This window comes from Macrotis lagotis, chromosome 2 (assembly GCF_037893015.1).
Source record: "Macrotis lagotis isolate mMagLag1 chromosome 2, bilby.v1.9.chrom.fasta, whole genome shotgun sequence".
Classification (NCBI taxonomy): domain Eukaryota; kingdom Metazoa; phylum Chordata; class Mammalia; order Peramelemorphia; family Peramelidae; genus Macrotis; species Macrotis lagotis.
Window position 1 is genome coordinate 311,496,898 of NC_133659.1, and position 288,358 is coordinate 311,785,255.

The following is a 288,358-nucleotide window of genomic DNA, read 5'->3' on the forward strand; positions in this document are numbered from 1 at the left end:
TTGGGTGATTTCAAGTAGGTATAATTTATATATGTATTTCTCTCTCTAGATATATAACTTTGTATGTATGTTTTAAATAATCTCAAAGGGAATAGGTCTTCTCTCCATGGATGTGGTTGAGAAACCCTCTATACTTTAGTAAATGACCTGCATGAGTTGTCATGGTTGAAAATATGAATAATCAAGTGGTAAAACTTCTGGTAATGAGCCTGAAATAACTTAAACTGGTTCTCAGACAGCAGATAGTTTAATGCTAGTCTATATTAGAAACCATTGTGACTTTATTGAATTTTCCAGACCTCATTGGCAGAGTGTTCAAGAACCCAGAGTTAAAAATATTTTTAGTTAGACTTTTTGCAATGTCCGCAAACTGGAAATAAATTGGGTGCCTATCATTTGGGGAATGTCTGAACCAACTGTGGAATATTAATATTACAGAAATGATGAATAGGAGGACTTTTCAACCAACTGATGCAAAGTGAAAGAAACAGATCCTGAAGAATGAGAATGAGCTGAATTAGTGTTGGCAACAAAGTAAATGAAAAGTTTATTAAAAGAAAGTTCACAAATTGCTTATTGACAGTGACGGGGAGGGGGAGGAGAAGGAGAGGGAAAGAATTTGGAACTTAAAATAAAAAAAACAAATGTTTAAAAAATTGGATTTTATGTCATTGGAAAAAAATTTCTAAAAAAGAAAGCCAAATTCTGAGTAGTTTAAAAATGAATAATGTTCCTAAGCTTCCTTTGAGCTCCAAATCTGTGATCCTGTGATCCCATGACATCCACTTGCCAGGATCTAAGTATAAAACCACAAAAACAATACTTCATTCAGCTATTATGACCCTTTTCAAATTTTATTTCCCGATACCTAGCCTAGAATATTATATCACTCCCTGGGGACTGGGTAAGAATGGTACAGTAGAAAGAATGTTGCATTTGCAGCTAGCGGACTCAAGTTCAAATACCTCCTCTGCCACTTTCTCTATGACCTGAAGAAGGTCACATCCATTGAATGAACCTTGTGTTCAGGGTAATATTGTAGAAAGAGCATTGGATTTGGAAGCAGAGGATATGAGTTAAAATTCAAGCTCTAGGGGCGGCTAGGTGGTGCAGTCAATAGAGCACCAACCCTGGAGTCAGGAGGACCTGAGTTCAAATACGGCTTCAGACACAATTATTACCTAGCTGTGTGGTCTTGGGCAAGTCCCTTAATCCCACTGCCTTGCAAAAACATAAAAAATCCAAGTTCTTTTACTATCTGTATAGTTTTGAATTTGTCGCTGTGTTGGGGCCCCGCTGACCTGTGGCAGAGTGAGGAAAGCGTTACAGTTATGTGACTGAAGGCCGTCTAATAAGGCTGTCCATCTTCCGACAAGATGGAAATGAGAATCTAATTTATTGAGCTGTGTACAAACTTATAAATTGCAAAAATCACAAGGTCCCTTCTTTATCTAATCCCCTGAGAACATTGAGTACTTCCCCTGTTCCCAGGCCATGATGTACTGGCATATCAAGTGCATCATAACCGCATAACCGCTTATCTTCCAGGAATATTGTATGCTTAGAAAGTAACTACTTAAGCTTCCCGGGATGGAGAACCGAACCAGGCAAAAAGCAGACTCCTTCCACCGAGAAGGTTTATTCAACCATCATGATCAGAGCCCCACTCACCTGTGGTCCTCAACATTACTGTATCTTCATAGCCCTCAGTTTTCTCATCTGCAAAATGGAGGGATTGGTCTAGCATCAAGATGTTCTCTATAGTCCCTTCTAGCTCTGCAACTGAATGAGAAGGTGGAGATGACGAGAAATGCTATTTTTTATTATTAGAACCTCAAATATATATTAATATAGTAATAATTTAGAATGTCAATATAAATTATATATTCTATAAATAGAGTAGAAGATGGAAAGATATACAATTATACTGTTACACAAAAATTACATATTATTTTAAAATTCTCTTTCCTTCCCCCATTTAATTTTCTCAGTTTAATTCTAGTAAGAGTAGTAAGCAAGTGATGTGAGAGTCGTGGTTTCCAACATTTTTGTTCCTCAAACCCATTTGGACAATAACCAGGAAAAAAAAAGCATTGAGAACCTTAAGGATAATTTAATGTGTACAAAGTAACTGGGTCAAGCAGTGACTAGAGCACTGGCCTGGAGTCAGAAAGATCTGAATTCAAATGTGACCTCTGTTTACCTCAGTTTCCTCATATGTCAAATGAACTGGAGAAGGAAATGGCAAACCACTCTACTTTTCTCTGTCCAGAAAATCCCAAATGTTATCTCAGAGTCAGGCACAACTGAAACAACTGAACAACATCAATAATCCAATGGACTAGTCAATATTTTGCTTTTATTTATTACTTAAGGCATTATTTACCAATTTTTAGTGTAAACCACTTGGACCATCGATGAAGCATCTATCGCTAAAGAATTTATAAAACACTGAAAGGGAACTATTGTGCCAGAGAACGTCAAGCTAGGGCTAAGATCAGTTTGAGGAACTGAAACTAGTTCAGCCTAATACTTAGAGTAATTAAGTGGCATATTCTAAAATAGATTCACTAATCAAATAATTTTTGTGACTTCAACAAATTCTGTTAAGGCTTATTGTAACCAGAAAGTAAGCTGGGTGAGGATTCTCACTTTTTCCAGACTTTTATATGTAGTCTCATTTTTTTCCAATGATCAAGCTAGCAAAACTAACACACACCCACACACACACAAACAGTTGAATTCACACAGACACACAGACATACACACATACAGGAAAACAAAGCAAATGAATAATAAAATGCCTGAAGTGACTGATCAAAATTCTGAGACATAAATATGTATGACTGATTTCCCATAAGCACGATTTATGTTTTCTGCCCCCATGAATCATCTTCATGATGGAGACCCTGCCATGAATCTATTCCAGACACCTGGGATTCTCTGGGTTGAATCAACTATCATTAAATTGGTAACAATAGTTTGAATTAAACAACAATTCTCTGTATAGATCCATTTGTAGTAATTTTGTGTTTGTGTTATGGTTAATGAAACTGAGTTTTATTGATTTATTTATAAGCAAGCAGGTAACAAAGTAAATAGAACTTTGTATTTGGAGTCAGGAAAAAGTGTTTCAAATATTGTTGAAGCTATATACTAATTGTACAGCCCTTAGCAAGTCCCTTTAAAGCTTTTAACCTCAGTTTTCTCATCTGTAAAATGGGCTGTGAAGATCATTAAATGAGATAACTTATGTTAAGCAAACTTTAATGTGCTCAAGAAACATTAGCTATTATTACATCTGTGTCCTCCAGTAAGCTTCTTGAGGACAGGGATTGCTTTTTTTTTTAAAGGTTATTTATTTTGGGGGTTTATATCTCCAGTGACTTAACAATTCTCCACTGAGACTTTGATATCAACAATGCAAACATTCCCTCTAGTGAGAGATCACAGGGCTTAGCACATTGCCTTCGATATAATAAATAGGTGCCCAATAAATGCTTGGTGACTCAAATGGACTTTATAAATCATCCATTCCTGTTTGTGTTGAGCATGTCTTGCCTGTGTCCCTCCATAGGTTTGCTACAGAGAATCCCATTGATGTCTTGTGGTGTAAGAAATAGCTTGCACTGGCTTGAGAGAGCCTGTTGTTAAATTTTCAATGCCGCCATTTCCACCTCAGAAATCTGCAAATGCTACAAACCAGCACCTGATTTTTGTATTTTTTTTAGTCAACATAAGAAAGTGAGAGAGAAAATGTGGATAATGCAGATTAAATTCAAAAGATTGTTGTTGGTACATTCTCCTCACCCCCCCCATCCCCCCTGCCCCCAAGTCTATTGTTAATTTTTTTTTAGAATTTTTTTTTGATTTAAAGGGGAATGGGGTTAAGTGACTTGCCCAAGGTCATATAGCTAGGCAATTACTAAGTGTCTGAGGCTGGGTTTGAACTTAGGTACTCCTGATTCCAGGGCTGGTCCTCTATCCACTTCACCACCTATCTGCCCTCTGTTGTTAAATATTTACCAACACATTCCTGTCTTACTTATGCTTTCCCTATCTTTCTAGCATTCTGTAGGTAAGTATAACTAGAAAAATCCTTAGAGGCCATCTGGTTCAACTGATCATATTACAGTTGAGGAAACTGAGGTCCAAGTAGTATAAGTGACTTGTCTGAGATCACATAGAATACATAGGTCAGAGATTTAGAACTGGAAAGAACTTCACCCACCTAATCCCCTAATCCAATCCATTCATTTTACCTTACATTTTTCTTTTCTTTTTTATTTAAGGCAATGTAGTTAAGTGACTCCCCCAAGGTCACACAGCTAGGCAATCATTAAGTGCACATTTGAACTCAGGTCCTCCTGACTCTGGGGCCAGTGTTCTATCCAAGACGCCACCTACCTGCCCCCATTCATTTTACAAATAAGGAAACTGAGGCTGAGATGTATAGTGATTTGCTCAAAGTCTCATAGGTCAGAAGTCACAGAACAACGGGGCAAGGACTATTTTTGTCTTTCATGATATCCCTAGCATTTAGTAAGTTTTTAGTCACTCAATCAATCAGTGAACAAACATTCATAAAGTGCCTCTTTTGTCCCATGTTCTGGGGATAGAATGACCCAATTGCTATTTCAAAAGGGGTTATTTTCTCTTAATAAATTTTTGCTAATTGATCCATTGATTGAACCTAAATCCAAAGGCTTTTCCCTGAACCCTCCTGCCTCCTATGGAGTGCCCCTTAATTATTTCCTACTCTCACAAAGGCAACCTTTTTCTTTTTCTTTTTTTCTTTTTCATTCATACTACACAGAAACAGTTGTGTAAGGGATTTTTTTTTGATGACAACCTTTACACAACTGTGTCATTCCTAGTTTGCAATGGGTCACAGCTAGCTCTCATCTACCATGTTTCTCTCCTTTGTCCTTTGGGTGATTAACAATTTCATTTCTTTGGTGTCAGCAATGTTCTGTTCTTTGCATAGGACACCCACTTAGTAAATCTTTCCTGAACTGAACGATGAAAAATTTATGAAGTTTGCATTCCTCTAATAATCTGTGGTCAGATAAAGAGATTGGCAAGGCATTTGAGTCCCCTGAGCAATCAAAAATTGTCTTATGCTTGTCATAGCTCTGGCTAGAACTTGTAAGGAACTCAGAGACCAGAGGAAACTGAGATCCAGAGAGGCTGCTTTTTATTCCCAAGGCAAAGAAAGGTTAAATGAGTTGCCCAAGGTCACACAACTAGGTAATTATTAAGTATCTAAAGCCTGATTTGAATTCAGGTCCTCCTGACTCCAGGGCCGATGCTCTATCCACTTCATTACCCAAATGCGCCCAGAGAGGATGTGATTTGCCCAAGATCATCAGAACTGGAATCTGTGTTCAGGTTTTCCTTACCTCTGACACCACTCTATTTTCCTATTCCTCCTTCTTCTCCTCCTTAATATCATCATCAACTGCCTTCCCAAACAGGAGAAACGTCTAGCCTGAGGTAGAAGCTGCTCTTCTGATTACCTGCCTAGACCACTATTTCAGGAGAGGCTACAGGTATTACCATTTACTTCCCTCCCAACTTGACTCTTTAGTCTTCCCCTCTTTTCTGACCAGCTACTTTAAGTCCTCTTTTTTCTTTCCAACTTCCCTTGATATTTTTTTTTCCTTTATTAGAATATTTGCTTTTATTTGCATCCCCAGAGCTTAACAAAGGACGTGACCTGAAATAAGTATGACATGAATATCTTCTTTCTCTTCCTTCTTTGCTTCCTTCCTTGCTTTCTTCTTCCTTTCCCCTCCCCTTTCCCCCTTTCCCTCCTTCCTTCCTTCCCTCCTTCCTTCCTTCCTTCCTTCCTTCCTTCCTTCCTTCCTTCCTTCCTTCCTTCCTTCCTTCCTTCCTTCCTTCCTTCCTTCCTTCCTTCCTTCCTTCCTTCCCTCCTTTGTCTGTCTTTGTCTCTAGGTCTCTGTCTTTGTCTGCCTGTTTCATTTTCCATCTTTCTTATCCTCAGCCGTTCTTGTTCCATTATACCACATAACCTTGTCAATTGGAATCTTTGACCCTTCCTTCCAACATAGGCCATTTTATTTATCACAACACACATACTTGCGCACACTTGTGGATAGAATTTTCTTTCTATTTTCACTCTTCAAGAAGCCATGTTCTAGACAATGGCCAATCCTGTCTAACCCGAGTCCCAATTTTGATCAAAACTAATTATTTAAGGAAAGGATTGAATCTTGAGCCATGAGTCTTAACTCTTGGCCCTCTGTTTATGTCTCTTCAAATTTTCTCTTCCACAAAAGGCCTCCAGACTAGCTCTGAGCAATATGATCAAGTAGGTGAGTTTATCTTTCACTTCACCATTGCTTCCTTCTTCCATTCCTGTGTTATGAATAATTGGAAGGTTGAAGAACAGGATTCTTTCTTTTGTCAAATCTTTCCAGGCATCAAGTGTGATTTTGACACATGAATGAATGACACTTGATTGGAAAACCTTAAAGGTGACATGTTTTTCTCCACTGAGTCAACTTAGGTGGCTTAAAATGATGCTCTGACTCTCTTCTAAAGTATAGCTTTGGCAATATTAAAAATTATTTTGAATCAATCTACTCTATCCACCATCTAGATCAACATGGAATATTTAAAGAAGTTGCGAGTTCCCTCTTATATTCCTCACACATATGTGTTGAACTTAGATGGATTTTCTAAAGATTACTTATACTTATGCTTTCATAAAGGTCAAGACCTTCTTTTCCTTATCTCAGAAACAGGTCTTCTCCTGAAGACTCTTTTTTAGGGGGACATTAATTGCTTATTCCTTTTTTCATCATTTTTTCCTGTCCGTATTTCATTGGATACAACATGTTCTTCTTTGAGTTTTTCCTTCATTCTTCTCCCTGAAGCCACACAAGCCATAACTACAAACTTGGATTCTGTCATGTTTGAAATTAAGGTAAACTGAGGCACAAAATTCCAAGCATGTTCAATTTATGGGTAAGATCAGCAGCTACCAATAAAATGGTTCTTTCAACTCCTTTTCAAATCAAAAGACCATGAGGGAGGTTTTACTGATCTTCATATAGCTTTTGAGAAGTACAAGAAAACAAAAAGCAGGAAGCATCACCTATGGAAACCAACTTGATTGGTTACTGAGTCTGAAGTAGCACAGAGGTTGGAAAACAATATAATTGAATGGAAGTCTGGAATGCAGGACAAGTAACAACCCCTCTTTCCACCTTGTTGCTATGGAAAACTAATTGGTGGCGTCCACCTGCATGGCTAGTTAGTGTGACAATGATGATAGACCAGAGTTTCTTGAAGTGTTATAGAGATAGCAGACTTCCTGGTGCCCTCTTGCATCTGGCAAGACTTGTTAGCAAGCTAACAGATCTTCCTTAATTGTACAGGAAAGGCTCATTAATGAAAAAACAAGTCTTTTTTAATTGTGCATGGGCAGTTAAGATGTGTAGAAATAATATTTTTCATTGAATTAAGGTGATTTATGGGAGCACTTAGCTCAGAGAGGAAAATGGAACTTCTGAAATTAACTCAGAGACAAGTAAATAAGAATAGAATCAATTACAGAATGGAATCAAATATAAAATAAAACAATATTTAATTTTCTTAATTTCTAATTAGCATTTAAAAAGTTTTTCCATTTCCTCTTTCCTGTGTTCACCTAGGATTTTTTCAGTCATTTACCTTTGATAAATGTACATTTTAATGTGCAAGAAATATTAAGGTTATGAAAAATAATTATGCTTTCATTAAAAAAATAAAAGGTTTAGAGAATTCCTTCATCAAATGATTAGGCTTAAAGGAAAACCTTTTAGACCTTCATTTAATTTTTTTTTTATTTTCCTACTTTGCAAACGTTTGTTTTCTCTCCAGTAAAGCAAAAGGAAAGAAAAAGGAAAAAGAAAACCCTGATAGCAAATATGCTTAGTTCAGAAAAACAAATGTCTACGTTGGTCATATTAAAAAAATGTCAGTTTCATTCTGAATTTTGAGTTTATCTCCTCTCTGGCAGGAGATGGGCATTGTGCTTCATCTGGGCCTTTGCAAACACTGTTTGTCAGTTCATTGATTATATATCTTAAATTGTTCAGAGTTATTGCAAGTGTATTCTTGTTCTCTCCATTCTGCTTACTTCACTCTACTTTAGGTTATACGAGTCTTCTCAGGTTTTTTAAAAACCATCCATTTCATCATTTCTTATGAGGAAATAACATTCCATCAGTTTATATATAGCAATTTGTTTAGCCATTCCCCAAGAGATGATTACTCCCCTACAGGTTTTTTAAATCACTTCTATAAATATTTTTGAACTGATATGTCTTTTCCCTTTTTTCTCTGATCTCCTTAATGTCCTTGTAGTGCTAAAGCAAAGTGTAAATGAATAGTTTAGTGATTTAGGAGGCATTGTTCTATATTGTTTTCCAGAATAGTTAGTCCAATTCACAGCTCTATCAATAGTACATTAGGGGGCGGCTAGGTGGAGCAGTAGATAGAGCATCAGCCTTGGAGTCAGGAGTACCTGAGTTCAAATCTGGATTTAGACAAATAATTGCCTATCCATATGGCTTTGGGCAAGCCACTTAACCCCAATGCCTTGAAAAATGAAAAAAAATAGTACATTAGTATGTCTGTTTTCCCACAGACCTACCAACATGCTCCATTTTTCCATTTCTTTGTCAGATGCTAGAGCTAGATGGTGTAATGGCTAGGGTTTTGGCCCAGTGTCAGGAAGACATGCATATAGAACTTGAGAAACTTACTGTGTGACCCTGGCACATCACTTTACCTCAGTTTCCCTCAGTTTCCTCAAATACAAAAATGAGGATAATAATATCCCTCACCTCCCAGCGTTATTATGAGTATCAAACCAGTTAATATTTATAAAGTTCCTGGTACATGTCAGATTAATAAATGCTTATTTTCTTCCTTTTTCATCATCTTTGTCATCTTTTACTTAATGGTATTAAGTAAAAGTTCAGACTGGCTTTAATTTGTTTTAATTTGCATTTCTTTATTAGTGATTTAGAGCATTTCCCCTCCATTTTTCTGCTTTGTTTTCTTGATCTCTGAGACCAGAGTGGGTAGATAAGTAAAAATGTCTAAATTCCAGAGTTCTTTTTAGATTTCTCTTTAGTGATTAAGATGATAAAATTAGATTTTTTTGGGGGGTAGTTTTTTTGCAAGGCTTCCCCAAATGCATAGGGTTGGAAATATTGCATTGTTACATTTAAAAAATTAAAAAAGGGAAGTGAGAACTGGAGGTTCCCTCTCCAATATTTCTGTTTGTAAATCAGTTGACTAATGTTTTATATCCCTAGATTGATTATTACTTTAAAATTGATGATTTAAAAAATGGGAGAGGCAGCAGCAGCACAAATTTTGGTCCCTTTCAAGATTTGGACTAGTTGACTGAGAAGTTGCCTTCCAGCTTTCACATTTTGTGCTTCTATAAAGTTCTTTTTTTATAGTCAGCAAAGAATAAATTGTGGCATTTGGTATTTTCTGAATCTTCAGGCTATTGTATAACTGGATGCTTTGCTGTGGAATATCATTTGGAAAAGTTCGCTTATTCCCTTCTCCAGTTTTCATGAAGATGGCTTCTTATTCTCAAGATTGTATAGAGACAGAAAAATAGTCCTTACTGTTATTTTGCAGGTTGCCTTTTGGGTATGGATCATATTCAAGAAGGTTTCCAAATATGTCAAATCCTCCCTTCTTTCAAACAACTAAAGAGTCAATCCCCCAATGCCTTCAAACTTGGGTGTTCCCTAGCATGGACTTTTGTCTTGTGTTTTGGGTTAAGTTCAATTGCCTTTCATCTTTGTTTTCTTTAGTGACTTTCCTCAAGTGGCACACTGGGGACTGTTAGAGTTCCTCATGTAATGCTAACTAGTATTTGTTGTTTAGTCCTTTCAGACACGTCCCATTCTTTGTGACCCCGTTTGAGGTTTTCTTGACAAAGATGCTAGAGTGGTTTGTGAAATACAAAGTCAGTTGAAATAACCTTTAAGAAATAAAACAAAGAGGAAAAATGCAGTACCAGCTTAACTCTAACCATAGCAGAAGAAAAGGAAATGAGAATAAATGGAGAAAGAATCAATCTTAATAGAGATTTAAAGGGAGAGAATGAAAAGTCCTTTAGTTTATGTGTTGAAATTAATTTAATCATAAATTGTCAATAAACAAATTTTATTACTTATATTGATCATTAAAAAAATTAATGAAAGCATATCCCTCCAAATGGCAGGATCATCTTGATTATTTTTGGGGAGAGAGGAGGGTCAAAACACTTGTATTCAACTTCAATATGAAGCATTAAATAAATAATTTAATTAAAAAGATATTAGCCATGACTGATCATTATGCTTACTTTTTCATTTCCATAAAAATTTATTAGGATGTTCTCTCATCAAAGTTGTTTTTAATGAAGGCATATGAAATAATTGAGGTTTTTTTTTTCACTCTTTTCTCCCCAGAAGACCACATTTTCAAAATGCTTCCAGCCTCACAGATTTGATATGGGAAAAGCATTTTTGCAAACTTTCAATTGTTATACTTTATAGTGAGTTTTTTAAACATCATCATTCTTAGTCACAGAACTGAGGTGTAAAGAATGTAAAATCAATTGATAAGAATAATTTGTACTTATTAAGCAAGTACAGATCTTGTATACAATTCTATAACTGGAGTTCATTTTTTTTTTGGTCAAGGATATTTTCCCCAGTCTATTTAAATAGAGGGCCTCCTCCGAATAAGGTTTTTAAATTTTTTAAAAAATAATTTTAAAAAATGCTTTTAAATTTTATTTTTAAAATACCTAGGATTACAAAGGAAGTCAATTATATTAAAATCGATATGGAAATATATTTTTAAAAATTCATAAACCTCAGATTAATGAACATTCAATAATTTTATATTCTATTGGGGATATACAACAACACCAGGTGGGAAGTCTTATGCTAAATACGAATACAATTACTATAAGTGTTCTATTTTTATATAAATTGCTTCAGTCCACACTCATAGCAACCAGGAAGAGCGACTTACTTTTCCAGGTGTCCAGAACTGCTTAGAAATTACAATTTTCCCAAAGTCTATTTCCCTAAGGCTATCTGGGAGCTGTCCCAGCTGAAACTCATTCAGGGGAAGTTGGAAGGCATGAAAGGCTACATATACATACATACATACATACATACATACATACATATATATATGCCTTTAAGATAGCAAATGTGATAAATTATCTTGAACTCTGAAAATCGCAGATGTTCCTTATTCTCTGGGTACCAGAAATCTCTTTGAACTTGGACCACATCTCTTCCATACTCCTTAAACTTGGGTGGTCCTTTGCTACCTCTTCATGCTTCTGATTAAGACCCTGCTTCCTCTCTACCAGTCTTTTACTTTGCATTCATCCATACCCTGGGTAACTTGCCTCTGGCTCTACGTGACCTGTTCAGAGCTTTTGGCCCCTTCCCAAGACTGGGTTCTTTCCCTGCTCCCTGGCAGGGACTCTCTCCATCTCAGTGAGTAAGTGGTAAATCCCAGATCCAGATTTTCTGGCTCCAAAGATCTTTCAGATTCTATTTCTGATACCTCCTAGTTGTGTAACATGGGGTAAATCACTTCAGATTTCTCATCTGTAAAAATGGAAATAACATCTCTAATATCTACCTCCTAAGGTCTCAAAAGGTCATTATAATTCTCAAATGCCTGTAAATCATTTTGCAAACTCCAAAGAACTAAAAAATATTATAGTAACAGTAACAAATACCATTGTTAGTATAGCAGATAGTTATAGTTCATAAGAGTATGACATAATATTATTATTAATCTTATTAGAGGGGTGGCTAGGTGGTGCATTGGATAGAACACCAGCCCTGGAGTCAGGAGTACCTGAGTTCAAATCCGCTCTCAGACACTTAATAATGACCTAGCTGTGTGGCCTTGGGCAAGCCACTTAACCCCATTGCCTTGCAAAAACCTAAAAAAAAAACCTTATTAGAATGGTCTTGTGGAGTGGTAGAAAGATTCCTAGAGAGGAAGTGCTGCTTCAAATAAAGGGCTATGAGATCTTGTTATATACATTATGTGTATGTGTATGTATTTGTGTAGATATACATATATGCAAATATGTATATCTTGATATTTGTCCTTCATTCTTGAAGAAGACCATGACATCAGGGAGGTGATGTCATGACAAGCACATGAATTGGATTTGAGCCGGGGGCAGGGGGGTGCTGTGCTAGGGCACCAGCCTCATTTTCTCTTCCGGAACAATCTGGGTCCAGGGTCCAGATAGGAATCAAGACAACTGGAAAGGGCCCTGGGTGTGAGGCAATTTGGGTTAAGTGACTTGCTCAAGGACACACAGTCAGTAAATGGCAAGAGGCTGAGGCTGGATCCAAGTTCCCATCCTCCTGACTCCAAGACCAGTGCTCTACTCACCATGCCACTTAGATGCCCATAGGTATGTATAAACACACACACACACACATATATTATATATACATATATATATATATATTTATAGTAGTAGCTGCTTTAAGTTTGATCCCACTCTTCCTAGGATGAAGATAGTAGAGGTGGGGAATGTGCCTCCAGTTCAGGGAGACATGTTTGCACTTCTGTCCTTGATATATATTCTCAGGAAATATCCTGTTATAAAATTTAATTGCTGTTGATTGCCAATGAATGATTTTGAAGTGACATGGACTAATTAAACTGATATTAGAATAATAATCGCTGGTATCACTGATATCCAGGAGATAGTAACTACCTCTTTGTGAATGATTTTGTTTGTACATAGTGGAATGGGGGCTGGAGCTGATAGCATTAGAAGAAATCTAGTGTTCCTCAGTGGTACCCTAGAACCCCAAGGGGGAAAGTGTAGTCATCCATGCTCTGATGCATCTCTGGGTTGGGAGTATATGTCAAGAACATCATCACACTATTTCTCATCTTGAACCAAGGCTACTTTATGGAAGTTTCTGTAGGGAGCATAACTGGAGAAGGAATAGGAAAGAATAAATAACTATTTTTCTTTAGACTCAAATTCCACTCCTTTTTGTCTAGTACTGATCTCTTCAGCACAGTGTTCTCTACCCTCATCCTCATCCTCTCTTTTCACAAACTTGATCCTGGCCCTATCTAGCCCTTTAACTCAGAATCCCCAACTTACCCCACCTCCTCTGAAAAATGTCCAATATAGCCTAAATCTGGGTTTCTTCTTAAGATAGATGAATCTGAGGAGTGCCATGAGTTTGACCTTAAAAATAATAATAATTAGATTAACTATGTCCTAATAAGGGACAAAAGTTAATCTCCCAAGTTTGACCTCGAGGAAAAGCAGAAGAGAATTAGGTTAACATACCAGTTTATTAAAATTTCTCTAAGTTGGCTGATTTTGCAGTCTGACTAGAAAACTAGACCCCCCCCCAATACAGTTTGAAAAAAATTTTAGATACAATTTCACTAACAGAAGGCAGGATCTGAAAAGATGCATCTGGCTTGTCCATCAAGCAAAGGAAGTGACCCTCAACTTAGGATGTTCAGCAAGGGGCAGAGGAAGCAGACAGCAGACATTTCAATGAAAAGAACTGCCTTATTAGTTATAGTAACTATCAGGATTTGGTTTTATCCCTCCAGGATGTCAGTGCACTCATAGATCCTTGATACAATGGGATTTGTTATTAGAGATCAACAAATCTTACCTCTGTTTTTTTGTTTATCAAGATTTCCTACTAACACCTACTTATGAATATACAACTTTGTTGTTGCTCAGTCATGTCTGGTTCCTCATGATCCCATTTTGAATTTTCTTGGAAAAATATTGGAGTGGTTTATCATTTCCTTCTTCGACTCATTTTACAGATGAGGAAACCAAGACAAACAGGGGTAAGTGACTTGCCCAGGGTCACAAAGCTAATAAGTGGCTGAAACCAGATCTTCCAAGTTGATCTTATACAATTTCAGCTTTCTCTATAGAGTCTAGGTGAAAAAAAAAAGAAATAGTGAGAAGGAGATAGGAAGAAGTCTTTTTATCCTTCTCTCTTTCTCCATGGTTGCTCCTTTATTTCCCAGATTTCATACTATAAAAGTAGAGATAGCTGATGCCTCAGAGGTACTCTTAAATGAAGTGAATGGGCTTTTGTCTGGCATCAGATCTCATCGTATTGAGTTCAGGTGAGCTTCTGTACCAACCCTAACTCTCATTTGGGTCCTCAGTTTGTAATGATCTCAGATTGAACAAAGAGATTTGTAGCTATTCATTGAACTTGAAACAAGCATCATCAGAGACCATTCCCAGAATGTAATGGTACTTAGCTCTGGGGTAGTAAAACAATCTTAAGATGTCTGGAAAACAAAAATGTCTTCTCCCCCACCCCCCACACTTCCTGACTGTTGTTTTCAGAGGGAAGAGTGATAAGCAAAGCACAAAAACAGAGACAAAAGAAACATAGCCAATAAACCTAAGAACCACAAACATGCTGCTTAGCTATACCCAAGAGTCCTATTTGGCTCTTTCCCTCCCTTATTCCTTGCATGCAATCTTTCTACAACCACAGAATTGTGTTGACAGTCTTGTAATATACACCGACTGCTTCCTTCCATTTAATATCCTGGCAAATATAGCCCAGGGAGTCATTGAGCACCCTGCCCTGCAGATTTTTGTCTTTCCATCTGAAGAATCTTACTTTGTTATTTCTGCCGCTATGCTTAAAAAGTCCTTCCTGTTGTTGGCAGGTCTGCCCAGGCCGATGAGTTCCTTTCTAGGGGATCCTGGTTTTCCCTCAAACACACAGATGTATGACTTCCTTGACTGTTATTCAAACAAAGTCTGAAGGAGAAATGCCAGACTCACACAAGATGATGGGGAAAATAGCCCAATCCTGTGGGTGAGGAAGTTTCTGACATACGTGGTCCTTTCAGGTCTCAATTGTGGAGTCCAACAAGGCTTTTATCTTATTTTATATTAATTACCACTGCCATTGAAGTCCAAGCAAATAGATCAATCATGAGATCATGGGAAGAATCAATTTATGAAAAATCTATTTCAACTTTGTGACTATAGATGCATCCCACTTTCCAATCATGGTTGGGGGTTTTTTTTTTTTGCAAGGCAAATGGATTAAGTGACTTGTCCAAGGTAATTATTAAGTGTTTGAGGTTGGATTTGAACTCAGGTACTCCTGACTCCAGGGCTGGTGCTCTACCCACTGCACCACCTAGCCCCCTTCAATATTGTTTTGATATTTCCCTGCCCTAATTGTTCTTATATGGAGTAGAAGCATGCCCTTTATATGGAGGTAGTTGGTAATAACTCAAACTTGGACAAATCTTTATTTTTCTTTCTTTTTTTTTGTTTTTGTTTTTGAAAGGCAATAGGATTAAGTGACTTGTCCAAGGTCACACAGCTAGTATTGGATTTGAATTCAGGTCCTCCTGACTCCAGGGTTGGCGCTTTATCCATTGCGCCACCAGGCTGCTCCCTCATTGTTTAGTTTTCAATGTGAGCCTTTATATCTCACAAATCAGGAAATACTATAAACCAGGGATTGATTTATTATTTTGTCCATTGTATTTAAGAGAATAATGGCGAAAATGTTAGAAATAATCCAGATTAAATTTAAAGGGTGCCAGGGGTACATTTTTTTCTCCTGGAGAACTAGTTGTGGAACATTTCCTAGATACAGTTTGGTAAAATTATTTTTCCTTCCAGAAACAGCATTTTAAAAAAGTTAACTGACTGAAAAATTAGCAGGAATTCTGATATTCAAGGTAAAACAAGCTGCATTCATTTCAACTCAATAGAAAGACTCTAACACTATTTGTAGTTTTGAAGTCAAAAGTCTTGTAAAGACTATAAAGAAGTCAATAGTTTCTTGTAAATATGCTAGAATGTGAATTTTTCTGTAGAGTGGGTTTAGTAAGTCAGCACTTTGAAGTGAAAGATAAACTGAGACTATTAGCCTTAGCCTAAAGTCATTATTTACTGGCTGAGTAGACAAAATCTTGTTTATACTATCAGTCAAATGCAAAAGTGTGTGTATTAAGCAGAATTAATCAACTAGGTATTTAGTAAGTACCAATCATGTATCAGGAGTTTGGAATACAAAGACAAAAGCAAAACTTTGCGTTCCCTCAAGGAGCTTACATTCTATCTGGGTGGTTCCCTCAATGCACTATGATTTTTTGTATTTTATAGTTGAGAGCAATTCTGCCACTAATGTAAATCTACCACTAAAGGGAATGACTTTAAGGAAATCAAGAATAAAAAAAAAATCTCATAGGCACTAAAATGCAGTATCAGTTTTTGTAATAGCAAAGAATTGAATACTAAGAAAATGCCCAGTGAATGGGGAAAGGCCAAGTAACTTGCCATGCAATCAATGTTAAAAAAAGTTATAAATAGAGAATCATGGGAAGACGCATAAACTGACTTGAAGTGAATTTTCTATATTAGATTTTATATAGCATTGCATATAATTGAAATATATAGAATTATTCTCGATATTCTTTATAGTCTAGATATTTTATATCATCTCATATTCAGCAGGGAGGTAGTGCAATGGATGGCACTGACCTCGGAGTCAGGAGAACAGAAAACCGAATCCCGACAGTTACTATGTGACCTTGAGCAAGCCACTTAACCCTGATTGTCTCTCATCCAGGACTGTTTCTAGTCAACCTGATTCATATCTGACCACTGGACCTAGATGGCCCTGGAGGAGAAAGTGAGGTTTTACCACAGCACCCCCTCACTCAAATCCAATTCATTGCTTGTCATGGCATGACCTATATGATGGACCATAGTCTCCATGACATCTTGAATTGAAAACTTGTTTTGTTCTTTTTTTTTTGGTGGGTTCTGTAGTTGTAAGGTCTAGATAGAGGCTTCATTTAAAGTTGCTTTGGGAAAAGTTTCAGGAGCTTCTTAGTTTTGTGTTGCCATCTTGGTTCTGCCCCAGAAGCCCTTCATCCAACCATTCTAGAAAGCAATTTGGAAATAAATATTAAAACTAAATCAAAAGAAATAAAAATGTAAGACATATACTTAAAAAATTGAATTAGAAAACAGTTTAAGGAAAAAGAATTTTAGAATCATCAGACAACCTTAAAATCATGATTGAATGCAATTTGGAATGATTTTAAGAAAATGACCAAACTCTTTATGTTCTATAGTTCAGAGATTGCAGAAGCATAAATTTCAAGGAAATTAAGGATTAAAAAATCTCAGACACCATAATACAGTGTCAGTTTTACAGTAGCAAAGAACTGAATACAAAGAAAGTGCCTTGAATGGGGAAAGGCCAAGTAACTTGTCATGCAATCATATTGTAAAAAAAAAGTCATAAATAGAGAAGCATGGGTAGACACACAAACTGATTTGAAGTGAAGTAAACAGAACCTGGAAAATAATATACAATGATTTGAACTTGGACTTAATGAAACAGCATCCCCTTGAGTCTCTTGTCTCCATAGCAACACAGAGCACATATATAATGTAAACAAAAAGAACAACAACAACGAAAAACTGAATATTGTCAAATTAATGCCCATGGGGGCAGCTGGGTGGTGCAATGGATAGAACACCGGTCCTGGCATCAGGAGGACCTGAGTTCAAATCTGACCTCAGAGATTTAATAATTACCTAGCTGTGACCTTGGCCAAGTCACTTAACCCCATTGCCTTGAAACAACCCCTCCCCCCAAATTAATGCCTATACTTGAGTTTTCTTTTTGGCAAAGCAGGTAGTACCAGAGATGTGGAACAATGAATATGTTAGACTTTTTTGATGTTTTAGTTTGGCTGAACTGTAATTTTTTCCCTCTTATTCTTTGTTGTAGGACTGGTTCTTTGGGTGCGATGGGGAAGGGAAATGGGAAATGTAGGTGATTTACAGATAAAAATAAAAATATTTTAAAAATCTTAATAGAATTAGATGGGTAGTTCCCCAAACTGGTTAATAACCAAAAAACCTGTCCATATGAGTCTAGAAAGGCATTGAAGCAAAGTGAGCTAGAATGGTAGTGAATTGAAACAAATCAAGAAAACTTGAGAGTTCAATTAAAAACCAAAATGTTATTATTATTATTATTATTATTATTGCAAGGCAATGGGGTTAATGTGACCCAAGGCCACACAGCTAGATAATTATTAAGTTCTGAGGCTGGATTTGAACTTAGGTACTCCTGACTGCAGGGCTGGTGCTCTATCCATTGCACCATCTAGCTGCCCCAAAGCCATATTATAACAGCCAGTCAACAATGTGATATTTGCCAGGTGCCTTAATTTTGCTACACCTAACTTTCCTCAACTCTAAAATGAAAAGTTTGGTCTAGGTCAGGGGTATCCAACCCTTTAGCTCTTCTGGACTACACTGCTCAACAAAACCCATCAAGGGCTGCATAGGGTATTCAATAGCCATTCATGACCACAATGTAGCTCACATCACCATTGAACACAACAAGGCTTAAACCAGCCACATACATGAGCTCTGAGGTTCGCTCATAGATGTAGAATTAGAACTATAGCAAAAACTCAATTGATCATCCAGAAAACACCTGATCTAGTTAGAGTGACACGGTGGATAGAGTGCTGGAAGTGCAGGAAGACTCATTTTTCTGAGTTCAAACTAGCCTTAGACACTTACTGGCTGTATGACCCTGAGCAAGTCACTTAACCCTGTTTGCCTCAATTTCCTCATCTATAAAATGAACTAGAGAAGGAAATGAATGGCAAACTGTGCCAGTGTCTTTGCCAAGAAAATCCTAAATAGGGCCACATCTCATGTTCAGAAATATTTATATATGACTGAACAAGAACATGTTCCAACCAAAGTACTAAGTGCTTGAGATCCAAAGAAAGGCAAACAAACCAGTCACTCCCTTCAGAGAAAACACATTTTAGAGAATTCCCTTAGTGGTACGTGAAACTGGATTTGAACCAGAACCCATGATCTTTCCATTGTATTATGCTGCCTTCTATAGAAGACCGAATGAATATTTTTTGAATTGGTCAATTGAAAATATGGGCCGTGATCTCAAAGTGTAAGAAAGAGCCTCACCTCCTTTTGAACCTTTTCAAGAGATTTTCTTCATTAGATCCATACAATAGCTCAACCAAAGAGAAAGAAAATTCACTTGAAATGTTAACTTTGTGTCCATGTATTGAATTGCATAATACCTATTCCCTAAGTTCATAATAATGTCGAGAGAATTAAACAATTAGGGCCTTATTTTAAATTTCAGTTTGCCTTAGATGAAAGTCCCACTCTTATGGTTTATTGTAATACAGAGCTGACCTCGGATTTTCAAATACTGTATCAGAGGAACACAAATCTGAGAGGCATTAATAAGGTGGAAAGGTTTGGGGATGAATTGTGATTGTTATGACTGAAGACTAGCCTAGCTCGGTGTCAATAGGCTCATTACCAAGCAGTTGACCATGAGGTGATGGAGTACTTTTGACCACAGCAACTCCATCACAGTAAAGCATTGGGCAATGTATTTTATTGCTCTTATTACCTGAGAAAGACTATAGAAGATTTACTGTTAAAAGAGGTTGTCTTGACTAAAAGGAATGTAGCCTTGTAAGGTCTCGCCCCAGGTGAGAGATCTATGATTTTGGCTTGCCACTATCTGTCATTGAGTAGATAGCTAAAGAGAGTTGTTGGAATAGGTGAATGGGACTTGCTCAGACCCACACATGCAAAGAGTATGTTTGTACATGTGTATTTGTGTAAATACACACATACTTATATGAGGTATACAGTGACTATATGTCAGAAGGAGGATTTGCTTCTTGACTGTCTTATTGATCTCTCCATGTGTCTTCCTTCCACCCCATTTTGGGGGGAGTGAGGTTCAGACTTATAGTCTCATTGCTATAATAATTTCTAATACAGAAATTTCTTCTAGCAATGCCTCTCCTCAATTTATAGTCTCAGAAAGTTGCCTGAGTCACCAAGGGGTTGTTAGGCGACTTGCCCGGGGCAACACAGTCACTTTGTAGTAGGATTTGGATCCAACACTTGTGGACTTCAGATCAAGTATGCTAGTCCTACCTTTCTCCCTCTCTATATGCCTTTTTTTTTTGGAAGGGGTGAGAAGCAGATCGCCGATTTAATTGATAGAGTTTCTAGTTAGGAAAGGAAGAAAACAATCATAAAGTGCCCTAATATGTGCTAGATACTGACTGTGCTAAGTGGTTTCCAAATATCACTTCATTTGATTCTCAAAGGCAGGTGCTATTATTAATCATGTTTTACAATTGAGGAAATGGAAGCAAACACAGGTTAAATGACTTGCCCAGAATCCCCCAGATCAGATTTGAACTTAGATCTTTCTGATTCCACACCCAGCGAATTCCTCACTTTGTCTTCTAGCTGCTATCTAACTATTCCCTCCACCGATGCAGATGAGAAGTTTATAGTCTTAGAGATTTTCTTAGGGTTACTGAGGGGTTAGGTGACTGACCAGTGTCTATCAGAGGCAGGACTTGAAACCAGGTCTCCCGAACTTTGAGTCAAGTCGTCCCCATACTGAGCCATATTGCTTCTTGTATTTGTTGTTGTTGAGTCATTTCAGATCTGTCCAACTCTTTGGAAACCTTTTGGGGATTTTTTTGGCAAAGATATTGCAGCAGTTTGATATTTTCTTCTCTATCTCATTATACAGATGAAGAAATGGAGGCAAACAGGTTTAAGCGACTTGTCTAGTGACTAAGGCTGAATTTGAACTCAGGAAGATGACTCTTCCGGATCCCAAGCTCAGTGCTCTATCGACTGCTTCATCTTGTTGGACTTGTCTCTCAAATGCCCTTGAACAAAATAATATACATTTTATTCTTTGTTTTATACATCCCTTTCTTTCTAATCTTTCAGAGGAGAAGAGGGAGGTTCAACCTAAGTGAATCCATGCAAAGAAGGGCACAGAAAGGAAATTTATGATTGGGACTGAGAGCCAGGCAGCTTGTAATGTAGAAAAGAAGAAAAAGTTCAAATAGTTAATGTCTCTAGGAATGTGGATTTTTGGAGACTTTTGTAGTTTGGCATCTAATTCCTTTTCCTTTTTTTAAATGTTTTTAGAAGTACTTTTAAATCCCTTTATTTCTTGCCATGGTTTCTAATAACACCTCATTTACTGAGATTTTATTGAATATTGTTGAAACAGTGGAACTGTCAGTGTGTAGGACAAGCAGCAAGTACAAACTTTATTATAAATACATGTGTCTGTTTTAGAGACAGTCAATCAACAAGTTTATTAAGTGGCTACTTTATGCTAGCCATCGATTGAAGTAAGCATTGGAGAAAATCAAACGAAAATCAATGAATTAAATAGGACAATTACTCTGGAGTTGCTATTATATACAAGATCATTCATTCATTCATTCATCTAACAACCATTCATTAGGTTTACTATATGCAAACCACTGAGCCAGATGATTTGGAGAGAGACATGCTTCCTTATCTATTTTTTAAAAATTTTACTTAAGGCAATGGGGTTAAGTGACTTGCCCAAGGTCACACAGCTAGGCAATTATTAAGTTTCTGAGGCTGGATTTGACCTCAGGTCCTCCTGACTCCAGGGGCATTTCTCTATCTACTGCACCATCTAGTTGCCCCATGACATGCTTACTTACTTATGATGTAAGCCTGTTTAGTCTTATCATCCATTATTCCTCTTTTCATTCAGTCTTCCATCTAGTCAATCTGGACTTCTTGCTGTTGGTCATGAATGACATTCCATCTATTCCCTATATATGGAATATACTCCCTTCTTACCTCCAGCTTCTTCTAAAGCTCAGTTCAATAGCTATTCCCTAAGAATAGCTAATCTATGCTATTTGTCCTTCCTTATGAAGATTACCAATGACATCATATGATGACATTTGACTCATATAAATTGCATATAAGGGAGGCAGAGTTACATAAGTCATCAGCCTCACTCTCCCTTCCATCCACAGTCATCAAAATCCAGTGGCAAGACAAAAGCCCAAATGATTGGGGATGACCCAGGATGCAGTGGATGACCTTTATGTCTTCGGTGATTGACCATTCTCTAAGTGCTCCCTTGTCTGCTTCAGCTGCCTTCATCACCTGTGGAACAAATTATTCTCATCTTCACATGTTTGGAGTAGGCATCACCGTAACTCACTGATGGATTTGAGGTCCATTGGTTGCCCTTAACCTGATTTAGTCTGCTGAGACGGTTTTACCAAGGTATGGTTGCTGAGTATTCTATAGCTTCTTGGAACCATCCATGAGAGTTGGTGAAAGGTGGAAACCAAAGTTAGATGAGCAGCCCAGAAAAGGGTTCAGCAAGCCCCTGCACCAGAGGTACTAGTCCTCTCAGAACAGCCCATGCTGCTCCCATATAGCCCATCCCTATATTAACTAATAGTTAACATTTATATGTCACTTATTAAAAGACAGGTACTATGGTAAGTTCATCATGATTATTCTCTCATTTGATCCTCACAACCACTCTGTGAGATGGGGTTATCATTATCATTATTGTTCACATTTTGCAGTTGAGAAAACTGAACTACGCAGAAGATAAATGACTTACCCAGGACACACAAATAGTGTTTGAGGACTAGATTTGAACTCAGGTCTTCTCAGCTCCAGGATCAACACTCTCCCCTGAATCACTTAAATTAGGCCTTTCCAATTCCTCAGTTACTTGTGTTGTTCCTTCTCAATCTGTAGGGTACTGGCTTTGAAGTCAGGAAGACAGGAGTTCAAATCTAGCCTCAAACACTTGACATAACTAGCTGTGTGACCTTGGGCAGGTCATTTAACCCTGATTGTCTCACATCCAGGGCCATCTCCAGTTGTTCTGATTCATATTTGCCACTGGACTCAGATGACTCTGGACTTAGCACAACACCCCCTCATTCCAATACAATTCACGCGCTTGTCATCCTCCCTGATATCATGGTCTTTTTTGAGAATGAAGGACAAACATTATTACTATTATTACTATTATTATTATTATTATTATTATTATTATTATTATTATTATTATTATTATTTTAGATTTTCAAGGCAATGGGTTTAAGTGGCTTGCCCAAGGCCACACAACTAGGTAATTATTGTGTCTGAGGTTGGATTTGAACTCGGCTACTCCTGACTCCAATGCTGCTGCTTTATTCACTGCACCACCTAGCCGCCCCTATTATTATTTTATATATACATATACATATATATATATATATATATATATACACATACATATAGCTTCTATACAATAGGATATAAGATCTTTGAGGGCAGGGAATGTTCTGTCTTTTTTAGTCTTGGAGCCTAGTATGAACAATAAATACTTACTGAATGAATGAATACAACCTGGCCCCTTTCTATTTTTCTAGTCCTATGACATCTGACTCCCTTCACCATTCTCTTCCATTCAATCATGCTAGCATTCCTGCTCTTCCATATGGATGACATTTCGGCTCTACAGCTTTGCTTTAACTGTTGCCTATTTCTAGAATATACTTGCTTTTCTCTGGACTTTGGAAATATTAGTTTCTTTCAAGATTCATCACAAATTCCAGTTTTTACTTGAAGCTTTTCCTGATCTTGGTACCCTCCTTTCCCAAACTGCCCAGTGCTCATGTTATATACCTTTGTATATAAAATTTTGGATATGATTACATATACATATATGTGTATGTGAATGTATCTATCATCTATCTGTCTATCTATCTATCTATCTATCTATCTATCTATCTATCTATCTATCTATCTATCATCTATCCATCCACCCACCCATCCATCCATCCATCCATCCATCCATCCATCCATCCATCCATCCATCCATCCATCTATCTATCTGAAATACTATAGGCCACTAGGTGATAAAGTGGATAAAGCACTAGGTCTGGAATCAGGAAGGCCTAAATTCAAATCCAGCCTGCAGAGCTAGGCAGAAGCATACATTAAAAAAATGAATTGATCAACCAACAAGCATCTGACCCAGGACATAGTGACAGTGGATAGAATCTTGGGCTTGAAATCAGAAAGACACACTTAATGAGTTCCAATAGCCTTAGACAGTTCCTTGCTGTGTGATTCTGGGCAAGTTACTTTACCCTGTTTACCTCAGTTTCCTCATCTGTAAAATGAGCTGGAGAAGGAAACTCCAATGCCTCTGACAAGAAAACCCCAAATGGGATCATGAAGATTCTAATATGACTGAAAATGATTCCATAATAAAATGTGCTGGGTAGAGGCAGCTAGATGGCTCAGTGGAGAGGATGTTGGACCTGGAGTCAGGTAGATTCATCTTTCTGAGTTTGAATCTGGCCTCTTGCCCAGGAAGCCCCAGAGGTGGTCATGAAGAGACAAACACAACTGAACAACAACAATGGAAGACTATATAGCCTCCCTATTAGAATTTAAGCTTCCTGAGGGCAGGGATTCTTTCATTTTTGCTTTTGTATCTCCAGGGCTCAGCACCGTGTCCAGTACCAAGTAGGACTTTAATAAATGCTTGTTAATTGATTGAAAGAGTTCATCTCATCCAATCTATTTATTTTACTCCTGAAAAGATTGAGATGAAGAGAGATGAAGTTACTTGTTCAAGGTCACACAGGCAGTTAAGTAGTCAGGGAGAGATTTTAACTGAGGTCTCCAATTCCAAGACTGTGCCATATGTTTCTTCCCCATTTTTCTCTCTCCGATTTATTCCCCTCACATGCTAGCTTTTTGTCTGATAGAGAATGTTCCAGTCATTCTCTTATTCCTAGTTTTGTAGCACCCAGGATTATTATTCTGGTTGCCTAGCAAGAAGGAAAATAAAACCCTCATAGGACATTGCATAGATTAATCATTTTGCCAATCAAGTCAATGAAAGGGTTAGTATCTGTAAGGGATAGTTATTACTCCGCAACATTAATACTCAGGAATTGAGCAGGACTGTGGGCTCTTTGTGTAGTGAATCACTATAGTCTGTAGTTTGCTGCATTATAATTCCATAAAGATGATTATTTAGTACATGGATATTTTCATAATCACATGCTTTAACTACTATGAAAGTGCTCACGAGTTAAACCTTCATAAATAGGCCATTTAGCCCAGGGCTCAGCATTTCTACAAAGGCAACGTTTAGCCAAGAATGCTGCATTACAGTACTGAATGAGTTATTAGGATTCATGAGGAGAAAACATGAATTCAGCAAGACAGCAATTAATTAATACAGATAATTAGATGATGCTCTCTCCAGAGACAGTGCAGCATAATACCTTTATTAAGAATCAGAGGAGACTAAGAAACTAATTTTTCCTTTCTTCCTTCCTCCTTCCCTCTCTTTCTCTCTGTTCCTCTGTCTCTCACAGGTTTATTAACTAGACCACAAACATGATAATATATGTAAGTGGTTTGCAAATCTTAAAGTGCTCTATAAATGTTCACTCTCATCATTATCCTTCTTTATTGTGATGGCCACTCCCTTGACCCATATCTGTTTGTCCAGCCCATGCTGGCTTCACTAGCCTCCAACTTAGCCTCGATTCCTTTGTCTGACACTTTCATGTTTTTTTTGTTTTTGTTTTTTTTTTGTGTGTGTGTGTCCTGATGTTCCATTGTTCCTTGTCTGCAAATCATTAACCCTGAGTATCTGACACCTTCTACTTTCTCTGCTGATGCTCCTGGGCTGCTAATGTCACTGCAGAAAAGCCCAGGCCCTTGGATGTTGGATTCAGTGCTCTTTCCAGCCATCCATACTCCATTCGAAGACTACAGTTGATGGAGAACTTACTACCTTGAAACGCAAACCAATTCCATTAAAAAGGAAAAAACTCCCAACTCCCAATTCCATGTCTTCCCTTTGAGAATAATAACTGTAAATTGCTTAATCCAGCAGAATTGGAAGCTCCTTGTGAGAAGGAATTTCCATTTTTCTCTATATTATCTCTCCACCTACCACAATGATCCTTAATAATCCTTTTGATCATAGAATCATCCTCTTAGAGCTGGAAGGGAACTTAGTGCTTATGTAATTTTAGTAGTCTTATTTTACAAGTGAGCAAACTGAGGTCCAAAGACATTAAATGACTTACTCATGGTCACACATCCTCCATGAACAGAATCAGAACTGGAACTAGGAAGTTCTGATTCCAAAGCTAGCACACTTTCCACCTTCCAAACTGCTTCCCTTAGGTAGAACTGAATGAAGGTTATATAAAATATAACAAATACATTGAATTTTGCTTGTCTTTCCTGATTTCCTCATTACCTTTGTTCCTTTATTCAGAGGTTCTTAATCTGGGGTCTTGAACTTGTTTAATATTCACACAAATATTAACAAACATATAAATGTATAGATTGAGAAATATGCACATGTATTATAGAGATCTTGATAAAATAATATCATACATGTATGACATGTTGTAATATGAATAGATATTACATAATGGAATAATATGGAGATATATTAAATATATAACATGATACAATAATATGGATATAGCTTCATTTATTTTATAACTATGGATATAGATTCATATATATGATATAACAATTTATATAGATATGTGTAAATATATTATATAGCTCATGATAAAATAATATGGATATACATATAACATGATATAATATGAATATTTATTACATGTACATCACTATGAATAGAGATATATTAAATATATAACTTGATACAATAATAATGGATACATCTATATTTATGATACAACTATGGATATGGATCCATATTATATGATAGAAGAATATATAGAGGTATTGCACACATATATATATCATGATAAAATAGCATGGATACATATATAATATGACATAATATGGATTATATATTATACGGTACAACAATATGAACAGAGATATAGCAGTTATATAGTATGATACAATAAGATGGACACTGTTATATTTATAATATAACTATGGACTATTATTATTATATTATTATGTGATAGAAGAATATATAGAGATATTACACATATATAGATCATGATAAGATAGCATGGATACACATATAATATGGGTTATATATTATATAGTACAAGATGGACAGAGATATAGCAACTACATAATATGATACAATAATAGACACTTATATTCATGATATAACTATGGATATAGATTCATATTATATGATAGAATATCTATCTATATATAGATATTGCACATATATTGATCATGCTAAAATAGAATGGATACATATATAATATGATAAAATAGGGATTATATATTAATCAATACAACAATATGGATGGAGATATAGCAACTATATAATATGATACAATACTATGGATATAACTACATTTATGATATAATTATGGATATAGATACATATTGTATGATATAACACTATGTATATAGATATGCATATATTACATAGCTCATGATAAAATAATATGGATACATATATAACATGATATAAAATGGATACACATTACATGATACAATAGCTACATTTATGGTATAACTATAGCTATAGATACATTTTATATGCTAGATAGAAATAGAGATATTGCACATATATAGATCATGATAAAATAGCATGAATGCATATATAATATGGATTATATATTATATAGTCCAACAAGATGGACAGAGATATAGCAACTATATAATATGATACAATAATACGGACACTTATATTCATGATATAACTATGGATGTAGATCCATATTATATGATAGAAGAATATATATAGATATTGCACATATATTGCTCATGCGAAAATAGAATGGATGCATATATAATATGACAAAATAGGGATTATATATGAATTAGTAGCTACATTTATGATATAACTATAGATATAGATACATTTTATATGCTAGATAGAGATATTGCACATATATAGAGCATGCTAAAATAATATATATCTATAACATGAATATATTAGATGATGCAATAATATAAAATATATAACATGACATATTGATACAGCTATAGCTGCATTTATGATGCGTATCATAGACATGCGTGTGGTACATACGATTCTATGTTAATCTCATTGTACGACAACATAGCTATTGTAGGGTGTAATACCACGGCTGTCTGAGCATGTATGATATGACCTGATGATATGTGAAGTGATCCCGCCTGGGATGCGATAGCTATTTGGCACGGTCGGGAGAGGAGGCGGAGGACAATGTGGAGCCGGACACGCAGTAGCGTGGCACCCTCTGTCTCTACAGCACGGATTCTCTTTCAACACCACGGGTGTCTTGATCAGCCCAGGTATTTGGTGAAGCCTCTAGAAGCCTTATTCTGGAAGGGCTCCCCTCCCCCACCGCAGCCTCCCGCCCCCAGGCTTTGCCCACAGCAAAGATGGCGGCGCCGGCCTCGGTGACGTCACGCGCCCGCAGCCAAGAGGGCGCCGCCCGACTTCCTGCGCTGCCCCTCACAAAGATGGCCGCCCGCACTTCCTGTCGGGGCTCGCCCCTCACAAAGATGGCGCGCGCGTGACGGGCCCGGCGCCGGGACTCGGGGCGCGTTGGGAGGGCGTGGCGGCTGTAAGTAGCGGGAGCCCCTCGGTGCCGCCCCCGGGGCGCCTCGCCGTGCCCGTGGCCCGGCGCTGTGCCCGCAGACCTGGGGCGGGCCCCGGCCCCTCTGGCCCCCACACCACCCTCGGGCGGACCCCGGCCCCTCTGGTCCCCAGACTTACCCCGCCCCCCTTCTGTGTGACCTCAGGGGGACCCCTCTGGTCCCCACACCACACCTGCCCACCCCTTCTGTGTGACCCCAGGTGGACCTTTGACCCCTCTGGTCCCCACACCTTACATGAGCCCCCCTTCGGTGTGACCTCAGGCGGACCCTTGACCCCTCTGGTCCCCACACCTTACATGAGCCCCCCTTCGGTGTGACCTCAGGTGGACCCTTGACCCCTCTGGTCCCCACACCACACCTGCCCCCCCTTCTGTGTGACCTCAGGGGACCCTTGACCCCTCTGGTCCCCACACCACACCTGCCCACCCCTTCTGTGTGACCTCAGGTGGACCTTTGACCCCTCTGGTCCCCACACCTTACATGAGCCCCCCTTCGGTGTGACCTCAGGCGGACCCTTGACCCCTCTGGTCCCCACACCTTACATGAGCCCCCCTTCGGTGTGACCTCAGGCGGACCCTTGACCCCCTCTGGTCCCCACACCTTACATGAGCCCCCCTTCGGTGTGACCTCAGGTGGACCCTTGACCCCTCTGGTCCCCACACCACACCTGCCCCCCCTTCTGTGTGACCTCAGGTGGACCCTTGACCCCTCTGGTCCCCAGACTTACCCTGCCCCCCCTTCTGTGTGACCTCAGGGGACCCTTGACCCCTCTGGTCCCCACACCACACCTGCCCCCCCTTCGGTGTGACCTCAGGGGACCCTTGACCCCTCTGGGTTTGGGTGAGGTCCTGAGCGCGTGCGTTGTCCTTCCCCAGCCTCAGTTTCCAGCACCTGTAAAGGTGGGATTTCTGTCTTCTACGGCCCCTGACCATCTCCGTCTGTGCCGCCCAGAGGCCGCGCCCTGGCATAGTGGAAAAGTCCCTGACTCGGACTCAGGAAGACCCGAGTTCCAGTCCAGCTCAGACCCTTACCAGCTGTGTGGCCCCGCTGCCTGCCTCAGTTTCCTCATCTGTAAAATGGCAATAATGCTAATACAATACTAGTACTTGCACCTGCCCCCCCATGGTGGTCATGAGAGAATACTTGTGCAGCCCCAGCCTTAATGCCCGTTTCCTTCCTCTTGGGGTCTTTGCAGCCTTCAGCTTCCTCAACTATAAAAATGAGGTCAGATGAGGGGATCCCTTGTGGCCTTCCAGCCCCAAATCTGTCCCCCGATGTTGCTTCTGGAGGCCACATCTGTCCAATGGGTGGGTGGGAGAAAAATAGCTTTCAAAGGCTTGGGGAGGGGTATGTAACTGGGATCTCCTGCCCATCTACAGCTCCCTCCTCCCCCGCCTGGGGCTTTACCAGGAAGACCCCCAGTGGAGTCACAGAAGCTTCCTTTAGTGAGGCCTTTGGTGCAGGGATCGAGGACGTGCCCCCCATCTGTTCATTCCACAGATGAGGAAACGGGTCCCAAGTAACTGGCCTCCGACCACACAGAGAGGCGGCCAGAAGCGGGGTGGCATCTGAACCCAGGGCCCCTGATTGCAAGTCCGGGATTCACCCCACATAACATGATGGTTCCTATTGTCCACGATGGTCTCAAAAGTGGTGGAAAAAACAATAAATGAAACCGACAGTGCTCTTTCCCCAGAGCTGAACCCAGCGCTGTTAAGAACTTTGTTTCTGTGACTTAATCCCTGCAATTCTGAACAACTCACTTCCTCTGTCTACTTCTGTTTCCTCTTCTGTAAATAGAGAGTTTCACTGGGGTTTCTTCCACCCCTAAAACATCCTTGACCCGGCTGACTTCTCAAAGCAGACTGGAATGTGACCAACCTCTTGGCCTCAGTTTCCCTTCTTGCCGCATAGCTGATCTTCTCTTTTTTTGGAGTCTAATTCCTATCATTTAAATGGAAATTTTAACTTCTCTGCCAAACTCTGTCTCCTTCTCTTGACCCTGGCTACTCTTCCTCCTTAGTCTTCCTCTTGGAGTCCCTTACTTCCTTCAGAATTTAGTGGAAGCACCACTTCCATCAGAGGTTTTTACAGCTTTTTTGGTCTCAGGACCCCCTCCTTCCATTTTTATTTATTTGGATTGAATATAAATATATATATATATATAATATATTATATATATATATATGTACTATGTTAATAATGAAAATGAATAAATTTAGAAAATTATTGTCATTTAAAAGAATCCCAAATCATTATATCTTGACATAAATATTTATATTATTTTTATATATATACAGAATTTACATAACTATATATAAAACACATAACATATTAATATGTTATGATATAATGTGAAATATAATATGTTATAAAATATAATATAATATATAGTATAATATGTTTTAATATATAAAGCATATATCTAAACATAAGCAGATATTTTTTCTGAAAAAACTACATTTATAATAAATAATACTTCATGTGAAAGAAAGAAAATTTTGTATGAAGTGTAGTATTGTTTTATATATTTTGCAAACTTTCATGTCTGACTTAATAGGAAATAGATTCTTACACTGCAGATGCTATGCAATGCCATCTAATGCTTTGGTTGAAGTTTAATGGAGACAATCTATCCTCACCCTGCTATGTAGTTTAAAAATAGAATATTTTAATAAGAAAATAATGTCTTAGTATTATCATGAAAATAGTTTTGACTGCTTGGACCCCCTTAAAGGGTTTCAGGGACTCCCAAGTGTCTTCTCTGTTTTCCTTTCTTGATCCCCCCCACCTTGTTATGTCTGTGACTCCATTTGGGGTTTTCTTGGCAAAGATCCAGGAGTAGTTTGCCATTTCCTTCTCCAGCTCATTTTACAGATGAGGAAACTGAAGCAAACAGTGTGAAGTGACTTGTCCAGGGTCACACGGCTAGGAAGTGTGCAGGGCCAGATTTGAACCCAGGAAGCAGAGTCTTCCCAACTCCAGACTTGGTGCTCTGTATGCCACGGCGCCCGGTAGCAGCTGCTCAGAAACCATTGGCTGAGTCACTGGAGGGAACAATGCCATCTGCCGAGGTGGAGGGAAGGAGAATTGACATTTTGTACCAACAAAATCATAAGACTCTGAAAGCGTGGATCATGTCCTAGTCAGTTCATCAGAATCCATCAATTCGTTTAACTCCATTCATTAACTAATTCACTAATGCAGCCCACTAATTCACATTGTTAAGAGGTAATGTGGTTTAATGGGGAGTTTGTTGACGGAAAGGATAAATTGAAGTCTATTAGGGAGGAGAGGTGGATGAAATGCATCCTTTTTAATGATGACCGTGCCTACTCTTTTCTGGGGTTTGCAAATCATCTTGTACATAGACCATACCTTGCTGAATCTTCCTAAGAGTCCCATGAGGCAGGTACCACAATGGTCTTATTCCCATTTTTACAGATGAGGAAAATGAGATCAAGTGACATAGCCAGGTCTTGCAGGTAGGAAGGTGGGATTTGAATCCAGCCCTGTGTGCACTTTGCCACAATGCCTCTTCCACCCTCCTCCTTCTCTCTTCTTGGAATTCTTGACCCCCCCCTTTTTTTTAACTTACTCAGAACAACTTCTATTTTTTGTTGTTTAATTGTTTTTCAGTTGTATCTGACTCTTCATGACCCTATTTGGGGTTTTCTTGGCAGACACTGGAGTGGTTTATTTTTTCCTTCTTCAACTAATTTTTACAGATGAGGAAACTGAGGCAAATAGGGTGAAGTCATATTCCCTGAGTCCCATAGCATAGTAAGTGTCTGATTTGAACTCAGGCCTTTTAAACTCCAGGCCTGTTGCTCTATCCACTGCACTACCTAGTCACCCAAGTTCTCTCTATGCATTAATCCAAAAACTCCACGTATTCCTTGTGGGGATGCTCTGTTCACTTCCTCTGAGCCTCAGTTCACCAGTCATATTCTACAGGAAGTCCTTCTTGGTCTACATCTTCTTTTCTCTCCATACCATATCAATTTATATACAATTTGTACTTACTTGTCTGACATATGTTTTTCTCTCATATATCCTACCCCCCCCCAGTAAAATGCAAATTCCTTGAAGCTAGGGACTATTTCCTTAACTCTTACATTGTTGGTTTTTTGATTTATAGTATATCCTGACCAGTAGTTTATGTGATTTTTGAGAGCAGGTCAATTTTATTTTTTTTGTGCTATGGTAGCTAGATGACTGCTCTTAGAGCTTGGGAACATCCTACCTTGGTTACTCACTAACTGTCTGACCCTGGACAAGTCACTTTAACCTCTGTCTGCCTCAGTTTCCTTATCTGTAAAATAGGAATGATATTAGCATTGTGAGGACTGAATGAGACAATAATTATAGCTCACCTTAAATTGCAATATAAATGCTAACTGTTATTTTTATTTTATTTCCTTATATGTACTTTTACTGGACAAGGAAATAGGTTAGAATGGGTTAGAATTCTAACATGAGGGAAGTCACATCCTTCCGATTACCTCCTTCTGTGTTTGCTCTCAGGTTCTGGTGGTCCGTAGTGACCATCTTGTGAGACTTGGTCTCTCTCAGCCCTGTGGTCTCTTTCCTTCTCAGACATGATGGAGGCCAGAGATAAGCAGGTTCTCCGCTCCCTACGGCTGGAACTGGGAGCTGAAGTCCTTGTGGATGGACTTGTTCTTCAGTATCTCTACCAAGAAGGCATCTTGACTGAAAACCACGTTCAAGAGATCAGAGCCCAGCCCACAGGCCTCAGGAAGACCATGATGCTCCTGGATATCCTACCTACCCGTGGCCCCAAAGCCTTTGACACCTTCCTTGAATCCTTGCAGGAATTTCCCTGGGTGAGGGAGAAACTGGAGAAATCCCGGCAGGAGACCATCCAAGAGACGCTTCCAGGTAGGCTCAAACCCATTCCCAACAAGTGGCTGGGAATGTGCCATCTTGGCACTCAGACTTGGAAAGTGGGAGATCCTTGGTGTTGGTAAAGAAGGAATCGGGGATGAAATACCATCTGGCTTGAGAGTATTTTGAGGAGAGAAGTGGGAATTAGGGAATGCTGAGAGTCTGGCCAGCTCTGATGCTGGAGAAAATGAGAGTCTGGCTGGCTCTGATGCTGGAGAAAAGGTTTACAACTCCTTTCCTTGAGAATCTGGCAAGCCAGGGGGAAGCCACGCTTTCTTTGGGAAGGCAGGTGGTTTCTTGATGGCTGGAAGCCTTTGGAGATTGAGGCTGGAAAGTTGGGCTCTTAGGTGCCTTTACATAGGTGGTTTCAGAACTCCTGGCTGGTAAAAGCTTCTCACTGGCCACTGAAGGAGAAAGCCCCCTAGCTACCCAAGGATAACCACAGCTGCTCCTGGTCTGTGGATGCAGGTCGGACCCTCGAGCATTTTTAAGACAGGCGTCTTATGTTTGGAAAGGCTGTCAGTTTGAAACTTCTTTACTGGAGGAGACTGATTGGTTGTGGGCACCATTTGGGGTCAAATGCCCTTGTTGCTCTCAGACAAGTGGGACGGCCCAGAATGGCAAGATGTGAAATCCTGAAAGGTGTTCTCTCTTATGGTCTGCCAATGTTAGCCTTGGCTCCCAAAAGGGAAGAACAAAATCGGATCACTATATAGAGATCATTAGAAATTGTTTTGCATTATTCTTAAATTTATTTTTCATATATGTGTATGTATGCATGTGTATCTATATGACATACATACACATTTGTTTATGTTTGGTTCACTGAAGCCTTTTCCCCCAGTGCCATCATTTACAGATATCTCCTCTTCCACCTTCCCTTGCCTCTCTGGAGCTACTCCAGTGAACCTTCTCTTGTACTAAAGTATAGAGAAGCGATTAGGGAAATCTGATTGGTTTAATGTGCTCATGAGTTCACGTGATGAATTTAGGGAGCACAGATGTTGTTTCACTAGAGTTCCTTCTATAGGGACTGGGCCTTGGGTGGAGGAAGCAGCACATTCTCTGTTGTTTCTTAATGAATGGGGATTGAGACCCAGGGGAACCTCCTGGTCTCAATGAAACCTCTCTTTCTGTGGTTTAGAAGAGAACAGAGAAAAAGTGACTCCACCTGTATGTTTTGGACCCTTCTCAAGTGTTTTCTCTACCTTGTGTGTTCAGATTGGTGAGTAGCTAGGTGACGAAGTGCAGAGAGCACTGGCCTTGGAGTCAGGAGGATGAGAGTTCGAATCCAATCTCAGACAATTGATACTAACTATGTGACCTTGGACAAGTCACTTCATCCTGACTGCCTCACATCCAGGGTCATCTCCGTTTGACCAAATTCATATCTGGACCCAGATGGCTCTGGAGGAGAAAGTGAGGCTGGGGACTTAGCACAGCAACCCCCCGCCCTCCACTCAAATCCAATTCATGGACTTGTTATGGCATCACCTCCCTGATGTCATGGTATTCTTCAAGAATGAAGGACAGAAACGTCATCATCATGATGTTCAGTTTGAGTGCCACACAAGAATAATTAGTTTTGCAAAACCTGCTGAAACAGGACCCATGACTAGTAGAGTATGCAATATTCTACATCTGCAGATCCTCACCTTTCCAAAGAAAGGAAGTAGAAAGTTTCCTTAGCTCTTTGCAGATCAGATTTGGTTATTACAATTATAATGTTTAGTTTCCTTTGAGTGTTTTTATTTATACTATTGATATATTAATTTCCTGACTTCCTTTTTTTAATCAAAAAAGATGAATTTTTTTTATTATTGTCTGATAGTGATCATAGTTGTGTGATGTGGAGTCTGGAAACCATTTCTATCGCTTTACTCTGTAGATAGATAGGGCTCAAGGAATTTTAGAACTTAATGCATCTCATTATCATTGTATCCAACACCTTAATTTGAGAAATGGGGAAAATGAGGTGGAGATAAAGTTGTTCACTTCATACAAATCATATAGATAACAATAGTAGAACTCAGTCTCAAACTCAAGGCTCAAGAATCAAAGCCCAGTAATCTTCCCCTATTACAGCAGTTCTTAACTTGGAGTTCATGAACTTATTTTCCTAAAAACATTTAAAAATAATTGTATTCCCATATAACTGATCACCTTAGTAATTCTTTGTATTATATTTTATATTTTTAAAAAAAATAACTCTGAGAAGGGTACTGGTAGCTTTACCAGATTGCTCAGGGGGTCTAGTCCCTACCCCACAATGAGTTATTTTTCTGTATGCTTTATGGTTTATAATCATGCTTTCATAACAATCCCATGATGCAGGCAGGTAAAGCTTAATTTCCATTTTACAGATCAGAAACTGAATCTCAGAGAAGCAAAATAATTTGTCCAAAGTCACACAAAGTTACTCAAACTCCTCTTTCCAATATATCACATTGGACCTCTTGAACTGGCGTTAAAGAGAATTAAATACAGATACATGGAAAAATGCATAGTTTGCAACATGTCAATCAGATAGATATCAAGGGATTCAGGATGGTGTTGGCTTTTATCGACAAAAAAGTTGTAATGAGATAAAGGCAATTCAGAGAAGTCTACATCAACCAAAGGGGGTGGGTGGGCTTCTCCCCAAATCATTATCATAAGGCATGAGATTATAGCTAATGGGAATGACTAGTTGATTGTTTTTTGTACTTTGTTATTGAAGTAGACCAAAAATGACATCACTTATGTTAGAGACAAATGACAGTGTGTCCTACTGTGACTGATCAGATCAATACGATCTCGGAATGCTCTAGCACGGGTCGGGCACAAATAGTTTATGCGAACACCTGGGGTGGGTACTCTAAACTTATGCTTCTCACATTTCTTTTGAGATACTTAATTTTACCTTGCTTATAGAGCATAGTACCATCTCTGATGAGGGCACACAGTGGTGTGTGGTCCTGTGCCAGTGTCTCCCATGCTGTGCAATTAATTCCAAAGTTCTTAAGAGAGACCTTCAGGGTGGCCCTGTATCATTTCTTCTGACCCCTTTGTAAACACTTGCCCTGTGTGGGTTCTTCTGCAGACTGGGTGATGCATCCCTCAAATATTAACAAGAACTCAAAAAACAAGCCAGATTGGAGACAATGGAAGTCCCCACCTAAATTTTAATACTCTCCTGGTAGACTGCTTTGGTTGAGCAGACACACATACATGTTACAGTAAATCATAGATGGAAGCCAGGTCATGTATTAATTGAAACCCATGTCCTCTCATAATATTTAGTTTTCTGAATTGAGATTCCTTTTTGGGCAAAAAACCCCATCCATCTTAGATGCACCATGTTTGATAATATATCAGGTTTTTATTTTTAGGTTTTTTTCAAGGCAAATGGGGCTAAGGGGCTTGCCAAAGGCCACACAGCTAGGTAATTATTAAGTGTCTGAGGTTGGATTTGAGCTCAGGTACTCCTGACTCCAGGGCTGGCGCTCCATCCACTGTGCCATCTAGCCGCCCCCAGATGCACCATGTTTGAAAGCATAGATGATCCTTTCTTTGAGCTTCAGAATCAACAAAAAAAGATAATGGAGATTTTGGAAATATAGGTAGTTAGATTGTATTCACAGATAGCTTGTTTGAAAATGGGTCATATAAATGATCTTCTCATTCTGCCCAAAGCACAGAGAAAAGCCATTTTTGCCCACCAGTGAAGTCAAGCCAACTGGGTGAGAAGAGGGGAAAAAACAGCATGGAGTGAAGAGATGAGTTAGATGGTGGCATCCTCTTCTGATGTCCTCTTAGAGCTTTCACAAAGTGCTATTTTTGTCAAGTGCTATTGGTTTTTCAGGGTGAGCAGTGGAGATAGTGGGCAGCACCAAGGGGAGAATGGCTATTGATTATCCTGGTCTGGCTATATAGCCTTGCCAGTGAGGCATTCAAGAAAAGGAGCCCAGTGTGTACATATAGGTGCCTTTGATATGTTTCCACAGTGAGAAACTGGTTTTCATCCAGCTAGGTTTTGGACAATTACAGCTGCTTTTAAGTATTAGTATTTATTTATTTTAGCTATTTTTTTGAGGGGGAAAATGGAAGAAATAACTAGTTGGGAGATCACAGACTTCTTGTTGAGACCTGAAAAATGGAAGGTGATCTTTTAAAGATAAGTCATATGGTGGAAAATTGGGATCTTAGAAATGAAACCACTCTGGGCAGGCTTTTACCATTATCAGGGGCTTTTCTTTCTTTGTGATAATTGGGACTCAAATAATTTTCCCCCTTGAAATACAAATCTATCTATCTATCTATCTATTTTTATAATAAAGATATATGAATATATTTATATGATATATCCAACAGGTAAACATATACAAATTATACATATACTATAAAGAAAAGTCTATTCTTTTCTTTATATTTATCCAGTATGTACATATATTCTTGCCAATTACAAACATATTTAATCAAGCAAAACATTGTCCATATCTTTAAACTTTTGTTTTTGTTTTTGTAAGGCAATGGGGTTAAGTGGCTTGCCCAAGGTCACACAGCTAGGGAATTATTAAGTGTCTGAGATCACATTTGAACTCAGGTCCTCCTGACTCCAGGGCCGGTGCTCTATCCACCTAGCTGCCCCATTCATGTCTTTAAAACATGCTCATGCACACAGACACAGACACACACACATTCACCACCCCATCTGCACTCAGGGTCCATCACTGTTCTGTCTGAAAGTGGGCAGCATGTTTTATCATGTCACTGGCATTCAGTCATTTCAATAGTGACTGACTGTTTGGAACTCCATTTGGGGTTTTCTTGGAGGAGATACTGGAGTGGGGTTTGCCATTGCCTTCTCCAACTCATTTTGCAGATGAGGAAATGGAGGCAAAGAGTACCTTGCCCAGGGTCACATAGTAATGTGTCTGAGACTGAATTTGAACTCAGGCCTTCCTGCCTCTATCTACTGCACCACTTACATCATGAGATCATAATTAAATGGAAAGCAATAAATTATTTTTGCAAATGGAGCAAAGAGTCGGAGTGTTTAGATGCTTTCCAGCTGATGTTCTTTCAAGAAATCAGAGCCTCATTTCCTATCCCAGTTAAAAAAAAAAACCCTGCCATTTGAGATTTTAAAATAGTTTATTTGTACTTTATTTTTAAAAGAATGCTTGGGCTCAGAAGTTCCAGACAAAAGGAAGATGTGGTACTCTTTTACATGAATTTATTTATCCAGCCCTATATTTCTTCTACACAGTAGAAAGAACTTGGTATTTGGATTTAGAGAAGCCACCTTTGAAATCCAGCCCAGCTCCTTAGTAGCTGTGGGACCTCAGTCAGGCCCCTTAACTCTCTGGGTCACAGTTTCCTAAAGTGTAACATCAAAAGGTTGAACTCTTTGGTCTCCAAAGGCCCTTCTGATTCTCACTTTATGGTCCTGTGATTCTGAGCTTATTCGATTGAACAGTTTTGATGATTTCTTTTTGGAAGGACTGATAGACAGACACATGTGTTTTCTCTTTGGCCTGTAGATTCTCTGCTCTTAGAATGAAACCAGTCTATCTCATTAGGAAGAAAAAGTTTGGGATTTTTGTTTGTTATTTATCTGACACTGATACCCCCCCCCCCCCCCCACTGTAATCTCTAAACTGGTTTGGAGATCTTATTTGTCTTATTTGGTGATATTATTTATATGACTTTTTGGTTTGGGGTCTGATATTGTTTCATGTGGTATATGGGCCACATGTCTAAAAATAACCAAAGATTGTTTTTTAAATGCCCCCAGGAGATAGATAGATAGATAGATAGATAAATTGATTGATTTGTATTTCAAGGAGGAAAACTTACTTGAGTCCCAATTATCACAAATTGACTGGATCTTGTTCCTAGTGGCAAGCTCTAATATTTGCCAAACTCTTGACTTTTAATTTCTATCAGGATAGATTCAATGTGTGTGTACATTTGTATGTGCATATTTGTGTGTATATCTAAGGAGACATATACAGATCCACACATACATATGATATATATATATATATATATATATATATATATACATGAAACAGAATATAGTCTTATCTCTATAGATATGTGTTTAAACATACTATTTATTCACAATATACATCCATGTACACATATATAGTCCAAACATACCTGCTTCACCTTTAAGAGGTAAGTTGTTTACTTAGAGAACCAAGCATTCATTAATCTTAAGGGCAGTTTTTCAAAACAACTTTTTATCAACAACTTAACAAGGTTGAATCTAGAGGTTTTTGGATTCAGCACTAGAAGGACTTTGGCAGGTCATCTTGTCTAGCCCACTCCTTTTCACAAATTTCATATCACTGTTTTGTTTTTGTTTTTGCCTTCCTTTCCAAATATACCCTTTCCTTTTCTCCTAATCTTTGAATCATCATTTGTAACACATTGAAAAAATATTTCAGTAAAACCAATAAACAAGATTTATAGATCTCAAACTGGAAGGGTTACTAGAAACCATCTGGTATGATTTCCTTATTCTACAATTGAAGAAACTGAGACTTGGGGAAGGGAAGTGACTTGTCCAAGGTCACACAGATGTCAGAAGTTGGATTTGAACCCAGTTCTTCTGATTCTGGAGCCACTGCTCTTTTCCCTGCAGATCACATTCCTCATCAATCGTTACTACAGGTGCACATGATGCTCTCTAACCATAGTCCCCCACTTCTATAAAGAGGGAAAGGAGCTATATTTTCCCAGCTTTTCTCTGGGACCAAGGTTTGTCATTATAATTAGCATTCAGTTCCTTTTTTTCATATTCTCATCGTCATCATAATGACTGTGTAAATTGTTTCTCTCTGCATTTCATTCTTCATATATTCATACCAGTCTTCCCAGGCTGTTCCCCAGTCATTCACATTTACTGTCTTTGTTGGTGCGGAAATGTTCCATCACCTTCACATTCTATATAAGAAGGATTTGCTTTCTGATTCTTTTCTTCCATAGAAAGTATTGCCATGAAGATATTGATGTGTCCATGACCTTTTTCACTACTAACCCATTGCGTCATAAGCCTAATATTATAGTTTTCTGGGGCAAAACATATTTATTTAAGCATAATTCCAAATTTTGCTCCAGAACACCAAACATCTCCTTTTACAGATGAGAGTATTGAGATTCAGAAAAAAAAAACTAGAATTTAAAGTTACTTTGACTCCCCATCTCACATCCCTGTTTCTCTCCAGCCTGTTCTCCTCAGATTACTTACTTGTGCTCCTGGGCATGTCGTGATGCCACTGTCTGCCTCCGTTCCTTCATCTGTAAAATAGATAATAAAAGCACCTATCTCTCAAGGTTGTTTTGAGGAACAAATGAAAATATTTGTAAAGGGCTTTGCAAATCTCAAAATATTACATCAATTCTAGGTATTATTACCATCACCACCACTATCATCATCAAGGGATTTGCTTATGCCTCAACAGCTGCAGGTGTGTTAGCATCAGGACTTAAACTAAGGTCTGTATTCTTTACACAGGATTTGGAAAAAGAAAACGCTGATAATATTCTTTGCTTGTAAGGAAAAATGAATTGCATATTTCTTCTAGTGCTACTTTGTGAGGGTTGAAATAAGTTTTCCACTACTCTTTGATTTTTCAAAGCAAAAACAAGAGATTTTTCAGTTGACTCTGTTTGATATAATACAGTGTGCTCTTTAATCTAACTAACATTTTGTAGGCTCAGAAGATTGTCTCATTCTGAGATGGCTTCATAATTTGATCAGAAGGATTCAGAATTGGATTTCAGGTTACCAGTATACACAACAATTGAAAATCTATTTGATAAAGTCCTTGGGCTATGAACATGGATTTGGGATTTGGCAGCAGTGTCTTTAACACATTCAGCTCTGCTATGATTTGTGAATATGGTGCTTTTATATCCTTTGAACCAGTCTACAAGACTATCATGAGGTTCTGAGTGACCCTTGAGAGATATCTCATAGTCGGTCCATTAAATGTTTCCCAACAGCTGATGAAACTTGGAAGGAAAAAAATATCCCTCATTCAAGAAATACCATACTTGCCTGCTTAGGACTGTGTGCCACTTCTACTGATGATGTTTGTCCTTTGTTCTTAAAAAAGACCATGCCATCAGGGAGATGATGCCATGAAAAATAAATGATTTAGATTTGACAGGAGGAAGGGATGCTGTGCTAAGTTGCAAGGCTCATTTTCTCATCCAGAGCCATCTGAGTCCAGTGATCAGACAGGAATCAAGACAACTGGAGATGGATCTGGATGCGAGTCAATGAGGATGAAATGACTTGCCCAAGGTCACAGAACTAATAAGAGTCAAGTGTCTGAGGCCAGATTTGAACTTGGCTTCTCCTGATTCCAGGACTGGTGCTCTATCCATTACATTTCCTAGAATATTTGTGGGGTTTCCATGCTCTGAGTTTTTGATGTCAGTCCAGTCTAACAATAATCTTGGAAGAATTTGTATTTTCATTTTACTTTTAGTCTTCACATGAGTAAAATTCATATAACTCTTTAATAGAAACTATTATATTTATAATTTTAAAATAATACTTTAACCCCTTCATTTTATAGATGAGAAAGCAAAGACTAAGAGAGGCAATAAGATCTGTGCAATGTCATAGATATCAAATATCAGGAGCAGGATTTGAACTAAGATCCTCTGCCTCCAGAGACACTCCCCCCCCCCCCCCATGCTGCAATGTATTGATATACTGGATGATCTTCTGGGCCTACATTAGGGGTTTAGGAAGAAAAATAAAAAAAAAAACTCAACCATAACACTTTCTTCATTTCAGTCCTGATTTGCCTGAATTAAAAAAATTCAATTAATAAGCATTTATATTCTCTTCCACTTTTTCCTCCCTCTTCTCACTGGAAAATCAAACCCTTGCAACAAATATTCATAGTCAAGAAAAAGAAATTGCCACATTTCATCATTTATACTGGAATCATCTTTGAGCTTTCTGAATTTCAGATTTTGAAAGCTGTAAATTGTTATAGTAGACTTTGTTTCCCTGGTTCTTTACTCTGTATTAATCCACATAATCCTTCCTTAGTTTCTTTGAAATCAACTTTTTATTTAATTTTTTATGTCATAGGAGTATTTCATCACAAAGATAAACCACAACTTCTTCAGCCATTTCCAAATGGCATCCCCATAATTCCTAAATTTTTGCCATCACAGAAAAAAAGAGCTGATTTCACACACAGACACTCATAGACACACAGACACACAATACCCCCTTTTTCTTCTTTGCTCACTTTGGGTAATGACCCAGTTATAGAATCAAAGGCTAATTCCACTTTGATAACCTTCTGAGCAGAGTTCCACATTGCTTTGGAAAATGGCTAAATGTTCAGTTCCACCATCAATGTATCAGTGTGATGGTTTTTCTGCAGCCCTTCCAGAAGGTGTCATTTTCATCTTCTTGTCAACATTGCTAACTGATAGATATGAGGTGAAATCTCAGAGCTGCTTAGTTCACATTTCTTTAATTATTAATGATTTAAAGCATTTCTTTTTTTTAATGACTGTTGATAACTTGGAATTTATTCCTTTGAAAATGACTTGTTTATATCATTTGATATTAACTGGAAAATGCCTCAATCTTATACATTTTACCTCCCCCCCTAGTTTTTGTAAGGCAGTGGGCTTAAGTGACTTGCCCAAGGTCACACAGCTAGGTAATTGTTAAATGTCTGAGGTCAAATTTGAACTCAGGTCAAATGTTCTAACTCCAGGGCTAATGTTCTATCCATTGTGCCACCCAGCTACCCAGTCTTTACATTTGAACTTGATCCTTTGTCCTTGGAAATGAAATACTTTTTTTCCTTCTCAGTTTAACATTTTCCCTTTTTATTCATTTTAAACCTTATTTCCCAGGAAATCATGAAAAGCACTGACACTTTTTATTGAAGAACTTTTTAGAAAAATTGAACATTGAAATAAATGGGAAACTGACTCTGGGTTCAAATCCTACTTCTGACTTTTAATACTTCTGCCATCTTAGGCAATTCATTTAATTTCTCTGGCTTTCAGTTTCCTTATCTGTACAATGTAAAGGTTGGGCTGGGGGACCTCTACAGTGCCTTCCAGCTCTAGACCCATGATTCTTCAGTGTTTTGGTTGTGATGCTTTTATGGATCTGTGATTTTGTCAATGTGGGCATTCAACTGGGATGGGTGGGCAACCCTTCCTTTTCTTTTTCATCCTATGTGTGTCTTATTTGTGTTTCCCCATAAATCCTCTGTAAAGGACCTACTTAATGTAGTCTTATTATTTTATTTATTTATTTTCCAGTTACATGCAAACTTTCATCCTTTTGCAAGCTTTCGAATTCCACATTTTCCCACCACCTTCCCTTCCCACCCCCTCTCCACAGCGGCAAACAATCTGATATAAACTATATATGTAAAGTTGGGATTAATAAATTTCTACATTAGTTAAGCTGTGCAGGAAGAACTAGGACTAAGGGCTGAAAACCATGAGAAAGAAAGAAAAACCATGAAGGAAGTTTTAAAAAAGTGAACATAGTGGTATTCTTTGCTCTGCATCAGAATCCGTAGTTGTATTCTTATTCTTTTTCTCGGCCTGAGGTACTGCTGTACCTTTGCTGCCTCCATTCGCCTTATGTGAATGTCGCAACAACTTTTTCAGTCATATCTACAATACCATCTTTTACATCGATTGAACAATGTATTAAGCCCCTCCTAGTTGCCAGGATTGTGCTGAGAGTATCCCCTTGGGCAGGTCCTTATCCTTAACATGAGACAGTTTCCTTTTGCCTTATGGGAAAGGGATATTTATCATTTGAACTTCTGAATTTGTTTCCATGATATGTAGCTTTAGTGTTTAATGAGGGCAATGCTGGTATGCTTTTGAAGGACAAGTCATTTGGATATTCTTGAAGCCCTGAGTTGTTCCCTTGGAAGGAGGCAGTAGAACAATGAATAGAGTGCTGGTCAGCCACCTTCTAGCTCTATGATTATGAGCAAGTTACATAGCTTGTATGATGAGCTTTAGGCAAATTTATAAGGCTATCTACTGGGCTGTAAATTAGTGGCAACAAGTGTGGGAGAAGTTCCCCTGTCAATATAATTATAATTAATTGTTCTGTTAATGTGCTGACATAAAATTTCCCAAGGACAGTCTCCCCTACTCATTTCTGGGTCCAGCTCATTCTTCATATAGACCACCTGTTTTTTTCATATACTGAGATTTTTTAAATATCTATGATTTATACTGTAGATTTCTTTAAGGAGTTTAAAAATATAGTAATAATTGCTTTCTTTATTGTTTTTATTATCCTTTCTTTATTGTTTTAAGGTTTATAAAGTGCTTTCTTTATAGGACTGAGAGATAGACAGTGCAAGCATTTTTATACCCATTTTACAGATGAGGAAACTGCTAGAAATGACATAAGTGATACTTGATAATAATTGTTTCAATCAGAGCCCAGAGCTCTTGACTCTCTAGCTTTATTTTTTTAATTTTTAAAAAAAATTCAGTAGCATTTTATTTTTTCTAATTACATATAAAGATAATTTTCAACATTCATTTTTTGAAAGATTTTTGAGTTCCAAGTTTTTCTCCTTCTCTTCCTCCTCCCCAAGATGGCAAGTGGTTTGATATAGTCTTGATCCTAACTTTAACCCTATTCTAGTACTTTGCCAGTAGAATTCCAGGGATTGATTAAATAGTGGCTTATCTATGAGTGTAGAAGCATCATCCATAAAACAATTGAGATTTTTTAAGCCATGAGTAAATCAGCATTTGGGCCCATAGTTGCTGATGTCTTCTCAGTATCTTTTTGATGGTTATAAAAGAATATTATATCTCTCCAGGATATATATTATTATTATCATTATTCTATATTATACTATTATATCTCTGAGGATCTTCCTCTCTTTGAATTCCCCTATGGATTGAAGTCTTGAATGCCTTTAAAATTAAAAAAGTTAGATCAATACTTACATAGTATTTTTACTATAAGTGGCAAGTCAGATCTAGATATTTCATTTTATTTGAATCATTTCTACTTCCACCCTCATTGGCAGGAGAGATAGGAGAATTTGAGCAGGATAGTCCCATTATTGGGCTTGGCAGAACTGATCCTTATAAAAACCAAACCCAGCCAAACCCAAACTCTGCCTGATCTTTTCCATTTCATCTTTAGTGATTGCCCTTCCTTCCCTCCTGTTTTCACCTGGTGATGCCATCAGGACAACTTGCTTTGTCAAGAATTCAGGCCAGTCTCTCTGGAGACTTATTTTAACCACAATTCATTTTGATTATTGGGCAAGCGACCTTCCATTCTTTTCTGTCTTGTTTTTCAAACATACTTGTGCTCAGAACAGGTATTGCCCTTGGCTGCCCTGTCTTTCCACTTGGAAGGGAGATTGGCCCTTTCTGTACTTATTGTGATGACTGTTTTTCATCAGTTAAACCTTTCTAGGAAATTGTTAATAGAGTCCATGTTTTTGCTTTTGCTTTTGCCCATTTCCCATTTATTTTGGAGTCCACAGTTGGAATTACTCTAATGGTAAACAATTCTTTCTTCTCATCTTTATCCTTTTCTTCTAATCTGCTATGTACTTTGACCTTTGTTCTCACCACCCTATAATTTGGTTGAACAGAGAAAGCTAATTTAAAAATCAGTGTATACTCTGAGGCAAGTTACTTCCTAGTCTTTGAGATTTATTTTATTTTAGATTTGTAACATTTTTCCTGTACTTTCTAACTCTCTGACTGAGAAAACTATTGATTGCCTACAGTGGGGAGGCATCAGACTGGTCTACGAGCCTTTGGTGTCTCTCATTCTTTGTTCCCAAATCATATTTTCCAACATAGTTTTTGGTGCCCTCTGGTCCTACTTTTGGGCAGTTAGTGGATCAGTGGATGGAGCACTGGACTAATAATCAGGAAAACTCACTTTCCTGAGTTCATATCCATCCTCAAACACTATCTAGTTTTGTGACCCTGGACAAGTCACTTACCACTGTTAGTCTCAGTTTCTTCAGCTGTAAAATGAGCTGAAGAAGAAAATAATGAACCATTTTAGTATCTTTGCCAAGAAAACCCCAAATGGAGTCATGAAGAGTTGGATATGACGTAAACTACTGAAAAAAAAAACAGTAACAGGTGCTTACTTTGGCACTATTTCCCAGGCATATGTATACTTAGTTTGGAGAATTTTGTCAAGCTTTTTATCAGTTCACTCTACTTAGTCTCCCAAAATGGACGTTGTCTATTATGATGACTAGCTCCATATTTTTGTTATTATTTTTTTAGTTTTTTTTTTTACAAGGCAATGGGTTTAATTGGTTTGCCCAAGGCCACACAGCTAGATAATTAAGTGTCTGAGGCCAGATTTGAACTCAGGTACTCCTGACTCCAGGATGAGTGCTCTATCCACTGTGCCACCTAGCCGCCCTTAGTTCCATATTTTTGAAAAGGACCCCAAATTTTGAAGGGCAGTTTTATTTTCACCCACAGGTGCTATCCTCTGCCCCAAACCTGATATTTATTTTGTATATATTTTAATATATTTTATACAAACATGTTGTCTCCCCAGTAGAACGTAAGCTCTTCACAGGCAGAGCCATCTTTGTCTTTACATCTCTAGCGCCTGGCCCATAACAGCTGGGCAGTACTTGGTACTTATTGTTTGATTGATTGATCATTGGAACTTTTACTTGTCAAATAATTTTTCAGGTCTCTACCTCTTTCCCATGGATTATGTTCTATATTAGAAAACTTTTCACCATTGTGACTCAATTATTCATTGATTCTCTTACTAAACCTTTCCATCTTTCATCACTTTTTCCACAGATTTCTATAGAAAAAGATTAATGTGGTGACCCTGTGAATTCTTGTAATTCTGTATGGGTAGATGTAAATTTTTTAGTCAGTTTGGGGAGTGGGAAACTTGATCATTTTATTTGCCAAAGTCAATGTAAGGAATTTCAAATAAAGATGTTTTCAATTTACATAGCAATCATCCAATCCGGGGTATGATAATTTCTATTGGAAAGTCACTTGGTGATAACCTATAAGGCAACTTTCACCATTTTGCTTTGATTTGAAAGAGAATTCAAGACCAAATTCTTCTTGTTAACACTTACCTGCATGACCCTTGGCAAACCTTTTATGCTCTCCATCAACAAGGATAAAATTTGCACTTATCTATGGAACGGAATCAAGAGATCATAATACTACAGTCAGAAAGAAATGTTTCTTTTTATTGCATTTTACTTTTGTTTTACTGCCCATAATAGCCTCAGAAAGTACTAATGTTAACACAAGACTCATCTTTTTCAAGCAGTGGACATCGCACTCATTGGGCCAAGAGTTGGGAAGAACTGGGTTCAGTTCCAGCCTCAGATCTTTACTAGTGAACCTGAACAAGTTACTTTATCTTGACAGCCTCTGCCCCTACCCCAAAAAAAAAAAAAACCCCAACAAGAAACAAACAACTACTTGGTACAGTGGAAAAAAAGTGTTGTTAGGAAAGCTGGGGCAAGTGCTGTGATTGGGCAAATCTTTGATCTTCTTGGGTTTCACTGTAAAATGTAGGAATTCGATCAGACTGAGATCCCTCCCAGCTCCATACCCAGGATTCTCTATGCAAGGTTCCATTCCTAAGTCCTGGAGATACAAAGATGAAAAGAAAATAGTGTCTGTCCCCAGGAAACCTTCTCTCCCTGCCCCCAAGAAACTTCTCTTCTTTTTCTATTTTAACTATCCATTAGAGACTGAGAATTTGACTTGCATCCAATCTGACTTATCACAGAATAAATCCTGATGGAATATATTAGCAGGATTTTCTTTCATTAAAATCTGTGCACATAGTAAAAAGGCTTAAGTGTTCTTTGTTGTACTTGCCTCCCCCCCACCCCCATAACTTAGGGAGCTCAAGTGTGGAAAGAATCCCATTGAAGAGACTATTGACCTCAGTAATGTAGAACTTGGCTACTTAAGAAAAGATGAGTTGTGAGAAATGGCTTGTGCTGCTTCGGAGTGGATTTTTCCAGCAGCGGTAGAACAGAATTTGCTATCAAATGGATACCAGTGGCCTTCGATGGACTTGAGTTTAGGGAGCCCAAGGCCTATGGGAAAACTATTTGATCTAGAATCTGAGGACTCGCCTCTGATCCTTACTAGCTGGGTTTCTGTGGATAAGTCACTTGACTTTCATAGGCTTCAATTACCTCAAGTGTGCAATGAAGGGGTTAGATGAGTTGGCCTCTGGATGAGGTCCCTTCTAGGGAATACCATAGATACAGCACATGTCTTGGATCCAGGAACCTTGCCTCAGACATTAACTATGTGACCCTGTGCAAGTCACTTAACCTCTGCCTGCCTCAGTTTCTTCAACTGTAAAATGGGGATAATAATGACACTTCCCTTACATATTTTTGTGAAGATCAAATGAGATAATAATTGTAAAGCATTTTAGCTGAGTGCCTTGGCTTATAGCTGGTGCATAATAAAGGCTTATTTTCTTATCCCCTTTACCTCTCTGTGCCTTGATTTCTTCATGTGTAAAATGGGAATAATAAAATCGCCCTCCCCCGAAGGGTTATTGTGTGATCAGTTTGGTTAACATCTATAAAGCACTTTGAAAAACCTTAAATGCTTTCTAAATATTAGCTGCAAAGTAATTCTGAGGATCCTATGATCCCTGCTTCTCTTTGTCCAGGCCCCTGAGAGGAGCTCTCCTCAGGGAGTATGGAAGGATTGGGCAGTGGTATCAGTAACCATGGTTACAAGAGTTTGGAGAGGGAGAGTGATGGAACAAACTCAGATGATAAAATTTTACTGGAGTATTTGGCCTTGTAAGGAGATTGACTAATTTTTATCTCAAACTTTGTTTATTGAAATAAGTCTCTTTTCTCCTCTGTTTTGAAATGGAACAATACTTTGATTATATCCAGATCCTAGCAATGTGACTTTTGATGTCCTATTGCATCCCATTCCCCTCCCCACCTTTTTTCTTTTAAGTGGAAAGATCATGTCCCAGAGATCTTGGGCAGATACAAGGATGAGATTTTCATAAACATATTGGGTCCTGCAAATTTAATTGTTTAAAAGAAGCTTAGGATAGTGGTGACCTGTATTTTATAAGAACATTTCCTCCCCCTCCTTTTCTTTTCTTTTCCCTTGTTGCCTCCTGCAAAGGCACCCAAAAGGAATGGGAGAAATCTTTTATTGAATATTTATGAGACTGATGAAATACTGCATCTGTTGGCAGTTAATTCCAGCGCTTTCTAGGAACAGCGAGCCATGTGACATTCCTGCACAGTGGGAGTGCCTCCATCTCGCTTTTTGAAATAGACATTTAAAATGGTTTTCTCGCTTACTGAAGACGTGTGTGTGTCTGTGTGTGTGTGTGTGTGTGTGTGTGTGTGTGTGTGTGGTGAAGGAAAATCTGCCTTTTGAGAGGATTTCATGTTTTCTGAACATTCTCCATGTTCTCCTAGATTATTTCATGCTATGTCTGCCATATGACACATCTATCAATCAGATCACAGCCCAGGATGCTGGTGGAAGGGGGGAGCTGATCCGTTCAGCTTTGTCTGGAGAAAGCTGAGGGGCACCTCCATGTGGACGGTGATCATGGGAAGGGCCTCCTTGCTGAGGGGAGACACAGGGTCCTCCTCCCTTTGGCTACCTCCACCTGATGCAGAGGGAAGGACTCTTTTTGGAGGCACTGCCCCTCCTGGATTTTGGTCTATGTAAAGTAAACTGTCAGGACTCTCTTCAGGACTCTGTCTCTGCTCTGTCCAGAGTTCTTTGGGAGGAGAGGGGAAGGGTTTTACCTTTCTTTTATCACTTCCCCCCTCCCATTAAGAGAAGTCTGTGAATTCTTGCTCAAGGGGCCTGAGCAGAGTAATTCTTGTTCTGCTAAGTCTAGAGCTGAAAGGCACCTTGGAGGTCTTCTAATGAAACTCATTCATTTTACGGATGAGGAAGCCGAGGCCCAGAGAGTTTGCCTCTCTTGTCTAAGACCACAGAGGTAGGAAGTGTCAGAGGCAGCTCCTGAATCTTTGTCATCCAGTTCTAGAGGTAGTGCACCTCGGGCTGATAGATCTTGAGTTAGCTGGGATGTCTTCTGCCTTCTTATCTCCTTTTCAGTTCATGGACCAGAGAACTTGAGGCCCTCAGAGTGGACAACCTCTTTCCAAGATATGGCCATGGTCAAGGAATTGACATCATTCAGAATCATGTAGTAGGGGTGGACAAGTGCCTGAGAGGAGATAGCCTGAAAATGGACGTTTCCAGTCTCGGGGTTACCTGGTGGCTGCTCCCACGTAAGAGAGGCAGAGCACTGGCTTCCGAGGGGGACATTTTCTTGACAGGGTGGGTCTTGGAGGCCTTGGCAGAGGTTCACCATTGTGGCCCCTAAGGTAGGGGATTGAGCTGTACTATGAAGAGGGCACAGAGAGGTTGGGGAGGAGAGCAGGAATGAATGAACAAGACGTGAATCAAGCATTTATTAAATACCTACTAGGTTCATTGGGGAAGCAAAGGAAAGCAAAATCTAGTTCCTGTTTTCAGGGAGCTTACAGACTAATAGGAGAGACAACTTGCACACAACTTGTATGCAGACAAGCTAGAGATTTAATCAACAAAGGGGAAAGTACTACCTTAAGGGGGACTCAGGAAAGACTTCTTGCAGAAGGTCAGATTTGATCTGGGACTTGAAGCCAGGAGGTGGAGATGTAGGAGAACATTTCCTGGCATGGGAGAGAGAAAAAAATGTATGGAATCTGGAGCTAGACTGTCTTGTGGAAGGGAGCGTAAGAAGGACCGTGTCACTGGATCACGGAAGGCAGATTAAGGGATAAGAAGACTTTTTTGTTAATGTGATAAAGCGGACTTGACTTCTTGTGAGAAATGCCAAGCCGGCAATTCCTGGAAATGTTCATGTTCTATTTAAGTTTGGCACCATGGCAGAGAGGGTGGTTGTTCTGTTACCAAAATAATGTTGCTGAAATGCAGTAATTAAGGAATCAGGAGTGTGTGGTTTGACACCCAAAATAGAAGGCAATCTTTAGAGAATCCCTTTTGTCCACCATTTGTAAATTTTTCAAGTCAGCAAGTACTTATTATCTGATTAAAACATGAGTAAAGAAATAGTGGCAATGTTTTGAGAATGAATGGGCATGCAGAAGTGTGACTTTTCTATTTTCAGCTAAATCTTAGTCAAACATGCCCCACAGGATCTGAAAGGGCTAAGACTCTTGATAATCTTAATGCTGGTAAAAGAGGGAGAACCTTGGGAAAATAGGGGCAATCATTTTGATAGTAAAGTTCCCTAAACGAACTGTGATTTCATCTGAGATCTCCCTGAATGAATAAATTTCCTCCTTCCATGAAGATCATTTTTGGATTTACAGGGAGATTGCTGAGGCAATTGGCCTATCACTCAAAGCATTTATTAATCATCTATTGTTGCCTGGAACTTTGCTGATCATAGTATATAATTATAAAACATAAAATTTATATAAATATGAATATTCTGAAATATAAAAATTCAGAATTCTTACAGCTAGTAAGTATGGTTGACTAAGATTTAGCTGAAAATAGAAAAGACACTTCAGCATGCCCATTCATTCTCAAAACTACTTCACTGTCTCTATTTCTTTACTTATATATTTATATATGTATGTATATGTATACATTTGCATGTATGTGAAAATGTGTAACCTGCTCCACCATGTTTTCTACTTTCAAAAATCCTTTCCTGGTTGACCTGAATTGGGCAATTTGTTGTATCTTGTTTATTATTTAGGACTTGTTCTCCATTTTACTTTTGTTTTGCTGAAATAATTTTTTATGTTTAGAATTTATGTTAGAAAATGTTATTTCATTTTTCCATTCTCTGAAAATTTTCTTTCATTCATAATCTGCATAACACTTTAGAGTTCTTGTTAGATTCTAATCTACATTATAATTATTATCTAATATTGTGTATTTGTGAATTGAATTAAGGGAAAAGGTTACTGAGAAGAGTTTGGGTTTTGTTCTAGATTGGGGCTTTTTATGGACCTCTGAAAGATGCAATTAAAATTTAGCTCTGTATTTTTTTGTTAAACCAAATTAGCTTTCATTAGAAATCAAAACCGTTTCCTTTCCCCAAATTTAATTTAAGTCATTGCTCCCACATCTGGAAGGAGCTGTTAGTAGTCTTGCTTCAGTACAAAGGGTACAGCTTGTGGTTTTTGTTTTGTTTATTACATTCTTTGTATCTAATCTTTGTATTTCATTTACTTAATAATATTGGAGCCACATAGGTGGCTCTTTTCTATGGCAATCCTGGTTAGTGACTCCTTTAGTAATTTATTTTAGAAATGAGCTATGTCACAGGGAAGGTCAATAATACACATAAGGCCCAGGTCCAATGAATTGTTGCCACTTTTCATAAAATTTGATCTTCTGTTTTCAGTGGTTTGTTTTGCCAATCTGATTTTCAACAATCATCAAATATTCTTCTGAAATTCTATACTTAGAGTTGATCAATATCCAGCTCTCTCATTTTATGGATGGGGAAGCAGAGATCCAGGCAGGTTAAATGACTTGCTCAAAAGGATTGTTCTCTCATTATAAAATAAATATAGGTATTCCACATGAAGTGATATAAGTAATGATTTCTGAGTTAGTTAAGGCTCAATGATACTTATTGTTTAATGATTATTATTTTTTGGTATGTACTTATTTATACCTTTGAAAAGTGGTATTTATCCAAAAAATTTTAATAAACTTTTTCATACTAGTGAGTGCCCTAGCTTTGAGGAACTTTTCTTCTTCCTGTGAATTTCTCTTCTTTTTTTTTTTTTTTAATGGTGTAGTGATGGTGATTCATTTGTATGGAAGCAATCACAGCTTTGTGGAAAATTGATCCTTTCAAGCACTTGTCCATTCTCCAAGGCGTCCCTGGAGCTAATCTTTTATGTTTCAGAGGGCCAGAAATGATATCCAAAGAGGGAAAGGAAGTAGGAATGAAGCAGATGAAATGAGGAACTTGCTAACTTGCTAGGCTGGAAATAACCGAGGTTATTATTTGGAGAAGTGACCCTAGTTAATGAAGGTACTGAAAAAACCTTGCTTTGCTATCTCATAAGCCTTTGCTTTGTAATAGGACTTTTTCCAAGAAAGAGGAGGATGCTCTGAAGGAAAGGGCCATTTAAAAACTGAAGATCTTCCATGAATGTTTGGCTAACTTCAAAGGAGTGTCTATCTTCATAACTGGTCATTAGTTAATAGTGGGGGTCACTTTACTTTCTGATAGAATTGTACTTTTTATTTCTATTATGAGACACATCTACATTAAAAAAAATGATTCCTTACCAGGATGGTGATTAAGCAGCAGGAAAGTTATATAATCTTTATGGTGCTTTTGGTTCCACGCACTCTAGATTGGTGCTATAACTTTGGGACTAAGGAAATTTAAGTAGTCTTTCCTTTGTTTGCACTTTTATTAACCTGAATCCTTCAAGACACATACTGTGTTATCTTATGTCCTATGGATTAAGAGACATTCAATAATATGGGACTCAACTTTGGGCCCTTACTGATCTTCACGAATGCCTATGGGAGAAGACCACTGCAGTGAATTTTGTGTTGGAGGTGATGTGGTGAGATTTTTCTTTGAGTCATTTTATTAATGTTCTAAAGTATTCTTGGTTAGAATCCTTGGAATGTGCATGGAAATGGACCAGTGGGAAATGCAAATGGTGGTTACTGCTGCTAAGGGTCACAATTGAACAGTCCCTGTTTCAGGTGCTACAATATTCATTTAAAGAGGAGATTTAAATATTTATTTTTTAATTTTTAAAAATTTTTTTTGCAAGGCAAACGGGGTTAAGTGTCTTGCCCAAGGCCACACAGCTAGGTAATTATTAAGTGTCTGAGACTGGAATTGAACCCAGGTATTCCTGACTCCAGGGTCAGTGCTTTATCCACTGCACCACCTAGTCGCCCCTGATTTAAATACTTAAAAAATTATAGACTTGATTAGAAAGAATCTATTTCAGTATAAACTTCAATCATGGATATAAAGTTAAGTGAGCTCAGGGTTCATACAATATTTTCAAAACTATAACCCAAACTACTTTTTTCAAAATTTTCAAAATTATTTTCAAAATTATAGACTCTAATTGGTCTACTAAATTGGCATTGGACCTACTCTTCCTTCCCACCCTTTATCTAATGGAAGTTTGGAATAGGGAATAGAATGCTTGATGGAATCTAGATGACCCGGGTTTGAATACTGCTTTGGACATATCCTGACTATGTGATATTGGACAACTTACTTAACATCTCTGAACCTCAGTTTCTTCATCAGTAAAGTGAGGAAGTACAGTAGATAGCTTCTGAGCTTCCTTTCAGCTCTTATGATCCTATTATTCTCTCCCAAAATATTTTTAAATCTTTATTTGTGAGAGGTTGGAGACCTTAGGGACTCACTGCCAATATCTTCATCACTTATTGAATACCTTTGGAATGCTAGTTCCTCGGCAATCATAAGGACTAATTTTTGGTCCTTCCTCTTAGGTAGTTTCCAGTTTAGTTGAGTAGAAAGGATATCTATTTCTATCTCTATCTCTGTCTCTGTCTCTGTCTCTGTCTCTGTCTCTGTCTCTGTCTCTACCTCTGTCTCTACCTCTACCTCTATCTAGCTCTAGCTCTAGCTCTAGCTCTAGCTCTATATTTATGTGTGTGTGTATCTTTATGTATATATGGAGAGACAGAGAGAGAGACACAGAGAGACAGACAGAGACAGACAGAGAGAATGAATGTCGGAGCACCTGAAACAAGGCTCTTGGTACCAACAACTCCCAGTATATCCTGTTGGTCTATTACGAGGCTTGGTGGTATTAAAGTGGGAGACAAATTCAGAGAATTTAGTGATAATCAAGGACTGAGTATTTGGGAAAGGTTTCAGGAAGGAGATGGGATTTAAGATAGTCCTTAGGGGTATGATGACACTTGGCAATAAGCAAAGAGGATAGAGAAGGATCTTATTACAAGGATGGGAGATGATGTGAACAGTGTGGAAATGAGAAACAATCTACCAATAAGAAGTTATTAAACACTCTGTTCAGTGCTGAGGCTACAACGACATAAATGAAATAGGACTCAGACCTGAAGAGGTTTGCATTCTATGTGATGTGTTTGAGGATCAGTTGCTTTAGTTTCCTGTATTTAGGCAGGCAAATTACTTTTATTGCCATTTTCAAACTTTCATTTAAGGCCTAAAGATAATTGAACCCAAGCTAGTGTCCTCCAAGTTCCTTTCCAATTTCAGAGTTCTTTGATCAGTAATTCAAGACCATAGGAATGCAATAAGAGAAATATTTTTTTAGGACCCAGATTTGTTGTTCATTTGAGTGTGTCAGACCAACTCTAATATCAAAAAGAGAAAACAACTCACATTTATAATAACATTGTAATATTGACAAATCATTTGTGTTTTCCACCCCAAACCCCACCTTCTTCTCTCCCCCTCCCCACCCAGGTGGAGAATTGAAATATTATTTTATCCATTTTCCAGATGAGGACATTGTAGTTCAAGGGAGATTATGTGACTTGTCTCTGGCCAGGCAACAATGCTGGATCAGAACTAGGTTCTGAAACCAGGTCGCCTGACTACAAGTGGAGGGCTGTTTCCATTCTATCATACTGCCTCTAATTAGGTCTGAATTGCCATAGAGTTTTTATTAGGTGTGGAATTCCCTTTCATAGACTCCATAGTCCAACAAGTCCTATTAGATACTATTTACGCAGCTGTTACAAACCATGCTCTCCCCCTCCTTCCCCCTGTCACCCCCCCAGCCACTTTCTCCATCTTTTCTCAGGAATTTATAGTTTGACTGCACCTCATCATTCAACATTTATCTTTTTTTCTTTGTCTCTCTTTTATGTTTGATGTGTATCTGGCCACTGGGCCCAGATAGCTCTGGAGAAGAAAGTGAGGTTTGTGACTTCATGCAGTCCTCCCTTACATAAATTCAATTAACTTGCAAGTCATGGCATCACATTCCCAATATCATGGTCCATGAAGGGCAAGCAACAATAGCGACATTCATAAGAGCTCTTACATATATCTTTATTCTAGCCTAACTCCATACCTTATACCAGTACAATGAAGGATTGTTCATCCTTCAGCCCTGACTTTTGCCACATTGACTAGGAAAGTAGAGGGATAGTTTGGATCTCTTGGTTGACATCACTTCCACCACTGCTTGCTTGCATATGGTCATTGGAAATAAGCCACAGCCTGGCCCTTCCAACCATGCATTTTTCCATTGCCTTCACTTTTGCTATACTGAATGTTTATTATTTACTCTTTCTTGTTTCTAAGGCTTTCACAATATGTCCCCAAAGTTTTAGTGCAGTATTAAGCTTTAATAGCTAATAGATATGCATAAATTATGTATGTTAATATAGATGTATAGGTATTCCTTAGATGATAGAAAAAATTTTTTAGTAGGACTTTTGTGTTTGTTTGCATTTGTGTCTGTTCCTTAGATAATATGCATAGATAATATAAAGAAGAAATTTGTTAGTAGACTTTTGCATTTATGTATATCTGTATATATATGCACATATATATGTATAAAACCTATTAACCAATTATATCCCTACTAAGTAAATTCATCTGGGTGAATATTGGCTTTTTAAGACTGTAGGGCAGGGGTTTGTAATCTGTGGTCTACACAATTTTTTAAAAATCATTTTTAATTTTTGAAATTGTTTTATTTAAAACCATTTTTCCTTTTAGTTGGTTTTATTTGTCATCCTGTATGTTTTATTTAATGCATTTAAAAACATTATTCTGAGAATGAGTCCATAGGCTACCCAAGGGATCGGTGACACAAACCAGGTTAAGATCATCTCCCTGAGGTGTATCGATTTTTGGCTTGAGTTGTTCTTGCTTCTGTCACATAAGGGTAGAGAGTTGTGTGTATGTGCTTTTTCTAAACCAATAGATAACAGGAAATCAATACAGATTAGAACTGTGAGGGCAGATAAAGTAACAATCCAGGTACAGGTGAAGAGGAGATAGACTAGGCAGCAGCTGCAGGAGTAGGAATTGGTAAAGCCAGTAAACATTCAGGAATGACCCAAATGTGAGGCAGAGAGGAGATTAAAAAACTAGCAAGCATATACGGTTTGAGCTAGAAGGGACTTTAGAAGTGACTGAGTCCAACTTCCTGATTTTATTGCTGAAGAAACAAGCCCGGAGATGTTAAGGAGTTGGTGATGTCCTGGGAGACTATTTAGGGATGAAATCTCCCTCCTTTTGGGGATATTGTGTTTCAGGAGCTTAGACAATAAGGAGTAGAGCAGTAAATTGCCTTATAATAAAGAGTGGGAATAGAGCAGAGGTTCAGAGTGGAGTAATCTTTGAAGTGCATAGTTTAAGAGGTGTTTGTGATCTTGGAGGTGTCTCTCATTCCTATTAACAGAACTGCTATCATTAGCAAGTTGTAACATCTTGCAGCTGAGACCATGTTTGACACCATTTTGTTGTTATTTCACTGGAGCCATGCATTGGCAGTAATTGGGTATGAGGATGCTGGCTGACTGAATTTGAAAGTTTTCAGATGCTCAAGTTTCCAAGAGAGTGACTTCATTCTTTTGGCCAAATCCCAACTTGGACAGTTTCCTTTTTTCTTCCATAGCTCTGTCCCTGGGATACTTCACCCCAACCAGTTAGGATGTAATCTGGCAGGTACTTATTTCATAAAGATGAAGGACTATGGGGTCCATGGAGCCATTAGGTACCAAATATCATGAGACCGACATTATATGTCTTGGCATTATATTTGCCCTCTTAGAACCAAGGAAGAACCTTGAGAAGGAACAGGGAGCCAGTATGTGCTTTCAGGGATACATCCTGATTCTGGTGACTCATTTAGTATAACGGTGCTTACTGAAGCACCATTTGGAAAATGGGAACTAAGGTAACCATGACAGTAATCCATGGCCAAATTGCACCACTAAAAATGCCCCCTCTGCAGGGTTCGGGGCAGATTCAACTACATTTGAATGTATGTGACTTTACAACTTACATTTTTGATGTAAGGAGAAGGGAGAGTACATGGAACAGTCTGGGTAAATGAAAGTGAATTAAGGACTTTGATCTTGAAGGAAGACACTTTTCATTTTAAGAAAGTCTTAAATTCTCAAGACGGGAGGAAAGCCTATTCATAAGATGAGAAAGAGATGAATTTGGGCATACCTTTTTCCTTCAAGGTCAATTTTCTGTTCCCTACACCACAGCTTCCTCCCTTTGACATAAATAAGCAAATAAATACTTGACTATAATGGATCCTCTTCTCTTCTTTCCTGCTCTCTGCTTTCTTCCCTATGTTTTTTAAATGTGGGCATTCTGAGGTTTTGTTGTCATCTTCTTTTCTCCTATGGGAATTTCATTCTCCCTCCCATTCCCCTCCCCCCCATGGCTTCCACTACCATGGCCATACAGGCAATTCCCATAATTACATATCCAGCCCTAGTATTGATTCTGAACTTCAGAGGCACCTTTAAGTGCCTTCTGAACCTCTCTTCACCATTATGTGACAGAAGCAAGAACAACTCAAGCCAAAACTCGATATACCTCAGGGAGGTGATCTTAACCTGGTTTGTGTCACTGATCCCTTGGGTAGCCTATGGACTCATTCTCAGAATAATGTTTTTAAATGCTTTTAAATCCTCCCTCTATCCCACCTCTTTTCCTGTTGAATTTCTGTGGAATCTTTAAATTCCAACTTAAATGTTCACTATTCCATAACATTTTTGCTGGTCCTCCATGGGTAACCCTCCAGGTTTCATATAACATTGTATTTTACATTTATCATCTAACATTCAGGATGATAGTTATCTAAGCTTAGATCCTATTTCCCTACTGGATTGTTGGCTCCTTTAGGTCAAAAATAGGTGTCTTATCTAACCTTGGAATCTTCCACAGTGTTTGAGTCTGTGCTGTTCATGCTGTGGTTAACATACTCTGTTTGTTGACCAAATGACAATCCAAATCCAAACAAGAGGTTGCTTCCTTCAAGATTCAGCTCAAGTCCTGTTGGTACTTTCCATCTAGCCTCACTTATTTCTTCTCTATCTTCTATGTACATGTTCATGATATGTAATACAGTAGTACTTTGCATCAGAAAGTGAGCTTCTTGAGGTTAGGGACCACATCCTTGCTTTTCCTTGTATTCCCATCACTTAGTACAATGCCTAGTGATAACTCAATGTGTGTTGACTGACCTCATTCATGGACATCACTTTTGTTGTTCCTTTCAATGACAACATGTTGGAATGCCATCATTCATCATAGGGAATAGCAACGAGCAACTTTGTGAATGGAGTCCAGAATGGTAAGCAGACCATAGAGCGGTATTCAGAAGGTGATAGATGAAAGGTTGTTGCATATGACATGGACTGAGGGGCCATGAATAGGAAGATTATCTTGCTCACCTCAAAGAGTGCCCTTTAGGCATGTTACCAACTAATATGTCTTTCTTCCAATAGAGACAGAAGGAAGTGAGAATCTCAGAAGGGTTTTCTTTTGTCTGCCTGCAGTTTCAGGATGATTACCAGCTATGCCCATATTTTGAAAGATCTTTTATTTTGTGATTGCCTCTTTTTAGCAATAATGCTTATTATCCTATTATGCCATTTGTTTCACTTGGGATGCTCAGGTGGTAAAAACATACACACATACATGCAAACACAAAGCGTTTCCTATTTACAACAATGGAAAAGATCATTCTGTTTGAACTCTGGGGTCATTTCTGTGCTTCTTTTCATTTGAATTCTTTAAGGCTGGACCTGGTTCCCAAGTTCTTTACATTATGATGCTGATATCTCTTTATTTAGATTTTTAAAGATCTTTATAAGCATTCACATATGGTATCTCATTTGATCTTTGTATCAAGGTATTCTACAGCGGGTGCTTGATCTGGAGTTTTAATTCTGATTCAGATATTTATGCTCATTGCGTGACTTTGGACAGGTCAGGTTGCCTCTCTGTGCCTCAGTTTCCTTCTTTGTATAATGGAGATAATAATAGCCCCTCCCTCACAGGATTGTTGTGAGAATAAAAAGAGATAACGTGTAAAGTACTTTGTACACCATAAATGTTATATGAATGATATCTACCAACAATGAACCTTGAACTTTTTGAGGAGTTGGGGGAGGCAGATAGGAAGATCTAAAGGTGTAATTTCATTCAATCTTGGTTTTAAAGTTTCTTCACCAATGCAGGTTGGTGATTATTCTGGATTTCTTATTCCTTGAACTTTTATGTATTTTTATTTGGAGACTTAAAAAAAATCACTACTCAAGGGGGTTCAATTGGTTCTCAGAAGTCCCTTCCAGCTTTAAAATCATTTGACTGTATTCTCTAGGTCTTTTGCATTTTCATACTTGACTTCCATTTTATGATGGAGAAAAGGATGAGAGAGGGGAAGAAGTCCTGGCCTTGGAGTTATGAGGTAGCCAGTTTCTAACTATGCTTCAATCATTTGCTCATTGAATGTTTCCAGGCCAAATTCTCTCTGAACTTCAGGTTCCTCATCTGTAAAATGGAAATAAGAGTGCTTATATTACTAATCCTTTGGGGGAGATGTGAGGATCAAATGAGATGTAATACAGTAGTACTTTGCAGGCAGCAGGAGGCTTCTGATTGGTCTTTCTGCCTCCACTTTGGTTCATATCCTTCAGTGTTGTTAGATTACCTCTTAGATTATCTTCAATTTATACTGGATATCTCAGCTCTGCTCTACACTTAAGTGGATCCATCTAAGACCATCTTGTCACTGCCCTCATTCTATTCTCAGGGAGAACAGAGAGTTCTTCATTGAGCTTTTGCAGTCTGCTTCAAAGACCACCTTTAGTGAGAGTGAGAAAGGATTTAGTGAGGGCCATTGCTTCAGAATTAAAAGTTAAAGACTGATAAGGGTATACAGCTGGTGGGAGGGACTAAGGACTTTAGACAATTCTTCTAATACAGTTTAAAGTTTTAATCAAGTCAGGTAAACACCACTCTCTGGCACGGGTCTGGGATTCACTGAGACCCCAGTGGTAACAACAGTTCCTTGGCTTGAAAGACATCTTGTGGACTTTAGAGTACTACAACAAGTGTCTATAAACACACATATGCACATACACACACATACATTTTGTTGATTTTTATGGATATATGTGTGTATATTATATCTATCTCTATACCTATGTATATATATATACATATATACATATATGTATATATATATATATATATATATATACATTTATATTGTGTATATACACCAGTGGCTATGGATATGTCTATATGTACAGATATCTAGCTATACATGCCTACACATAGCCATATCCATCTATATCTATATCTATATCCAATCTATATCTGTGTAGACACTTACAGACACATATAATTTACAGCTGGAAGGAACCTTAGAAATCAAGTCTGGCCCTATTATTTCTCAGATGAGGGAGTCTAGACCTAGAGAGATTTAGTCAGTTGTTTAAATCATGTTGTCATTTAGTTATGGGTTCTAGGAACTAGTGCAACTGAGTCACCTACGACAGAATATAAATCTTTTGAGGGCTTGGATTGTGTCCAGGATAGTATAGTGCAATGAATGCTCCTTGGATTAAATTGAAGGTTATTTACTGGGATGTTGTCGAGACAATTCATTTTCAGACATAAGTTGAGCTGTCTTTTCTAATTCTGAATTCCATATTCCCCTAAATCCAAGTCTAGGTCAACTCTTAAGTCCCTAATAGTTCTTATATATCTTTATAATCTTTTGATTGTATTAGGTGACTGATTGGTAATCATTAGCTAAGACAAACTCTAAAATCCTTATATAGGCAATTGAAAAAATATGTGACTTTACTCCAAGACCTTACCCTGTGCCTGTGCATTCCCCCCTCCCCAATTTTCCCACTCCTCTTACTTAAGTCCTTTCACACTCCTTTACTGACTGCAGTCCTGGGGTGCTGGCCTCCCACAAGATACTCTCTAGAGTAGGCATTTTCTCTAGCTGTTCCCCAGGTCTAGAATGCTCTCCCTTAAGTAATTTGGAATTACACTTAAAGGGCAACAAAATCTACATACCCTTTGTTGCAGCAATACCACTACTGGGTCTATACTCTGAAGAGATGATGCAAAAGGGCAAAAACATCATTTGTAAAAAAATATTCATAGCAACCCTGTTTGTGGTGGCAAAGAATTGGAAATCAAGTAAATGTCCTTCAATTGAGGAATGGCTTAGCAAACTGTGGTATATGTATGTGATGGAACATTATTGTTTTATTAGAAATCAGGAGGGATGGGAATTCAGAGAAGCCTGGAGGGATGGATTTGCATGAACTGATGCTGAACGAGATGAGCAGAGCCAGAAGTACATCCTAACAGCAACACGGGGGTGATGATCAACCTTAATGGACTTGCTCATTTCATCAGTGCAGCAGAGACAATTTTAGGGTATCTGCGATGTAGAATACCATTTGTATCCAAAGAAAGAATTGTAGAGTTTGAACAAAGATCAAAGACAATTACCTTCATTTAAAAAAAGTTATCTTATTATGTAATTTTGCTATCTCTTATATTTTATTTTTTCCTTAAGGATGTGATTTCTCTCTCAGCACATTCAATTTTGATCAATGTATAGTAAGAAAACAATGTAAAGACTATCAGACTGCCTTCTATGGGGGGTGGGGGAGGGAAGCAAGAATAGGGGGAAAATTGTAGAATTCAAAAAAACAATTAGAAAATAAAATAGAATACCCTTCTTTCTCATTCTCTTCCTCTGGATTCCCTGGCTTCCTAGCTAAAATCCTATCTTTTTGAAGAAGCCTTTCCAGAGTTCCCTTACTTCTCATGCCTTCCTCTATTAATCATCTCTAATTTATCATGCATATCCTTAGTTTGTATGTAGTTTTTTGGCTTTTATTTTTTTTGCCTTACTTCTTCCTTATTACACTATGAACTCACTGAGAACAGGGACTTTCTTTGAATTCTCAGCACTTAGTGTAATCCTGGGACATAATAGGCACTTAATAAATGTTTAGTGATGATTCAAGGTGATACAGTGTCTCCTATATTTTAAGTGTTCTTAAAAAACTGCACGTCCTCTTATTTTCAAGGAATCCTGCTTTTGTTGAATCTGCTCTCCCTACTGGACTTACTGTAAACTCCATAGAGGCAAGACATCTTCAAGAACCTTTGCTCCTTTCCTGAAATCTGACCCAACTCATTGCACACAGTGGACACTTAATAAATATGGATTTCAAGCTAGAGAGGCTTTTTTGGGGGTGGAGGTTCCCCAAATGGGAAGAGAACTCTCTAGGGGAGAATTCTCCCATCTGCTTCAGTTCCAAGAACCCTACTGCTGACAAATTACAGCCTTGGCTGCCATAGCACAAAAGTGCATGGGGTTACAAAAATAAGGGAGTTTTGCAAATGAGCACTGTAATTTCCTTAAAATGAGGGTGAAAAAGAAATGTAGCCTAACCACCAAGAACTTGGATTTTTTCACATAGTCAAATGTTGTTTCCTTTTAAAGAGTACAAATGTACCTTTTGGGGAGTCATTATTTATTACCATTAGCAAAATAATCTATATTTGTCCCCCATACAGATAAAGTCCTATTTTTCTAAATAGTCCAACTTTTTTTCAGGTAGTGTATTTTTATAAAGAGTTTTGTAAACTCTTTGGGTTTCAAATGAAAATGAAGTTAAGGTAAACAAATGCCCCCTAGTGATGCAATTTTGTGTCCTTTGGTAACTGGGTTAAGAGTTGATATGTTGGGGCGGCTAGGTGGCGTAGTGGATAAAGTACCGGCCTTGGAGTCAGGAGTACTTGGGTTCAAATCCGGTCTCAGACACTTAATAATTACCTAGCTGTGTGGCCTTGGGTGAGCCACTTAACCCCATTATTGCCTTGCAAAAACCTAAAAAAAAAGTTGATATGTTCTAGTGAAAAGGACATAGGATTTGGAAATCAAAGACCTGGATTTGGATCATGCTTCTGTTACTGCCTGGGTGATATTGGCACACCTGGTGAGTCTCTATTTCCTCATTTGTATAATTGAGGGTGTTAGACTTCTGAAGTCCCTTCCTTCTCCACATACTGTGTTCTTATATTTAGATTACCTAAATGGTGTTTTCCTCTCTACATCAACCTTTATAATAATCCCTTTCTTTCCTTCCCTTTTTTTTGCAGAAATGAAGGTCCATGAGTGTGGATCTCTGTATTTGGGGTCAGGGTCAGGAGTGGTGTTGGTTAATTTTTCTTACTGGGCTAAGTGCCCATGTGTGTATGTGTTCTAAGTGGGGTTAGGATGAGGGAAGGAGGAAAGAGGTGTAGATAAAGAAATGAAGATGATTTAAAAACAAAGGAAATGGATAGAAAAAGGGACCAGTGAATTCAGAGGCAGTTCCTCTGTTGCTTAGTCTTGAGTTGAGAAGTTAAATGATTTGCCTATGATTGCTGAACCAGTATGTGTCAGAGGTGAAATTTAAGAAATGAAATTTCTTTTTAAAAAAAATCCAAAAGATTAATAAAAATTTAAATTTGAAAAGGAAAAATTATAAATTCCTTTATTGATAGTTTTCAAATATGTATATGGGCATATATATGGATAAAGTGATATCTATGACTTTATCTCTCTATATATGTATCTATGTATACACACACATTCTTTTTTTTTTTTTAGATTTTTGCAAGGCAAATGGGGTTAAGTGGCTCGCCCAAGGCCACACAGCTAGGTAATTATTAAGTGTGTAAGACCGGATTTGAACCCAGGTACTCCTGACTCCAAGGCCGGTGCTTTATCTACTGCACCACCTAGCCGCCCCTATACACACACATTCTTGACACATTAGCAAGGGAAAGAAATAAGCATTTATTAATTGCCAACTATGTGTCCATGTTAGATGTTTTACAACTATATCATTTGATCTTCTCAATAAAACTGTGGGGTAGGTTATTGATAATTTAAAAATGTGTATATTAACATATATATAGATATATTTATATCTATATATGTATCGATGTATACACACACACACACACACACACACACACACACACATACCCATACTATTCATTCCCATTTTATAGTTGAGAAAACTGAGGCAGACTGATGTTAAGTGACTTGCCACACAATTAGTTTCAGGGGTTAGATTTGAATTCAGATCTTCTTGTCTCCAGATCACTGCAACAATCTCATAGCCTTATTAACCCCTTGACCTAAAAACAAACCCAAAACTCAATTATTCTTGATATACCTCCCATCAGAATGGGATCATCTAATTCAGCTTTTCCGGGTATGATACTCTTTTCAATTTTATCAGTTGTATTGGTTATGGGATTGATATAAACCATGTTGACAGTATGAATTCTGTGGTTATTTAAGCATGACTAGGCAGCTGCATCCCTGGAACCTTGCTTACTAATGGCCACCAGAGATGAAATACTGGCTTACTAGGCTGCTCTTATTCTTCTGAGTATAGCTGAAAATTCTGATGCTGAAATAAATGAGCTTTTTGGTGGGAGCAGTAATGAAGTTCTAGGAGTGAGTTGTTAAAAAATGTTCACCAAATGCAAAAGGAAGACACCTTGAGGGAAATGATAATTTTAGTCCTCTTGGTAAAGTAGGATGAGCCCCTTGGGAGAAATAGACCAGGAAGAAAATGATAGGAAAGTCGTCCATAGTAGATGCTCTGGAAGTCTCCTAATGGAAGGGCTATTCAGAGTCATCACACTCCAATGGATCTTTGACCATGTTGGACATTGCCTTTCTTTCCAGAAGGGAATTTTTAACAGACTAATAATGTTTGAAATAGAGAAAATATTTGGATAGATCATTTAATCCTTTTTAGAAGATTTCTTTTATAGTGAAGTTATTCAGGAAGAACTTTCCAAGTCTTTCCCATATTATCCTATTTCCTTGTCACTGTTTCTTTCATTTTGTTATTTTATGAATGCAGCACACATATCCAGAAACTAGGAGGATAGTTTAACTTTCCAGAACACAGGGTTTTTCCTAGTGTAGCAGCACAGTAAAGAGAGTTGACTCTTGAAGTTGATATTTGTTCGAATGTCACTTCTTATACTTCATAGCTATATGACCCATATGAGCAAGATATTGAAGTTCCTTGGGCTTTCATTGCCTCATCTTTAAAAATCAAAGGGTTGGGTTTATTGACCTTTGAGCTTTAGGTTTGAATCCTGTGGTTCTCTGATCTTATACAGAAGAGCTACTATGATTACCCTAAAATAAGGGTAAAACAGTAATTCCTGGACTTTGTTGGCAGTTATGTCTAACTCTTCATGAGCACATTTGGGGTTTTCTTGGCAGAGAAGTTGCAGTGGTTTGTCATTTCCTTCTCCAGCTCCTTTTACAGATAAGGAAACTGAGGTAAATGGTGATTAAGTGACTTGCCCAGGATTACATAGCTAGTAAGTATCTGAGGCCAGATTTGAACTCATGAAGATGAGTCTTCCAGACTTCAAGCCTGGTAGTCTGCATTCTATGTACTATGTCACCTAGTTATTTCCTTCTGCTTGAAATTCCAAATGTACCTTTTTGAAAGCTTATTATTAGTTAACTGTTAGTAAAAGTGACATGTTTGCCACTTTATACCCATAGAATATTATTTCTCTGAATAGCATGACTTCTTTTTTATATACTGTTTTCTTTTTTAATTGTTATTTCTTTTTTTTACATTCTTTTCTTTTTAAATTTTGAGTTCCAGATTCTTTCCCTCCTTCCCAACCCTCCCTTACCCACTGATAAGGCAAACAATATGATGCCAATTATACATGAGAAATTATGCAAAACATATTTCCATTTTAACCATTTTGGGAAAAAAAGAGAGAGAAAATTCTATATCAATTTGCACTCAGAGCTCATCAGTTCTCTCTGGAGGTAGGTTGCATTTCTTAATCAAGAGTCCTTTGGAGTTTTAGAATGGAATGGAATAGGCACCTAACACACAGGCTAACGTTCTTATTTCCAGGTATTCCTTTAGAAAGGTTTCTGATGATCCTATTTTTATTAATTTTATTAATTATCTTTTAGGTCATGAAGAATACATGACCAGAAAATGAATATATTATATTCTGTTATATATATTATAAAGTCCAGTTAGGATCTTACATCCAAAACTTGAAGGGAACTTAGAGACTGGTTCATTCCAATACTTTCATTTTACAAATGAAGAAACAAATGACACCCAAGTCACTGAGAAGCAATTGCTCAAAATCACACAGATAGTAAGTGGTAGAAGCAGAGTTTGAACCTGGAACCTCTGACTCCAGACCCATGTGTGCTCTATTCTTTGGCCTTAGGTTTCAAAACCCTTCAACCAACCTTTGTAGATTCACCTCACAGTATTCCTTTTTTTTCTTGTCATCATTGGGTTTTTTCCCTTTTTTTCCAGATTTTATTTTTAATTCCAAATTATCTCCCTCCCTTGATCCCTCCCCTACTCATTGAGAAGGCAAGAAATATATACAATACCATTACAGAGATGAAGTTATACAAAACATATTTCCACATTAACCATATTGTTGGGGGAGGGAGGAAAGTAGAAAAATAAAGTATGAAAATCTGCTTCAGTCCATATTCAGAGTTCATCATTCTGCTCTCTGGAAGTGGATAGCATTTTTCATCATGAGTCCTTTAGAATCATGAATTTTTGTATTGATCAGAGTAGCTAAGTTTTTCATAGTTGAGCATCATTTCGTATTGCTGTTATACTGTTCTTGCTCACTTCATTTTGCATTAGTTCGTATAAGTCTTTTTAGGTTTTTCTGAAACCTTCCCCCTCATTATTTCTTATAGCATGATAGCATTCTTTCACAATCATATACCACAATTTATTCAACTATTCCCCAACTGCTGGGCATCACTTCACTTTCCACTTCTTTGACACCACAAAAAAATGTTGCTATACTTCTCACAGTAGTCCCCTTAACACACTCTGATTCCAGAAAACTGGTCTAATTGCCTTGTCTGGAATTCATCTCATACTTTTCTACTTCTGGGACTCCTTAATCATGACTCATATATATCATCTGTATCACCATCCTTTGAAATTTTATCCATCCTTAAAATCCCAGCTCACATGCCACTTCCAAGAATGCCAGATTTAGAAGCAGTGATTTGGACATTTCAGACCTTGGGTATCTCTGACTTGTGTTTTTGAAAAAGTCATTTGGGTAACATCTCAGAGATCTTCTAGGCCACCTCCCTTATTTAACAGATAAAGCAAGTGAGGTCTGGAGAGATAACATAATTTTTCCAGTCACACAAGTGGTAAGGAGCAATTCTGGGTTCTAAACTCAGATACCATGATCCCAAATTTAGAACACTTTTCCTTGTACTCCTTTATTTATTGAGCCCTCAATTTCTTCACCTATAAAATATTGGGGTATGACTGTATAGCCTCTGAGGTTCCTTCCATCTTTTATTTGATGATTCTGGGTGCTAACAACCTCTGGGCTTATGGAGTCTTCTCTGATCTGCCCACCCAAAGTGAGGCCTTCTTCCCAGGACTTCTCTCTGCCTCTCTCTCTCCCCATTGACCCCACTCTCCCACTCTTTTTTCCCTCCTTCTGCCCCTCCATTCCTCTTCTTCCTCCTTTCCCTATCTCTCTCCCTTCTCTTCATGAAGAACTTCATCAGTGCAGATCCCTACCTTCTCTGTAACTTATCCACTTAGCATCCTCAGAGAAATTATTTTCTCAGGATCCCATCTCTATACTAGGTCAGAAGTAGAAACTGACTGAACGTCCTTCTGACTCTGAAGCATGCTCTCATATACTTTGACTTCATATGATATTCACTTAAGTTAGCCCCAGTGATTTGATGGAAATACCTTACTGAGGATTACTATCTGTCATTTCTCCCCTTTCAGCACCTAACCCTGTGCTTTTCTCATAGAAGAAAAACCCATTTTATTGATTGATTGATTGATTGATTTGAATAGATGAATCCCAGATTGACAAACTGTAGGCCACGCTAATTAAAGGACTGCAGGCTGTTCTTTGATAGATTATCAGTTGTAGAAAATGACAGTATTCTTCCATTATCTGAATTTTCACTGACCCATTTCCCCTACCCCCCCTTTTATCTTCCATTAACTAATTGTCCGGTGATACAATTATTTACTTACATTGGAAACATCTGTTTTTTTCTGTGCCAATATTTTAAAATGATTGTTCTGTTCGATGTCCTTAATGGAGGAACAAAACAAACATTTCCTTTTGGCACATTGAGTTCATATAGCAAATTTTTATAGCTATTCACAGGACAGGAGGAGAGAATGAGGAAGGACAAGGAAGTTAATCACTTCCATTTATTACAGTTCTAGGAATGTGAAGGTTGGGGACAGAAAAGCAGTGAGGGAAGTCATAGTCTTCAGTGTTGATTCAGTTGTGTCTAAGTTGATTGGATCTCCATTCTATTTGATTAAAAACCATGAAAACTCATTGCAAATGAGTAGTTTAGTATTAAAATCAAGTGGATTTTATAAAAAGTACCTATTTCTAATCACTTAGGTTTAAAATATTTGGATGAATCATAGATGAAATGAATCTGGAAGAGGTCTTAGAGATCATTTAATCCAACACCCCCATTTTATAGATGAGGAAACTGAGGCCTAGAGAAATTAATTGTCTTACTCAACAGATGTCTCATATCAGTAATGTATGTGTCTGGTTGACTTTGTTCAATTAATTACCAAACATTTGCTAAATGTTTATTTATTAAATGACCTGTTTGCCATTCTTAACTTTTTTCTCTTCCTCATACCTTCCATGCAATCAGTTGTTGAGAGTCACTGAGTCTGTGGTCACATCACTTCTTACATCTCCCTTCTCTTTAATTGCAGCCACCATCTTAGTCCATAAATCCTATTTGATTTCTTTCTTCTCCAATCTATCCTTTACATTACTGCCAAATGGACATTCTACAAGCAAAGATCTGACTGTGTCATCCCCAGCTCAAAACTATCCAGTGTCTTCTTTGTATCTTTTTTTGATCTAATACCAACTCCTTTGTTTTAGTCTAGTCTGTTCCGTTCTGGAAACAGAAGTTGATTCTATACTACCAGTGCTTTAAGAAAAGGTCTACTAATTGATTGTCCCCTCCATGTTCCTTCCTATATGAAAAGATGGCATTCCCAAACCACTATTTTTATATATGAATGGGCAGGGCCTATCTCTCTTATTTATGTCTTCAGTGCTTAGCAAACCCATAGTCATCATGTACTTCTCATTAAAAGACTTTCATTATCTGGTTCTAGAACAGGTGGATATTACAGTTGATAGAGTGCCAGACCTGGAGTCAGGAAGACCTTAGTTCAAATCCAGCCTCAGAAACTTATTAGCTGTGTGACCCTAAGTCATTTTGCCCTGTTTGCCTCAGTTTCCTCATCTGTAAAATGAACTGGAGAAGGAGATGACAAATCACTACTGTATCTTTGCCAAATAGGGTCATGAAGCATTGGACATGATCAAAACAACTGAACAACAGAGTTGAGTTCTGGCTTACCTTTTGAGACTTACTATAATTTTTTCTCTTTCCCCTACCTACTCTATGATGTAATTAAGCCAGTTTTTTTGCTTTTGTTTATACATAACATTCGATATCTCTGTGGCTCTTGATAACTAGAATAACCTATATCACCATTGTCTTTTAATATCTGTACTCCTTATTAAGCTCTTTCATAAAGCCTTTCTCATTTCTTCAGCTACTGCTATCCAAAATTACTTTATATTAACTTGTGAGAATTTATATTTAATGAGGTTAGAGAATTCGTAGAGAGCTAGCCTCAAAGACAGGAAGATCTGAGCTTTTATACTTGCTGGTTTTGTAACCCTGGGCAAGTCACTAAACCCCTAAGAGACATAAGCAACTCTAAGATTAAGGTGCAGAGAAAGTGCTGATCTGAATTAGTAGAGAAAACTTTATCAAAGAAGAGTTCTTTTTGTCAAATGAATCAAAAGTCCACTTCTTTATTTTTTATTTACTTATCTGTATGCATATCATTTCCCATCAATTGAGTAGAAGTACCTTGAAGGCAGATTTCCTTCATTTTTGTTTTCCTATCTCTATTTCTTATGCTAAGAATAGCACAGTTCCTGGTGCATATTAGAGACTTAATAAATAATTATTGATTGATTGAGTGATTCAACAAGCAAATCATACACACTGCTCCACGTTATCTGAGGGGCTCTAGATGGCTGTTGAGATACTTACCCTAGGAGTCTATAAATCCTTGCTTATTTACCCCTCCTATAGAACTGTCCTTTTCACCTGAGTTGTTGTCCAAACTCCTCTGACCATAAGTTGTGATGGCTCTAATGTGATTGGTACTTGTTCCTTAAGATCTATAGCCAGAGAAAGACCATGAACATCATCACTGTACCCTGGCATTCAGAGAACAGAAAGAACAGTGTAATCATACCCCAACTAAGCCCTGGGGGACTTTCCACAACCTGGTTCCCCTTCAATTCCTTGTAGATCTTTTCTAAATATATTTCAGTCTTTATAATCCTTATGGTTTCAGAAATATGCTAGCTTCCCTATACTCATAGATCTTGCTGATAGTCACACTAGAAATGCTTTCCTGCTCTCCTTTACCAATTGCTTCTAGAATTTCCTCTTTGGTGATGGAGGGCACTCATGGGGCAAAGATTGCCAAGGTATTGTGGCCCCAAACTTCTCATTTTACAGAAGGAACCAAGACTCAGGGAGTTAATTGTCTTGCCCAAGGTCACAGAGATGATCAATAGCAGAGCCCAGATTTGTCCCCAGGGTCTTTTTTATGTTTTCCATCACTGACTGTTCCAAAGGAGAGGCCCAGTTCCCATGCTGTACCTCTAGCTTGTTCCAATATTAGAAGTAACTTTGAAAGTCTCAGAACTCTGATTAATATAAAAAATAGAGGACCAACTATCTAGAGGTGATAGATTGAATATATAGAATGAGATTAGACATTTTTGAATGTGACTAGTGTGAGAATTTGTTTTGCTTAATCCTTTCCTCTTCGTCATTTTCCTGTATTGCTTGGGCTGCATGTACAGTGGTTACCTTTAGGCCCAATCCCTATACTGATCATATTGGTGGAAGATAATGGAATGGTCACCCTGTCAGCTTTAGGTCTACTGAAGCTCAGAACCCCAGAACTCAAGGCATCCACCAGTTTCAGCTTCTTCATTTGCAGATTATAGATATATGCAACCATCTCAGTTCATTAATATTTTTTACAAAAGCTATTAAACTTAGTGATTTTATTCAATTAATCAATCAACAAGCATTTATTAATCCCCTACTTTGTGACAGGTTTTGCACTGGAATCTGGGAAGACAGATATAATAAATCAAACAATCCCTCAATATGAAGAGTAGGCAGAAAATATAAATGTGCAAACAGGGCTTAGGTAAATCAAATGGATAAGTATGTTTATCTGAGTGGGCAGTGAACAATGAATTGACTAATAGGGAGGATATAGGAAAAAATAGATCTTTAGTAGTAGAGGAAGAGCCTAGAAATCATTAAAAAATTTTATAAATTTTAAAGGAAATTTTATATTAAAATATTATTTGTGAATATCAAAAATTTTAAATCAGTCATTTAGTATGAAACAGCACTTTTTTATTAAATGAAAAATTAATGTGCATAGTAACACTTAATAAATTCTTTTCTTCCTTTTTTCACTTTTTTATTTTTTCAATTACATGTAAAGAAAGTTTTCAATATTTATTTTTATAAGATTGAATTCCAAATTTTCTCCCTTCCTCCTTTTCCTTTCCCCCTAGGACAGCATGCAGTCTATAGGTTATACATTTAACAATCTTATTAGACATATTTCAGAACAAAAGGGGAAAACCATGAGAAGGAAAAAACAAAAACAACCCCCAAAATGAAAATGTATGCTTCTATCTACATTCAGTCTCCAACAGTTCTTTCTCTGGATGTGGATGACATTTTTTATCATGAGTCTTTTGGAAATGTCTTTGGTCATTGTATTACTGAGAAGAGCTAAATCTGTTATTATAGTCTATTATTACACATTGTTGCTGTTACTGTATACATTGTTTTCCTGGTTCTGCTCACTTCACTCAGCATCAGTTCATGTAAGGTTTTTCTGAAATTTGCCTCCTCATCATTTCTCATAGTACAATATTCCATTACATTCAAATGGCCCAACTTGTTCAACCTTTACCCAACTAATGGGTAGTTACTAATGGGAAGCCCCTTATTTTCCAATTTTTTACCACCACAAAAAGAACTGCTATAAATAATTGTTTAAGTTGGGTTCTTTTTCCTTTTTTTTTTATGACCTATTTGGGTTTTAGACTTAGTGGTATTTTTGTTGGACCAAAGGGTATGCTCAGTTTTATAGTTCTTTGGGCATAGTTCCAAATCTCTTCAGAATGATACAACAGGACACTGGTGTCCCAGTTTTCCTACATTCCCTCCAACATTTATCAATTTTATTTTTCTGTCATAGTAACAAATCTGCTAAGTTAAGGTTAGAGTTGTTTTAATTTGCATTTCTCTTATCAGTAGTGATTTAGAGCATTTTTTTTTCATTGATTATAGATAGCTTTAAATTCTTCATATCCAGAGAAAGGACTGATGGAGACTGAATGTAGATAGAAGCATACATTTTCATTTTGGGGGTTGTATTTGTTTTTTCTTTCTCATGGTTTTCCTTTTTTGTTATGAAATATGTTTAACAAGATTGTATATGTATAACCTACAGATTTCAAGCTGTCTTGGGGGGGGAAGGAAAAGGAGGAAAGGAGAAAATTTAGAACTCTCATTCCTCATATGAACATGCCTGTTCATATTCTTTAACCCTATTTCAGTTGGGGAATAACTTGTAGCTTTATAATTTTGACTCAGTCTCTATATATTTGAGAAATAGGATCAATAGGACATTGGCTGTAAAAGTTTCTAATTTGGGTTGCCTTAGTTTTGTTTGTGCAAAGCTTTTAAATTTAATGTAATCAAAATTATTCATTTTACATTTTATAATGCTCTCTATTTCTTACTTGATTATAAATTATGCTCATCTTTATAGATCTTACAGGTATACTATTCTTTGCTCTCCTCATTTGCTTATGGCATCACCCTTTATTTTTAAATCAGGTGCTCCCTTTGACTTTAACTTGATATGTGGTGTAAAAGATTGGTCTATATCTCATTTGTATCATACTATTTTCAATTTTCCTAGGAGTTATTGTCAAATAGTGAATTCTTAGGGCTTATCAAATAAAAGATTACTATATTTATTTACTCCTGTATCTTGTCTAACTTTTTTCCACTGATTCACCACTCTCTTAGCCAGTACCAAATGGTTTTGATGATTGCTGCTTTATAATATACTTTTAAATCTGGTTCTACTGCTACTTTCTTTGTTTATTTTTATTAATTCCCTTGTTATTTTTGACTTTTTGTTATCTTTTTTTCTACTTCTATGATGTTATTTTTGTTAGTTTGGTAAAATTAATTTAGATAGATTATATTACCTCAGCCTACTTTGTAGCAATTGATATTTTTTTCAGTTTAGTTCTAATTTTATTTGTGTGACAAGTGTTTTGTAATTATATTCATATAGTTCCCAGGTTTGTCTTAGAAGGTAGACTTCTCAAATATTTTCTATTGTTTACAGTGATTTTAAATGGAATTTCTCTTTCTATCTCCTCTGCTGGACTTTGCTGGTAATATATGGAAATACTGATGATTTATGTGGGTTTATTTTATATCCTATGACTTTGCTAAAGTTATTTCAATTATTCATTTTTAGTTGATTCTCTAGAGTTCTCTAAAATGGCATCATACCATCTGCAAAGAGTGACAGTTTTGTTTCTTTATTGCCTATTCTAATTCCTTCAATTTCTTTTTCTTCTCTTATTACTAAAACTAAAATTTCTAGTACAGTACTGAATAATAGCAGTGATAACATGCATCCTTATTTCACCTCTTGTCCTACTGGTAAAGCTTCTAGTTTATTGCCATTGCATATAAAGTTTGCTGATGGTTTTAGATAGATACTACTTATGATTTAAAGTAAAACTATTTATTTCTATGCTCTCTAGTGTTTATAATAGGAATGGGTACTATATTTTGTCAAAAGCTTTTTCTGCATCTTATTCTATTAGTTTTGTTATTGATAAAGCTAATTATACGGATAGTTTTCTTAATATTAGAACCAGTCCTACATTCCTGATATAAATCCCATCTGGTCATAATGTATTATTCTCATGACAAATTCCTGTAATATCCATTAGGGAAATTAGCTTATAATTTTCTTTCTCTGTTTTGACTTTTCCTAGTTTAGGTATATGCACTATATTTGTGCAATAAAAGGAATTTCGTAGAACTCCTTCTTTGCCTAGTTTTCTAAAAAGTTTACATAGTATTGGAATTAATTGTTCTTCAAATGTTTGGTAGAATTCACTTGTAAATCCATCTGGCCCTGGAGATTTTTTCTTAGGGAGTTATTGATAGCTTGTTCAATTTCTTTTTCTGAAATTTAAATATTTTGTTTCCTCTTCTCAATCCAGGAAATTTATATTTTTGCAACTATTCATCCATTTCACTTAGACTGTCAGATTTATTGGCATATGGTTGGGCAAAATATCTCTGGATTATTACTGTAATTTCCTTTCTATTGGTGGTGAATTTCCTTTTTCATTTTTCAGACTGATAATTTAGTTTTCTTCCTTTTTCATTTTTAAACAAATTAACCAAGAAATTTTTTTTTGTATAAAACCAACTCTTAGTTTTGTTTTTTATTTCAATAGTTTTCTTTCAATTTTATGGTTCTCTTCTTGATTTTCCAAATTTCTAATTTGGTATTTAATTGAGAATTTTTAATTTGTTCTTTATCTAACTTTTAAAGTTGCATGCCCAATTCATTGATCTTGTCTTTTTCTGTTTTATTCATGTAAGTATTTAGAGACATAAAATTTCTACTAAGACCTGCTTTGGCTGCATCTCATAAATTTTGGTATTTTCTCTCATCATTGTCATTCTCTTTGATGAAATTATCGTTTATGTGATTTGTGTTTTTTGACCCATTCATTCTTTAAGATTAGGTTATTTAGTTTACAATTAATTATTAATCTATGTTTCCATGACCATTTATTACATGTCATTTTTATTGCATCATGATTGGAAAAGGATGCATTTAATATTTCTGCTTTTCTGCATTTGATTGTGAGGTTTTTGTGCCCTAAAAATAGTCAGGTTTTGTGTCAGTGTCATGTGCCACTGAGAATAATATATATTACTTTCTGTCTCCATTCAGTTTTATTCAGAGATCTGTCATATCTAACTTTTCTAAAATTCTATTTACCTCTTTAATTTCCTTTTTGTTTATTGTGTGGTTAGATTTATCTAATTCTGAGAGAGTGAGGTTGAGGTTCCTCTTCTAGTATAGTTTTACTCTCAGTTTCTTCCTGTAACTGACATTATTCTCCAAGAATCTGGATGTTTTACTGTTTTTGTGTATAAATGTTTAGGATTGATATACTTCATTGTCTATGATACTTTTTAACACGTTGCAGTTACTATCCTTATCTCTTTTAATTAAATCTATTCTTGTTTATGCTTTGTCCAAGATCAGGACTGCTACTTTGCTTTTTTAAATAAGCTGAAGCATAATTTATTCTACTCCAATCTTTTACCTTTATTCTTTGTGCATCTCTCTGTTTCAAATATGTTTCTTGCAAATAATATGTAGAATTCTGATTTTTAATCTGCTCTGTGTTATGTTTACATTTTATGAGACTTCATCATGTTTATATTCATAGTTATTATTACTTTGTATTTCCTTCTATCCTATTTTCCCTACCCCACATTTATACTTTTTCTCTCTCATTTTGCCCTGTCCCTGCTCACCAGTGTTTTGCTTCTGACAAGCTCCCTCAATCCATCCTACCTTCTCTCAGCCCCCTTCCATTTTCTTTTCTCCTTTCTCATCTACTTCTACTCTCCCTTCTATCAGTACCCCCCCTTTCTTTCTTTCTTCCCCTCCCACTTCCCTATATGGTGAAATAAATTTCTATAGCCAAGTGAGTGTATGTGTTATTCTCTCTTTAAATCAGCTCTAAGAAGAGGAAGTTAAAACAATGTTCACTCCCTCCCTTCTTTCCCTTTAATGAAATAGGTATTTTGAGTCTCTTCATGTGATGTAATTTACCCTATTCTGTCTCCCTCTTTCCTCTTCTCAGTGCAATTCTTTTTTTTAAACCCCTTAATTTTTTTATGTCATCACATCAAAATCAACTTATATCCATTTCCATTGTTTCTGTATACTCCAACTACCCTAATAAGAGATGCATTTCTCAAGAGTTACAAGTGTCATCTTCCCTTGTAGGGATACAAACAATTTAAACTTATTGAATGATGTTTTTTCCCGTTTGCCTTTTTTGTATTTCTCCTGAGTTTTGTATTTGTATTTGATCTTTTCATTAGGAAAGTTTGAAAGTTCTTTATTTCATTAAATTTCCATCTTTTTCCCTGAAAGATATAATTTTTCTGGGTAGTTGATTCTTGGTTGTAAAACAAATTCCTTTGCCTTCCATAATATCATATCCCATGCCCTCTGAGTCTTTAATGAAAAAGCTTCTGAGTCCTGTGTAATCCAGACTGTGCCTCCTTGATATTTGAATTGTTTTTTTTCTGGCTGCTTGCAGTATTTTCTCTTTGACTTGATAATTATAGAGTTTAGGAACTGAAGTTTTCATTATTACAAATAGCTTTAATTTCTTTTCCTAATTTTTCTTCTACCTTTTTAAATTTGATTTTTAAAGTCTTTTTAAAGTTCTTCCAAGAAAACCTTTGCGTTTGAGACCAATTCATATAACCCTTTGAGGCTTTGTATTTAAGTCTCTTGATGTTGTTCTTCCTTGAGTTTGTGCTTTGCTCTCTTCTGTCAACATAGTAATTTTCTATGGTCAGGGATCTTTCTGTTTTTTTGCTCATTTTTTAGCCTATTTTGTGACTTTTAAAGCTGAGTTCTGCTTCTGAGGCATAGGGGACATTGTCCCAGATTTCTTGTATGGGGCCAAAGGTCTGGTCACTGGCCTTCTGTACTGGACCCTCAGGTGCTGATGATTTGCCCACTTGGCCTAGTTGTGCCTATTATGCTGGGGTCCTAGGGCTGGCAGTTTGCTTTCTGCACTGGAGCTGAAGGCCTCACTGCTGACCTGCTCTGCTAGGGTAAAGGGACCTTGAATACAGACCTGTGCTTTGACTAAGAGCCTCCCACTGACTTGCTGGGACACTGTCTGCTTTGGGCTGTGCTTTCCTTTTATCCAAATGAGACAGACCTTTCTTGAAGTCTTTCTGAGTTATTGGAAATAATTGGAATTCTGGAAAATTGCTTCACAAAAATTGTTTTTTTTGTAGGTTCTGTTGCTATACAGAATCAGTTTAGAAGCTTGATTTAACATTGTTTCTGAGGGAAACTGGAGAGAGCTCAAGGCATTTCCGGATTTTTCTCTGCCTTCTTGGATCCACCACCCTCAGCCTCCTCTCTTTCCCCTTTTCTGACTTGCTGGCTATAGCTTTCTTTCCCTCCTCACTTTCCTCCCCCTCTTCTCTTCTTTATCCTTCCTTTCCTTTCCACCCTCACTTCTCTCTACATCTGAAATATTAGCAAAAAAAGATAGGGCCAGTAGATGGATGACTGATAACCTAATAGTTGGTATATTCACAATTGGTTATTAAGAGAAGTCCAGGCTGACCAGGGTAATCTTTGTGGCCAGCTTCATGAAAGGAAATTATTTTGTTCTTTTTCAACCTGTCCCTTGGTGCCAGTATAGGGACTAAATTGGTCTGACACAGTATGGTGTATCTTGAGTTCTTATATTATGTTCTTATTTCAAGTAAAAAAAAAAAGGAAAGTGAGACAGTTTATCCCCAGGCACAGATATATTCCAAGCCAATATAAAAGATGGCACTATGATCTCAGAAGAAACAGTACAGAGTCTTGCTTCAGTTCAAACAAATTTTCATTCTATAGAGCATAATACTTTTCCAAATGCTCCTTTTTTTGTTAGTGAAGAGAGCATTGTATTTGGAGTCCTAACTTCAGCTCCCAGTTTTTACACTTAAATGACCTTATGTCTCTCCAGCATAAGGGAAGAACATTAACTCAGCTGGATTTAGAAGATCCTGATTCCGACTACCTGGTAATCTTGGACAATTTATCTAAAGTCCCTTGGCCTCAGTTTCCTCATCTAAAAAATGGGGGGAGGACCATGAGATCTTTTCCAGCTCAGGATCTATGATGTTCCTTTCCTCAATTGAATTTAATTCAACAGACATTTATTAAGTATTTATTCTATGTAAGATACTCTGGTAGGTTCTGGGAATAATGAAACCCACTCTTTTCTTTAATAATATGTTCTCCTTCCTGCTATAACAGGCAACTAGGAAAGCAGGAAAGGGCTTTGTGCCATTGGGCTAGTAATGAAAAGCACACTGGATTTTTATTCAGCTGACTCAGATTAAAATCCCAGCCCATACTGCAGAGAGTTGTATAAGCCAGGTGGGGAATTTGTATTCTATCCCAGAGGCCATAGGAAGCTTGTGAAGATTTTTAGTGGGGTAGTGATATTTTCAGAATTCTCTTTAAGAATATTTCTTGGGGGCAGTTGAGTATAGAATAGATTGGAGAGGAGAGAGACTAGAAACAGGGAGACCAGTTGGGAGGCTGCTGCTATAGTGGTCATGTCAGGGGAGAGGAGGGGAAAGATGCTTAGAACAATGGATTGGATAGGGAGGACTAGAGAGAAGGAAGAGTTAAGGATGATTCTAATATCTTAAACATGGGTATACAGGAAGATGATGGTGCCCTCAACAAGAATAAAGGTTTGAAAAAACATAAACTCTGTGTGTGTGTGTGTGTGTGTGTGTGTGTGTGTGTGTGTTTAAGGGGATAATGGATTATATTTTACATATATTGAGTTTGAATAGTCTGTGTGAAATCCAGGTGGAGATGTTCAGCAAGGCAGTTGCTGATGCAGGGTTGAAATTCAGAAAAAAAAGATTAAGGTTAAATAATATATATTTGGAAGTCATGTAAGTAGATAATTCTACTTTAGGAGAGTTGATGACATCACTAAGAGAGGATATAGAGAGAAGGGACCCTGAATAGCTTTTTAGCCATAACTCATATTTAGGGGGCTGGAATGGACAGTTTATCAGAGATAAAAATGGTCAAAAAGAGAGAAAAGAGAGTGTTTTAAGTAAGAGAGGAGATGGTCATGGTATCCCAAGCTGTAAGAATGTCAAATTGGGTGAAGACTGAGAAATGATGGGCAGATTGAGCACTTAGAGATAAAACTCGTAAGAACTGTTTTACTTGGGAAGTTGGATCAGAAGCTAGATATAATGATTTGAAAAGTGAACCCCTGGTTCATCATTAACTGTCTCTTGACTCATCATCCAGGCTGCCTCTTCTCTCCCCTGAGTAAGATACTATATCAAATACTTCCCTTTAAACAATGAAATCCTATCCAAATGAAAGCCCAAGTTTCCTCATTTGTAAAATGGTGATAATAATTGTATGATGTATAAACTGTATAATAATCCTTAAAACCTTGTTGTGAGGGTCAAATAATATAATGTATGTAAAGTGATTTAACAGATCAATCAACCAGCATTTATTAACATAGTAGACACACCTACCATGTATCAGGTAATATTAGTCAAGGAGCACACAGATGCAAGGAGATGGTCCCTGTTCTTGAGGAGCTTCCATACTATAAGGAGGGTGGTGAGGAAACAGATCCATGAGTAAATATGTATAGAATATTGCAAATTGAATAAATATAAATAAAAATTCAGAGGTAATTTGGGAGGGTATTAGTAACTGAGTTGATCAGGAAAGGCTTCCTGATGCTGAAACTCAGTCTTTGATTCTTAATGCATTCTTTTTTATAAATGTTTTTATTATTATAACTTTTTTATCATATGTGAGTATATAAATTTATTGTAATACATTTTATTAATGAAAGACAATCAGTAGGAAAGGAGTCAGGTTAAATACTTAAGGATCTTGGATCCTAACTCTAGTCCTAGAAGAGATCTTCAGGACCATTGGATTCAACTCCTTCATTTTTCAGATAAGCAATTACAGTGATTGCTCAGGTCATCTAAGTAGAGAGTGTTTGAAATGGTAATCCAGTCTCCCTGACTCCAAATCCCATTCCCTATTCCATGAAACGTATAAAATTTTGTTTCATTTTACTTTCTGACTGACAAACACAAAGAAGGCAACATGATAAGGAAGAAATTGGGGCAGGGAGAAGTATACAAATTGAGAATATGGGAGATATGGGAACTATTTTGGGGGGCATGTGGCAAATGTACATAAGAAAAGAAATGAGGAATGACCAAGAATAAAGTAGAGTGTGGTCACAAAGTCAGTTAAGACATAAGTCAATGGTGTTCTCAAAGAAAATCTAATTCATAGAGAAAAGGAGAGAACCATTTGTTAAAAACTCTCCAGGATCTGACCCTTCTTTGTGAACTGTTTTCAATTCTTTTAGATTTTAAAAATCAGCTCACTATTATTCTAACTTCTCATATTCAGGTTGACTACATCTGCATTTGGAGGTATTAGCTTGCCCTCTCTTAACCTTTGTCCTCCTTCCCAAGTATTCTAGGTTGTTTACCTGAGTCAGATACACAATGTGATTCACCCACAATCCCAACCAAGAGGCAGTGCTAGGATTTGGACTTGTGCTCAAAGTTCTCTTAGGCCTAGGACCTGGTTATATGGGCCCATTTTCCCTAGATTATTATTCTGGGGTTAGCAATCAATTGTTCTCTTTCTCCACTGAAGACCCAAAAAGAGGAAATAGATGTGAACTCTATAATACAAGGGACTTAACAATCAAAAGCAGGATTTAGGATTTTTTAAAAAAAGATCAGTTGAATGCAAGAACTTTCCAACAGGGAGGTCTGTTAGCTAATTGTATATGGAGTTCAGGTGGGTTATGCAATATTTATTTGGAACTCTTGAGTATTTGGTCCAGTACTGAAATCTGGAGGCAGAGGAATGGCCTAATTGACCCATGCAATGTATCTGAAAATTTGTGTCCATGAAAAAGAAATGAATATCCATTGTTGAACTGAATTGTAGGAGACTAAAATAGTCAGCTTTATGAGTTATCGATTTATATAGTTCAAAAAGCTTTGAGCTACAATTTCCTGTACTTCCTCCTCACCCAACTGAGCCACTTAGATAAGAAGGTGTAAGGTAGAGAACTGACCTCTGCCCAGGTGAATAAAATTTCTTGCATCGATGGAAACCACTGGCATTCTGGGTCATATTTTTTTTTTTGGTAGCAAGAGGTGGAGCCTCTCAGAGGTGGTGGTAACAACTCATTTGACTAGGAAGTCCTTCAGCCCCCCCCCCCCCCCCAAATCCCAGAGTTGGACTCCCATGACCACTGTTGTATGCATTGATGTAAGACAGTGGTGGATTGAAAGAACATTGTGAAGTCAGAAGCCCTGGCTTCACATCCCATCTCTATATGATCTGGGGCAAATTACTTAACATCTCCAGATGTTCTTCTGTAAAGCAAGGCATTGTAACTAGATGGTCTGGGGTCCTTTGAACTCTCCGCCGCTGAGCTTATGATCTTTAGGAATATACCTTTAAAAGCTTCCATTTGACCTCTTTCATTTTCTTCCTAGGCCAAGGAACTTGATAGTCATTTTATAACTCCAAGACTGGGAGCCAGCAAGCTCTGCTTGTACTTGTATCCTTACTATTGTTTAGTGAATATTGTTTTGGGGAATTCAGAAGGCTGGAACCTGAAGCGTCTGAAGGGAGAAGAGGTGAGGAATTAAGCCCATTACGTAAATTCATTTAGGAAACTGGAGGGAGACAGGATGAGACAACTGTAGGGCAGGCAAGCTGGGAGAAGCTCATAAACAACTCCTTCCCTGCTCACTTTTTGCTGCGAGAGCTATGTTTAACCAGGGTGATCACATGGCCCCTTTGAATTGGACAGGCATGTTCTGCTAGATCTTCACTGTGATGTCAGCTGGAGCAAGAGCCACTGGCTTGGATGTTGTTTGTTCTTTGGTTTTGTTTTGGAAAGGGAGGAAGGCTGGTAGTGGTCTTGGAAATAGAGATGGATGTGGATGTGCTGGGAGTACTGAGAAGGCAGGGATAGGGACCAAAGAACTGGGACATGGGGTGGGGGTCCTGGTTGGTGGCTGGGACTGAAAGTGTTGCATCTTGGGAAGTAGGGCCTCCTGGCATTCTGCTTTTCGGGAATCAGACAACTACCCCATCTTAACTTTACGAATTCCTTTACGAATTCTTCAATAAGATAAATCGAATATAATCAGTTTTCTGAAGTGAAAAAGGGAAAGTAAGCTTTGTTATGAAGTATATCAGGAAAACTTTTCTAATCAGAACAGGAGATAATATCAAAATGAAGTTAAAATTTTCCTCTCTTTAAAGACCAGGTTCTGAAATATCTTTTTTCTCCTCCTCCTTATTTCTTGTTCTCTTTTTCTCCATCCTTCCTTCTCTTTTTCTTTCTCCTTTCTTTTTCATTCTTTCTCTGAATTTTCTCTTTCTCTTTTGCTATTTTTCTCCCTGTCTTCTCCCCTCCTCCCCTAGTCTTCATTCACCTCTTTCTCCCTTCTCCCTCCCTTTCCCCCTAAAGCCTCTGCACACAGATTTTTTTTTTTTAAAAACTTTTGTACCTAGGGTATTTCCAAGTTTAGGGGTACCACCCTGCTGCCACCTTATCTTTGTAAACAAGGGTGAGTCTTGCTTCTTCCTAGAAAATCACTGAGGATATAAATCAGATTCCAACTGAATAAAAATCAGTAGGTCAAAGTGGATGCTTTTAAAAAACAAATTAACCAAAAGTAGTATGCCTATCAAACTTACTGTAGAATCTCAATTCAGATTCTTTTAAAAGAAGTCAGTTAATTTTCCAGTGGATTCTTCTTTTCAGAGAGCTTTCAAATATCTAATTCTCTGGGAAATGGGATATCGATAGCTAGATATTGAGGAATTTTTCCCTGAGCAAGAAAGTCAGAAAGAATGAAATGACTCTTTTTCCCTCTCTTCTATCTTGTCTCCTCCATCACCCACATTGTCTTCTAAGAGCAAAATATATTAGTCAGTGCCCTAAGGGTAGCTCTGCCTCCCTCTGTTCAAGAGTCAGAGTGGTAAGGTGATTCTGGGGCTGGTGGAAGCAAGTAGGGTGTGACTGATTGACACCCCTCCTATCAGTTTCAAGCTCCTTTGGTTATGGAAGCTGCAGCCTCTACCTACCTGGCTGGCTTAATGAGTTCCCTTTAGAGAATTCTTTATGGGATTTTCAGATTTTTATATATATATATACATATATATATTTTAAAGGCTGATGTGTATCTGCTTTTGAGTTAACTTTGCTTCAATATAGAAATTAAGTTTCACTAACTTTTATTGGTTTATTTTGCAATTCAAAAACAGAATTTTCAAGGTAAATAATGATATTTTAGAAGCCTTTCTAAGAGGAAAACACAATTCAAAACTGTTAAAGTTATTTCCCACAATTTCTATTGTCTTATTCTTTTGATTTACTATGCTATGACTCTTTCAATAATTAAAATTAATCTACCAATTTCTAAGAGAGGGGGAAGTAGGAACTCTTTTCCTACTATTGTAATAAAATCCTTCACTTTAAAATTTTTTTTCCTCTCTTAAAAAGAAAAGACATAAAACAATCCAATATATACTACTGCATAAATACAAAAGCCAGGGTCATATAAATGAGACATTACTCTTCATTATAGATGTTACTAATTATGACACTGTTTTTGATTTATGGTTATTGTACTTTGGTTTCTCTTCTTAAAAAAAACGACTAGGCTTTTAATTATAAGAATGTTTGAAACATTTTCTTTTTGAATACTCATTCCCCTTTGGTTGGGAGGAAGTTTTTCTGTTTTTCATTACATAAAATCCAAACTTGTATGTTAAGAACTAAACCATAAATTAAAACTAAATGTTGGTGAAGGAATTAAAAAAAAGTAAAATATATTGAAGAAAAATATTCTTTATTATAATGTGTATACTTCTAATAAGTAACATTTGGAACCTAATGATTAAAATGTGTTTTCTGAGAGAAAGCATAAAAAATTTTAAAGATTAGTGATTCTGATTCACGCTGTAGTTATTGAAACTACTTTTAGATGGTCAGTATCAATTATTTTTAATGTATTCAGTTATTTTTTTCTTCATTTGATTTTCTAAACTTGACAAACAAGAAATTGGTCAAAGCAGAGAACCCTGATATTGAACATAATTTAATGGCAAATATACTAAATTGAAGCAAACCAACCAGCAATATTCTTGTCCTTCCTGCCCTTGTCTGATTTTCTATTTCCATATGTATTTTAATAAGAGGCAACAAATTCTCCAGCAATGAGAAACTTACCAAGTAAATACCGTTTAGAAGGAAATAGATAGGCTCAAGTAATCCCAATTCTTTTATGATTATCAGGCATGGTGATTTTTCTTTGCCTTTGATGAATAAAATCATCATTTGTAAAAAGTTAAAACGTTTGTTTTATAACTTCTGTGTGTGTGTGTGTGTGTGTGTGTGTGTGTGTGTGTGTGTGTGTGTGTATGTGGCCGCGCTTTGGATTACCCATGAGAATACTGGTGGAAAATGATCCAGTGGAAATTAGAAATAACTTTCAAGCCCCAACGGGTAATTCTTAACTTTCCGTGATCATATCAAAGTTGTATTCTTTTTTACAGCAGACCTTTGCAGTGCTGATATTCATTGAACAGCGCCATAATAATATCGTTGCTCTTTAGGGGATCTGATTGTTATTTTCATTTTGCTTTGAAATAACACCGGGCTGCTATTTGTACTGTCCAATTTAATTATGTACATTTGACTCTTTATCTTAAACAAACTAAATATTTGTTAAAATGTGGGGAAGTTTCAGTTTTTTAAACAGCTTTATTTATTTGGTGTCTGCTGCAGAGATGCAGGATTTTTCTGGGACTGGCCAGTTGGCTAAAAATCTTAGCCTTGGGGGAACTGACTGACCATCTCAGAAGAACAAAGAGAGGATATTCTTATGCTTTTCCTACCTTTAAAAAAAGGACACATTAGTGATCACTGTGTGTGTGTGTGTGTGTGTGTGTCACTTTGCAGAAAATGAGGAAAGCTGCATCCTTGCTTTGCCCCTCGGGGGCTGCGTGCTTGTTAGATGACCCACTGAATAGTTTGTGCAGCTGCAGCTCTCGGAATCAGCCTTGTCCTTTCCCTGCGCGGCTAAACATGTCGCCCAGGACCATCCTCAAGCGCCTTTGGATGTTTTGACAGAGCCCCGAGCCCTGCCTTAAGGCTGTGCCTTTTAGTTTCATTTACTAGAAAGCATGGACGGGCTCCTTCGCGGAGAACTGGGAATCAGCACGGCCCGGGCGGACCTGGAGCCCGAGAGAGCCTGGCCCCGGGGCCGGGCTGCAAGGGGCGCTTCCCAGGAGCCGAGACTCCCGGCCTCCCGCCGCGGGCTCCGTGCGGGGCTCCCGAGGCAGCCTGCCTGGCCCCGGCCGGCGTCCGTCCTGGCCCCGAGCCGCCTGGCTCGTCCCAGCCTGGGCCCCCCAGCAAAGAGCCGCGCAGACCCGCAGGGCGCGGGGCCCTCTCGGGCTTTAAAATGGGGGGATCGAGGAAGAAGAAGCGGAGGGGGGAGCTGACTCCTCAAAGTCTCGGATTTTTAGAAATTCAGTATTAGCTTGTTGCAGATTGCCAGAGCCTCACCTGCCCCAGTCGGTTCTCCCCCCTTCCCCTCCCCTTGCCCTTCTTCCCTCTCCCCCCCCCCCAGCTGATTTGCGAGTCAATTTTGTGGAAAGTTTTGTCCATGTAATATTATGATCTCCCCCTACCCCCCCATCCGACTCTCCACTCGCCACTGACCTCAAGAAGCCAAAGGCACCATTCAAACGAAAAGAAATTAAATCTGGAAAAAAATGAGCATTTATTGCATGTTTTGTGTGTGTGTTTGTATGAAAGAGGCACATGCACAGAGACACAGAGACAGAGAGACAGAGACAGAGACAGAGAGAGGCTCTTGAGTAGCAACTGGCCCTGTAGTGTAATCCAATCTATTTTAATGTAGAGATTTTCCAAGAAGGCAGGAAGCAGTCAAGGGAAAAGCTCTCAAACGTCTGCTGTTTCGTTTACAGATCCCTTGTGTTAATTTAATGTTTCTAGGGAAGTGGGGCTCCTTCTTTTTTCTCAGAATTCGTTCTCTAGGAAATAGTGAGTGTCGTGGCACTGTGCTGAAGCCAGACTTGACAACAGATAAGCCAGAGAGCTGGGCTCCAAGCACAAAATGTGGCCTGCCTACTCTCCTTGGGGGAGAAAGCCCAGCCCGATGCAGCGGGCCCCCACCGGGGTGGACCGGGTGGAATCTCCCCTGGAGCACTTGGCCATTGTTTCTTGCAAGTTACATAAAGTCCTCTCCCAAGATTTCTTCAGGAGGGACTGGGGTATATTTGAAAAAAGACAAAGGCGAAGCAAACTAATAAAGAATGTTTATTTGCATTTGGCCGCTCTGGCCTCAGTGATCTCATTACACGGGGTCTGAAAGGTAAATATGAAATGATTGGTTCTCTCTCCCCACCCCCACCCCCACCCAGGAAAGTGAATCAGATTTCCTGCAAAAAGAAAAGAAAACGAGAAATAATAAAAGCAAAAATCCACAGACCTGCGGGAAATGGGAATCTTTGAAGAAAGGACATTTTTATATCTTGGGTTTTTTTTTTTTTTTGACAATGGCCTGCAGCTGATCTTTGGTTAAAGGAGCCATTACAGGTTGCTGAGGAATTCCTTGCCATTCTATAATGGGCAGATTCAGTGATTGGCTCCTGTTTTAAGTACCCAATGAAATGTTCCAGCAACAGGAGGGAGTTTAGGAGATTGGGGAATATTAAAACATTTTAGACTATGTCATCTCATATTGTAGGATTCTCTGCCATTCTTACTCACAACTACTTACTCACTTTATGGCTTTAGAGACATGTTAAATTGCACGTTGAACTTTAAGATTTATATGAAAACACTTTGGAAAAGGGATAAAGAGAAAGGAGAGTAGGGAGCAAGGATTTACTAAGCACCATTTGGATCCTTAGAACAACTCTATGAAGTAGGAGCCATTATTATCCCCATTCCACAGATGAGGAAACTAAGCCAGACAGAGATGAGGTGATTTGTCCAGGGTCACACAGCTAGTGAATGTCTGAGAGTGAATCTGAACTCAGGTCTTCTTGCCTCCAGGCCCAGCGTTCATGGCCACTGCACCATCTAGCGTTCACAAAAGGAATAAAGCATTTTTTGCTGAAATCAGAATTTCAAATTATTCATTATCTCTCATTTATGCCTCTCCAACCTAATAGGGTCACAGATCTAGATTTAGAAGAGACATCAGAGAACACCTAATGCAGTTTCCTGATTTTGTGCATGTGGAAACCGAGACCCAAGAATCCTAATGTTGAAATTCCTTCCATTCACAATAGGGGTACTATAAAACTTGTTCTATACTAATCTTTTGTTCTTCATTTTTGAAGAAGACCATGACATCAGGGAGGAGATGATATCACCAACACATGAATTGGATTTGAGTGAGGGGGCACTGTGCTAAGTCACCATCCTCACTTTCTCCTCCAGAGCTGTCTGGGTTCATTGGCCAGATATGATCCTTCCTGGATGTGAGGCAATCAGGGTTAAGTGACTTGCTCAAGGTCACACAGCTAGTAAGAGTCAAGTGTCTGAGACCAGATTCAAATTCCTGTCCTCCTGACTTCAATGCCAATACTCAGCATACAGATAGTGCTAGGTTACAGTTTCCCTATAATACTCATACCCAACTAAAGAACTTTTCTAATACTAAGTTATTAATCTCATGGAATCAGAGGCTGACTCTTGGTGCTAAACAAATTAGGAGAAAGAACAGCTTAAACATTCTTTTTCTAGAGCCTCTTTTTTATATCACCTGAATTTCCCCGTATATCTCTTTCCTGCTTCCCTCTTTGAGGGCTATCTATATAAGAAGAAAACATAAAAGAGGAAGAAGATGGGAAAAGTCATCAAAAATACAGCCCCTAAAATCTGAAAGTATATATAGTGTTCCACCCCCCCCCCCCCCACCATAGACTGGTTTCGACCTCTGCAAAGGAGTGGAATAAAAAGTATCTTTTCTTATTATGTTTGTGTGTGTGTGTGTGTGTGTGTGTGTGTGTGTGTGTGTGTGTGTGTGTGTGTATACATATAGGGGCAAAGTTGTTGGATATAAATTTGCACCCTTCCTTTTCATTTGTTTTATGGTGGTTGTTGAAGTCATTGTATCTATTGGTTTTTGTTTTTATTTTAGTTCCTCTTGCTTACTTCTTATTTACTCGGTATCAGTTTATGTAATTCTTTCCATACTTGAATGTATTTATATTTGCCAATTTTATAGCTTAATTAATATTCTATTAAATTCATGGACCCCATTTATTTTACCATTCCCTAATCAATGGACATTTGCTTCTAGTTCTTTGTTAACAACAACAGCAGTAGTTTTTGCTATAAGTATTTTGGTATATATATGTGGATTTACCTTTTTTTAATCAAAGAAGTCCATGAATTATATACCATAGAATGCTCCAATCTCTGGGCCAAAATATATGGACATTTTGGTCATTTTATCTGCATAATTACCAATTCCTTTCCAAAATGATTATTCTGATTCACAGCTTTATGCCTAGGTATGCCTTTATTCTTTTGACCCTGCCAACATTGATTATTCCCATATTTTGTCATCTTTGCCAATTTGTTGGGTGTGAGGTGAAATGTTAGGTTTGTTTTGCTATGTATTTCTCTTAGTAGTCATGATTTGGAGCATTCTTTCACAAGAACATTATTTGCAGTTCTTTTGAGAACTTTTTGTTTACACCCTTTGGTCACTTATCTGTTAGGGATTGGTTTTTGTTCTTACATATTTCTTTGTTTCTTTAGTGGTATGCATATCTTGAATACCACATTATTATTTGAGAAATATGATCCAAATATTTTTCCCCATTTGACTGCTTCCTTCTTATTTTAGATGCATTTTGTTTCTGTAGAAACTCTTCAATTTCATATAATCAAAGTCATCTCTGAAATGAGTGTATATTTGTTATCTATTTGTAATTGCTTTTATCTCTAAAAGGGATAGGTTTAAAAAAATCTCTTATCCATAACTAGGTATATAAACCTCTTCTATGCTAAGATACTCAGGTTAAATATCCATTTTGAGTTTATCATTGGGATATGGCATAAAATAGTCTGAGGTCAATTTATTCTACTCTGCTTTCTAGTTTTCCAGAAGGTCTTATCAAATAAAGAATGTTTTTTCTAAGTAATTTCTGCTTTTGGGTTTTTTGAACACAGGGTATTTGATTTCCATTGTTCTTTATTCTGCCTTGTCTAGTCTGAGCCACTGATCCATTTCATTATTTTTTTTGGCCAGTACTAAGTGGTTTTGATGACTGTTGCTTTCTAATATAGTTTGACGTCTAAAGAAAATCAGTTTTGAGGGAGAAGAAGGACTTGATTTTATAGCTGTTACAACGAAAGGGTTAGTAGGACAATTTGATGATAGTGATGTCCAGGAGACAGTTGGAAAACTGGGAATGGAACTCAGGACAGTGTGCTAGGTATGTAGTTTTGGCAATAAATATATGTGAAGATAGCAACTGAAGTCATGAATCTGCTCATCATTCCCATCAACCTCATAATCACCCTGAAGAATCCTCCAGTCTGGTACCCTTAGATTCTGATTGGTGATTCTAATCCCGGGACTGCCATTTAATGATGTACTTCATCTTAGATGTACTTCATATCACTCTTCTTTGTATTTTATAGGTTCGTCATTCTTTTCCTCACCTGCCATATTGGCTAGTGCTGGTCCCCTCTCCTCCAGTCGTCTTGGCTTTCTAACACTTCTTTAAATCATCTTCCCCTTAAATGGAAATTCCTTGCTTATATTTGCATCTCCCACCCTGACATCTAGCAAGAGTTTAATAATCTCTGTCTAACTGACCATTTATCATTTATCTCATCTATCATCTTTCTGTATAATCTATCATTTATTGCATCCATCTATTTATGATCTCATCTATCATCTATATTGTCTATAACTTTTTTTTTCAAGGCAATAGTTAAGTGACTTGCCCAAGGTCACACAGCAAGGTAATTATTAAGTGTCTGCAGTTAAATTTGAACTTAGGTCCTCCTGACTCCCAGGCCAGTGCTCTATCCATTGCACCACCTCACTGCTCTGTAATTTATCTCTAATCATCCATTCATCCATCCATCATCTATCTATCTATCTGTCTATCTATCCATCTATCTATCTATCATCTATCTATATGTCTATCTATCATCTAATAATTTATCTGTCTAAAATCATATTTAAAAAGAAGAGGGTTAAGAACTATTCTCTAATATCCTCTATCATTCAATGGAATATAAATTTTTTGAGGTCAAAGCTTTCATTTTTAACTTTCACTTTAATAAGTAGGCCCTTGATAAATGCTCGTTAATGAATAGATTGGATTGAAGGGCTTTAGGGTAGGTATTGACACATTTGGGAGGAAAAAGAGGTCAGAGAGGTTGGAGAGCAAGACAAATAGAAGTTAAGAGATTCAAGGAAGGAGAAAGTATCAAGAAAGGAAGGGATGGTCTTTGATGTCAAATGCAGTGGAAAGATCATTCCAGATAAAGACATATTGTCCTTTCTCTCCTTCATCCAAGATCTCAAAGTCCTTTATACGTTTTAATTTGCATTGACTATTAGATAATGACAAACTTCCCATTTGTAGATAGCATTTGTTGGGAGGAGATTCTGCAATAAAATTTAATGCTGTCATTAAAATTTTTATATGTCCTTACTAACAAATTCAGATTTACTGTTGACTTATAGTGTACTTGTGCCTCCATTTACTACTCTTTTACTGATGATGCTATTGCAAAACATCTTTACATGTTTAGTTTTGTTAACATCCTTTGTTCTGTTTTGTATTTATTCCTCAACAACAGAAAATTACAATGGTAGTTTTATTACCTAATATGTTATTGCTTAAATATTTTAAACATCTTAGCTGTTCAGTGGTTTTTAATGTTAAAATGAACACCTCAAAATCCTCACGTAAGCAACATATCAAATATCACCAGTTGCTGCTTGCTTTGGGGGGGGAGGACAAGAAACATTAATTATTCAGATTTAAATATATGAACTCTAAATGAATCTCAATGGTTTTTCTGCTACAATTCTTCTGTGCAGAATTCTCCTCCATCTTTTCTTCTCTTACCAAGGGTAAAGAAGAGGGCAAAATGACTCGCCCAGAAATAGCTTTTTTTTTGTAAGAAATTCCCTCTTTTTGTATTACAAACTTTTAAAATAAAAATTAAATGTCCAACTACCATAATAATAATAATGTGTAGCAGAACTAGAAAAACTGGTATCTGGAACAAGTCAGTGATAGTGGTGATGATGCTGATGTTGGGGGTAGGGAAGAGACTATAAGGCAGCTCCTGGAAGAACTCTCAGAAAGTCTGGCATTCCCACCTCTGGTTCACCAGACCTTTGCCTTCATTGTGTTAAGAGTTGCTTTCATGTGAACCACTCACAGCTGGGTACAGCTGTGCCCAGAAAGAGTTGTCTTACCCCCCAACATATCTGTCCCATCTGTCAAGAGCAGAACTAATGAAGACATGAATATTGTCCCTTAAGCCCTGGGGTATGAGGAGAATGTGGCAGATGTGGTGAGTTCCCAGGTAGAACAGGAGCCTGTGACCTGGAGCTTGGGAAAGGGAACAGGGGTGGTTATCCACTGGCTATAGGAGATTGTGGTGTAAGACCGGTAGAAGAGTGAAATGAATAGGTTATGGTCGGAGGTCAGTTGAGATAAAAAGTTCCATCCTTTAAATTTTGATGACCTTGCCTTTGTTTGCCTTGCCCTAGTTATGAATCTGACTGATATTTCTATAGTTTTTTTTTAAAGATTTGTAAAGGGCTTCACTTGCTATGTTAGTGAAATAAAAGAAATGAAATGTATTAAGTAATGATAGGTATTTTTGAGTTCCAGTGTCACGGACAAATGTACCAAATGTTTTTGTAAATTGCTCATCTGCTTTCCTATTATAGGCAAACCTTTTATGAAATAGTATTTATGTTTAAGAAATTATAAGTAAATTGATTTTTTCAAAGCTAAATAATTTAATATGCATTTGAATAGATTGTTATTTAATGGAAACCTTTAGAGAACATTTTTGAAAAAAGAAATAATTAATCCTAATTCATTTGGATTCTTATTTAATTGGCTTGTTTAAAAGAAGGCACAAAATCATTAAATTGTAATTAGGATTACCAATAAAATCCTTTTCTGTAATGACTATGTGGAAAAAAGGGTTGAATAAAGAAGTCAGTTGGACAGTTAGCATAGGTCACAGTACCAGGTATCATGTTCTCAGGATACAAATATAAACAAAAAGACAGTGTATACTTGAAGGAAGCTTCCATTCTAATGGAGGAGGACATGCCCAAGAACTGGAGAGACAGAAGCAGAAAGAGGAGAGAAATGAAGGATGGCTGGCCTGTTGCCCTCATCAGAATGGAGGTGCTGGGAAGAATTCACCAATGGGAGAAGGGTAGAGCTATGTTCCAGGGTGAGAAGGTAGAGTCAAAAGGAGAATCAAGAGTATCAGGAATGGCTAATCCCCATCGCTGAAGTGGAAACTCTATGGAATGCCTACTTGGGAAGAGTGAGAATTCAGCTGAGACATGGTGGTGAAGTCCATTTTTGGCAAATAGGTCAATTGTCTGGGTTCTCTGCTAATTTCTAAAATGAGGGGGCAAAACTAAATTATTTTCTAGGTTATTTATAACCTATGATTCTGGGACTAGACATAGAAAAAGAGATAGTTTAATTTAATTGGAATTTTATTTTGAAAGTCACAAATCATTAAAGTCCCAGAGAAGCCAAAAAGCAGGAATGATGTTCAACATGAATCACAGAACCAATGAAAACTTAGTTGGTTTGATGAGTGAATACTCTTGAAATACCCTGTCAGTTGGATTGATCTGCCTTTTGTTCCTGGTAAAATTTCTAGTTCAAGATTTGCAGTTCTCTCCTTCACTTGCTCAGGTTAATGTTATAGTGGAGAGCCTGGGGGTCCCAGGCCCTCAAATAGCACACACATTGGCACAGTATAATTGGTGTTCACCCAGCCCATAGGGGACCTCAGATGAGCATACAGTGACTTGAACCAGGTCAGTCAATATGCCTTTCTCCTGGTTGCTTTATGTGAATTATACCATCTAAGATAGTTGCTTCTCTTACTAATTTATGACTATTTTCCTTATAATGGATAATAGTCATGGTCATTATGGTTTGGAAGCACTTAAGTACAGCTCAACAGTCATTCAGTTGATGAAGTGGGATGATTTTTGTGTCCTGTTATTACTTAGAGCCCCCAAAGCTAGAAATAAACGACTCTTGTCAATGCATTGTTAAAAATGGATGTGGTTATATTTTTAATCTGATCTTGGTTTCCCCTTTGATTTATCTTGAATTACAAAGGTACAGTTACTTCTCACTGTCATTCTACTAGGAAGACTAACTTCAAATTGTGGTGCTCCATCAAAGGCATATTTTTGGCAGAAATGCAAATAAAATAAAATGGACAAAATGGAAATAACTTAACAACCACTCTATATTCTCTCTCCTTTTCTCTTGTCCCATGCCCAGTGTATATTGAAGTGATCAGTGGTATGCTGGTGAACATATGAGGATTGACTCTCAGAAAGAAAAAAAATATACACAGCACACACTTTAAAAAATTTCCATATTAATCATGTTGTGAAAGAAGAAATAGAACAAAAGAGAAAAAATCATGAGAGGGGGAAACATAAAACAAATTTTAAAGAATTAAAATAGTATACTTTGATTTACATTCAGACTCATAATTCTTTCTCTGAAGGTGGATGGCAATTTCTGTCACATTTCCTTTAGAAGTGTCTTGATCACGGTACTGCTGAGAAGAGCAAGTCCTTATAGTTGATCACCATACAGTACTGATGCTACTGTATACAACGTGTACACAGTTAATGTGTGGTTAATGTGTATAATGTTCTTCTGGTTCTGCCCACTCCACTCAGCATCAATTCATGCAAGACTTTCCAGGATTTTCTGAAGTCTGGATGCTCAAGATTTCTTACAGAACAATAATGTTCCATTACAGTCATATACTACACAATTTGTTCAGCCATTCCCCAATTGATAGATATCACCTCAATTTCAATTCTTTGCCACTACAAAAAGAACTGCTATAAATATTTTGGGTTCCCCCCCCTTTTTATAATCTCTTTGGGACTCAGTCCCAAGAGGGGCATTGCTGGATCAAAGAGTATGTACAGTTTCATTGCCCTTTGGCTATAATTCCAAACTGCTCTCCAGAAAGGCTGGAGCAGTTCACAGCTCCACCAGCAATGCATTAGACATGGACACATTTTTAATTTAAACTGCATTATTAATATTGTCTCCATCACTTCCCTAAGTCTAGTTAATCAACAATGCAATATGCCAAGTCCTAATGTAGCATTTGCCTATTTTCAAGATATAAATTGGCTCCAAACTGGTGTCAGCATACACCAGAAAACATGCCAGAGAAATTGCTGTTTTTCATTTCCAGCAGTTAAGTCTATAGATGCAGTGGAAGGAAGCACAGGAACCAAAAACAAAAGAAGTATTTTTGAATAAAAAGTTTGATTTTGAGTTGTTTATTTGGAATTTGAAACATTTCCCTCCTCACCCCAAGGAAACATTGTTGTAAATAGTGATCTGGGTCCTAGATTCACTCACCCTTTAAATCTTTTTTCATTATGTGTACCTTTGTGGGTATATAGAATGTTCAGAAAAGACTATCTCTTCTAATGTGAGGGTTTGCCAAGCCCTTTTCAGGGCTTCTCATCTACCTTTGGTGTCCATCTGTCACTCAACTCACATCTGTGTCTCCAGGAAGCTGTAGCATATTTTTTTTGTTTATTTTTACATTTTTTAGTTTTTTAATTTACATATAACTAAAATATTCTTATTTAAGTGTAAACATATTACCCCCCCTCCCCTACAAAAATATAAAACCTCATGTGAAATAAAGTAAAAGAAAGAGAAAAAAATGTGTTTCAGTCTGTGTTCTGATACCATCAGCTCTGTCTTGGGTGGATCACATTCACATTCTTTATCTTAAGGCCATCAGAAAAGTTACTTCCATATTTTTTTTTAGGTTTTTTTTTAGCAAGGCAAATGGGGTTAAGTGGCTTGCCCAAGGCCACACAGCTAGGTAATTATTAAGTGTCTGAGGCTGGATTTGAACTCAGTTACTCCTGACTCCAGGGCTGGTGCTCTATCCACTGTGCCACCTAGCCACGCCTCATATTTTTCCACAGTTGTTTCTGATTGTAATTCCTTCCAGCCATTCTTCCCCACTACTATCTATTATATTTTCTCTCTCCTTTCACTCTGTCCCTCTTCTAAAACGTGCTGTAGGGTAGCTGAGTGGTGCAGCAGACAGAGCTCCGGTCTTGGGGCTAAGAGGCCCCAAGCCCACATACCACCCTAGAGATCCAGCAACAACCCAGCCCCGTGGTCCTGGACAGGACACCCAATCCCAAAACCTTGCAAAAAGTAAAAAAGAAAATGTGTTATATGTGACTATACTCTCCTATGATCTACTCTGTCCCCACCGCCTGAAGCTGTAGCATGTTAAGTGGCTTTACCATACCATGGTAAAACCATCTCGACAAATGGGTTAAACCAGGTTGAGGACAGACAATACAACTCAAACTTGTCAGTGGGTTAGAGGAATATCTGCCCCAAGCTTGTGAAGCCTTCTCTGGTGGAATGAGCAGGAAAGAATAATTTGTTCCAATGGCCATGAAGGTGGATAAAGTAGGAACTGTGGCGTATTTAGAGCTAGGTCAGATGTTGAAGATGCCAAGGTCATCTCCCGGCACCCCAGACCCTTGCCAGTCATCTTGATATTTGTCTGCTGTTGGACTTTGATGACTATGAAAGAGAGAGTAAGGTTGACAACTTTGTGCAAGTCTGCCTCACTTAAATCCAATTCAGTTGAAAGTCAAGATATATCCCTGGTGATGTCATTGATTCGTGTGTGTGTGTGTGTGTGTGTGTGTGTGTGTGTGTATGTGTGTGCCTTTGTGGATTAGCCAGGGGATCTAATCTCTATTTTTAACAAAGATTCTCTGAAATGTCTTCTAAATTTCACTTTAGAATATTTGCATAGGAATTAGGGGTTTTCTTCCCCACCTCCTTGGCAGTGGGAGTAAGGGAATTTCACAGCTTTAGGCCACTACAAATTTAGATTGGGGCTCCTAAGATTTGGGACAAGAGTTTCCCTTGGCAGTATATTGGACAGGGAGTGCTAGATGGGGATGAGGAAGCCTTACAATGAGATATTAAAGTCAAGATGTTCAATAGAGGACTTTCAGAATGATGAAGAATTGGAGGGGGGCTAGTGAGGAGCAAGAGAAGATAATTTTTTTAATCTTATCCTCCTACTCTCTCATTTTTGGAGCACATTTTTTTTTAGGTTTTGCAAGGCAATCAGGGTTAAGTGGCTTGCACAAGGTCACACAGCTAGGTAAATTATCAAGTGTCTGAGACCGGATTTGAACCCAGGTACTCCTGACTCCAAGGGCCGGTGCTTTATCCACTGTGCCACCTAGCCTCCCCTGGAGCACATTTCTAGAAGACAATCCCTGACTTCTATTTCTTACATAGGAGCTCTCCTATTGTAAGAATTCCCCTTGCACCTGGTGCTGCTGGGGATGTTGCATCCCCTCCTTTCTTTTGTCCTTTGACTTCTCTCATGTTCTTCTTTGGGAAACCCCTTGAACACATAAAACCTAGAGAAGCAGAGGAGCAGACTAGGTTCTTGGGAAATGTGAGGGGTCCACTTTGAGCCCCATTTTTATTTGAAGCAGATCTCAGATATCTGGAAGATTCTTTGTTTCTGGAGCCCTTCTGAATGTGAGGATTAAGCCCACCCTTTCTCTGATTTGCAAGATTCTACCTGTACAAAACTGCAAAATTATATTACCTCAGTCTAAAACAGAGAACTGTTCCTTCTTTCTGTGTTGTGGACCTCTTGGGCAATCAGTCGGATGATATCTATTCTCAAAATCATGGTTTTAAATGCATAAAATAAAATAATAGGATTACAAAGGAAACTGGTTATATTGAAATACAGTTAACAAGCATTTAAGAAATAAATTCATGGATTAAATCAGTGGTTGAGATATTGGAGATCATTTAATCAGCCCTTTCATTTTATAAATTTGGAGACTAAGGCCAAGAGAGATCAGAAACTGGAAATCCAACTGTTATTAAAACACTATTCATTAGTAACAACCATTGTTACTCATACCTATGTAGGGGCATACTCAATGTTCTCTTGAGCCTTCTTTCCAAGCTTTTAAAAATGTGGTATTTTAATTTGGTGTGATTTTACTTGAATACATTATGAAATAGAGTTGAGATTCTACTCTAAATTCAGATTTCTTCCTTCTACAGAGATTCAACTCTAGTCAGAGTTCTGAGTGTGTCTAGGCTCTGCACCTACAGGCCATAACAGTGTGGAGTCACCAGGGGGGCTAGGCGGTAGGACGCCGTTGTAGTATGGTAGCACTGTTAATGTTTTCTCTGTCACTTTTTACCTGTGGGATGCCAAATTACCTCACCTCTGTAGGTCTCAGTTTCTCCAGTTTTATTTTATTTATCTATTTTCCCCATTTATTTTTATTTTTCTCAGTTTTTCCCCAAACCAAGGAGGTTTGACTAGATGACTGCTGAGGGCCTTTTCAGTTTTAAGTCTGGGATCTATAAAGGTGGCATTTGGTGTTAAATCAATGATCCAGTGACTTGTGTCATTTTTCCTTGACCTCTCTGAAAAGTGAGTGCTAAAGATACACCCAGAATTTTCTCCTACTTTTAATTCATGTATAACAATTAAAAGTCAGCAATATTCTCCTTTTCTTGTTGCTTTTAAATATGAAATTGCTTTCTTGACATATAGCAGTTTCCCTTTTTCTCCCACTAGGGATTTTTGTGTGGTTACTTTTTTCTGCACCCTTTTCCCTGTGTCAGCTTCCATTGATAGATACTTATTTAACTCAAGCTCATTTAATTTTTTCTTATCTTCATCCCTATTTTTTTACGCCATCTTCCCTTCCTTGGACTCTTCCATTTTCTCGTTAACCTTTGGTATCATTTTTGCTCATCTTTGGTTATCATTGACAGAACTGGGATCCTTTCAGCAGTGGGACTCAAAAGCTAATGGATGGCTGTAACAGAAAGGGTTACATGCTGCACAGACTTTTAATTTAGACAGCTCGAATCTGTCCCACAATGACACATTCTCTCTTTTAAGTCTTTAAATGAGAATTTAATGATTAATATACTTATAACCCAAGATTATGCAATTACATATATGAATTAAAACCTAAGATTATTATATTTATAACACCAAAGATATATTACAAATATGCATATATGAAGAAAAACATCAGCATAGATAAAGGAAAGGAAAGGTAAGAGATAAAGAAGAGAAGAGTTACCCAACTGAGGAGGCACCAATGCCTGAAAATCTGGCTGATTGGGGAAGTTGAGTCACACCATCCTCCAGGGTGTTGATTGTAAAGTCCCTTTGGCAGAGCTTCCTCTCTGAAGGGGGTGATTCCAAAGCCCGTTTTCCCCAAGTAAGATCTTTATAGTGCTCACACAAAAGTGGCATAGATCCAAGAGTTTACAGGACTGAACTCAGTGATCCAGGGAGTTTTGGTCAAAACATCCTGAGATACTGAGTACAGTCACTTTCTCCAGATGTCTTGAGGTAAACACCCAGGAACAGGCCAAGTCCCCAGGTGTGGACCCCAAAACAAGTTTACCAGGAATATTCCCCAGCACTCTATGCTCCAGAACATGCCTTGATCGAACATGCCTTGATCAAGCACGCCTCAGTTTAGTGTGCTTAGAACATGTCTTGATCAATCATGCTTCGGTTTAGTTTGCTCAGAAGTTCCTTTTCCTTGGACCCTGACAGCTGATATGGATGATCTCAATCTAACCCTTCAGCCTTCAATGGCTTAGGATAATACCACTTCACTCTCATGCATTTCCCTAACTCTTCAATCTTCATCCAACTGGGGCATCATTCTGCACTTGGCCCATATGGGGAAAGCAGATTGTATTGATCTCCTAAATAATGTATGACAGCCCTGTGTCTGTCTTATCCCTAGTCTACCAGTGCAGATGACTTCTTCCTATTTTTTACCTCATGCAACAACTGGAATTAATGCAAGTTTCTACCTACTCTGTCAGAGAGAATCCAATCTCCATACAAAGATTTTGGTGTATTATGGAAACCCATCATTTCCTTCTATCAGAAGCCAAGAAACTTGTGCTAACTTTCAAAGGGAAAATGGACTTCTAGACCCACAAAACAAAAGTGATAAGGTCAGGAAAATGGTCTGTTGATCAGTCTGGTGTAAGTCATGTAATTTAAAGTGATATTAAAGCCCAGAAAGTCTTTCAAAATGTAAATTCCTACACAGCTCTTGAAGAAAAGGGACTGCTTTTGGTAGAGTCTTTGGCTCATGATAACCATTTAAATTGTTGACTGATTGTTTTTGCCTGGAGTAGAACACTGAGGCTATGTACTGTATGAGTCATTTGCAATGAAAAGTTCTGAGGATGTCCTTATTTATCATCTCTGATAGATTTTTCATTGGAAAGGTAAGCTTTTTTTTGTCTCTGAGCCAGAAAGGTTATCTTTGACCTTTCAAGATAAGAAATGATATGAGAAAACTAGATACACCTGGTGGAAAATGGCTACTCATGATACTACTGAAGAATTTTGTGGTTTTTTCAGGGAACACTTTACTGATCACATTGTATCTCCAGAATAATTTTATACTCTAATGAAATGACTCTCTTTTGATGATATTTGCTGGCTTTTATCCTACCAGGTGTCGGTGAATATGAACTCCCACTTAAAAATAGATTAAGTGTAGGTTGGTGATTGTTAACCTGCTTGAGAGATTTGAAAACTATCCACAGCTACATTTTTTTTTACTTATTATTGGCTAAAATCCTGGCCAGAATCCAATGAAGTGAAATTTAGTAAATTCATTATGCAGTTCTGAGTTTTGGTTAGTAAAAAAGAAATCAAATGTACAAGTATAGTTAGTCAACCCAAGTTTATTAAACTCTATGCCAGACACTGCTAAGCAGAGAAAGGCAAAGATTGGTCCCCATCCTCAAGGAGCTTACAATCTAGTGGGAGAGACAACATGTAAGCAGTTATGTATAAACCAGATGTGGAAAATGTAAATTGGGGTGGTCTTGGAGCTAAGGCACTAAGATAAAGGAGGAATGGAAAAGAATTCTTGGAAAAGATAGTTCTTTAGCTGAGTCTTAAAGGAAGCCAGGGAAGCCAGGAGGTAGAGATGAGTATAGAGCTCTTGTTAACCATGGCAGAGAGCCCATGAAGATGCTATTAGGAGATGGAATATCCTATGTGAGACCAACAAGGGGTTGATACTACTGGATTAAAGAGGAGAAAAATCGACCAATCAATCAACGAACATTTATTAAACATTCAAGATGAACCAGGCATTATGCTAAACCCTGGGGATACAAAAAAGAGGCAAAAGACAGTTTCTGACCCCAAGGAGCTTCCAATCTAATCAGGGAGACGATGAGCAAATAAAAATGTACAAAATAAGCTATATATTGGACAATTAGGAAATAATTAACAGAGGCAAGGTGCTGGAATTAAGAGGGGTTGGGGAATGCTTCCTCTCACAGGTGTGATTTTAGTTGGAACTTAAAAGTCAGGGAGGTCATTAGTCATAAAGGAGAAGGAAGTATATTCCAGGCCTGGAGGACAGCCAGGGAAAATGGCCAGAGCTGAAAGAGGAAGTGTTCATTCCTGGGACAGCAAGGAGGCTAGAGTCATTAGATCAAAGTACTTACAAACCAAATAGGAAAGAAGAGATCTGATTCTGAAGGACTTAACCAAATAGGAAAGATGGGGCCAGATTATAAAGGATTTAAAAATCAAATAGGAAAGAATGGGTAAGATTATGAATGTCTTAAACACCAATAGGATTTTCTATTTGTTCTCAGAGGGAATGGGGAACCACAGGAGTGTATTAGATAGAGTGTTACTCTAGTCAGAGCTATATCTGAATAGGCTAGCTAAGAGGTATAAGAATGGGCAAATACTTCTCTAATTGTAGCTTTGGATTAAATTAATAAAATGTAGGATCCAGAAGATGATAATCCTATTGTATTCTTGCCACATGTGAAGTATTGTTTTTTCATTTCATTTTCTACCTCTTATTCCAAGGAATGAGCACAAGTAGAAGAGAGTAACCAGTTTGGTGAGGGACCAAGAAATCATATTAAATGAGAAGTTATCAAGAAAAAAACTGGGGATGACTGACCTGGAAATAGAAGGTTTGATGAGGTTCTGAAAGGAATAGTCACATAACTGAAGGACAGATCATATGGAAGAGATTTATGCTTGAATTTCAGAGGAGAGAATAAGTTATAGAAGGTAGATTTTGACTTTTAAAGGGAGAACTTTCCATTAAAGCTTTCTAAAAGTGCAACAGTTGATTTTCAGGAAGTGGTGATTCTGTGAGGAGCTGAGAAGGGACATTCCTGCCATGGAGGATGGCCAATGCAAATAGCATAGAGATAGGAGGTATGTTAAGAACAGAGAGGCCAGTGTGGCTAGACTGTAGACTATGGGAAGCAGAGAAATTTATTAGGAGACTTGAAAGATAGATTGGGCCCAGGTTGTAAGGAGTTTTCAAAGTATGCCAGAGTTTATATTTGATCCAAGAGGCCACTGGTAGCCACTGGAGTTAGAGGAGGGGAATGATAAGGTTAGAATTATGCTTAAAGAAAATCTCTATGGCAGATTCTGAAAGATTGATTAGAGACCTAAAAATTAGGTGGTCATCTAGGCAAGAAGTGATGAGGATGTGAATTAAGGAAGTAGCTGTGTAACTAGAGAGAAGTGGATAGATTCAAGAGATGCTATGGAAATGGAAACAGTAAGATTTGGCAACCGACTTCATCTGCTGGATAAGGAGAAGAGTAAGGATTTAAGGATAACACTAAGTTTACAAACTTGGGGGGAAAACTGAAAGAAAAGTGCCTTTGGGAAATGGGAAAGTTTGGAAGAGGGGTGAAGTTGATGGGAAAGATAATGAGTTGTATTGGACCTGATGCGCTTAAGATATCTTTGGGCCATCCATTTTTGAAATGTCCCATAGGCAATTGATGATGCAAGCCCAAAACTTGGGGGAAGTTTTTTCTTTGAATTCCTATTCCTTATGTTGCTTGGCACAAAGTGGGGGCTTCATAAGTACTTGTTGATTGATTGATTGAGATCCAGATCTGTAACTCATCTGCAGAGATGATAAACCCGTTGGAACTGATATGGTATGGAGTAATAGAAAACTGAGGTTTTCCCTTATGCTCTCTTGGAATAAAATGCAATCTTTGGTTCCTTTGCTATAGGGAACAGCCATTGAGTAAGAACACATGCACAGCTTCCAGATCAACACCTCTATAATTTATAGTCTGGGAAAGATGCCTGGAGCAGAGACATAAGTGAATTGTCTAGGCTTATTCAGCCAGGGTATATTAGGGTATATTAGAGGTGGGGCTTGAACCCAGGTCTTTTCCTTACTCTGATGCCAATTATCTGTCCACTTCTCCATGCTGCCTGCCTGTGACCTGTTAAAAGTAAAAAAATGAATATGGCTTTCATGCTTTGGTCCCATAATTAGCATGATTAGTAAGAAATGACATATGTCATTCACATTTCAGAATTTCTCCAATTTCATCAATGTGAATACTCATCCAAAGACATAATAACCCTTGATGATGAGTTGTCTTGGCTGAAATAATTTGTACTTACTGTCTTCTCCAATAGTGTTGATTCTCTCCAAATTTAGTGAGGTCAGTCTTTAGATGTAATAGACAGTTCAATGCTTGACTCTTATTCCAGATATTTCCAGGTTGATTGAATCTGCCAGAGTAGAGCCCTCAACACTCCAGGGTGGGCTGCTCCAATGCCTCATGGAATTATTGGATAGGAAGGGAGAGTTGGACCTATCTGGCATTGCTTTGGGTTCCACTGAGGACACTCTGTAGTGTCCTTGGCCTCACTGCAATATCATCTGCAGATGTTCTCCACCCTTCATTCTCAAAGAGGACCAATGACATCATGGGTGATGTCTTGACTTCAGAGTTAATTGGATTTAAGTTAGGCAAAGCTTCAAAAAATCAGCAGCCTCATTCCCTCCTCTAGAGTCTAGGATCATTGTTTACAGTGTGTAGCAGGGTTGGAGAATGGAGGAAGAAGAAGGAGCAGAGAGACCTTTTTTAGTTTGTGTTCTGTACAGGACCCAGTCCATGATGCTGCTGGACACCTTAGATGACAGTATATCTCATTATTTTATAATACCTGTTGAACCAAATCAAACCCATGGACTTCATGTTATAGTATTTTGCTTTGTTAATATTGATTTTGTTTTTAATTTATGGAATAAAACAAGCATTTCTACTACATAGTATAATATAAAGATTTGTGCATGAAAATATAAATCTATCATGTACAACTTACTCTTCCTTTTAAATATATAATAAGGTTATCATGTAAATTTTTCTCTTTTAATTTTTTCCTTATTTTACTGTCTCTCCCTCTCCTATCTAGAGATTGCTACCATTAGACACAAATAGGTATAATTAGTAAAGTTATTTTAAACATACTTCTATTTACCATTTTTTTTCTCTGGATGTAAATGCCATCTTTGTTCATATATATTTTATAATTAATTTGGGTATTTATAATTGTGAAAGTGACTTATTTGCCCAAAGTATAATAACCTTGAATTTGCCAAATATAAAGACTTAAGATTTTGGGATAAGAATTCATTATTTGGTAAAAATATTGGAAGTCTGAAAAGCAATATGACAGAAATTGGATATGATAATTTATATAAGTTTAACATGTGCAGGGAGATACTTTGTTGGAGAAGAACCTATAAGGATGCATGTTTTTCTGCCAAATCAAATGCTTTAAAAATTAATAGTAGACATAGCAGGATTTAAAGTTCTCTTTACTTTTCAGTTAGTTGCGTGATGATAAAATTGTGGCCTTTTGTAGAAAATTATCTGGGAAAGCTTGCTTGTTTTCCTTGAATGTTTTCATTAAGGTGAGACCTGATGCATGAATAAACCACTCTCATAAATAGGATATAGAGATGAGAAAGCAGACCATGAGTCAGTAATCACAGCTGTCTCTTTGATTGCCATTTTTTAAAGCACCTTCCATCATCTTTTATAATCTTTTCAGGCTTCTCTTCTTTGAAATTCCTGGAAAATAAAATTGAATACCTTTTAAAATATATTGCCTATGACATATTTTCCTCAGATTGCTAATGAAAGACAATGAAGAACAGTAGAAAGAACATGTTGTTTATTTTGTTTATGATCTTAGACAAGTCACTTAACTATTGTAAGCCACTTTAATTTATTTCATCCATATAAGGGGACTGGTCTAGAGAATCTTTAATCCTAAGACTATAGATTTGGAGCTGGAAGGGACTTTAGAGAATTCCTGGACCAGTGCCCTCATTTTACTAACAACCATGATCTCACAGGTGGTAAGTGTGGGAGGAAGGAGGTAGCTTCTTTGAACCTGACTCCTCTGGTTCCAAATTCGATGTTCTTTCCACTTTGTCTTTCTTCTCTTAGTACATCAAGTGCATTTGTGCTAGAGTCCAGATGTATTTGTGATTCCTCTTATCCCAAATAGAAATGCCAAAATGAAAATGCTGGCATATCTAGAATGCTTTTGATTTGTTCATATCTGAGGTCCTTTGTGTTCTTTGGTCTTTGGTCAAGTCATAGTAACTTTTATATTTATTAGATAATTGCCATTTTTGGGGGGGGAGAGAAGTTATTGTCTTCATTTTCCATTTTTCATAGTACAGTTTGTTTAAATTATGGCCCTAGCCATAGTGTCTGGCCCTTAATATGCTTGGTAGATGTACAATGATAGGTCAAGTTGGAGTTGTTTTATCGCACATGAGATTTATTGTTAGTGTTTATCTTTTTCCTTTCTTCTCATCTTATGTTTGGTTTGATCTTTGGCTTGAACTCCCTCCAGAGAGCTTACATTTGTAGTTAGTAGTTATTAAGTGAGAATTAATTAATTAATCTATGTTAAGTGCTTTACAAACTTTAAAACACTGCACACATAATAGCTATTGTTGCTATCATTGACATTGTCAAGATAGAATCAATTTTTTTATGATGATATATGGTCATGTAACCTCTTCTTAAAGTTCTTACAATTCTCCTAATTCTCTTCTTAAAGAATATACTTGTAATTTACAAGTATGCGGTTTATGAGAAGCCATTTAAGGCCCTTTAGACTCCGATCCTCAATTGTATTTTTCAACATTTTCCTATATTCCCCCCATTTCCACTTTTGTATTATGTTCATCCATAAGAACAATTGCTGATTTGTATTTAACATTTTAATAATTGCAAAAATATTTAATTCATATCCCCTCATTGTCTCATCTTGATCTCTACAATAACTCTGTGTAATTGAGTACAGCAAGTTTTCATTTTATAGGTGAGGAAACAGAATTTCAGAGATTAAATGATCACACAGCATCTAGTAAACATTCAAAATGCAACAGGAATCTACTTTTCTACTGATGGGTCTCTTCCCACTCTGGCTCTCTTCAGAGGACATTGTCTAATTCTTTGTGGAATTTATTCATCATCCTCTGGAGAAGATGTTGGCTCATACTGTTGTTATTTTTGTGGTGGTCTACTTGTTTAGGCTTTTAATTAGCACTGCAAGGTCAGATGACCATGTGTCCATGAAATAATGTTTCTTGTTGGTCTTTGGATGCTTCCAGAGTTCAATTCCACCAATCCCTTTCTTTGCCTCTCTGAGAGGAATCTGTAAAAACCTTTTTCATTTATTTAACTATAAGTTTTTTTTATTATTTCTAGTTTCATTTACTATGAAATGCCAGTTTAATCTGGTTTAGTTCCTTGATTTGTGTGGGGACCAATTCATTGGGTAAAAGTTGCAGGTAATATCATAAAGTCAAATTAATGTTTGTGCACACTATTATATTATTCTTAATGCTCTCTACCTCCTTCTTACCATGATACTATAATCAATTTGAAAGTAGAAGGAGGAATAGCTACATAGAACTATAATTCAATTTATATTTTTCATTATTTCATTGAATTGTCTGATGCAAAAAAATCACTACTTGGTGGCCAGTAATGACTTTCCACATAATTAGGTAGAGTGATCCTTGCAGAGCAGATACTTTGTCTGAGGGATGAAAGAAACCTTTTCAGTTTAGTAGAGAATTTGAGAATTCATGTATGTCCCCTGTTCATCACAGAGAGACTATTGTGAACTTGAGAGCTAGTCTTCTCAATCATTATATTTATTCAGCTAATCAGTAGCTCTATCCCTTTTTTGGCCAATAAAGGCAAAAAATAAAAATGCATTTGGAAAATAAAAATGGTTACCTTGGTGCCATATTAGTTTGTACAGCCTTGATTTATTTCTTGGTCAGACCACTTCTAGAGTGTTGTGTTCAGTTCTGGGCCTACCACATTTGGGACCACATTTGGAGACTATCCAGAGGGAAAAAACCCAGGGTAGTTAAAAACCTTGTATGATCATGCCATATAAAGATCATTTGAATGAACCGGAGTTCATTAGCCTGGAGAAAAGAAGGCTCAGAGGGAGCAAAGATACCTGTTTTCAGGTATTTGAAAGGGAAAGAAGATTACATTTATTCTGTTAGAATTCAGAAGGCAGAGCTAGGAACAATGAATGGGTAGAGATGAAGAAGAGGTAAGAAGAGGCAGGCTTAATGTCAGGAAAAAACTGACACAAATTATAATGGGCAGCTGTGGAAATAGGTCCTTCCTCACTGAGGTCCTATTGTGGTGGAGAATTGGACTCAATCAAGGATCCTTAACCTGGTTTCTGTGAACTTAAAATAATTTTTTGAGTGATTATATTTCCATATACTTGGGTTTCTTTAGTAATCCTATGTCTTGTGCATGATTCTGAGCAGGGGTTAATTATGCTTCACCAGAATGGCAATGGGACCCATGGCACAAATAAAGATTAAGAATTCTTCAACTGGATGGCTGTTGATTTCCTTTCCAACTCTGAAATTACTTGACTAGATGTTTCCTTCTTACATATTTTTCCCCTATGGTCTATAATTCTTGGCCAGAAAGATTCATTTTTTCTCTAATCTGACATCTTTTATTTCTCTGTGTTAATTTTCTGCTTATGGTGGCAGAAATAATCTATAGGATGAATTAACTAAGGGGAGGTATGAAATTAGGGTCAGTATGAATTTAGAGGATTTTATGAATTTTGCCTGGTCTTGCCAGATCTCTGAATAGGCAGTCAACAAATCTGTTCATTAAAACGATATTGTTCCTTTTGATTTCCAGTTCTTTCTTTAATTATCAATTGACTTAGGAGCCAGGAAAGGTCTAATTTTTTGACTTTTTTCTTTGTTTTGCATGGTAATGTCCTGTTTAACTGAATTGTTCAGGAAAATAGATATGTTTAAGTAAAGTGTGGAGTATAATTGAAGCTCACCTCTTGAAGCATTAAAACTCTACAAAAATTTAACTATATTGAATGGAACTCTTTATAAAGTGTATTATAAACTTTCCTGCCTTTTAAAACACAGTGTGCATGGTTGGACTAGGGTATGATTACCAAGGAATTACTAAGGATTACTAATGAAGCCACGTATGTGGAAACAGTTATCCAATTTCTTTCTCCTTTTTTTTAAGTTCATAGAATCCAGGTTAAGGTTATATTTATTTCACTAATTATTATTTTTTTTAAAAAAACCACCTATGCTTCTAGTGCAATTCATGCATACTAGTTTAAAATTTTTTACAAACATCTCAAACAATACCCCCACTCCATTTCCCCAAGCAAAATGATTTTTCAGCAAAACAACCTAATTGAGTGCTTTTGACAGTTTGTATATGGTATGTTGGAGTTGAGTCTTTGGAGAGAGAGAAAGGAAGAATGAAGGCTTGAACTTTCATATTTGGTGCCATCCATTCCCATTATATCTGATCTGAGTTTTATTGCCATTGAGAATTGTCTTTCTTTATGTTGTTGTAATCACTTTGCCTTTGCCTTGGATGGTTTTTGATGACTTTCTTTCTTCTGCATCTGTTCCTGCAAGTCTCTCATTATATCCCTAAATCTTCAACTTTGTCCTTACTTTACTGCACAATCACATTTCATTACCTACATATTTCACAATTTGTTCAGTCTACTGGACAGGATTTAAGGTCTTTGGTACTGCCTCCTATGCAGTGTTGATTGTAATGTGGTGATGAGAATTCATCCCCTTGCAGTGACTACTTGTTCTTAGTCTGAATGGCCCAAGACTGTCGACTCCTTTGAGTCTTTTGGTCTGTTGCTTATCTATTCTCTTGCAGGTTCTCAGGGGTCATTTTGTGCTGCTCTTAGTGTATCTCACTGCTTCTCACACCTTCTAGGTTATCATTTCTTTTTTTTTCCTGGGTTATCATTTCTGATCAGAAATCAGACAACCAAACTTGTTAGAAATGAATCCAGTATTAAGAAGAGCCAACATTTTTTTCTTGAGTCCATTATAGCTACAAAATCCTTTTTATCCACATTTCAGAGTCCATTCTCACAACAACCCTGGGAAGAAGGTAATGTAAGAATTAACATCCTGATCTTAGGGCTAAAGAAACTAACCCCCTAGAGATGTTATTGCAGAGCTAGTGAGGAACAGCATTGAACTTCATGCATGACCTTCCACTTTCAAGTTCATTACTCTCTGCAGTTCACTACCAACTTCTCTTCAAAGTCAATAGGTACTGAATGAGAACCTTTGTGGTTTCCCATTTATATAAGTGATCCTTAAAGTATGGACTTTAAGGCCTGTGTTTTAACTGTTCAGAAGCACAAATACTGCTTTCTTACATTCACGTCTTGACTTGGCTTTAGAGAATTGAGGTTATTGAAGAAATTAGACACTGGAAGAGTGAAGTGTTAGTGCATTGTGTAATCACTGTATGTCATTTTGAGAGGTGGCTAAGAGATGTAGTTATCAGGAATGCCAATACTGGAAAGCAATCTCTGCTGGCAGTCGACCTTCTCATCAGAATCTGAGGACAGGAAACAAAAAGAACAGCTGTAGTTATTTGTGCTGACCCTCTTTTCAAAGACTCCTTAGCCTCTCTGAGCACTGAACTTTGAGAAGGTGAATAAATGAAAAGAAAAGAATAGTAAGAGAACAAGTCATTTAAAAATAATGATGGAAGGAAATCCAGAAGTCATCTAGTCTCCAATCCAAAACTGAGGCATATGTCCTAGCTATGGTTTCCCAAAGGGGTAGTATTATAGTTTCTATCTGAAAAATGCCAATGACTGGGAACACATTACAATATAGGTGTAGAGCATCTCAAAAACTGAAGCCCAGCTAATTAGGTAGAATCCCTGTGGGATGGGGAAAATCAGCTGTGCTGATTTCTATCTCTTAGAACAGACAACAGCAACAGCATTTATACCACTTTAAGGTTTTCAAAGTGTATGTTTTATCTTATTTGACTCTTTCTACAACTCTGAGGTAGATGCTCTTTTCATCTCCATTTTGCTGATGAAGAAACTGAGGTAGACAGAAAATAAGTGTCTGTTAGGATTACATAGTTCATAAGTGACTGGGGCTTTGAACTCATCTTGATGATTCCACTAACCCAAATGACTGAGATATTATATAGAAAGAAGGTGGAATTAGGAACTGGTTAGGGAAATCAGCCAGCTGTATTTGGATTTCATTAATTAAAAAGGGATCTTAACAAAACAGTATCTTCCAAAGCATGTTGAATTGAAGCCCTTGCTTGAATTACTTGTACAGTTTAATTAGACAATTTGGAAATTCAATTCAGGGAATCTCAATGAAGGTTTAATTTCTAGACTATATTTCTGGTAACAATATTTAATCATTTCCTTCTTGACAGTATTTTTCCTCCTTGACCAACATTTTGGACTTTTCAGATGAAGATACTATATTATAAAAATTATTATTTTATTACTAAAATAATCTTGTGCATAAGTGTTGTGTTCTCCTTTAGTTAAATCATATTTATGAAAACTAGGATAAATTGGAGTGTGATTCTTTATTTTACAAATTCCTTGTGGGATTCTTTTAAAAAGCAAACTCACCAACTATATTTTTAAAAATATAATTTAATTTCTAAACATGCCATTTACAGCCACAGTTTTATGAATATGTTTTCAGTCAAAGTTTTATGAATACATCTGCTACATAAAATAGGCATTGCACATAGATGGGCTTCCATATAATTTCTTGTGCAGCATCATATTGCTGAAACTTAAATCCAAGATGCATTGATGATGATTTTTCCTCATTATTGTTTGCAGGGATATCACAATTGTGGTTATATTGAACAATACACACACACACACACACACACACACACATACAGAAACTGTTGTTACTACTATATGGAGCCCCAAAGGATCCTTTAAGCAAATGAAGAACAAAATTAGCCCCTAACAATTGAGAATGTGTTTGAGGTTAAGATCTACCATCTGGTCTTGCACGTGCAGGCTTAACGTTGAATGTGAGTGATTCTCCCCTTGCAGTTCTTATTACTGAATCTACTTAAAATATTAATGTAAAGTAGATAACTTTTTCCTTTTTGGCAGAGGAAAAAGAGAAACTGTTCAGAAAGCTGCTATTTGTGGCATTCTCTGTTGTCAGGTCTCCAAAGGGCATTTAGTGCAAAATCACAGTTTTTATGCAAATAAATAAAATCCTCCAAACTGAATAACAGAGTATTTTTAGATACAGCAAAAAAAAGTCCTTTACCTTTTAAGCATTTGGAGCAGAATATAGTTAAAAGAAGTCACTTATTTTTTATTAAAACATATTTTACAGATTAGAAAACCTATCTAGTATTTCCAATTTCAAATTAAAATGAGGGTTTTTTGGGAACTTTTGCATGAATGAATAAGGAGGATTACTTGATTTAGGAATATTATTTTGATGAAATCTTCACTTGAAGCTTTTGTTGGTTTGTCAACATTAGTTTTGTACTCAGTAGATTAATATACAGGATGTCCCAAAAGTCTTAGTTCAGATTTAAGCTCTAGAAGTTTAAGATTAGACACTAATTTCCAGAAACTGAAGTGCATATGCTCACTATCTAACTGACAATTTATGCTACCAAAAGTTATCTAGCTAGGCACTGATGTTTTTAGCAGCTAAGAAATTGCACTGAGACTTTTGGGACACTGTGCCATGCCTGGCCAAATGGCATAACTGCATTTTGATTGTGGGCCTATGCAATTTAGTTTCTAGAAATTAGGGTCTAATCTTGAAAATAGTTGCTGGAAAGTTAAAAAAAATCCCAAGAGGGGTATGGAAACTCAGAGCGGTGACTTTCTCCTAGCCAAGTCTTACTCAGGATGAAATCAAGGAGGTTATTATAATCACTTAACAGCTGCCATTTGTTGTGATTTTTGCTGTACCTGGTTTCTTCTGAGTTCTTCTTGCTGGTTTCCAGGAATCCAGGAACCAAGAACTGTTCTACTTAGAATTGGAAAATCCAGGGCATTTAATTCTGTGGGTGTGGGCGATATTTTTTAAGGTTGAAGACCAGTGACATAGAGAGCTGTATTGTGTTACACAACACGCCAGCTTCTAAACATGTCTAATTGCACATTATATAACCCGAATGAAGAGGAAAAAAAAACCCACATAGAAATAACAATTGCTGATATAACATGCCCCTAAGGGGTGAGGTGGGGAGGACTCATCCATAAAAAGGGGAAAAAATCTGTTACTAATTATAGGTTAGAGAAATAGAGTAGGTGAATAAATAAAAATAATCCCCTTTCAGTTTATTTGCTACCATTTTGGGTTTCTTAAAAAATTCTTTCCAAGTTCTGAGGAAAAGAAAGTAATTCCTTAAAGGTCATTCCCTCCCCCCTCAGATATGTTTCAGTCCTCAGAGAATTCCTATTTGGTTTGTTTCAAATCAGTTTTGGCCTTTCTTATTTTATTTCAGTCTGATCAGAGCAAGTTTTTTTTAAAATTTCTTTTCTCATCCTTCCATCCTTTGCCATCCTGCACTTCCAAAGCCGTGAAGGACCCTGTGTCCTTCCCTTTTGTGAAATGCTTCAAAAAACCCCCTATGATCCAGATGGTTTCCCAGATACCTTACCTTTGTCTAATCGCACAAAACAAGCAACAGGAAATACTGGAAAACACATACATGGCTGAATTCTGGGCAGATGGAAAGGGAATGCCAAAGAGAAACAGGAGAATAACAAAGACACTTCCCATGGTTTCCAGGAATGGAGAAGATAAAATCAACTTTGACCTGGATCATATTTTCTCATTGCTACTCCTCTTATGTCTGAGACTATCCTTATTTTAAAGTCAGTTAGACAGCTCTAGGTGTAATGGAATAAGCCCCCACCTCCTCCTAGGTCATTTAAGAGTTCTGGTCATTCTGGACACTGGGGGCTATGGGGAAAGGTTGATGATTCTTTGAGAGACCTAGATGATGCATGGGATGGAGTCCTGGGCCCAGAATCAGGAAGGGAAGAGATTCAGCTGTTATTAAGCACCTACTTTGTGCTAAGCACTTTGCAGATGTCTCATTTGATCCTCACAACAATCCTGAGTGGTAGATGCTGTAATGATTCCCATTTTAGAGTTAAGGAAACTGAGCTGAGGTAGTCAGTTGTCATTGCCTTACTTTTTTTCCTTCCTTCTTTTTCTTCCTTTCCTCCTTCCCTTTTTCCTTTTTTTTTTCCTTTGTTCTCTTCACATATCAAGATATGCTCAAACAAAGAATAATGCCATTGCAAACACACTCTGTAAGCCTTGGATCCCAGACCCCAAAAATCTATGTGAATACTGAAGAACGTCTTTCCCCTCTCTGACCTGCAAAAGATTATTCCTTTTTCTCCCTGGAGAGCTTGTGACTTCTTCATATTCATGTTTGTTTTTCATATTTTAAGTGTTTCCCTTGGTTTTCTTCCTTCCTTCCTTCCTTCCCATGGAGCAGATAGCTCTGGAGTCAGAAGGGCCTGAGTTTAAATTTGACCTCAGACACTTACCAGCTGGGTGACCTTGGTTAAGTCACTTAATTCTGATTGCTTCGCATCCAGGGCTATTCCCAGATTTATATCTGGCCATTAAACCCACTGACTCCAAAGGAAAAAGTGAAACTGGTGAATTAGCACAGTACCCCCTCACTTAAATCCAGTTCACTTGCTTGTAAATGGCATTACCTTCCTGATATCATGCTCTTCTTTGAAAATGAAGGACAAAAATCATTATCATTATCATCCTATAGATGCTGAATAAGAACTGATACTGAGAAAAAGAGTGAAAAGAGGAAAAGAAAGAAGGAAGTTCTGGGAGGAAGAAGTAAGCTATTCTCCAGACTATGGGAACATTGCTTTCAGTCCCCTAATAAGTGTTTTCACTGAAACTTTCACTTGTCCTCTGGAGGTTGTTAATTTTTTTTAGCCTTGTTTAAATCATATCTGGTTTTCCTGTCTTGTTATCGAAAATTTCAATGATACAAATGTGCAATTCTTATATAATATGTATGCGCTAATAGAAAATTGTCTGAGGCAGTGCCAGGCTAAACCACTTAGCCATGGTCACACAAATAGCTTGTGTCAGAAGAGCAATGGGTAGCATCCCTGCTTTGGAGTCAGAAAGGGCTATGTGTTTGATATTTAGTTGGGGAAGAGATTAAGGTATAGATTCAAGAACAGAATCAAACTGTCTCCAGATTATGTAGTTTAATGCAGAGGTGAAGACATATCTGTAGCATTTGATATCATTAGTTAGGCTAACCAAGGTGCCATGGCTGGTCTATGGCTTGGACTAGAGGAAAAGGGGGAAAAAAGTAAAGAATAGATGCCAAAGAGCATGAGATGAAAGGAGTTGTAGGTCTGCCATCACTGATTGCTCTGACTGTCTTTGACTATGCAGATAGACTTAAATGAGGAAGCCAAGATTCTCCAAGTCTCTTTTCTTCTCTTTACATGTAACAGTTAACCTCGCTCTAACCTCAATTTCCTGCTTTGTTTAACAGGAGCAATTATAGTGATATTCTCAGAGAAACTCAAAAGACAGAATATTATTCTATATGATTAGTATTTTGCACTCAGGTTCATGTCCTTTAAATATGATGCTATCAAAATATTTGAGAAACTAAAAAAATTTAACTTGGGTTCAGAAAACTTTGTCATTGACTATACTGTTAAATCACTGCAAACAAAAATGTTATATGGAGCATCGATGATGTTTGTCCTTCATTCTTGAAGAAGATCATGACATCTGACATGTGAATTGGTTTTGAGTGAGGGGTTGCGGTGCCAAGTCACCACCCTCATTTTCTTCTCTGGAGCCAGGTTATGAGGTTCCGAGGTCAGTTATGAATCAGAATGACTGGAAGTGCCCTGGATGTGATCAAAGTTAAGTGGATTGCCTAAGGTTATACAACTAATAAGGGTCAAGAGTTTGTGACTGGCTTTGAACTAAGGTCCTCCTGACTCCAGGGTTGGTGCTTTGTCCATTGCAACATCTAGCTACCCATTTTCAGTCTAGGGATAGAAGACAACAAGAAGGACATCTGGTTTCCCCACCCCAACACCCATTTCACATGACTAAATCCTAGAGAAGTTACAACATGGCAGTGGGAAGTGGGAGATTGGAACTAGGATCTTTTGACGTCAAATTTGAGGTGTCTTCCAGTGTACCTCAAGTAGATTGTGAAATATTTAATATAGAAAATATATATGCAGAAGTGAGAATATTCTTAATCTTAATTCTAGGTCTTTTCTTCTATAGCTTGTCCTCCTCCACTGTGGATGTTTCCAGATGCAGTGTGACCAGGTGATTTGAATGTTGTTCTTGAAGTTAAGAAGACCTGGGTTCAGGTCCTACCTCTGATCATACTAGTTCTGTGACCATGGCAAGACACTTAATCTCAGTTCTCTGAATGGCTGTCTCAGTTTAGTAATTAGAGATGAGAGGAACTTTTCCTATCAGGAATTCTTTGCCCAGTGAACTGGTCTGAACCCCAAAACCTGACTTTTCCTTCCACTTTCCAGAGCTGGTTCTCTGATAATTCCTTACTGCCTTTGTGATCTTGAGCATGCTGTTTAACTTCTTTGACTTCAAATTTCTTATCTGGATGATAAAAGGATGATCCAGAGGACTCCTAAAGTCCCTTCGGGTTCTAAATGCCACAGCCCACAGACACAATTGGGAATAGAGTTTTAACAGTCTAGCAGATGGCAACACTTTAAGAGAAGAAAAGTGAGAATTTTCTTATATTATACTGTTTCTACCAGATTATTACCATGTTTATTCATATTAAGGTTCTTTTTAACTTTTAATTGTAGTTTTTCAATTACATGTAAAGATATTTTTCATCTTTCAATTTTTGTAAAATTTTGAATTTCACATTTTTTATCCCTCCTTCCTCCCCATGACAGTGAGCAATCTGATATAGAATATATATAATAATCACTTCTTTAAAAAATGTTAAAGCTATAACTTTAAAATATAATTCGATCTGTTTCTTTTTTGGGGGGGGGGAGAGTTTATGCTTTATACTTTTTGACATGGCATCATGGTCATCAAAACAACCATGCTAAAATATTTATATTTCTTCTTCCATAGATGTCAATATAATAATAGTAACACATCAGACTCTTCATGACTCTATTTGGGGTTTCCCTGGCAAAGAACCACTGGAGTGGTTCACTATTTACCATTTCTTTTTCCAGCTTATTTTACAGATGAGGAAACCAAACCAAACATGGTTAAGTGTCTAGGAAGTTCTGAGGCTGGATTTGAACTCAGGAGGATGAGTCTACCTGATTCTGAGATGGGCATTTTATTTACTGTGCCATCTAGCTGCCCTCAACACCAGCAATAAACCATAGGTATTGTTAATAATGATAATAATAATAATAATAATATCACACATATTTTGGAAATTTGCAAATATTTGCAAAGTGATTTATATAAATTTCCTCACTTTATCCTTATAATAACTCAATGAGGTAGGTTATAGAGGAAACAGAGGATGAACAAATAAGTGATATGTCCAGAATTATATGGCTAGTATCAGATGAGATGGGATTCAAAGATGAAATTCAGAGATGGAATTCAAATTCAGTTCTTGCCTTATTCTGAGGTCTCTTTCTGCTACACTTGCGAGAAGTGAGAAGTGAAATTCATTTCTAATCATTAGTGTGTTGGCCAAAGTTGAATGGAGAGAAGATGGAAATTACTATATAAAATGAGGTTATCTGTGGGTATTATTTGCTTTATTAATAAGGATAAAAGCAAGTTAATAAAATATATATCTTTCTACATATGATACTTGTGTTGTATTATTTAATACTTAGTTCAGGTTTCAGCAGATAGAATCCTATTTTCATTTTACTAGAGGAATATGATACTTTGTAATGAATAAAAAATGGAAATATCCTTTGTCATTAGAATGCTCAATCATTAATGCATTTATTTCATATATCCAGTTCATATATCTGGGTCTCGTGCATTGGGTTTCTTTATAATAGTATGTACACACTTGAACTGCTTGGTAGGGGGCCAAAATGTTTCACATGGGCCTTAAATAAATGCAGTGTATATGTTTATGAAATATAACGTTTACTTTAAATGATCAAGAATAAGCTTAGTTTTTTTTTAGGTTTTTTTGTAAGGCAAACGGGGTTAAGTGGTTACCCAAGGCCACACAGCTAGGTAATTATTAAGTGTCTGAGACCGGATTTGAACCCAGGTACTCCTGACTCCAGGGCCTGGTGCTTTATCCACTACGCCATCTAGCCGCCCCTAGCTTAGTTTTTAAAAAAAAAAATGACTAAGATTTAAGTGATTTTTAAATTAACTAGTTTTTTTATTTTTTTACTCTTTAAAAATGTTTTTATTTGGTATTTTATTTTTCCCCAGATACATGTAAAAAATTTTAACATTTGTTTAACTAGTTTTTAAATAGATAAAAATTGAATTGTAATTCTTTTTATAAATTTGTTTTTTTCAGAATTAAGGGAAATGAGTAGTGATTTTGTCTCTTATTTTCTCTGTGAATATAGAAAATGTCTGATAAGTAATGAAAAAGTCCAATTAATTATGCAATTTTGAAAATAACTCCAGAAGCACTCTTCTAGCTTTGCACTAGATCTGATCAATACTGTGACTGGATATCCAACATACAGTGGACTGGTTCTCCATTTCCTTCTCCAGCTCATTTTATAGATGAGGAGACTGAGCCAAACAGAGTTAAATGACTTACTCAAAGTCATTCAGCTATGTAGTGTCTGAGGTTGGATTTGAACTCAATAAGATGCATCTACCTGATTCTAGGATGGAACTTTCTTTTTTAAAAAAATTTTAAACTATATAATTATTTTTTCCAGTTATATACAATGATAGTTTCTACCAATCATTTTTCGCAAGGTTTTGAGTTTTACAGTTTTTCTCCATCTCCCTCTTTCCTCTCCCCTCCCCCCCAACAGAAAGCAATGTAATATAGGTTTCATATTTGCATCCATGATAAGCATACAATGAAATTGAATGTGTTGTAGGAGAAGCATCAGATCCAAAAAGAAGAAAGAAAACATTATAGATAGCAAAAATTACATAATACAGAAGACAACTTTTAAAAATTGAAGATAATAAGCTTTGGTCTTGCTTTTGACTTCTCTGGATATAGATGGTATTCTCTGTCTCAAATCCCCTAAAATTGTTCTTGATTATTGCACTGATGGAATGAGCAAGTCCATCAAGGTTGATCATTACCTTATGTTGTTGATAGTATGTATACTGTTCTTCTGGTTCTGCTCATCTCACTCAGCATCAATTCAAGCAACTCTTTCCAGATTTTTCAGCAATGGGATGGAACTTTCAAAGAAAATAAGCAGTAACACCTGTTTTCAAATATTAAGTTGAGATGAGGGAATCCTGGGGTTTCTCAATATTGAAGTATATATTTAAGGGACAGGCAACATGGTGCAGTGGAGAAAGAGCCAGTGTAGAATCAGGGAAATTCATTTCAAGAACCTGTTGGGAGTTGTATGACCACTGTTGAGGACCCCAGGCAGCTCCTTAAGACTGTTAGTTATGGAAGAGCTGTTGCTCTGTATTGATGAGGGAATTTCATAGTGATAGTTTCCTACCCTAGTGAAATCATGTTTGGACCTAACCCTGCCCCTCCTCACTAAAAATATTGATTAATAACTTAACTTTCATATTCTTTCCACCTTATCTATCCCTACCTATACATAAATATTTTTAAAAAGCCCAAATTAAAAGCCAACAAGCAAAAACTTAGAAAAAATGAAACGTTTAAATTCAGCAATTAAATATTTCTCTCACCCTCCTATTTTGCTGTTAATATATATAAAACATAAGCAAAAATATACATACATTTGTGTAGACACATATACATAGATCTGAATATCTATGTATATGTATATCCATCTGTCCTTCCATTTATCCATCCATGTACCTATCTATTATCTATCTATGATGTTGTGCTTTTAATAAGATTTGCTTCTCTACTACATTGCCAAATTTTTCTCCCCAGAGATGATAAACTGAGGGATTGGTATCAAAGCATTTATGGACAGTGGAAATAATAATCACCATGGGAAGATATTGTTATGGTGTTACATAGTACCTTCTTTGATAAAATTGAAAAAAATTCTTCATGTTGAAAAGATAATTGTAGGCAATCCTTAAATATTAATCGTAAAAATGAGATGAGTGATGATTTTATGCTTTGCTTTTATTTTTCTTATTTGAGATCCAAAAGAACTTTGTGAAATATTATAGATGTTATCTTTTTGCTTGTTTGTTTTTGCAAGGCAATGGGGTTAAATGACTTGCCCAAGGTCACACAACTAAGTAATTATTAAGTGTCTGAGGCCACATTTGAACTCAGGTTCTCCTGACTCCAGGGCTGGTGCTCTATTCACTGTGCCACCTAGCTGACCCCAGATATTATCTTTATTTTAAAGATGATATAGGGGTGGCTAGGTGGCGCAGTGGATAAAGCACCAGCCTTGGAGTCAGGAGTACCTGGGTTCAAATCTGGTCTCAGACACTTAATAATTACCTAGCTGTGTGGCCTTGGGCAAGGCACTTAACTCCATTTGCCTTGCAAAAACCTAAAAAAAAAGATGATATAACTGAGGCTTAATGGTTAAATGACTTGCCCATAGTCTCAGAGCTAGAAACAAAAAAAGTAGCATTTGAATCCTGCTTGGTCCTGACTCAGGATCTAACAGATTTCCCACAATACTATGCTATTTTAATATTTGTGAGGAACTGATGGCAAAAGGAGTAGAAAACGGTCTCAGACACTTAATAATTGCCTAGCTGTGTGGCCTTGGGCAAGCCACTTAACCCCATTTGCCTTGCAAAAACCTAAAAAAAAATGAGTAGAAAAAACATAGTAGAAGCAGGAAAGAGCAACAGAAGCAAAGTCCAATTTATGAATTTATGTCCAATTTAGTATGTATTTGTAGACAGGTGGTATAATAAACCTTCGGAAGACTGAATCCTGCCTCAGACACTTAATAGTTGTGTGATCCGGGGTAAGTTATTTAACCTCTCCCTATCTCAGTTTACTTATGTCTAAAATGGGAATAATGGCAGAGTCTACCTCACAGAGCTACCGTGAGCATCAGTTTATTATGCTATTTGTGTGAAGTGCTTTGTAAATCTTTTGAGTACTTTGCTATTATTGTTGCTGTTGTCTTCAGCATTGTCCTTAGTGGGTTCTTCAATAGCACTTGGCAGCTGGGGAAGAGGAGTAAAGAAAGTGGATGATGAAGATGATTCAGTGAAGTGCAGAGGAATGATGGGGGAAGGGGAAGGGATTAGAGGAAAGAAGATAGCAGTTTTTTAAGGGTTGACTTATGGAAACAAGACCTTGAAGCAAGATTTTGTCACCTCTTTTGTGTCCTAGACCGCTTTGGTAGTCATCTGATAAAGTCTATGGTCCCTTTCTCAGAATCATGTTTTAAATGCATAGAATAAAATATGTAGGATTACAAAGGAAACTAAGACAGTTAGGTGATGCAATGGATAGAGTTCTGGACCTGGAATCAGGAAGAATTTTCCTTCTGTCAGAGGTTAGAAGAGTCATTAACATGAATATCAAAGTCATTGAAGATGATGGAAGGATTTGGGATAGAGAAAAATTGAACTGGTGATTGAAGACAGTGACAAAGTTGAGAATGTGGAGCTTAGTGAGTGCCAAGGGTCATGGTAGGGTGATAGCTTCAGATAGTGTGAATTCCACTGGAGGATAGCGGCAGCACAAGATTGTAGGTTATATAGGAAAGTTTGGTCTATAGGACTTTATCTACTCCTCCCGGGGCATTATTGAAGCACAAGATACCACTGAACAATATGGTAAGGGATGTCTTTTGGAAGAAGCCAGCTTTCAGAAGTCAGACTGAGGATGGTGAGGAGTCTGTTAACAGTGGAATGAGGGCACCAAACATATTGGAAGGGACAGGCTTAGGAAAGAGAGAAACTAGGGAGGGGTGGGGTTTGGTTGGAACAGACTGAGGGCATGGGGAAAATGGATTTTGCCCAGGCAGGCTATTCTTCTGAATGACAGGGATTAGGGAAAGCAGGGTTAGGAATTGCCAGCCATAAGCAAGGGGGATTACGAACTTGGCAGAACCTCAGAGAACAGAATAAATGAGTTTTAGGCATGTGAACAGAATTTTGGTGTGATGGAGCTTGCAAGCAGATTCTGTCTCCCAGGTTATTTCTCAGGCTTAGTTGGAGTAGGGAAGGGCTTAGTCAATCAGAGTGACTCAGCACCGAGTGGGAGGGTGGTACCCTAGGGTTTTAGCACCATATTGTTATTATTAGGTTAGCTTCATTGTCAATAAATTGAGCTTTTGTGGACTAACCTGAAAATCTAACCATTATTTATAACATCTTTATATGGGAAAATGTGTTCCAAATTCTAATTATTGGCTTATAAATGAAATTTTGGAACATAATAAGTTTATAATTGGTGACTGTTTCTTCTTTTCATTAAAATAGCACCTTTCTGTTATTTGCTCCAGACTAATTGATGATAATAATACCCTGCAATACTGCTTTATGGTTTCTGAAACCATTTAACATACATTATATCTGGTTTGATTTCACAACAAATCCATAGGCATAGCTGTCGTTATCATCCCTTTTTTTTAAAAAAAATGAAACTGAGGTACATAGAGCACAAATGACCCATCCAACATTACATAACTAATAAGTGGTAAGAATTTTAAGTGTAACTCAATTTTTTCGATTCTTATTCTGGTTCCTTGTTACAGAGCACCCCACTGCATAGATTAATTTTCATTCCGATTGTTTGACTTGTAAAAAAGAAAAAAGTGCGTTAGGGGAGATCCTGATTAAAGCTCAGATGTTAAGTTTTTTGAGGATGGGGTATATCTTAGATCCCCTTGGGATCCAGCACCTGGGACAGCACATTAAACTGTCTTCTTCTACCTTCTCCTTTTTGGAACCATCAGTTTTCTCCTCTGACTGCTTAGACTCTTGAGAGGTGAAGCTCATTTCTCTTGCCCAAACCAAGACTCTATTTCATGTCTCATCTTTTTTTCCCAGAGCATGCTGTATTCACCTTGTCCTACTTTCTGCCTCCCCATAGTATATTGCCTTCTCCCATGCTCATGTCAACTCCTTGAGGGTAGGAACTATCTTGCTTCTTTGGGATTTTTTTCTCTAGTACTTAACACAATGCCAAGTAGCGAGAGCTTAATAATAAATGCTTTCATTTCCATCAGTCAGTAGTTATTTATTAAATGGCTCCTATATACCAGACCTTATGGGATCTAAGGAGGCAAAAAGATGGTCCCTGTCCTCAAGTAGCTTATAATCTGGTGGGAAAGACACCATGCAAATATATACAAGGCAAGTGCAAGTTAATTAACAGAGGGAAGCACTGGAATTAAGAGGGGTTGGAGAAGACTTCCCGTAAAAAGTGGTATTTTAGTTGGAACTTAAAGGAAACCTGTGAAAACCAATAGTTGGAGTAGAGGAGGAACGCATTCCAGGCATGGGGATAGCCATAGAAAATGCTGAGAGCAGGGAGTGTCTCAGAGGCCAGTGTCATTAGATTACATGGTGATGGATAAAACAGAAGACTGAAAAGAGTAGGTTATGTAGGACTTTAAATGTCAAAAGGAACATTTTTGTATTTGCTCCTTGAGGCAATAGAAAGCCTCTTGAATCTATTGAAGAAGGGGAGAATGAGATGATCAGACCTGAATGGAGGATGGTTGGAGTGGGGAGTGACTTGTGGCAAGAAGATATTCCCCACCCCCAAAAAAGGGGCAGACTATTTCAATATCCATGAATGAAGTGATGAGGGTGATGTCAATGGCAGAGGAAAGAAGGGGATATATTGGAGATGTTGCAAAAGTGAATTGAAAGATTCTGTTTATGGGAGAGATGTGAGTGAAGAACCCAGGATGACTTGTAGTTTGGGAACCTAATGAAAGAATAGAAGGATAAGGTTGCCCTCTACAGTAGTAGAAAATATAGATGGAAGTGTGGTGGGGGCAGTAGGAGTATGTTTGGTGCATAATAAGCTTAGGATATTTATTAGATATCCAACTCAAAATCTCTGAAAGGACATTGGGGCTGAATAGATAGATCTGAACATCATTAGCATAGAGATGGTAATTAAATTGTTGGGAACTGATGAGACAATCAAATGAAGTAGAGAGGGAGATGCGAAAAGCATCCAGGACAGAATTCCAAAGAACACCTATGGATAGAAAGTGGAAGAGGGTCCAGTAAAGAAGACAGAAGGAGTGATCAGATAGGTAGGAAAAGAACCAGAAGGTATCCCGAAAACTTAAGAGAGGGGAGAATATCAAGGAAGAATGATCGCAGTTTCAAAGGCTACAGAGAAGATAGAGAGAATGAGAATGGAGAAAAGGCCACAGGATTTGGCAAGTAGGAAATCATGAGTAACTTTTGGAAGAGCAGTTTCAGAGGAATGGTAAGGTTTGAAGCCAGATTGTGAGGGAGGGAAGAAAGAGATGAGGGAAAGTGGAAATAGCTATTATAGATGGTATTTCTGAAGAGTTTAGCTACTTATTTCTGCTCATTCATTTATAAATCTTCATCAAATGGACTCAATCCCTATAATAAGCATTTACGAATGCTGAATAGATTTGCCTTGAGGTTTACTTTTTCCCTTGACTGGCCCCTGTACCTTCAAACGGGCAGGCCTTGACCAGGGAACTTGGAAGAATTGATCAACCATTTATTAACTCAACTTTAACCAGTTAGGTTAAAGTGATTGAATTAATTTCAATTTCTATCATGTTCCTAGTCCATAAAAAGGGCTTCAAGGAGAGATTCAGGATACAGGATAAATAAATTAGAGATAGTCACAAAGGAAAGGCACCAACATCAAGGGGATCAGGAAAGGCTTCTTGCTGAAGGTGGAATTTTACCTGGGACCTGAAGGAACCAAGGAGGCCAGAAGGTGGAAGAGAGGAGGGCCAGCATTCCAGGAATGTGGATAGCCAGGGAAAGTGTGGCCAGCCTTGACGTGGCCTATTGGAGGAACAGTAAGGAGGTCGATGTCATGAGATTGAAAAGTGTGTGGAAGTGAGTAAGATGTGAAGAAGGCTAGGAGGGGGCCAGGGTAAGAAGGTTTTTTAAAGACCAAGTGAGATTTTGATAGTTGATCTTCGAGGTAATAAGTCACCACCAGAGTCTATTAAATTGGAATGTGACTTAGTCTGACTCAAACCCAGGGGGAAGTCACTTTGGCAGCTGAATGGGTAACTTCCAACTTTGAATATGAATATGAATATTTGTTATTCTTACTGTTAATTAAACCTTTTTTAGTTTATTTTTTTTATTTTTTTTTCCATTCTAGTTGCCAAGGTAATATAGAAAATTGGGTAAATTAAAAAAAAAGCCATGACTAGATTCCTCTTTAGATCTCTATCGTTCAAATTGATTATTGTTATTCAGTGTTTGAGTTTTGGTTCCGGCAGACAATTTAATTTACATCTCAAAGATAAGCATGAAAATAACTATGACTTCTAAGTTCAAAACTCTGTGCAGCCAGAAGAAGGAATATTAAATTTTCCAAACAATCTTTCTCCCTGTCCAACTCATCTAGCTATCAGCTATTGTGCCTGCATTACCAGATTTCCTTTTCCTTGGCCTTAATATGAACAGCACTATCGAAGAAGCATAAAGAAAACAGACACACACACACACACACACACACACACACACACACACACACATCTCTTAACAAATTTACCCTTGTAAATCCATAATTTTGTTTTCAGTAGGTGATAATTCAAGGCAATAATTTTTTTCAGCTGGATAAACTACAGTAGAGTGATGGGCTAGATAATAGTATAGCCAGGGTAATTCAGAACCAGTTAAATGATCAAATCCACCCCAAAAGTAACTCCATTAATGGATTGAGATCAGCCAAGAGGGAGCTATCTACCCATAGGAATTTATTGTTCTTACTCTTTTTTTTCTCTCAGCATTCCCTCCCCACCCCTACCCCAGGCATTTTTGATTAAGTGACTTGCCCAGGGTCATATAGCTAGCAAGTGTGTTAAAATGGATTTGAATTCAGGTCCTCTTGATTCTAGGGTCCATGCTCAGTCCATTTCCTACCACCATATTGTAACTTGCCAGTTACCCTCTCTGGGGTTTAGTTATGTGAAATGGGGAGCAGAGCTGGGGGGGGGACTAGAAGTCCTCTTAGGGAGGACTAATAATAATTTGGATTATTATAAACAATATAAAATTATAACAATATCTAGCAATTATAGAACACGTCAGGGTTTTTGAAGCATTTTACAAGTATCTCCTTTTACAAACAACTCACAAACAACTGTGGAAGATAGGTGTTATTATTATCCCAATTTTTCAATTGAGGAAACTGAGGTAGACAGAGACTTTCTCAGGATCACACAACTAGTTAGGTGTCTGAGGCCGAATTTGAATTCAGGTCTTCCTGATTCCTGGCCCAGCTCTCCATTCACCATTCTGCCTACCTGCCTCATTTTTTTAATGAAATTGTATGGTGGTGTATGTAATCCAAGGTTGGAAGATATCATTAATATGATCATCAGGATCCAAACAAACCCCAATCTAGAATATTGAGGAAATCCAATAAACATGAAATCGAAATATAGATGAATAAACCTTTTGGGTTAAAAAAAATCAGCTATAAAGAAGTGATATGACAGAGGTGTGACCAGGCAACATTCATATAAAAGAGAAAGGACAATGAATAATGAAGGTTTTAATTGGCTGCAAAAACAACAAAGGGATATGATAATCAGAAATGCTAATGAGATCTCAGGCTCCAGGTACAAAAATCAGAGAGCATTTAGAACAAGGGAGGTGATAGTTCTGTTTAACTCTGCTTTGATCAGACCATTTGTGGAAAATCACATTTTCTGAGATTTTCATTTTTGGAAGGACATTAATAAACTGTTGTACTGTTACAGCACCAAGGAAGGGGATCAATATAGTAAAGGGAAGGGGAAAAAATTACCTAGGAGGTGTGGCTGGTATCCTTTTTCCTCTCTTTCTGGACATCAAAACTGTGTGTAAGAGCATGTATAATTGAATAGCTATCTATGGTGTCCTTGCTTCCCAGAGGCAGTGGAGGGACAATCATTGTCATCCATAAAAAAAAAGTCATTACTTATCTTTCCTTATAGTTTTTCATAAGCTTTTATGTCAAAATTTCACGTGGATATGAGGATGGGGGAAAGCAATATTTAGTTAAAATCTATATTTTTTCTTTAGGCTTTTTAAAAATGCTAATTGGAAGGAGTGAGGAATAAAGTTATTAAACAAATCTATGTGAGAGGTAGTATGACAGTGTAGATAGAGGTAGGCAGTCAAACAGAAGGACTTGAGTTCAAGTTTGGCCTCTAACATTTAACAATGAAAACTTTACCAGTGCATATAATCTGTCAGTCTAGAAGGAGACTCTCTAAGACTCTGTAATTTAAGGAAAAATGTGCCTATGTAGGTGGAGGAAGATTCCTTATGGGGGGGGGGGTTCTCTATGCCAATGAAATCACAGATTTAGTTCTTATTGCCAGCTAGTTAGTTCCATAGAAGATTAGATAGATAGATAGATAGATAGATAGATAGATAGATAGATAGATGATAGACTGATACATAATAGATTAATTGGAACATGATATATGATAGATTAATTGATAGATGATAGAGACATGGATAGATGGTTTAACAGAGTGATTGCTAGATGCTAGATTAAATAGGTAGTTCAAATGCAACTGAAAACCTTTCAGTCCACAGCTGTAAACCTTTATTGTAGAATATAATCCATGTTAGTTCAGGACATGGGTTAGGGAGTAGAAAGTCAGATATTTTAAAAATTGATAACAATTGAAATGATGTGCCGGGGGACAAGTGTAATTTCCGCACAATTTGCCTGCTGCTTAAAGAGTTGAGGACTTCTTGAGCCAGCCTTACCCAGAGAGATAAAGGGGAAACTACAGAGTCATCTAGTTTCTGGGAACTAAAGATTGTATTATATTATGGATGTCCTCATTATGCTACTGATCCTTTAGTGAGATGAGGAGAAAGAACTTCTAGGTTGCCATGTCTGTGTTTCCTATTTTTCATGGGTGACAGTTAATTCAATAATTTTCCCAGGAGTCCTGGCCTCCTCTCATCTTGCCCTGTTCATTATCACTCATTTTTGCCTTTGTTCCTCATTCTATTTCTGGTTCACTGAAAGCACCACCAATTTTACTTTTATCTGGTGCTTTCCCATACAGGACTTGATTCCTTCAATTTAATTTATATTCAGTAATCTTAATTGAGTCTCAGTGTTACACAGTGCTTGTGTATGAAATCCTGATGGGGTTTTTAATGTCATAGATGGTCACTTTAATTATTTCCCAGATGGTGTGATTGAAAGTTGATCTTCAAGTCAAGAAGTTTGGTGTTTGGTATTTAAGCCTTACCTCTGAAACATGCTGGCCTCTTAATGCCCCAGGTAAAGTGAGATATTTTATGTAAACTGCTTTGTAAACCCTACTGTAGTGTATAAATGCTATTATTTTTATTATTACTATCAATATTGAAAGGAGTTTCTAACATTAAAAAATCTCTAAACCTTTGCGATCATTTATCAAGACTCTCCTTTTAAACCCCACCCAAAACAAACCAAAAACCCCTTTAATTTGGATAGAAATTGTTGCAACATTTATTACCATAAATTTATCTAAACAGCCTGAAAAATTTTAAAAATAATTTACTTTAAAATATGCTTTATTACTTTCTGAGAAACTTTCTGTTTCAAAAGCCTCTCTTATAGCAGCTATTGTCTGATGGTAGCTTTAAGAGCCAAATATAGGGGGCGGCTAGGGGGCACAGTGGATAGAGCACGGGCCCTGGAGTCAGGAGTACCTAAGTTCAAATCCAACCTCAGACACTTAATAATTACCTAGCTGTGTGGCCTTGGGCAAGCCACTTGACCCCATTTGCCTTGCAAAAACCTAAAAAAAAAGAGCCAAATGTAATGTTTAGGATTTGGCAATTGGATTTGTATGTTTTTGAATAGCTGAAAAGAATGAGTCAATAGAGACGACTTGAGAGAAACTATGGAGAAAATAAGAAGAGGTCATGGAAAAACTTCTTTCTGGCAGGGACAGTCTCAACTACTTTTTATGGAGAAACATTATAAAGAAAATGTTATGATGAGTGAATCTAGAGGGAGATTAAGAGCCACGACTTGAAGGGAAACTGTAGAAAATAGAGAGAAGTTGGAGGGAGCTTTCCTGGTGGAACTATTTTGACTTTTTTTCTTGTGACAAAGAGATTTTCCAGAAATAAGGAAAAGTCATCTGCAGTTATTATGTAAGAGGTAACTCTGACTGCTATCATTCTAATATTTTAAAGTAATTATTTGTCTTGTATTATTTTTATTATATTATTTATATATTGTTCAGTTATTGATATTAATATAGTTAGTCCTAGGAGATTAGGGATTTTGATGGAGAGAAGAGAACAAATGGTTTTGAGAAAGATATTTTCCCACCTTGTTGAACATACAGCATTTAAGGAACTGGAGTGGGAGTGACTCTGAGAAAATTGTTAAACTAATGAAAATGAAAGAAATGTTTAAATTTAGTAATTATTGAAGAAATACCATAGACTCTAGGATGATGAAGTCATATATTTGCCTTGGTTGCTATCTATCATTCAATCTATCAGCACATAGATGTAATATATATATATATATATATATATATATATATACATATATATATATAGTATGATCTGTATGACAGATTTGGTCATAAATATGTATAATATAGGTAGAGACAGCTAGAAATACAATTGGAGACATATAGACAGAGATATAATCAAAGACACACAGTGATCCTGACATAGATATACAGAGATAGATATACATAGAGTTATAGACAGAGAGAGATATGGTTTTATATAGAGAGAGAGACTTGGAGATATAAACAAAGAGAAAGAAAAATAGAGATACAGATGTAAAGACAGATAAAGTTACAGATGTAGAGATGAGACAGATGAACAGACACAGGTATATAGATACACACATTGACACTGACAGAGATAGATATAGTTATAGACAGAGAGACTTGGAGGTATAAACAGAGACACAGGAAGATAGAGATACAGGCATAAAGACAGGTAAAGTTATAGATGTGGAGATAAAGACAAAGATATATAGACAAAGAGGTGTAGGTATAGATAGACATAAACATGGAGAAAATACAGATATAAAGACAGCGATAGATGTATACACAGAAACAGAGATATAGAGATTAAGGTATAGACATGAAGACTACAATAGGTCTAGACAGAGACAGATGAGATACAGTTATGTACATAGAGTCAGAGATAGCTATAGACAAAGGGAGACAGAAAGGTAGAGATATAGATACAGACAGAGAGACACAAAGTGATACCAATATAGATAATAGGCATAAAGACAGAGAGATTAGATAGAGTTGTAGGCAGAGAGATGGATAGAGACAAGGTGGCATATAGCTAGACATAGACACAGCTACAGTTATAAAGGCAAATATATTTAGACAGAGATAGCGATAGACAAAGATGAGGTATAGCTGTGGACACAGAGAGATATAGAGATGTATGCATGAAGATGAAGATATAGAGACAGAGATAGCTACAGACAAAGATGCACAAGGAGGGATATAGATAGGCACAGACACAGAGAGATGCAGACATGAAGACTGAGATACAGAGAGACATAAACAGAGGTAGATCCACATATCAATAATGATAGTGTGAACAAGAAGTAATCTTAGAGAGAAGGCACCTGTAATGGGGGGACAGTAGTTGGTAAAGAGCCTTCTACAAAAGTTGGGATTTGAGCTGACTCTTGAAGCCAGAGAGTGGAGGTAAGGAGGGCCAGCATCCTAGCCCAGGCACCCAAGTGCCGATTATACAAAGTGACAGTCAAGAGATAGAGGGTTTGAAGGATTACAGCTAGATTGGACAGCACATGAGTGGCATAAAGTAAAAGAAGACTAGAAAGATGGAGAAGGGCTATAAATGCTAGAGAATCGTATATTGATCCTAGAGGTAATAGAGACCCACTGGAGTTTATTCAGATTGGTGGGGCAGGGAGTAGGTCGAAGTGTGACGTGTTCAGAACTGGATTTAGGAAATTAACTTTTATAGCCTAGACAATGGTTTGAAGTGGAGTAGAGAGAGATTTGAAAGAGGGAGACCAGTTAGAAGGTTTTTTCATTACTTCAGATATGAGATGAGGGGAGACTGTACCTGGGTGGGAGCTGTTTGGGTGGGGAGAAAAGAATAGAGAAGGGAAATGAAAGATTTGGCAACAGATGGAATATATTTTGAACATGGTTAACTGGGAGGATGGTGGCACCAATAATGTTTGTCCTTCATTTTTGAAGAAGACCATGACATCAGGGAAATGATACCATGATAAGCATGTGATTTGGATTTGAGTGAGGGGGTGCTGTGCTAAGCCCCCCAGCCTCACTTTCTCCTCCAGAACCATTTTGGGTCATGAATCAGGATGACTGGAGATGGTCCTGGATGTTAGGTAGTCAGCGTTAAGTGACTTGCCCAGAGTCACACAGCTAGTAAGTGGCAAGTGTCTGAGGTCGGATTCGAACTTCCTTCCTTCCTTCCTTCCTTCCTTCCTTCCTTCCTTCCTTCCTTCCTTCCTTCCTTCCTTCCTTCCTTCCTTCCTTCCTTCCTCCCTCTTGAATCCAAGGTCAGTGCTCAATACACTGTGCATCCTAGTTGTCTCCAGTAATTAGAAAATTTGGGAAGAGGGAAAGGGCCTTTGTTTTTCCTAGTGAAAGATAATGATTTCTGTCTTGAACATGTTAAGTTTGATAGGCTGATGGGCCATTCCATTCAAGATTTTTTTCCAAGACCCCTTGTGCTAACTAATCTTTTCCCACTCAGATTATTTACTTTGTTTTCCTTCAGTAACCCAGTTCACTGTTTTTGCTTTGTTACCATGAATTTATTTCTCTTCTTTAGTTACTTCACACATTTATTTGTGTTGTCTTATTTAAAACATAAGCTTCTTGAGGACAAGCTTAGAGTATTTATAGCATCTGAAGCAGTGCTGTCCACATATTAAGGACCTGTTTGTTTTCATTATGTAGATTCCCTCTCTGTTCAGATCACAAACCCTCAGGAACCATCTAGTCCAATTCCTCTTTTTCAGTTGAGGCAACTGAGGCCCAGGGACTTATCCAGGGTCATATGAGCATAATTCCATTAGCTGTCTGTGAATACAAGTACTCTAACTTCTGAGTAGATGCACTTTTTATTATACCACACCTGTCCTGCAAGAAATTTCAGCTTTCAGGATCATCTATACTATATAGTAAACCTGTCAGAAGCCTGAGACCCAGCAATATGAATTGATGACCAAGGTCACATAGCTCATAAATGGCATATCCCAGAGTCAAACCCTAGTTCTCTTCTTCCAGCCCCTTTTCTCTTAAGAATGTAGCCACAGTCATGGAGTGGAATCTTAGCCATATTTCTAATAGAGATATCTTTCAATCTGTGGGCATGCTTTTAATAAAAGAATATTTAAGATGGAGATCTAAATTTTGGTTCTTTGCTTAAGCATTCTTCAAAACATGGATTTGGATTCTAAATATATGGATTCAGATTCTAAAAGATAGAATCTAAATGTATGGATTAGGATTCTAATAGATAGACCAGTTCCCTTGAAAATTCTTAAAGGGAGGTGATTTAATTATGTCCCAGCTTCTACCTTTTATCTCTCTTGGCAAAATCTCCATTTCTTCTTGACAACTCACAGAAAAAACCTGGTTCCCTTATCCTTGGAATTAATTAACATGTAAATACATGTCTATAAAAGGAACACAGTTTTTCAATTAGCATTCAAATGCCCTCTTAAATGATTCTTAGATGGAAGCCTTTAGAGAAAAATAAAATGGAAGATTACAGATTCCTAAGTATGTATTGGTGGATTATCTGGGACAAGTGGGAGACATTTTCTAGGGATGCTGTACCAATCGATTCAAGTCTGGGGCCCCATTTCATAGCTAACTCTTGGCACCCCTCCAGCTCACTGCTCCTCAGATAAATGTACATGACCTGTCTGGACTACCACCATCATCTTTTAGAAGCAACCCTGTGTCTTGAAGCTTCAGAAACTACAGCAGTTATTGTGGTAGTGCACATGATAGGGAAACAGTCACACAGAGAATATTACTTATAATAGTAACTCAAATTTATATAATAATAATAATAATAATAATAATAATAACTCATTTATTTGATACTTTGCAGTTTTCAATATGCTTTTGTTAGAATAAACTCTTATATTGGTTATGGATGGAGTCTAGAAGTCCTGAGTTCAAGCCTTACCTGAAACATGGTCTAGCTGTATGACCTTGGACAAGTCACTTACCCTCAGTTTACCTCAGTTTCCTGAACTATAGAATGAGGATAAAAACAATACCTTAATTTTAGAAGTTGTTTTGAGTCACAGATGAAATAATATTTGTATAGTGTTTAGCATAATGCCTGATCCATAATGGTCATTCCCTTTCCTTCTCCTTTTTCCTATTTGACCAGTATGGAAACAGTCTTAGAGAGGTTAAACCACGATCTGATACCTTTAGGCAGAACTCTTTGTTCTGATTCTTAGATTTCTGCTCATGCCATTAAAGTACCTTACCTCCAAAGAAAGATAGCAAGGGGCTCCAGGTAGTTTAAACATCATTATCTGAGATCTTTCCTTACTAGTCATTTAACAACTCTAAGCCTCAATTTTCTCATTTCTAAAATAGGCATATTTATAGCTCCTCTCCATATTATTAAATGAAATAATATTTGTAAAGGACTTTGCAAACCATACAAGCTACTAGGATGATGATGATGGTGGTGATAATGATATTGATGATGATGATGATGATGATGGAGGTGAAAGTGGTATTGGACCAGTGATTTCATTGATATAGGAAGTTGCTGATGAGAACATGCCCGCTATCAAAGCAATTAGGCACTTGCCCTGCCATATTTAGTCTTAGAGAGCTGCCAGGCACTGAGAGGTTGAGAGTAAGTGGCATAGCCAGGGTTATAGAACCAGGTTAGATTATAGGTGTTACTTGAGTGTAGGTCTTTTTTTTTTCCCTCCCAGAACAATAGTTCTTTATCCATTCCACTATGTTGCCTTTCTTCATTTTTTCTTTTGACTGTAATCTCTATATTGTTTTAGCTCTGATTCTTGTTTCTTGCTATATCTGCTTTTCCCCCAGCCACATAATCTTCTAATTTCTTTCCCTGAAGCATCTCTTGTATAGGACTCCTTCCCTTCTAGTTCAGACCCTCCTCCCGTTGCATCTGACCAGTTGCAATTGTTGTAAAGAGAGGAAAATGCAGGATTACAGATTACAGCTACCAGCCCTGAGTGCATAAATATTTAATAAATATTTGCTTAATAAATATTTGTTGAAAACAACAAAGACTGAATTGTATAAATTGCCTGAACTGACACATTAATGTCAGAGATTTGGAATTGTTCAAAAAAAAGATTTTCAAACAAGTTCTGACACATGCAAAAAAAAAAGGAAAAGAAAAAAATTTGTTGATTGATTGCATTAAAATTATGAGATTTTAAGGTTGGGAGGGACCTTGGACAATATCTCTTAATTCTTTATTTTATGGACAATAATATTAAAAGTTCAAAGAGTTGTTTGCTTGCCTAAGGTCTCACAGCTTTATAGTTAAGCATCTCAGATCCTTCCTTCAGTTACTTAGTGAAAAAAAAAATGAGATTAAATATCTCCATGTTTCCTCTTTCAGGCCCCTCTTCCTCATTCTGTTTCTTTTTTCTCTCCTTTTCTCTTTTTTCTTCTTGGTGCAGTGGTGTCAAGGTCTTTGAGGATCCAGTTGTGAGGCTGAGGAATAGTCAGATTAAAGGGTGACTGGATAGACAAATTATTTTTGATGACTTGTCTGGGAAACAGCAAAAGCAGAGAAAAAAAATCTGAATAAGGAGAGACTGAGAACTGGCTTTCATAAGCTGTGATTTACAATGGCAATTTACCGTAGCCTGTTAGTCATCTGTAGCAACAACTAGACGGGCTCTTTCCTGTGCTCTCTGGGGGGCCCAGAGCATCATTCATCCTCCAAGTGCATTTTCTTATTGGGAGGCATTGCCATGACTCCCATGGATACTAGCCAAGCTGCTTTTCAGTGTTCATAAACAGACCTTGTGTGGGCATGGGTTCACATTTACCATTTGCAAGGGTCCCTACCCAAACCCTAAAGATGGTCAAATATCGCCTTAGGAAGGAAACTTTAAGTACTACCAGTGCTGATGGGAAAGTTGAAAGAGAAAAGGACATCAAAACTAGGAGTCCACCGTCTGCCATTTTGAGTTTTCCCATGTCAGAGGGACATTTATTTGGATGTGGAAGACAACATTATCCTTGATTTTAGCTAGCAGAATGACTACTCAGAAGACACTTGATGTCTCAATCAAATTGGGGTCACAACTGAGGTCAGTACATTTTGGTTACTTACGCCACATGGAAGATATTGTATTCTTGGAAGCAATAAGACTTTCCTTTTCTGATCTTAAAAAAAATTTCGTTATTTTCCATTTATAAGAAAACAGAGGTTGGAAGAAGAAGCTGTTGGACAGTTAGGTCAATATAAAGAGAGGAGAATGTAGGGTTACAGATTACAGCTGTACCAAAACCTATCTCCAGTGAACCAATGGAAGGTTCCATGATGATGCTTTGTCCAGGCCTAGTAGTGATTGATTTCTTAGAAAGAAACTCTTTGAGAATATTGGATTTTAGTGAATGTCTGGAACAGGGTTAGGCTTTTAAAGTGACTTTTGAGTTCTGCAGATCAATGAAATGTCACTTATGTTTAGAATATGTAACTGATTGATCTCAAACCACTTCCCTTAAAAGAAAATCAACACATTTCTGCCATGGCCTACTGTTTCTTGTGATCATGGTTTTTTCAAACACAATCTTTCCTTCTTATCCCCCACAGTTATAGTTCAATAACCCAGAGTAGGTGAAATTGTAGTATCCAAAATCTTTCCTATTACTTTTATGACTGAGACTTTTTGCTTTTTTCTTCAGATCGAGCCCAAGTTTCTAGAGTTCTGTTTTCCTGGCTGATAGTTTAGGTGACTGCTGCTCTTTTATGAAGGAAGTTCAGCTGGGAAACCTCAGGCAGCACATTGAGCAGTGTTAACTTCCCAAAGTGGCAGAAGTCCTTTTCTGTGCCATGATACTTAATTAATTATTCCCAGTACTCCCTTTCTCCTCTAAATCTCCATTTGGTAACTCACACTGGCATTGAAATCGTTTGTCTTGCCTGGTCCTGTTTGGGATGAGAGAGGGGATGTCTCATCTATTCCTAAAGTGAGTAGTGATCTTTCCAATTTATTTTATTAGGATGAATACTGGCCTTTCTATGTACCAAAGCAACATGTGGTACATTACCAAGGAAACTTTGTGTTGGGGTTGGAGGTGAGAGGTGGAGGAAGGGGAGGAGTGGGGAGGAGAGCTACTGAGAACATCCCCACTGGTTGAGTAACAGCTGTTAGATATTTTAATGTTTACGACTCTTCTCCCTGATGTTCTGTAGTTAATGAGGGCGTCGCTCAGACCCGTTAGCCTTCTAACTTTTGCTTTTGCAAACGTCAGCTTCTAGGTTTGGCCAGTCTCCAACATGCTTAATTTAATATTGGAACATAATTGGTATCTCATGGATTCTCTTACTGTTTAAAAAAGAAAATCTAAGATGTGGCTCAGATCTGGTTTCAAGAGATGCACACTTACTGTTTATCATTGGCTGTAGACCAAATGTTTACAACTACAGATTGCCACAATTTTTATTAATTTCTTGTAAGCACACCCACAAGGGAATCAATTGCCTTATGTAACCAGAATCCTGAATTACATCTCTGTTTAGAAGTGTGAGCCACAGTTAATTCACAGAGGGAGCAAAATACACACTTGAAACAAGGTATTTCCATTGCTGTTGTTGATTTGGGGGGTCTGGACTTTTAATCCTCCACCAGCTCCCCTAGAAGCAGATGAGTATATCCTGATGAGGGTCAAAGAGAAGCATATCTTGTTCTTTTCATGAGGATACAAGCCAAGATATTTTAATTGTGTTTGAAGAACTTGAGGTCACTCAGTGCAGAGGTCTAAACTTTAAACACTCTGATTTGCTGAAATATCAAATTTGGTACAGAGCTCAAATATGACAGGGATGGAAAAAATTAACTGGCAAATATTTCTAATTCGTGTAAAGCCAAAGCATTTGATAAATTCTTGCCTTGCTGAGTTTGTTTCCTCAGAAGACTGAGGAATCAGAGAGAGAATGTGACTTCCATGCGCTTAATTTTGTCCAGTGAGGGATAATAGGTGACATTTATAGAGGAGGTAGAACTTGTGATTTCACTGATTTAGAGGACTCTCAGATAAGACATCTCCCTTTATAGGTGAAGATCAGCACCTTCTCTGAAACTTACAGTTTACATCTCCGAGATGTGTCTAGCTCACTCAAGCCAACTTGAACCTAGATCCCTTCATTTCAAGGCCAACCAACTCTCTATATCTACTCTACCATGCTATTTCTACATTATCATTTTATATAGTATTTTACTTTCATGCGTACAAAACAAATCCATGAGGTAAGTACTACCAATGACATTGTACTGATTTTACAGATCAGGAAACTGAGGCTTGCAGAGTAACTTTGCCACAGACACAGAAATATTAAGTGTGAAAGGCAGGATCAGAACTCAGGGTTTTCTTATTCCTCTACATCTGCCTTTCTTCAAAAACAGGTTGAATACCAGAGAGAAAGTGCCACTTCATAAAGTTCTTAATAGCTGATAGAAGTTAATCTAGTGCTCCTACCAAAACAGACTTCAAAAAAATGCAGAAAAAATAATAAGCATGATGTCATGGCTTTAGATGCCAGAGAGGGGAAAGATGGCAGGCTTTCTGAAATGAAGATTTTTCAGTACATGTATCCTCATGTACCATCCACTACAGCCCTACTCTGAAGTGTCTTCTTGGCATGGCAGCTACCCTGGGCTTTTGAAGGTTGTGCCAACTGTGGCAGATCCTGGCAGACTGGAAAGGCTCTGACAATGGATCTGGAATGGAATATCTGACAATCTGCAGAAGGAACAGAAGTCATTTTGAAAAAGCCCTCACCTGTTCTCATCCCTGGTGAGGATATTTTTCCACCACAGCAGTACATAAACACAATCTAACTAACAAGGGTAGATGTACCACTCATATTGGTGAAAGGTACATCTACCCTTGTTAGTACAGGTCTTTGGATTTAAGCGAGGTCATGAGTCATCGCAAAGAAGAAGAAAAAGGCAGTGGAGGGGATGGAGAGTGGGGAGACATTTGAAGAGACTCACTTGTCTACATAGGGAGCTTTCCAGTAAGCTAATATTGTAAAAAGACAACTTATGGAAATGGAGGAATATGGCAAGGAATGAGTAATCAAAGGCCAACAAGAATAATGTCAAGAAACTAAAATTCCAGAATGACTTCTTCTAGAGCTAGAAGAAATACATAAACTTTTGAATCAATTCCATATTGTATAGATGAAGAAACTGAGACAGAGAGGGTTAAGTGCCTTGCCCAGGATGACACAACTAGTAAGTATCTGCTGTTGGATTTAGACTCTGGATTCCTAACTCCAGGTCCAGCTATCTGCTGCACCACTATAAAAAACATTAAGGTCAAGAAAAAGTGTGTTGTTAGATATATACAGAAGAGAAAGAATAAGATGGGTGCAATAGGCTCATTACTTGGGACAGATGGCATCATCATCTTGACAGATGAGAGAGACAAAACAGAATAACTCAACTCCTACTTGACATCTGTCCTAAGAACAACAGACTTTAAAAACCCACTAAAGAAAGCCCAACTTTGAGGAAAGAGATAATAAGTCTGTCTGATTTAAATGTTCTATCCCAGATAAGTTCTGTTCCAGGCTCCTGAAAGAATTCTCTGAGACTATCTCAGAACCCCACAGGTAATCTTTGAAGAATCTAGAAAGATAGAAGAGGTATTGGAATACTCAAGATAGGCAAATTATGGCCCTGACTTTTAAGTGGGGAGGGAAACCTGTCAGACCCTGGCAGAATTCTACAATGGATAATTTCACAGATAATATCCCATCAGGACATCTAGATAATGGGAAGATGAGACCCCTGTCCCTCAGGGGTAAGGCTACCTAGAACCCATAATGACTGTTTGACCACTCATATACCTTGGAAAGATGAGACCCACCAACTCTCCCCTTTCCAGTGAGATGATGGACAGTCGATCAGGTCTTACCATCTGCCTGCCTCTGTTCTCTATGGACCTTTGACACGATAATTTCTTCTTTTGATGTAGCCTAAGTATACCCTGAGCCTCGTATCCTTAGAACTTCTGGTTTTTCCATTTACTCTACAACTGAACTTTCTCTTATATATTAATTTCATTAATTATTGTATGAGCTCTTTGAGAACAAGAACTATCTTTTTTTTTCTATATTTATCCTCAATTCTTGGCAAAGTGCTTGTCAAAAAATGAATATTTAATAATCACCTTTTCCATTCATTCATTCATTTATTCATGAGTTTTTAACCTTTAGTATAAAAGTGGAGTTTGATAGAAGCAAAAGTTCATGAAATGTTATGCTAAACTAAATGGAGCCATTAGTCTCATTTTTTTTTTGACCAGACCTATTATTTCATTGGAATACTTATCAGAGAAATTTAAACTGTATATCTAGAGCTCATTGAGACACTTAACAGAATTTCTCATGGTGTCTGTCTGGATAAAATGGAGAAATATGGGCTTGATAAGTGCATAGTGAAGGGTATGCTGATTAAAAAAAAATCTCCCTTAAAGAGCATTCATTAATATGACACCCTGGAGAGAGTGCCTTGAAAGACTATAAAATACATTTCTGAAATCAAGATGCACCATGTGTGTGGGCCTCTTCCTGATGTGGCAGTTTGGGAATATGATTTTAAATAATGAGTTTAGTTTGACATTTAAAAAAATTCTTAGTAAATCTGTTTTAGAGCCTAGTCACCACCTTTTGCCCCCCTAAATGCTCATAAATAATCTTTTAAATATTTTGTTCTAAAATTAAGCTCAACAGACTATTTTTGCCACCCTTTTTCCTTTTGAAAAAATCATAGCTGAAAGGGACCATAGAGATCATTGAGTCATTTTTACGGATGAGGAAACTGAGGTCTAGATATTTAAATGACAAGCTCAGAGTGACACAGTTAATAAGTATAATAAGTATCCAAGTGTCTGTCTGTCTGTCTGTCTGTCTCTCTCTCTCTCTCTCTCTCTCTCTTTCTTTCTTTCTGTTATTCCATTATACTGTTAAAAAGAGAAAATTTGTCCAGTCCTAGGAAGAGACATATATTTATCAAGGCAACTGTTGACTTAGCAGAACGCAGCTTCCTTGTGCTCCTGTTGACTCTGTCCCTCTCCTGGAGTTACTCGTACCTTGGGCAATTTGTACACTGGTAACCTGGAATTGAAATCAGGCTTTAGTTCTGCTTCTTTCATTTTCTATGTATTTTTTTTGCCCACAAAAGTTCTAAAATAACATTTGCAAATTTCTTTTGTGCCCTAGGATATAATTTACACTTATTAAAATGTAGTGAAGTACCTACTCTATATCACTATACTTATCTTGGATGTAGGTTTCCCTTTGGCCAGTTTTGTTCCTTTTCCAATTAAAGAGGAATTAGATTTATTCTATGTAGCCACAGATGGTAGAACTAGAATCAACTGGAAGTTGAAGGGGACACAATATATTTTAATATAAAAATGATTTTATATCTTTCTATTTCCACTATCTCTGCATTCTAAGATATTCTTCATTTAGCTACCAGACTAATTCTTCATCTGTGTAGAGAGGGTCTCTTTTGCTCTTCTTTGTCCATCAACAACCATTTGTTAAGGACCTAATATATTCCAGAATAGAGAAGAAAATGGTAAACCACTGTCAAGAGAACTCCACGGACAAATCACACAAAGTCTGATGTGACTGAAACAACAATTGAACAACAAACATTTACTTTGCCAAATGCTGGGGATACAAAACTCCTTCCTTGGAGGAGTTCACAATCTAATGGGAAAGATAACATGCAATGAAATATATACAAACAATATAGACAGGGATAGTCTGATAAGGATAGTTTTAAGAGCTAGAGAACTGGGAAAGGATTGAGATAGAAGGTGAGACTTTTGCTCAAAATTCTTCAATGGCTCCCTGTCATTTTCTGAGTAAACTTGAACTTCTTTTGCCTACTAACACTCCAACTTTCCAGAATCATTTAATATTATTTTCCTTCAAGTGCTTTTCTTTTGATCAAAAATGGACTTTTTTCTTTTCTAAATTTTACTCTATTTTTATCTCCCCCCCCCCAATTACCAGTCATTGGTCACATTGCTCCCTATATTTGGAATGTCCTTCTTCAATGTTGAATTTCTATCAGTTCTAATGATATAAATATATACTATATTATATATAGTCTATCATACCATATATAACAATCTAGCAAAAGAAAGATAGATACAGGTGATAGATGACAGAGGTGATGGATGATAAAAAGACAGTTGATAAGAAGTGATAAATGATAGATAGATTGAGGTGATAGATGCATAATAGATAGAAAGATAGATGATAGATATATAGGCAGATTTTTTTTATCCAAGAAATAACTGATGGTTAATTACTGTGCTCCACTGGCACCCTTACAATGTCAAGAGAACTTAAGGAAGGGCTTCATCAGATTGCCCCCTACCCATTCAGGGGTAGCTTATGAGAGCATATGGCCTCCACACCCCATGGTAGGTAAGAATGGATTTGTTACAGTCTGTATCATAGTAGGGAATACCCATATTGATGAAGTCACAGAACTGTTAAACCTATATGAATGTTAGTATATCACATATGACATATTCCACTGACTAGGGTCTTTGTATTTCCACTGGTGTCTGTCTAGTACCCTGTGTCAGGAAGGGAGGTAGGTGGTTCAGTGGATACTGTGCCAAACCCTGAGCCAGTCAAACATGAGTTCAAATGTGGCCTCGTACACTTATGAACTACATGGCCCTGGGCAAGTCACTTAGCCCTGTTGACCTCAGTTTCCTCATCTGTAAATTGAACTGGAGAAGGAAAGAGCAAACTACTCCAGTATCTTTGACAAGAAAAGCCCAAAGGAGGTCATGAAGAATTGGATAAGACTGAAAAACAACTCAAAGAGAACAGCAACAAATGTATCAGATACTGGACTGACTTTTTGTGATAAAAAGAAAGTCAAAATAAGCTCATTCTTTTCCACCACTGGGGAAAAAAAGAAAAAATTTTAAATTATGTATTTCTCAAGGAACTCAACAATGTTTCAGGAAGACAAAATATAAACAACTAGGTAAAGACAAGATAGATACAAGATAACCTGAATGTAATCGCAGGGTGAAGTTAGTAACCTTAAGGGGGAACAGGAAAGACTTCTTAGGAAAGGTAGGGACTTGAAAGAAGCCAGGTATCAGAGCCAAGAAGAGAGAGAATTCCCAATATAGAGGGCACATTAAAATGTTAAGATAGAGAGTCTTGTTTGAGGAATAAGAAACAAGGAAAACTGACACTGGAGAGGGCAGTAGAATGTAAAATGTATGGAAAGATATGAAGGTAGCAGACTATAAAGGGTTCTAAAAGCCAGATAGGATTTTATGGTTGATTTTGGAGGTGATAGAGAGCCACTGGAGTTTATTGAATGGGGGTTAGAGAGAGAGAGAGAGGGTAACATGATATTGAATTTCCAACATTTAGAATTTTTTGGCTTTAAATTAATTTATATATACATTGTATTTGTGTGTGTGTATTTAACATTTCTCTCTATATATAAATATATTATTTATATAAATAATTACAACTATAAAAAGTGAGATGCACTAGTTTTTGAGATACTGAGTTTCCAATAATGGAAAGAATTTAAAGAAAGACTGCATAGCTATCTAGTAAGAATATTGTAAAGGGAATTTGTGCCTGGAATAGTAGATTGTGTGAAGGTCACTTTTGACTCTATGATTCTGTTATCACAGAAATTTTAGTATTGTAAGTCGAGGAATAAGTAGCCCTCTGGATAGTAACATTGATGGAAAATGAGAGGTAAAAGATCATTCTGTTGATGTAGTGTGATCTTTATCCAGGAAAAGGTCCAAGACCTTAACTCCACTTTGAAATTATTCTGTGTAGAACTTCTGAAAGTGGGTTTCCTGGACAAGCTCTTTTTTGGGATGTGGATAGTAGACTGCTTCAGGGCTTTCCCTATTTAGTGACATAGTGATATTCCTCCATGCTTCAGAAAATAAAAATGTCACTTCTCACTATCTTCCAACTCTTTCATTTCCATGAAATTTTGCTTTTTTTCTTTAAAAAGTAAAATTATGAATGATTATTTGGTTTCAATAGGCTATTTCTCTTTTTGAATTAAAATCTTGATCAAGGATCTAAACCAAGAGGAAATAAATGCTGGAAGTCAATCTTAGTGAGATTGGAAGAGAGCTGCATGATAAAATTAGGGATTCTTTCAAATAAATCATCATTTTAAAGAAATAGCTTCTTTCCTATAGATATTCATCAATGCTTAAAGCAATGAAACTCATAGAAGAAGAATCAGTCTATGTTATTCCTATCCAGAAAACTATGCTAACCATAGCAATTTGTATAAAAGAGCTATCTTTTGATTCATATCTTTTGCTTGATAAGCCAGATGGCCAAGTGATTAGAACACCCTGTACTTGAAGTCAGAATTCCTGGCATTGAATGTTTCCTCAGGTAGTTACTAACTTTGATTGAGTCACTAACTTCATCATGAGTCATGTGACTAAGGATAATTCATTTAATCTCTCTCAGGCTCAATTTCTTTGTTGGAGAATAACAGCAAATCCTATTTGTCCTTGCCCATTGAATCCTCCAATATAATAAAAAGAGAAAGCAAAAAAAAAATCAACAAAACTAACCTACATATCAGCTGAGTCTGACATCATATGTTCTTGCCCCATATGGCTACAAAGAAAGGAGAGAACTTCATTTTTCTCATCCCTTCTTTGAGGTCATGTTTGGTCATTCTAATCACATGGTATTCATTTTGCGTTTTTTCATTCTTTCCATTAATCTTGTTTTATACTTTGTATGGATTTTTTTTTGGTTCTGCTTATTTCATGGAGATCATTTTATTTATATTTTCTCATGCTTCTACAAATTCTTTATATTCATTCCTATTTATAGCTATGACATTCCTTTACATTTATTTACCATAATTTACTTACTTATTCCTTAAATGATGGGCATCTTCTATACTTAGTTTCCACAAAAAGTGCTGTTGTGAATTATTTAGTATGTATGTATTGGAGGACTCAATGGGAAATTGATCTTTGGAGTCAAAGGATACCTATAGTTATAAATATATTAGTCACTTTCTTAGCATAATTGCAATTTCTTTCTATAATGGTTGGACCATTTCATAGCTATACCAATAGTATGTGTTCTGTTTTTTTACACATCCCTTCCAACATTGACTAATGTCTTTTTCAACTGTGCCAATCTGCTGGCCATGAGGTGAAAAACCTAAGGGTTGTTTTGATTTGTGTTTCTGTTTTTATTCATGATCTGGAGCACTCTTTCATATATCTGTTAATAGTTTGGCAATTCCTCTTTTGAAGACTATTGTTATCTTTTTACTATTCGTGGGGGAATGGCTCTTGGTTTTGTATATATTAGAATTATATGTTATTATTATATTAATTATATTATTGATTATAATATTATTATGTTTGTATTATATATGCCTTGTGTATTTTTAATACAGAGTCATTACCCAATGGGTCTAAGGATCTCAAAAGAATATTTGCAAACTATTAACAACCTTATGAAAGTGCTGCAGATCACTAGTAATAACTGAATTCGACCATTTTGTTGTTAATCACTTATTATCATTTGATAGAGGTTGCCTATACCTGCATTAATTGACTCTCCAAGTTCCAGGAAAAACTGCACTTAAAATGTCTGTTGTGAAGAGAATTGTCGAATATTTCTTCAGATCCCATCACAGATTCTATTAGCTTAATATCTTATCATCCTTATGTCACATATACTCTGTCCTTAACTCACTAGCTGTATGATCCTGAGCAAGTCTTTTAATTTACTCATCTGTAAAATGAATGGGAGAAGGAAATGGCAGACCTCTCCAATATCTTTACCAAGAAAATTCCATGTGAGGGAATGGACAAGGCTGAAAAAATGACTGAGGGACAACAACAATATTTGATGTCTTGAGAGGTCACATGATTTGTCCAAGGCCACGTAGGTTAAGTGGCAGAATCAGGATTTGAACATAGATCCAGTCCTAGCTTAAACCCTTCCATTTCATGCCTGCACAGTTGCAATAGCCTTCTGCTTGGTCTTCCATCCTCAAGTCTCTTCCTGTTCTAATTCATCTTCCATTCAGTTGTTAAGATCATTTTCCTAAAGTAGAAATCTGGTCTTGGTATTCCAATCTTCTTGTTGTTCCCCAGGGGCTTCCTACTGCCTCTAGGATCAAATGGCAAGGTTTTGTTTGGTATTTAAATTTCCCTATGTCCTGGTCCCTTCTCTTACTGATCTTCCAACACCTTGCTCCCCTCCACGCTTTCCAAGGCCCTTACCTGGCCCACTCTGGGATTCTCTGCCTAGAGAACTCTGCCTCATCACCTGCCCTTCCTGGCTTCTCTGGTTTCCTTCAAGACCCAGCTCAGATCCCACCTGGGAATCCTGGGACCCTCTCAGATTCTGTCGGCTGCTTGTGGCTTCCTCTCTCTCTGACTGCCTCTGTCTACTAAAGAAACAAAAGGCACGTTATTAGTTATTTGTATGTCCTTTCCCTTATTGGAATATGAGCTCCTTGAAGGCAGAGACTGAGTTTGTGGGGCTTTTTTGGTGGATTTTTTTGCATCCTCAGTACTAACACACACAGAGATAAATATAAGCATTAGTCAGAGCTTCATAAAATGCTTATTGGAGGTCTTCTGACTCCAGATTCAGTGATCTTTCCACTATGTCCACTGAGAGAAGAGGGATGATGATGATGATGATATTTATATAGGGCCAGGCCTCATACCAAATACTTCATACAAATATTATCTCATTTTATTCTCATACCAACCCTGAAAGAGGGTACTATTGTTTTTCTTATTTGACAAATGAGAAAACTGAGGCAAACAGAGGTTAAATAACCTGCCCAGGGTCACATGGAAAGTATCTGAGACAGAATTTGAACTCAGGTTTTTTGGACTTTCAGGCTTTATGCTGTATCTCCTGTACCACTCATTTATCTTCCTTTAACAATCCATCATCCCCTGACTTTCAAACAGTATCAAGCCCGCTTAGTGTGGCCACCATTGAAAATGCTATCTGACCGATCTCAGCTAGGTTATGAGATTAGTGGAAATATTGAGAGTGAATATTGTCTTCCCTCCCCAATTTCAAAATCATAGAATCCTTCAGGCTGGGGCATCGTGTTTGTGTGTCCCATAACTACCTTTGGAGTCCCATGTCCATGCTATGGTATTTCTCCCTCTCCTAGGTATCTGTTTGGTTTATTTTTTAGCAATCTATTTAATAAAGACAAATCATCATTATGTACCATTCATTCATTCATTCAGAGAAAATGGATATGCACTATTTTATCCACATATGACAGTTGAAAAAATATTCTACATCAAGTTATTCTAATTTCTCATTGAGGGTTGACTGATGGAAACTTGTTCTGGGAGTGTTGCTTGAGTGTATACGCTTTCCTTTCTCTCCTCTTTCCCCCAAACAAGTTAGTGATAGTTCTCTCCCTGCCCCCTACACTAACCCAGATTATTTGAATATCACTAGTGCTTCAGGTTCTGTTTCAGTAGAAAGCCTTTCATAAGGAACAGAAACTGTTCCGCAGACTTAGGAAAGTGTAGGCTGCTGAATAGTGCATATTCTTTGTCCTTGGAAAAATGACAAAAAAAAAAGGATACGAGTAGTTTGCCTGTCATTTTAAAAAAATACTCTCTGAACTTGTCTGGCTTTATTGGCACCATAGAATGGTACCAAAAGTACACAGTGCACCAGATTGTGGTGGCACAATCTCCTTGGGGAGATATTATGGAACTTAAGTTATTATTATTTTTGGTACCTTAATCTTGGCAGAGATTCTCAAAGTATTAAAATTCTGCCACTGTCATTTGGTATTACTTCAATATGGAATTGAAGTTGCCTTAAGTTGATCAATTTATTTTGTACCAGATCATAGCAGGATAGTCCAGATGAAGGAGGAGGTCATTCCTCAAAAGTAGTGTTTGTTTTATTTAGGATATTGCAAAATCAGACACAAAAGATGGTAATTAATTTGCTTATATCTTAAAAAAAGGTAAAATGATAATATTGTTTAGTAGATTTGCAGTTTCACGTACAATCTTTTTATTTATATTGTATTATGAAAATGATTGTTTTATTCCATAAATTAAAAAAAGAAAAGCAAAAAACCCAATTTTTAGCATGAAACAAAAAAAGGATTTTAAAAAAAGTGAGTATATAATTTAGCACTTCTTGTGGGGGGGGCGGAAGCCAAAAGGTACATAGTTTTCTCCTATAATGAATAAGAGGAGCCAGATGTCAGTGGAAAGTTTTGTTTAGCATGATGTCATTGGAAAAGCATACTTATTAATATTGTTAGATCATGCATGTAGGTGGTATCAGCTTAAGAAAACCTGATTTACAAAACAGACAAATTTGGATTCTAGTTCTTCAGGTCTTTGAACTTAGCAGTGGTTCATTATAGGTTCCATTTTGATCAGGGTGGTTAGCTTTGTTTGATGTCATAGACCCTTTTGGCAGGCTACTAGAGCCTATGAGTCCCTTCATCTTTTTGTTTTTCCTTCTTTTTTTTTTTTTTTTGGTTTTTGCAAGGCATTGGGGTTAAAGTGACTTGCCTAAGGTCACACAGCTAAATAATTGTCTGAGGTCAGATTTGGACTCAGGTCCTCCTGACTTCAGAATCAGTGCTCTGTCTAGCCACTATGCCATCTAGCTATACCTGAGTCCCTTTTTTCAAATCGTATTTTTAAATGCAAAAAATAAAACAATCTTTTTTTCTTTAAAAAATATTTTTTCAAAGCCCCTGAAATCTCTCCATGGATGTAAGGTAGTTGTGTGGATCAAATGAAATAATTGCAAAATACTTAGCCTGATAGTTACTCTATAAATGTTTGCTATTATTTTTGTTGTCATTATTATATAATTGATAATAAATACTTTTGATTGAATGATAGGCAAATCATTTCATAAACAATTGCAATAGAAAGCTGAAATATTAGTTAATCATTATCATTCCTAGGATTCATACCGTGTTGGTCACGTCCTCTTTCCTATATGATACAAATCACAATCTTGAACTTAACAGATGCTTTTTCAGAGTGACTGATGCTGAAATCATAATCCCTCCTGCTTCACTGCTGCACCTCTTCTCAATAAGCAGACTGATACTCAAATAGCAGCCTTCCCCTGTCCTATCCTAAACCTCTCCAGTTTGGTAAGACTTGTTGTGTCAATTTGAACTCTAGTGGCATAGCCCAAGGAGAATCCGGTCCCTCCACCCCTGATGGAACTTTTCTTCTGTTCTGCAAGAGTTAATGGAACTGTCCAAAATCCCTCTTTCATTTGCCCCTATTCCATGGAGAAATTTCTGCCCAGAGAAAGCTGGCTAGATACTTGGAAAGCTTTACTAATGGATTCTACATTGTTGTTGTTTCCTCAAGAATGAAAGAACTCATGCTGAATGACACTGGCCTAGGACATCATAGCCTGCACATACTGTACAGAATATTAGGAAAGGAAAGATCATAAACCATTTTTGAGAAGAAGGATGGCCGAGGGAGTGACATGAACAATCAATAATTGAAGAATTATTGCTTGGTCCATCTGTTGAGTCTTTGATCTGTGTTTTTAAGAGAACCCTGAAGACGTTAATTAAATCCCACAAACCCCACAGGGAGGTGAGTAAAATAGTCGTTTCCTGATTTTACTGAGGTTTCATTCTGAGACTGAGAAAGGTTGAGAGATTTATGAAACCTTCAGAGCAACTCATTGGCAGAATTGGGTAGAGAACATAGAGTTCTTGAGTGACTCACTGTCCAGTGGGGCAACCAGTTGACTTGGCTACATTACAAGACAGTGAAGGCCACAAGAATGAAAATTCACAAATATACAAGGCTGTGTGAGGGTAGGATGGAAGATATCAATTGCTGAATAAAATTACAGGAGGAATTAAAAAAGGTATGAGAATAAAAATTCATATATACATATATATATGCATATATATGTATATATCTGCAAGACTGTGTCAGGGTAGGGTGGAAGACATCAGTTGCTGAATAAAATCTGGGAGGAATTCAAAGAAAATCAGGTATGAGAATAAAATGATCCTTAAAATCAAGAAGGAAAAGAAAAAGCATGTCTCACCAAAAGAATGCTCCATTACATCACTGGTTTATAATAAAAGCAATGAGGCTGTGTGCTTCTGGATACAAAACCATCATCAGACATAGCTCAATATTAACATAGTGTGCTTTTCATAAGAATACTACTTTGTCAACTTCTATTTCTGGTAAATTGCTTCATTCAACTCCATGTTTGTTTATAGAATCACTGAAGTCCACATAGTTATAAAATGTTTTCTTTTTTAGGGATACCATATTTGACATTGTATATCTTACAAAATACGTTTTTGATTTTGTTTTTGTTTTGATCTGTAATTAGAAAGAAATTTTTCCAATATTTTTTCCTGGTTAAGGATATGAAGAAAATTTTAATGGGAAAACCTCACAAACTTTCTAAACTTGAAAATAAATGGGAAGAGAGCAGTTCTCCTCAAATTTTCCCCCCCTTTCCTGTCTTTCCTATTACTTTTAATGATGCTACTATCTTTCACATTATAGGTGAAGAAACTAAAATCTAGAAAAGTTAAGTGACTTGCCCAAAGTCACATGGATAGTAAATAGCAGAATCAGAATTTGAACTCAGGTCCTCTGACTCCAAAACTACCATTTAAATCCTGTTCTTGCATCATCAGGGTAGGGAAAGTAAGTGATCTGATTAGTGACAGAATGGTAATATTTACATCCATCAGAGATGGGTCCTAGAATGGTATCATCAACTCAAAGCATCATTGTAATGTTCCTTGCACTTTTAGGCTACACTATGGGCTCTTGCTCTGGGTTCCCACAGATCTGAGTTCATCCTGGGGATAAGGAGCTGTTAATCTTTGTCTCTGTCTGCCTCAGACTAGTTCTGAGGAAAATCTCTAAAACAGAGTTCAGATATGGCTCATCCTAAGGCTTCCCCCAAAATGTGGAAAATAGACTATTTTTTGGAAAATATATTCAATAAGGTGATCACATAAGAATTGCTATCTATTTCCTTCAGCACTGAAAATATTTAAAATGCAAAAGATTAAAGTATATATATAGAAAACATAAAACCTTTAATTTCTCATTAAGCCCATTTTAGATGCCCTACTCACCTCAAACCATAGTATATTGCTAGTTTGTGAGATGACTAGACAGATAGACTCCATTCTCATTCATCTCAGACATGCACAGTTTTTTAAAGTTTAATTTATTTTTCAGTTATATTTAAGATAGTTTTCAACATTCATTTTTGTAAAATTTTCTCCCTTCTTTCCTTCCCTTGCCCCCCAGGATTTATACATGTACAATCATATTATACATATTTTTATATTGTTCATACTGTGAAAGAAGAATCAGAACAAAAAGGGAAAAATCAAGAGAAGGAAAAAGCAAAAAAAAAATTTAAAAATGTGAAAATAGTATGCTTTGACCTGCATTCAGATTCTATAGTTCTTTCTCTGGATGTGGATGGCATTCTCTACCACAGGCCTTTTAGGATTATCTTTGATCACTGCATTGCTGAGAGAGCTACATCTGTCATAATTGATCATCTCACAATGCTGCTGTTAAGGTCTAAAATGTTTTCTTGGTTTTGCTCACTTTGGTCAACCTTTCACAGTTTGAGAAACTCATGACCTGATTGGTCAGGGGACGGCTTGTAGTCCTTGGACTAATGGATGCTTCTGGTCATGAGGCTCTTTTCTGAGAAATGGTGTTGATCCTACTCATCTGCTACTGGGAAGCTGACACTAGCTCAGGAGCTCAGGAATCTAGTCACCAGGGCTGAAAATTCCTGTTTCTCAGTATGGATGGTCACTGACCTGGACTCAGGAGTGGAAAGAGAAAGGCAGTCAAGGGATTGGATTGTCCTTGATACAACATCTTTGTATCTTCCATTGTTACTTTGGGCCTGGGAGAGGGGAAAGAAGTCCTCTTTCCATACCTTCTGAAAGTCTTAAGAACACTAGCAAAAAATGTCCCAAAAGAGAGGGGTTCAAAAAAGTATGTAGATCACTTTTTAGTTTGACTAAAACCATCATCTAATACACAAGCCTCTTTCCCATAGGTCCCGCCCCCCCCCCATTTTAACCAATTAAGAGTTGCATTGTCCAGCACAATATCCAACTCCAGCAGAGATTTTTAAAATATAAATCTCCTCCCTGTAATTGTCTCAAGTGGATTGAAGTTGGGAGTGGGGTGGGTTGACTATGTTTATCACTACATTTAGCTCCATACCACAGGAAGAGGGGGAAAGAGGGCAAATGCTTTTCAAAATAGAGAAAAAGGGAGACTGGCCTTTTTAAAATCTTAATTGTTCAGGATAAGCTATCTTATAGTCCTCCTTGATATTTCATTTTTTTGTTTGGTTTTTGCAAAATAATGGGGTTAAGTGACTTGCCTAAAGTCCCACAGCTAAGTAATTATTAAGTGTCTTTAGTCAGATTTGAGCTCAGGTCATCCTGATGCCAGGGCCTGTGCTCTTACTCACTGCACCACTTACCTGCCCTTCACTCTGACTTCCAATACTTCTGACAGACAAAACTCCCTCCTCTCCAAAATTTTACATTGCCTATTGCTTGCTGTCCATAGAATCTCAAACTACTTTCTTCTTCACTGTCCCCAAACCTCTGTTCTATTGTAGTCTTTCCTACCTATTTCCAAATATATTTCATCCTCTTCAGAAACCTATATTCAGATTAGTAATCTGAATTTTAAAGGGGGAACAAATTAATCACTACATCAGTTGAGATTACCAGTGAATGCAGTGTTCCATACCAATGGTGCTCTGTTTCTGCACAAAATGGGGGGAGGTACATTTTTCCTTTTCTTTGGGGTCAAGCTTGATCATTATAATTACAAAGTATTTGTTGTATTTTTTAAAAAATTCATTCCCTCCCCACCTCATTTTTTACTGAAGTCATAGTCATGTAACCCTTGTGTTAGAGGTTCTCCTTGGGACCTCTCATTTCTCTAGTTTGTTTTCCTTACTTAGATGAGCCTGGTTTAGTGTCTGTCTCTTTCAGGAAGGTAGCCGAAAATTCCTCTTATAAGACAAGACCAACAGTATGTTTTACAAGTTATGGAAAAATGGGCTGTCCTTCTATAAAAACATAAGTCTCTATGACTTCCTGAGTGAGGCCCCAGCAAGTGGGAAGGTCAGGCATTATTTTTTCATAACCATTTACATTGGTTAACCTTCCTTAGCAAATGGTAGTCTGTGCTGTCTGGTCTTTTACCCAGCATCATCAACAGCTAGTTTAAATAGGTTTGGTTGTAATTTTATGACATATCTTATTTTCATTTTGATTCTATCTCAGTCTTCTTCCTGAACTTGATAAAGAATGAAAAAATACATTTTAGGACCAGGTCAATGTTAGAATTTATTTTGCTTGACTATCCGTGCATGTTGCATAAGTTTTATTTTTCTCTTTCCAGGAAAAAGTTGAGAGGGAGAGAAAAATAAATGTTTGTTGATTAAAAAAATAAAACTAAAGCCAAAAATTAATTTTATTTTTCTTCTAATTTAGTATTGATCTGGATTTCTTCTCTAACAAATCTACAATCTGGCACAGGCAACTGGTTTGGAAATGACTCCTACATTGCTAACCACTAATTTCCTATGGTTAAAATTTAATCAATTTCAGTTCTATATTGTTTTTTTGTTTTCTTTTGTTTTGTTTTTGATGGGCACTTTCCATGTCCAGCTGCTCCCAACACTCTCCTCAAAGAAAGTAATCATGGCAATATAGTCTGAGGCTTCTGGATAATATACTAGCCTTTGATCTCTCCTATTCCTTACTCCTGAACCACATTTCTTAAAAAAAGTTATTTTGCAACCTCTTATGACCACATTGAAGTCACTGAGTATAAAAATGTCCATTTAATTTGGAGGGTCTTTTCAAGTGCTTTGAAGAATTTGTCTTCTCATGCTTTGCAACAGATGGTGACAATAAGCTACAATTATACAGTGGGTTTTTTCTTTTGTTTTATTTTGCAAATGTATATCATGAACACTCCAATATGAGAAGACCGAGTATCCCAGGAAATTATATTTTTTCATTGCCTTTGACCACATGATAAAATCATCTCTGTCAATTCTTTCACTTAGCTCTTTTAAGAATCCTTGGAGCCGCCCTTCCATTGAGATGCCTCTTGATTTCACTTATAGCAAGAAGCACAAGATGGACATAATTTAGTTTCTTTTGCAATTTAACCCTTCCTAACTGGAGATTTCGAGTGCCCAAGAAAAATTCATATTTATATGTTTTCTAAAATCCTTGTGATACTTAGGACTCTCTGTCCCCCCATTTTCTACTCTAGCTCTATCATTGTAGGAGTGGAAGTGATCAGAACAGGCTTAAAGGTCATTTTGTATTTTTATTTAATTTATCCATTTCCATGTTCAAGTAATTAGTTACTAAGTGGCTAGTCCACTGATGATGAACCATTCTGTAATTTCCTGGGTTAATTCTTGGAAGGTTGCTAGTACTGTAATTATACTGTACTTTTAGCCTTTCATACTTGGTGAATGACTGGTCACAGTGTATAGTCCATTGACATAGTATCAATGATAATCTAACCATGATAAGATATTGTAGAAAGACTTTATTTCTGGAAATGTAAAGTCATACATTTTTAATGAAGTATTGAGAATTAGAGTGAATCACTAAATAGTATGCATAATTTTGAAAATAAACTGAATCCTAAAGAATGGATATGTGGAGTAGAGGTTAACTCTAAAAAGTGGAACACAATTTAATTGAGCGGTTGATTGGGAAATTGGAATCCTTGGATTCTGGTGTCAGCCCTGCCCCTAATTAACCCACTGACTGTTTTTCTGGTTTGTAAAAGGAGCATTTCAGACTAATGATCACATTAGGAAGGGTGACAGAGGGACTCAGAAAGAAGGCAGAAGGATTTTGGAGACAAATTCTATTTCAACTGTCTACCTACAGGACATAAGTAGAAGGATAATTTTTTCATTGCCTTGAAATGAATGAGAAAACTTTCTTCTTCCTTTTTTCCTTCATTATACTATATGACTCTTGACCACCTTCCTTCTCCGCCAATCACAGAAATGAGACTAGTAGCACTGCATTTTGGGTTTAAAAAGCTGTTGTAAGATAACCTAGATCCTAATCTCCTTTAGATCCATTTTTAATTGGAACAGTGTTTCTTGGGTTCCATATAGATGGAACTGTCAACATATAGTTGAAAACTGAGGTTATAAATTGAGTGTGTGTGTGTGTGTGTGTGTGTGTGTGTGTGTGTGTATTTGTGTGTGCATGCGCGTGCGCTTCTTTGACCTTTCCTCTGGGAAGGCCTGGATTCAAGTCTCCAGTCTACCATTATTGACTGGGTGACTCTAGTCAAATCCCTCAACCTTTCAGCGCTCCAGGCATCATCTGAGATTAGAAATTACAGGTCTGGCACTCTATACATCAGAATATTACCTAGCAACCCTGACTTTATTTTCTGGGCCTCAGTTTCCTCCTTTTAAAGTGAAGTGATTGAAGTGGATGATCTCTTAAGGTCCCTTGGGTCTCTCAATCTGTATTCCTAACATGGCCAAGGAGCTTCCTCCTCCCCTTTCCATTTCAAATGCAGAGACAGGGAGCTCTGGAAACCCAATGTAAATCCAGGCTTGTCCTATAGCCTTGTTTCTGTGTAAAAGGTTGCTTGATATTTCTAAATAGCTTGAAGAAATCATGCCCTTTTGGTTCACTGTATTCTTCAATAGTGAGATTCACTGCTGGATGACATCCAAAGAGTGTTTTTTTTAAACAATTTCCCAATTTCTCAGAAAGAAATTAATATTACATGAAGTCTTATTCCTCCCCTTCTTTTCTTTGACACTATTTATATTCACTGGGCACAATTAATTTGCATGGTGAATGTTTCTAATATGGCAGACAAAGAACAATGGAGATCAGATTGTACTGCTGGATCTTTTCATTCTACCAAGACAGATTTGCTTACCCTTCCGAGTTGTTCATCTTTAGTAGAAATGCCAGTTTATCCCTGCCCCACCCCCATTTTTTAATTCTTTAGAAATCAACTTCTCAATTGACATTCTGCCAGCCAATCAGCATTGCCTTCCAGAAAGATCCTTTTCAGGTGCTCTGTGTAGTAAATATAGCTGTGCCCCCAATTTCAATTCTAAAGTGATAATCAAACTGAGTGCAGCATTCTGCTTAGTGTCATTTTGATTTCAGCCCAGGGTTTGCCAGGATTTGGGTTGAGTCTGTTTTGTCCTTGTGTAGATATAGGTGAGAGAAAAAATCTTCTTTGTTGTTGTTCTTCCATTGCTCAGTGGAGTCCAACTCTACATGACAAGGATTTTTGGCACGGATACTTAGAGTGGTTTCCCATTTCCTTTTACAGAGTTCTTTTTTACTTTAGAAATGAGGAACTGAGGCAGACAGGGTTAGATGTTTTGCCCAGGGTCACACAGCACATAAGTGTCTGAACTCAGATTTTTCTGGCTTCAAGCCCAGTGTACCCCCAAATCATCTAGTATACCCCAAACTATGGTTCATTTCCTATTCAGAACCTATCCAACACAGGCATCTTGCCATATCCCTCACCACTGCAGTACTTTCTCCCTCTCTCTCTCTGTCTCTCTCTCTCTGTCTCTCTCTCTCTCTCTCTCTCTCTCTTTGTGTCTGTCCCCCTCATTCCCCACCCACCTTTCTACTCCTTGCTCTGTCAGTAGTAATAAAATCAATATTACCATAACTTTTGGGAGAGGAAGTGATAATCTACTGCAGTGGTTCCACTCACATTCTCTGTGACTGCCTCCTAGAAGAAAACTCACTTTCCTGGCCACAATTCCCTTTTCTGTGTTAATCGTCTTAGTAGAATATAACCTATTCAAGGTCAAGGACAGCTGTCCTTGTATGTACCTGAGCACAGAGCACAGATAATTAACTAATAATTGGGTATTCAATAATGCTTAATCGAATGCTTACTAAGGCTCTTCCTATCCAAACTGGACTCTTGCCTCAAGGTGGCTTAGAAACTCAGAAACGCAACTTCCTAGGGATCTTCTCTGGGGATAATTGAGAATCCCTAAACTGCTTTGGATTCATGACTCATGGCAAATCCCTGGACCTCTTTGGATTTCCTTTTTTTCTATCTGACAAATGATAATATCTGCCCAATGTCATTGAAAATTCGATTGGGTGAAGTCAGGTACAAGGATGTTGGGTTTCCAAGGATGCAAAACCTTTTATAAGTGCAGTATTTATGGTTATGATAAGTATTGTGCTTCTCAGATTTGAGTACAAATCACAGTTTAGACTTTTTGTTTGGTGGAGGTAATATCCTAGGGCAAGATGAAAAACTTTTTGTCCTGAAAAAGGTCCTATAGAATATTTTGAAATTCAAAAGAATGAATTTTTTTTATTGAATACCCATGTTGCACCAAACACTGGACTAGTCGATTGAAATCCAAACACAAAAGTAATGATAGTCTCTGCCCTTAAAGTGTTTATGTTCTCACTGGGGAGACAACAAATGTGGAGGAGTGGTGGCTAGTGGAGCCATGTTGGGGGTCGATTGACATACTCTTTTCAGGTTCAGTGGTCCTATGGTTTCAGAAATCCAAGCACATGCAAGGTTGTTGGAAGTGGGGAAGAGAAAGGAGGAGACAAATATGGTCTGAATTTAGCATCATGGAGGCTGGCAAGAAAAAAGCTGAGGAATAAAGTGAAGCATCTGTGCACCCTCTTGAGAGCTTAAAGGGTTAAGAGCTCCTGGGCATGGCCTCAGGGACGGGTAACATGATGTCTAGAGCTCTAGATATCATCCAGACCCAGCTTCACAGATGAAGAACCCAGGACTTAGAGATTTGACTACCTTCTCCTTACTGAAGCACAGAAAAGACAGAAAGTAGCTCAAAGCACTGGAAAGGACAATGTTTCTGGTGTTATATCCACTGCATTATATTGTGTACAAAAATGGGAAGGGAAATGGGTGGGGTGAGAGGAGGCAATAACTATTTGCATAAGACCTACATTGTCCTCAACACTTTTTGCAAATATTAATTCATTTGATCCTCACAACAAACCTAGCAACTAGGTGTTTTTAGTATCTCCATTTTACAGTTGAGGCAACCAAGGCGAAAAGAGGTTAAGCCACTTGGCCAAGGTCACACAACGTATAAGTGACTTAGGCTGGATTTGAATTCAAGTCTAACTGATTCCAGGTCCAGTGCTCTAGGCACTGTACCACCGATTCCTCAATGAATTTTATATGAGCCTGAACTTATGACAGGAAATCTTGTCCATATCACCCTTATGTGGTTCAAAAGTAGCAAAAACACATTACAATATTCAATTTTTAGTTAAAAAAACATATGATACATATTTGGTCTGCCTCAGATAAATTGAGTAGTCAGTTACAATTTGTGCAGATTTTTCCCTTCCCAATATAAATTCTACCACTAAATTATAGCCTGGCAGAAATTTCAGTGACAACAACCAGGGCCCATCTGGCCCTGCATATTTTGAGTAAAGAAGGGAAAAGTAGAGTTGCAGAGTGTTCCAGTGAATGGCATTGTGGGACCATGTCTCTAGTTTTGTTTGGATGAAAGATGTGAATTGAAGAATCAACTCTCAGCCTAACTGCAGACACTTTAGTGATTTTTCTAATTTTATACCCTTTCTTAGAAGAAACACTTGGCATCTTTTCTCCAGATTAAAAAAAAATTAAAATCCTCTATAATGATTTTATATTTGATTCTAGTAATAAGGAACCATTGGAGAGGGATGTGTGAGGTGTTCTGATATGTACTTTTGGCAGGCTTAAAGGGAAACAATCCATATGGGGTAAATTTCTCAACTATAAATTTCAACATCCAAAAGAAAGAAAAGTCCTTGATGGCAGAATTGCTTCATTTTTGTCTTTCTGGACCTAGTATCTGACACATAGCAGATGCTAATTAATTATTGTGGATTGCTCTGTTCTTCAACCCGTCAAACATATGAAGTACTAACTGTGCAGAAGCTTAGAGATGGAGTTTAGGAAATATTAACTATAAATTTGACTGGAGAATATATGAAGGTGAAGCATTATGGAACATCTAAAATGGTAGGTTGGACATGTACAAAAATATTTGCAGCACCTCTTTTTGTAGTGGCAAAGTATTGGAAATTGAAGGCTTATCATCAATTGGGAGATAACTGAACAAATTGTGGTATATGAATGTGATGGAGCACTACTGTTTTGTAAGAAATGATGAACAGGTGGACTTCAGAAAATCCTGGAAAGACTTGCATTAACTGATGCTGAGTGGAGTGAGCAGAACCAGGAGAACATTATATAAATTAATGATAGCATTGTGAGATGATGGACACAGCTCCCCTTTCAGAAGTTTAGCAATTAAGGACAATCTTGAGAGACTTGTTAGGGAAATTCCATTCACAACCAGAGGGGAAAAAACCTATGGAGTCTGAATGAAAAACAAAGCATACTATGTTCACTTTTAAAAAATTTATTTTTTCTTTATTATTTTATTTTTTCTCAGTTACATGTAAAGGTAGTTTTCAGCATTCATTCATTAACAAGTTTATGAGTTTCACATTTTTCCATCACCTTCGCTTCCCTCCCCCCCTTGCTCATGGCAATGAGCAGTCTGGTAAAAGTATGTATATATACAATCATGTTTAACTTATTTTCATATTAGTCATCTTATAAAAGAGGAATTAGAACCAAGGGGGGAAACCATTAGAAAAAAAGAAAAACATAAAAGAAATTTTAAAAATGAACATACCTGAGTTCAAATCCAGTCTGATATATAATAATTACCTAGCTGTGTGACCTTGGGCAAGTCACTTAACTCCATTGTCTTACAAAAAAAACTTTAAAAAACCTTCTGGGCCTGGCTTTATGGTTGGGCAGCGTGATGTCTAGAACTCTAGATATCATCCAGACCCAGCGTCACAGATGAAAAACCCAGGAATTAGAGATTTGACTACCTTCTCCATACTGAAGTATGAACATAGTAGGCTTTGCTCTGCATTCAAATGCCATAATTTTTTCCCCTCTCTATCTGTATGGCATTTTTCAAAACAGGACTCTCAGGACTGTTCTTGATCACGGAACTATTGAGAGGAGGACATCCATCATAGTTGATCATTTCACAGTTACGGTTAATATGTACAATGTTCTCTTGGTTCTGCTCACTTCGCTCAGCATCAGTTCATGCAAGTCTTTCCAGGCTTTTCTAGTCTGGCTATTCATGATTTCTTACAGAACGATGTTTGCTTTTAAAAATTTCTTTTATGTTTTTTTCTTTATTTCTTATTGTCCCCCCCCACCTTATTTCTAATTCCTCTTTTCACAGTATGACTAATATGGAAATATGTTAAATACAATTGTACATATATAATCTGTATAAGATTGTTTACTGCCAGGGGAAGGGGGGAGGGAAGAGAGAGTAGAGATATGTGGAATTCAAAAACTTGCAAAAGGATGTAGAAAACTACCTTTTTATGTAATTGGAAAAAATAAAAAAAGTAAAAGTATAAATAAATAAATTAATAGAATGAGGATTGGAACATGATTTTGATGGACTTTTAGGTGTCAGGGCGAGGAATTTTTATCTTACCCTAAAACTACTAGGGAACTACTGAAGATTGATGAGCAAAGACAAGAAAGTGATATAATTGTTATTTAGTCATTTTGATTGTATGATTCTTCATGATCATATTTGGAGTTCTCTTGACAGATACTGAGGTAGATGAGGAAACTGAGGCAGATAGGGTGAAGTGACTTGTCCAGGGTCACACAGCTAGTGAGTAGTGAGTGTCTGAGGTCAGGTTTGAACTTAGGAAGAAAAGTCTTCCTGCCTCTAGGAGTAGCACTCTCTCCATAGTACTACCTGACTGCCCTTCTAAGCAGCTAACCACATAACCTAAACCTTAAGATCTCTGACAACATGCTCTCTTTTTTTGGTTTGTTTGTTTTTGCAAGGCAGTGGGTTAAGGTCAAACAGCTAGGTAATTATTAAGTGTTTGAGGCTGGATTTGAACTCATGTCCACCTGACTCCAGGGCCATTGCTGTATCTACTGTGCCACCTAGCTGCCCTTGCCAACATGCTCTTTAAAAGCCCTCTATTTGAGAGACCTTCCTAGCTTTACATCCTATGTAACAAAATATCAAAAAGATATTAAAATGTAAACTCAAAGTTTTTCTGTTTTATCATCTCTACATATGAAACTCTTGGAGATTTTTTTAGAGTGGAAAGGCTACTTAAATTTAGTTGTTTAAAAAATGCCCTTTGATAGTTGTAATGACAGTGAATGTTCTCAGTGCCAAGGGTACTGGACTTGGCATCAGAAGAGTTAGGTTTTCCAATGCCAACTCTTCTACTTACTAGGTCATATGGGCAAACTACATATCCTCTCTAGTCTTCAATCAGTCTCACTCACCACTTACTATGTGACCCTGGACAAGTCATTTCACCCTGTTTGCCTCAGTTTCCTCAATCATCTCAGTATCTGCCAAGAAAACTCCAAATATGATTATGAAGACTCAGACATGATTGACATGGCTAAATAATGACAATTACATCACTCCCTTGATCCTCAATCTTCAGTAGTTCCCTGGTAGCTTTAGGATAAAATAAAAGTTTCTCATCTGTCAATTAAAAATTCACCAAAACCTGAAATATATGATACCAGACATCCCAGGAAGAATTGAAAAACTCAATCAGTTACATGTGAACTTTCAAGGATATTTATTAATATTTACTTTTTTCCCCCAGTTTCCATCGTGGTGTTAGGTTGTGTATTGGCATAGCCAGATTATTCTTGAGTCTCAGCATTAGACCTCAGGAGCTCAAAATAAAACAATGCTCTTGTCCCTAGACAGGGTTGAAATGGACCCTGGGGTGTTTATTAGTGTCATTGAGCTGTTCATCCGGATGAGTACTTCATGGTTGTGGTCAGTGCCTTGGGCAAGTGACACAATAAAAACTCTCTTGTGCTCTAAATCATGGCTCCTCATCAGCTGTTGAAATGTGGCTTTGCTGTTTCATCTCTCAGTGTTATCCCTCTAATTCACACCAGCCAATCTAAACTAAACCTAAACCATTCTATTGTGAGCAGAAAACTAGAAACCCAAGGCAGATGGAACAACCCAGAGGCTCAGGTCTCCTTCCAGCTCTGTACCAATTCACTTTATAACCTTGGGTTAACCTCACTGATCTTCAACTTTTTGGAGCTATAAAAGGTGATTAATAACATGCATGTGCTAGAGTGATGGGAAGACCAATTAGTGGTGGTGAAGGATGATATGTAAGCCAAATGCAACAATTACTGCTATTTAAATTATACAGCACTGAAAGAGCTGGCAAATGGGCTGGCTGAGTTGCTGTCAATAATCTTTAAGAGCCTGTAGAGAACCAGTAAGGCAATTTAGGTTCACAAACAGCAAACATCCTATTTCTGGAAGAAAAGAAAATGACATCTATAAACGGTAGAATTCAGTTTCACAAAGAACTGTAGAATGGATTATTATTAAATACGAAGGACCAGTACATTAACTCAGGGAAAAGTATTATAATCTTACTTTGATATAAAATGTTTTATCCTGCGAACTCATTTTTTTTGTCTTACAGATTTTTAAAAAATATATTTGTCCACTGATATACCTTTGTCCTTTATGGTCCTAAATTCTTGTAGTTGGTCCTAAATTCTTGTACTTTTAGTTTTTTAAAACGATATGTATTCCCCCCCTCAATTACATGTTAAAACAATTTTTTAACATTTGATTTTCTTTTAAGTGTTGTTCCAAATTCTATCCCTCCCTCTCTCTCTCTCTCTGAAACAGTAAGCAATCAGATATAGGTTATAAATGTTCAATCATATATAGTTTTCCATATTAATCATTTTATACAAGAAGAATTAAAGAAAAAGGAAAGAAAGTGAAAAGTATATGCTTTCGTCTATATTCAAACAATATAAGTTCTTTGTATGGAAGTATATAGTATGTTTCATCATTAGTCCTTTGAGTTTTTCTTGGATCATTGTATTACTGAGAAAATCTACATCATTCAACGTTCTTCATTGATGGAGAGTACAAAAAAAGGAAGTTGAGGCTTAATGTCAAGAAAAACTTAATAGTACTCTTCTAAAGTGTCCTGGGCACTCAGGTGAAGGAAGCATAGAGAGGGTGGATGGGGAGGGTAAATTATGAAGGATTTAATGTTATTGAACTACATTTATTTCTGCATGGGAAGATGATGCTGAGCCTTCTCATTTATTAGGGCAGTTAGAAGGAGCATATATGGACAAGACACAGGAGGGAGCTGAATATGAAGGCGTAATATATCATAAAGATGGAGTTAATGGGTGAGAAAGAAATTGAGTTACTGGGATAAAGGGAAAAGAGAGGTAGAGTGGAATAATTTATTTCATATAAAAGAGGCAAGAAAAATCTTTTACAATGGAGTGAAAGGGGGAAAGGTGAGGGAGAGTGAGTGAGCCTTCAATCTCTTTGGAAGTGACTCAGAAAGGGAATAACTTACACACTCAATTAGGTATAGGGAGAGGGGAGGAGGGAGGTTTAGACGATAGAAGAGAAGGAAAATCATGGGAGAAGGTAGTCAGATACAACACACTTTTTAATTTTTTATTAAAGATATTATTTGAGTTTTACAATTTTCCCCCCAATCTTACTCCCCCCCCCCATGGAAAGCAAACTGTCAGTCTTTACTTTGTTTCCATGATGTACATTGATCCAGATTGAGTGTGATGAGAGAGAAATCATATCCTTAAGGAAGAGACAAGAAATCTAAGGGGTAACAAGATCAGACAATAAAACATCTGTTTTTTTCCTAAATTAAAGGGAATAGTCCTTGAACTTTGTTCAAACTCCACAACTCTTTATCTGGATACAGATGGCACTCTCCTTTGCAGACAGCCCAAAATTGTTCCAGATTGTTGCACTGATGGAATGAGCAAGTCCATCAAGGTTGAGCATCACTCCCATGTTGCTGTTAAGATGTACACTGTTTTTCTGGTTCTGCTCATCTCACTCAGCATCATTTCATGCAAATCCCTCCAGGCTTCCCTGAAATCCATTCCCTCCTGATTTCTAATAGAACAATAGTGTACAGCATACTTTTGAGGAAGAACAGGGAGAAATGAGAGAGAATACAATAAATGGAGGTGGGGAGGCATAGGATGGAGGGAAATGCAGCCAACAATAACAACTGGGGGAAAATTTTTGAAACAATTTCTCTGATGGACTTAGGATAAAGAATGCTGATGGTATACAGAGTGAATGCCTTTTCTCTCTCTCTCTCTATTTTTCATGGTTTCTTTTTCTTTGTGAGGAGGGGTTTATGTTTACTTTTACAAGATAACTATTGTAGTAATGTGAAAAAAATAATAAAAGTAAAGTGCTTTTTAAAAAAAGTATCCTGGGCTCCCAGGGAGAAAACTGCTAGGTTCCATTCATTGTCCTTCAATCAAAGACAGATGACTACTGGTTGGGTATATTTTAATTTAATAATGTTGTTTTCACATACCATTTGAATTTGGTATCTCTTCCAACTTTGAAATCCTTTGTTTCTACATAATAGCAGTAAACATTTATTAGGCCACCTATATTGTACAAAACACATTCCTGCCCTCAGAGAGCTTATATTCTGGGGCAAGGAAGAGAAGGAGAAATAGAACTTAAACAAGGATATTGCTAATTTGAGGGAATTGAGGAGGATTGTAAGAGTTGGAAAGTTTAATTTTACTCTATTTCTCTTTGTAGAATTTAGAGCTGATGGGTACTTAAAGTTCATCTATTTAACAACCAAACTGACCTACTAGCTTTTCCTCTTTCATAATATTCTGTCTTTTATTTCCACATCAAGAACACACAGTTTCCTCCTTTTATAATCCTAGATCCCTTAGTAACAGCTTTGGCATCAACTTCCAAAGAGGATTCTTCTGATCCTCACAACTGTCAATAGTCTCTTTCATTTTATGTTATTTGTATTTGCTTTTAGAACACTAGATATCAGTGTGGAAACCAGGAATCTGTGCTATTCTCACTTGTGCCTCTGAATGAGAAAGAAGCAGAAAAGAGAACTGTCTGTGACTATCTCTTAGGGCCAGTTTAGGGGATCCACTTGACCTTCTTTTTCTTTCTAGATGTGGGTCAGGTATATATCTTCAAACCTCTTCTTCCATCCCCATTAGGTTGGAAATTAGTCCTTGCCATGATTATAGTCAATCAAAATGAATTGTAATATCTAGCATTTGTGTAAACTTTTAAGATTTCCAAAGCATTTTACATGTTTGTCTCGCAACAAACATATGAGATAGATAAGATTACTATCCCCATTTTGCAGATGAAAAAACCAAGGTTGAGAAAAGTTAAATGACATGTCCAAGGTTACATAGGCAAAAATGTCAGAGGCAGGATTTGAATTCAGATCTTCTTGTAATGCCATCTGAATGCCTCCTGGGAGACTGACTTGCAGTGATTAGAATGAATGGACAGAAAACAAAAGATATATATATATATATATATATATATATATATATATATATATATATATACATATACATATATTAAAAACCTCATAGTTTCCATTTCAGTTACACTTTTGGGAATGTTCTAATATATAACAAAAATACAAAGGAAATGGCTCATAAAGTAGGCTCCCAGTTTGAAAGATTCTCCTACTAAAAAAAGTAGGAATTAGGATTCCAGCCTGAGTTAGGAAGGAAGTTCCCTAGTCTATTTCCTTCCATGTGGCTAGAATCACCAGAGCCCTCCGGCCCAGCCTCAGAAGCAAACAGATGTACACATGTCTGGGTCAACCACAGATGTTTATGAGAAGACCAACCAAGTCAGTAAAATTTTTAAAAAATACTTATAGTAAAGTAAAGAGACTAGCTCAGAAACGGACTCCAGTGATATCCAACCAAACCAGGAAAGGGGAGGGTTTCTCCACAATCCCCATAAGGCATCTGCATGAATTGGAGCTTTAGCCAAACAGGTGAGCTGCCACCCACCATGAATCAGAGAAATCTCTATACTAATTCTGTTTATCATCATCATGACATGTCCCAGTTTGTCAAGTTCCTTCCTAAAATCTGTTTTTCAGAACAGAATGCAGTGGAATCTGACCAGGGCAGAATATAGAACTCTTACCTCCATGTCTCCTTCAATAACTCCTAAGATCAGAAGGTCTTGTTTTTTTTTTTTTTTTTTGGTCATGGTTTTATAATGTTGACTGATTTTGAATTTTCATTGTATTGAAAGCTACATATCTTTTTTATATGAACTAGTATGATCTTGCCTCCCAGAATGAATTTGTAGAGTTGATTATTTGAACAGTAGTTACATTTATCCCTATTATTCTATCTTAATGGATTCTGATCATTATTTGAGTCTATATAGCTCTTTTACAGTACACAGATATAATGATGCTCTCATGTACAAAATGGCGAAATGTGTTTTGCAACTTCTTTTGGAATTACCTTGAGAGTCCTTTCTGAATCATAAGAGAAAATCTGTGTCATTGTTTTGTGATTGTAACTGAGTCTTTTTCCCCTTTTATTTCTTCTATCAGTGCTTTTACCCACCTTGCTACCTTATTTACCAGTCTTATCTCCAGATGACTCTTGGCTAGTTCCAAAAGTCCATCACTAGAAGAAACAGCTTTACGACTATTTAGGAAATCAAAAAGACTATCCCTTTACATGTGATTTCATAAGAGGAATTTCCAAAAAATTATTTGGAGTCATGAGAAAATTATTAAAAATAAATTTTCCAGGCTGAAATAGGAAAACACTCATTTGAATATCTAAATTCCAGAATATTATTTTTTTAACCCATTACATTACCAAAAAGCATACTTTATAACTTTTCCCAATTTCCCTACCCTGCAGATTTGGTGAGCTGTCCTCTTCCCCAGCTCCATATGCTGAGTCATTCTGAGAAAAAGGAACACAGTGTTATGTGTGTGCCTTTTAAAGCACCAAAACAAATGTCAACAGATCATGGGGAATCAAAACCATAAATTCCTGAAGAAAAGTCCAGGAGCATAAATCATAATCTCTATTAGTCATCAAAGCTCTGATCTAAGGGATGTTATCTCCTTCCACCATCTTTTACCAACCAAAACTTTGCCTCAAACTTACATAGTGGGCAGTCTTTGGTTTCTGCAGTTTTTGATGTTGAGCTAATGCTATGGTGGAGTTGGCTTTCCTGGCAGTAAGAAAAAAAGGATCATCAGGGTGATCCCAGTACAGTACAGATATGGAGCTGCTGAAATGTAGCCAGAGCAACTTGGTTGGGCAAAGTAGGGCAAGTCCCAGAAGGTCTCTGTGGTTGCTTGAGAGAGAGAAAGAGAATGTTTCTGTGTGTATATTTGTGTGTAAACTTTGGCTGGTTCTTAATTGATCAGTTTTTATAGCATTTTTACTTGCCAAGTGAAATCTGCCCAGGTACCCAGTTTTCCAATTGCTAGTGGAATAATCTACATGGATTTCTTTTTAAAAATAACTGTAGAACAGAGGACTGACATGTGTTCGTTCTAATGTACCTCTGAGTGGTTTTGGAAGCAAACTTCTCTAAATCCCATTGGGAACATGGACTCTGGTTTTCCTTTCTATTCTTCATTCTCCCTTGTAATCTTCCTGGAGAAGAATCCTGTATTAAAGTATGCCTTTCTATTCCCAGGTGTGAAACCCCTTGTAGGGGTTAGATTTATTTCTGTGGCTGGCTGATTATTATTTTCGCTATGGGAACCAAATTATATTTTTAAATGTTAGTGTACATGTGCAGATCTTATTAGAACCTTGAGGTATAGTATAGGAGGTTAGATGGAATACTAGTGAAATTCATCATTTGGAATGACTTGAAATGGGTCATTTTTATATTAAATTGTGTTTGTTATTTAAAATATTGTGCTGTTGAGTAATAAACAGTCTTATTGTCACTTGAATTTCAAGCTAATTTTTATTATTACCATCAATATATAACTCTTAACTGTAATTCTTTCTACATAGTCTATTTACATTTTATTTCCTTTCCCTGTTTATTTGATTTATTTTGTCTTTATATGTAAATCTGATGATTTTCTATAAATCATACAGTACAATGTCAATAAATACATCATTAAATTGGGATCAGGAGAGGAAACTGGAAAGAATGAAAGAAACTTGCTGTGCCAGAACTTTGCTCATTGAAAAATTAAAAATACAATGGATTGGAAAGTCAAAGAATGGACCTTGAGGAAGCCAAGGCAGTTTAGTGCAATGACTGTCTAAGATTTTTGTTGGTGAAAGACAGCAGAGATTTAGAGTGATAGCTTGTGGGGATAGTAGAGTAAAAGAAGGGTTGTGCAAGGTTGCAGGGGCATGTTTGCAGGCAAAGTACAGATTAAAGTTGAGAGAGGAGTCAACAGTGTCATACTGCAGAGAAAGTCAAACAATGGAGAGTAAAAATGAACTGAACACTTTGGATTTGATGAGGAGGAGTTCATTGCTCACTGTTGAGAGCAGTTAAAATGGTGGGGATGGGGAGAAATGGTTAATGGATCACAGTCAATTTTTTTTGATGATGGAGTACTCTCTAATGATATGTCTCAGGTTTCTGTCCTTGTCCTGATTCTAGTCACTGTTATTATCAGTCTGTAAAATCATAGTGTATGTGACATGCTCACCAAATTTTCAGTGAACCAAAGCTAATTAAAAAAAATTTGTTTGTAAATGAATCCAATGGTAATACATTGGTAAGAAAAATCAGGATTCTGAAAGAGTATAATGTAGATTGATCCAAGCATAATTTAAAAAAAGATAAAATTGAATAGAGTTGAATGTCAAGCCCCACATATCATTTCTAAAAATTCACTGCCCAAGTTCAGAATGGGGTGATTTGTGGATAGACAAGCTTTCTTTCATTAGATGGCATTTGAGTTGTGTTTCGAAGGAAATCAGAGATTCCAAGAAGAAGAAATAAGAACATTCCAGGCTTAGGGGGCATGTTGTAGTTAAAGAACAGTAACTGGACTGAAAAAGTAAGAATCATGGTGCAGATCTTGAAATGACAAATGAATTTATATTGTTGTATCATGTTATGTTATATTATCTGATGTTAAATAAGAAGAGGAGTGACATGGTTCGATTTCTGCTTTAGGAAAATCACCTGGGCAGGTCTGTGAACCTTGAATTGGAGTGAGAAGAGACTTGAGAAAAGGGGTCCAGATAGGAATCTAGTCCAGTCAAGAAAGAGGTGATAAAAACCTGATTGAGGTTGTGTTGTATGAATAGAGAGAAGGGAGAAATCTGCAAGAAATGTTGTGGAGGGGGGGAAATAACAAGATTTGATCACTGATGGATGGATCAAGAAGAGAAAATTAATATTTACTAACAATATGATCATGCACAAGTCATTTAACTCTTTGAGCCTCAGTTTCCTCATCTGTAAAATGCAGATGATAATAATCCTTCTTCTGATACTTCCTTGTGATATGACTAAAATATGCGCACCCCCCCAGCAATTCTTTATTACCAAGTTACAGAGAAATTGCTTCTGTATAGTAGGAGAAGCTTCTATGTAGTAGGAAAAGTACTCTGGGAGTACCTGGTACTGGTTTGGTGAGGTTAGCTGAGATAATAAAGAATTTTATAATTTTAAAGTATTATAAAGTATTATACTGGTTTTAATTCCCTATTCCCTCCAAGTGGCACTCACAGAGGCTATTGAACTGTGCAGAGAAATTTGCTTCTGCACCACTTATCCTGACCAGACTCTGTTGTTAGAGATTTGGGGTCCTATCAAATTGTCTCTTTTTGTTGTTGTCAGCAGGCTTACTTGTAATAACCGTTTTTTTTTTAACCATCTGATGTGCTATTTGGGAAGGAAGTTCCTTAAAACTGTGTATAAAGGAGGCAGCTAGGTGGCATGGTTAGTTAGGAGGATATGAGTTCAAATCCAGCCTGAGACACTTAATAATTGCCTAGCTGTGTGACCTTGGGCAACCTATTATCTCGTAAAAACAAACAAAAATCAAACAAAAAATTGTGCATAAAGTAAGAATATATAGTCACCAAGTAAAGACCAGAAGGGCTCCTTATCAAAATGTGCTGCCTACCTCTTATTTCCTTGACTCTCTGTTGTATTCTGGATTTTCAAGATTGTCAAATAATTGAGTTTCAAATATAATTGAATTTCAGAAATGTCTATCAGCTCTGTCATTTAATAGTATTCTTTATTATGTATCCCAAAGACAGCCAGGTGACTCAGTAGATAGACCCTTGAACCTTGAGTAAGGGAGATCTGAGTTCAAATATGACCTCAGATACCTACTAACTGTGTGGCCCAGGGCAAGTCACTTAACCCTTGTTTGCCTTTATCCACTGGAAATAGAAATGGCAAATCTCTCCAATGTCTTTGCCAAGAAAACCTCATGGTCAATACCGGTATGCTATGTTCCATGGGATCATGAAGAGTTGGACACGACTGAACAACATGTTCAAAAGATGTGTCTTAGTTTAAGTCAGGAAATGAGTCAATAATTAATATAAAAAGGTGACCCTTTATTAGAATCAGGATATCGTTAGCTTCTTGGAGGTGCTGAAGCTCTGAAAAAAATCTTGATGGAAAATCCTAACTAAAAGTTGATAAAAGAATATATTAAAGAGAACCAAAGGAAAAATAGAATTTGTATGTAATAGGCAATGAAGATGTTCATTTTTGTTCTTGAGAACATCCTGTTAATCAGCAATTTTGGCAACTATGGAAAATTAGGTTATGATGACATAAGATATAAAAGTAGGGGCAGGAAATATTATCTCCTATATAATTCTAGTTTAGTCTGTTGGCATCATTCTGCCTGGATAATTTAAGGAGAAATAGTAAAAACTCTCCTAGTCTCTTTTTTCCTTTCCCAATTAGGTTATTTTATTAGTTAACTAACTCAAATATTAGCTAACTAACATTTTTTTTAATCTAGTACTAGTGTAGAGGATGAAACTGAAGGAATGAAATCATAGGAGCTGCGGAAAAGATGGGCAGCTTTGGGTTGAAATGGATGAGGGGAAGAGTGGGCGGCTTGGAGAAAAAGTTTTAGCTTTTGGAAAATCATTTTAGAAACTGTTAACTTGACGATTTTGCTTCAGGAAATAAGTATTTAAGGTAAGAAAGTTGGTGATAAGAGTGTTAATCAGTGTCTCTTGGAGCCTGGTTTATAAGAGGCAGAGTGTTTCTTCGGAAGATGCATTAGTGGTACTTTGTGTTTGTCACTTATTTCAATCAAATAACAATAAAAGCTAGTTCATCACAAGGTGTGATCATGTCATGGAGAGAGTGCTGGTTCTCATTCACACTTAAACTACCTGAACACGAAATTTTTCCTCTTCTTTTTTTTTAGTTGCTAGATTTTATTTTTGACACAACAAATACCAATCTCTTCACCAATTCCCCTAAAGCAGTTTAACAGAATCACTTAGTAAGGTGATAGTTATTGAAAATATGGATTACTTTCTATTCCCAGAATTTGCTAATGATCACCATAAAAGAAGGGTGCTAGGTACCAATGTTGTTTATTGGTGGAGTTTTACATTTTTATTTTATTTTGTTATTGACTTTATATCGTATTTTGGCTTCTGATGTTTTCACTTATCTAAAATATTTTATATAGGTTTTCCCATGCTTCTCTGAATTCTTTTTTTTTTCAATGCAATGGGGTTAAGTGGCTTGCCCAAGGCCACACAGCTAGGTCATTATTAAGTGTCTGAGGCTGGATTTGAACCCAGGTCCTCCTGACTCTAGGGCTGGTGCTCTATCCATTGCACCAACCTAGCCACCCCTCTGAATTCTTACAATAACATTTTATTACATTCATATGTGACAACCATTGTTCAACTGTTTCTCAATCCTTTGGTATATTTCATGTTTCTGACTTTTTGTCTCATCTTCTATTCTCCATGATATGAAAAACTCTGACTCTCTAATCAGAAAAACCTGATTTCACATCTTGTTTCCAATACTCAACACCTATGGAACCTTGGATCAATCATTTAACATTTTTGGATTTGCTCATCTATAACTGGAGGGAGGAGGGGTGAATTAGATAATCCTTGAATTCCTTGTAGCTTTAGATCTATGGGCCTGTGATTGATTTGGCATTTACTTTATTGTATTTGATGCTGTACTAATTTCTGTCAAGCTCCTACCCAGTTTTGCTAATGCTTCATGTTAAATAAAGAGTCTCTCTCCCTCCTCTCCCTTCTATGCTAGTAGTTTTCTTGAGTCCAATGAACCTAGGCTGCTGTATGCATTTGGTTCTAGGTCTTATTTAATTTATTCCACTGAGCTGTGCTTCTGGTTTTTGTCTAGGAACAGAAGGTTTGGTAAGATATTGTTTTCTAATATTATTTGATATCTCTCTTCATCTCAACTTTTCTGCTTTTGCTTTCTTGAGCTTCTTGCCCCTGTATTCTTTCATTAGGACTTATCACAGCTATTTATTTTTTAAAATTTGATTTTATTGAGTTTTTTGGGTGGTACATTTTAAATTATGAATTGTCTCCCTCCCTCCCTCCTCACCCTGTATTAGAGAAGACCAACATTGCACACACACACACACACAGACACACACACAAACACACACAGACAGACACACACACATATGTGACCTTTGAAAAACCCTGAGTCTCTGTGTAATTAATTAATTAGTCTAGCTAATAATCAATAAATTGATGATCAGTGGTTTCTCTTAGAAAACCAAAGACCTCTGACACTAAATGCTTTTAATACTTTTGAAAAAGGATGCTCTTGAGAAGTGAACTGATTAGTGAACATTTAGTGAGGAGGGTGGACAAGGCTTCTTCAGTTCCTCCTGCCAAGAACATGACATGATCATGAGATTCAGCCACCTCTAGCAATCTGGATGGGGACTCCATTTCCATCCAGACCCACTCTGATTGTTTTTTTCCTTTCTGAACTGGATCATCTTAATTTCTAAGGGAGGGTTATAACAATAGGGGCTCATTTCCTTAGAGGAAGAACTCACCTAGACTGAATTCTGTTTGTATCCTAAACAGAAGTAAGATCCCTTAATTAGATGGGCTCCTGCCCACTTTTGAAGAATAGGTTTTCTTAAGGGGTAGGGAAATCTCATCAATCAGTCTTGTCCCTCAGAAACTGGCCTTCTATAGGGACTAGACTCTAAATGAAGAAATAAGAGGAGGAATTATTATTAGCAAATAATTTTTCTTACTATATGAATATGTATATGTACATATTAATACAAACTTCTTTCTCTGGAGGTTAACATCTTCCATCATAGATCCAATGTAGAGTACACTATAGTCCTTCGCTGATACAAGCATACTGATAGGTAGCTCAAAGACAAGGTCTGAGAGGAAAGGCTATATTGATGATAGTCCATCTAGTGACAGGTTAGAGTTTATCAGGTCATCATATTCTATTGCCAAGTATCACATGCTGGTGATTGCCCAGTACTGATGAATCACCATGGTGCCTTACTGAGAGGGAAGAAAGTAAAACCAATTTAAGACCAAGAGACTCCTGCAGCAACCAGACCATCTCTAATAAGTCCTATTTCCTACAAATCAGGTCAAGGGATGGAATAATTCTGCTAAAAACAAGTGAGAAGGATGCCTCGCATAATAGACCCCACACTAAGGTAGATTTAATTGTGCAACTCACACCACCAGTGTCACTGAGTTGGTTGATGTGGTCCTCTTTGACACTGAAGGACTAGTAGGAGTAGTTGTTGAGTATTTCTAAAACTCAGAATTAGTCATTCACAGTTTTTTTGAACAATATTGTTATTACTATTTACAACATTCTCTTGGTTCTGTTCATTTGGATCTTCATGTAAGTCTTTCCTTGTTTTTCCAAAAATCAACCTGCTTCATCATTTTTTTACACCACAGTAGTATTCTACCTGCTATCTATTTTTATATAGCTCAGGAGTTAAGAATATTTTTTACCTTTTAAAAATAAAGTTTTATACTATTTTAAAAATGTAAGAACTATCTTGTGAATGTAAAATCCCTAGCCTTGCATAAAACAAGCAGGGACTAGATTTGGCCCTCAGGCCATAGTTTGCAGACCTCTGCTTCATATGAAGAATATTTGCAAAGGCTAGAGTACCACTCTAGGCTTGCCCTAAGGTCTAATATGTTTTGACCTGGGCACAGCCATGCCATTCAGCACAAAGAAAAACCATCATTCAAGACTGTAATGCTTGTGAATCTTCTCCTATTAAGATGGTTAAAAACAATTTGAGAGAGGAAACATAGTCCACCTAACCCAAGTAGTCAGACAGAGAACACCAAGGATTTTTTGAATTGAAGGCACATGTAATAAATGAAAAAGAGTTAATTTTAAAAAGCATTCAATTAAAAAAATATTTGGGCAAATGGGCCAAGAGTGTACATAGGTGTTCAATTCAGGAAAAATCAATTTCAAGTAATTTAAAAAAATTTCCTTGGGATTCACCCTGCTAAGACAGTTTGGGAAACAACATTTTACAGAAAACCCCTTAAAAGATGGAATCACAGGGGCGGCTAGGTGGTGCAGTGGATAAAGCACCAGCCCTGGAGTCAGGAGTACCTGGGTTCAAATCCGGTCTCAGACACTTAATAATTACCTAGCTGTGTGGCCTTGGGCAAGCCACTTAACCCTATTGCCTTGCAAAAACCTAAAAAAAAAGATGGAATCACAGACAAAAAACAGTAAGAACAAAAACCAAGATACCTATTTGTGAAGTTAAAAGTCCAGGAAAAGGAAGGGCACAAAAATCTAATGAAAAATCATCATCACCACTATATAAGAAAGATAGAATTTCCTTCTTTTATGATTTTTGTCTTGCTAGGACACAGAAATCATGAATTTTTCTTTTTTGCTGGTTTTTTTTTTTGGTTTTTGCAAGGCAATGGGGTTAAGTGACTTACCCAAGGTCACACAGCTAGGTAATTATTAAGTGTCTGAGGTTTATTTTGAGCTCAGGTCCTCCTAACTCCAGGGCCGTTGCTCTATCCACTGCGCCACCGAGGCATCCCAATCATGAGGGTTTTTTTTTGTTTTTTGTTTTTTTTGGGGGGGTTGCAAGGCAAACGGGGTTAAGTGGCTTGCCCAAGGCCACATAGCTAGGTAATTAAGTGTCTGAGACCGGATTTGAACCCAGGTACTCCTGACTCCAGGGCTGCTGCTTTATACACTATTCCACCTAACCGCCCCTCAATCATGAGTTTTCTTGAAAGAGAGTACAGAGTCTGACAGTGAGAGACTGAAATCCAAGCAGATAGCATTGGGAAAGAAAAATGGGGTCCAGAATAGAGTCATACCAAAAGCCTGAAAACAGTAAAGTCTCTATTTCAGGACTGTTTCATCTAAGAACATCATCATCAGAATACAATCAGAGAAGTAGACAAGATTTCTGATGAGAATGGACTAGGTGATCATAAGCATATGTCAAGTGTCCTTAAGAATTTGGATTTGTTTTGGAAGAGACTGTTGTCCAAGGAAACATGATGAAGAAAGAGATGATGATATGATATCCAAGCTTGTCATCAACAATAAAAGCCAGATGATTAAGTTTAACTGGAAAACCTTTGGTTTTTCAGAGAAGAGTGGGGAGAGGGGAGGGTGGTTTGAGTCAAAAACTAACTAGACTTGATAACAAGAGAAAAAAACATGAACATGAGATATCTCATTTGGAGACATTGGAAATTATTGTAGAGGAAAGGCAGAAATTTACAAAAAATTAAAATGTTCATTTTATAGCTCTAAAGAAGCATCTAGAGATCAAATCATCACATTGATTAAAAAACTAATTATTAAAAGAAATTCAAAGAGAAAGTACTCCATTGAAATAGCAAATTATAAATCTTCAAGCTCAACTGACTTCTCAGAGCAGAGATCCTAAAAAAAGGAATGCTTTGAGTTAAAACAAGCAAACACTATCTATAGAAACCTAGTAATTTTGTTTAGGATTCAAATGCATGCAAGGGGAGAGGGCTAAACCTACTGGTAACATCTGTTACCTAGAACCTCAGTTGTAGACTTGCCGAGGGAAAAGAAGAGACAAACTCCAAAGTTTGGAAATAGTGATAGTCTCTATTAGCAACAAATACAAATATATATACACAGAAAAGGCAGTAGGATATGAATGAACTAGAAACCTTCAATCTCTGAGTAGGCTAGCTAATGATGTTAGAGAGGGAATAGGAGAAACAGTTGCTCCTACAACCACTTATAGTTCCTGTTGAATTATAATGTTTTGTATTTTTTGATGGAATATGTGGCGATAGATATATAATTATGCCTGAATTGTACTGTTTTATATTATTATTATTATTATTCTACTGTCTAATTTTTATTATTTTGTCAAAAAAAATTATGGCATTCAGGAAGATTTCTGCTTCCTTCCAGATTTTATTGGGATGTTTTCAAATGTTTATTGTGATATCTCTTGCTAAAAGAGAAATTATTTTGATCATAGTAAGGGAAGCTCTTTTCAGGTCTGTACTACCTAGAACACCTTTTATTTTTGCATGTTTTGATGCAAATCATGATTTTTGTGATTTCTCTGATTCATATAATTGGTTATACCAATATTTTTCTGATGTTGATATATCCTTACATGTTTGGTATGAATCACCTTGGAATTCATGATATTCACTTAACTGATGTGGTAATATGGGTACCAGGATATTTTTTGTCTCATAGAACAAGTTTGGAAAACTTTCTCTTTCCCCAAATTTATTAATGGTTTATATGACATAAGGATTCTCTGGTTAAAGTTTGATTGAAATTCATTTAGAAATCTTCCTGTGAAATTCGATATGTCTTATTCAGTCTCTTTTTTATCTGCTTGAATTATTTAGATACTCTCTGTTTTGGATATTTTATATTTTTGTAGTTATTTATCCAGCCTGAGACACTTGCAACTTACTAACTGTGTGACCTTGGGCAAGTCACTTAATCCTGATTGCCCCTCATCCAGGGCCATCTCCAATTGTCCTGATTGATATCTGGCCACCAGATGACTCTGAAGGAGAAAGTGAGGCTAGTGACTTAGCACAACTGCCACCCCCAATCAAATCCAATTCATGTGCTTGTCATAGCATCCTCTCCCTGATGTCATAGTCTTCTTCAAAAATGAAGGAAAAATTATAGCTATTTACCCATTTAGTTAGTTTTCAGTTGTATTGTCATAAGATTAAATATTTTATGTTAGTTTATGCCCCTTTTTGGTTTGAGTTACTTTTGTTCATGTTTTTTCCCTCCTTTAATAAAAATAAAAATCAAGTTAGCTCACAAGCTAATATTTTTAGTACAATTTTTGTATCTCAAATCTTCTGCCTGTTTTTCTCTCTCTTAGAAACAGTTATAGAAATTCAAAGTGATAAGGGAAGCAAAGCACTTATAGATCTTAAAGCAGTATTTAATTTTCATCTCTTCTGTGAGGGAGATTATTTAATTTTAGTCTGGCAACTTGGCATGGCAGAGAGAGTTTTTTAAAAAATCAGTCTATCAACAAATATTTTTGAGTGCCATGTTCTAGTCACTGTCCTAGGTGCCAGGGGAAACAGATAAAAGTGAGACTATATCTGCTTTCAAGAAGCTTATAATCTACTAGGTACTAGGTGGCTATCAGTGCTCATAGATACATAAATGCCGACAGATACAAAACAAACACAGTGATTTGGTGGATGGTGTTATTCACTATCAGACAACTAGCGAAGGTCTCTTGAAAAAGATGGAATTTAAACCCAATCTTCTTCTTGTTGTTGTTATTTGTCCTTTATTCTCCAAGAAGCCCAATGACACAACGCTGATGATGATGATGATGATGATGTCTTAATTTGCTCATGAATTGGATTGAAATGAGGCAGAGCTACACAGTCATCTTCCTCATTCTCTCCTCCAGAGTCATAAGAGTTCAGTGGCAAGACATAAGTCAAGATGACTGGCACTGACCATCTGGCAGGATGCTTGGTGTTTCAAGAGACAAGGGGTGGGGAATGAAAGCAATTCAGGTATGGGCAATAACGTTTTCAAAGTTATGGATGTAGGGGGTGGAATGTTGGACATGGAGAGCAGTAAGCAGAATAGTTTGGCTAAGCAGAGAGTCTTTGGTCTCATAAAATTTTCATGAGGGGCGGCTAGGTGGTGCAGTGGATAGAGCACTGGCCCTGGAGTCAGGAGTACCTGGGTACAAATCGGGTCTCAGACACTTAATAATTACCTAGATGTGTGGCCTTGGGCAAGCCACTTAACCCCATTGCCTTGCAAAAAAAACCCCTAAAAATAAAAAAATAAAAGCATAAAATTTTCATGGGATATTCATGTGCAAATATGAACCTGTAGGTGAGCATTAAGAATAAAATTGTTTCTTCATGTGTTCATTTAACAAGCAGTCACAGGGCATCTAATATGAGCTTTGCAGTGAATTAAGAGATGGGGTGAACTAAAGGTTCAGGAAGACCTGCGTTCAGATCTTGCTAATGACCTTGACTAGCTTTGTGACCAGGGCAAGTCATTAACTTTCTCTGTACTTGTTTCCTCTTTAAAATGGTTATAGATCTGCCCCCTCCGTGTTATTATAGGCCTCTAATGAGGTAATATATATGCTAAGTACATTACAAAATTTAAAATACTATGTAAACACCAGTTAGTGCTGCTGCCATAAGAAATATTAGAATTGAAAGCAGTTCTTTCTCCTTATATTGCTGTTGTTGTTAAGTCATGTCCAGTTCTTTGTTTTCTTGTCAAAGATACTGGAGTGGTTTACTCTTTTCTTCTCCTTATTTTACTGATGAGGAAACTCAGGCAAACAGAGATTAAGTGACTTGCCTAGGGTCATACAGCTAATAAACCTCTGAGAGTAGATTTGAACTCAGATCTTCCTGACTCCAAGTCCAGTTCTCTATCATCTAGCTATCCTTTTCTGTCATATAGACTGGTACAATTATTTGACATTTGTAATTCTGTAAAGGCAAACATTTTAAAATAAATAATTGATATAAGTGTCTGTCCATCCTTTGATTGACCAAACTAGTTGATTAAACAGAGCATCACAGTCCAGAGACATGTTGGATTAATAATTTCTGCCCTAACCATACTGATGGGGCCTAATTAGATGAACAATTCCTCAGTATCATCATAGTGTAGGAGAAAAAAATACTGCATCTGAAATTACAAGTTCTGGATTCAAATCCAGAGTCTGTCCCTTTAGATATGTGTAACTATGGGCAAGTCAATGAATTCTTTATGGACTTCAATTTCCTCTACTATAAAAAAAATAGGAAGAAAAGAATCATTTCTTAGGTACCTACTGTTTGTGACATTGTGTTAAGTATTTTGAAAATATTATCTTAGTTGATGCTCAAAACAAAGGTGGTTTCTATTATTGTCTCATATTAAAGTTAAGGATACTGAGACAAACAGATTAAGTGACTTGCTCAGTGAGGTCATAAAATTAGGTGTCTGAATTTAAACTCAGGTCTTTCTGACTGTATGCCCAGCACTCTATCTACTCACTAATTCTCTTTGGTGCCAGTGATTACTCTCTCCTCAATTCTCTCTTCTATTTTTTGAGGGTACCCCTCTCTCTCCTGATCTTCTACCTGTCTGACTGCTCCTTCTCTGTCTACTTTCCAGGATCCTCCTCCACATCATTTCTTCAAATGGTAACTATAACTCAGGGTTCTGTCCAGGATCCTCCTCTCTTCTCCTTTACCACTTCACTTGGTGATCTCATCAGCTCCCTTGGATTTAATTACCATGTATGCTAATAACTCTCATATCTATCTTTCCTGCCCCAAACTCTCTGCTGGCCTCCAGTTTCTCATTTCCAGCTACCTTTCAGACATCTCAAACTGGATGTCCAGGAAATATCTGATATTTTCCCAATTTGTCCAAAAGATAAGTCATTATCTCCCCCCCTTCCTACTTTTCCTATTACTATAGAAGGCAATCGCATACTCTCATCCCTCAGGCTCACAACCCTAGGAGCCATCGTGAACTTCTCACTCTCTCTCATTTTCATAGCCAAGCTATTACCAAAGCCTGTGATTTCACCTTTGCAAGACTGCTCAAATATTCCCCCTTCTCTTCTCTGACATGACTTTCAGTCTATCTGGACTTTTTCATAGCTGCTGTGTCTTTCTGCACAGTCTATCTTCCGACTCTAGTCCATTCTCTGTACAGCCACTAAGTGATTTTCCTGAAGCACAGGTATAATATCACCCCCTTCTCCCACCTATTCAATAAATTCTAGTGCTTCCTTATCCTCTCCAGGTTCAAATACAAAATTCTTTATTTGGCAAAGTCTTTCATAACCTAGCTCTCTGTCTCCCTTTTGTATTCCTACACCTTATTCCCCTCAATATACTCTTCAATCCAGTGACACTGACCTCTTTGGTGTTCCATGAACAAGACTCTTAATCTTTCAGCTCTGACATTGTCTCTTGCTATCTCCCATGCCTCACTCTCCATCTTTTGCTCTGCCTACTGACAAAGAGTATGTTGGGAACGGTCTTGTTTGCCTGTAATATCAGATGTAAGAATGGAAGGAGTAGGAGATAAGACTCAACAGGCAGATTGAAAGCAGATTGAGCCAAACCTTGATTGCTTATTCTGTGTTTGGTAGGCCATAGGGAGCTACGGAAGGTTTTTGAAAGGAGAAATGATTTGGACATTCTCTGTAATAAGAGAAGGTCTTTTGGTTTTATGCAGGCAAATTATATTCAGTTTGAACTAAATTTCAGTACTCACAAAAGATCTCTCATAGGGAGCTGTGCCAGGACATTTCTTCTACTGTTGACTTTCAAGACAAATAGGAACAAAACAAGGAAATAAATATCTTTATTATGTAAGAATAGTTAGTGAATACACATACGGTAGTAATTTGAATCCGTGGGACTGCTCCATGTATTTGCTTTGGCCATCTATGCTACAAAGGTATGCTCTTCTGCATATCCAGGAGTGCAGGCATACCTGGTATTTGTCTCTGTCTCTCTCTGTCTCTCTCTCTCTCTCTCTCTGTCTGTCTGTCTCTCTCAGATGCCTGCTATTACTATTCTCTCCCCCTGATAGAAATCTGTGATTGTAGATAGTAGTCACTGTTACCATCATATTTGGGCCACTTCCAGACCAAACTTTCTATGACCCTTGTTGACTAAAATCTTTAAAATTGGATAGATATAAATCTGTCACATCTGGGGTTTGACTGGGAGGCCAAAAATTAGATAACTTTACTTTTCATTTTTCTTCTGATTCTGAGCTTCTGCAAAGCAGATGAACATTGAAAGCCACACAGCTTCTAGATTAAATTTGAAGGACAACATATAGACAAAAAAACTGAAAGTTACCATGCATTGTTTATAGATTATAAGAGAGGCTTTAATGTTTCTACAAGTCAGATGCAGCCTGGAAATCTACCTTTGGATAAGCACAGAAATATCAGATAAGACTGCATAGTAGACATGAATGCAAGATAATTTGGTTTCAGTGACTGATTAGATGTTATGAGGTCATAGGATTATAGATTTAGAGCTGGAAGGTTAGAAGCTTAGAAGTCAATGAGTCTACCCCCTTATTTTATCGAGAATAAGATTAAGTAAGGCTATAGCTATTTAACTTAGAGCTGGAAGGTGGCACAATGGATAAGAGTGCCAGACCTGGAGTCAAAAAAACCTGAGTCAGACACTTACTGTGTGACTCTGGGCAAGTCATTTAACTCTGCCTCAGTTTCCTCATCTGTAAAATGAGTAGGAAAAGGAAATGGCAAATCACTCCAATATTTTTGCCAAGAAAACCCTAGATGGTATTATGAAGACTCAGAAAGGACTACAAACAACTGAACAACAACAAAAACTACTCTATTGGATATGATGAAGGAGGCACTTGGACTACTCTCCTTTTTCTTTCTTTCTTTTTTTTTTGCAAGGCAATGGGGTTAAGTGGCTTGCCCAAGGCCACACAGCTAGGTATATTAAGTGTCTGAGGCCGGATTTGAACTCAGGTCCTCCTGACTCCAGAGCCGGTGCTCTATCCACTGCGCCACCTAGCTGCCCCCAACTTTCCTTTTTCAAGGAGAAAAAGTATCAGAGAAATATGTGTATTATTTTAAATTTGATTATATATTTGAGAAATGAAGCCTTTATCAGAGATAACTGCTATAATTTTTTCCTTTAGTTTTCTGCTTTTCTTCTAATTTTGGCTGCATTGATTTTGTTTTTGAAAAAAAATTAATTTAATTTAATCCAAGTTATCCATTTTATATCCCATAATGCTCCCTTTTTCTTGTTTAGTCTTTAATTCTTCCTTTAGATTTAGATGTGACAGGTAAATTTTCTTTGCTTTCTGTCATAATTTGCTTGTGATATCACTCTTTTTTGTGCATCCATTTTAAACCTTCTCTTGATATGTGATGTAAGATGTTGGTCTATAATTTGTTTCAGCCCAACTGTTTTTGTGTTTTTCCAGCAGTTTTTTCCAAATAGTGAGTTCTTGTCCCCAAAACTTATGTCTCTGCATTTATTAAACACTAGATTGCTGTGATCATTTACTACAGTGTATTGTGAACCAAATTAATTCCACTCCTCTACCACTGTTTCTAAGCCAGTATCAGATTGTTTTGATGATTACCACTTTGTAATACAGTTGAAGATCAGTACTATTATGCCATCTTTCTTTATGTTTCCCTTCTTTTACCTTCAATCTTGACAAAGATGGGTAATTGTTGCACATCATGAGTCTTTGTATATGATTGTGAATTCATACGAAATTGTTCCAAAGCCTGCTCTTCTCTAAAATGAAAAAAAATTTAGCTCCTTTCCCATTTGCTTATACTTTTTAGAACAATCTTAAGATTAGATCTCTTTGGAACCTTCTTTCAATTATCCTCAAAGCTTGGTTGATAAGATAGAGAGCCCTTACCAAACCCTCTCCTCTGACAACTGAGTTCAAGGTAAAAAGAAATCCCCCCCCACACACACACACACAAAACTTTGTACTTTGTGGTACTTTTGTTTGTTATCTGTTCACTTTTATCTGAATTCCCCCACCAAATCATCCCAATAATAATTATTGATATGTTATTCTCTATTTATATTATTAACTAATAGACAACATTTGAGAAGTAGTTGCAAGGTAATGGGTGGAGAGCTAACAATGAAATCAGGAGGACACCAATTCAAGACCTTTCTCTAACATCTGCTGGCTATATGACTGGGCAAAGAGATTTAGCCATTCAGTGCCACAGGCAACTTTCTAAGACTATAAATAGCAGAGCCAGGGCTAATCTCCAATATTAAAAAGAGTTTGTTTCCTCCCTGGAAATTCTCCACACCAATGAAATCACAGGTTTTCTACAAGCCAAAAAACAAAACAGAAACTAGCATTCATAGTGCTTTAAGATTTGTGAAGCCTTTTTACATTCATTAGCCCCCTCTGATCCTCCTTCCTCTATTGAGTTAAGGACAAGCATTATTATCCCCAATTATACAGATGAGGAAACAGGTTAATTCCATGACTCCACAAATCTGACACTAATATATGTACTAGGATCCATAAAATATGTCTGTGTGTGTGTGTGTGTGTGTGTGTGTGTGTATGTGTAGCAAATAGAGCACTATATTGTCTGTCGAACAAGGGACTTGAATTCAGTTCATAGTCATCCTTTTGGTATTTGGCTAAATGGGAAAGATGGACAAATTTTTATAAAACATCATTCTGTTTTTGAGCAGTATAAATATATATATATATATATATTAAATATGATGGTGTTGAGCAGTATATATGTGTGTGTGTGTGTGTGTGTGTGTATGTGTGTGTGTGTGATGGTGTTAGCACCTACTACTCCTCTCCCGTTCTACTCCCAGCTCTTCCCTTAGAGAATCATGGCCTGCCCTTCTAGTGCCTGGGGCAGCCTGTTATGTATTATCATGTCACAGAAGGATTCCATTAGTCACACTTGACCTTTATGGCCAAAGAAAAAGCAATAGCTTGGACTTTCTGAAGACATGACCTCAAGCCTTCTGGTGCCATCCCAACACACATATATATAAAGAACACTCCCCAAATTAACACAGGTCACCATGTCCTCCAAGAAGACCAACGTCTTTTCCCCTTTTTTGGTCTAGTTTCTTTTCCAAGCCTGTATCAAGTCATACTCTCTTCTCAAATAGGACAGACTGTGCCCACGCTGGTGGCTAGTGTGACTAATGTGCTCAGGCATCACAGACTGACTGACATCAGTAAGCTAACTGGGCACAGCCAGTTGTTCCCCTTCTCTATACATTCTTTCTCCCCCCTGACCCCAAATACCAAAGCCACAATTATCCATTAACCCCTCCAACACCCACTGATTATGGGTCCCTATAAAGTCCAAGGGTAATGGAAACTACAGAGCCAAACTGAGAGTACAATACAAATTTATCTGATCATTTGAGAGTTCAATGAAAACCTCTCCTGTTTGATGCTGAATCCCTAACAGTCATTTAGCTTGATGAAGTTCTTTGCTTAGGCTTCAGGTGCCAGAGCCCATCTTGATCCTCTCTCTCTCTCTCTCTCTCTCTCTCTCTCTCTCTCTCTCTCTCTCTCTCTCTCTCTCTCTCTCTCTCTGTCTCTGTCTGTCTCTGTCTCTGTCTCTCACTCACTCTCTTTCTGCCATAAAAGATATAATTGTACTTTTCTGGATACTCTTCCTTCCTAGCATCCCATTCCAGGTCAACCAGCTGTTCATAGTTCTTATTCTTTGAGAGCAGCCCTGTGCTTCTAGAGTCTATTTGCATTGCAGCCTGTGCTTTTCTGGAGTATTAATATAGAGTTGAAAGAAGGCATGCTGTTCGGGGCTTTAAATGAAGGTGAGCCACCCTCATCAAAGTGAAGGCCTTCCTGTGTAATGTCAACATTGGCTATGATAGTATTTAGAACAACATCTAACTGAAACAGAGGAGGAGAGTTGTGAGGATAGTAGCAGGAAAAAGGTTATTGGGATTTGGCTTTGTGGGGAAATTGGAAACAATCACTGGTTATGACTCTCAGAAATTCAAGAAGTTAAGAAATAAGGCAAAGTCTCTGAAAACTAAGGTTTTTCCCAAATAGATAACAACCACCACCAGCATTGATTAAGCAGCCACACAGGGCATGCAGGTCTTCTCATGTCACCTCCTCTACTGTTCAAGAAGTTCCAGTGACTTCCCTGTTACCTCCAGTTCAAATACAACATCTTGTTTGGCTTTTAAAGCTGGTCCAAATTCAACTCTTCCTACCTTTCCAGAGTTCTAACACTTCACTCTCCTCTGAGATCTCTATGAACCAGTAACTCCGCTATCCTTACTATTCCTTGAACAACATATTCCATCTTCTGTCTTTATGAATTTTCACTGGCTGCTTTCCATGCCTGTAAGGCTTCACCTCCTCATCTCCACCTCCTGGCTTCCTTCAAGCCTCATTTAGAATCCTACTTTCTATGTAAAATATTTCCTGTTCCCCCTTCAGCACGAAGGCCTTCCCTGTGTTAATTTCTGGTTTATCCAGTTCATCTTTTTTTGTTTGTTTTTTTGCACAGAGCCTCTTGTATGTGGATAAGGTGAGTTCCTTGAGAGCAGAGCCTTGTTTTACATTTTCCTCTTATTTTAGTTTTTACCTGTCTCTGTGTTTCTGGGTGCTTAGCAAAGGGTTTAGCATAAAGTAGATATTTAACTAATGTATGTTAACTTGACTTGCATACAAAGCATGATGGTAGGTGTTAGTAGAATTTTCTTTCAGTCTGAAAAGATAGTGAATTCTCTCTCCTCCTGAAGATTGGCGCCTGCTTTGCAACTTAAAGGCTTGAAGCATTGCCTGGAACACAGAGAGGTTAAATGATCTGATCAAGGTTATTTAGTCAGTAGGTATCCAAGGCATGACTTGAACCCAGGTCTTTTTAATCTCAAGGCTGTCTCTCCAGCTATCACACCATTGTGCTGTGTAACTTGTGCAATCACAAAGTTGAAAGAAGACATAGGCCAGTTCCTGTGGACCCTACTGGAGGATTAGGAAACATAAAAATAGTATGATAAGACCATAGATTTGGGGCTAGAAGGGACCCTAAAAGCATCCAGTCCAAGCTCCTCATTTGTAGATAAGAAAACTGAGTCTCAGAGAAGTTAAATAATTTGTATATGGCTACTACTAGTCTCAGTGATCATTACACTTAACCATATCCCTACTCCCACCCCCCAAACCCCATTTTTGTTTGAAATACAGTTCTTCAATAGTTATTGTAATAGTTACCATGTTTGGTGTGTGCTGTGAAGTTTGCAAAGTTTTTTTTATGACAAGTGGACATGGAATATTAAAGAGGTTAGGTAACTTGTTAGTGACCCCCTACTTTATTGAGAGTAATATGACTTATCCTGAAATCCTTTGCCTTTTCTCTTACACCTCTAAAAATTTAACTACATTTTTAGCTACCTTCTCTAAAATCCTTTCATTCTCTGAGGAGGAGGTGGTGGCTATCCTCCTTGGTAAGGCTAAGACCTTCGCTTATTAGACCTTCTATTTTTTCTTCTGCCTTGGAGATAGGCTCTCAGATCTTGTTTTACAGTAGTTGTATAATTGGAAAGTAGAGTTTTTTGTTTTTGTTTTTGTTTTTTTACTGCATGAGTTCCTCTTCAAAGTCCTACAGATAGTCTTTGATAGCATACAGGTGACCCTGGGTCCACAAAGGCAGTGATGACAGCAGTTCTCTCATACTGAGAAAATTAAAGTTGAGTTCTGGGAACAGATTGTCTGTTTCTGAGAAGCAGACTAATGTGGAAAGTCTTATTAGCAATTGCCCGGTCACTTGGTCATGAATTTCTTGACCATGGCAACCTACAAAAGACACAGGAAGACAAAATGATCCCTCAGACTTCTTTGTCACTTCTGTGTTTGTGCCATGGTGGTGGTGATGGAATGGTGGTTGTTGTTTGTCCTTCATTCTTGAAGACCACAACATCAGGGATGTGTTGCCATGACATGCACATGAATTAGATTTAAGTGAGAGAGGCTAAGCAAAGTCACTGGTCTCATTTTCTCCTCCAGAATCATCTGGGTCCAAGTGACCAGATGTGGATCAGGATGACTGGAGATGAGCCTGGTTGCAGTGGGAGACCTTGGCCTTTTTGAACTAGGGTCTTTAACAAGTTTTAGTTTGACTGAGGCCAAGCCCATTCAAAAATTAAGAATAGGAAAGAAAGTGATAGGGTTATAACTAAAGGTCAAAGGGTCTTAAAAAATCATCCAGATTTTAAATCATCTATAATTTATCTCTGTGCACTGTTATCTCCCTATCCAGTGACTTATGTAAGTGAACACACCACTGGGAAAATTGAACCAGATTAATCTTAATATTCTCATTATTTAAAATAAAACCCCCCAAACCAAAATTAAATTAACAAAAAAAGATGTCTTACATTTTCTCTTTGGGAAGACAAAGAAAGGAGACAGAAGAGCTAGCTTTATCATGCATTCAAAGTGAATAAGAAATCTTATTTCATGCAACATTTGTTCACTGAGTATTTTGGTATTCTCGAAAAGCATTTTGGAAGGCACCATGAAAATAGTTGCAAGTTAAGTACTACCAGCTATTCAGATGTTGAAAAGATAGAAAAAGTCTAGAAAATTCTCAATAATACAATGGAAGCTTTGATATGTGAGGCAGCATGATATAGTGGAGCAACTTGGAGACTATGTAGAAATCTCATGTCTATATTTTATCATTTACATTCTTAGAGAAAATATTTGAAAACTTTGAACATGACATCCCCCAACCAATAGCACAAAAATGGAATTGATTATATTTTAATAGTCAGAAAAATTACTCAAATAATAGGGAAGTCATTTCTGAATCATCTGTCTATATACAGGCAACATAAGAACAAAGATCAAAATTAATGCATAAATTAGAAGAATAAAATGAGAATAGATATTGCATGCAATTCAAACAATTCCAATCTGACCTATTTTGACAAATGCTTGATACCAGAAAAAAAATGGAATATGGCTGGAGGAAAAAGTATCAACACCAATTATAATCATTTCATACAGAAGTTTAGCCAATGTGAATAAAGACCCACAATTAAGAAACCAAAAGAACCTAAAAGCTGTCTTAGTCAGCAATCTCCTTGCCATATGCAGAAATATAGAAGCCAAGGACAGTAAAATTTTAGAATATGAACACATTTGTAATATCTTATGGAGAGGAATGGCAAATTATTATGAACAGTATCACCTCATAAAACAAGCAATAGAGGGAAAAATAGGGAAACTCAGAAAGAGACCTAACTAGGTAAGTCAACCAGAGGGCCTTTTAGGGTGAAACTGGATGGAGAGCAAATGGATTAAAAAATGGCAAAGATCTATAAAGTTTAAAAAAATAATATCATGGATACCATAACAAAGAATGCTCCAAATCACTAATATGAGAAATGCACACCAATACAACACTAAGGTTTTAACTCATACCCTACAAGTTGGCAAAGATGGCAAGGGATGGGAATAATCAATATTATAAGAATTGTGGAAAGATAGATGTACAAGTGCATTGTTAGTAGAACTGTGAAAATGCACAATTATTTTGAAAAACAAATTTGGAATTATGCAGAGAAAGTGACTAAAATGAATGTACCTTTTGACCCAGAGATTCTATTATACCCTCAAAGGAGACCTTCAATAAGAATAAAAAGTCGTGGGGAGAATGTTGTGCTTTCTTGTCATGAATCAGGACAACTGGAGACGGTCCTGGATTTGAGACAAACAGGGTTAAATGACTTGCCCAAGGTTACATAGCTAGTAAGTGTTAAATTTCTGAGGCCAGATTTGAACTCAGGTTCTACTGATTCCAGGACCAGCACTCTACCCATCTAGCTGCCCACCACACTCCCTCCCAAATATACTAAAATAGTAATAATAGCAAAGTTTTTTATAGTAAAGAATTGGATACAAAGTAGGTGTCTATCAGTTGGGAAACTTCTAAACAAATTGTAATGCATCAATATAATGGAATATTACTTTTTGGTAAGAAATAATAAATATAATCAAGGCAGAGAAGCATGGAAAATTCTACATGTACTGATGAAGCTTGAAGTAACCAGAGGGAAGAAAACAATGAAAAGAGAAATAACCACAGAAAACACGTGAATGTTGCAGAATAATGAAGGTCAAGGATGGCACTTTAGAAAAGATGTTAGAAGACACCCAACTCCTTCTGTGTAAATGGGAAGTTTACAGTGATCAGTTCTGTTGATTTTTTTCCCCTCTTCTCTTTTTGTCCTTCTAACATCAAGGATATTGAAACTTCCATATTATAATCTTAATATCACAATCCTAATGATTGTTCCTCTTGAGGAAGTATAAGGAACACTAAAGAAATAAAAAATGGGGGCAGCTAGGTGGCACAGTGGATAAAGCACCGGCCTTGGAGTCAGGAGGACCTGGGTTCAAATCCAGTCTCAGACACTTAATAATTACCTAGCTGTGTGGCCTTGGGCAAGCCACTTAACCCCATTTGCCTTGCAAAAAAAAAAGAAATCAAAAATGGGGGGAAAAGGTTGGACTAGACCAAGTATATGTCAAGGAGATTCGTGCCAGAGGCAGTATGATTTTTTTAGGCAGCACAGAATTGAAGGATCAATTCTCAAGTTATCTGAAGGAGAGGAAGATACTAGAAGTATAGGAAAAAAAAATCTTGTTCTTTATTATTACCCCCAAGAAAAGATTAAAAATTGTAGTCATGGGAACGGACCAGGTCTGATTTTTTCAGAAACAACCTCATATGCCTAATTTCTTAATTTTTTTCAGAATAATCTGCACTTGATTGGAAGGTATCCTTAATGAAAGTCTTAGAGGGAATTTTCTAAGTATTTCCACAATAAAGCACATTTTTATCATCATACAACTGACTGAAAAGTGAAGGGAATATAAGATTCTATTGTGTTTATTATTTATCAACTATGTAAAAGCATTTGATTCAGTAGAGTGAAATGCCACCTTTGAGGTTTTCCTCCAACAAATGTCTCTTTTGCATATGTCTGAGTCATACAAGATTCCTTGACACTTATAATAGCAGAGATACTTTTTTCACTTCTCTGATCATTACCATTAAACCATTCAGGAAATGGCATCAACATGGAGGAGATACACAGAGCACATATTGAGGAGAGATTCCCTATAAATAATGAGTTGCTCCTGTTCAAGAATGACATTGTATTAACTGTAGTACATTTTGTAGTATACATGGTAATACCTCCTAAATGAGATCCATAATTGCTCAAAAAAGTTTGGCTTAAATATCCAAGAAAAAATAAATGTTTATGAATTTTCCTGTTGTCCAGATGATGATTGGTAATTGTATGAAAAAACATTTAGAGCTTGTCCATCAAATATTGTTGGAGAAAGATAGCCATAGATATAGATAGTATGTGTAATAATATGTATTTTTAGCCTGTACACACACACACACACACACACACACACACATATATATATATATATATATGTATGTATCTACAGTCATGTATACACACATATGCAAATATTTTGGAGGAATTGTGGTATGTGTGGGCAGGGTACCTCTTTTGCAAATGCAACATTAAATAGGTAGGGTCAAATATGTCATCGAAGAAAGATTAGTTGGGAAGAAAGGTGAACTGGTCACACAACAACAGGCAGCCATTGTGTTAAAGGGCTTAGCTAAATGACACTGAGAGAAGATGAATTCTCCCCTCAGCCTATTCAGTGGTTCTCTTATTTTATGGTTTGTCATGGATGAGAGTTACACAGGATGGGCAGGCATGGATGACTTGCTATTATCTATATTGTGGGAGAGATTACAAATCCATTTGAATATTGGGAGAATTCTGGTTAGGGTAAGTGAATGAAGTTGAATATTTTAGGTGAACTAGGAAAAAATGTGATTTAAAAATTCTTTTAGTACACTTATTAAGGACTCATGTGGAGATTTAATGTCTATTAGGGAACAAGAGCAAAAATATATGCCTTCCATCAAGAATTCTATTGGAGGAACATAATGTATACTCACACAAGTAATTAGAAGTTAATTTGAGGAGGGAGAGAACAAGATCAGGAAAGTCTTCCTATAGGAGGTGATTTCTTTTTTCTTTTTTCTTTTTTTTTTTTAGGCTTTTTTGCAAGGCAAACAGGGTTAAGTGGCTTGCCCAAGGCCACACAGCTAGGTAGTTATTAAGTGTCTGAGACTGGATTTGAACCCGGTACTTCTGACTCCAAGGCTGGTGCTCTATCCACTATGCCACCTAGCCACCCCAAGAGGTGGTTTTTGAGCTAAATCTCAAAGAAAACTAAGAGGAAGAGAAGAGGAGAAATAGCCTTCTAGACATGAAGTGTGAAAAGGCAAGATTGGAGAACATCTAGGAGACTGATTTTTCAGGAATTTGGAGTCCATCAAAGCTATTACTAGGAAATAAAATTAGGAAAGATAGATGGGAGCCAGATAATAGAAACCATGAAATTCTAGGTCAAGGAGTTTGCAATCAACAGAGAACTGTTGAAGGTTTTTGAGTGAGGTTGGTAATCTAGTAAGATGTAAAAGGTGGTTTGGAGAAGGAGAGAACTGGAAGCAGGGAAACCCGTGAGGAGACCATTATAACAATCCAGATGAAAAAAAAATGAGAAATATATCATCCAGGAAAGTTATTTGAGAAGAAATAAGGGGACAGGGACAAGTGATATAATTATAGCAATAGAAAGACAAGACTTGATATGGGGAATGAGGACAAAGAGAGAACCATTTTGTGACCTGATCACAAAACTGAGATAGACCCTGGTGCTCTTGACAGAGATGGGAAGGTTGAAGGGGGGAATAGATTCATAAAGAGGAGAGTAGAGATAGTGATGAACCGCAACTCAGCCAGATTCCAATCAGTCAATAAACATTTATTAAGTACCTACTATGGGCCAAATATGGCCCTAAACACCTTAATTTATCACAATCAGTTTATTTGCCAAAGAAATTAATTAACCACAGTAACTTTATAGACTTGATTTGATTCAGCGAAATTTAAGATTTTCTTTTTCACTACTTATTTTATGTAGAAATTAATAAAAATTCATTTTCAAAGCCAAGGAAAGCAAATTCTGACTCAAGGCGTGGGTTATATTAAACTACAGCTCAGTCCCCATGATTTGGTTGAATAGAATTAGTGCAAAATTTTGGTCTGCATTCAGCTGTAACATAGTAATAACAAAATTCATTTTGAATTGTCCTTCCAATATACTATAACATCACATAAGATGTTAACATTGATCAGGATGTTACCTAGAGGCTGTTATCCTGGTTTCCCTTCATAAGATGCAATATTTCCCTGATTGGAATATTTATATTGTATGGGTCTATATTGAAAAAGGGAGAAATTAGCAGGAGATGAATGTTTCTGTGGCTAATGTCCAATGATAAAGAATCATACCAATATGCAGAAAAATATAAGCAATCTTAGAAGGAAAAGGCTTTAGTAGGAATGAAAACTGACATAGTTATGGAAATTGCTTGTGTCTGAGTCCCCTTCCATCTGGTGCTGAATTCTGAGAAATCCTGTCATGTGAAGGATTCCAAAGTAGCCAAGCCCAACAAATTCTTCATCCAATACTAAAACAGAGGCGTTTGGGAAAGCGTACAGTGTACAGTTCTGTGGGTTTCAGAAGGCAAGGAAGACTAAACACAATGTTCATCTTCATGTTTACCTTTCGGTTACAACCGCAGATCTAGTAGAGACCCTATTTTGTGGTCTTGTTTGCCATTCATGGCCACTTGCACTGGGAAAGGGAAGCAAGGAAGCAGCCCTACATGGGACTGGGTAGATTTTTTAATATCCTGTTTTTTTCATTGTCTTTTCTTCCTTTATATCATGCATTCTCCATTCTGGTCAAACTGGCCTGCTCCCTGGTCTCCATATGGGCCATGGGTCCCCATGTATGAAAAATATATCTTAACTCAGCTTAATGAAACAGAAAACTTGTCTTCTTCAAAGCTCAGCTCAGGTACTTCCATTTACTGAAGCTTTTCTTGATTATTAACTCTTTATCCTTTTTGTAATTGTGATATAGATTTGATATTTATTTACTTTGTGGGCCTTTCTTTCCATCCCAGTAGAAACTCCTTAAAATCAGGAAATCTTACATTGTATCCCTAGCACCTAGCAGAGAAAAAGACTTTATGAAAGGTTTGCTGAATTGAATTAAATTGAATTCCTTGTTCTAGAAGACATAGTTCAGGAAGCTGATGGCATAAAGGTATCCAAGATTGTATTTGGATTGTAATCGTTAGGAATCCACTAGCCCCTCCCCTAGAATTATGATTTCCTAACTGATCTCCCTATGTTTCAGTTAAAAAATAACGTGCAACATGGATGAGGTATAAGAAGACATGTGTCAAAAATATTGGGGAGCTTTAATGGTGAGAAGGGAAGAGAATTGCAGCCATTTATGGGATATATTTACAGTCAATTGAATTAACAGGGGTCTCTAAACTTCGTGTGAATTAAGATTAAGGATAATAATTTGGATGTCGTGAGAGCTAGGTTATCTCTTTTCAGTTGGACAGTTCTCCAGAAAGAGACCCACGTTTTCTTTATCAATTAGTCACTCACAATTTGAGGAGCTATTGGTATACTTGAGCAGGAAAGCTCCATATTCAGTTCTATAAAGTGTAGAAATGTCTGCCCATCTGCTCAGGCTCGTGTTCTTTAGATCTATCGTGGGCTTCCAATAATCCATAATATATGCAAGATATAGCAGCTGGTGGCAACTTTGGGTTTGAGAATCTTGTAGAAGGTCCTTTTCTGGAGGAGGGTGGGAGACCATGTGAGAGAAATATTACATTTCCTGAATAATTAGACTTGGTTGATGTGTTTGTTGCTGCTGAAAGGCATTTTCCCACTTATTTTTTTGCTATAAAATTTGCTGAGGAAGAAGAGAGAGAAAGCATAATTGGAAATGAGAATGATACAAAAAGGAAAGAAACAGGGCTACTTAGAGCCTAGGAAAATCTATCCATTATCCCACATCTCATCTAAAAACCTACATATCCTCCAAGAAGAGAACAATCAGCACACATTTACAACTGGCTTACTGAAGGACCAAGAGGTAAGGGAGATTCAATATTATAAATAGCAGAAAGGGTTATTTGGGAGTACAGAAAAGGGTCTAGAACATAAGGTGTACAAACAGAAAAAGCACAAATATTCCTCCTCTAGTCAGATATTTTTATCAAGAATGCAATGATAGGGGCGGCTGGGTGGCGTAGTGGATAAAGCACCAGACTTGGAGTCAGGAGTACCTGGGTTCAAATCCAGTCTCACACTCCTAGCTGTGCAGCCTTGGGCAAGCCACTTAACCCCATTTGCCTTGCAAAAACCTAAAAAAAAAAATAAAAAAGAATGCAATAATAATAAATATGTAATATAATGTATACTATAATATATAATATAGTTCTTAACTATATAAACATTAAATAAATATGAATGTATGACTATATTATATATGATTAAATGTAACCCATATGCAATATATCACATAAATATATAAATGAATGTATTCTATAGAAAGCAAAATTATATTTGAATATCTTAAATGAATAAATATTAACTAGAAAACATAATCATAATATATGAATATATTATAGAGATGTAGATAGATAAAATATGGGATTATATAGAAAACATAATATATGCTCATATTAAATATAAATCTTATATTGTGCAGAAACATAATTATTTAATTAATAAAAATATGAATTATTTATATTTACTATAATACTGAAGTAAAATTCATATAGACCTTTAAAGTGTGTGAAGAACTCATTTAATCTTTACAACTATAGAAAGCAGGTGATAATCCTTGTTTTATAGATGACAAAACCGAAGTACAGAGCAGTTAAAGTAACTTGCCTAAGGTCACTGACTGGTAAAGTGTTCAAAGCACTTAAGAATAAACTTTAAATTTGTGACTCCATATCCTGAACACTTAGCTGAAAATATGTTGAATTTGGCCTCAGAGACATTCAGTCCTATAGGCAGTTGCTTATATGGGATTAGAGTAGCCAAGAGAGAGACTGGACTGGAATTTTAATTTAAAAAAGGAAGGAAGGAAGGAAGGAAGGAAGGAAGGAAGGAAGGAAGGAAAAAAGAAAGAAAGAAAGAAAGAAAGAAAGAAAGAGAAAAGAGACAACAATAACAACCCTCCCCCCACCTCCAAACCCCATTCCCCTCCCAGGGAAGCCTCACACAAGAAGTTGAGGAGAGACCTCAAGAGGACTGGCAAGGTTCGCAGTGTGTTAAGATCTGAAAAGCACAGATGGGGCTGATTGTGGTGGACTTAGAGATTCTCATGCATCAGGAAAGGAAAGAGGTGATTAAGATAGTTTTTTTTTCTAGTGCAGGTGTGAAATTGCCAGATCAACCCATATTCTGTGATTTTTTTCATGGTATAGGTGGTTAAGAAAAGGTTGGAGAAATTATAAGTAAAGCTTTTCCTTCTGATTACAGCTGCTAGGTGGTACATTCCATAGTCAGATTGTAGTTTAACTTCTGCCTCAGAAACTTATTTGCTGTGTGATCCTGGGCAAATCTCTTCACTGTAACAAGCTTCAGTTTCCTCAACTATAAAATAGAGATAACAATAGCATTTAATTCCTAGAGCTTTCTAAGAGAAACCAACACATAAGGACGCATACATTCCATATTTCTCTACCAGGTGCTTGCCTTCAGACAACTCCATTTTTAAAGGATGAGATAACTTTCCAACAACTATGTACATAGGAGATATAGACAAAGATAAATTAATAGGAGGAAATCTTGGAGCAAGAGCCCAGAGAGGATTTTCAAACTAGCACCCCACCCCCCACCCCCATCCCCACCACCTCAATCTGAGCTCCAGACCCTGAAGCAGATGGAAAACTGCAGGCTGTGGAAGCAAGGCAGGAGAGGTGTCCTGGTCATTGCTTGTTAAGTCCTAACTTGGTGGCACTTAAGACCCTTCTGCAGGGGGTTCAGAACACCAGGCCACTCACTTTGCCACCAAAGTAGTACCAGCCAGAAAGTACAGGCTATACTTTGGTGTTGGCCTTAGACATTTTGTTTTTCCATAACTACTGTTGTTTCACCAGGATCTGATTTCTTGGCATGAGCAGACTGTTCCCACACTGGAAACACATGCCCTGCTTGAGAGCAGGGAAGGCAGTTTGAGCCATTCTTAGGAGGTCCCAAATTCATTCCCCATCCTGAGAGGGGGGAGGGGGAAAGCAAGTTCATTTTCTTTTCCTGAACTGACTTTTCCACCTCCCTTTGTCCTCTGGTTTGGACTGATATGATAGAGCCGAAGTTAACTCAAAGCAAACTTGAAGACTCAGTTGATTTAGGGTAGACCTTCTTAACCTGGGAGTCATGAACTTAAAAAAATTAATAACTATTTTAATATAATTTCTTTTGTATTCCTTAATATTTTATTTTATTCATTTAAAAACATTATTTTGACTCGTCCAAAGGTTTTAGCAGACTTCCAAAGGGGCCTATTTTACCAAAAAAATAAAGGTAAAGAAAGGAGTTTAGAAATAAAATTCTAAATAAGACAAGATTTTACTTGGTCCAGGAACCTAAGCATTGAATATGGTCCAAGCATAGATAATTCTAGAATATGAGAATATTAAAGATTATCTATTCCAGCCCCCCTTCTTCTACAGAGGAAGAAACTGAGACACAGATGAAAAAGTAGGCTTTTCTCAGACAACATGGCAGGTCAATCAATAATAATGCCAATGCTAGAAAGAAAGGGGGAAATAGCACTTAAGTATCTTCTGTGAACCAGGCATTTTGGGCTAAGGGCTTCACAAATATCATCTTGTTTTATACTCCCCAAAACCCAGGAGGTAGGAGCTGTGATCATTCCCTTTTATGGTTGAGGAAACTGAGACAGAAAGATTTTTTTGTGTGATTTGACCAAAATTACACAGCTAGTATCTCAGGCTGAATTTGAACAGAAATTTTCCTGAAACCAGGTTCAGCCACAGCACCTCTAGTAGCTAGGTCTTTTCATTTCTGGTCCATCACATTTTCAACCAGACTACATGACCCCAAGGGACTTTATGTCCAGAAAAGTTTCTGGTCATCTCATGAGGTGGGAAGTCATTTACACAATTACTTGGGAGGAATACTGCCTCTCCACCTCATCTTTTTCTGTTCTCTTTCCCCAGTTGGTGAAACAAAATGGAGAGAAAACCCTGGAAGCAAAAACAGTGATTTCTCTTCTATTTCAGATATGGTGATGCTGTGATTGCTTCAACAGAAGCTGTTGGGTTTTTTGGTTTCATTTTATTTTTACTATAAATATAAAAATAACAGACACAGGGTCATGAGGAGAGTGTAGTTAAAAAGAAGGTAGTTGGGGTGAGAGTGAGAGGCAGATAAGGTAAATGGGGATGGATTATTTAGGATTTTAAAAAACCATGAGTGGGATTTTTCTCTTATTTTGAGGATTGTTTTGTGTGTGTGTGTGTGTGTGTGTGTGTGTGTTTCATTCTGTCTGGTTTTTCTTTGTTTGTTTTTACTTTTCCATGCCTTAGTTTAAAATGGACTCAGTCTCTGAAAGATTTGGTGTTAGGAATAAGTGATATGGGAGGGACAAAGACTGTCCTTCCTATCTGACTAACTTACTATTTTTCCAGTTACTTATTTGACATTTTGTTCAGAATATCAGAGTTTAGGTGCTTTAAGGGACTTCAGAGAAGCCTTTGAGTCCAACAAAGAAATTAAGCATTTTTAATTGACTCAACCAGTCAAACTCGGATCTCTTGATTCCACATCCAAAACTCTTTCTCCTGAATCACAGTTTCCCTAGAATAATTTACTTGCCTGTAAAAAAAGACTAGAGACAGGCAGTATTGACTGCCGATCCAGTTTTCTCTCTGCCATGCCACATAAATGTAGAAATTTCAACTTCTATACGTGCATAGAATCAACTTGCCTGAAGGTTCAGTCTTCACATCAATAACTCTGAAATTTTTTAATTTGCAAATAAAGTGCTGTCCTGCCTTGGTAGAGAAAATATTCTCTACCAAGAGAACAGTTAAATCACAAATCCAGTCCCTCACAAATCCAGTCCCTGTCTCCCCATTGCCTCACTGTCCTTTTTGTGACACCTAGTAGGGGTAATAAAGGCTTGATTAATTTAGTATATGTTTTCTCCTTGTGGTCTCTAAGTTAATACATATAATGCTTCGGATGAGAAGCTTAATCATTCTTCATCACCAGAATATCAGGCATTTCCAATTTCCTGTGTAAGACATAGGAAAACTAAATTATTTACTTCCAGATCAATTTTCTATCTGATAAAATCATAGATTTGTTATTCAGAGCTTTCTCATTAGCACAGCTGGTGCTTTCCATCTATTCAAAATGAGGTCATGTGGATGAAATCTTGATATGCATAAATGAAAGGAACCTTGTTGATGATGATGATGATGGCAACAAGAGCTTTTATTCATCATTATATTCTTTGCAAAGTACTTTACATACATAATCATCCTCATCCTTACAATAACTCTATAAAGTCAGTGTCATCATTATACTTATTTTACAGATAAGGAAGCTGAGGCAAAGAGTCTTTAAATAATTTGACCAGGGTCATACAGCTAGTAAATTTTTGAAAAAGGATTTCAACTCAGGTCTTCTAATTCCATGTTCAACACTTTATCCATTATGCCAATCATTAAATGTAATTCTTACATTTTTTACAGATGAGGAAATTGAGGATCAGGGAGCGCCATAATTTGAATCCAACTTTGACTTCTTTGATCTGGACTTTTCCCGTGATAGTTCTTAACCTAATATCTATGAACTTTAAATATATATGTATCTGTGTATATATGCATATATGTATATGTATATACATATATTAAACTATATTTCAACCTCATTGACTTCCTTTATAATCCTATGAATTTTATTTTATGCATTTAAAAATATTGCTGTGAGAAAGACTCCATAGGCTCCACCAGTCTGCCAGAAGGGTGGGTCCATGACCCAAAAAGGTTAACAACCCCTGCAGTAGATTGTGTTACCCTTGGAAATGGGGAAGATTCTGTGAAGGAAAGCTGGCTACCAAAACAAGTCATGGAACGTTAGTGCTGGATAGGACCTTGATGATGATCTAATCCAGTGTTTCTTGAAGCTGGCCTGGACAACACTTTTACTAGTTTGCAAAAACTTTTACTTTCTAAATTGTTACTTCATAAAACCTACACACACACACACACACACACACCCAAAAGCCTTACTTTTTGTTACCATTCCTACATCTCTGCATACTTCTGTTTCTCAATTTTCAGTATCCTCCAAGACCTACTGAATTGAGGCTAAAAAGACTGGACTATTTCAAGGTAGAAATTGTAGCTATTTTACTGGTTCACTCTATAGTTTAGATGGGGAAACATTGGTTTAGTTCCAAATCTTCATTTGCAGATGAAGAAACTGAGGCTTACAAAGTTGGCAGAGGTAAAATTAGGACCTAGTTTTCTTGAGTATCATAGATGAGACCTAATTATGAGCTAGAATCCAAAGTTATGGCATTCTCTATCTTCAGTGGTTATAAACCATGTATATAGAACCTTTTTTTTTCAATTCATGGAAACTCACCAAGACAGATGTCCTCAAATTCTACTAGTCTTCAAATAAATTCATTTTAAGCTAATAAGAAGCACTTAAGAAATAAATAGGACAAACTTGTGGAAAATTCCTTGTCTGCTGAGGTATTGTCTTTTTTGGTCTTGAGAGTAAAGCTTAATTTAAAATGAGAATGAATATCATTCTTAACAAGTTACTTGACCTTGTTGCAAAATATCTCAAATCCCCTCTCCTTCTCACCCTCCATTTCCTTTTAACTGTAAACCAACACAAATTAATGATAAGTTTGAATGGTGTTTAGACTTGGTGTCATTAGGAATCATGAGTCTTACTACCTGGTGACTTTGGACAAGTCACATCCTCATTGGGACTCCATTTCGTCATCTGTAAAATGACTGGAGTTGATACCATTGGTATAGACATTGTACCCATTCTCAAAGAGTTTATAATTCAGTCAAGAAGCTAAATCAAAGATAAATGCAACAAGTTTATTCCTGGGGGTAACATTTCAAGAGAGATACATAATAAATTATATTATAATCACAGATGGATAGCAGGGAATCCAAAGGATATAGGAGGAATTGTTTTCTTAGCCTGGAGAAGGAACAACCAATGAGAGCATCATGAAAAATAATGAAAGATATGGAATTATGGGACCTAGGTTCAAATCTCAATTCTTCCCCTTGCTACCTGTAGGATCCTAGGTCAATCACCTCATTTTTCTGGGTCTCAGAATCCTTATCTGTAAAATGAGGGACTTGAACAAGGTAATTCCTAAGGGTTTATGATCTCATAAATTTATAGTCCATAACACATAGGCAATCTGCATACATGTTTTTAAGAAAGTTGAATGGAATGCAAATATCCTTAAGAAAGTATATTTTTGATTTTTGATGTCTTGGTGGTTTAACAAGATGATGGAAATCAAATAATTTATAAAATAAAATTTTTAAAATAAAATTTATAAAAATTTATAAAGATCATTTGTCTCCTAAGGTTATTGTGAGTATCAAATGAGATAATAAATGTAAAGCACTTTGCAAACATTAGAAAGCACTCTCTGTTGTGATTGTTATTCCTCTGGTTTAATCCTAAAATTTTTTCTAACAGATTCCAAAATTCCTAAACCCATAGAAATAGAATCCTTCAGGAATTCTATAGCCGAGATATGTCTTGCGGTCATTTGAAGTTTTTGAACTCAGATTGGGGGTCATCTAATGGAAAATCTTAGGGAACTCAATTTACAAAAATCTTGCTTCCCCTTCCTATACTTGGCAGCCTGGACCTTCAGTCATACCCTTTCTTTCTAAATGTCTTCCCTCCAATGCCGTTCAAAGCCATCAGGAGGATGATGGGACATGAGAAGTCACAATTCATGTCTCAGTTGCCTCAGGCAGAGGATGCCAGACTCAGAGTAGTTGGTAGGTGTTAAGATTCATTTGTTCATAGCTTCCCGTCAGCATTTCCTTCCAAGATTGCAGGAAAAGTCTTTCCTTCTAACTCAAGGTTTGGAGTTTTTGGTTCATCCCTGTTCCTCTTTATTGGTCACTGACAATTATTCCCCAGGGAAAATTACTAATTTCCATTTTTTTGAAAGGATCAATTTGTCCAGAGCAAATCCTAGGGTGTGGCCTTGTGGTAGAGGGCAAGGGGCCAGAAGACTTGTTTTCCAATTCTGGCTCTGCTGCTGACTCATTGCTGTCTACGCCTCAATTTCCTTGTCTCCAAAAAGGTGGCAAAGAGACTAGCTCTCCTGCCCAGCCACTTGAAGGAAAGACTCTGCCTGGTCAACACCATTCAAATGTGGTTTTTTTCCCCTTCTGGTCATTTGTATTTCTTTATTTTTTCCCCTTACTCTGAAATCTCATCCTGAGGAAGTGGTATTTAAGAATAAGAATACAGATTTGGCTCTCTGGATCAAGTTCTGAAGTCTTCAGAGGGAACAGTGTGGTAGAAAGAATGGTGCTTTGGAGTTGAGATTTGCATTTTGGTTCTGCCACGTAGGAGCTGGGCAACCTGGGGAATGTGACTTTCCCTCCTTTGGGCCTCAGTTCTCTTCATCTACAAATGGGAGACTTGGAGGTGGCCTATGAGATCTTTTCCAATGTTAACCCTATGACCTTCCAACTCAAAATGTGTGATTTATGATCTCTATATAAAATTTATTATCTATATATAAAAATACCATATACATGTCATATATATATATGCCATAGCTAAAGACTGAAGTATAGCTCTCAAATTAATAGGAATATTAAATTAACAAATGTCTAAATTGCATCTTGGTTTAGTTTCTTTCTGAGGAAGAGATGGTGGAGTTGAAAGAGGAGAAATCAGGACACCTAAAATTGTGGTCATAATTTTGAGAACAGAAAATTATGATGCTGAGAAAGGCATGAGACACTAGGAGGTTCTTAAAGCGATATTGAGAGTCATCCAGTCTAACTCATTTTACAGAAGAGGAAACTGAGTCCCATAGTGGCTAAGTGATTGGAACAGAGTCATACAGGCAATAAATAAGAAACCAGATCTCTGACTCCCAGTCTAGGACTCTTTCTAGACAACTTCCAGACACAGATTCCCTTCCCTGCTCCTTAACTCTGAAAGAAAAAAGATTTCTCTCTTTACTCCTGGATAAATCTATTAGATTATAAACTTCTTGAGAACAGATATGATTCCCATTTGCATTCCCAGCTCTGAGTATAGTCCAGCATATAATAGATGCTTAAGAAATGTTTATTGACATAATGTTCTCTATAAATGATTGATTTCCATCAGTAACATGTATACCTTAGAAAGATGTCTTGATTTTTAAAAATAGTAGTAAATTATGATCCTAAATTATATTTGAGTTGATCTGTCCTGGATAGAACACTAGACTGGTGTCCAAAATCCTGCTTTGAACATTTACTATCTCTGTGATCATGTATAAGTCATTTAATCTCTCTTGCCTCAGTTTCCTGATCTATAAAATGAAACTCAATGATCTGAAGTCCTCCCAGCTTTAAATCTAGGATATGATGAATGAATAAAAAGGCGTGTATTAAACATGCTAAGCATTAGGGCCATAAAGCATAGCAGTCCCTAACCTCTTAGAGATTAAACTCACTCTAATGGTAGACACAGTATTCATTGGGGAGATGTCCAAATAGGGGTACTTTGCTCTGAAACATTACCAGGATGGTCAGTGGAACCATAGGGGACTAGATTGACACATTTCATTCAGGAACAAAGGTAAAAATTGATTGATCATGATTCATGATTGAATAAGTGGAACTGGAGGGTAGGAGAAGAGCAATGACAATGTTATTGTGAAGAACATGGTGGAAGCTGTGGAGATAGACATAGAGATCCTATTTGTTATCTCCTCTGGTCTTTTATCTTAATAAAGGCCACAAGGTTGATAAATTTTAAGTATTGACTTTATTAGATTTAATCTAAACCTGAATCTGTTAGTATCCTCATCCCTTTCTCTAGTCTAGACTTGACTTCATTAAGTACCATCTTGAACAGTTGTTTGGTCTTCCTTGGAATGCTATCATGCATTAAAGAATGGAAGAGAGAGAGAGAGAGAGAGAGAGAGAGAGAGAGAGAGAGAGAGAGAGAGAGAGAGAGAGAGAGAATGAGAATGAATGAGAATGAACAGGAGAAGGACATAGAAAGGAGTATTCCAAGGAGTAAGAATTAGAAGTTGATGAAGGAAGAGACTTGGAGAAACTGAAGAAAAAACTGATAGCAAAAAGTGGGGATTTTGTGAAATGTAATCAAGTAGTTCAGAGTCCTCTTCTACTGGTGCTGCTTGGGAGTCACTGGCCTACTTCAATCAGAATGCTGAGTTAGAGAGAACAGAGTGACCCAGCAGAATAATAATGAAATAGATAGCTCCTTATTTTATAGTGAATGGAAATTTACTTTTCACCCTGTTCCAGAATGCTGGTTTTCAGTTTTGTGTGTGTTGTGTTTTTATTTTTAACGCCCTGCCTAGGTTTTCCTGGAAACCATCCCTCAGTGGAGGCGCCTTGGTTCGGATCCTACAGGAGACTCTGCCTTCACCTCTGGAGTTCTCTTAGGACACACACAGGACTCCTTTTCTGCATTTCAGCATACTTCCAAGCATTTCCGAAATTCTCTTGCAGTTCAAATGCTTCCAGTAATTGATTGCGCAAAACAAAATCCCTCCCCGCCAAAAAGCAAATGGGTTGTGTGTAGATGCGTTGTTTTGTTTTTCATCCCTATCATTTCCTAGATTTGATAGTATTTTAATTTTCTGACCATAAAAACTGCTTCCATGCATTCTAGAACAACACAAAAATCAAGACACTGCCTGGGAAGTAGGCAAAAAATATTATTACATGAGGTGGGCAGTGTGAGTGAGTGAGTGTGTGTGTGTGTGTGTGTGTGTGTGTGTGTGTGTGTGTGTATTATTGTTGTTTAGAACTATCTTGCTGCTAGAAAAAAATTCAAAATTGCTTTAAAGGGTTTTTTGGTCAGAGTTCATGTTGCTTGTGGTGCTGTTGTGTTAACATTGGAGGATCCTTTAAAGTATTATTTCATATCCACTGCTAAAACCCAGCTTTCTCTGGTATGACAGCCTGCAGGCTTTCACCAAAGGATGTCAGTATTCATTTACCAAGGATCTAGATCTTTGTTGTGATGATGGATATGCTTACTGTATGGGACTATAATAATTCCTATTTCTCATGAGTGGGACTAAGACTTCAAACCTGTGTAGTTCAATGCCCTCTTAAATGATAATCCCTTCGATGACATCCTAGATAGTCTGCTTGAATATCTTTAGAGAGGGAGAACCTACTAACTTCAAAGTTGACCCATATCCCTTTGGGCTCATTGTTCAGCTTTTTTTTTTTTTAGGTTTTTGCAAGGCAATAGGGTTAAGTGGCTTGCCCAAGGACCACACAGCTAGGTCATTATTAAGTGTCTGAGACCGGATTTGAACCCAGGTACTCCTGACTCTAAGGCCAGCGCTTTATCCACTATGCCACCTAGCCGCCCCTATTGTTCAGCTTTTAAAAAAAAAATTAAGCCTAAATGCTTTTTTTAATTTTTTAACATCAAATCTATGCTGGTAGATTCTCTCCATTCATCCTAGATTTTCTGGAGCAAAGGAGAGCAAATCTAACCCCCCGTAATGGCAGCTTACTAAAATCATATTGTCCTTTTCCCCCAAGTCTTTGCTTTTCTAGCTATACATTTCCAATTCCTCCTTTAGCACCTAGACTGCCCTGTTCTCATATGTGAACTCCCCAAAATTGTCCAAGTTTTGAGGTACTCCTTAGCTCAGCAATCATGCCGATGTATTTGAATCCCCACTAATGTGTTTGTTTTTTATCAGCATGAAGACAGATTTGTTCTGAACAAATGACATTGAGTTAAATAACAGATCAAGTAATGTGACAAGAAAAGATTTCTACTTGGGGGAGAGGCATACACAATAGTTAGAAAGGGCATATAGGCAGAGAACTAGGGAACATGCATTTAGGGAATGCACTTAGGTAACACATGTGGCCAGAGGATATGAATAGAGGGTACCCAGAGGAACCATGTGTGACCAGGGCAACTGATAATTCTTATAGTCTAGGACTGCTGATGCCTCTCTATTGGGCACATTTTCTTTTGCTAGGCTTCATTCCAGCTGATAGCATCACTGTTTCTCTCTACTACTGTCTTCTAGGGTTCATCACTTTAGAGCCATCTGTTGACCATCTCTGACTTCCACTCAGCAAGGTGTAGTGACTAGAAAGCCTCTCCATGAATAAGTAAAAGTTGGTAACTCTTTTTCTTGCATTGATACTGGAGCTGTGAATTATCAGATCTAGCTAAGGGTTGTTAGAAAAAATCTGAAGTGAACCAATATAAGAGTAGTCTATTCTTTTGATTTCTTGTGTCTCATATTGAGTCAGCATCTATTGTCCCACGCAACTATTTGACCAAAAAGTTCACTCTAATTCCTATATAGCATGAAGAACATGGATCCCTCAAAACTCATTTTGAGGACTCTGCAAAAACAAAACAAACAAAAAACCTCACAGGATCTATGTATTATCTGGCTTTACAAAGCTCAACTCATTCCCAAATTTGTCTTCGATTGGCATAAAAATAAAGTTGCATTAGAACAAAAGTTCAAAGAGGTCAAGGTTTGACTCTCCAGCTCCTGGCCAACATTCCTGCCTTTGTTATGTATATTTATCAGCAATGAAGTCCTTGGCTTTGGGGCTATATTTTGGCTAGCACAAAACCTCCCTGTGTCCTGACATTACAAGTGATCCTTGTATGGAGTGATCTCAAGACCTTTAATCATGGAGACCGACTACACATAGGCTGTCCTCTAAAGGCTCAATAGTTCCATGTCTGACAAAATGGATTCACTTGCTTTTCCTCAAATGTGCTCATTGTCTTTTGAGTCAGCATAATAAGCATGAACTTAATTCAATTCAACAAGATTTAATTAAGTGTTCACTATGTGCAAAGCCTGTGGTGTTGGTTTCTACCAGATTTACAAATAGAAACTACAAAAATTTGCCAGCCCACAAAAATGTTTGACCAGTTCTCTTCCCTCCCCTTTCCTCTAGGGTACACAGACTGTAAACTAAATTGTCAACACTCTTTACTACTGTCACCAGATGAGGGGGTGATTGTGTGTATGCATATACTCTTTTGAATATACTTACACCAGCATGAAATTCCCTGCTCCCTTCTTAATCTCCTTCTGTGTCTAAGTTCAGTCTTCTGTTTACACTGCACCACTAACTCTGAAAAGTAAGTCCTCCATTCATTCTCCCATTCTTTGTTCTCAAAAGCAAGTTTTGGATTTGGCTTAATTGCCATTCAAACCAGTTTTTCCATTTCTACTGGGTGTGGGGGATGAGAAGAGAACCATCATACATGAAACACCCTTGTGAGTTACTTCCTCGTAGGTTAGAGCCCCAAAGGGTGACGGGCTACCACTTCTCTCACAGTTCTAGTGGTAACCCTGTGAAGCTAGGTTTCTAGGCCTGTAATCATGAGCCCCAACCAGTGTGTCTCATACTAATAATCAGGGTAGCTAAGAGTGCTGGAACTGGAGTCAAAAAGTCTCCTCTTCGTGAATGAAAATCCAGACTCAGACACTTGCTTGTGTGACCCTGGATGAGTTATTTAACCCTTTTGCCTCAGTTCTCCATCTACAAAATGAGCTGGAGAAGGAAATGGCAAATCTCCTCAGTATCTATGTCAAGAAAACCCCAAATTGAATCATGAGGAGTTGGACATGTCTGAAATGACTTCAACAGCAATAAAGTCAACTTAATCACAATGAAGTCAGTTGTCAACAACAAACATTTATTAAGTGACTGGGGCTATGAGCTATAACACCTAACTACCTGAACTACCATACTTTGTGCCAGACACTTTTAAGTGCTAGGGATATAAAGAAAGCCAACACCATCCCTCCCCCATTAAAAAAAAAAGTTCCTGCCACAAAGGAGCTAATAGTCTGGGATGGGGAAGAGAGAAAACATGCAACAACTGTATAAACAAGATCTATTCAGGATAGCTTAGAGATAATCACCAGAGTGAAGAGGAAATGAGTAAAATGCTTTTAGTAAAAAGTGGGATTTTTAACTGGGATTTGAAGGAAACCAGGAAAGCCAGGAGATAGAGATGAGGAGGGAGAGAGTTGCAAGATAAAGGAGAAACAACAAAAAAGGCTCAAATTCTTGTGTATGAGAAATAGCAAGAAGGTCATTGTCTCTTAATCACAAGAGCACATGGAAACAAAACATGTAGAAACTGGAAATTTAGCTTATGAAGAGCTTTGAAGAGAGTGTTTCTCAGTTGATCTTGGAGATAATAGAAAACAAGAGTTTATCAAATGGATACAGTCAAACTTGGATTTTAGGAAGATCAGTTCAACAGCTCAATGGAGAAGGGGTTGACTATGGAGAGATTTGATGCAGGCAGACCCATCAGCAGGCTACTGCAGCTGACATTTGTGAGATGATGAGGGCAGGAGGAGAGAAGTGAGAATATGTGAGAGATGTTACAGAGGTAGAATTGACACAGACTGTGGAAACCAACTGACTACAGGGGTGAGAGAAAATGAGAAATTGAAGATGACATCTAAATTGCAAGCCAGAGTGACTAGGAAGGCAGTCGTGCCTTTCAAAGTAATAGGGAAATTAGGGAAAAGGGGAAGGCTTAAGGGGAAGATAACAAATTTAGTTTCGGATATGTTGAGTTTCAAATGCAGGACAGTTAAGTTAGTTCAAGATATGAAACTGAGGTTAGGACTGGATTAGTATATCTGGGAATCAGTAACATAGACTTGATAGTTGAATCCATTGAAGTTAATGAGATCACCAAACAATATAGTATAGAGGACAGAGCCTAGAAGGACACGTCATGAATGGTTATGACCTGGATGAAGATCCAGCAAAGGACACTGAGGATGAATAGTCATATAGGTATTAGGAAAACCAGGAAAGAGAATTGTCAGAAAAACCTAGAGAGAAGAGAATATTTAATCAATAGAATCAAAGGATACAGAGAGGTAAGGGGTGGCTAGGTGGCACAGTGGATAGAGCACTGGCCCTGGGGTCAGGAGTACCTCGGTTCAAATCCGGCCTCAGACACTTAATAATTAATTACCTAGCTGTGTGGCCTTGGGCAAGCCACTTAACCCCATTTGCCTTGCAAAAACCTAAAAAAAAAAAAAGTAAAGCCTAGGTTACATTCCCACATATAAATAAACACAGATCCATCAAAACTTGATTTTGACTGGGGTCCAGTCTTGCTGATGTGATGGTCAAAGGTGATGGGGAAGATAGGGCAGGGCTATGTGTGAAGAGAGAGATCAAGACTTTTCTCCTCCTAGAAGTCATTCCCTTTCCACAGAGTAGCTCTAGGAATGATTGTAGGTGGGCAATCAGATGCTGAATTCAGAGAAGAGGGATGTAACATGAATTAAATCTGGAAACAGACTGGAGCCAGATTGTGGTGGCCTTAAATAGGAAGAGATTGTAGTTTTATTCTAGAGGCAGCAGGGAATCACTGTGCAGGTTTCTAAGCAGGGGAATGACATTCAATTTGATTTAACAAATACCCACTCTGTCTGAAGTGCTAAGAATACAAAATCTACAAAAGACGAAAACAAAAACAAATCAAGCCTGTTCACTGCCTTAAGAGAACTAGTTGGAGGCCCAGTCTAGTGTTGTCTTTTATTTATGTATGATGGAAAACAGCTGGTCTTGGTCCTGTTTTTAAGAGCTCTAACATCACAATTTTCTTCTCTTTGCTCATAGAATTTCTTTTTATTGTTGTTGTTTTAGGTTTTTGCAAAGCAAACGGGGTTTAGTGGCTTGCCCAAGGCCACACAGTTAGGTAATTATTAAGTGTCTGAGACCGGATTTGAACCCAGGTACTCCTGATTCCAGGGCCGGTGCTCTATCCACTACGCCACCTAGCTTCCCCACAGAATTTCAAAAAAAATCCAACAACTATTATTTGTAAAAAATCAGACATAGCCAGTGTCTGATAGAGTACAGCTCCATTTGTATTCCTTAAAGCAAATATCATAGGCATCTTAGGGATCACCTAGCCCAACAGTGACACTGGAACCCATGTCCTCCAGTTCCAAACTGTTACCTATCCTGTCTGTTTCTTGTTTGTACGTGTTTGTGCCCATATTATTTCTCCCATTAGAAAGGGAGTTCTTTGAGTACAAGGACAGTCTTTCGTCTTTTTCTGAATTTCCCAGTACTTAGCTTAGTGCTAAGCATGTTTGTTGTTCAGTGGCTTTTCAGTCATGTCTGACTCTTCATGACTCCTTTTGGGGTTTTCTTGGCAGGAAACAACAAAAAAGGCTCAAATTCTTGTGTATGAGAAATAGCAAGAAGGTCATTGTCTCTTAATCACAAGAGCACATGGAAACAAAACATGTGGAAACTAGAAATTTAGCTTATGAAGAGCTTTGAAGAGAGTGTTTCTCAGTTGATCTTGGAGATATATTTTTTTCTTCTTCAGTTCATTTTACAGATGAAGAAACTGAGGCAAACAGGGTGAAATAACTTGCAGATGGTCACACAGCTAATGAGTATCTGAGCCCAGATTTGAACTGGCACTCTATTTTCTGCAACATCTAGATGCCCTGGTGAAACCCAAAAGCCCCTTCTCAAAGTCATGTTTGTAATGTTTATAAAATATGGAGGATTGCAAAGGGAACCAATTAAATTGAAATACAACGATCCCAATATTAAAAAAAATCCCAAGACTTCACAAGTCCCAAGTTAAGAGCCCTCTGTGGGACTCTTAAAGAATACTCCTTTCTCCCTCCTAGCAGGGAGACAGAGTTCATCTGCAAATCCCCTTCTCTTTCCTGCAGTGATGATTTCTCTTAAAGGAGCAAAGGTGACAGGCAAATACATCTTTCCCACTAAATAAGAACCCATTGTACTATGTATTATGTATGGAAAACACATAAAGGAGAGGAGACAGAAGTTCAATTAAAGCTTTTGTTAGGCTACTGTGCCAAGCCACTATGCTAGGGGCTGGGCAATAAAGACCAAAAGGAAGTAGCCCCTGTCCTTAGGAAGCTTATACTCTCAACAATCAGAAACTCTGGAAGAAGCTTCTAGATATTTTATTAGTTGTTTTATTTGACACTTGTCTCCAAAACAAGCTCCAGAAGGCCAAGGTAGGCTCTGTAAAGGAGGCCCATCTGTTTCACAGATTTTTAAAATTCAGATGTCCTTCCCACTCCAGCCAAGGCCAAGAAGGCAGCCAATTTCATGGAAAGAACTCTTTAATAAGGAATGAGTAAACTCATCAATGCTAAATAAACTAGACCGCTATGAAACTCGGGTTAAATCCCACAGGGAAGCATATTCAAGATCAGCTGCATTATATAACAAAAAGGCGGGGGGGGGGGGACCCCAGGCTTTAATAGCTGGCTCTATCCATCTTGTTGCTTCAAGGGAGAAATAGCTGAAGCCAAAGCTGAAGCACGTGATATTATTTTAAAGGGCTGCAGCCACTGGAAACATTCCACCAAGGGATGGTAGGCATCAGCATTTTACTCTGATTTATCCTGGGTTGTAAATGCTTTAACTCATTTCCATTTTTCAAAGTGGCACCTTCTATTATAGAGACCTTTGGGTACATTTCTGGGCTTGGGAATACAGTGCTGTATTAAGGGAGGGGAACTGAATAAAAACTCACCAAAATGAAGTTTTGTCACTGAGATTTCAGGTATACGGTTGATTTTAAAAGGCTAAAGACTTTTAAGATGACAATTAAACTGTAAAAGCTGAATATGCAATCATTATTTTCCCATTAAGGTTATAGCATATTATATAATGTTGAAAATTTTTTTCATTGATTTCTTTTTATATCACCTTTATTTCTATATAAATATCATTCTCCTCTCTCTCCCCAGTCATGCTTATATCTGACTAGACAACTTTCTGGGCCTCAGTTTCCTCATTTCTTAAATGAGGAAGTCAAACCAGATGGTCTCTGGAGTCTAAATCTATGAAACTTGTAACAAAAAATAGAAAATAGAGAAGAAGAAAAAGCAGTTCAGCAAAAGTAACCAGCGCATGAACTAAATCTGACAGTATTTGCAGCATTTCACACATGGGCTTTCCCTGCTTGGACAATAACAATATTTTCAAGTTGTCCCTTAGAATCAAATTGGAGCAGACCTCAGACACCAACTCATACCAGAATTCCTATAAGACTCAGCAAGTCAAAGGGGGGGGGGCAACTAGATGGCACAGTTGGATAGAGCACTGGCCCTGGAGTCAGGAGGAACTGAGTTCAAATCTAGCCTCAGATACTTCATACAGACCTAGCTGTGTGACCTTGGGCAAGTCACTTAACTACACTGCACTGCCTTGATCCCCTTTTGTTTGGGGGGGGGGGTCAAGGCATCCTCTACAGATGCTATAATCTAGCCATAATGGCCTAACACTCCATTTCCTGATTCCATGCCTTTGCCATGGCTGTGCCCTCTTCCTAGAATGCCTTCCTTCTTCATCTCTACCTTTGGAATCCCTAACTCCTTTTAAGGATCATCCCTATTGCCACTCCTACCTGAGCCAATATTCTCAGTTCATAAGACTTTCTATGTAACCCTGCCCTAAATGAATTTGTATTGATTTTGTTTTTGTTGAAGCAGCTGTGGCATAGCCGATGGAGAGACAGCTTGGAGCCAGGAAGTCCTGGTTTCCAGTTTTTTCTGAATACCCACTGGCAGATCATTTAAATTCTCTGTACTCAGGCGGCTCTCTAAAAGGGCGAGTTGTAAAGAAAGTGAAGAACTACCAGAGGGAGTTTCTTCACCCAGAACTTCCCAGCATCCATGAAATCACAGGCCCTATTCCTAACTTTTATTTGTATTCCTTTATCTATATATGTGCTGCTTCCCTTCCAAGAGAATGTAAGCTTCCTGAGGGCAGGGATTGTTTTCTCTGTCTTCATATCCTTAAAAGTCTAGCACTCTATCCAATCCATACTGGGCCCTTATTGAATCGAATGTAGAGTCCATTGATAAAAGAATTACATCAATAGATATAATTTGCTGGCTTTCAGTTGGGCTTATTTGCTTCCACTCCCCTACTCAATAGCACCTTTCCCCCCACAAAAAACATTTACTGAGACCCACAAGCTCTCAGACTGGGGTACAGGGTAGAGGGGCAGCATGCTTCTATCCTTCCTCATCCCTACTTTCACTTCAGACCATTGGTCACTATCAGATCCCTCAGTCCCCCAAAGCAACCTGCAAGCCCTCTTGTGGTGTTTATTCCTAATTCTATGGTCTGCCCATTCTTTAGCATGTAAACATCTGGGACAGGCTGTAGAGACCCAAAAGTTGTGTCTCCGAAAGCCCTTCCCTTCCCATGGAGCATGAAGCCGAGCCAGGGCTTTTCTCTGTGTCACAGCAAGATCCCAAGATTACCAGGTGTAACTAAGGGGTCATGTTTCTACCAGGCCAAGAGCAGTTGGGCCAGGATAAGGGTGTTGATTCAGCTGCTGACACAGAGAGGCTCTCAACATGGTGCTCATCACCCACCTTGCCCTCTCATTGAATACTCGCTAAATCCTGTAATTTTAACCACTGCCCCAGAATGCATGTTCTTTTCTATGGTGGGAATCCATGATTAAATTTTATTTCATTTGTGGTTAACTTTAAGGGATAGAACCAGGGTTGTAAGAAGTTTTAGGCAGATGCTTTGGGCAGATAGGTGGTTCATTGGACAGGGTGCTGGACCAGAAGCCTTGAGTTCAAATTTGACATTAGACTCTTATTAGTTGCGAGATTCTAAACAACTCATCTTCTGTTTGCCTCAGTTTCCTTATCTGTAAAAGGAAGATAATAATAGCACCTACCTCCCAGGGTTGGTTTGAGGGTCAGATGAAAAAATTGTAAGGCTTCATGAAGTGCCTGGCCATAGTAGGCCCTACAGAAGTGTTTATTGCAATGAGCATGAGTGGGGAACTTTGTACATTTAATGCACCGACGACCCACAGTGTTGATGAAACATCAGCAGCTTAATTTATAGAGATTTTGTTGCCTTTGGAAGTAGAAGTATATCATTTAAAATTAAGAATAAGCAACACAAATTTATTCAGTGAATAAAATGGAATTTTCTGAACACTCTGAAAAAGTTGGACATGGTTCAGATTGGGGTGGGGAGTGGGAGAGGAGAGCTTCTCTGTAATAGGTTTCTCAATGATTATCTCTTTGGCTCAGAACCCTTACATTGAATTTGGCTCCTTTCTAAGCTCTTGGCTTGGGGTATTCAATTCACCTGAAAACATTAAGCTAACAAGGTTTAGAATGTAGAAACATGTTTATATATATAAAATACAGAAAAGATTTGCATTGAAACTCATAGACAGTCAATAGCACCGGCTCTGTTGGTTAGGCTCTGACAATAGTCATTGTCGGCTTAGCTCTTTCTTGGGCTTGATGCATCCCTCCCCTTCTAGCAAGGAAAGAATTCGGGATTGCTGAGAAGTCATTCAACTAGACTGAGGCCAGTTTTACTTAGGGACCACTAGTCAGCTGCTTCAGACTGGTGATACCCCCTTGAAGTTCCCCTGCAGCAGAGAAAGAACTTGAGATCACTAGAGAGTTAACCCTCCCCAAGCCTTTCCCATTGCCACCGTTACCTCCAGCATCTCCATCTCAGGACCTGTCAAATCCAAATGACTTACATTAACATGAAAAGAAAGAACTGGTCTGTTTCCCCTTACTCTTGGGTCTTAGTTTTTCCTGGGTCCAGGCATTCCTCCTGTGCTTATTTCTCTTCTCTCTCTGTAACTCTTTCAGGCTGCGGTTTCCAGGTCTGGGTGGCATTATAATCTTTGTCTAGGACTTGCAACTCTTTATTACCCAGTGTCTGTCTCTCTCTCTCTCTCTCTCTCTCTCTCTCTCTCTCTCTCTCTCTCTCGTCAAGACTCTACAAGCTTCCTTGTTTTATTGGGCTGTTTTTGTTCTCTGCATCTGTAGTTACCATCTTGGATCATTGTCTCCAGCAAAGTATTCCAGTTTTTTGTTTTGATTTTTTGAATGAGTCAGCCCAGGTCCTCTGGGCTAGTCAATTCATTTTGAATGTTTCTGTTAGACATGTACCCCTACCCAAAGGGCACAGAGAAGGGTCCTTGGCAGCTGTGCTCAATCAGCAGGTTCATTCCGTTGTCTCAAATGATAGTTTCCAACCTTACAACAACCAAGAAGCAAATGAACTCCATTTACCTCTTCCCTGATTCAGGGTATGGGGCAGTGTATCGGGCAGCCCTGATCAGCACCATCTGCTGAGTCTTTTTGAGATGGGAAAGGAAAGCTAAATCACAGAATTTGAGATCTGGAAGGGACCTTAAAAACCATTCAGTCAGACTCATACCTAAACAGCATGCTTACCAAATGATCATTTTGGTGAGGAGGAGACCCCTTCTGACTCTATGAATCTCCAACCCCCCCAGGTCTAGATCAGGAAAGCCTCAACAAAGCCCTAAAACTTTGCCCTCCTTTCTCAAGCCCCTCATATGTAATTGTCTTCCATTTATTTTGTATTTATGTTGTGAATATATATGTATGTTATATATAATATTATATAGATATATAATTACATATAAAATTTTATATATAAATATATATAATCTATAATTACATTTAGCATTTTATATGTAAATATATGTTTATGTTATATCCTCAATTGAATGGAAGATTGTTTAGAGCACAGATTGACTCATTCTTTATATTACTATTGCACCCCCATTCCTAGTTCAGGGGGTAACATAGTAGATATGCTTATTGATTGATTGAGGGAGAGAGGCCAATGAAAGGCCTTTATTTCTGTTACACTAAGAAAATGCTCTTCTACGTATGACTAGTTTAATAAAGATGATGCAAAAAAATAAAAAGAAGAGAGAAGGTGAAGGACAGAGGAATGGGCAGAAAGAGAGACAAAAGTCCTTAGTGATATAACATTGTCCTAGAGCTTGAAGAAACCTTAGCGATTGTCTAACCTAGTGTCAAATTAAAAAAAAAAAAATGAAAGCCCCTAAACAAGACATAAGGATCCCTGAAGGCCACTTATAGATTTAGAAAATGTTGACATTCTGTTGTATTTTTATTTTTCTTCTATTACCAAATGTTTACCTTTGGACTCATTATTTAACTTGTTATTCTGAGCCTTTGTAATTGGTGGCTTTCCCAGTTGTCAGGGTTATTTGTTATTCTTGCTACATCCTAATAGATATTTTATATACCTAGTGTCTATGGATATCAAGGACCCAGTTTAAATGAACTGGAGAGACTTTTGTTAAATTTTCAGCGTGAGCATTTATTTATACCTTGGAAATTGGGACCACAAACATCAGTAAGTAGGGCTTAATTTATTTTTTGGTTAATTGTCCAGACAAGAAAATGATGTTAATTTGTACAAATTAAACTTGAAAGTGTGTCATGAGTTTATATATTTTTTCTTGGTGAACTCATTGTTAAATGTTTGTCAGCACTCTTTTGAGAGTAACCCTGGGTATCTCTTCTGAGATGGAGGTACTACATGCCAGGAAATGAAGTTCCATTGCCCAGAGCAGGTCCTCTGACTTTGCCAGGCTCTTATGAGAAGCAGGGATGGAAGTGTTGGACAAAGTAGTCTACATGAGGAGTTTGGAACTGGGTGAGTACTTTAGTTTTCAGCTTTGCTTGAAGTTTGAGATGTAAATCAAGAGATTGGATGAGAGACAGAGATGGGAGAGTTGGAGAAAGAAATAGGGAATGGGTATGGGTATGGGTAGCTAGTGGGTGCAGCCATCTCTCTAGTTAGGACCCCCAAGGAGAAGCGTGGCTAGAGTAGACTCATACTTGTGCAACATTTCCCTCTGGGAAAACTGATAAAGGACAGGCATAGACTCTCACCTTCTTTCCCCTCCCACCACAACCCTCCCAGATAGATGTTTATTCCAAAGTTTTCCTATTCTGAAAGTTTATTTACATTTCTCTTCCTGTTTTAATTTAATTTTCTCTTCCTGTTTCCTGTTTCCTGACTGACTTAAATAAACATAAGATTGACCTAACTCTTCTTGTTTAAATATGTCATTACTGGTGAATAAGGAGTTTCTAATGTGGGGCAGGGGCAACACAGCATAGCTGGCAAAAAATGAGAGACAGCTAAAAGTAAATAGAGATGCAAATCTTTGAATCAAGTTGTGTAGGTTTTATTCAAGCTTGGACTCGTGAGCTCCATGAATATCTTATTGATATTAACTTAAAAATATTTCATATTAAAATCCCAAAGAGGGGTTAAAGCTGCATCAAGATCCCTTCCCTCCCATAACCCCCTGAGGTGAAAAGCAAGTTGATCCACCACTGAAGTTTGAAAGGGTTGAGTGGGTGAGGGAGGGGAGTGGGAAGTACTGAACTACATTAGTCTGTACCTTTCTTTCACACAAACTTAGAATGACCTAGTCTGCAAGGGTAGAGAGCAGGGGATAATGAGTAGGTCCTGTCTGATAGGAAAACAAACGAGTTACTGGAACAGGCTGCTGGCACCCACATTCTAAGGGGGGGCAGATAAAGGAGCAAGTATCCATTTTCCCTTTGTTCTGTAAGCAGTTAACAGTCGTTTTGCCTTCAGTTAGTCAAAACTCTAACCCTCCCAAATTCAGGGCTTTTTAAATTTCTTTTTTAACCTTCAGAATTAAATGGATCAATCACTGTCTACCCAGATTATCTACTTTTTACCTAATATTGTGAGCATCTGCCCTGAATAGGATTAGCCATGGGGGAGACCCCTCAGCCTTGTTATCAGTCATATGATAATCATAATCACTATAATCTTTACCATGGTCCACATTTTTAATATCAACAATTATTGCATTTATTCAGTGATTTAAGATTTACATTGTGCTTTACACAAGTTATTTAACTTCATTCTTAGGATGACAAAGACCTTTACTTTCTTAACCTTACTTCATCCCATGAGGTACAGACAGTTTGTATTTTGCTTTTTTTTTCCTTCATTTTACAAATAAGGAAACTGAAGCCTAGAAAACCTAGGAATGCTAGCTGTTTTCAAGTATTTCAAATGCTACTACATAAAAGATAGATTAAATTTGTACTGTTTGGCTCCAGAACCTAGAAGCAATGAGAAGCTGTTAAGATCTGCAATTTAGACTGAATATCAGGGAAGAAAAAAAAAATCCCCTGAGATGAGAAGTGTTAGGTTTCTTCTGACTTGGATGACCACTTGTCATGTAGGTTGTAGAGGGGGGATATTGCTTTGATGTGAGTTGGACTGGGTGACTGTTGACTACAAACATAGTAGACACTTCAATTTTTATTGATTGGCTTCTGGGAGTGAGGCTCCCAGCTCTCAAATTCTGTGAAATGAATATCTAACAGTCACACAACTGGTTAAGTAGCAGAATCTGGCCTTGATCCCAGGTCTGCTGATTTCAGTTCCAATGTTCTTTACCTCATGCAGGCTGAGATCTTGTAAATTAGACCAGTGGCCAGGCCAGTCCACCTAGCGGTTTCTTAGCTCACCACAACAAACACCTTCATTTCTTGGAATTTCTCTCCTGGAGACAGTTATCTTTCAATCAAACAGCCACTATAAATGTGCCAAGCCTAGGACTGAAACCAGATAGGAAGGGATTAAGTAAGTGAAGGCATGCTAGATATAGACCTATTCTAAGAAGCTGAAGGACTTCTAAACGTAGTCATCCTCATGAGACACCCAAGGCAGCTACAAAAAAAGAAGCACCATGGAAAAAAATCCATTTTGATTTCCATTCTTAAATTGTTCTCTTTAAGTATAAATGCCATTACAATCAATGGGTCTGCCAAGACTATCAGATGAGCTATTATCATGTTGGGGAGGGAAGGAGGAAGGGGGGAAGGAAGGAAGGAAGGAAGGAAGGAAGGAAGGAAGGAAGGAAGGAAGGAAGGAAGGTAGGTAGGTAGGTAGGTAGGTAGGTAGGTAGGTAGGTGGGAAGGAAGGAGGGAGGGAAGGAAGAAAAGGAGGGAGGGAAGGAAGGGGGGAAGGAATGGAAAGAGGGAAGGAAGGAAGGCAGGAAAGAGAGAGAAGCATTTATTAGACTTTTAATGTGTGCTAAGTCTGCTGTGCACTGGGAAATTCTTGGGGTTTAAATAAAAAAGCAATAAAGTGCCAACCCTTCAGGAGCTTACATTCTTATGCAAGAAGATAAAACATGCTGGGGAATATGGGGAGGTGTGTTTTGGTCTCAGCAGCCAGGAGGAGTAAAAAGATTCGATGGTGAGATTTTTCCAGGGTTAAAGCTGTGGATGTTAAGAGATCCTAAGGCTGTGACTAGCAAATCATTTCTATCACAAATCATTAGATCAAGACTGCTTTAGGGAGAGTGAAGGAGATGGATTGGAAGAACACAGAAGGTTCAGGGCCCTGGAGAATCATGATTAAGGGCCTCTTTAGAAGGTTTAGTGTGATTGAGCAAGTAGGAAACATGGAATGAGAGGAGGTTGTGGTAAGAATATGTTATTATTAAGTTTAACATCCTGGAGATGGTACAATCCAAGAGTTGACTGTCCTTCTATGTAGCTGAAATAAGGTAGGAATTGAGAAGTTAGAGAACCTGTATATTTTTGAGCACAGAAGTCCTTAAGGATGATCTCAGTTGATGGGATAAAGGGGAGTCAGTAAATCATCAAATATTTATTAAATGTTTACCATGTGCCAAATAAAGTATTAAGGATTAAAATTTTAAAAAGAAAGCAACTTTGGCCTAATTGTTAATTTCACTGAGGAAACTCAAAGAATGATTGGAAAGTTAGCAGATTATCAAAATAGAATGATTGGGTCAGATTAGGTAGAAGCACTCAGCATTCCTTTCATCTCTGGAATGATTTGCTTGCCCAACTGATGAGCATCTTGGCAGGTGGCCCGGAAGGAAAGGTTCCCAGATAGGGGACACATTGCTATAATTTACTTTCACACCCCTGGAGTGACTCTGAACTCATATAGGGAAGCTAAACTTCACCTAATTACAGTTGTAGCTCCTGAGCCCCCACTGGTGTAGTTCCCATTTAAATAAATCCATGGAGATGGTACCATTAACTCCTAATCATGTAAAATAATAGTTGTCTTCACATATCCATCTACCCAGAAACTTGGATCATGTTCGCCCACCAATATATAATAGGATCCATGAAGAAGAGTGAGAACAACTTATGATTTTGAAAAGCAGGTTCTGATGCTCTTGGGTCCCCTTAAAGACTAATCTGCACCAAAAGTCACATGTTGGGCAGGGCCTCTTCTGCCTTTTTCTGCTCTACTTATACTATAATATGACTGGAACTTCAGATAATGAGCTTTTTTTTTTCCTTTGCAAAAGTAGTTTCCTCCCTTCATCTTCCCACCCCATCTCCCCCTCTTAAACCCAGAATCATGGTCTTCTCTTGGCTAAGCTCTGATGGGCTTTCTCTCTCAAGTTATAGGAGTTAGTGAAGGGGCAGAACAATAAAAATCCTAATGAATTCCCCCTCCTAAAAAAGTATAAAGCAAGGCAGACAAGGTTCTCCTTTCTCAAACTGCAGAGGCTACTTCTTCCTCCAGTCATCCCTAGCACTTGTAACACAACAGTGGGTGGAGAGGCCAAGGTAGGCTCTCAACTTTTATCTTAACTTTCAGTTAAGTTGCTTTTTAGTGTCTGTTTAGCTGGATTTGGCTACCTTTAAGCAGCGGGGAGAAGTCCCAGTTTTTTTCCTCTCTCCTCTGAATGTTTAGACTCCTGCTTTTGTCTCTGCTTTATTGGTCACTGATACTCTCCTGCCTCAAAGCAGTGTCTTCTTGTATAAAATGACCTACCTCTTCGGGTGAAAAAAAAATTCACATCTTTGTTATACAAGCCACAAAGAGGCAATAAATACTTCCCCCATTTTATTATTATATAGTTATGATTATTCAGACAACAAAATTATTTTATATTATATATCATTACAATATATCATATATAACTATTAGATAATATATAATTAAATGGTATACATTTTATTGTATAAAATATTCTATAAGTTCTATATTATAAAGTTATATTATTAATAAAGTATTATGGTTTTCTAACTATAAATCTCAAACTAACAACAGGGAAACAAAACACTTCTGCCATCTTTCCTTTCATAAATATCTTTGAAATCTGCTTTTCTCTTTTTTAGAATTATCCATATTTTTCCTCCTTTCCATAAATAATAATTATTATTATTATTGTTGTTGTTATTGTTATTATTTGTGCACCTCACAAAAGTAAATGTGGATTTGCATAGACTTTGCAAGGAGAGAGAGATTATTTAAGGAGAAAATACCCACCTCTCTTCCTGGCCCTTTGAATCTGAAGGCGTTGGAGGACTGTCTTTCCAAGTTTTGAGAGAGAATGTGTCCATAAGGGAAAAGCAATTTCTTTTGAAGTAAGGAAATTATGGAATTTTAGAAGAAATGGTGGAGGATATAAGGGGGGAATTTATGGAGAATGGAGTGAGAATTCTTAAGTATACTCAAAATGAATTAGAATGAAGAAGTAAAAATAGATAATAGGAGCAAATTGTATCTAAAGACAGTGAAACTGAGTGAGGGAAACTCATACATGATGGGTGTTCTATGTAGTAATTTATACAATGAATTGTCTCCAAAAGTCCAAATGAGATTGTTTCTTTTTAGATCTTTGTACCTCTGTTAATTTTTTTTCTTTTGCTGAGAAGTCAGAATTACATCACCATATATGATCTCCCTTTAACTTTGAGTATTCCCTTCTTATTCTAAATGTTTGAGATATGTAATATTCACTCTATTTTTAGAATATTTCTCTTCATCTCTAGGTTCACTTTGTTCCTGGTTCAAGTGCCGGGTCATTGATTTCTCCTAAAGCATAATTTTCCTACTCGTTCCCAATTGGAGTCGTACTACTTTCTAGACCACAGGAAGGAAGGAAGGAAGGAAGGAAGGAAGGAAGGAAGGAAGGAAGGAAGGAAGGAAGATCCAAGTACCATGAATGAGAAGACCTGAGTTTGTCAAAACAATGTTGCAAGAGTTCTTCCTTAGAGAATTGATTCAATTATAAATAAAATATCCTATCATCAGTGACTTCAGTATCTTCTTAATTAAATAACTACAGGATGTTCAAGTTAATTTAATTAGTTGACTCTGTGCCTTCTATGTGAGCATTACTGGTTAAGTATAGATAGAATATATGGAATGTGGAAATTGCAAAAGATTTTTATAATGAACGTGAACACCTAAAGAATTTTGAAGGAATATTGTGTTATTTATATAGCCTAGAAATATTCATTCTAGTTTTTTTCACAGATGCCCTCAAGGTTCTTCTAACAGTCCATCATATGTGGTTGGGGATGTCTTTTTTTTTAAGGTTTTTGCAAGGCAAAGGGGTTAAGTGGTTTGTCCAAGGTCACACAGCTAGGTGATTATTAAGTGTCTGAGACCAGATTTGAACCCAGGTACTCCTGACTCCAAGGCTGGTGCTTTATCCATTGTGCCACCTAGCCGCCCCTGGGGACGTCTTTATAAAGCTATCAGCTTAAATTCCCACTCTGGTATATTCCTTTCAATATCAATCATTAGTGCCAGTAAGTATCTCTCCTCTATCATTGAATGCCTCAGTCATTTATGTCTCAATGTCATCTAACCAAGTAACATTAATATGCTTTAAGAGATGGGTATTTACTAGATAGAAGTACAAAAATCATCCACCCTCCCAAATTGGGGGTTACTCTCTTTCCTCTATCACATCAGTCCTTGGGGAAAATGAACTCAAACTTAAAGCAGTTGCCACAAAACATTCACCTCACCATGTTCTTTTTTAAAAAAAATTATTTATTTGAGTCATTGGGATCAAGTGACTTGCCCAAGGTTACACAGCTAGGCACTTATTAAGTGTCTGAGGCTGGATTTGAACTCAGGTACTCCTGCCAGGGCCAGTGTTCTATCCACTGTACCACCTAGCCACCCCCAACCTCACCATGTTCATTTCTAAATGTGGCATTGATGCTGAATGAAAGGCATTTCATTGTCTATCCACTGCTGAACTACTTCAAGCAGATTGCTTCTTGAAGTCATGCTCTTCACTAAGCTTGCCTACCAATCTTTGGTAAGAACTGGAGTTCCTAGAGCTCTCCCTGGTGATAATTCTTTTCTTAAATTAATATTTTATTTGATTTCTAAATATATATAATAGTTTCTACACATCATTTTCTGTAAAGTTTTGAATTTTACGATCTCTCCTCCACCCTCTCTTCCCTCCTCCATCCCCCAACAGAAAGCAGTCTGGTAATCTTTATATTATTTCCATGCTATACATTGATCAAAATTGAATATGTTGAGAGAAAAATCATATCCTGGAGGAGAAAACAAAATATTAGAGATAGCAAAATTATGTAGTACATAAGATACTTTTTAAATAAAATAATTGAAGGTAATAAACTTTGATCTTTGTTTAAACTCCACAGTTCTTTTACTTGGTACAGATGGTATTCTCTATTGCAGGTGCTCTAAAATTGTCCCTGATTATTGAATTGATGGAAAGAGCAAGTCCAATAAGATTGATCATCACCCCCCCATGTTGCTGTTAGGGTGTAGAATGTTTTTTGTGGTTCTGCTCATCTCATCATCGGTTCATGCAAGTCTTTCCAGGCTTCTCTGAATTCCCATCCCTATTGGTTTCTGTGTGGGATAAAAATCCACTCTAAAAAATATGGAGACTCCTCTGAGCAAAAAAAAAAGTTTATTTTGGCTTTTCTCGAGAAAAGGGCACACTCCAAGTCTCACAAAGGTAGTAGAGATCAAGGAGCTGCCTCGAATTGACAGTCAAGCAAGATTATATGGCTTAACGCAATCCCCTCCTCCTCCCTATCATCCCTCTCTGTTGACTCATTGGTTAGTCTTCAGAGTTACTTTCTACTTGTGAAAATCTACCCCAGCAGCAAAGAAAAGAATGAAAGGTTTTCACAAAATATTACCTCACCATCCAGATTGTGAGAATAACCTGCAGGATTATAACTATCTTATTGAAGTTATGTACCTTGTCTTGGAATGCAAGGTCTAGGAACAGTCTTCTTATTATCAAACAAAAGGAGTCATGAGCTTTTTTGGAATGCAAGGTTTTTCTCATGGGAAAAAGTGTACTATCCTTCTAGTAGTCAGCAAAAGTAGTCTTAATAAAAGGGGAGTGAGCTACCTGTTTGGAATATAAGGGACTTTCTTCTAGAAATAGTTTAAGAATAATAGTTTCTTTCTTTAATATTTCTTAACCCTGAGAGGACTTCACTAGGAATATTAACCTTGGAATGGTTTTATTGGGAATATTCCAATCAGTTTCTAATAGAATGATAGTGTTCCATAGCATGCATATACCACAATTTGTTCAACCATTGCCCAATTGAAGTCGGACATTCATTTGATTTCCAATTCTTTGCTACCACAAACAGGGCTGCTATGCATATTTTTGTACAAGTGCTATTTTTACTCTTTTCTTCAGGCTATAGATCCAGTAGTGGTCAAAGGGTATGCACATTTTTGTTGCCCTTTGGGTGTAATTCCAGACTGTTCTCCAGAAAGGTTGGATGAGTTCACAGCTCCACCAATAATGTGTTAGTGTCCCAGATTTCCCACATCCCTTCCAATATCGAACATTGTCCTTTCTGGTCATATTGGCTGGTGATGCTTCTAACTTTTCACATCTCACATATCACATCTAATTTGTTCCATCTACAGTGCTCCATTACCTAAAAATCAAGGGAAAATAGACATAACAGAGACAGAAAACAGCTAAAAATAGTTCATGGCTATAAACTGACCCCAACTGGGAAGAGTAAACTCTAGAATTACTTATTTCTTCCTATCTGGAGGCAAAAAGTTCTTGCCCTGATCATTACCAGGAAAAGAGTGAGGAACAGCTAGTTCTAGTCAGCAGCCAACCAAAAAGTCCTTTCTTCACTCTGTCATACTAAATAAGAAACAATAACAGAATACCTGCACATACCCTTAATTGAAAAGTAGGTTCATCCATGATACATAGACAAAAACGGACTCACTGTGCTTCCACTTGGGGATTTATAGGAGACAAAACAACCTGGATGCTTGATGGATGGGACTGCTATTGACTCATTCTCCCCAACACCTATATTGCATCTGTAAACAAGAAATCCTGAGATAAAAGTGCAGCATTTGCGAGAAATTCCCAACTAATTCCAATATTTATTTAGTGTTCACTATCATACTGTGATACAATGGGACGCATACTAAACCATTTCTATGATCTTGGACAGGTCCCTTACCCTCTCTGGGTCTGTAAATTGAGGAGGTTAGATGACTTTTATTCTAGTTCAAAATCTATGATCCTGTGAGGTCATGACATCATTTTCTCCTTTTATCTGTTGTCATCTTCACTAGGGGAGAAGTCATCTTGGCTTCTCTGACAGTATAACTCTGGCTTATGCAATATTATATAGACCATATTCAGAAATGAGTCAAGTGAGGGCAATTTCTTGCAGGAAATGTTAGAACATAAACTTCTTGAGGTTGGGGACTGTCTTCCTGATTTGTATTTTTAGTCCCAACACTTAGTACAATGAGGGGTGGGTACCCTATGAGGCACGTGCTATTATTATCTTCTTTTTTACAGTTGAGGAAATTGAGGTATATGGGAAGTTAAGTTCATACAACTAGTAAGTAGGTGAGATCATATTTGAATTCAAGCCTTCCAGACCCCAGACCCAGTGATCTATTTATTGCACTGTAATTTTTTTGGTGTCTTCAACAGAAATAGAGAGGTTTAAAAAGAAGTGTGAGTTTAAGGAGGAAAGATAATGAATTCTGTTCTAGATAGGATGAGTTTGAAATGTCTCAGGGATAGGAATTCCAATTTGAAATCTCCAATCAACAATTGGTGAAATTGGATTGAAGCTTAGGAATTGGAACTAAATATATAGATCTGGGAGTAAGATCATCATAAAGATGATCATTAAATCCATGGGAGTTGATCAAATCACCAAGAGAAAGAATATATAGGGGGCAGCTAGGTGGTGTAGTGGATAAAGCACTGGCCTTGAAGTCAGAAGTACCTGGGTTCAAATCAGACCTCAGACACTTAATAATCACCTAGCTGTGTGGCCTTGGGCAAGCCACTTAACCCTGTTTGCCTTGCAAAAACCTAAAAAAAAAGAATATATATATAGAGAGAGAGAGAAGGGAAAAGAGCCTAGAACAGAATCTTGGGGAACACTCTCAGTTAATGGATGATGGATTATTAAAGAATATTGAGGTTCCCTAGAGGAGAGTGAGAGAGTGAGGAAGTTAAGACAGCATGAATTATTTGAATGACATGAATTTGGATGTTGGAAGTAAAGGTGCTGGGAATGGAGGCCAATTTACAGTATAGTATTCCCAAAATCTGGGTGTGAGTTGAGTAGAATTCAGCTAGGGAATTGGTAATGGAGAAGCAGAGATCATTATGAGAGATATTTTAAATGTAGAATAGGCATAACTTAGTGACCATTCATAGTAGTTGAGAGAGAAGAATGAATCAAAGATGCATCTAAAGTTTTGAGCCTTGGAAAATTTTTCTATGGAAAAAGTTGGGAAGAGATAATCTGATTTTATTTTGGACGTCTGGAGTATACAATGAAAGTATGACATTAATATAGAAATGACCAGTCAGGTTATTGAAGACAGAGGGGCTCAGGAGAGAAACTAGAATTTGAAATATGAATTTGGAAACCAGTCACATAGAAGTAATTATTAACATCATAGAAAGGATAAGTTCCCTGAGAAAGGGAATTCATCGATACAATCAATAAACATCTATTAAATGCCTACAATATGTAGGTCACAAAGATAGAAGCTAAATAATCCCTTCTCTCAAGGACACCTTACATTCTAATAGAAACATAAAAAGACACTAGAGAATGGAAAAGAGAAGAGCAAAAGACTGAACCTTGAGAAATTCTAATAGTTAAGGGGTGAGAGGATGATAAATCATGTCCTGAAGCCAAAGAAAGAAAGAAGAGAGGGTTCTAAAGAATAAGTGGTATTAGAGGCAAGAAGCCAATGAGAATTAAAATGGAGGGAAGAACTTAACTTGAAGACACCGATTAACAATGAGACAGCACATCTTGTTCTAGTGATAGGGACAGAAGTCAGATCACAAGGGTTAAAGAGGAAGGGAACAGCAAGGAATTGTTTGCAAGATGTGTAGACAATTTCTCTGATGTTTACCAGCCGTTGACTTGTATTTATTTATTTATTTATTTGTTTTTGTAAAGCGTGGGGACAGTATGATCCGAAACATTTATTTTGGCTACCTTATGTGACTTTTACCCTTTGCCAGTTTACTCTTCTCATCACCTGAGGGACCAAGCCCAAATGAACTCTAATAAATATGCCTCTGTTTCCTAGGGAGTGGCTCCCCGTTAAACCCTCATTATTGGAGATTTTTATCCTGCTTCAGGGCAGGATTAGTAAGAACTCTTCAAGAAAACAGTTAAACCTGTCAGACTTGTTAGTTTCTAATTTATGATCTGTAACCTGAAGCTTCTTAAACCTCTGTGTGAATTTATAACTTTACCTACTGCTCAGGAGACTAGAGCACTAAGTGATGGAGAACACTGAAAAGAGACAGGAAAATTGTCTCTTTATCTTGGTTTGGAGGCCTATGATAGGTTTTCAGCATTAATAGTTTGAATCTCAATCTTAAAGGTACCTGCCAAGATTCCAAAAACAATTTGGGAGGTGAAGTGGGAGTGGTAGCAGGAATAAGTAGTTATGGAAAATGTTCCAATTAGTTGTGCATTGTACTAATAAAAAAAGAAGAAAACCTACATTTTTTAGTGTTTCTCTTATTCAGAAAGATCTTTATTGATATTTCCCATGATGCTGTGCAAATAAGTGAATGTGTGTGTGTGTGTGTGTGTGTGTGTGTGTGTGTAAGATGTATGTGTTATGTGTATGGGTGAAGGGGTGTGAGTGTATGGGTGAGTGTGAAATATATAAATGGGAGTGTCTTTGTGTATGTGTGTGTGTGTGTGTGTGTGTGTGTGTGTGTGTGTGTGTGTTTAAAGTGCAAAAGCTGTTAGAGGACCTATTTCATTAAGGCTTGGAATTTGTTGTCCTTTAGACAAAAGAGTAAAGCTCAAAGTCCTCAGGAGTATTTTAACTCTCCGATCCACCATTCTCTACTTCCCCACCCCACCCCCACTTTTTAGTTTGGTTTCTAAATGGCCTCTTTCAATTCTATAGTTCCTAAGCCAAATAAATTCTGTTTACCTTGAAGTTTTGTCTTCTGCAATTTGAGAAGTTTCCATCTCTCACCCCACACCTCCTTATTTCATCACATTTTGGTCCTTGTTTTTTGTCCAGATTTTCTAGACTCCCAGGCAACATCAGTGGATTCAGAAGGGGCCACCCACTCTTTGAAGAGGGGTAGGGTCACCTGGGTGCTGAAATGTTGACCAAGATCAGCACTTGTGCCAAGATGCCATAGAAAAATGCAGTATTTGCTTTTCCTTTTTGCTTATGAAAAGCCAAAGACCCATGAGAAAGAATAGAATTGGGAATGTTACTCTAAAAACCAATTCAGGCAAAAAATGGTCATGCCTTCTGAAAGCTGCCAACTCACATTAAGTAGCAGAGGTACAAATTCTGAATGCCAGCTGCAATTACAGTGTGCAATGGTTCCTGGCCACAACGTTCTCCCCTCCCCTAAACCTTTCATCCTCACAGGTAGAAGAGCACAATATGCTTATCTCTCTTTGCCACCCAGTGGTCTAAGTGTTGAGAAGTTCTGCTCTTCCTGCAAATGTTGATGGGCTGTTTCTTCTTATTGTCATCAATATACTGACATATATATATTATAAGAAACAACATAGCATAGGGGAAAGTGGGCTGTCTTTGAGTTAGGTTGGCTTGGATTCTAGTCCTACTTCTGATGCATGCTGGCCCTGTGAAGGCAAGCCACCAAACCTGTCAGTCCACCCAGGCAATTCTTTTGGTGAAGGAGGCTTCCACAATGGGAGAGACTTACATGGATTAAGTGACAGAACTGAAAGAGTAATGATGAGCAACAGCATCAATAATTGTATGTGATGAAGTAGAGAGAGAACTAGTCTAAGAGTCAGGAAGACCTGGGTTCAAGTTCTGTCTCTGATACATTTTGGCTGAGTGACCCTGGGCAGCAAGTGGCAGAACAAGTGATGACCCACATTGGTTGAGGAGTTTGCTCTCTTAACACTCTCTACACCAGTGAAATCACAGATCCAGACAGTCTAATCTAATCTTCATCTATCCATCCATGCACCCACTTTTTTTACCTCTTTTTATTTGTCCATCCATCCATCCATCTGCCCGTCTGCCTGTCTGTCTATCTATCCATCCATCTATCTACGTATCTTTTCTCTATTCATCTACCCACTCATCTGTCCATCTGTCTTTCCAGGTATCTCTCTGTCTGTCTCTTAATCCTTCCATTGTCCATCAGTCCATCCATCCATCCATCCATATCTATCTATCTATCCATCTGTGTGTGATTTCATTGCATTAGAGACTTGACAGTGAGGGACATCCTTCTACCAAAAGGCAGTTTAGCTCATTGTAAGTTCATAGCTTTAATGCTGGAAAGGATTTCAGAAGTGATCAAATCCAGCCTTCTCATTTTATAGAGATTGAACGTCAGAGAGGCACAGTGAGTCACTCAGTGTCACACAGCTACCACTTTATCCATGATGTCAGACTTCATGTCTATAATCTTCTCCTTATCTCCAGAGCCCTGGTTGTCTGTACTTCATTATGCTCATCTATATCCACATACCTAAATATTTGTCTAACTGAATCTATAAAAGCAGTGTAGCAAAGTGTACCAAGAGAATCAGGAAGACCTGGATTCAAATTCTATCTTTGACATTGGCTTTGTACCTTGATAGGATTTCCCTTGCTGATAAAATCACAGAACCTGAGCCTATGTGCATATTAATATAATAATATAATAAACTTTAGACCCTCATTACCTCTCAACTGATTGACTAATTGGACTTTCAACCTCATCTTTCCCTAATCCAATCTATCCTCTGCTCACCTGCTATGGCACTTCTTTTTTTAAAGTATGAATCTGACTGTGTCACCTCCCTGCCCAGTAAGCACCTGTGGCTCTCTACTGCTTATTCAGGATCATATGGAATCTCCTTCATTTGGCATTAGAGTCTTTTGCCACCTGAACCTTTCCTTCCCTTCAGGTCTTCCTGTCTAGTGATCCTCTGTACACCTTCTGTATTCTGGTCACAAGCCCACTTGGAGCATCTCAGTCTTCAGCCCTAGAAGACTCTGCCCCCTCAGCTTTCTTGGCTTCCTTAGAGATTCATGTCCAAAGACATCATGAGCATCAATAATTATACATGATGTTGAGAAGAAAAAAAACCAGCCTCAAAACTATCAGGAAGACCCAGCTCTTTGCACCTCTGTTCAGGTCCCTAGGCTATGTGACCCTAGGCAAGTCACTTCAATTAGATTCTCTATGCAACTCTAAAGAGTAAGATAAGCAATGACCTGCATTGATAGACAGCTTCCTCATCCAGGAATTCCTTCTACTTGTGATATACTTGTATATACATATACATATACATATACATATACATATACATATACATATACATATACACATACACATACACATACACATATACATATATATATGCAATTAATGAAATATAGTGGGGGAAAAGATGTTATCCATATACAAATATATGTAAATGCATGTTTCTGTGTGTATATGTATATATTTACATATGTGTATGCACACATAGTTTGTTCCACTGTATCAGTCATGTCCAACTCTTTGTAAGCCTATTTAGGGTTTCTTGGCAAAGATACAGGAGTGATTTGTCATTATTTTCTCCCCTGGATTAAGAAATTAATCATGACTGTGTATAATGTGTACCTGTCTATACATGTGGTATTTCTTCACAAATGCACTCCCTCATCCACAAACACACACACTTTACACTAAAAGATTCCTTGTCCCTCCATTAGAACAGTGTGTGTGACAAACACAGAGTTGTTAAAGTGAATCTGTTGAATTGAATATGGGGGAGGGCCAGCAGAAAGGGAAGCAAGGCCCAACTGAGAAAAGGAAGGAAGTAGTCCAGCCCATATCCCCTGTGTAGGTTAGTCTTTATCATATCTTGCCATAACAGGGAATTTCTTTTTTTTTTATCATTCACCATGAACTCCCAGTCTTATCCTACCTTTCCTTTAAGAGCTAAGTAAAGTGAGAACATCTGGACTTCATGAGAATAGCAAGTCTAGAAGACAGTGCAGAAAGGGCACAAATGAATTCATTCATTGCATAGTAAATCACTTGCATAGTAAATCATCTGAATGAATATTTCATTTTAATGCCAGATTGATGCAGCTGCATTAGAAATGGTAGGTTGACTAGCCTCATAACTTGTAAAAATTCATTTTAGAAGGGTTTTCTCCTCTGCTAGAGATATTTGATATACAAATAATCCACGTGACTACTCATTACTTTGCAAGACAAGAGACGGCCCAAAACCATTTCTAATGTTTCTATTTTGGACCAAAAGAGAAAACAAGCACACAAACCCAAGCCTAAACCTTCTCTAATGGACCAGCTTGGGTGGGGGGACTGTTGTTATTGTTGTTGCTTGTCCTTTCTGGAAGAGAAGCATGACATCAGGGAAGTGTTGTCATGACATGCAAGTGAACTGGATTTGAATGAGTTAGGGCTATAATAAGGCATCCAGCCTCACTTTCTCCTCTGGAACCATCTGGGTCTAGTAGCCAGATATGGTTCAAGATGACTGGAGATGGTCTTGGATGCACTAAGGTCTTTCCCAGGTCTGGGGTGTGGGGAGGAGGACTATAATACCAAAAGCAAAGAATAAATGCTGTTTTAGAGAATTGGGTAGCCAACAATTTAATTCAGTATGAACCAACTAGTATTTGTGAAATACTTTCTATGTGTGAGGTCTTGGCCTAGGTCAGGGGTGGGGAATCATTTTTCTGCCAAGGGCCATTTGGATATTTATAACAACATTCTAAAACCATAAAAAAATTATCAACTCAAAAATTTTCCTGCTATAATTGGTCAAATATTTAAATCATTTACTCCTAAGAAGCTCCTAGATTTATTGAATTTTGAGACCTGGTGGTAGCACCAGACCAAATGATTTCCACAGGCCATATAAGATCCAATGTTCCCCACCCCCCCATTAGGTGATGGGGTTGCAAAGATAAAAACAGTTTCTGTCCTCAAGAAGCATCCTACTAGAGGAGAACATGTCCACAGATAAGGAAACACACACACACACACACACATACACACACACACACTTATATAGCACGCAAAATAAATTTGAAGTCCTATTTTGTTTCTTGGTTGGGAATACCAACATCTGAGGAAGAGGAAGGGGTCACCAGAAAAAATAACTGTTCTGGCAGTTGGTCCTTGAGCCTAACCTGGAAGAGAACTAGTGGTTCCAAGAGAAGGAAGTGAAGTGGGAAAAATTGCAGACAGGGATGAGACTTGCAAAGATTTGGAGGTGGGAGATTGCATTCATACATATATGTGTATATATATAAATATATTTATATGTAAGATTTGCAGTGTGCTATTAATATTTAATAACTGGTTCTCATTTTTTAAAAAACCTCCCCCAGTACACTTTAAAGTTTGTTTTGCATCATTAACAGTTCATCCATTATTTCTTAAATCTGGACACTCAAAACAATCTCTCAAGTTCTGATTTGCAAAGTTTGCTCCTTTTTGAGGTGTAGATACTCACATTTGAAAACAGCCCAGCACATCCCTGCCTAAAGGGAAGTATCACACAGGCCAGTTTGACTGGATCAGAGCTCATTAAGAAGAGTACTTTGTGAAGTCTGTTAAATGCTAAGCAGAGAACTTAGTATTTTCCCATAGGAGCAAAAGGGAGCCATGGAGGGCTCCTTGGGAAGAGAGTGACATGGCCAGACCTACCCTTTAGGAATATCATCTGATAGTGATAGAAGTGATAGTGATAGAAGATAGTGGAGAAGAGATAGAGAGCAGCTGGCAGTTGGGAGATCAATGAGGAGGCTATTCCAGTTGTTCAGGTAAGAGCTGAAGAGGGCATGAAGATAAAAAGAAAAATAAAATAAAAACTGATATTCCCTGCTCTCAAAAAGCTTGCAGTCTGATGGGAGTAGACAGCATATAAACAACTATATGCAACCAAGGTAGGGAGAGGATGATCTGGAGATAATCTGAGAGGAAGACACTAGCATTAATGGGGGATTGGGGAAGACTTCTCATAGGGGATAGGAGATTTAGCTGAGATTTGAGAATTTGGCAGAGAAGAAAAGAAGGAGACAGAGACAGAAAAAGAGAAAGGGAAAGACTGAGAATGGAGAGAAAAAGAGAGGCAGAGTGAAGAGATGAAGAGAGAGATGCACAGAGAATGAGAGAGAAAGACAGCAAGAAAGAAGAAGGGATGGTCTGTAGTCCAGAACAAAGCTGTGCAGGACCTAAGGTCCTCCCTTCTCACCTCTTTCTCCTGTTCTCTGAACTGGATATAGATCTTGTTGTCCTTCCCCTGGACTGCTAATCCCATCATTTGCCATTTTGATAATTATCATAGTGATTTCCTGATGTGACCTTGGGGGAAATCGGATTTAGAAAGACCTCTTAGTTTAATTTCTTTGCCTCTCTGTCAGTGCCAGATTGTTCTCTGTGATTATCCTCCAGAACAGTAGGTTCTAATTAGTTATTTCCATTGAAAGTATTTTTCTCTTATTTCCAGAGAATCAGTCTGACAGCCAAAGATAGCAGTCCAGTTTGTGAAACTCTTTAGCACTGGAGGTCAAGGGTTAATTTAGCTGCTGGAGAAACTGGTAGATATCTGAGCCGATTAACTTGTTCAAACATGGCAAAGCATTCAGTTATAAATGAGGTGAAGAATGGCAGCTCATATTTATACTGTGCTGCCAGGTTTGCAAAGGGACTCTGCAAATCCTAATGCAAGATATTACAAGTATGATTGTACCCATTTTACAGATGGGAAAACTGAGATTTAGAGATGAAAAGTGGTTTAACCCTATTAAACAGCTCTTAAATGTATCAGAAACTAGATTTGAACCCAGGAGCACCAACTTCAAATTCAGGGGCTCAAAATCCTTAGGAGTTAATAAGAGAGCCATCTCTTGACCTAAATGAATTCCAAAGAAGAACCATGGATGTGCCCACTTGTCTGTTCCCCCTCATTACTTAGGAAGAACATTTATTCATCAATCAGCAGATATGTTTTAAGCACCAACTGTTTTGCTGGGTGCTGAGACCCTGTGGACCCTTTCATCCAGCCAAAGATGATACCATGAATAGAGAGAGTGTCCCCCGAATTCTTTGTGCTTCACTAAAAGTTTTGAGGCACCCTGTACAGCTAGTACTGAGTAGTACAAATAGTGGATTCATTAAATTGTAACATTGACCAGATCTGCACTACAAATTTCCTTTGGACTGGAACAAATTACTCTGTTTTACATATAATTAAAACCTCAGAAAACATCAATTCAAAGAATACAGCCACTAGTTCCCTAAAACTAATGGGGACTTAGCTGCCTACACTAAGTAGATGCAGAGGTGATTTGGAGGAGGAACCCCTGGAACATGGGGAGGGAATCAGGAAAGATCAGGAAAAGTCTCATATTAAAGGTGGAGCTTGAACCGAACCTTGAAGGAAAGCAAGGCTTCTTTGATGTGGAGGTGAAGGAGGCAGGGGATAAAAGTCAGAAACCAGAGCTGGATGTGGAATACTTAGAGGGCTGATGTTTAAGGATTGTACTGCATATAAATGGGAGAAGTACAGTAATAAGATGGGACAAGCCAGACAGAGCTTTAAATACCCAATGGAAGAGTTTGTATTTGACCCTGGAGGCAAAAGGCAGACTCTGGAGTTTCCTGAGTAGGGTATTGACTTAGCCTGGTACTTTTGGAATAACGCCTTGGAGGACAGATTGGAGTTCAGAGAGACTAGAATTAAGGAGCCTAATTAGTTTGGTGTTATTCAGTTATTTTCAGTCCTAAGTCTTTGGTGATCCCATTTGGGTTTTCTTGGCAAAGATATTAGAGCAGTTTGCCTTTTTCTTCTCCAGCTCATTTTATAGATGAGGAAACTGAGGCAGAATGGATTGCAATATTTATCCAGTCACATAGGTAATAAATGTCTGAGGCTGAATTTGAACTCAAGTCTTCCTGAGTGAGTGCAGGTCTATGCTCTATGTCACCACCTAGCTGCCCTGCCTAATTAGTAGTTTATTCTAATTCTCTAGGTGAGAGGTGAAGAGGACCTGGACATGAGTAATGGTTGTCTGAATGGAAAGAAAGGGGTAGATAGGAGAGATGATATAGAGGTGGAAACCAGTAATTTGTCAATAAATTGATGAGAATTACATCAAGACTGAGATCCTGGGCTCGCTTTTCTTACTAACTCCTTTCCCTTTTCCATGGCAGGTGACCAGGCCTCTCCGATTGCGCCCCATATTCTGAAGAGCTCACCCTCTGATCGGCAGATCAACCAGCTGGCCAGGAAGCTGGGCCCTGAGTGGGAGCCCATCGTGCTGTCCCTGGGTCTGTCGCAGAAGGATATCTATCGCTGCAAGGCCAACCACCCGTACAATGTGCAGTCCCAGATAGTGGAGGCCTTCGTCCAGTGGAAGCAGAAGAACGGGAGCCAGGCAACCATCCAGAGCTTACAGAAGGGCCTCGCGGCCATGGACGTCGACCCTTCTGTGCTTCAGCATATGTTAGAGTAAAGTCCTTTGTCATCTCAAAGCTAATGTACTGAGCCATTCGACTTCTATAGGGAGGTATCTGAAAGCTTGCTTTTCTTAATTATCTGTAGAGGAAATGGAATGAGGGTCTCAATTTGGCAGTTTACTCTTAAGATCAAACCTCTTAAGGTATCTTAGCTGTTTACTGAAATATTCATATTTTTTAATCACATGATGCAACAATTGATTTTTTGACTCATTGAGAAATCCCTGGGTCTTTTTTAATGTCATATTCTTACATCAAATAAAGATGCTCTACATTCTACATTCCAGATATGCTCTTCAAATTAACTGAGAATAGAACTGCAATCCTTTAAAAATCATAATATTACCAGTAATAAGGATTACTTTCATCCATAAAATTGACTTGCTCTGTATAGCAATCCTCCCCCAGAGGGAGGGCATTATTATTATTTTTTTCTTCTCCTTAGAATGAATAGGTTAAGGACACAAAATTACCCTAGTTAAAGAAGCTTCATTAGAGAGAAGTAGTATAGGGGATAAAATAATGGCTTTGAAGTCAGGAAGACTCGAGTTCAAATCCCAACACATACTAACACTAAAATCTATGAGTTTCTCCAGGGAATTCTCTATGATTATAAACTGTAAAGAAGGTACTGGTCTACTTGGTAGGATGAGTTCCTTTGTTCAAAAATGTCTCAGATCCAGTATTCAATCAAGAAACATTTATTAGATGCTTACTATATGCTAAGCTGTATGACCTTGGACAAATCACCTTACCTCTTTCAATCTGTTTTCTCATCTGTAAATTGAATGAATTGGATGTGTCGGCCTCAGAGATTCCTTCTAGCTTTCTGTCCATAATCCTGAGATGTCTTTTTTTGTCACTAGAGATTCAAAGACAAAAATCAGATAGTCCAAACTCTCAAGGAATTTACAACTTGGAGGAAAGGGGGGATGGGAGCAACATGCAGAAGTAAATATAAATAAGCCTCTTAGTGAATAGGTCTGAACCTGGGAACCTCTCAAGTTCAAATCCTACTTTCTATACTTGCTAGTCAGGTAACCCTGGGCAAGTCATTTAACCTCTGCCTCAATTTCCTCATTTACAAAAAAAAATAGCATCTACTTCCCAGGGTTGTCATAAGGATTAAATGAGATATTTGTAAAGTGCTTTGTAAACCACTATTAATGCTATTATTACAGTGACATTGGCCGTGTTTTTTGCTGCTTAAGGAAACCCAGGTCTGGTCTCTGTATTAAATGTCAGAGAGTAGAGCTCTCTGCAAAGCCTCAGATTCATGGTCAGGTTCTGACATGCATTCATGACACTGTTGGTAATTACAAAGGGAAAGCTGGTGGAGAACAAAAGGACTATGGTCTGCTGTTGAAGCCCTAAGCAATGAAGCCATGCTTGGTATGGACGGGGCCAACTCCCATCCTTCTTTTATTAATCATTTGTTAGTTCATTGGAACCCTATAATGACCCAGTAAATGGACATCTCCATCTTGGTGTTATAGAAACTAAAGCTTAAGTCTACCGATTTACCCAGGGTCATGTAGTTAGGATATGGCAGAGCTGGTCCCAGACCGCAAGCATTGGGGTCCTAATCCAGAATGGTTTCCATTAAGCCATATGTAGTTTTTCTCACTTGCAAGTAAGTAATTATTTAACGTTTTACTCTAAGAGATTAATTTAAAAAATCAGTGTATAGGTTGAGCAGTGACTTCAGTCATATATTCCAAAGAGTCTAAGTAAACACTGACTTTATATAAGACACTGTAGACCCAAAGACTAAATCTGAAGAGCTCACATTTAACTAAGTTTACATAAGTAGGAGAGACTATGTTTGTGTCAGCCTCATTTCTTGGTAGGTTGGAAAATGTGTTTTCATCAGGATTTGCTTGGCCCCAATCTCCTCAAAAGAGGGAGAGATAGCATTTTCAATAATAATTGGGTATCATATGCACTTTCCTTAAATATCATTCCTGGCCCAAACAGTTGCTGTGTGATAAATCCTATGTGATAAATGTTATTTCTCTGTCTCTACATGGTAATCATCCTGACACCAGGCATGAGCCTTTCTGCCTTTTCTGAAAGAAGACAGACTGTAGAGTTGTGTGTGTTCAAAAGAGGCTAACTTCTACTACAATTCTTCAGAAGGCAGAAGGGACACCCTTAAAACTAGACCTAGGGTGGTGGTGAAATTATTTTAAAAACAATTGTTTACAGTGATAGACCTATTCACTGGTCTTCTTCTCACTTGCGTAAATATGATCCCCAATTCATAATATGCTACAAATCTCATCGATTTGCTTTGTATCCTTCTGCATCAAATCATAGCTTGTCCCCATTTTGTTGAGTATCAAATAAATTGTTCATATTCATTTGAACCCTCTATTTTTCTTTCTTTGATGTATATCTTCTCTGGTTTGGGATGGAGATTTGCAATTGATCCTTTGTCTTCAGCTTCTCTATATCATGGCTATGTGTGAAGGAAAATGGTAACAACGGCTTACATTTCCATGATGACTCATAGTGTACAAAGTATTTTCTCAATGGGGTTGGAATGTTGCATTTGGAAGAATACCAAGCTTTGAGTCTTGAGACCTGAGTTCCAAATCCATCTCTGTCACTTTCACTTAAACCTCCCTGGGCCTCAGTTTCGTCATCTATAAAATAGGGAGGTTTGGACTAGAATTTCCTAAAAGATACCTTCTAATTTTTTATCTAGAATCTTAGGATTTTAGGTATGTTAACTGCTCTTAACCTCAGTTTCTTCATCTGTAAAATGAGGAGGTTGTTCTAGATGAGAGTCCTCTCAGCTCTAGATCTAAGAGTGAACGGTACTTCTGAGATAGATAGTATGAGTATTAGTCCCATGTCACGGGCGAGGAAACTGAAGTCACAGAAATAAAATAACCCATTTGAATCTGAACCTGAACCTGAATCTGTTGTGATTCCAGATCTAGAAGTCTCTTTACTACTTTGTGTTACCTCCCCTGGCTAGTGTTGATCAAACCTGATCTGAGGGCATTTATGGAGTTAATGATACCTCTGTGAATCTTCCTGCAATTTTCCTCCTCTAGAAAAAATCATTTATAGTGAAGCATCAATGATCAATCTGTCAGGGATGAGAGACATAAAATTGGTTTAATTTGAAGTGCTTTTTAAAAAAACCAACTAGATCTGTGATTTCATTGGTTTAGGGAACTTCTGAAGAAGGATATTGTCTTTCAAGGCAGGTTGGCACCTTTTCTGCAATACATAGACTTGGAGTGTTGTCTGGGGCACTGAGAAATGAGGGGACTTCATCAAAGTCACACAGTAAACATGTGACAGGGGGTATACTTGGACCCAGGCATTCCCAACTCTGAGGCTGACCCTCTGCCCACCAAGTCAAGCTGTCTCTGTGCAATGTATCCCTACTTATCCAAGAAGGAAGACAGAATCATGGTTTTAAAACTTCAGAACTGTAGAATATCTTAGCTATCACCCAACCTAATCCCCTCATTTAACCAATGAAGAATCTAAATTTAGAAAAATAACAGGACTTGCTCAAAGTCATATGTCCTATGTGTCTTATGTTAAAAATGAGAGAGCTAGGGGTGGCTAGGTGGTGTAGTGGATAAAGCACTGGCCTTGGAGTCAGGAGTACCTGGGTTCAAATCTGGTCTCAGACACTTAATAATTACCTAGCTGTGTGGCCTTGGGCAAGCCATTTAACCCCATTTGCCTTGAAAAAAAACCACCTAAAAAAATGAGAGAGCTGGGATTTGAACCTAGGTCTTCCAGCTCCAAATCTGTGACTTACTTCTGGGCCCATTCCTAGCCAAGAATCAAAGATTGAAGAGAGTGGTTGTTCATAAAATTTGCTTCATTTTCTCCCTGTTAAGAATGGGTGCCATGTTGAACCTGCTGTCTTCTTAAAGGCATTGGTTGAGCTCCTGTTGAAAGTGAAGAACAATACATCATCTGCTGCCAGGAAAGATTGTCTAGCAGGCTAACTCTGACTGCTCTCTGTAAGGCAAGCCTATTTTTACTTAGTTATCCATTATAACTTTGCTGTGGTAAGATGCTAAGAGTCATTGTTCATGACCAGTCCCCAATGGCAGTTGTTGCCATTGAGCTGAGTGGTTCTGCTTTGATTTATACTCCCAGATTCTGGGGAGCTAGAGGCACAACATGACCTAAATACCACAGTCATGAAGGAATCTTCTCTAGTAATTCTTTGTTTTTTTTTCCTTTCTATAACTAAATGTACTTCAGTTGAACTCAGTATCATCTAATTCAAGAAATATTTATTATAGACATTATCATTAATTTCTGAATTTTATAGAACAGTTTATATTTTTTATCTCTTTTGTGACCTTAGGGTAACTCAATGCTATTCATTTTATAATATGACCATTTTATAGAAGAGGAAACGGAGGGTCAGAGAAGTTGAGATGTATACAGCTGGTAAAGGTCAGAGGTGGAATTTGAACCCAGGTATTAGACTCATAAGATTATGGAATTAGAGCTAGAAGGAATGAATCAGAGATGATCCAGTCTCCTAATTTTTCAGAAGAGGACACTAGGGAGACCAAGATCACATGAATGGAAAATGACCACATCAGAACTTAAACTTAGGTCTTCTTGACATCAAGTCTAGGACACAAGTCACCATGCTTGCTCCCTTAAGCCAAGGGTCTCCTGAAAGCCAATGGTGGGCATGGAGATATATCATTTAGCAGGAATCTATATCAATAGATGGATAGATAGGGATGAGATTGATAAGTATATTGATAAGTGCCCAGATAGATATCTATATATCTTTATAGATCTCCAATTGCAATGGGAAATCATGGCAATTATATATTTTCTTTCTTTCTTTCTTTCTTTCTTTCTTTCTTTCTTTCTTTCTTTCTTTCTTTCTTTCTTTCCATCTTTCTGTCTATTTTTGTCTCTCTCTCTTTCTCTCTCTCTCTCTCTCTCTCTCTCTCTCTCTCTCTCTCTATATATATATATATATATATATATATATATATATACATATAATTATCTCTATCCTGCCAAAAGAGCACTCTAAAATTTGGGTCTCAGGCAGCGAGTAGGTGTAGTAGAGAGAGCATTGGGTGGAAAGGCTGATCTTCCTGAGTTCGACCTGGGCAAGTCACCTTGTTTGCCTCAGTTTCCTCATCTGTAAAATGACCTGAAGAAAAAAAAGTATCTTTGCCAAGAAAACTATAGAAAACAAGGAAACTACATAGAGTCAGATATGAATGAAAAACTGAACCATTACAACACCAAAGAATCTGTGTACCATAGGCATCAAAGTATGGTGGGGGCAGCTAGGTAGCACAGTGGATAGAGCACCAGTCCTGCAGTCAGGAAGACTTGAGTTCAAATCCGGCCTCAGACACTTAATACTTTACTTAGCTGTGTGACCTTGGGCAAATCACTTAACCCCATTGCTTTGCAAAAACCCAATACATACATACATATCTATCTATCTATTTCTCTATTTATAGTAACATTTTATGTATTATTGAAGAACTGAAAGCTAATTCATTTGTCTGTCACTTGGAAAATGGTTAAACAAATTGTAAAACATAAATGTAATGGAATATTACTGTATGAAATTATAATTTTATAAGACAATATTGACATGCCAGCAAAAAGCTGTCAAAGAACCCTAGATCTGAAGACAGATGAGTTGGATTTGAAGACTGTTGCTATCTTTGTGGGCCCTTGCTTGAGCTTTTATTTTCTTATCTATACATTGAAAGAATCAAACTAGAATCTCTCAAATTCTCTTCCAAGTCTAAATCAATGATTCTGTGATTAGTTTGTGGGAACAGTCTGCACAAAGTTCTGGAATGGATTTAAGAAGGGGGGGGAGAGAGGTATAGATGGGCAATTCAAGAAAGATTCATTGAAGAGATAATATCTGAACTGAATCTTGAAACAAGGAAAACATTTCAACAGGGAGAAGAGTTGGAAGCAGTTCATACATGGGAACAGTATGTGGTGGAGGTTTGGAAATAGAACAGGACAGGATTTGGAAATAGGGAGTAATTTGGCTTAGCTAAATTGGAGAGTACACAAGAGGAATTAGTAGTATGCGATAAGACTGGAAATGTAGACTGGAACTCGATTGTAGAGATCAGTTTACATTTTATTTGGCAAGCAATGGGGAGCTAAAGCAGACTTTGAGGCAGGGGAGATATCTAGTCAGACCAATGCAAGCAGAAGAGTGCTCTGTCAAGAAATAATATAAAGAAGACTTTGAAATGCACAAATGTAATAGAGGAAATTGTATGAAATGAGAAATATAAAGAATATAGAAAAGTATAGGAAGAATTATATGAACTGATGCAAAGTAAAATAAGGAGAATAAGGAAAACAATATATACAATGGCAACAACAAAAAATCAAAGTGCTTAAAACTATAATGTTCAAATTTGCCTTGAAGAAGAAAGATGAGAACACCAACTTTACACCTTTCTTTGCAGTAGTGAGTGTCATTAGCATCCTATCAGACTTGGTTAATACAATGCTTAGTTTTGTCCTATTGCTTTTTCCTTCTTTTTTTTAAAAATTTTACTTTATTTTTGTCATAAGGGATGATTCTCTGAGTGGGAAGAAAATAAAAGAAGTCTTTTTTTTTAAATTACAAACAACCCAAAGGATAATGGAGAGATGTGTGGGGCCTTAAGATGGATGGCAGACTATTATCATCCATGACTCATGGGCAAAAGACGGTATAGAAGATATCCTTGAGAAAAGATTCAACCTGAAAATAATAGCAACAATAACAACTAGAATTTTAAAATCTGTAAAACACATTACCTCATTTGATTCTCACACAATCCTGTTGTTTACAATTGAGGGAAACTGAGGAAAAAAGAGACTAAGTCAGTTGGCAGGAATCACAGAGCTAGGAAATGACTGAGATTAGAATTCAGATCTCTGGTGCCAATTGTAGCTCACACTTTGATAAGATTTTTGTCAATGAGGATGGTAGATGGGCAGCCTCTGGGATAACAGAATATCCATAAAATAATTACAGAAGTTCACCGAAGCTAGACTTCAGGAAAAGATGAATAAGAAATCACACAGATGAAATGTGATCTCTATCAGTGAAAAGAGGACACACTTCTGCAGACATATCCACATATCACAATGTTATTCTTCATCATTTTTAAAATTTAATTCTAAAGGTGGCTTGTTGTAGCTTTGAATAATAAACAGATCCCTAGAGAGCCGAGAATAGCACCATTCTTATCAGCATTTTCTGTCCTTTGGAGACGCAGTCAGGGGAACCAATTTAAACTTTGTTAAAACTCAGATAAAATATTTACTAGGCAATTTGAACACCATTCTTAATCCAAGAGATGGGGTATCAGGAGTGGTTTTGATTTATTTAGACAGCAACCACCTGCAATTCTGAAGTGACCTTTCTGTAGTATTCATTTGCTTCCATTTTAATCTCTTCCATCTCCTGCAACTGCCTTTTTAAGTATCAAATAACAACATTAATAGAAAATATTTATTAAGAACAAGAAGTGGGGTGGGTGTGATCAAATAATTACTAGCTTTATTTTGGAAGCTCATAATCTTCCTCTTACCATCAGAGGGATGAAGCAATAACATCAAACATTTTCCCTTCGTAGATGTCTGAGATGGGATTTGCCAGCTCTCTCATGCAGATCGGCCACCTTCTAAACAAGTGCCTGGAAGAAATGAGCCTGGGAGTAAAACTGGAAATCACAAGCAGTGGGACTTGCAGTCCCCCAGTTATATATATATGAGAGAGAGAGAGAGAGAGAGAGAGAGAGAGAGAGAGAGAGAGAGAGAGAGAGAGAGAGAGAGAGAGAGAGAGAGAGAGAGAGAGATGGCCTCCAAGTCAGGAAGACTTGAACCCAAGTCCTATTCTGGGAAGTCAAAGTAGTAAGAATAGGGGATGAACCCATGATTTCACTGATATATGGAAGAAGTCAATCCTGGCTGAAATCACCTTTTCTGTAGATTATAGTCAAAAAGCACCTTAGAGGGCAGCTAGGTGGTGCCGTAGATAGAGCACCAGTCATGGAGTCAGGAGGACCTAAGTTCAAATCCATCCTCAGATACTTGATAATTGCACAGCTGTGTGACCTTGGGCAAGTCACTTAACCCATTGCCTTAAATTAAAAAAAAAAGAAAAGAAAAAGCACCTTAGAATGCTGTCATCATTTTGTCATTTTACTTGTGTCCTACTTACTCTCCATGACCCCCATTTGGAATTTTCTTGGCAGAGATACTGGAGTAGTTTGCCATTCCTATCTCCAGCTCATTTTACAAATGAAGAAACTGAGTCCAATGAGGTTAAGAGTCTTGCCCAAGTCACATCTTGGTCATGACCCCTTTTGGGGTTTTCTTGGCATAGATACTGCAGTGGTTTTTCCATTTTCTTCTTCAGGAAACTGAGGCCTATCACTTTTTTTTAATAAGTGATTTGCCCCGATCCATACAGTAACTATCTGAGGCCAGATTTGAATTCAGGAAGATGAGTCTTCCCAACTCCAGGCTTCTATCCACCACTCCACCTAGCTGCCCAACATAATTAATTACTTTCCATATTACATTCACAAAGTTTCCCTCCAACACAAAGTCTCTGACATTCTCAAACAAGGAAAACTACTTCCAGGGGTTCTTGAGATCAAAACTATTTTCATAAAAAATATTAGGACACAATTTCTAATTGAATAAATATCTATAAACATAACCCACATAAATAAAAGCTCTTTGGAGAGGGGTCAATAATTTCCACAAGTATGAAGAGGCCAAAACGTTTGAAAATCTCTGCCCTTGAGTGCTGAGAGGTTAACCCATTTGTCCAGTCAGAAAGCCTGTGTGTAAGAAATGATGTCAGATGTGGGATTTCCAACCCAGATCTCACTCCAAAGCTGGATATCTCAGTTTGGTGGCATAGGTATTTGAAGAGCCCTAAACACCTTTGAAACCACAGATCAATTCCAAAAAAACTATAAGAAATTAGATACCTCATATCTTGGTACCAGAAGGCATGTATTTTATCACAGCCCCCTAACCAGCAAGTCTAATAGTGGAAAATCCATATTCAAATCAACATTTCAAGACAAAGTCAATTTGAGAGGAGCCGGGGAAATATATGGTAAAAAAAGATGGCAGACCTAGGGGTCGGCCTCTGGGGTCTTTATAGCAGTGAGGTAAAGTCCCTAAGCCAACACTGAGACTTGCTAAAGAGTCCCCAACAGGGATAAGGAACCCATAGCTGCTATGGAAATGAAAAGGGGAGGAAAGGAAGCAATCCATCTTGATAGTTTCCCATTCTTGCTAAGAAGGTGCTAAACTCAGTTCTTACCACCAAATAAAGAAGTATAAATACTTTCTCTAAATTATGATACCTGGGGAAAGTTCCTGTGACCTCACACTAGTTCTGTATTTCATATCACATCTTCGCCTCAGTTGCAATCCAGCTTAGTGGACTCTTACCAACTGGGATGTGTCTAATAACTCTACTGAATGATGTACTAGGTCCCTACACTGACTTTGAATAGGAATAGTCAGGCAATTGGGATTGGGGAATTCTCACAATGAACCTTTTAGTCCTGAAAAATGATATAAAATATCCCCAAAAGAAATTTGATCGAAATAATCAGCCTTTCTATTATTCAGGGATGATTTGCATATATCACAGATATTTGATTATGTTCAAAATTCTAGCACTGCCATTTAAGCAATTTTTGGCTATTTGGGAAATCTGCAATGGGTTGAGGAAGAGGTAGCTGCCATTATTCTTTGTCTTGGTTTTCTCTCAATATTTCCCTTTGGTAGAATCCAGCCTTGAAGAAAACCACAGTATTTTGGTATCCTTGGTCTGCTTTTCAGAACTTCAACTCTCATGTCTATAAAAACGAGGAACTAGAACAAAATCTGAGGCATCCAACATATGAAGTATGCTTCCAGCAACTTCCAGAGTGCCCTGGGACTCAGATTAAATTATAATTGGGAACTATTTAGCAAAATAAATACAAATACAGTCAAACAAAGATAATATCAAAATGTGGTTTTACAAGTTAATATGCAACCCACATGGATCTTTATGTACCATCAGTGGCCCCATTTCTATTTGAGCTTGACTAGACTAAATGACCTCTGAGGGCCTTTATAGCTATCTGCAATACTATGATCCTTTTAGACCTATCTTTCCCATTAGCTGCCAAAATCATTTCCCTAAGGAATGGTTCTGATCCAAGCACTCTCTCCCTTGGAATCCCTCTGTGGCTCCCTGTTGCTTCTAGGTTAATTAAATCAACAAACATTGGTTCCATGACAGTGCTAAGCGCTCAGGATATAAAGACAAAAATGAGACAAGCCCTGCCTTCAAGGAGCTTCCCTTCTATGCACAAATGTTGACAGATTTGTTTTTTTAAGCAAAGTGATTTCAACAGTAGGAGAATACTTGCAAGTGTGGGGGCACGATTGTAGAGGATAAGGAAAAGTCATGAATAACAGGTGGTTTCTGAGGCTAGCCTTGAAGGAAATTAGAGATTCTAAGAGGGGTTGTGAGCAGAGGATGAATCTCAAGAATTGGGTAATCAACTGCAAGCTGAGTTTGCAGAACAAAAAATATCAATTTGGCTAGAACTCAGTCTTTAACTCATGGGAAATGAAAAGAGGTTAGAACAAGATTCCATGATAAAACACAAGCCTTATGGGCCTTCACAATCCTACCTTTCCAGGCATATTTTCACAATTCCACATCATACAGTCCACCTTTCAATCACATTAAACTTCTGGCTAATCCCTGATCTCTGCCTACAACTTTCTGCCTCCATTTGCAGAGGCTTCTTCTACCCTAGGCAACTAGGTGAGACAGGAAGGTTCCTCTTTTGGAGTTCAAATTCACCCTCAGACACTCACTAACTGTCTGATCCTGGGCAAGTCATTTAACACTCTTACCTCAATTTCCTCACCTATAAAACGAGGTAGAGAAGAAAATGGTGAACCATTCTAGTATCTCTGTCCAAATGGGGTCACAAAGAGTCAGACACAACAGAAAATGACTAAACAATAACTGAATCCTGCTCAAACTCCAGAGGTTGGTTTGTTTTTTAGCTGATCCTGATGACTAGTCCTATGGGAAATGTGGGGTACATAGCCCCTGGCAACTGTGAGCTACACTTTCCCATACTTGAGAGAACCCATCTATATCCTAAAGTTTCTACATCCAGGTTGGTCCTATATCTATATCCATGTGAAATCCAACAGACATTGAGTTGATGCTTGTTCAGTCGGTTTTAGTTGTATTCCTCTCTCTATGATTCCACTTGGGTGTTCTTGGTAAAGACACTGTAGTGATTGTCATTTCCTTTTCCAGCTCATTTTATAGATGAGGAAACCAAGGTAAACAGAGTGAAGTGACTTGCCCAGGGTCACACAGCTAGAAAGTGTCTGAGGCTGGATTTGACTCCCAAAGATGAGTTTTCTTGACTTCTGGCCCAGATTTCTATGCACCATGTTGCCATGCAGGTGCCCTTTGTTGGTGCTTTTGTTTATTAAAATTCATGGTCTTCCTAATAGTACTGTTTCTTTACTTACCAAGTCTTTATTCAGAGTTTAAATGCTATATGTAACATTCTAGTGTGTACATTGACTTCTCTAGGATCCAACTTCATTAAATCAGGCTCGCTGAGATTCAGCAAGTTCAAAGGAGATGGGGCTGGTGAATGGGTAGGAGCTGAGAGCTAAATTCCAAAAGATGAATTCACAACTACGCACAGCCTTAGACAACATGTGATGCTAAGAGGGATAGATGAAGGATAAATGGTCCAGGACACTCAGATAACCCTAGGAAGCAAGGGAATTAAAACTTCCATTCCACTGGGCCATGCATAAGCTACTAGGGTGAGCATGGAACTATGAGGAGAATCATGAACCTTTCTTCTAAGAAGCTATCAATGCCATCTGGTGGCCAAATATCATATTTATTATTTGGGTACTGGCCATAACTTCTTCAGAAATTAGAAGACCATTGAGGGAAATGATGGCGCCATTTTTTAGCTTTGTAGTACCTGACACATATTTTTTGGTCTAGGTCAAAATTTTCATTGCTGTAGAGAAATCCTGAGGATACACTGCTTTTTTCAGTGCAGATTGTCAATTATTCAACAATTTATTTGTAATCAGAAAATGGTCAATGAGGGGCCCGTCCTTGGCAGACCATTATACTGTGCCTACTGTCAATCCACATGGAACCTCGGTGTGCCCATTTTCAGAAATTTGTCATGATGAAACATTTTCCCCTTGATGATTCAGCATATGCTGTTATCTAATGACTGTTTCCTGTCAACTTACCGCAAGGGGACAAAAGTCTTTCAAAGGGCTGCTGAATCAGATGGGAGTATGCATACAAAAGACTCTTCCTCTCTATCCAGGAAGCTTGTGAGGAAGAAGAAGACATGCTATGAACCTCTGGGTGGATTGAGAAATCATGACAAAAGCAGTATCAATAGCAACCTATTGCAACTGTCCTTCCTTATCCCTCCGTGACCTTGTGGCCGTGAGCACATGACTCACTGTTCCAATGTTTATTGAGTGTAATCTTCCTTAAACTTGGATAAATGAGCATTGAAGGTGGAACAAATCAGGTTATTACCTTAAGAACCTTAAAAGCTCAAAAGAGCTACTAGTAATCCAGGAATTGTGTAAAGACAAGTTGACTGGTGGTTGTAGCAGCTTGTCTTAGAAAGGAACCGACCCCGAGGAACAACCTACGTCACCCCAATAAGCAGTGGTGGTGTTGTTCAGTCATTCAGTTATGTCCAACTCTTTGTGACCTCATGGATTATAGCATGCCAATGTTGGCCAGGGTGTTTTCTTAGCAAAGAAAGGGGAGTGGTTTGCCATTCCCTTCTCTAGTGAATTAAGGGAAATAGAGGTTAAGAGACTCCCCTCCCCCAAAAAAAGGTTCCTAAGGGTCAGAGGCTGGATTTGAACTCAGGTTTTCCTGACCCTAGGTCAGCTCTCTATCCACTGAGCTCTTTATCGTCCCTAACACAGTAGCAGTATTTGAAAGCAAGAAGGGGCAACTTATGTATTGGCTAATTGGTGTAGTGAATGTTTATAGCAACCACTTTAAAAATGAGGCCACCCTCCCTAGGGAAATTGGTGGTAGGGGAGAATGTGCTACTGGTTTAGTTTATTTTTGTCATTGGCATAACTTTTTAATAACTTTTACTTTGTAGGAACTAATTAATATTTTCTGATTTATTAATGTTGAGGAAAGAGAAGGCAACTAAATTGAAATTGGGAAGATGTCAGAGTAATAGAATCTATTGGGGGGGAACAAATCAGAAGAGGATTAATAATGGTAGTATTGGGATGTCCCCCAAACTATCAGTATTATCTTTGCAAGCCTGAAGGAAGAAAGTGTATGCCACATTCTAGGGACCTGACCTGCCTGTACAAATGGGATTAGGAAAGGGAACCTAGAATCTTCCCATTGTTTGGTCATTTTAATCATGTCTGACTGTTCATGACCCCATTTAGGGTTTTCTTGACAGAGACACTGCCATTTCCTACTCCAGCTCATTTTTTTTTAGGTTTTTGCAAGGCAATGGGGGTTAAGTGTATTGCCAAGGCCACACAGCTAGATAATTATTAAGTGTCTGAGGCTGGATTTGAACTCAGGTACCCCTGCTCCAGGGCCGGTGCTCTATCCACTTCACCACCTAGCCACCCCTACTCCAGCATTTTACAGACAAGGAAACTGAGACAAACAGGGTGAAGTGATTTGCCCACGGTCACACAGCTATTAAATGTCTGGGTCTGGATTTGAACTCAAGTCTTCCTGACTGAAGGCTATCCCACCTAGCTTGCCATACCTTGTAAGGGAGCACTTAAAAGTTTGTTGTGTAAACTGAAGGTAATTTCTACAAGGAACCACCTTCAGTTTCTAGACCAAGTTCATGATCTGATTCAATCACAATATACAATATCTATCTACTGACTTTGGCTGACATTTCCATGACCACTCAGTTTTAGACACCGTACTGTTCAGGATGTTGTTCGTTGACTTGACTGAACCCATCGATGGCATGCTAATCCAAATTGCAGATGACATAAAACTAATTGGAATACCTAACACCCTGGATGGCAAAATCAAAAATCCTAAAGCTGTAAGGTAAGAAGCCATGGAGGACAGTGAAGAAAATGGAAGTATTTAAATTCAGTCAGAGGACCTGAGTTTAAATCCCAGTACTACAACTTAACTGGTGTGACTTTGGACAAATCATTCAACCTCTTTCCTAATCTGTGAAATGGCATGATGAGTAGCTTTATGTTCAAAATGAAGGAGGCCTCATTCTATTCATCCCTTAGGAATATTGTCCTGAGTACCCACATTTTAGGAATGATATAGATAAGCTGGCATGTGGCCAGAGGAGGGTTATCAGAATGTTGAAGACATTGGAGCTGATGACATATGAAAATTAGTGGAAACAACTTGGGGGCAGTTAACCTGGGGAGGGGGGAACTTGAGAGTATCTATCTGATAGTTGTCTTCAAGTCTTCAAGGATATTCTAAAATCTAGTGTAGTTTTAAACTTGAATACCTTCAGAAGTAGGGAGGTAGGCACGATTTTATTTTATTTTATCTTATTTTATTTTATTTTATTTATCTATTTATTTATTTATCTATCTATTTATCTATTTATGTATGTATGTATGTATGTATTTATTTATTATGTTTCGGTCATCTCTGACTCTGTAATTCCATTTGGGTTTTTCTGGCAAAGATACTCCAGTGATTCACCATTTCCTTCTCCAGCTCATTTTACAAATGATGAAATTAAGACAAATAGGTGACTTACCCAAGGTCATATAACTAGTATCTGAGAATGGATTTGAATTCAGGTCTTTTCAACTTCAGACCTGGTGCTTTATCCACTGTGCCACCTAGCTGCCCATGAACCAAGTTAAATGACTTGTCTAGGGTCTTATTGTTAATATACAGTTATTTCAGTTCTATGTCCAACTCTTCTTAATCCCATTTAGGATTTCCTTGGCAAATCCTTTTCCAGGTCCAGTTTCCTTATCTGTGAAGTGGGAATAATAATAGCCCCTACCTTCCAGGATTATAATGAGGATCAAATGACATATCTGTTATTTGTCAAAGAATAATTATAAACATACTCAGCATAGTGTCTGCTACATGATAAGCACTATATAAATGTTAGTTATCATCATCACCATCATCATCAGTCCAAAATCATGTACAACTATTAAAAGCTATCAATCCCTGGGAAATTCTGGGACTCCTATGCTGCTCTGACTAGCAATTTCCAATCACTGCCACCCCCCAAGATAAATGCTAGAGAATCTCTGCTGTGTTCAGCAGTTACTAATTGCTTCTTTTCTGGGACAGAGAGAACTACAGAGACACATCTGCACACCCCTCCCTTCCTGAAGTTGGGCTATTCTGATGTCCCTAGAGGTGACCCCAGCTAGGGACACGGTCAAATAGCCTGCCACAGCTGCCTGAAAGCAGCTTAAACTTATCCTGTGGTTTTTCTAGAAAAGTGCTGTCACCCTGTAATAAATAATTGGTGAACCCCTGTTCCATTTATCTCCATAGCTACTGACACTGCCACCCCACTTCTGAGTGTCTATAATCCTTGTTTGTAACTCCCCCCTCTGAATTTCCCTGTCTGAGAAAAAACAATGCCTTGGTCCAGATTGCAAGTCCTTGACCCTGAATAATTTGCCTTTTTTTTTTTAATGATTGCTTTGTTGATCTGAGGTTTTTGTATAGATAGACTTAAATTCAGGTCCAGAAACTGAGCTTTAAAGTTGGAAGGGAACATAGGGACCATCAACTCTAACTCCCTTTTTTACATATGAGGAAAATGAGACCTATAGAGCTTAAGTGACTTGTCCAAATTCACAAAGCTAGTAACTAACTACTTGAGATGGGATTTGAACTAAGATTTTCATGACTCCAAGTCTAGGACCCTATCCACTATACCATATTGTTTCCCAAAGCTACCCAGAAAGGAGAAGATAGGATAGGAGCTCTGGATTTCTCAGACTCCCTGGTAAAATACGAGCAGTGATACTAATTACATTGACATCTGTGACCTGGAAGGATGGAGAGTTGCAAATTGGAAATGTAGCTGCCAAGACTAAATAATATTCATGGGTGATGTCATTGCAGCTGGGAAACTGCCTTTTGCCTTATGAAGCTGCACAATCTCCTTCCCCCATCTCTCTCTCTCTCTCTCTCTCTCTCTCTCTCTCTCTCTCTCTCTCGCTCTCTCTCTCTCTCTCTCTCTCTCTCTCTCTCCCTCTCTCTCTCCCCCTCTCTCCCTCCCTCCCTCCCTCCCTTCCTCTTTTCTTTTTCCTTTCCCTCCCTTCTCTTTCTCTTTTCCCCCCCTCTCCATTTCTTCCCCCTTCCTCTTGCTCAGACACACTCCTGATTTCATTGCTTCTGGAATCTCTCTGGCTGGCAATTCCCTCCAGCAAAGCAGATCAGCATCTGCAGATCATCAACACATTCTCAGATTGTGGACCTCGGGGACCAGAAAGGTTAAATGACTTGTCCAGGCCCACATAGCCAGTAAATGTCAGAGATAAGGCAATGATTCTGCTTCGGTTTGCCTCTTCGTTTTTGTTGTTCTGTAAAGTCACCTCTGATTCTTCATGACTCCATTTGGGGCTTTTCTTGGCAAAGATACTAGAGTGGTTTACCATTTCTTTCTCTAGTTCATTTTAGAAATGAGGAAACTGAGGCAAACAGATTAAGTGACTTGCCTAGAGCCACATAGCCAGTTAGTATCTGAGGTCAGATTTGAACTTAGAGAGATGAATTCCTATCTCTAGGCAGCCCTCTAGCCACTCCCTCTTTGTTTTATCTGACTTTAAAAAATCTGTTTGGGTTTTTGAACAAAGACTCAATCCTCTTTTGCAGGATTGATTTCCCAGGGAGGGTAATAGTGCAAAGAGCACAAGATTCAGAGTTAATGTTTTTAAATGTTTAATTCACTTCTTTAATTTCTTTCTTATTTATTAAATGGTTGGATTTATCTAGTTCTGAGAGGGAACAATTGAGATCCCCCCCTCCCCAGTATGTTTTTTTTTGGTTTACTTCAGGACTCAGGGCTAACAGACCTGGGTTCAAGACCAACAATTGAGTGGGTCAAGAAAAGTCTTAGAGTTTGAGTTTTCTTATTTGTAAAATAGAGGTAAGATTTATACTACTCATCCCGAAGGGTGGTCATGAGTAAAATGTAACTGCAAATGATAATAGACAGGTAAGCTTCTCTTATAACTTCCTCTTAGTTCTTGAGCTGCAACATTCCCTTTCTCCTTTGCAGAGAGCATGTCTACTCTTTCATTAGAAAGACAAGAGCTAACTTCATGTACAAGTATAATGCAGCTGCTCTCCTGGAACAGTCCTGAGAAGTTAGGTCATGCAGATATGTGTCCGACTCTAGCTTCCAGGAACCCCTCTGTACTCAATCTCTTATAAGTCTATAAGCTAGTCAAGGAGACGCCCTGCCGAGGGTAAATGATTTGAAGCCAGTTTTACTTTGTACCCCAGGAAATTATTTCCAGTAAAATATTTCTGCCCTTCCATCTGCCTAAATCTGCCTTCCATCTGCTCACTTTTGGTGTATTTCAGCCCCTGGAAGCCAGATGTCCTCCATGGTCTGAGACTAGGTTCTGGCATCTTCTTCTTCTCAGAAAGCTAGAATCTTTTCATTTTTATTTATTTTAAAAATTCACTTTGTCCACTCTCTAGGGGTGGTGTTTGGGTACCCAATAGATGTTTGCTTTAGTCTCCACAACAATGCTTCTCTTCTGTTCAGAGAAGAAAAAGACCTTTCTTCTTTAAACTTCAAGGACTCAAAGCAAATTTTGAAGGGGATTTTTTTTTTCTTTTCCAGTTTACTTGGTTGAAGAGTTATGGGAGATGACAGAGCTGGAATTCTAGTATCCTAGTCATATGTATTATATTAAATATTATTCTACCATTTCAGTTGTTTCTGACTCTTCACAACTCCAAAGACCTCTGTCTGTGGGGTTTTCTTGGCAAAGAAACTATTTAGTCTGGTTTGCTATTTCCTTCTGTAATGGCAAACAAAGATTAAGTGACTTGCCCAAGGTCACACAGTTAGTACATTTCTGAGACTACATTTGAACTCAGGTCTTCTTGGCTCAAAGCCCAGGGCTCTATCCATTGTGCCGCCTTGCTGCCTCTCTGAACGTGGAATCAGGAAGATCTGAATTCATATCCAGTCTCAGACACTTACTAGTTATGTGACTCTGGGCAAGTTCCTCCATTCCTGTCTACCTCAGTTACTTCAACTGTAAAATGAGAATAATAATTGCATTGCTTCCCAAGGTTGTTGTGAAGATAAAATGTGATCTGTTTTTGTGGAAAGACTTGTAAATCTCAGAGTGCTTCATAAATGCTTGCTCTTATCAAAAGCACCTCATCCTTGATTCCTGAGTCATCTTCATTGAAATGATGTGACAAAATGACTAACAGCAGGGCAGACAAAATTATATTTGCATCTCTGTCGACTATAACACATCTGGAATAATTGTGAATATGGATCAACTGCAGTCAATTATTTAATGGAAAAGATGTGATATATTGGGGGTTTTTTAGGTTTTTGCAAGGCAAACGGGGTTAAGTGGCTTGCCCAAGGCCACACAGCGAGGTAATTATTAAGTGTCTGAGGTCGAATTTGAACTCAGGTCCTCCTGACTCCAAGGCCGGTGCTTTATCCACTATGCCACCTAGCTGCTCCGATATATTGTTAAATGTTGAATGAAAAGCCTACTTATTCTCTATAAACCCTTTCACTGAGGAAGCCTTCAATTATTATAGCAATGACTCTCACAAATATTTTGTATGAATAATAGAGTAGGTGTTTAGATGATTAATTATGGAATTTCAGAATATTTAAAGTCTGAATTTTTTCACGCTTCTGTATTTGCTGTCCCCCAGAAATCTTGTGTTTTGATCCCTCCACCCCCTTATCTTTGTGTTGCTTCCAGTCCCTAAGACCCCTATTAATACTTGGATACTCCTGGTCCTGTATAGCTATTTTCCCCCAATTTGTTCAGGTTGGTACCATTTTGACTTCTTCTCTAAGCACATCAAAGATTGTGAAGTTAGAATTTGAGTTTGAAAGGAGGTTATTGAAATACTTCAGGGCCCACTGGTTAACCTTCCCCTGAGTTCCCATAGGTTGTGAGAAAGGCAGGATTTCAACCAGATCCTATGACTCCAAATCTAGTACCACATTGTTTCTTGTATGGAGGAGAGAGTGGATGCAGGAAGTCTTGACTTCTTTATCTAGTACTCTTTTATGCCTATCTCTTATGAAGATATAATGCTCTGTTTTGTAGTATGGCTCTTGTAGGCATGGTTTATCTCTCCCATTATACTGGAAACTTCTCCAGACCAGGGATTATTTGCCTAGCACATTGAATGGCATTTACTCACACTTCAATATTTATAAGAGTTCTAATTTCATTGGTTTGGATCCTCTTTCCACCAATACAGATAGATGAGCCAAAGTCATTCACAGTTGGCATGGAATGGACAGCTAGGTACCTCACTTGGAGTCAGGAAGATCTGAATTCAGATGTGGCCTCAGACCTCCTAACTTCCTAACTGCATGACCTGGACAAGTCATTTAAGACCTAGGCTCAGTTTCCTCCCCTGTAAAATAAGCTGGAGAATGAAATGACAACCCACTCCAGTACCTTTGCCAAGAAAACCCCCAAATGAGGTCATGAGGTGTCAGACACATCTAAAATAACCAAATAATATGGCAGAAAGAATCAGCTCTTTGGGAGCAAATTGGTGGTAAGGTTCTCATCAGTCCTGAGAAGACAGAAATCTACTCCATCACTGGACCTATATTCAAAGCCTCTCCAGCTGGACCCATGGGCAATGTTTAATTACTCTTTCCTAATCGAATGTCCCCACCTTTTGAGTTGGTATATCTGTCCCACAAATTTTCCTTCCTCTTATTTGCACATTCAAAGTCAATATCTTTTGTTATAAACCCATCTATCACCAATTGTTCTTTGCTCCAAGCAAGTGGGCAAGCAGCTATCTTGAGAGTTGTACAAAATCACACACCAAAATACAGCTACCTTTATTGTCACTCTGGGGCTTGTTAGATAGGAAAGATGATTCCCAAGAACTGGGAAATAGAGTGTTTGTCTCGGCAGCTAAGATGAAAGAGTGTTGTTAGTAACCTTCAATCTGATCAGTCCTTTAGAAATGCATCTTGTAGAAAAGGCTAGACTTCTCTGCTAAAAATAGATCAGCCTCCTCTTCTCTGGACTAGTCTTGTCCAATATCCTTCTTGTTAAGTTGTTTGGGGATCAATAACTTTAAATTCAGTTCCTCTGACAATCGTAGGCTTTGTTCTGTCCAATATGGTTGTCTTAGTGTCTAATTAAGTGTCCTGGGAGTCAACCTGACTCCATTTGCCAAAGAAAACAGAACTTCTTGACTCTTTCTTCTACTAAGACCCTATGATGTCCCTCTGTTTCCTCCTAAGTCCTCTTGCCCTTCAGCCCACCAAGTGTGTTCTAAATGTATTTGCTGATGTAAGAGAGCAAATTGAAGCATAATTATACTTTGTTATCTCAAGAATTGTTCTTACCTTGAATTAATTAATTAATGAGATCATAGATCATAGGACAATCATCATAATTATTGTGAACACTTATGTGCTGTTTTAAAATTTGTAGAATATTTCACAAATGTAGTCTTATTTTTTTAAAGAAAAACAAGATATTTGAGTGATATACAATTTAAAGTTGTCTTCTTTATCTCACCTCTCTCTGCCTCTCTTCTCGTTTTTCTCCTATCTCTTTCTGCCTCTGCCTCTCCTCTCTCTTTTTTTCTTTTTCTCCTATATCTCTCTCTCTGTCTCTCTCTTTCTCCTGTCTCTCTCTGTCTCTGTCTCCCATCTCTGTTTCTCCTTCTCCTATCTCTCTATAACTCTGTCTTTCCTCTTTCTGTCTCTCTTTCTCCTGCCTTTCTCCTTTGGTTTCTCTCTGTTTCTGTCTCTCTTCTATGTCTCCTCTCTCTCTCTCTCTCTCTCTCTCTCTCTCTCTCTCTATATATATATATATATATATATATACAAACATATATAAATACATGTATATGTGTGTGCATTGTATGTGTGTGTGTGTGTGTGTGTGTTGTGTGTGATGGGCAGGAAACAACAGTAGCCTTGAGGAAACACCAGTTTCTCTTCTTTCCTCCTTTCACTAGCATAGGAAAAATACTAGGCACAGTATGAATTTTGACTCCTCAGACCAGTTCAACTCTTAGTTCTGCTATTTCCTACTCATATGATGTTGGCCAAGTCTCTGGGCCTCAGGATCTTCATATGTTGACCAAGATGAACTCTTCATCAATCATTCCCTAAATTTTTATCAAGTATCTATGAAGTACCAGACATAGAAGAGAAATACAAAAAATGAGATCATCTCTACTCTCAGGAATTTGCATGCCCATGAACTTGTTTGAAAGCTGACCAACCTGAGCTTCCACTGCTACTGATTTCATTGTCCTTCAGGGGAAGGAGAGAGAGAGAGAAGGACAGACAAATAGGCTCGAAAATTAGCAGGTGGTAGTTCCTCACATTGTGACAAAATGGTAGAGTGTCTTCACTAGTGTTCCATTGGCTGGTATGTGTTGTTGAGTAAGTCTTGTCTTCTGGACTGCGCAGCTAAGCCAGCCCTAACCCTGAACCCAGAGAACATCAAGGGGCAAGGGCAGAGATGGAAGAATGCTTCAAGGTCATTGCAAATGGTGCCCTTCTCTCTGAACTCTTCTCTCTCTGTTTTGGAGTAAATCAGTCAAGGGTCAGAGGACTTGGCAACTACGAAGCATCCAAGTGTTTACTTGTACCCCCTAAGTCCAACTCCAAAGTTTACTCTACTCACTATGGAATAATATCTAAAAGAAAGGGAAAGTCAAATGATTTTTAGCTATTTCTGATGAAACTGATGGACTATGGAGATGCTAAGACATTCACATTATCCCATTCTTCCAAACATGAGTACTTGAGTAAAAGACGAGTTCATAGGATTAGGAAATAGAGTTTATTGTTAAAGGTTTATGCATTAGAGGCTGAAAGAAACCTTAGAGTGATCTAGTTCCAGGCCTTTAATGTTACAGATAGGGAAACTGAGGTTCAAGAGAAATTGAATGATTTGTCCAAGATCATTTAAGTAATATTAGAAGCTAACCCCCTCTATCTGAACCTTCCATGAGAGGAGATCTTGGCTTGATGATTTTTTTCCTTTCTTTTTTAACATAAGGTAATCAGAGTTAAGTGACTTGACCAGAATCACACAGCTAATAAGTATTTGATTCCAGATTTGAACCCAGATCCTCCTGACTGTAAGACTGGTGCTCTATCTACCGTACCACCTAACTGTCCCACTTCATTCATAATATATTTAGAGCTTCCAAAATGCCTCAGATCTGCAAAGTCACATTCACTCAACAAGCATTTTAAAAAAAACCTTCTATATGGAGCACACTGGGCATGGGAAGATAAGACATATGCTCTACTGTCCTCATGGAGATGACAATCAAGTAAGAAAAATAAAACACATTTGCAGATCAATTAGTGAGTGAGAAGTGCCTAAGAGGGAGAGGGTGGCTAGAGGGCTAGCCCTGGAATCTGGAAGACATGGGTCTCAGTCTCACCTCACCAATCACCAAACATGTATTAGTTGCCTATTGGGACAGAGCCAGGAACTGTCCTAAGTGCTGAAAATGCAAGACTAATGTAACACTCCTTGCTCTTGTCAAGATTGAAATTGAGGTAAACTGAGGTACAAAGTTCTGAGCACATCCAATTTATTGGTAAGACTAAAAATTACCAATAAAATGGGTTCTACCAACTCCTCCAAAAACATTGAATAAAAACAGATAGATTATTTTTATGGACAAAAAGAGCAGCATCATAGATGGGGAAAACTTTGGTTGCAAAGTCTGAAGGACTTGAAGGACAATATAATTAGCCAGAAATTGGGAATACAGGCCAACAACAGCTCCTCCTTCCATCTTGTCTCTATGGAAAACTTATTGGTGGTGTCCACCTACATGAACTGGATGGCATCACAGAGATAATAGATGAGACTTTCTTGGGACTGTCAGTGTTGCAGAGGTAAAAGATTAGACTCCCTATCATCCACCTGCATTCTTCAAGAATAACATTTACTTGTCACAAGAAGAGAACAAAGATTATCAGAAAAACTGAACTTCTAAACTCAATTGACTCAGTTGAACTTCTGAACTTAACTGGGAGACAAAGAAATGTGACTTAGGCAGTGTACAAAATGTCACTGACAATTCAGAACAGACTCAATTAGAAAAATTGAGGCAGGAGCAGTTAGGTGGCACAGTGGATAGAGCATCAGACCTGGAGTTAGGAGGACCTGACTTCAAGTCTGACCTCAGACACTTAATACTCACTTAGCTGTGTGACCATGGACAAGTCACTTAATCTCATTGTCTTCCACTCCCCCCCAAAAAAAGAAAGAAAAATGGAGGCAATATCAATTTGATTTTTTCACTTTCAAGCATCTGGATGCTCCTCTGCAAGTCACTTAATCTCTTGGTGCCCTAGATAATTCCCTTAGACTATAATTGTAAAGCAGTTGCTGATTTTTTGTTGGTAGAGGAGTTTTCCTTGATAGAAGCTGTCTGTACCAAGAATTCAAAGATTTACTCCCAAAAGAAAATTCCTAAAGAGTATACAGGGCTGTGAGATCAAATGAGAGAGAATTCACAGACAGGTAGGGTCATCTGGGAAGGCTTCCTGGAAAAAGTGGCATGTCAGCTGGCTTAAAACTGTCACCTCCATCCACCACAGCTATGGTGCAGTCTTATATAAAGGTGAAGTAGTGGTCTGCTATGTAGTCTCATTTGAAGAAATCCAGAAATGGTCCCAGAATATCTCTGCAACTGGGCTTAAAGAACCCCTGAAATTCAATTTTTGTGATTCTTTTCTTTTTACGGTGGAATACCTATTTGTTCACACATCAAATCCCTGCCAGCTGTCTATACCTTGAGTGTTCCTTGAGGAGAGGAACCATTTCACCTTTTATAAATGTATCCTCAGCATCTAACACATAGATGACACATAATAGGTTCTTTTTTTTAGGGTTTTTTTTGTAAGACAAATGGGGTTAAGTGGCTTGCCACACAGCTAGGTAATTATTAAGTGTCTAAGACCGGATTTGAACCCAGGTACTCCTGACTCCAGGGCCAGTGCTTTATGCACTGTGCCACCTAGCCGCCCCTACATAATAGGTTCTTTATAAGTGTTTCTTGATTTGATTTGACATGAACTTTTCATTTCCAGTATTCTGATTTTTAATTATGAGCATCCCCTGTAGAAATAGCATATCTAATTATAATTTATAACTATCACAAAATAATATGTGGTTATAACAATATATTATCAATTAATATTATAGATTATAATACATGTGATATGTACAATATAAAATGATTTATGACAGTGCTTTACATATATAATCTCATTTAAGTCTTATAAAAAAGCAGTATTACAGGCATTATAATCCCCATTTTAACAGATTGGGAAACTATAATTCAGAGAGATTTAATTCATGGTGACACAATAAAGTGAGAATTACAGATAAGATTGAACACAGGTCTTCTTGACTCTAAGTCTAGCTTTTTATGCCCTATATCCTGCTCTCTCCCATGATGAAGGGGTTAATCAGAATACTTTCCAACATAATAGCTATCTGAGAAAGATCAGGACATTTTGATAGGTGACTTGATAATGAGATAAAGTCTATGACTGAGTTAAGTAATGAGTAACCAGAGGAGAGCCAGGTAGCTGAAATTTTTTCTTAATTCTTTTTCCTTGAGACAATTAGGGTGAAATGACTTGCCCAGGGTCATGCAGCTAGTAATTGTCTGAGGCAAGATTTGAACTCAGGTCCTCCTGACTCAAGGGTTGGTGGCTATCCACTGTACTACCCAAGGACGGCTAAATGGCACAGTGGATAAAGCACCAGCCCTGGAGTCAGGAGGAGTTCAAATTTGATCTCAGATACTTAATAGCTGTGTGACCTTGGGCAAGTCACTTAAAACTAATTGCCTCACATCCAGGGCCATTTCCAGTCATTCTGATTCATATCAAGGTCACTAGACCCAGTGACTCCAAAGGAGAAAGTGAGTTTGGTGACTTAGCATAGCATTCCCTCACTCAAATCCAATTCGTGTACTTGTCACAGTGTCACCTCATGATGTCATGGTCTTCTTCGAGAACGAAGGTAAATATCAGCAAGAGGAAGCTAAGAGCAAAAGGAAAGCCTCTGAAGGAAAAGATAAGAAGACGTGAAAATATTCCCTCCTTTCCAGTTTGCCCGTGTCTTGCCCCATAAGACACTGTAGCGTGTTGATTTGACTCTAGGCTCTACCTTTCCCATCTTCCTCCTCCCACTCTCCAATCTGACTTGTATCATACCTGAGTTTGGTCCGTGTGTGGTACTAATTTCCTGATAAAAGATAAACACCCACATGGCAGGAAAGATTGGTGTTGTTTTCCTTTGTATTCTTAAAGATCTAATCCTTGATATATTAATAGATGATTAATAAAGTCTTATTGACTGATAATAATTATAGCTGAAATATATATATGTGTGTGTGTGTGTGTGTGTGTGTGTATAAGACACTTTAAAATCTGCAAAGCTTTTGTGTATGTGTGTTTGCATAGATGTATAGACATTTCATTTGTTTCTCCTAATCACCTTATTTGCTAATTTCTAATTCACCATCCCACCCCTAAAATATTGAACAGTTTCCATCATATAATAAAAGTCACAAAAAGAACTTGTCTCTGCAACCATAGAGAATTGAGATCCTCCCCCCCCACCCCACCCCAGGGTCTTGCAGGAAGGACCCAGGTGGGGGAAGTTCCTTCCTCCACATCAGCGCTCCTCAGTAAATTGTCTTTTTTATTGAAAAATCTCCCCCTGTTGCCACTGCTCCACATTGCTTCCTCATTACTCCAAGGTAAAAGTCATGCATCTTCTCAAAATCATCACCATTTTTTTTCCAACAAGTGCTGTAGATCCTTTCACCATTCTCTCTCTTTCTCCCTCTGTCTGTCTGTCTGTCTGTCTGTCTCAGTGTCTCTGTGTCTCTGTATTTCTGTGTCTCTGTCCATCTCTCTGTGTATATACCTCTTTGTTTCTCTGTCTTTGTCTCTGTGTCTGTCTCTCTCTCTGTGTCTGTCTGTCTGTCTGTCTCTCTCTCTCTCTCTCTCTCTCTCTCTCTCTCTCTCTCTCTCTCTCTCGTCAACTCTAGTACTGCCCCAACTATTGATCACTATTGATCACTGCTTCTTGCTGTTCAAGTCTCCTTTGACAGTCGTTATTATCCCCATTTTACAGATCAGAAAACTGAACCAATAGAAGGGCAAATGACTCGGTCTTTTGTCCCACAGGATCCAAACTCAGATCTTCCTTGGTTTCTACAGTGCTGTAGATTGTATTAGAGGGGTTAAACTCTTCTCCCAGTCACAAGCAGCCCATAAAACTCCAGAACATGACTAAACCAAATTAAAATGTAGTTGGGGAAACTTATAATTACGTGTCAGATTAATTAAGCTATTTTCTCCCTTTGGTTAAGATGCCATAGACAGGGAAAAGCAGGAAGTAGATCAGAGAAGGAAGGACAGTTGGCTAAGTGAAGGATTTTCTTTTGTAATGTTGAGAACCAACTTCTTTGCTAATTTCACTAGTTCTGTCAATTGTGTAAGTTATTTAACTGAATATTTAAATGAAGTTTGGGTGATGTTTTCAAATGAAAATAGGTTGGACTTTTGTTCAGTACAAAATCATTTTGTTTTGTGGTCACAAGAAAAAAATGTGATTTTCTCTTCTGCCCCCCACACTTTCTCATGTTTCACATTTCCTTATTCCCTCTGCTACCCAAAATAGGGCAGTCCCAGAAAGCAAACACCATGGTGGCTAGGAATTTTCCTTATGCTAATAGGTCAGGCAAAATCCACACACTGTCTATACAAGGCAAAGAAACAAGCCTTTTCAACCTGGGCAGCTGCCTCAATATTTGGATTAACCTTTTAAGAACCTGATGATACTTTTCCTGATCATAGTAGAACTGGCTGTATCCTGGAACTTCTTATTTATTTATTTATTTATTTATTTATTTATTTGTTTGTTTGTTTGTTTGTTTGTTTATTTATTTATTTGTTCATTCGTTCGTTCGTTCATTCATTCGTTTGTTCATTCATTCATTCATTCATTTATATGTTCCTTCATTTATTTATTTGTTTGTTTGTTTGTTTGTTTATTTATTTATTCATTCATTCATTTCTCTATCTATCTATCTATCTATCTATCTATCTATCTATCTATTTGTTTATTTATTTATTAGGTTTTTGCCAGGCAATGGGATTAAGTGACCTGCCCAAGGCCACACAGCTAGGTCATTATTAAGCGTCTGAGGCCAGATTTGAACTCAGGTCCTCCTGACTCCAGGGCCGGTGTTCTATCCACTTCGCCACCTAGCCACCCCAATCCTGGAACTTCTACTAGGATTTGAGCTTGAAATTTCTCTTGATACTGATTTTTCTACACCAGTTATAATAATGAATTATTATGATGAATTATAATAATGAATTAAGACTTAGTAGTCACTATGTAAATCAATATCAGATTGCCAACTTCTTGACTTTTGTTTTAGACATGATTTTAACCAGAAGTTGTGAGCAATAGAAGTAGCATGCTGTGAACGACTCCTCTCTTATAGTCTTTAATTCATCAGTTATCAGTACAAATTATCACTCGTTTTATCTGATGGAATCAGAAACTGTCAAATTTTTCTTTGTAGCTCCCTGTGCTTTATTACTCTAGTGTTTAAATGTGGTTTTCCGAAGCACATGACTTTGGGCTAACGGGATGCAGATGGTGTGATCTTTCAGGCTGCCATATTGTAGAACATAAAGTTTCAAATTTGAACCTTTTAACAAGTAGACCATTGATGCCATTTAGGATTCACGCTTACCCTGTCAAACATCAATCTTATATTTATAGTTTTAATTCCCACTTGATAAACAGCCACTTTCAAGTTGCTCGACCATACATAAATCTAATATAGCGGTAGTTAATGATATGCTTTTACAAAACCGTGCCCGCTACATGAGTAAGTGGTTAAGACGTTTTCTTAGGGGAACCATGGTTTTTTGCATAAATGTTGTTTTTCTTAGGCTGGTGTTTGCGTAACTGTCTATAAACTGGCACGAACAGATCCATTGGAGTACAATATTCTAGTGCTTTTGGTCTGAATTGCTTTGGGGAAGAAGGGTAATATTATTTGGCCGGATAATTATTTGACCAATAATATTGGCCAGATGCAAAAGGAACTGTGAGAGTTGGGACAAACAACATTTTAAATGAAGGAATTGTATATTATTATCTTAACAACTCATCAATTTGCAATTTTTGACATTTTGAATTAGGTATGGAACAGCAGGATTTGTTAAGCTAAATCACATTGATATTTGCTGAAATTTCTTTCATTGTTGTTAGTGGAAATTTTATTGGTTCAATAAAATTGGCAGAACTGAAAAAATGTTTGGAAAATGTTTAAGAAAAAATATAAATACAATATAATGCTAATTTGCTGGGGTTTTTTAAGGTCAATATGGATTGTCAGAGATCCATTTTTATCTGAGTTTGACAACCCTATGCTAAACCACCCAGCAAGATATCTCGTTGTAGGGTGCAGTCCACAGAGGTGGGTCATAAAGTAAGAGGTAACATTTTTATATATGGACAAAAAAATCCGGGAAGCTCACATTATAATGTGCTTCCAAGCTTCTGGAAAATAATTGCAGCAAATTAGGCAGACAGAAGCATCCGAAGACCATGAATTAGCTTTCCAGAAGGGGTAGTAAGACCTTTAGTCTATTTTGCAGCCAAGCACTGCAGATTAGTCCGGAGTAAACTAAAATATTGTACTAGATCCACATATACTCAGGCAGTGACTCTCCATTTTCTGTCCATCCAGTGGCTTTATCCAATAAATCATAAATTTTCTATCTAATAAAACATAAATGCTTGAACCGCATACTGAAACTTCGCCCTAATCGAATTCTGAACAAATTGGTCAATCTTGAGCTACTCCCCTTTACTTTTCCATGTTCCAGGCAGCCTGGACACCATTCTCTCTCTGGATCATACCATCTCCCATAAGGGGAATGGTCTCTCTCCTCTTTTATTGGCAACTCTACGGACTGTTAGGATTCATTCTTCTCCTGCTTGGTTCTACTTTTCTTCCTTCTCCTCTCACTATCCTTGTAGTGTAAGTATCTGGGTAATTAGTAATAACTGATTTATTTCTTTTTTTTTTTTTTTGCTGGAATTAGGATTTTATCAGTGGAGGGACCTTCCTGGTGAAGAAATTCTTCCAATGCAGATTCTTGATTGATTGATGAATCAGCGCCTTTCTACTTATTTAGATTTAGGGAGTGGCCTGGGGACACTGAGAGGTTAAAAGACTTGCCCAGGACCTTATCTCAGTATGGATCTGAGGTAGAACTGGAACCCAGGTCTTCTGACTCTCAGACCAGTTCTCTCTCCACCACACCACTAACTTCTCCTAATTGATGTTTCTTTCATTTCAAAGTTTTGTTGTCATTTGTTCTTTTCATTTGTGTCCAACTCTTCGTGATGTGACCTCATTTGGGGTTTTCTTGGCAAAGAAAGCAGTTTGCCCTTTCCTTTTCATGAGGAAACTGAGGCAAATAGGGTTAAATGGCTCTTCCAGGGTCATACAGCTAGTAAGTTTCTGAAGCCAGGGTTGAATTCTTGCTCTACCCACTGAGATACTTACCTGCATGTGTATCCAAGCATGACACAGACCATTTGAAAGATTGCCCTGCCCTCTCTCTGACTGGGCACATGAGCCAGCTCAGGGTTTGGGTGTTTTAGATATGATAGACCTACTCTTTACTGTTCCCAACTGGACATGTATAAATCAGGGCTGAAGGTCTCAGATGCTTTGAAATGAGAAGCATTAATTCTTATTAATTACGGAGTAGGAAGAGGCAATGACTCAGTGGATCTTTAAAAGGGAATGAAGCCACATGTTACTAGGCTCCCATTATATTCCAAAGACAGGAGCTTTTACACCTCTTTACACTAGAGATTGGGGAGGGGGGATGGACTCACTTTTACCCCACCCCGGCCACCATGCAGCCCATATGGCAGCTAACACACATGTCCTACATGGGGAGACCTGAGCCTGGATCTTAGAACTCTCTTGTTTTGTGTTTCTTTTTTAAAGTATTCTTAACAAAACAATCTCAAAATGGATGTGTCCAGACTTGGAGGGATGTTGTAAGGATCAAATGAGATGCATTTATAAATTGCTCACACAGTTCCTAGAATATAGTCAGGCATGTAATAAATGCCTAATCCCCCTCCTAGACAACACAATGAGATCAGTGGTATGACTGAATTAGGAACATAGCAGAGTATACTGTCGATGAGTCAACTATTTTATTTAATATCCAGTGACTCAAAGTTGGAAGGGAACTCAGAGTTGTACCTATAACTGAACAGGAATCGCCTCTCCTACCTAATAAATGGAACTGGATACAGGTCCTGAGTCTTATGTATGACCTTGTACAAGTCTCTTTACCTCATTTCTCATCTACAAAATGAGGGAGCTAGACTGGATGACCTCTGAGGTCCCATCTGGTTCTTTATCCGTAATGTATACTTGAAGGAGTTGAACTAGATCATCTCGAAGATCTCTTCCAGACTTAGATTTTTGATTCTTTGACTTTTCTAAGCCTCAGTTTCCCCATTTATAAAATCAAAGATCAGACTAGATGAACAATGAATCTCTGATCCTTTGTAGTATAGTTTTGCCTCCAGGGGTCCCCAGCCACCAAATTGTGAGACACTAGTCTAGTTAAATTATTCAACCAATAGTTATTATGGATCTATGATATACTCCTGTCCATTTCAAAGGACAAGGAAAATATATGAAAATCCATGTAGAGATATAGGTCAAGGTAAAACGAAACAAGTCCATATGAATGCCAAGGAACATAGAGCAGTGGGTGGGAAGTAACAGAAGTCTTTTGCCAGCAGGATCAGGGCCTTGTTGGACACTTGGAACATGGACCTGGTCCAAGAAGCCGTGGGTCTAGGCTGCCCTCACTTGCCTCCTTCACAATAAAGAGCTATATTGGATTTTTAGTCATTGTGCCCCCATCTGGCATTTCCACAAGAGAATGATTAGATTATGAGTTAATTTGAATCCACAAAACTATTGGACTGCCTCCACCCCTTGTTGGACAGAAGGAAGGAGAATCCATTTCATCCTTCAGAAGCTTGGCTGTCACTCCTTACCCAGAGTGACCTCAATGGCAATTTCTCCCCAGTTTGTCTGCCCTTGGTCAGTCCCCACAAGTCCGCTGAGGCAGGCTGTTTTTGAAATATCGTGTCTATTATACCATGCAAACAGAGCACAGGATGATGACAATATAACTGGATCAGACAGGCAAAAGGAGAATGGGAGCCTTTGTTGTTCTTTTTGGGGCTATCAGGAAATGTCCCAGGGGGGTGGTGCAGTGTTCTAGATCTTTGCAAAGAAAGCATCATCTAAATCCTTTCTGCCAGCACTCAGAGCTCATGTGCAATTCAAAGAAACACATTTTGCTGCAAAAGAGGTTTAAGTCCAGTCTTGTAAAAGAAATCAGAGCCCCCAACACTTAGAGCAAGAAGAGACCCCCACAGATGACCTGACCAAAACAGTAGTGTCCGCTATCATATCCCCCTTAATCAGTCATTTGTGGAGCTGAAACTAGATTTGGGATTCTGCCCCAGGACACTAGAGTATGTGTGTGTGTGTGTGTGTATGAAGTTTCTTCCTTCTTTCTCGATACTGCCCTCCCACATGCCTCCGTGGCTCCATGATAGGGACCATCATCTATGCCATATACCACTTACCGGCTGGGAAAATGGACCACTCCGTTTCCTTCAAGACTGGAGTAGGAGAGTAGCTTCTCTGCTCTTTGGTCAATCTCCCTTCAAGTGAATTTGCCTTGGGGTTAGGATTTCCTAGTCACCATTCTGGTCATCCAGGGGCTCCTCACAGACATCCACTGAAGGAAAGCCCACTACCTCCCATTCAACTTTTAGTTCTCACAGATGAGCAGGAGTCTTTCCTTATGATTACTAAAAAATGAGTAGGCATAGATACTAGTATGCTCAGCATATTCTGGTGACAGATAGGTGAAGGGATAATAAGTAATGAAACATGATAATAAAGTCAGCGCTTGTCAGTCAATCAATAACCATTTTCAAACAACAACCACATTGCTGGGCATTGGGATGGTTGCTCTGGATAGGAAGACAAAGACTGAAGCTAGCCCTATCCTCAATGAGCTTATTGAGGGAGACAGTACATGCACATGTTTGAACAGTTAAACAATCAATCAATCAGTATTTCTTTATAATGTGCCTTCTACTTGCCAGAAATTGTTTAAAGTACAAGAAATGCAAAAACAAAGTTAAAACATACCTAGCCCTCATGTAGTTTACATTCTACTGGGGAAATGACATGCTTCTATGATATGTTATCTATTACATATGACCTTTATTTCTCCCTCTCCCACTCATTTTTATGTCACTTAGATTTCCCCCTGTATCGCAGACCTCTCCCAGAGAGTCATCTATTTTATAAAATAATTTTTAAAAAAATAAAAAGAGGAAGAAAGGAAAAATAGATCACTACTTCAATAAAAAAGACTTATATGTAATGTTTCATACCCATGGCTAGCTCATCTCTGTAAACAAGTGAGAGTGCTGTCTTTCAGATCTCTTCTTTTGGGCCAAATTATTTCAAATTTTTAATTGATTTTGTGGAGATCATTCTTTCCATTTATGTTGTTGTAATCTTGGCTCTTTCTTGAACCTTCTTTTCTCCCCTCTGCTATTTTGCTTGGTGATTTGATCGACTTCCATGATTTCAGTTATCATCTCTATAATACATGATTCTTAGATTAATTTGCCCAGCCCAAACCTCCCTCTTGACCTCCCATCCTGCATTTCAAAATATCTGTTAAACATCTCCAGTTGGATATCCTAAAGACATCTTACACTCAATGTGACTACTACAGAACTTCAACCTTTCATCTCCAAACCCATCCCTCTTCTGAACTTGCCTCTTATAATTGAGAGTATCTCCATTCTCCCATTCCCGTAGGCTTTCCAACTAGTTGTCATCCTTAATTCCTCCTTTTTCTCACCCCATCCTCAATGTAACTCTCATATATGCCCCTTAATAAAATGTGCCCTATTATTGCTACCAGCCTGATACAGACCCTCAAACCTCCTAATGGGATTATTCCCTTGCCAGTTGAGTTTCTGACTTTCTAGACTTTCTAGACTTCAAACCCAAGCCTTTACTTCAATCTCATCTGGAGCCTTCTCATTCTGAAGGATCTATTCACCATTGCCAGTCCCCTTCTCTTACTGGTGAATCCCTCCCACAGCCTTCATTTGGACTAGGCCGACCAAACTTCCTCCTCTTCCTGGCTGTGCTTCTAACCTTTTGGACTTCAACAACCTGATCCCTACCCTCAGATTTTAGGGCAGTTAGGTGGTGCAGTGGAGCACTAGTCCTGAAGTCAAGAAAACCTGAGTTCAAATTCACCAACAGATATTTCTGGATGTGACTATGGGTTTGTCATTTAACCTTTCTACTCCAATTTTCTTAACTTTAAAAAGGGGAAAATAATGGTGCCCGGGGCAGCTAGGTGACTCAGTGGTTTATAGCCTAGAGGCCTCAGACACTAGCTGTGTGACCCTGGTGAAGTCACTTAACCCTGTTTGCCTTAGCTTCCTCATCTATAAAGTAGACCAGAGAAGGAAATGGCAAACCATTCCAGTATCTCTGCCAAGAAAACCTGAAATCGGGTAAAAATAGAGTCAGACAGGCCTGAAATGATTCAACAATATTAAAAATAATGCCTATCTTCAAGAGTTGTTATGAGGGTCATATGTGATAATATTTGTAAAGCATGGAGTCTAGCTCATAATTGGGCCTCAAAATTGCCCATTCTTCCCCTCCCCATCCTCCATTTGAGGTAGATTCCCTTTGTGGGAGGACATAGCTAAGAGTCATGCTGATGGATAAGCACAAATGGGTTATAACCAGCCACACCATATCACAGGTTCATTGACATATAGAAATGATTTGTATCTTGGACTGAGAGCTGGAAAGGTCATTAGAGATTTTCTAGTTCAACCAGCAATACCCAGAACAAGAATACTAAACAGAGTCATAGGACCCAAGATGGAATGCCAGCTCTGCCACTAACCACCCGTGTGACTTCGGGCAAGATATTTAATCTCCCTCGGCTTTAGTTTCTTCATCTTTAAAATCAGAGGGTTCAAACTCTGCTTCCTTCCTGCCCTGATACAGGGGTTCTTAACCTGATTTGTGACTCTGGGGACTTGTCTTTTAAAAAAATATGCATATATATATATATATGTATATATATTCAGAACTATAGTTTTTTGTAATTGTTTCTTTCATAATCTTTTGTATGTTATGTTATGCATTTAAACATATTATTTCAAAACAAGATCCATAGACTTTATCAGGCTGCCAAAAGGGTCCAAGTCACAAAAATGGTTAGGGATTCCTAGACTAAAAAATGAAACTAAGATTCATAGAAGTAGAGGCCCAGGGTGGCTAGGTGGCAGGGGTGGCTAGGTTGCACAGTGGATAGAACACCGCCCTGAAGTCAGGAATATCTGAGCTCAAATCTGGCCTCAGACACTTAATAATTACCTAGCTGTGTGGCCTTGGGCAAGTTGCTTAACCCCCATTACCTTGCAAAAAACCTAAAAAAAAAAAGTTGAGGCCCACTCAAGGGCCTGTTCTTCTTGCTGCAGATCTTTTCCAATAACCATACTACTGGGGCAGCTAGATGGTACAGTGGATAGAGCAACGGCCCTGGAGTCAGGAGGACCTGAGTTCAAATCCAGCCTCAGACACTTAATAATTGCCTAACTGTGTGACCTTGGGTAAGTCACTTAACCCCATTGCCTTAAATAAAAAAGAAAGATTAAAAACCAATAACCATACTGCCCCACTCTGAGTCTGGTGTAGGAGTCTAGATTGGATGTTCCTTGAGGGCTTGAAATATGTAATGTTTATAGTGTCTCTCCCCCAGCTGCTTGTAGGAACTTACACGTAGAAATGTTTAATATATTTTTTAAACAAATCAGTATGCCTTACTGATGATTTGATGGTCTCTGTTTCCTCTACACAAAAAAGCACATTTTCAAAAGTTTACCTTGGAATCTCACTTCAGCAGAGAGACAAAGCCCAAGGCTCTCCCTCACTAAGCAACAGAACTTCTTTTACAGTCCCAGGCAAGTCGCCAGATGCTGATGTCTATGCAATCCTGACTTGTGATTCCTCTTCTGGGGAAAGGACAGTGCCAGCCTAGATGAAATCTAATTCATCAGTGAGAGTCAGATTCAGAAAATAAGTAAATAAGAAGAGACAGAATTTTCCCACTGAAAATAGGAGCCCTGGTCCAACTGGCAAAGCTGACTCGGCTATGGGAGATGGCACAGGAACTTGTTATGTGTATCCCCAGCTCTTTGCAGAGTGCTTTGTAAATAATAGGCACTTGATAACTCTTTCATTCATTCATTCATTCATTCATTCATTTCAAGAAGAGAGGTTCTTCCTGACTGTAGCTAGGCTTGCCATTGGTTGAGTCATTTCAGTCATGACTGACTCTTCATGACCCCATTTTGGGTTTTCTTGACCTAAATATTGGAGTGGTTCACCATTTTCTTCTCCAGCTTATTTGACAGATGAGAAAATCGAGTCAAGTAGAGTGAAAGGACTCGCCCAAAGTGACGCAGTTGGGAAGTATCTGAGTCTGGATTTGAGTTCAGGAAGATAAGTCTTCTATCTCCAAGCTTGGTGCTCTGTCCACTGTACCACCTAGCTGCCCAATGAGTCCTGGGATTACCTATAAATGCAAACAAGACTATCTCTGTCCTTGGGGAGCCTACAGTCTGATGTGGGAAGACAACACATAAAGAGGAGGGGAGGAAAGGACCCAGGAGTTGGGGCAGGATCGGGAGACTTTGGTGAAGGTCAAGTTTCCAGGTAAATAAGAGCAAAAGATCCTAACTCCTGGGAGCTAGAAGTGGACAGCCTAGGTTTTGGTACCATGGAGATGGTCAGACAGTAGATTCGTAAAGTAGTGAAGACCTGAGTTTGAATGCTGCCTCAAATACTTTCTAGCAATGTCATTCTGGGTAAAGCGCTTACTCTCTCTAAGCCTCAACTATAAAATGAGAAAGTTGAATTTGACATCTAAAGTTGCTTCCAACTTAAATCTGTGAAATTGGGAAACTGAACCAGCAAATTGGGCACCATAGAAGGTTATCTTCTATAATCCCTGGTTGTGAGTACCATTGACCTTAGACCGGCACTCTCTCTAGAAGGAGAGTCTGTTCTTTTTCTTTGCTTGCTTGAGAGTGATTTTAAGGAAGAAAGACCAAAAAAACTCATTGAGTGAGGGACTTTCCCTGTCCCCTGGAAACTCAAGTTGCTTTCCTAACCGCATGGGATCAGATCTCAATTCTGGCACCCCTCCATCCCTGCTAGGGAATCCTCTCCAGGTCACCTAAGGTCTCCTGGGATATTTAAAGGAAGCAAACTCATTTTGAGCATTTGGGTGGCTCCTGTAGACCAAGTAGGAATGGAAAATACTAATGTTATATATTCTCTAGCCCTAGGAAAAAAAACAGCTTTTGTGAAAAGTCAACCAAAGAGAAATCTTTGAGCTGTAGAAGACTGGGATAAATATCTTGCCAGCTAACTTGTTTTGCAGCCCCTAGGCAAACATGCCTTGTCTTGCTTTTGAAATTTCTTTGAAGCTTCAGAGGGGAAAGGAAAAAATGAAATGTGCACATTCTTACAGAGAATCCCCTCCTTCCCAGTTCCAAGAAACTCTTCCCTTTATGTGTGTGCTTTGCTTTTCGATGATTATCATTTTAAAGCAAATAGTACCATGGCCAACCTGGAGATGTAAGCCAGGGCTGGTTGTGGTCTCCAGATCTGGCCTATTTTTATTGGTGTCCCTAAGCAGGAACATTGCCTGGGGAAAAGACAGTCTAAAAGGGAGTGGATTGCCTTGATTTCATCAACTCTTCTTTGTCAGACATTTGAGTGCACATCTTCCCCATCAATTTGTCCAAGGAATGAGTTCAGTTAAGATGTTGGACCAGCAGCTGCCCACTGGAGAGAGGCCTTCCATTATGTTTGCATTTGATTGGTGCCGTGGAAAGGGTGACAGTTATGGAACTAGTCAGTCAATGAAGTAATCCAAAAATGAACAAACATTTATTAATCATTTGGTTTATTTCAGACACTGTACTCAACTTTAGAGAAACAAAAATTTCAGTTTCTACCTATGATAAATGAGGACATTGTTCAAGATGTCATGGAGGGCTTTCCAGGATCTGTGATCATATTATGATATTTTTGTATTTTAAAAAGTTTTATTGATGCCTTTTGTTTTATGCACAGTTAAGATGACAGAGAATAGAGCTCTGGGCTTGGAATTTGGAAGACTCATCTCTTTGAATTAAAATCCAGTCTCATACTTTACTAGCTATATGACCTTGGGTAAGTCACTTAACCCTGTTGGGCTCAGTTTCCTCATCTGTCAAATGAGCTGGAAAAGGAAATGATAAATCATCTCACTCTCTCTGCCAAGAAAATCCCAAATTGGGTCATAAAAAGACAGACACGACTGAAACAACTCAATAACAACAAAATTTGTTTTTTAGAGTACAATTATTTCCAGATACATTCTCCTTCTAGAAAACTAAAAAAAAAAAAAAAACCAAATAGGTAAAATCAGCACTACTTCTGAAGTTATTCTCAATATTCCATATCCAACCACCCCTCCCCATCTCACCAATGAAAGAAGGCAGGAGATTTCTTCATTACTTCTTTCACTTTAGGAAAAACTATAGAACAGGAAAAAAACCATCTTGTGACCTTTAAGGAAAAAATTCTTTTCTTCTATGTTGCTGCTAATCAGCCCTAGAATCCTGGGGTGGGGAAAGGGGTGAAAGAATTGGTTCCCTTACCATCAGAGAATTATTCCATCTTACACATATTCATGCAAGCATGCACACATCCACAAAGAAAGGGCAGAATAGAAAGTACTATTTGTCTCATTGGGTCAGAGAGTTTGGAAGCTTGAGTCAAGTAGAGAAGTCTTGTGTTGCCGCCAATTGGAATTACGTAACATTGCCTCCGAGAATAATTCTTCAGAGTTGAAAAGATAAAACTTATTCTTCTGATGAAATGGCACCCTGGGAGATTGTCCTGATACAACTGTGTGGGAAATCTAGGTTAGGGGAAAGGGTGTTGGAATTAGTCAGTTGAGCAGGATTTGAATCCTAGCCCTGTAGCTAGCTACCTGAGTGATCTTGGCTAAGTCAAAATCCCTTTTTAGATCTTATTTATTTAGATCTTATTGCTCTAGAACGTCATTTCTAATAAAGGATGGACCTCCCTATATAAGAGTTTGGGTCCTTTTCAGTTAGATGACAAATACTCACCCAACCTCCCTTTAGTTTTCTATAAAAATATTTCCCTATCTGCATTCTTAGATTTTTAATTCTTATTAAGATGTACTATGGGTCACATAAAAACTTCATGGTGATCTTTAAACATTAAAAATATGCTTTATGATGCAGAGGATTAGATTGTAGAATTATTAATCAAGTACTGGAAAGGCTAAAAGAAGGATCTTGGAGGTCATCCAAGTCTACCCCCTCATTTCACTGTTAGGGAAATTGAGGTCCAGAGAGGTTAAAGGATTTTGATTTAAATTTATTAAGCATTTATTTATTAAGTCACATACTGCCAGCATCTGAGGATACAAAGACAAGACCCAAATGACCCCTTGCCCTTGAGAAAATTACTTTCTTTGCCAAGGTCACAGAAAGAGGCAGAATTGGCTGCACTGATTGTAGATCTGTCATTTCAAAGGTTTATAGAATAAAACAAACCTGGTACTTAGGGTCATGTATGGGGGTGTTGTAAATCCCCATCCCAGAGACCCCACATCCTTCCACTGAGTCAAGCAGTTCAAAACAGACAATCAGTTCTTAATGCAAGAGGATTATTTTACCTTGACTATCAGAAGAAAGAAGATGATGCCAAACAGAAACAGCTTGTAATTGGCTAAATGTATAAGACACTCTCAGGCCTATGTTTAAAATAGTAGTCTGTTTGGGGGGAACCCAGTGAATCAGTGATCCAGGGGTGGGTGAATTCCCATTTGGAGGATTCCACTCATACTTCTTGCGGATGGATAGGAAGATTCTCTCTTTCTCTCTCTCTCTCTCTGTCTCTGTCTCTCTCTCTCTCCATATATGTGTGTGTGTGTGTGTGTGTGTATACATATATATATATAACTATATCTTTCTCTCTGTCTCTCTGACTCTGTCTCTCTCTGTCTTTGTCTCTTCTTCTCTCTGTCTCTCTCCTCTGTCTGTCTCTCTCTGTTTCTCTCTCTCTCTGACTCTCTGTCTCTGTCTGTCTCTGTCTCTGTTTCTGTCTCTCTCTGTCTCTCTCTTTCTCTCTCTTCTCTGTCTGTTTTTCTTTTTCTGTCTTTATGCCTCTGACTTTCTCTCTATCTCCTTGGACTAGTAACAGACTACATATTCATTTAGGAGCAAATAACCCCTAAAAACCAAAAATATTATTCCTTTGAACAGAAAAGAATACCAATTATAGAATTAAGAAAACTCTTCCAGGACAGAAAATGCCAATAATTATGTTACCCCTTTGCCACAAGTGTATCTTGCAATTGTGCCTCACACCATTATAGTCTAAATTGGTGCTCACTTTCCCCATAGACTCAGAGTAAATTTGTGGGATAGTGTGTGCTCTGATTTTGGGGGGAAATGATTTTTTTGCTTATTACTATTCTTGGTACAGTGGATAGAGCACCAGCCCTGGAGTCAGAAGGACCTGAGTTCAAATCCAGCCTCAGACATTTAATAATTACCTAGCTTTGTGACCTTGGGCAATGTCCAATGCCTTGTAAAAACTAAAAAAAAAGCTAATTAAACTGGTTTGATTCATCAGTGGGAAGCATGATGTTGGGCTTTTGAACAATAGTATTAGAAAACTACTGGAACTAGAAAACTTCCTAGAACCCTCAGCCTGGTGGCGGTCAGCTGCCCTCTGGTCAGCTCTCCAATGTTAATTAGATTTGGAATAGTGGGTACCTCAAAAAAGATGATAGATTGGGATCTAGATGGGACATCAGAGATCACCTAATCCAGATTCTTTCTTTTTATAAGGAAGGAAACCAAGATGCAGAAAGTAGATTGATATATCCAAGGTATGAATGTTAATAAGTGACAAAGGCAGGATTTGAACCCTGACCATCTGATAACAAATTCAATGCTCTGTGAATCCAAGGAGGAAAAGAAATATAAAATGACCTTTTCCTTTTGTTCTTTTAGTTTTTTCTTTTTCATGATTGCTTATAGATCCATTCAACCCGGCAAGGAAAGATGAACAACCAACATAGCTGCAAGGATGTGATGAATATTAGTCAAAACTTTAAGGCTAAAATTGGCCCAGAGGTTGTGGGTCTTCTTTTACCTTTTTCTTTCCTTTTTTTCTGCCCTGTTTAATTGAATTTGATTTGTTCATCACTTTGTGTGATTTAATTTGGCCCTTAGGCCCAGATAAAAAAAAAATGTCAACTTCTCAATTATCAAAATAAAAAGTAATTATTGAAGAATTTGCTTTAGAGCTAACTGCCACACTCTAGGATCTTCCTCTGGGATTAAAGTCTGAAAGGGGGGAGCTTGAGAGGACTAAAGGACATTTTCCTTTAAACCAGAGGAATTCCTTGAGTGTTTATCTTTGTGCCTTCCATAGAATAGACACTTGATTGTGACAAGGATTAGGAAATTTGCTGTAGTTTATTGTGTTATTAAAAATAACACAGTTCTTAAATCCTCCAAATCAAAGTGTACCCCTCAAAATATATTATCAGATGTGATTGTAAACTAATGTATTTGATTCAGAAATGAATCCATTGCTGCCTATGACTGTGGGCACGTTTTTTAATCTCCTCACTCTTCAGCTTCCTCTTATAAGATGGAGGGGATTGGACCCTTAAGGTCCCATATAGCTCTAAATCTATGTTCTTATGCTATGAAAATATATAATTCCAAATAAGTGTGGTCCTCTTCAAAGAACTGTCTTGTAGCAGAAGGATTAGACTCTCTTCTTTATCACAGAAGGAAGAACCTGGAACAATGGGTAGAAGTTGGGCCAGCCAAGATTTTCACTTAATATCAGGGAAAACTTACTAGTTAATTGAATCCATTCCAAAGTAGATGGGTTACTCTTTCATTGAGATCATGGGATCATAGGACAATAGAATTAGAGCCAGAAGGGATCTTAAGGATCATTTAATGCAACTCCCTCATTTGACAGATGAAGAAACTGAGGCACAACTAGATTACACGACTTGTCCAAAGTCACCCAAAGAGTAAGTGGCAGAGCCAGGATTCAAACTCTACTGAATGCTTTCTCCTTAGAGGTCTTCAAGTATAAGTTTCCCTACTTAGGTTGCACTAGATGGCTTCTGAGGTCCCCCTAACTGTTGGGTACCCCATTTCTATGAAAACTTCCATGCCCTCTGACATGTGCCCTCATGGGCCCCCATTCTTCTATTTTTCTTATTAAATATTTTATTCATTTATTTTTCCAACTACATGCAATGGTAGTTTTCAACAATTTTTTTGCAAGATTTTGAGTTTTTTATTTTTCTCCCTCCCTTTCTTCCTTCCCCCCTTCCCTGACAAAAGCAATCTAATATAAACTGTATGTGTATAACCATGCTAAACATAAATCCATATTTAGCATATTGTGAAAGAAGAAGCAAATCCAAACAGAAAAAAAATAGAGGAAAAAAGACATAATATATGACTACTTTTAAAAATTGTAAAGAGTAAACTTTAGTCTGCATTTAAACTCCATAGTTCCTTCTTTGGATATGTTTTCTATTTTCCATGACAAGTCTTTTAGAATTGTCTTTGATTATTGTACAAGTCCATCATAGCTGATCATCAATCACCTATGTTACTGTTAGTATGAATAATGTTCTTCTGGTTCTGCTCACTTCACTCTGCATCAGTTCATGCAAGTCTTTCTAGGCTATTCTGAAGTCCTGTCCCTCAGGATTTTCTATAGAACAATAGTGTTCCATCACATTCATATATCACAGTTTTTTCAACCATTCCCCAATTGATGGACATTCCCTCAATTTCCAATTTTTTGCCATTACAAAAAGAGCTGCTGTAAGTATTTTTGTACATGTGGGATTTATACCTTTTTTGTGAACTCTTTGGGATACAGACCTAGTGGTGGTATTTCTGCGTCAATGGTATGTTCAATTTTATCACCCTTTGGGGCAACCCACTCCTCTAAAAGATAAAAGAAAAATAAAACTACAATATTAATGGCTTCTGATGATTCCAAGCTACCTCTTTAGAAGACATTTGTACTGAAAGAATAGGCAAGAGTATTAGGTCTGAAGCTAGAGGATCCTGGTTCAAATCTCACCTCTCACATCCACCAACATGACCTTGGATAAATAATTTTACCTCCCTGGTCCTCACTTTCCTCAGTTTCCTCAAGGGCTGACTGTTCTCCAGATCTCTCTCAGTTGTAGATCTATAATCCTATGATCCCTTTCAATGTCACGACACAATAAGATGGAATATGTGGGAATTTTGGTTGAACCAAAAGGACAATATAGTTTTTAACTATTTCTTTTTTAAAATATTAAATAGGAGGGCAGCTAGGTGGTGCAGTAGATACAGTACCAGGCCTGAAGTTGGGAGGACCTGAGTTCAAATCCAACCTCAGACACTTAGTAATTACCTGTGTGACCCTGGGCAACACTTAACCCCATTGCCCTAAAAAAAAAAACATTAAATTTAAGAATTTGGGTTACATTTTAAGTTCTGAATTGTCTTCCTCCTTCCCCAATCCAGACTAGAGAAGGCTACCATTTTCACACACACACACACACACACACACACACACACACACACACACACACAAAACACACATCATACTATGCACACTTCTATTTATTCCTTTTCTCTGGAAGTGGATGGCGTATTCCTTCATAAGTCTTCTGTAGTTGATTTGAGGATTTATAATACTCAGAATAACTTAGTCATTCACAATCATTCTTTGAACAATAGTCCTGTTAGTTTCAATATTTCAAGGTCTTTCATGATGAAGAGAAATCTAGTTTGTTCTGCTCAGTGCCAGCAGACAAAATTGGAATCAATGAGTGAAAACTGCAAAGAGGTAGTCTGGCATGATGTCAGGAAAAACTTCATGGTCATTCAACTGTTTGAACAGTAGAATGGCATGTTTTGGGAGAAAGATTCCATCTCTCCGTTAATCCTTTAAACCGAGGTTAAATGGCCACTTATTCTTGTTGTTAAGGGAAAGTGATTTGGATTAGATGGGTCTTGATGGTCCATTCCAGGCCTGAGATCCTGGGATTCTGTAAAACCTCCCTCTCAGGAAGTAATCCTGACACCAGGGTCCAGAGAACTCTGTGACCCTTCTTTTGGAATTAACCTATGGCACTTTCCTTTGAATGTCCTCTGGACAGCAAAACTTTTCCCTCTTTTTTTCCCCTCTCTTATTTCTTTCTTTCTTTCTTCCCTTTCTTTTTTTCCTTCCTCTCTCTCTCTCTCTCTCTCTCTCTCTCTCTCTCTCTCTCTCTCTCTCTCTCTCTCTCTCTCTCTCATCTTAATGACCGAATGGACTCTAACAAACTGTGACCTGGGAAAGACCTAGTTTCTAAAAGGCCAAGGTCTCTCATCTGCCTCTGGGTTCATCACCAGTCATTCTGATCCACATCTGGCTGCTAGACCTAGATGGTTCCAGAAGAGAAATGAGGCTACTGACTTTGCACAGCCCTCCCTCACTTAAATCCCAATCACTTGCATGTCACGGCATCATCTCCCAGATATCACGGCCTTTTTCAGGAACGAAGGACAAACAAAAACCAATGAGACAAAACTGATAAACTACTTTTCAAAAATCAGAATGGGGGCTGTTATTATGAGAGCTTTTCAATACCACTGTCCCTGGATCAGCAATGACATAGAAAGATAGGAGCATAAGTCTTCAGGTGGAAGTAATGTCCTTCATACCTTCATTCTATTGATAGGAAACCGAGACCTAGAGTGTTTATGTGACTTGTCCAAAGTCATACTGACTTTAACCATAAGACCCAGGACAGCATTGGCATAGTCCCTTGAAATTCAAATTAAAGATCAGGACCAAATGAGAAACTCACAGAGGGATTATTAACCTCCTCCTTGGCTAACTCACAGGGATGCTGCAAACAAACATTTTGTACCTTTTAATTGGGGTACCATTGATATCTTCTCATCTTGGATTTCAATTCCATGGTTGCCATCTTTGTATCTGACAATGAGTCTACTCAGTAGAGAAAACTGGAACAAAATTGGAGCTGGCTTAGTTCTATGTTCTCTCAACCATCTAATATCATTATCTCTTCCTCTCTAAACAAAGTGGAAATGATCCACTTATTTCTTTGATTCTCTACCTATTCCTAGTTTTGTTTAAAAGAAAGGGATCTTCTTTTGTGGTGTTGTTCAGTTGTTTCAGTCATGCCCAGCTCATCATGACCCCATTTGGGGGTTTTCTTGGCAGAGATACTGGAGTGGTTTGCTGTTTCCTTCACCTTGTTTTACAAATGAGGAAACTGAGGCAAACAGGTTAAGTGACTTGCCTATCTGATAAGTGTCTCAGGCCAAATTTGAACTTAGATCTTTCTGACTCCAGGTCTAGTGCTTTATGGCACCATCTAGCTACCCTCTTCTTATTTTTTATTTGTTATTTGATTTTTGCAAGGTAATGGGCTTACATGACTTGCCCAAGGTCACACAGCTAAGTAATTATTAAGGATCTGAGGTCAAATTTGAATTCAAGTCCTCCTGACTCCAGGGTTGGTGCTCTGTCCAATGTATACCTAGCTCCTCATACCCTCTTCTTGTAGTTAGCATTTATTATAAGCTTTGATTCAAACTGAGTGCCAGTCTTCCTTGAACTATTCTTTTGTATTTCTCCCAAGGTACAAAATCTCTCTTCCTTCCTTAGGTTTCCATTTAAAGGGAAAATGACCTACATATAAAGGATAGTCATAGTAGCTATTTTTGTGATGGCAAATAATTAGAAATTGAGGGGATGTCCATCAAGTGGATAATGGTTGATTGAGTCATTGTATATGGATATCATGGAATAGTACTGATCTATAAGAAATAATGAGCAGGCAGATTTCAGAAAAACCTGGAAAGATTTACAAGAACTGATGCTAGGATCAGAACCAGGAGAACATTGGATGGATGCCTTAATAGCCATATTGTATGATGATCAACCGTGATAAACTTAGCTCTTCATAGAAATACAGCAAAGATAATTTTAAAAGACCTGTGATGGAAAATGCCATCCACATCTAGAGAAAGAGCTATGAAATCTGAATACAGATCAAAGTTATTATTTTTACCTTTTTTAAATTTGTTTTTTGCTTTTTCCTTCTTGTGTTTTTTCCCTTTTCGTTCTGATTTTTCTTTCACAGTGTGACAAATGAGGAAATATGTGTCACACAATTTTAAATGTATAACCTATATGAAATTACTCATTAATCTTATGGTCAAAGGAGGGAAGGATGGGGAGGAGAAAACTTTGCAAAAACAAATATTGAAAATAATCTTTACATCTAATTGGAAAAATAGTTAATAAAAAAAGAATAAAGAAAAAAAGATGTTCTTTTAAAATCTCTTTATATTGTTGAGCTCTCTGTGTATCCATGTTGGTCTTTTGAGTAGTTTTTACTCCTCTCCCTCACTGTGTTAGAATCATCTATCATTATGTTATCAAGACTTTGTTCTTATAAGCCTCTCACCCCTACCTAGTCAGCCTCCTTTGTGAAATCTCAGAAATAGCGTCTCACGTGGTCTCTGATCATTTGTCTGTGTATGTTAAAGAAGCCCAGATCTGGAGAGGATTTCAGAGGTTGGCTAGACCAACTTGAATGTGAACTAGAATCTTCTCAATTATATTATTTTCATGAATATCTATCTATGTTTGGAAAGAAACCCCTCTCTCTAACCAATAAGCACCTACCACATGCTAGATGGCTCCCTCCAAAATAATCTCTTCCCTCGAGGACCTTCTATTCTTTGCCAGGGGGAAGAGGTAGTAAGAGGGGGGATATGTGCTTTTTGTTGTTGAGTCATTTCAGTTGTGTCTGATTCTTTATGACATCTTTTGGGATTTTATTGGCAGAGATACTAAAATGGTTAGCCTTTTTTCCTTCTCCAGTTCATCTTATAGATGAGGAAACTGAGGCAAACAGGGTTATGTGACTTGTGCAGCTAGTAAGTGATTTAGGCAGGATTTGAACTCAAAGATGACTCTTCCTAACTCCAGGCCCTTTATCTACTGTGCCACCCACCTACCCTAAAGAAAGTGTATGAGGTAGGACTCGAATGCAGGTCTTCTTGCCTTCATGTCCAGCGCTCTAGGAAGGTTGTCCCACCAAGCAGCCATTCTGTGGAAGCCAACTCCAAAGAGCACATTTGTTCAGGTGAGAAAACAGAGAAAGGAAGGGATCAGGAAGGCAGCATATCTAATTACGATACTGAGACCAAGCTTTTAAATAGTCTACCTTCCAACCCATTCTTCCATAACACAGGGTGGGGATATCAAGGGTTGGTGGATCGGGGGTCCCTGAGTAAGCTCTCCCCTCCCTGGGACAAATACCTTCCTCATGATTAGTTCTACTTCCCAAGATCCACCTAAATCTCCAAATGGTCGAGCCTCAGGGTGAGGATTCCAGGATCAGCTCCTGGCCCTCCATCCCAGTTTATAAAAAACCCAAACCACAATGCTTCCAGCTCCAGTCAGTGGACGGATCAGTCCACGAGGGACCCCATCCTGAACTGTGGGGGCCTCTGCCCAAAGAAAACAGGAGATTTTGATGACAGCTCTCATTTTGCTGGCTAAACAGCCACCAGGGGGAGATTTCAACACCATGACCCCAAAATACATAGACAGAGGAACAGGGAAGAAAGGAATAACTCATACACAAGAGGAAGGAAAAACAAGGATTAGAAGAAAATATTGTCTGACAGGAAGGAATTAATGGAGACAAGAAGCTCTCACTTTCCCACAGAAAGGGACATTGTTTCAGAACTCCATAAACAAATCCCAGAATATATGGATTTCTAGGAAATAAGGAAGTCAGCAAATAGCCTAGGGGTTAATAACTGGTTCTGGGTAATGGTAAACCACAGTCCTATTTGTATTTCAGACTGAAACTCCTTCTGAAGAAAACTGATTTCCTTATGGTGGCAATTCCTCATAGGTTTTGAGTTGGAAGAGATTTCCCTAGACGACCCCTTTCATTTTACAGGTAGGCAAACTGAAGTTCAGAGAAGTGAAAATGATTTGCCAAGGTCTCAAGCTGGTAGTAAAGTGGCAGAACCACTTTGAACCCAGATTTGTACCCAGATTTTCAGATTCTGAATCTAGTACTTCCATGTTCCTACTAAAAGGATAGTTCTAGGTTGAAATACTCATATACCTAATGATAGAGATAAAACCATTTTCCTAGAAGATCAAGAGGCAAGACACTGCTATCTCCTAATCTCTATTGAAATAATCATAGGATTGTATGGGGTAGTACTACCAATAGCCCTTACCTATATGTTACAACTTTAGAACAACATCATGGAATAATGAACATGGTAGAAGGGAAGCACAGGGTTCAAATCCCATCTCAGATGCTTATTAGTTATGTGATTTTTTTTAATAGGTTTTTGCAAGGCATTGGGGTTAAGTAGCTTGCCCAAGGCCACACAGCTAGGTAATTATTAAGTGTCTTGAGATTGGATTTGTATCCAGGTACTCCTGACTCCAGGGCCAGTGCTTTATCCCCTGCGCCACCTAGCCGCCCCTAGTTATGTGATTCTTAATAAGTCAATTAACCTTTCACCCTCATTTTCCTCATCTTTAAAATGAAGATATTATCTTGCTGCATTTACCTTAAAGGGTTATTTGTTGTTTAGTTCTTTTGGTTGTATCCAATTCTATGACCCCATTGGAGGTTTTCTTGGCAAAGATACTGGAGTGGTTTGCTATTTCCTTCTATTTACAGATGAGGAGACTGAGGCAAATGGATGAGTGATTTACCCAAGGTCATACAATTACTAAGTGGCTGAGGCCAGATTTGAACTTGAGAAGATGAGTGTTTCTGACTCCAGGACATGTGGCCTATCCACTCTCATAGGGAGACCTAAAAGAGATAAAGTGTTGTTTTGAAAAATTATATCTTTATTTTATTGATATCTTTTTTTAAAAAAAAAAAGCCTTTATTATGAATGTCCCCTACTCCAGAGAGGTATTCTTTATAACAGAGAGCAGAAAATAAAGAGAAAACCAATATCTCTCAACCAAGTCTGATAGTATCTGTAGTGTTTCATATCCATGGGAGCCTATCTCCACAAAGAAGAGGAAAAGTCATACTTTTAAAATGTGGACAATTATTATTTAATATATATTATCTCATTTGAGCCTGGAAATAATTCTTTGAGGAAAAGAGAATAGGTCTTTTCACATTTTAATAGATGAGACCCGGAAGCACCTGGTCAAAGTTAATCAACTAAACTAATAGACTTTCCACTACACAACATTATCTGAAACCATATAAACAATAACAAACTAGATGAATTATTCCCTGTCCCTCACCCTTTAATCCTTTAATCAGTCTCTAAATGCTGCCAATGCTATTTCTTCTACACTCTATTGTTCTCCACCATGCTAACTCAATCTTTCACCACTTCTAACCTGGACAATTGCGAGAGTCTCTTAAATAAATCCCCAATAAATAATCTTCCTAAATCAAAGCTCAGATTATGATCACTATCATGCTCAAAAGCCTTCAGTGGTTTTCTATTGCCTTTCAGATAAAATCCAAACTAACATTCAAGACCCATCATCATGTAACTCCTAGTGTATTTTCTACTATTCTTTTCTACTATTCTAACGCAACTGGAGTAGTGATCTGTGCCCACCTCATCCTGTATGCTTCATGAATCCTTATAGGTAATCTGTTCCCTATGCTTAGAATTCTACTTTCTGAAATTCTCCAAATATTTTTCCTACAGGACCCAAATCAGGAACCACCTTCTCCATGACACCTTCCCTGATTTCCCTCAGCTGGAAGTATTTGTTTCTCGTTACACTTTGTCCTAAGTTGTTTTTTCTTCTTTCTTTCTATTACTCTTATTTTTCATGTTCAAATCACCCCCCCCATTAAACTGTAAGTTTTTTGAGAGCAGGGACCGTGATTTGAATCTTCGCTTTTTCTATGTTCCCCCAGAACATAGTAGTGACTTTATAAATATTTGTATGATTGAATTTGAATAAAAGAAGCTTGAAACAGAACTAAAATTCATGGAGGGAGGGAGGGAGGGAGGGAGAGAGAGAGGGAGAGAGAGAGAGAGAGAGAGAGAGAGAGAGAGAGAGAGAGAGAGAGAGAAGAGAGTCAGAGAGAGTCAGAAAGAGAGAGAGTCAGAGACAGACAGAGAGACAAAGAGACAGAGTTCATCCAACAGAAGGAAAAAGTGATTCCACGCAGGTGAAAATGTATTTTCTTACAGACAATTAAGCAACAACCAACATGTAGGTATTAAATACCTACCATGTGCTAGGTTTACTAATTTAATCAAGATCCTATTTATCTTGGTTCCGCTCTGCTTGTGTCCAATTAAAGATCTTAAAATGGAAGGAACATTCAGAGTTATTTAATACTCATTGTGAGGACACTAAAACCTAGAGTAATGAAATGATCTGCCCAAAGTCAAACAGGTGGTTTCAGCACTCTCTTGCTACCTTGGGCAAGTTACTTTACCTCTAGAGCCTCAGTTTCTTCATCTATGAAGGCTTGTAAGGCATCTGACTCTAACCCTAGAATCCTTTGCCCTGCGGTCATTTCCTCTCAATCCATGAATACAGGCAGCTAGGGAGTGCTTTAATCAGAGGAGGGGGTCAGGAAGACCTGAGTTCAAACCCAGTCTCAGACACTAACTTGGTGATTTTGAACAAATCATTTCACACTATTTGCCTCAGTTTCTTCATCTGTAAAATGAGCTGGGAAAGGAAATGACAAACCACTCCACTATCTTTGTCAAGATAATCCCCTTCCATAAGGGTCCCAAAGAGTCTGAAATGACTAAAGAGAAACAACAAGAAAGCATTCAACTAGACCTCTTCTGTGTCTGTGTGTGTGTGTGTGTGTGTGTGTGTGTGTGTGTGTGTGTGTGTGTGTGTGTGTGTGTGAAATTTATGATGTCTCTATCTTGGGACCAAATGAAAGATAATTTTCTGTCCTTTGTAATGGTATTTCAAAACCTGAGTCATGGCCCTTCAGATTCAGATTAGCTAATGTGTGCACAAAATTTTGACATTTTCTGAATGAAATCTTGGCAGATCTGGTCACCTTTCTTAGGGAGTTCAAATTTCTATTTATACTTGATCCCTAGATAGTCTTCATTAATTATCTTCCTCATGCAGCCACTACAAAGAAAAAAAGAGGTGCAGGGGGTGGGTAGGCAAATACCCTGGTATAAATTCTGTAGACAGAGAATCTAAATTCAAATCCCAACTCTGATTCTTGCCACTTTTGTGATCTGAGGCAAATATCTTCCCTCCCTTAGCCTCAGTTTCATAATCTGTAAAACTAGAAAGTTGAACTACATGGTCAGTTGTGCAATTATGATTCTAAGACCCACTTTACAAGTCATTTTCGTATTCTGGATCTCAGTTTCCCCATTTAGAAGATGAATACAGTTGTGTTAGATGACTTGTGCCATCCAGTACTGTATGGATATATACATTATCAAAGTATCCTATGATCTTTTCACTAGACATAACTGTTATCATTATAAAGCTTATTTATATAGCATAGAAACTCAGCATTGGAAAGGATCTTGAAAACTATCTAGTCCAAACCACACTTGGAAAGGACCACATTCTCTAACATTTCAATTCAACAAACTTTTTTGAATAGTATTCTATTTTTCCCAATTACATGTAAAAACAATTTGTTTTTAAAAATTTTGAATTCCAATTTCTCTTCCTGCCTCCCCTGCCCCCTTCTTGAGATGATAAGCAATTTGATATAGATTAGACATGTGTAATTATGCAAATATATTTCCATATTAGTCGTGTTGTGAAAGAAAACACAGACCAAAAATATTCACAAAAAATAAAAAGAAAAATAATATATTTCGATTTGCATTCAGACTCCACAGTTCTTTATCTGAAAGCAGATAGTATTTTTCATCTTAATTCCTTTGGAGTTGCCTTAGATCATTGCGTTGCTGAGAATAGCAAAGTCATTCACAGTTCGTCATTGTACAATATTGCCATTACCAAGAACAATGCAGTTCAAGTAAGTCTTTCCAGGTTTATTATCATTTCTCATAGCACAATAATATTCCATCACGATCATGTACCATAACTTGTTCAGTCATTCCCCAACTGATAGGCATCCTACCATTTTCCAATTCTTTGCCACCACAAAGAGCTGTAGTAAATATCTTTGTACAAATGGATCCTTTTCCTTTTTTTGATCTCTTTGGGATATCTGGGCAGAGTTCCAGTTCACAATACCCCACAGTTCATTACTGTCCTGATTTTCCCATAACTCCTCCAACATTCATCATTGTCCTTTTCTGTCTTATTAGTCAATCTGATAGGTGTGAAGTGGTATCGAAGAGTTGTTTTAATTTACATTCCTCAAATCAATAGTGATTTGGACAATTTTTTCATATGATTAGTTTTCTTCACCTGAAAACTGCATGTTCATATCTTCTGACCATTTATCAATTGGGAAAAGCCTTATATTCTTATAAATTTGCTAAATTCTCTATATATTTGAGAAATTATACCTTTATCAGAGGCACTTGCTGTAAAATCCCTTCCCCCAGTTTTCTGCTTTCCTTCTGATCTTGGTTGCATTGGTTTTGTTTGTGCAAAGTCTTTTAATTTAATATAATTACAATTATCCATTTACATCTCATAATGCTCTCTGTCTCTTGTTTGGTCATAAATTCTTTCCTTCTCATAAATTCTTTCCTTCTCTACATATCTGATAGGTAAGTAACTCCTTGCTTTCCAAATATATTTATGATAAATGTCTAAATTGGCTACCCATTTTGTGTCTAAATAAGGTACCCATTTTGTGTCTAAATTGGGTACCCTTTTTGACCTTATCTTGATAAGCAACAACCAATTTTTAAGCACCTTCTATGTATGGGGTGATATGCTAGGTGCAAGACATTTGAAAATAGGGGGTGGCTAGGTGGCACAGTGGATAGAGCACCAGCCCTGGAGTCAGGAGTACCCGAGTTCAAATCCAGCCTCAGACACTTAATAATTGCCTAGCTGTGTGGCCTTGGGCAAGTCACTTAACCCCATTTGCCTTGCAAAATCCTAAAAAGAGAGAGAGAGAGAGATTTGAAAATAAAACATGAAACAATTGTCCTCAAGGAGCATATTCTATTCTCTGATGTGATAGAGAATTAAATCGAAAATATAGACAGAGTCATTTCTAGGAGTCATTTCTTGCAACTGAGAGGATCCAAAAAGTCTTCCTGAGTTGAATTTTGAAGGGAGCAAAGGATTCACTGTGGCAGAGGTGAAGAGGGAGTGACTCTGAGCTACAGAACATGCAAAGGTGAGAATGTAGGAGAAAAAAATGTCATGTATAAAGAATGTCAAAAAGGGTTGGAAAAGAAAGAGAGCCATGTGCAATAAGCCTCCAAAATCGGTGTGAGACTTATTGTGAAGGGTATTGAACTGGACATCTTGAGAAGGCTCCTAAAGCACTCCCAGAGTCCTATTTATTCTGGAAGAGAGAATGCAACCCTTAGATCAGACTGGAAGGCAGGGATTTTCTGTTACCTACCTTACAAGCTTTAAAAAAATCTCCCTTTCATGAAATATTCCTCCGCATAGTGCTGATCCTAAGTTAGCTTTCTCTCTTCCATTGCATACATTTAATAAATGATAGTTGAATGAATGA

General features: G+C 37.8%; 1 protein-coding gene and 1 long non-coding RNA gene across 4 annotated transcripts; one reads left to right on the plus strand and one right to left on the minus strand.

Moving 5' to 3' along the window:
• The first annotated feature begins 28,128 nt into the window (after positions 1-28,128).
• CRADD (CARD and death domain containing adaptor protein) lies at positions 28,129-239,770 on the plus strand. Of its 3 annotated transcripts, none has more exons than XM_074226591.1 (3): positions 28,129-28,231; positions 33,140-33,442; positions 234,693-239,770. In XM_074226591.1, the coding sequence occupies exons 2-3, from the start codon at positions 33,142-33,144 to the stop codon at positions 234,992-234,994; spliced, it is 603 nt and encodes a 200-aa protein (XP_074082692.1). In that variant the 5' UTR covers positions 28,129-28,231; positions 33,140-33,141; the 3' UTR covers positions 234,995-239,770. The 3 variants fall into 3 exon arrangements, with proteins under 3 accessions (XP_074082692.1, XP_074082690.1, XP_074082691.1); XM_074226589.1 differs by lacking the exon at positions 28,129-28,231 and adding an exon at positions 28,404-28,506 and having other exon boundaries at positions 234,693-239,769; XM_074226590.1 differs by lacking the exon at positions 28,129-28,231 and adding an exon at positions 29,417-29,764 and having other exon boundaries at positions 234,693-239,769.
• LOC141515205 (uncharacterized) lies at positions 69,825-82,931 on the minus strand. Its single transcript, XR_012476248.1, has 4 exons — positions 82,797-82,931; positions 81,208-81,281; positions 71,752-71,882; positions 69,825-69,952 (listed from the first exon to the last, which is right to left on the minus strand). It is a non-coding gene; the product is annotated as an uncharacterized LOC141515205 (long non-coding RNA).
• Positions 239,771-288,358: the final 48,588 nt, after the last annotated feature.

Coding starts and splice junctions, on each gene's coding strand:
- CRADD (XM_074226591.1), top strand. CDS start 33,142: ATGATGGAGGCCAGAGATAAGCAGGTTCTCCGCTCCCTACGGCTGGAA. Junction 33,443..234,692: donor CATCCAAGAGACGCTTCCAG/GTAGGCTCAAAC, acceptor TTTCCATGGCAG/GTGACCAGGCCTCTCCGATT.